Source organism: Falco rusticolus, chromosome 9 (genome assembly GCF_015220075.1).
Source record: "Falco rusticolus isolate bFalRus1 chromosome 9, bFalRus1.pri, whole genome shotgun sequence".
In the NCBI taxonomy this organism is placed as follows: domain Eukaryota; kingdom Metazoa; phylum Chordata; class Aves; order Falconiformes; family Falconidae; genus Falco; species Falco rusticolus.
Genome location: NC_051195.1, coordinates 44,939,324 through 45,148,237, shown reverse-complemented (window position 1 = coordinate 45,148,237; position 208,914 = coordinate 44,939,324). Strand labels below are relative to the sequence as shown.

The window sequence follows — 208,914 nt, the reverse complement described above, 5'->3', positions numbered from 1 at the left end:
AGGCGAGGGGGAGCACGTCAGCCCCTCCTAGACCCTTCCTGCCCTCATCTGCGCGTCTTTTCCAGGGCTCCCCTTGCTGCACCCCAACCACCAGCTGCTTTGTGTGTGTCCCCCTTGCCAGGTCCCCACCCAAGCACCCGGCAAGTCCCTGGATGGGACCTGCTGGCTCCAATGCGCAGCAGTACCTCAACGTGGAGGCAGAGGCTGCAGCAGGGAAATGTCCCCAGCGGCTCTCCCCAAAGGGCTCAGCCAGGGCCACACAGATCCAGGCCTGGCTCTGCCGCTGCCGCACATATCCCAGGACTGCTGGTGGCACGCAGCACTGCACTGGCCACCTCCCTGAGGCCACCACGTGCCCCGCAGGGATGCTCTGCACAGTCATGGCCACATGTGAGGTGAGCCCAGTGGAAGGTCCAAGGTCTCCCGCTGCCTGGATGTCCCCAGAGCTGTTCTGCAGTGAGCAACATCCTCGCAGGAGTCCAAGATCCTCAAATTCTTCCTGGTTTGACGTGGGAGAGGAGGAGGAGGTGACACCGGGACAGCCAGGCACGTGGCGGCTCTGCCACTGCTCTGGAGCCCCTGGCTTTCAAGCGTCCTCCCCCTCCAGAAGGAAGAAGGCAGCAAAAAAACACCAGCAGAAACCAGCTGCTTTTAATAGCTTCTCCCGGGGGAAGGGCTGCGGTGGAACCCGGCTTATGCATTTTATACTTCAAGGTCAAGAGACAAAAAGACAAGACTGGGCTCGTTACTTATTAATGATGATGGAGAACTACCTGCACGCCAATACACAGAGGCAATGCAGAGCTGCACTGGGCACAGCCCCAGCCCACCCGCTCAGTGCCGGACTCGTGCAGGCTGTTGGGCGGCAGCAAGGTTTTCTGCTCCCAACACGTGTTTTTTGGGATGAGGGATGGCACCGGGCTCCTCCGGCCACGCTGGATCCCCCCACCCTGAGTCCTGGAGCTGGGGCTGTTGCAGACTTTCCCCTACCACAGGAGCACAAATGAGGGGTGGGGGAGCTCCTTGCTCTGCTCTGGCACCTGCTGCCCGTGGCTGCAGCCCCTAACACACTGCCAGGGGTCGCCAGAGCAGAAGCCCCAGGCCTCTGGCATGACCAAGGGTCAAGGCACCATCAGCACTCCACAGCATCACACGCCCCAGCTGAATCCTCCCGCAGGAGAGTCACCCAGCTCTGGGCAACAGCGCAGGAGCGCAGCAGTGCCCTGGCCACAGCGCAGGAGCTGCGAGGTCACAGCGGCTTCAGAGACGGCACCGACCGTGTCCCTGCTGAGCCAGGGCTGTTTCTGAAGGCAAATACATGAGCCAGAGAGGAGGGGCCATGGGTGCCCCCAGTTCCATCACCCAGTGCCCCCAGGCAAAGGGATGCTGGGCGGGCAGGCAGGAGGGGAGGACGCAGATGAAGAAGGAACCCAAGGCAGAGGCTGAGAAGCCATCGGGGAACACGGCGGCTGCTGAGACCCCTGGGTGCAGCCAGCTGGGGGCCGTGCACGGGGAGGGCAGTGCTGGTCATGCTGGGCGAGTGTCTGCTTAATACTGACACGGAGTAAACAGGGCCGTGGGTCCGGGCAGGGGTGCCGGAGGCAGTGCCGGGCAGCCTCACCTCCCGCCACCCTGCCTAGCCGCTGTGGAAGATGCGGATGCGCTGGGCGATGTCCTTGCGGCACAGGGGGCAAGTGCGCAGCCGCTCGCAGCAGGTCTGGCAGCAGCAGACGTGGCCGCAGGGCAGGAAAATCATCTGGGTCTGGGGGAAGAGACAGGAGAGGGCACAGAGGCTGTTGCTGTCCCAGAACGCTCATCCCAGCACCACGTGGGAGGAAACCAGGCTGGAGGAGATGGGGATCAGCCAGGGGGTGTCACCGCACGGGAGGCAGACCCTGCACCCCCATCTCCGTCCCCAGGCATGGGGCTGGGCGCATGTGAGGGGCTGCGCTGCACAGACAGTGAGCGCAAAGGGCCCGAGGGCAGGACAGCCCTGCGAATGCTCCCCACAGCTGCTGCGAGCACAGACGGGCTCAGGAGCTCGGCAAGGTCCTTCCCAAGCCCATGAGGAGCCCTGCCTCCTTCTCTGCTTTCATGCCTGAGCCAGGCTGTGCTGGGGAGCTGGAGGGATGAGCACCCAGGCACGGCCCAGGGCCAGGCTGGGGGTACGGATACGGGGGGACGTGCTGGATGCTGCCCTCACCCCACCCCCTGCTCCAGCACTGCACTGGTGCTAGGGTCTCACCTCCTGCTCCATGCAGACAACGCACTCTGACTTCTTCTCATCCCACTGCAGCGGTGGAGCCGTCGGGACCACAGGGCTCAGCAGCTCCTCGAAGGGAGCGCTGGGCTCCGGGGCGGCAGGGACCTCCTCGCTCACTGTCCTCAGCAGCTCTGCAACCACAAGCAGGAGGTCTGAGCACCAGGAGAGCCGTTCAGCTCCCGCCCACCCACCATGCAGGGGATGGCTACAAGCAGGTAGGCGCTTGGGCTCCGTTACATCAGAAAGTCGTATTTTTTTACATATATTGGGAGCAGCTTGACAGCGCAGCCTGGCCCTGCGTATCTCCCGACGCAAGGCTCAGGTACCTGCTGCGAGTGTAAAATACGTCAGAGACCAGGCAGAGAAGAACTAGTGGTACCTGGGATTGTCCTGGCCACAGCCAGGACCTCCTGAGCTCGCTTGAGGATGGCACGCTGCAGGCCAGCCTCCGTCACGCCGATCTGTGGTGCAAGGGGAGAGCTGTTAGCTCCCGGAGGGGAAAGGGGACTCGTGTCCCGCAGGGGACACTGCAAACTCTTGGGCCTCGCTGGCAGGACCTGGCCATGCCAAGGGAAGCACCTCCATCAGGCATCAAAGCCAGGTAAGGGGATTGCCCTGGTGCCATTTCTACTACAAAGAGCATTTGCAGGATGCCGAAGGCCAAAGCCAAGCTACAGCTCACCCTGCAAGCGCCCTGGGAGAGCTGCTGCTGGCTGGGACGGGGCACAGAGCAGCAGTGGCACCTCTCCTTGCTGGGGGGTGACACACCAGGAGCACCAACACTCCCTCCTGCCAGCCCCGCCACGGGCACAGCCCAGCTCGGAGCAAGGGCACGTTCAGCCGGTGTCGCCCTGCACTGTTTATCTGCTGTCTCGTACCTTTTCCAGGTCACCGGCAGTCATGGTGCTGAGTGCTTGCAAGGATATTCGATGGTGTGCAAAGACTGGCACGTACTGTTCAGCAGACAGCTCAATTAAAAGGTTCACCAGCTGCCGCTCCAAGCCCTCCTCCTGCAAAACACAAAGTGAGCTCCCAGACTTCGCTCTCGGGGAAAGGCACGGGGACAGGCAGCAGCAAGAGCGGGCACCGTGCTCATTCCTGCCCTCTGCCCCGCTCCGGAGAGTTCTGCACCCCTGAAGACACTACAGCCCGAAAGCCCAGCAGCAGGAGCAACAATTCTACGAGCACAATTCCAAATGCTGTGTTTTGGGAAGGATGGAACAGACCGTGTTTTGGCAGCCGATGTCTGCAAGAGCACCTGCTTTGCAAACTGGAGCTGCAGCACGGGCAGAGCCCAGCTCCATCCCTGGGCCACCCCCGTGAGTATTTTAGCAGCAGAGTCCCAGCTCAGGACGTCGGGGCAGGAACGACAGGAGCTGCTGCACTCGGGGGGATTTGCAGGGGAATTTGGGGAGCCAGGCAGAGGCGTTTGGGCATTTAGCTGGAACAAAAAGCCCTGCCTGGAAGGCACGTGGAGTCCTTTGCTCCTGCCGAGCAGCGTGATGGTGGGATGGCAGCTCCCCACAACCTCCACTGCACAGGAACAACAGGGGGGCCGCTGGGTGCCACGATGGCTTCACTGCACCCCGGGGGCTGCCCCGGCTTGTCACCCTGCGCGAGGGGTCTGTGCCCCCCCCCACTCCCTGCCTTAGCTGCGCCGGCGGGCCCAGGCAGGGCTGCCCGCACTCCCCCCAACTGCAGAGCGAAGCAGAGCGACGGTGAAAGCATCAACTGCGGCAGCGACCTGGAGTTTCAGGGAGAGTGGCTTCTGGTTCAGCAGGCGCTGGTACTGGATCAGCCAGTAGTTCTCCTGTTTGGTTTCGCTCTTTGCCTCCATTTCCAGCTGAAAAAGAAACTCGTTCCTTCAACAGCCCGAGGCAACGTCGCAAGCGTTCCTTCAACAGCCCGAGGCAACGTCGCAAGCGGTATTTAGGGATGCTCGAGTCGGACGTGTAGGGGGGAAACCCTGCGGAGGGCCAGCTCAGAGCGCTCGACAGGCACACCTACGGCCAGGCAGGCATTTCTGACCTTCTGCCGGCTGGCCCCACCCTGACGCCCCCTCCCCCCCCAGCCAGCCTAGGGCTGTGCAGCCCCTCCGCTCACATTGCCCCAGATGCTGGAGCCTGGTCTCCTGAAGCTCAGGCTCCTGCAGGTCTCTGGGATGACAAGCCCACACGCAGGACCGAGGCGGGATTGCGTTCATCCCCCTACAACTCTTCTGACGGGGAAGACTGATGGCGATGGTGCCTCATGCTGCAGCGGCGAGTGCCACTAACTGCGTCCCCAAGAGCTCTCATTAGCACTTTCTGAAGTTAAATTAAGTCTCTGGAGCTGGACACAACTCCAAGCCTTCCTCTGCTCCCCTTTATGCCCCTGCGGACCACCAGACTCTCCCCGCAGTCAGCCCAGTGCTTTCTCATCTACAGCACCCAGTGAGAAGCCTCCATTACCAGTATCTGTCGCAGTTCTTCTTCCCTTTGCTTCTTTTCTTTGAGCAGCTGCTGCAGCAGGTAGCCAAGCGCTTGCCGTTGCTCTGCGATCACCCCCTGCAAGGGAAGGACTCTGGCACCCCCATCCCCGCACCACCCGGCTGCCAGCAACCACCCTGCCCCCACGTCCAGCAAAGCACTTACCGTACCCAAAATGCTCACATCAGAGGGGGAAGCTCTGGGCTCCACAGGCACTCAGCCCAGCCGAGCAGACAGCCTGGAGCCCCCCAGTAGCTGGGATCCCCCCAGTAGCTGGCATGGCAGACCCCAGCCGAACCCGTTTCTGCCATTATCCCCTACCTGCCCCCCCCCCCAGCACACCCCGGGCACCCCCAGACCGCGCTGGCTGCAGCAGCTCTGCATCACTCCATCAGTTCAGGCGGTGGCACTACAAGTGTTCGCAGCCCCCCTCCCCAACTAAGGACCACCTGACAGGAGGTCTAGAAGCCTGCAGGCACGCGGGGGAGGCCAGAAGTGAGCTCCCCGTGCCTTTGGGCAGCTTGCTCTCACCGGGGTCTCGCACCAGGCACCACCGGGTACCAGGGCAAGGTAAGGCATCGCTGCAGCCACACCGCTGGGAAATGAGGAGGCTGATAACCGCAGGGATGTCAGACCTGTGGCATCTCTGCGTGGTCCTGTCCCAGCTTGCTCATAGCAGCTGGGAGGACCGTTACCTGAGCAGAAGCCAGCAGTCATCAGCCACAGGGACTGCAGATGTCCATGGAAAAAAAGGGATAAGGATGCTGCTAGAAGGCTGACCTCCTCAAGGAGTGTGGGGAAACCTTCCCTGAGCAGCACCTGGACCCTACCCGGGGTGTTTAAGCAGGAGGACAGTCTCTCACAGGCAAAGCCCACCATTAGCTCATCTAGGAAGCATCAGAACCCCGGCCGAGGTGAGAGGGACAAGTAATGACGCGTGGGAGCTGCTCCAGCCAAGAAACCCAGGCAGCTTTGGCTACCCTTGAGATGAGCCCACACCGTGGACACCCCGCCACCATTGCTCTCTCCCCGACTGACCCTGCGAGAAACTTGTGTAAGCACCTCCCTTTCGCAGGGTGTCTTTGGCTGTTCCCACTTTCCAATAATTTTTTAAGTTTGTTACTACGGCACCTGTATCCTGGCGGGGGGCAGGGGGAAGCAGCTGCCTGCGGCACGGGAGGGATGAGGCACAACTGCAGAAAAGCTTCTGCCAAAGCGCTGCGTGGGCACTGCCACAGCCCCCGCAGGGAGCCCGTGGGCTGCAGGTGGATGAAGATGTGGATCCCTGGTTTCTTAGCATCCAGTGATGAAGCTGCAAATGTACTGTGCTGCCTGCTGGGCTGCAGGTGGGTACCAGGGCTGAGCCTGGGTTTCTGCCCTGCCCTGGAGCTCCTGTGCTGCTCACTAACTGGAACCACCCAAGTCCAGTGCCACGTGAACTACATCTGCCTGGGGTTCCTTGGCCGTCCCTGCAGGAACGTTGGGTGGTCCCCACCAACACGGCAGCGCTGTACAGAGGAGCTGCAGAGCTGAGGTAGCATAACCCAAAGCTGACACTTCAACGTGTCCAGCGCAGGGCTTGGAGGCAACCCTGTTGTAAATCAACGCTTACCAGCCTGCTGCGTGCGCTGCTCTCGGAAAGTACGCGCTGTTTGCTACCGATTCCAGCCTGACTAAACAGGTGACCTAACCTGGCAAACAGCACACACAAGAAAACAGCTGATGCAAAGGCGTAACAACAAAAGTTAAAGCCAAGCTGCTTAAGCCAAGCTCGACGTTCCTCCATGTGTGACTGCGGATGAAATCAGCCTGTTGAACGGTGGGATGGTGGGGCAGCGCAGCCTGGGAGTCAAGGCTTAGAAATGAAGGGGGAGAGCTGACAGCCATCACTGGCGGGTATTTAAAAATAAAACGCAACACAGAAAGGCAAGAAGACATGCGATGCCAACAACTGGATCACAAAATCCTTCCCCACCCAGTAAACCTGGAACTGCCCATTGCTACCAGGGCTGGCTGGTTTGTCTCTCCCCTGAAAATGCATCGGGATGTTTAGGAGCAGCAGCAACGTTCCCATGTTACAACAACAAAGAGGGTTTTGTGGTGTCCTGCGGGCAAGTACCCTTCTGACTAATCATAAAACCGTCTGGAAACTGCAAGGAGCAAAAGAAGCAAGTGGAGCTTTTGCGATCCCAGAGCAGAGAGAGGGTGGCGGGGCAGCCCCAGCGCCCTACATACCTGCAGCGTCTCTGTGTCCAGTTCTTGCCTCTTTAACTCCAGCTGTGTCAGCTGCAATAACTCTGTTTCTATTAATTTAATCTAAACAGAAGATGAAACATTTTTTACTGACATTTGAAAAGACTTTAGTTTATGCTCTTTTAAATAGAGGTCTAACCGCTGCCCTGGGAGGGATGGCACTGCAGAGCTGCCCAGAAGCCTGGGGAACCTGCTGATGCCCTGCCATGATGCACGCTCTTAGGGCTGCTCTTCGTCTTTAGCTTGAGGAGCTGTGTCCCCTGCTCTCTAATTGTCTCTCTACTCTAAGCACCTTCTGTTCAAGTCTAGAAGCACACTGCAGCCAGTTTGTTCAGCCTGGCCTTTTGTAGCCACTCTGGAAGGCAGCAACTGATTGTCAAAGTCCTCCCGGCACTGCTGCTCAAACTGCAGATGAACTGGGGAAGGGTCCTGGTTCCTAGATGCTCCAGCAAATCCCATAATGATACATGCTCTTTCAGGTGGGGCAACTGAGACACAGAGAGGTGAAGTGAGTTGCCCGATATCCCACAGCAAAGCCAAAATGAGAGCCCAGCTCACATATCTGCCAGGCCACCCACCATTCCCAGGCCATCCACCATCCCCAGGCCACGCTGCTTAATGTGTGCCCCCAACCACGAAATTCCTGCCAACACCAGGGCTCTGCAGCAGGTGGCACCCAGGGCTCCTGCCCCTTCGCTGCCCTGCAGGGTGCTGCTGGGGTGGGCTGGATTTCACCCATAAAAGGTCCAGCCATGGTATCGTGGAACAACCACTCTTTGCTTACAGAGCAAGTGCAAGCGAACTCAAGCAATGGAGAGTCGTTAGGCTTATCTCCTGGGTTCTCCATGCACAATCCACAGGCTTCTAGGAGAGACTAGTCACTGGGTGACTCAGTAGATCCAACCCCTTAAGCTTATCCACCAACTCCTGAACTGAGATCTTTCTGGTAGTTTCAGATCAGGAGAGGGAAGATTCTGGAGCACTGTGCCAGAAACAAGCCACCCATCTTTGTGCATCAGCCACCACCACCTTCCCCATCCTCGGGTACCAGCCACCACCACCTTCCCATCCTTGGGTACCAGCCACCACCATTTTCCCATCCTTGGGCACCAACCATTGCTACTTTCCCATCTTTGGGCACCATCCACTATGACTTTCTGCATCAGCTCTTGCTCCCCCGCCCCAACTATCGCATTGTGCCTTCTGCAGAATGGAGCTCAGAGGCAGGCTGAGCATGGGAAAGAAAAGGCGAACTTATGGCTCAAGGTGCAGTTCTGATGTGCTGGATGGAGATGCAGCGGACTCATGGGGAAACAGCAGCCCTGCTAAGTACACAGCCTGAAGGAAACTGCCCTTGTGCTTGCCCATCACCCCCACAGAGACAATGCCGGTCTGTCCTCTAGTGACCACTCTCCAGCACTTCATCCCCATTAGCGCTGAGAAGATTGAAGCAATGGCAATTCCATTGCTTCCACGAACCTAAAACCTGCATCCACACACCCTCCTATGGAGCTGGGAGACTGTGGTTTAACTGGCACGGCTCAACGCTTGGTTGCAGAGCTCTTAGCCATACACCAGCTCTGCTCTACGCTCACAGCACCTCGATCTTCCTCGGAAGTGTCTCACCGAGCGGCGGTATGAGCTGAGTAGCTAGTTGCTCTTTCCTCTGACTCACCTGGTTCCTGATCTGCCTGTGCATAAGATCCTTCTTCACTTGGAGAGCTTCGAAGGCAGCTTTCTGCATCTCAATCTAAGGGACAGGCAAAATCCTGCGTAGTGGGGTTGTTGATGCAGCTGCAAAAGGGCTCAGCAACTCTGCGCCCTTGCAGCAGCTCATGAACAGTGCTTGCAACAGCATCATGATTACATCCCGGAGCCCCAAAAGATAAAACCCACTTTACAGACAGACACAAGAGTTATACTCATGTCCTTCAAACACGCATTTTGAACGCTTTGCATGAACTCCGCTCTGGTTTTCAGCAGCACTGAGCACCCAGGCTGTGCAACAGGGCACGGCTGCCCAGCGCTTCTGAAAATGCGCTGCAGAGCCCTCAGGTTCATCTCTACCAGAGACTCTCACAGTTCAGCACACAGCATTAAAATAACTTTCGCACGCAGCCCAGCCCAACCACCATTGCTCCTGTGATCCACTCTTGATCCCGCTTTTGCGTGCAGTCGCTTTCCCTCGATCCCCCCGACAGCCTTTGGCTCCCTTGCCTACCTGCTGCAAGATCTGGCTGACAGCTTTGTTCTGATCCAGCTGTTGCCAAGCCAGGATTTGCTGGAACTTCTGATCCATCTCTGCTAGGCTGCAAGAAGATGGATTTGCCATGGAGTTACTGCTGGGTCTGAGACTCTTGGTGCAAACAAGAGGGAAAACAGGCAACAGAGAATCCAGGAATGGAGACATTGGTTACCGAACAAGGGCCGAGGGCCATGGTGCTGCGCAGCTGAAGCCTGACAGATTTAACACCTCCTTCCCCACAGCCAAACCAAACCTGCCCCACAGACCAAGCCAGAGCAGAAGCACCGCTGGCTGCACGTGCACAGCCTGAAGTCCAGACAAGCCTCAGCAAGCTGCTCAGGTGGTGAGAACTCGTGGTTGGTACTCTGCGCCGGGAAGGGCGTGCTGATGGAGGAGATCCAGCCAACGTGGCCATACCTTGCCCGCACACGCAGGCAGGACCTTGGCTGCCCGCTGTCGGGCAGCTCACAGGCACGCAAGGCTGTTTCTGTTCAATGCCAGATTATAGTTTCCCACCTTGTTGTAAACAGAGCAAGCCAGAACGCTCTCTGTACCTATAGCAATGCAGTAAGTCCTACTTAGATACAAACAGCACCCTTGAGACAACCCTAGGAGGTGAGGAAAGGAATTCTGTGCTAGAGTTTGATACTGAACTGGCTAACACAACGGGAAGACCAGTCTAATTTCATCCTCCATATTTAGCAGAATGTTCAAAGTAAAATAAAGAGCTTAAAAAAGTGATAGTTCATCCAAAGTGTGATTAACATGCATATTCTTGTGGCCAGAAGGCAGTTCACTGAATCAAGTTTGATGGTTTCTTTGAATTGTGTGGTCACCTGCTCTTACACAGCCGCATTCCAGCAGCTGCAGGAGTTCCTGGGTGTATCTATGGGAATTACACTGGGAACTGCTGGAAAAAAAGGGACTTTACAACAGTGCCACCAGCCCCAGACACCTCCCACCATACCTGGAGCACGCCTGGTTGACCAGGTCTTGCCGACGAGACTCGTAGGTCATTTGGATGAGCTTGTTCTTGTAGCTCTCGGCCAGCATTTGTTGCATGGCAGCTGGGAGACAGAAGGGCCGTCAGTCTGCACCAGAAGTGGGTGTCTAGAAGAGGCACCCATGTGCCACCACTGCTACAAGCACTTGCAACTAACAGTGCCTTCTCCCTCATTTCCAGCCCGACCCTGCTTTGTCCATTTCCTTATTTCAGAGCAGATTCACTCAGCTGCAAGAACCGTAACAACTTATAGTGGAATTACCTGAGCAAACTCCACTCTGCCTGGGCTTGCATCTCTCCAGTGCTCAGAGGAGCCCGGTTCCTGCTTACCCATCCTCAGACGGGTGCAGCTCTGCCTGTCCCCCTGTGAGTAATCCGTCCTCGCAGTGGCAACACACCCACCATCTCCCTTGAGACCCCAGTAGATCTGTTCATGGTCACCACGGGCAGAAAAGGCTCCCCAGCACCATTCCCCCCCGCACCGTCTCACAAACCCCACCAGCTAACGTCTGTTTGGTACCTCTGAAGTACAAAGCACTTTGTGTGCTTACACCCAGCCTCACAAACACCGTGTGTGATGCTGTAGCTTCACAGGGAGCACAGCTTGCACCTCAAGGAGAAGCAGCAGTCAGCTGGAGGTGGGTCAGCTGTGGGACACATGCAGCGCTACCCCCTGCCGCTCTGCTCCACTGCACCAAGGAACGCGCCAAGAACGTGTGCCTGACAAAGCACCTCCCGTGTGGCTGTCACTGATTCAGCACATCTCCAGGGGAACCGGGTCTTTGCTTGCACCTGACCACCCCAAAGAGTTGTCTGGACTTACCGGCCACTTCCCTTCTGCGTAGATGCTCTGTCTCCTCCTGTGTTATTGCCATCAGCTGTTCCATCCTTATTCTGCCAAACAACCAAGAACAATTCAGCCGCTCCTTTGAACAAGCACCCTCTCCCTTCTCTCCTGCTCACCCAGCTCAGAGCCTAGAGGCTGGGCAGATCCACCCCGCCACCTGCTCGGAAAGCCACGTGCATCCCAGCAGCACAAAAGTCTCAGTGCTTCCTTGGTAAGGAACCTCTAAGTCTATGGGAGACAGCAACAATTTTGCTGAAAATCATGGAGACAATTACTTCTTCGACTGGAAAGCTGATCCTTCTGAGAAACACATCTATGCAACATGTATACACTCTCAGCAAACACGGCGTCTGTCCCTGTTTTTGCTTTCCTTCCTCCTGAAGCTTGATGAGCACTGTAAAGCTGACCTACCTGAGCAGTGCCACCGACAGCAGCCACCTGGCCTCCATTCCTACCTCCCCTGCCCTCATCCCGGCACAAACACACACAACACCACCTAACAGACCAGGAACTGGTGTGGCTGGAAAACTCTCTGACATGCAAAGGGATTATTTCCAGCCAGGTCAGTGTCCCCATCCCATTTACTGAGCCACAGCACAGTGGGCTGAAGGGAGGGGGCAGCATATAGGCAGGGGAGAGAGGGGACAACCCCTTTTGGTGGCAAAGCCAGCGCAGAGTGTTGGCTGAACGGCAGCATTGCTCTCAGTGTATTCCTCCAAAATGTACAAATTACTGGACCGTGTTCATAAATGCCTTGCTTCCCAACAGATGTAGTTGGTCTGTTGGTCCTCGGCAGTGGGACACAGGGTTTTGTTGCCAGACTCCTCAGCCAGGACCATGCAGAGATGAACAAGAGGTAAAATCACCGTCCTGTTGGGTTTGCCAGACTGGGTAAGACCAGACACATCTAGCCCGGTGTCCTGCCTCTGACACCGACCAGAACCAGCTGCAGGGATGAGATGAACCTCCCCTGACTTAAGGTGGATTCAGACTGGTGGCTCTGAACAGGAGGTCCCAGCCCTCCTTCCAGCTTCTCGCCCCTTTTCTACAAGAGCTCATTTCAGGGAGACTCACCTCTCATTCTCCAAGGATTTCAGAATGTCTGAACTTTGTTTTTGCCTAAGAAAAGATAAAAGAAGAGGTTTTCAATAAGCTGAGCAGGGCAACCTCCTGCTCCCACAGTGGGCAGGACAAGGCTTTGCTTCTCGTGCACCAGGAGCAGCTTTAGCAGGCTGGTGACCTCGCGTCAGCACCGGCCCGGCAGGAGAGCCAGCAGATCCAGCTGTGGTACCTTCAAATATGTACCTTCCATGAGTAATTCACATTTTTTCCACAGCACTGCAAAACTCCAACAGCACACTTATGTGTGAAACACAGTTTTTTAAGGTTGCATGATCAAATCCCACTTCCTTGAAATGGGACATTGGGAATTCAACAGCTAAGGGACCTCCTAGAGACATCTATCCTGACCAGCTCCGTAACACTGGGAAAGGGCAAAACGAACTGCTCAGAACGGGATAAAATAGCACGAGCCTCCAAGGGGCAGGGATCATTGCAAGACACCCTGGGACCCTACCTCTGGTTGTCCTCTAGCAGCTTCTGGATACGGCTGGCAATGCCCTGCTCCGCTTGCTTCAGCTGCTGCAACAGCTTCAGGCGCTCCTCCTCCAGACAGCGCTGGTGCTTTGTCAGACCCTCCTCCAGCCGCAGCTGGTCCTAAGCCAGAGCAAGAGAGAACCAGGGAGACAGCGGTCAGCTGAGGAAAGGCAGCATCTCATACGGGACCGGTCCAGAGGAGACCCACCTCTCTCACGGTCTGCAGCATCTCATCCTTCTGGCTGTTGATCTGCTGAACGAGCAGCGCGTGTTCTCTTTGCCCCATGTTCAGGCGCCGCTCAAACTCCAGCTTCTCCTGCATTTTTTTTTCCTGAGAGGAGTAAGAAGAAAGATGAATGCCAGAGATCAACAGGCTGCTGGCTCCGCTCCTTCCCAAACAAGAACAAATTCTGGCAAAAATGTAAAACAAGGCAGAGTAACCCTCCTGAGGAGAAAGCAAGCCCAATGGCAAACAGGAGGCTTGGCTAGGGGGTGGAAATCTTCTCTCCTTAGGAACCCCAAAATTGTGAAGAAGAAGCTGCTGCTCCCCACCGCTCATTTCACAGTCACGAAGCCAAAGTCCTTGGGCATCAACCCCTACAACTGCAACAGCCCGTGTGAACACCCGGCGGAAAGCCCAGCGGGAAGCTGTGTCCCCTCCCGGGGGGCCAAGGGACACCCCTGGCTGAGGACAAGGGTGAAGGCAGCAGCCAGCTCCGAGCAGCTCCAGCCAAAGGCAGAGTCAACCACAGGACGGGAGCTTCTGCTTGTCTCCAAGTGAGCCTTGCACGAGGGAAGAGACACCGAGCAGTGAAATGAAAAAAGTAAAACTGAAAACGCAGCCAGGTGAGGGGAGCGGAGGACAGAAAGAAGGAATGCTAGGAGAGAGCTGGAGCAGTAGCTCTGGGAGCCAGAGAGCCAAGGGAGCAGTCACGGAGGGGCTGGAGTGTGGGACAGGGACAGACTGAGCACTGTGTGCACGGACTGCTCACACATCTGCCCGCCTTACGTGAAAAACCAGCCGAGCTTTCAGCACGGAGAGGCAAGAAAAAAAGCCGCCTGGTGTGAAAGCCCCCGGCTCCAACTCTGCAAACACAGAGCGATTTAAACTGGAACCGCTCACTCGAAGTGCGGCTCGTCAGGTGAGTCAGTCACAGATTCCCCCACGCTCTCACTGTCTCCTGCAGGAGGACTGAGTGGCTTTGGGGGTTTTTCTGCAAGAATTCAGTTCTCAAAGTATTCAGCCTTGGCTGAAAAAACAGATAAAGGGATGGAAAACAAGAAATTGAGGCGGACCTACAGTGCAGACAAAGCATTTGCAGGCGTTCATCCTTACCTTCCTCTTCTCATAATCCAAGAATTTGTTCTGAAAAATAAGCAATATCAGCAGACATTTACTCCCAGAGGCAGTATTTTTTTTTTTTACATATTATTAGCCCACATTATATCTTCCTCTAACTGAGTAAAGACATCAGCCAAAGACACAAGAAGATTAACACAGGCACCAAGTCCGGCCATTCATGCTTCTCGAGGGACAAAGAAATTTACTCTCTACTTGCCAAACAGCACAGGAATGAGCACAGCTTATCCTAACTAATGCCCAACCTCACCTTTCCCATGTAGGGCTGAACATGTCTAGCACTTGGCTGGGAATCACAAGGTTCTTCTGCAGTTTGCTGTCCCCCCAAAAATACTGGCGTTACCATGTCACACCACATCACACTGTCACCCTGTCCCTGGACTGCATCGTTGCTTTCCAGGATGGGACAGTGCTTTGTGGTGTGTCTTCCAGCAGCCCGCAGCAGTAACACCATCCCTAACGCCCAGGAAGGAGATGAGCCACCCATGCCCACCGTGCTATGCCTGGTTCTGAGCACCGATGCTCTCTTGATCCCAAAAGACACATCCCGGGGTGGGAGGGAAGGTGACTGCCCCAAGTGCTGTAAGATCCATTGATAAGAGTCGAGAGACAAATCCAAACCCCTCTCGTACAACTTCACAGGCGGTGCAGCCTCACCTGCCACTCAGTCTCCTCCTCCAGGTATTTCTGCACTGCCCTGTCCATCCCATCCACCGACGTTCCTCCTCCATCACTCCCTGGGGCAGGGAGCAGATACTGCGAGGGAGGGTAGTAGGCAATTCCACACTCTGGAAGGTACCAGACACAAAACAAGAACATTTGGTGCTTAAAGACCTCCCTGGCAGCATGGCTGAGGGCTGGCTGGTGTGGAGGAGCGCTGCCGGCTGTGCCCCCTCGCCCTGCGGGCTGATGGGTGCCCACCAGAGCTCCTCCAGCTCAGGCAAGGAGCTCCAAGAGGAGATAGTGCTGCCCCAAGCCCACCAGGAGGATGATCAGAATTACCCTGTGCTCAGGGAGACACGCTTCCTTCACGTGGGCACAGACGTGCCAACTTCTGCAGGGCTGCAAACGCTCCCGCTCGTGCTACAGGAAGTTCTGAGCATCCTTTTATTTCAGGGATTAGCCCAACATCTGGCAAGGTGCTTCTCCTGCGTGAAACCTCTGCCAAACCTTCCCGTCTGTATTAAATACAGCATTTGAAATCCACAGTACGTTATCTTTGTCCTCTGAGTTTTCCATCTGGTTATATCTCTCTTAGTAACCTATCAGTCTGCAAGCCCCAGGCTCTTCCTCGTAGAAAAAGAGGATAGAAGGGACCTCGAGTGACTCCTGAGTCTTTGTCCCAAGGCATCCATACCCGGACAACGCCTAATCCTCCTGCTGGAGAAAATACCTGACCCCCTGAGCAGCCTGCCACATGTGCAGAGCGCTAGGGACCACCCCAGGCAGAGCCGATCTGATGTTTGTCCTTTGTAAGTGCAAACTTGGAACGTGCCACAGCACCTGGTGGGAGCACAGCGTGGTCCCCCAGGTTCTCACTACCACCCACAGGCTCCTCGTGCTTACCTTTGCAGAGGAACCGCTGAATGGACTCTGTACCGGCACTGCAAATGTCAGGTGGTGGGTACGTCATGGAAGAGGCATCCAGGGTCAGCGTCTCCAAGAGAGAACACACAGAGCTCCAGGTTATTCTGATGGCCCAGAGTCCAACTGAGCTATCCTTGCAGCTCCCCAGGATTTCACTTACGGAGTGATATCGCTTCATGCTACCCTAAATCCTGACACAAACATGAGATTGTATTGACTTTCTGCTGGGCGTTTGACAGCTTTCAGAGGTGACTTTGTGGTCCCTTATTTGGGACCTTTGAAACATCCCCCCCAGGCAGACACATCTACTGTAGAAGAATGGCTGCAGAAGCATGGCCTTAAAGATCTGCACAATCCAGGCCCAGTATTAGAATAGGCCTGTAATCAGAATTGTACTGAAGTTGCTGTGCGGAAGTTAACAAGAAAGGTAGCCTTGAGCTATTCTTGAATCCTGAGACCAAGTCATTATGCTGTGCCAACAGGTCGTGGCTGTAACAAGCTACAGCTGCTGGGAAAGCAGGTGCAGGGCCAAGAAAGATAGGGACCGGTATGGGAAAATAGGGAGTAACAAACTACAAGGCTGAAGCACAGCAACACAATTAGCTACATGGATAGAATGCTTATTTTAGTCATGATAATTAGGGGTGTGAGAACCGCGCGCGTTTAGAGACTACTAACCAATTATATTTCTGCTTTACGAATACGCATGTGTATCGGTTCTATATAAGTAGCGTTAGAAACTAATAAAGTTGAGCAAGATGCATAACTCATATTGAGCGTCTTCTTGACTCCGGTGAACCCTTCTTCCAACAATCTACTTTGTGTTTAAGTACAAGAGGGCACAGCATGTCCCAACTACAGAAATTTTCCATTTTATTTCCATTATTCCACTACATTTCAATGTGCTGGCGCCGTTACGCATGATGCGTGGAAGGGATGGCGATGCGAAGGGCACAGGGAGGAGTACCACAAAGAACGAGTGGAAGGAGCACTTGCTGGTTTGTCTTACCGTGACCACCAAAAGGACCCAATGTTGCCTCTTGTAGGGAAGGGCAGAGCAGGAAGGCCAGGAAAGGAACCACTTTACCAAGCACAGGGGAGCAAGCTGCACAGAGCCCTGATCTCCGAGACTGACCGCAAAAGAAGCCCAAGGTTTGGTGTTCAGGACGGAGAAGCATTTATCTGCATCCTCCGTGCTGGTGGCTGAGTCAGCCCCCGTGTCTGACGTTTGCACCGTTTAGCACCGATGAGTTTGGCAGGCAGGTGACACATCCATAAAAATCTCGATGCTTGTCCCATTTTGGACATGCACTCCGGGGAGCCAGAAACCCCTGGAGGCTGACAATGAGTCACAGATCTGTCACGGCAACAGAGGCAAAAAATCCTCGTGGGAAATATCCCACCGCTCATTTAGAATCAGCCTGGGTGGGAAGCGGCTGAGCCGACCGGAGCCCACGGGCACGGTCTGTGCTCTCAGACAGCCCTGGCAGCAACACCTGGAGGTTCACTCCCTGTGTGTTGCTTTTTTCATGAGAAAACCATGGCAAAAAGTGATCAGAAAAGCCCAAAGCAGCACGGGTACGCAAAAGCTACTTTGGACACCATGAGCCGCGTACAGCTTTGTTACAATCCCCGACAGGGGGTCCTGCGCAAACCCTAAAAATTCACTTTCTATGCGAAATTTAGGATCATATTGAGCATGCAGGAAGGGAGGCAGCCCGCAGCAGCGAACAGCCCGCCAAGGGGAGCCAGGGGTGGCCGGCTGGCTGCGCACCTCCAGCGTGCGGACGTGAGCCAGCACCCGCGGCAGCTCCTGAAGCTCGTTCTCGCTGACGTCCAGCGTGCGCAGGCTCCGCAAACCACTCACGGCAGCGGGCAGGTCCTTCAGCTTGTTACCTAGAGAGAGCAGCCAGTTAGTGCTACCTAACCCCTCCAAAGCAGGGCTCTGCAAGCTCATCTGCTGGAACACCAAACCATCATCACACGTGTGGCTCATTTCCTACATTCTGCTACAGGGACGGGGCTGTCCAGGGTCACACGAGGACTCCAAAGGCTGCCATTGCCCACCAAGGCAAACGGGCAGCAAGGTCCACGTGCACACAGCCCATGCACAGGTCCAGCAGCAGCTCCTCGTGCCCAAATGACCTTCTCAGCTGAGCTTACTGCTGTGGGCTGCATCAGTGCTCTTTATCAGGAGAATATGTGCAACATAGAGTCTTCTTCTCTTTGTTGGAAGTACCAGAGATGGGAGAAAGGGGCCTGAGTGTGGGACTGCACAGCTCGGGGTCAGAGCCAGGTGCTGCTGATGCAGCCGTGAGCTGAGCTGCACTTCAGATTCCTCGCCCTCAGTTTCCCTCCCTGTTTCAGCTCCCTGTAACAAAGTCTCTTTTTCTCCCAGATTTATGGCACTGCATATCTGGAAGATGCCCAGGAGTCTTGAAAAGAGGTACAGTCGTGACCTTTGTGTTAGGGCTGTGCACAACTGGCGGGGCTACACAGGCTCACAGGACCGAGCTCCAGGCGTCAGTAGACTTAACTGGAATTCAGTTTATCCAGACGGACAGCTCTGCTTGCTTTAGTGAGCTGCTTCTGCCAAAACTACTGTTCTTCTTACACTTGAATCTGCACAGACAGATTTCTTAGGTTGATCTAAATAATTTTCCAGAGGGGGACAAGCCCCCAGCACTCTCGGTGCCCCCCAGGTGCAGGGACAGCACTGAGCTTTCAGCTGCTGGGACCAGCCACGATAACCTGACCACTGTCCCTTGAGAAAAGGCAATGGGCTGAATGAAAGCATCAGAGGGGGCAGGTCTGACATGCTTGCTGCTTATATGATTTCTCCTGCCTTGCCAACTATTCTTGTGTTCTTCCTTAGCACTCAGTGTAAACCATTCGGTGCTTGCCTCGGTGGAAAGGAACAATTACTAATGCAGCTCAATACGACCCAGATAATAAATGGTGCTTTGCCCACAGCACCCACAAGAAACATGTGCCATACCTTTCACATTGAGCATCTGGAGCTGGGCAAGGTCTCCTATAGATTGTGGAAGACATTTTAAATGATTCCTTTCAAGGTTTAGGACCTAAAGTATTAACAGAAAAGATATTCAAGATATTTATACAAGTCTCACGCCTTCCACACATCTATGTTGTCGGGACTACTTCCAGAAAGACAAACTGGGTTTAGACAAAACTTTCTGGGTTAAAAAAAATAAAAATTCCAGAAGCCCTGGATACAGGGTACGTCTAGTAGGTGAGAAACCCTATCCACAACCAACAGCTGCAGCAGGTGCTGAACGCAGAGGCAGGAACTGGGAAGCCGAGCATCCTCCCCTCCAGGGCAGCACCCCCCAACTCCAGCTCCCACGGCGGAGCGGCAGCTGAACCCAAAGCTGCCCCAGAAGCAGAGGGGACCCTCAGAGTGCACTGTGGCACGCTGCACTGAGTTCTCAACATAATCACAGCAGGGAGAATGGTACAACCTGAATATTCCAGGCAATCGATGGGACTGGAAGCTCCAGCTCCACCTGCTCGTAGCACCTCCTTGGCAGTGCGAGCTGCTTGCACTGGCAGCCCTTGTACTACGCTGGGATGACAGAATTCAGCACACCCACCCTCCTCCTCCCTGCTCTCCCCCTCCAACAAGCCAGTCCAACAGCAACACTCAATAACATCGATCTGACAATACCAGCACCACCATTTAATTTATGATTATAAAAAACTAGCAGTAACCCCATAGTCTTGCTGCCCTGTAACAGGCCCTTTATGGACACTTGGGATGCAGCTGCAGATCTTTTACCTGCAGAGATGTCAGCTGGCCGATATCAGCAGGAAGTGATGCCAGCTGGTTGTCATGCAGGTCTAGAACCTGGAAGAGTAGATGATTTCACCACACCAGGTTGGGAAAAGAAGTCACGGTGCAAGAATGAAAGGTCATGAATTATCTAGCAAAGGAAAATTACTTCCCTTCCAGTGGGGCTTTGAAAAGCGGCTTAAGTTTTTGAGGAGACGTAGCTGCATAATTCTTGTAAGGCTTTTGAAAACTCAAACCTCTATACATCAATAAACAAGCAAAAGACTAGGGAGAGCAGTGACCCAAGGGAGAGCAGTGACACCAAGGGAGCTGTTCCACAAAACCCAATGAGCCAACTGGGTAAACCCTCTCCATGGAGCCAGCCTGGCAGAAAAAGACATTTTCTGCAGGATCAGTGAGCTGAACAGCTCCATGGAAGCTGAACTGCTCCAACACTGGTGCTGGCACAGGGAGAGGGCAGGACTACACCTGGAGACCTCCCTCCATGGGGAGAAGTGAGCTGCTGGAATGACTCTGCCTCCTGTGGACCCACAGCATGCGGGTGGTGGAGCCGAAAGCCCTCAGAATTTATATGGCAGGTACGGCGACACAGCCCCATCGCACGGGGTCACCCATCACCAGGGCCGCTCACATTCAAATGACCCACCAGTGCAGAAGAGGGATGGACCTACCCCGTAACACACCCAGCCCTGACCGACCACCCTGTGCGAGGCTGCCGAGGGGGGAAATGTGTGATTACGAAGAGGATAAACGAATCCTGGAACTGATTATGATTTTATACAAACTGCTCAGTGACCGCTATCTGTCTGCCTGAGAGGTAAACCTAGGAAAGGCAGGCATTACTGATTCTTGGTGAAGATAGACAGAAGGGATTTACTTGGGATAGTGTGTTTTCATGCAGCTAGAATGCAAGAAAAATAGGCTACAGGTTAACTGTTAAGAATCACAATTACCTTCACAGTTATGAGACTTGAGAGGCTGCAGGACTTTGGAACTAAAGATGTCAGATTATTTGTGTGAATAATCAGCACCTGAGAAGGAAAAATCCCATTGAAACAGGAACACATGAGACACTGCTGTCTAGAACAAGCACATTGTTGAGATTTAATTGCAGGAGCTGTATAAGAGCTCAATAGGTTATTCAGTATCACATGATGTATTAAAATAGTAAATGGATTTTCATAGCAGGTCAAACTTTTAACACGTTTGCTTGTTAACAAGAGCCTAGTTGCTTACATGTGATATATCATTAAATAGGCCAAGCAAGAAAAGTCATCTGTCATCTTTCATGAGAGAAGTTAGCTCTAAAGCACACAGACAGGATTAGTCCTCCCCAAACTGCTCTCTGTGTAGCATTGTACAAGTGGCCAAATTCATTACAAACCAACAAGCAACATATAAACAACCACATGCAGTCACTTCCAACACAACTACAATACTGAAGCTTAATAATAGAATTATCTAATAATTTCTGATTACAACATTACCTTTTTTTGCAAGACTTTACAAGTTGCAAAGGCCCCGTAAGGAACCTAAAACCAATTTAAAAATAGTCACGTCAGGCTTCTCAAGGCACTATCTTTGTAAGCACTTCTACAGTACCCACCCATACAGCGTGAATAACTAACTTTAATGAATAATGCAAGTGATACTTAAAATCACCAGCCCCCAGTTTTGGCCCAGGATACCATTACTTCCCAGTTAGCTTCCATTTAAACAGCTTGCAATGGCTTTCCATGCTCCAGTGTTGTGCATAGCACAGAACAGGCTGAGGTTTAGGCAGAAGTTCAAGTCTTGCATGATTTAATATCCAGTGTGCAGATGACTCAGGAGTTCAGGTGTATTTTCCCTTAGTCATCACACAAATGTATTCTCTGGTTTTGCAGCCTCAGCAAACACGCCGCAGCGGGCTAAATGGGAAAGGTGAGCCACAGGCAGCCCTGCGCGTCTCGGCACATGCCAGGCTCTGTGGCAGGGGGGCAGTCAGAAAAGGGAGACGCCAGCAAATTCAGCTCATGCCAGGCACGGCTGAACACCGTGACCTGCTCTACAGCGCGGAACCAGCATCAGCCAAACCCTTGTCCAGTATTAATTTTAAGACAAAACTCACTTTAATTTTTGAAACAACAAAGGCTAAAAAGAAAGAGCAAAGCAGAGTTTGCTGGTACCGATCCCAATGGAGCCGCTGGGGATGCAAGACCAGCTGCGGCTGTGAACGGCGCTGGCTCAGCGCATCCCCCGTCTGCCACCCTTTCACCCAGACTGGCTTGCAGGCTGTCCCACAAAGCTTGCAAACCCACACACAACATGCTGTTGGCTTCTCATCTTTGAACAAAACATCCCCAAGTCTCAGCAAAGCCACTGTGTGCCACACAGCAGCCAGGTAGCCTCTCCAGGATGGTCCCAAATCTCCCCCCAAACAGAAGCGCGATATCCATCACCTCGCTAGGCAAAGGCATCCTGTGACACAAGGTTACGCAGGTACCAACATTTTAGAAACGTAAGACACTGAATAAAACCTGCAATGAAATAGAAATGGGCTTCTGCTTAACAGGGTTGCCTGGCTGCCAGAATGAAAAGCTGTGTCTCCTCTGAGCGCCTGGCAAGCCGTCACCAACTGCTCCCACGCCATCAGACAGCTTGTTTCTAATTTAGTTGGCTGCCAGAAAAGAAGCCAAGCTGGAAGTGAGATTTCCATCCTTAACCAGCAGCCTGGAAACAGGGATTTTCACTTATACAGAAAAATAACCACAGGTGGCAGACTTGGTAGCTCTAGGATTAGAAACAGTCAGCCTTTGGCAAATTCCCTCATGACTAACAAAATTAAGCCATGAGGTCCCCAGCTAGGGTGCTACCGAGGTACTGGTGGAGGGTATAAGACCACTCTGCCCTTCCCAACTTGTTAAATGAAAAAGGATTCCCAGGACAGAAGCGGTTTTGAAGCATTGGGTAGGATGGGCAATCTCCCACCTAAAAAGAGGAAGAAGCCCCCCCTGGGAAGGCAGAGCTCGGCAGCCACGGGACGCAGCAGACCGGTACCAAGGCCACTCCTGCCCCAGGGCTCACAGACATGACATTAACCTGGCAGCTGGTGACAAGCAGCAGACAGAGGCATCAGACCCATGAGGTGATACTGGAAGTTGTAGGGAACATACCTCTGAGAGTTCACATTTGGATATGTCAAGAATGTCATCAGCACCAGCTTCTTTTGCCTGGAGAGAGAAGATATGCATCCAGAGAATTATACCCTGCAGAAATACCTGATCTCTTGCTGCATATTGACTAAACCACTCACCTGCCCCCTCCCTAGAAAATGGAATTACAGTTCTCTGCTGCCGCTGTGTAATTCAGCGACGGTGCTAGAAGCAAAGGGTGTTCTGCTACAGCTGCAGCAAGAAAAAGCAACCACGAAACCAGAAAAGGCAGAAAAAGCCTTTTGGTGCAATAAATGAATTTCTGCACAAAGAACCAAAGTACATCCCAACTCTGCAATTTTAACTTAAAGGATATGGAAAGGAAATGATGGCATTCAAGCACCAGAGAGGCACTTCCCAGGAACAGCAGCAGTGCCATCCTAGCCTGTAAAGAGCCTGCTGTGCCATCGGCATGTCTCACTCCGCAGCCCAACCTTCTTCTGAGCTGCACACAGCGACCGAAATAACCTGCTATCGCCTTTTTGCTTCCACAGGACCCACGGAGCCAGCTCTGCTGTGTAAGGGGGAGTAAGGACTTGCTGCTTCTGTACCAAAGCGGTTTTCCATGTTCAGATGAACAGCATCCAATGCAGCTGCTAACAGCAATGATTTTTTGCTAACGGACAAACCTCACTGGGAGCAGCATTGCAGCTCTGGAATTATTTTCTTAAATGAAAGGTTCTGCACGAGGCAATAAAACCTGCTTGTGTTAGTGCCTCTGTTAAATCTTCAGAACTGGATATCCTGACCCTAAACTAAGCACGTGCAATACAGAACTAATCCTGGAACGGGCAGATGAAGCTATCCCTCCCCAGCCCTGCAGGAGCTGAACAGAAACCCTCCAACTGAACAAATTCGGTAACAGTGCTTTCGTTATTGGTAACCTAACAAAGCCTTCCTTTCCAGAACATCTTACAGACATCCAACAGGTATAATTTTGTCACTTGTAAAATGCAGGTGCCTCTGGGGTAGAGCACAGCAGATCCCCTACGCCGGCACTGCGCCACAGCTCCGAGCACAGGACAGGCAAAATTCCAAGGAGGATTGCTTTCAGAAAGCCAGCTTTAAATCTGCGGCTGCTGTACGAGAGGTAGCTCAGCCGACCTCACTGGTATGACAGCCACCCACTGAGGATCTGCCCCAGAGGATCCTGGCTAAATCCTAGTCCAGGAAAACAAACTGCAACGAGTTAATCCTCTGAGCAATAGGAAGAAAAGGAGTAATAATGAGAAGCAAGAGGGGCACAGGGAAAGCCAAGTATGATGGGGAAGGGGATGTCACAGGTTCCTTGGCAGGAAAAGCAAACTGGGAGATCTGTCAGGGTGAAGAGGCGTGGAGGGGAAAGGAGTGATGGGGTCGTACATGCAGGCTGGCAGGAGGCGGGCAGGGAGGATTACGGGGAAGCACAGAGGCAGAGGGGGATGGAAGTGGCACAGTGGGGACCTGTGGATGGGAGGGCAAAGGGAGACGGCGAAAGCAGGAATTCTGTGATGCACATTAGGAAGACGACCTGCTGTCTTGGTGAGGTAACTCGATCACTGGTAACGCAGGGGACATACCGAGTCACCCAGCGCCCAGGACTAGACACAGAACAGAAAAGACCTCAGCATTGCTTACCAGGCACATTTGGTATTCAAGGCGCTTCCGAGCATCATCACTGGGTTTCTTCTTACGGAAGAAGAGCGGCATCTTTAGTTTTGACTATAACTCCGTCTCAGTGGCACAAATGATCAGCGTAAATAAAGGCAGAGGGCTCCTGGAATATGTGTTTGCTGGGGAGCCTGGACTACAGAATTGTGCTCTAATAAGGGGGGGAGGGAGGGGAAAAAAGAGAAAAAAAAAAATTCACTGTCTCAGCAATTGTCTTTGTTTAAGCCCTTCTCTGGCTTGATCACACAGGGAGATTCCAGCACACCTCCGTGGTGAAGCGTTAACAGGAGCCGCAGCAGCACTGTTGTGTCTCTGAGGCAGGTTGATTGCCTCAGCCATCCTTGGGCACAATAAATTCAGTCAAGCAGGAACCGTACAGAGGAAGGCTATTGAGCGCTCAGGAAAGCCCAGGGTCTGCTCTAGGACAGGCACTAAAAAAGCTGTAACTGTATCAAGAGACCAAGTACCAGGGACAAACCCCAAACGACTCAAACTCAACGCTTAAAACAACAAGCAACTGTAAAATGTTCTAGAATAAAGGTAGGCTAGCAATGTGTAAAACTCCTAGTCCCAAGAGCAACACAGCTGCCTCCACCTTCCAGGGCAGGTGAGAATAAACAAGACCCCAACACTGTTCAAAATACAGGTAACTGCTTGCCAGGGACATGTTGATTACCGAGTGCAGCAGAACCTCCTCTGGCATGTCACACAGCCTGTCCCAGCCACTCTCCGGGTTGTCACAGGGACCCCAGACAAGCACCAGAATCAGGGTCCCCAAGCTAAACTTCGCTTCTCAGCTTTAGGGGTTGTCTCAAGTTAACCAAGCACTCGATTAATTTTCTTTCTAGGCAGAAGCAGTCCCGCACAGAAATACTTTCCCCGTTTTAGTCTCACAGCGAGATGAAGAGAATCTGCTTAAACACCTAATAGCTTAGACTCAGACTTTTAATAGGCTTATAAAGCCAAACCAATTTTCAACAGTGTAATAACTGCCTGCAAAGCTAAAAGAACCTAACTTCAGAAAAGCTCTGACCAGAGCCACGGCTGCTGCCCCAGCCACGTGCCGGAGCGTGCCATCTGCCCTCCCGGGCACTGAAGGGCTTCTCCCAGGCTGTGTGGCTCCAGGTCAGACTGCCGTGCTCCATCCTGGGCTTTCCCCAAAACAGTTATTCTGGTCACTACAAGACTGAGAGCTAGGGAATGTTTTTTCTGTTAATTTAACTTGACTGTACGCAAAGACAGCAGCTGATTCAAGTGTAACCAGAGTGGATGGCAGTAAGATGCCTGGAGAAACCAGTACTGCAGGGGCGTGAGGGGTCAGCTCTAGAACAGGACTCAGACTGAGTACGGGAGAACAAGGGAGCCTGTGGGCAGGCTTTGAGGGAAGGGCAGAAAGCTAAAGCTGGACAAGAAATGGGGAGACCAGCTGGTCATTAGATGGGGACCAGCTGGGATGCTGGGAAAAGAGACCGGGGAGGAAATGGCGTTCATCTGAGGCTGCACAAGAGCAGGGGGAAAACTGGCAATGCAGAAAGTGTGTGAGCTGGGGCTGCTGGTGAACAAGGGCTCCCAAAGGGAGCTGATGCAGGCAGGACTGAATCTGTCTTGGTGGTAAGACTGGCATAAGATGACAGAGGAGCAGAAGTGCAACAGAGAGCCCAAAAGGGGAGACTTGAACTGTCTGGGCAAGAAGCCCTGCGTACTCAGGGAACCTAAGGAGCCATGATCAGCACTGCACAGCAAAGAGGGTGGACCCAGGCAGGAGCTACAGCTGCCAAAAGTCCAAATTGAGATACACACTATGAAGCTTGCACTGGAAGTTTCACTTTGCAATGGCTTTTTTAAACATTGTTTTAAATAAGCAATTTTTAAATCAATACAAAAGCATTAATACTTTACTGCTACACTCACCGGTAAATGGCACAGCTACGCAATGCAGTCAATTTATGCTCAGTGAAGCTCATGTGCATAAAAAGATGGTTCTCTGCCGGCTCTGCATCTACAAACTGGTCTCAAACTACACTGAAAAGCACATACCCACAGGATACAGCTGGAGACGTTCCTTGCACATGCAGATCTCTCCCAGAAACTAAACAGAGCTTTATGCAGATAAATCCTTAGTGTAAAAGCAAAATATAACTTCAGTCTAAATGCATCCAAGCAACTACCCTTCACTCCAGAAACACGGTGGCAACGACGTTCTGTTTCACTGTACTGTCATACCACTCCACTGGAACAAGCTACCACACACAGAGGGTGGCTACAAACAAACTAATTCTGGGCGTTAGAATTGAACTCCATGCTTCCCTGCTCTTTCCCTGCCATCCCACTTTGCTGCCTTTTTAACAAGTTCAGACTAACGAAATGCCTGTCATATTCACCTCCCCCCAGGAGGTGAGCAAAAATTCAGAAGATTAAGCAAGAATGAAAGTTTGTTGTCAGAAGTTACAGTTTGCAAATGCAGGAAAGCAATCAAGAGCCATAAGCAAGGGTCAAGCCACAGACAGAAGGAAATGTAAAGATGAGAAACCAGGACAAGGGCGCCTGCAGCCAGACACCCGTAACTTTGCTCAACATGTTCAGCTCTTTGCTGAAGACTTACACACCCCCTCATCCCGTCTCACCTTTCTCTATTACAGCTAAGTATTATTAGTCATGTGGGTAGTGGAAAATCATTATTTAATTGTTGCCCAAGAAAATACCTAAAGATGTGAAGGCTGAAGGACAGACAGTTGACAGGAAAAGAATAGTATCGGGTTCAAAAGAGGAAGGATCAGAGACTTGTTAAACAGATTGAATAGTCTTTAAACGTCAAGACTTGCCTTAGTGAAAAAACACATCAAACCTGCAAGCAGTAAAGCTGTGCCTGTCTCCATCGTCTTTGTGTGCTCAGCTGACCATCGTCCATTTTAAGTGTGTAACTAGCACTCAGCAGTCAATAACAAGAAGGGCCTTTGTCACGTGACTGTATTTTATATGGCATAATCTTTATTTATTAAGTTATTGAAAGAACTATCTGCAAGCGCCTGGGACAGCACCCACCCTGCAATAAGTCAGCATCCACGAATTACAAATCCCATGTCTCTATGGATGCCAGCAGCTGGTTTTTGCAGGCAGCCGCCCTGCTTGCCTATGCGGTAGCAGCACACACACAGGGCAAGAAAGGGCAAGGGAATGTCCACTGTGCGTTTTACATCCTGCAGCTGTTTGCATACTGACAGTAAAAGAAAACCAAACCCCTAGTTTTACAAACAAATGTAATCAAAGTGAAACAGCAATATGGCTATACAGAAAGACCCAACCCCCATTTTTTAAAACATCCTGGACATCATAAATACAGCATGGCACTGTAACAGACAAGATGAAGGTCTGAAAAGAAGAGAGATTTTATTTTCTGTGGGAAAACATGCTCAGCAACGCATCAGTGAGCTAGTGTCTGGATCTCAGTGGGGCTCCTGCAAAGATGCTGCCTAGTCACACGGGACAGAGCTGTCACCAGACATCTCTCAGGCAGCAGGTCCTGCTCACTGAGAGGAAGGTCATCCAGTGGCTAGCAGCAGTGGCAGCGAGCCCTGCAGCCCAACCCACACTGGAACAACACACAGGAAGGAGGCAGAAGGCAAACTGCAGCTCTGTAATTTAACTCTCTCACAGCACGTTTGCTCTTTGTGCTGGAGAATTGTTGTGACAGTTGTACCACCCCTGTAATAAACAGCCTCTGCTTGATCCTGTCAAGGGCCTCTCCTGGCAATGCCTTAACCAAATCTCCTCTCTTCTTCACCAGCTCCAGCTCTGCCTCTCAGGCCTTTCTTTCCCTTATTGTCACTATTCTCTTCCTCTTCTTCTTCTCCTTAGGGACTCCCTGCAGTGGCCCCCTCCCAGGTTTCACACAGCTTCCAAAGGCTATCTTTCTCGGTCCTCCTCTTCTTTACTCTTTTTACCAGCCAGAATAGCGCCGTTCTGTGCCTGAAGGCCTGAGCACTGCCGGCACCGGCCCCAACACCTGAGGAAAGCAGCAAGAGTGAGCAAGGGCCGCCTCTCCCCCCGCAACACACACACCGGCGGCCGGGGCCTGCTCCCAAAGCCCCCCCTGTGCCCTGTGCCTTCCCTTGCTCTCGCCCCTCCGAAGGGCCCCGGCGCAGCCCGAGGGGCCTCACACCCACACGGACCCTCGGCAGGGCCAGAGGCCGCCACCGATCCGCCGCCAAACACCGCACACGCTGTCGAGGCCCCGGCAGCCGGTCTCCCCCAGCTCCGACCCGGCCCGGCGCCGCTCACCGCTCACCACCGCCATGATGCCACGCCGCCCCCACCCCCTGCGCGGGTCACATGACCTGCCGGCCACGGGGACCAGCGAGAAAAGCGGCCAGAGCGCCCCGTCCCGACCATAGAGACCTGCGCGACGCCCCGCAGCGCTCGTGCGCCCCCAGGCGGGAAGGCCGCCCGCCCCGCCTACGCGGAGGCGGGGAACGCGCGCCCCAGCTCCCGCGAGATCTCGGCGGGTATATGCTGGGCCCGCGCGAGTCGCCTATTCTTTTCTTGTGTCCCCGTGGGCCGTGGCAGCTGCCATCCGCCTCCATCCGCCGCCACCCGCCTCCATCTGCCATCACCCGCCGCTATGCCGCCCAAGTTCGACCCCAACGAGATCAAAGTCGGTACGTGCCGGGCGGGGGGGCGGCGGGGGAGCGGGCGGGGCGGGCCGGGCCGGGCCTGGCCTGGCGAGCGGGGCTGACGCGCGTTGCTGTGCCCGCAGTGTACCTGCGCTGCACCGGCGGGGAGGTCGGCGCCACCTCCGCTCTGGCCCCCAAGATCGGTCCCCTCGGTCTGGTACGTACCGCGGCGGCGGGGGGGGGACAGAGGCCTCGGGGGGGGGGGGGGGGGGGGGGGGAATGTGTGTGTGGGGGGAAGAGGCCGGGGGGGGGGAAGAGGCCTCGGGGGGGGGAATTGGTGGGGGGGGAAGAGGCCTCGGGGGGGGAATTGGTGGGGGGAGAGGCCTCGGGGGGGGAAATGGGCGGGGGGAAGAGGCCTCGGGGCGGGGGGGAGAGGCCGCGGGGGGGGGGGGGGAGGGGGAATGTGGGGGGAGAGAAGAGAGGCCTCGGGGCGGGGGGGAGGCCTCGGGGTGCAGTGTGTCGTGGGGGCACAAGGTGAGGTGGGTGGCACAGGGGTTCTCTGCTTTCGCCCAGGTGACGTTTCTGCCCCGGTAACACGTGTTTCTGGTTTCAGTCTCCCAAGAAGGTGGGTGATGACATTGCCAAGGCCACGGGTGACTGGAAGGGGCTGAGGATCACGGTGAAGCTCACCATTCAGAACAGGCAAGCGCAGGTACTGAACGCCAGAAGGGACGGCTCGGTGGTGCAAGTGTTGGGCGCAAACAAGCTCCGCTTGCTCAGGCCACGAGCCTAAATCCCGGCAGGGTCGACTCAGCCCTTCATCCTTCCGAGGTGGATAAAATGAGTTCCACACAGCGAATGTGTGGGGGTCTTCGGGAAAGACCTTAAAACGCTTGTGCAAGTGTTCTGAGCACCTCCGGCTTGAAGCTGCTGGGGTGTGCTGTGTATGAACCCTGGGCCTTACCAGGCTGAAGGTTCCCGGTCTGCTGGCAACTGGGGAGAGAGCTGCTCATGTGCCAAAGCTGATCATTTATCCTGTTGCAGATAACTGTTTGTTCTACAGAATGTCTGACCAGGTTCTAAGCAACATAAAAATTATAAAAAGCTTCCTTAATTAATCCTGTAGCCACCCGCCACTATACCTGTCCTGAATTCTGTGGCTGGTATATTCCAGTGGTGAGCTGAGAGCAAGCCCCAGTCAAGGAAACAGGCCTCTCGTGGCTGTGGGGGGGCCTGTGCCGAAAGGCTGGGAACAAGTTTCTGCATCACAAAAAGGCCTTTTGTACTAGTGAGTGAACTGAAAACATGGTGCTCTGGCGATCAGCTTCCCAGGTGCTGAATGCTCGGTTGTGTGTCTTTGTTAGCTACTGACTTCTGCTTAAAGGGGGGAGAAATTAATCTCTTTTCATTTAGATAGAGGTTGTTCCTTCTGCCTCTGCTCTGATTATCAAAGCTCTGAAGGAGCCTCCTCGTGACAGGAAGAAGCAGAAAAACAGTAAGTTTTCATCTGGCTGTAGCTGTGAATGTGTCTGGGAGCTATGAGGGGAATTGTATCTGCCTCCTAGATTATTCAGCTGGCAAATGGGTGCTGTGGGGCTGTATCTTGAGCTGCTGACATAAAGTGTTGGGGTACAGACAACAGCTTGTACACCAGCAGAGTTCAGTTTCTTGGAAGATGGGGTAAGAGCAGCCAGTGTGCTGGTCTTGTAACACAGGGACTGGTACAGTCCAGAGCTGAGCTGACAGAAAACACCAGCTTATGAAATGGCTGTTCTTGTGGGTAGCTTTGTGCTAAAGCCTGTGGACAGGCATGCTGACCGCAGCCTGCTGTAGTTGTAAGCTCTGGTTTCCATGTGGTTGGAGTGCTGGGAATGGTGCTTCTCTAGCAAAGCATGGGGAACTGGAAGTGCCTGTGTCTGTCTTACTGGTAACTTACTGGTGCAATTGCTTTGCTTCATAGTTAAGCACAGTGGAAGCGTCAGCTTTGATGAGATAGTGAACATTGCACGGCAGATGCGGCACAGATCCCTGGCTCGAGAGCTGTCAGGTAAGGAAGGGGTGGTGGGGTCACACAGAGTCCTCCCTGTCCTTGTTCCAAGGGCCTAAGCCAGGTTCTGCTGGTTCCTGGGAGGGTCCCATAGCTGGGGGTGGGGTGGAGCTCCTCCTGCAGCTTGGGCACTGAACACAGGAGGAACAGCCACAGCCAGCCTCCTACCTTCTGGCAAAGGTAGTGCAGGATGGTGAAAGGTTCACGGGGCGCTTTCTGGTGCATTCCCTGGGAAACCAGTACACTAAACCTGGCTGAAGCGGCTTGCTGAAACCCCGTGGTGACAGCCTGCAAACCACAGGGTGGGGTGGGACAGCTGAGGGGTGTGAATAGCTAAGTTCTCTAGGTGTTCTTCAGTTTTTCCTGTGGTAAAGCACTGACAAGCTGTGTCTTCCCACTGCAGGGACAATCAAGGAGATTCTTGGAACTGCCCAGTCTGTGGGCTGCAGCATTGATGGCAGGCACCCACATGATATCATTGATGATATCAATAATGGTGCAATTGAGTGCCCAGCTGTAAGTATCCATCTCTGACTGAAACTTGCTGTATGAGATGATTTACTTAAGAGACTCTACTAATGAGCTGTATTTGTTTCCTTCAACAGAGCTAAGACTACAGAAAAGAAGTAGCCATATGAGGCCTCTTTTAAGTCTTTTGTAGAACCTTAAATACTCAATAAAAGACCCAGTTGTCTGCAAAGGGTGTTGCTGGCTTAATTTTGTCCTTGTCCTGCGCTGTGCGAATAGTGGGATTTGGAAGGGGCCTGCCTGATGGTTCCACAAAAAGCTAGAAGATAATCCCTTTCACATTTGCTGCCCTGAAATCCTTGGCTTGTGGCAACGCTGAGTTTGGAGAAGCGGAGCTTCCTCAAGCCAGTACTCCAGTGAAGAGCAGACCACTAGTAGCTTGTGGCCCATGGAAAGTTTTGTGAGCTCTGTTCTTGCCAGTGCCAAAGGTGCAGCTCCGAGCAGACAGCTTGTGAATTCCTTGTTTGCAAGCGCAGCTTTTGCTTTGCTTGTTAAACTGTCTTTATCTCGGCCCACAAGTTCTCTCACTTCTATGATTCTCTCCCCCATCCTAGTTTGGGGGAGTCAGCGGGCAGCTGCGTGGGCTTGCAGGATGGAAGGGCTCTGACAATCTCCCTGTGGGAAATAAAATCAAAGGTGTGGCTGTGCAGTCAGCATTCCCAGGGACCGCAGGAGCCAGGAGAGCTCTGTGTGCCTGGCACAGGGACCTTGCCCTTCCCTCCGGTGCCTTGCTACCAGGAAGAACCTCTGGTGTAGGTGACACCGTGGTGGTCTGTTGCAGAGCAGATTGGGTTCATGGCTCAGCTTCTGCCTTAGAGCAGAGGACACTGGATTTTTCTTCTGGTAGCTAGAAGTAAACACATCCTAGTCCTTGAGCTGAACTATTGTATTTTATTTCATCGCTGAAGAGGAGCAGGTATGCTGGTTGCAGGTGGGACCCTGTGGTCCTCTCTGCTTCAGGGTGTTGTAACAGGGCCCTGTCTTATGTTTTTCCTGATCCCTTGAACGGTGAAACTGGGGGAGCGGGGCAAGCAAAGCCTATAGCCCCTCTGCATCATCTGCTCCAGGTCCTGATGTATTCTCTGAAATAAAAAAGCTGGTTTATGTGTTTGCATTTCTTTTGGCATGGGCATTCTGTAAATCCAGTGCTGCTGCTTGTCAGGAAATGGGCTCCAAAACCGGGCTGAGCCGCAAAACTTGCGATTAGTGGTGAGTGTTGTGGCTGTTCCTGCAAATGACTGCAGCCTGCAGGAGTGCTGACCTAGCCTGCTGCTGGAGAGCTGCCACTTGCGGACAAAAGGAGTTTCCCCTACTAAGGGCACCTTCCTGAAGGAAAGGCAACTGGCTTACTGGAGAGAATGCCTGTTGGTGAGAGGCGCCGGTGCCCCTTACGGTATGGATCAGGGTAGGGGTGTGAGTACAGCTGTTGAAAAGCACAGTGAGGAAAGAGTGAAAGGTTTAGCCTTGTTTATTCAAAATGAGCGTTTCTTGGTAAAACTTAAGGGCCTTGCCAGCACCACCTTAGGGGTCTCGCCCAGTGCTGAGGGTGTAAGGAGCCCGTGGGCTCAGCCCATTTATCTGCTTAACCTCTGCGGAGGTGCCTGTGTGTTTCAGGCGCTGCTTGGAATTGTTGTACATCAAGATACTTGACATTTGGTTCTGGCACCTGAGAGCTCTGTCCAGCTGGTACAGCTGTGGGGTGCAGATAGAAGCAAAGTCCCCCAAAGATCCTGGGGAAACCTTGTTCTGTTTCCAGGGAAGGCTGGGGTTTCCCCTGGGGCAGCACAGTGAGGGATGACAGTGTGGGCTTTCAGGCTGAGCACTCTGTTAAAGTGAAATTACCCTGGCAAGGAGAATGCTTGAGGTGACCCTGAGGTATCACTAAAAGCCTGATGAATAGCAGCACTGTGATTGCAGTTTACTTAAGGGCTGATGGTGTCCTGGGGTGGGGGGGGAGTCATGAATGTTAATTTAGGTCTAGTTTTCTAAAGGGAAAGGGGATCAAGGTCTTACCAAGATGGTGAGTTGTGTGAGCCTTGGCGTTGGAAAAATGTTCTGTGAGGTGTGTTTTCCTCCTCTGCAAAGCGGTGACGGTACTCAATCAGCTTTTTCCTTGCCAATGTCTCTTCAGTTCTGCAAATAACTCTCAAAGTTACACTTACAGGGTACTTTCAGCCCCAGAGAGAAACTCCCTGGCTGGAGCTCTACTACAGCGAGCAGCACTGGAGAGGTGTGTGTTGCAGGAGCTGGGGAAAGAAAAATAGAGTTCTAATGCTTCCGGGGGTGTGTAGGAGAGCGTGTGATATGTGCACTAGCTGGGCTGCTAAAATCTGATGGATGGGGTCTGGATTATTCCCCAGGATCTGCCAGAGTCCTTTGTAGGAAGAAGCTGGTGCAGCTGGTGGTTGGCTGAGTGCAGCACTGACTGCCGTTGTGCCGGGCACACCAGGTGCTGGCTGAGCTGGAGCCTCTGTGAGGAGGAAAACTCAAGTCTCCAAGTGAATTCCATCTCAAACTCAATGGGAGGGGGTGTACACCTGTAGTAATAAATGTTTATTTCTGAAGTACGTGCAAGCAATGTGGTGTTCTCTAGTATAAAAGGTGCTCCAACTCCTAAGCAGCTGTAGTTGAGGGCTGCTTGGATGTGGAGCTAAACCTTGGTGTTAGCTCTAGCTCAAGCCAGGAGTGAGGCTTGGGCTGAGCCTTCCGTGCATGTGGCGGAGTCATGCTGTAGGAATGTGTCTCCTCCTGCTTGTGAAGCATAAAATGCACGTTGTGTTAGCAGTGGGATCTTCAGGAATCATCTGTATTTGCCCAGATTTAACAACAAACCGCTGCTCTCATTAGGACCCAGTTTCCAATCTGCTCTGCTGCCATCGGAACCCACTGGTGAAGCAGGTAAAACGGCATGGAGGGGGGACCCTGGGGAAGAATTCTCCTAACCTGTCCTTGCAAGATCCAAAACGCCAGGTCAGCATGGAGGCCAGCCAAAAGAAACAGCGAATCATGTCCGTTTTCCACCGTGGTCCTGCTGTCTGGAATGTTTAATGAAGCAACAGCTCTGTAATTGCGTGTTGAGCCCGTGGGCAGAGGAGAGTTGCCAGGACCTTTGGAGAAAGGCTGGGCATTTAGCAGGGGGTCAGGGGCTGCTGGAGGGGCGATGTGTGGGGGCAGGGGTTTGGGCTGACCAGTGCATTGATGATTTCAGAGAAAATCTACTTTTGTCCTTTGTTCCCTGATGAAATGCAGGTACATCACCCTGGTGACTTGAGGGCCACAGAGACTGAGGGCTGGCTGTAGTGAAACAGGGAAAGGCATGACAAAAAATTAGTTTCTATCAAATCAAACCAGTATTACATCCCAGCACGTGACTGTTGGTGCGGAGGGAAGAGCTGGACCCTCCTCCTTCCTAAACCAAGACTGACCAAAGCCTGACCCAGGTATCCCCAGAAACTGCAGTTCCCTGCAGAACCTGTGAGGTTTTGCCTACAAACTCTGACGGACCTGTCTGGTTTTCCACAGCTTGGGCAGCTGTGCCCGTGGTCCGGAGTCTTGCCAGCTGGGATTGGCATAGGGCCAGCGCAGGTGACAGAAGCAGAACGCAGCAGATCTTTGGGCTTTGCTCTTTCGTTTGCTTTTCCTCCTGCTGTTCTTGCCTTTTTCTGAGGCAGGCACGGAATAAAAACAGAAACGTGGCTGAAACCCCAGGCGCTTGCCATCTTTAGTTCCTTGGCTTGGGGTTGGCCACGTTTCAAGCTAGGAACAGCGCTTGGATGCTCTCTGAACCAGGGCTGGCTGCGGGCCTTCGTGCTCCGCATCCCACCACCGTTCCCACCCCTCACAGGACGTGGGCTGCAACAAATTCTGGTCAGAGACTGGTGGGGGAGTGGGGGAATCTTCTGACAAGTGGTCCCAGGCTGCAGCGGGGATGCGGAGGGGTGGTGGAATCTCCATCCTTGGAGCGGCACAGAGCTCAGCGTAATGCTGCCCTGGGCGGGTGGTTGGGTCCCCTCCAGCAGAAAGTCAGCAGTGATTCCACGACAAAGCCACACAAAGGCTTACACTGCCCAGCAGGGGATCGCAGCACCCCTTCCAGCAGCAATTTTAGTTGGAACTTGTAGGAAGTGTTTTGTCGGCCCTGGTGTGAGAAGAATCTCCTGCTCTGGTGTGAACCCCGAGCCTCGGGAGCCGTCAGCCCCGCAGGTGCCCAGGGCTGCCCTGTGCAGCACACATGCCCTCTGGGCTCTCCCCCACTTGGCAGCACTGGAAATAATTGGAAAAAAGATTTCTTTTGCATCAGGGAAGTTCTCTTGGGGCAGGATGCAGAACCTTTCCCATGCTACCTTAGGGCACGTGCTCTGCTAGAAGCAACATAGTGCTTGGAAGGAGGTTGCTATCCTGCCAATAATTCTTTTTTCCCAAACCAGCCTTCTTAAAAAGGAGGCAAAGGGCTTGATAAAGATAGGAACAACCTACATTAACTTTGCATTTAAAATCCATCTTCCTGGGAACTGCATTTGTGCTCCGTAGGGGCAGGATTTTTTCCCACTGTGGTGATCTGTGCCTTCAGAAGAAATGAGGAAAAGGGATGCTGAGGGGCGCTGAGCCCTTGGGAGACCTTTGCTCTGGTGGAACAAGGGCTTCATGAGCTTTAAGGAGAGGGGGCTTCCTCAGTTCCCTGAGAAAAACAGGGCCTTGAAAAGCCAAATCCTTGGGACTTGTGTCTTCCTGCTTTAGGATAGAAAATCTGAATTTTGTTAGTTTGGTGTGGGGTGCCAAAGGCCCACGGGGCAACCTTCCCCCCCCTGCGTATGGCATGTGCTGTAGTGGGTGGTTGCAGTGAAATAGGCGCTATTGCCACAGGCGCAGCGGTAAGGGATTGCTGGGCAGCATCACCCAGCCAGTGGGAGCCATCGCTGGGTGCCCGTGGCAGTGCCAGGGCCCAGCCCAGCCCACGTACCCACTGACGGGCTCCGAAGCTGGGTGGCTCAGCTGGTGTGGCGGGGGGGTGGTGGGGGGGGATGGAAAGCTGTGCTGTGGCCGTGGTGCTTCGTTCCCATTGCCCGTGGGGCCGCAGCGATGGGAGCAGTGGAGTTTTCCAAGGTTCATCGCCAGGTTGAGCGTTGGCCTTGGATGGATGGATGCTCCTAGTGCTGGGTGAACCCACTCGCCTGTGGCGGGTGTTCTCTGGGACACCGCCGTGCCGTCCTGGAGCTTCTCACTCTGCACGTGGGGGGCTTCTTTGCCAGCCCCCCGTTATCCACCTGCTTGCACCTCAAACCCCTCTGTTACACCTTCCCCGTGACCACCCCGGGCATCGAGGCCGCTGCGTCCCTCCGGGAATCTCCGGGCAGGGAAGCTGGTGGCCCCCCGGGCTCTATGACACGGGGATGAACTTCCCGGTACCGCCGGTTTTCCTGGTCGTCGAAGCGAGTTTTGCGGTCGCGGTCGGACGGCGGCAGCAAACGGCACCGGGGGAGCAGACCCGGCGGGAGCGGCAGCTCTGCCGGCCGGGCCGCGCTGTCTCGGCACCGGGCAGGGTCCTCGCAGCACGGGGGCTGCCGGTACCGTCCATCGCGTGGCCGGGAACGCACCGGCGCTGCCCGTGGGCGCGCCCCTCCTCCCTGAGGCCCCCCCGCCCACCCACCCACCCAGCGCGGCGGCGGCGGGGCTGAGCGCCCCGCGAGCCCTGGCCCCCGGGGGAGGGGGACAGACACACCGGGGCCCGCGGGAGCGATCGGCCCCTTTAAGCCCTGCCCCCACGCCCAGGCTCACCCGCGCTGGCGGCACAAAGCTTCCCGCGAACGTGACGTCACCGCCCGCGCCTCCCTCTCCCGCGCGCGGAGCCCGCGCCCGCGCGCTGCTGCCCCCCACCCCTCCTTCTTCACGTGACGTTCGGCCGCGCCGCCCACCGATTGGACGATCCCGCGGCGTCGCAAAGAGCGGCGCGACGCTATTGGGCGGGAGAGCGGCGGGGTGGGCGGGTGCTGCGGAGCCCCGCCCCCTCTTCCTCCTCCCCCTGCCCCCCCGCCCCCCTCCCGGGTGTGCGTGAGGCGGCGGCGCGTGGCAGCGGCGGCTCCCGCCCGCGGGGCTGTGAGGGGCGAGCGCGGGCAGCGGCGGCGACCCCGGCCCGGCCCGGCCCCGCCATGACCGACTTCAAGCTGGGCATCGTGCGGCTCGGCCGGGTGGCCGGCAAGGTGAGCGGCCGCGGCCTGAGGGCGCCGGGCCGTGGCGGGGCGTTGGGGGGGCGCGGCCGGGCTGTGCGGGCCGGGCTCGGCCGGAGGGGGCCGGAGCGGGGCGGGGGGCTGGGGGTCGGTGGGCCGGGGGCTGGGCCGGTGCGGGGCGGCGGGCGGGGGCGGGGGAGGCCGGGCCGGGCGGGCACGCTGACGGCGGGCGCGGTGTGTTGCAGACCAAGTACACGCTGATCGACGAGCAGGACATCCCGCTGGTGGAGAGCTACTCCTTCGAGGTGAGCGGCCGCCGCCCCCCGCCGCTGGGCGCCCCCCGGGCCGCCCCCTCGCTTTGCCCAGTCTTACTCGCGCTGCACCCCCCGGGGCACCCCCTCAGCCCCCCCTCCCTTTGCCCCTTTTCCCTCGCGCTGCCCCCCCCCCCCCCCCCCCCGCCCTGGGGCGCCCCCCCCGCCCCGGGGCCGGGGGCGATCGCGGGCCGTTACTGAAGGTTGGTGGGTTTGTGCGTTTTGCGGGGATTTTTGCCTTTCTGTGTGGCGTGCGGAAGCGTGCTGCCCCGCGACTTGGCCTACTGGGGCGGGGGGGGGAGTTTGAAATGACTGAAATAGCGACGTGAATGCTTTCTAGCAGGAAAAGTTCTGTTCTTTTCGTTTAAACCAAAATTATTTGTTACATAGCTTTTTGTTTTCAGCGCTCTATTGGTATGCTTTTTGAGAAGCGGTAATCAGGCTTCTGTCATACTGGGTTTGGCAAAGTTTAAGAATTTTCACTCTGCAAAGTCTTGAATGAGAAAAACTTGTACAGTAACTTACCATGGGACCAGAGAAAATGTTTTTTCTCGGCATCCAGTGAAAGAGGGTAAGTGGATCCTACCGAGGGTTTGAAATGGAAAGAGTTCTCGATTACAAAATCTTCTCAAACTAAGGCTTTTTCGGAGGAGGGACCATCTTTTGCCAAGTGCCTGTAGTGCAGTGGCTACTCCAGAGCTGCTCCTAGGAGTCCTAAATGCGGTGGCAGTGCTGCTACCAGAAACCACCACGTTTGCTCCTTCCTCCTCCGTGGAAGCTCACTGCAAGCGTGTGTGCTATCACTGAGAGTGGCAGCACACCGTAAGTGTCCTAAATTTGTCTGGTCCTTAGTACAGTTTGTGAGCATTAGCACCAATGCAAAGTTACGCAGTGGAGAAAAAAGGGCAGGCCCGCTCCTTTCACTAGCCACCCCTAATTAGATTGGTGTAAAGCAACGCTGAAAACAAAGCCTTGGTGGTTTGCTGATGGCTGTACAGAAAATCTGTGCCAGAGCGGAGAATGGATCCTGGCCCTACAGGCTCACAACTGGATTGTCGCTGTTCTTTGTCCAAGCGGCGCTCCTGCTGTGCACAGCCTCCTTTCTTCCCTTTCCCATCTTCATAAACTACAATAGCAGAGCTGGTTGGCTCCCCTTGGAGGTTTGAAACGACTCAAATTCCATTAGGGTCAAGTGACCTCTAGGAGACAAGTGTTAAATGCTGGGTCCTTCCCGTATCCCCATGGAACGTGTGCTCTGCCACTAGGTGTTGGATGTTCTCACAGCCTTTCCCTTTTCTCTAGGCTCGAATGGAGGTAGATGCTGATGGAAATGGTGCTAAAATATTTGCTTATGCGTTCGACAAAAATCGTGGAAGGGGTTCTGGCCGTCTCCTGCATGAGCTGCTTTGGTAGGTATCGTAAGAAGAACTCAATACTTTAAGGGTTCACTAAGGTGGCATTTGCTGCCGCCAACTTGTACACTGTTTATTTCTCTGCCTGTAGTAGTTTAAGTCTTTTCAGGAGGCTTGCAGCTGTGCTCAGTTGGAGACCCAGCACAGGGGATGCCCATAGATCTTACCGTGGTTTGGTTTTGCACTGAGCCCTCAAACAGCTGAGTCTCTGTAAAAACATTATACACAAGGAAAACAGTGATAGGTGAGTATTATTCAAGTAGACGCTGCTTAAATCTGAGAAATGCTACTAAAACTTCAATTGGGGATGGGGGAGCAGGGTACTGGCTCCATTTAGTAGGTGAAGACTAACAGAGTTTGGTTTTTTTCGGTCCCATGATAATCAGGTGTGTCTTATTGGCATTGGTGAGAATTGGCAGAGTGCTGGAGAGAGATAGAACTTCTGATAACTTAAAACTTTGGGTTTCTTTGTTAGACCGTCTGGAGAGCTGCCTGGAGTGATGCTGTGGTGATGCTTCATGTCAACTGCTACATTTTATTTTCTATATTCTAAGAATTGGTGCTTGATACCCTTTGTAGCTGCCTGTTAAGTTTCAGAGGCCAGCTTACACTTCTGTGAGGGACTAGTTCATCCAGCGAGCCAACACGTTGCTCTTTCTTGATATGTTCATGGGTTTATAAAAAAGACCGGGTGTGCTAAAGAGAACTGCAACTTCTTTTGAAAGCTTTTTTGAGAAATTAAGCATGTTTTCTATTCAGTTCCATAAACTATACTTAGAAGTGTAAATATAATTAGTGCCTGATATAGCTGTGCTTGCTTTTATCGTTGGAGATTACTTTATATTCCCCAAACTAGTCTCTGTACCAGAGGAGGGAGACAGGAAGAATGTCAGAGACTATTACTATTATTTACAATCTGCTCATTAAATATGGATTTTAACCTGTATCTGTTAATGTTTAATCTTGTTGCATATATAACTTCAGTGAAATTTGTTATGAAGTTGGCTACACCATGTGGCGTAAACCACTGTTGGCTACCTGCTGACTCTGAACCTCATACAGTAATAATTGTTGCCTGTAAGTAGCCCTAAAGGACACCTTAGAATTATTCCAGCTGACTGTTGAAGGCTGCTTGATGAGGACAGTCCAGCTATTTGCCTATTACAAATGACAAAAGCCCGTTGTCATTGCCTCTTCTGGTTATTTTAACTTAAATTAGGAAATAATTTTAATGTGTTAAGTAATTCAAATTGTGTCACTCCACCATACACTGGTGTTAGAAAATCTGAGATCGTGTCCATAATAGGGATTTTTAAGAGTCACAAAGGCGGGGTGTAAACAACCAGGCAGGCAGAGCTGCAGTTCTGAAGTTGCAAAGTCAAATGCTTCAACTGCAAAATATCTCTGCTGCCTCTAAATTCAGTTTGATCCCTTTGAGGGTGTACGTTTTGCTGTGATCTTTGATTACAAGCTGATACAGTGCAGGTTAGTGTACCTTCATGACTGAGTCTCCTAATGTCTTCAGAAAGCCTTTTGACTTCAGTTGCTGTGTAGCTACTGCCCCTCCTAAACAAATCAGTTTTACTTACCTGCACTGGGGACTGCTTTGAAAACAAAACAGAAACATATTTTAATGGCAGGTCCTTCCCTTTGCAAGGAGGAGTAATGCTGAAGGGTTTGGAGCCTTTGAAAGAGAGGGGCAGTACCAGTCGTTACTCTTTCCAGTGCCGGTCTTACTTCTTGGGTAAATTAAAAGCAAGGAAATTGAATTACTGCAGGTATAGGAGTGTAATTTAACCGTTCTGCCCCACACACACCTCAAAAAATCAGCTCACTCTGAAAAAACTAACCTGATTGTATGCTTCTGGTTTAAGATAAAGTGAGGAGGCATGTGTTAGATGCTATTTGCAAGTATAGCAGGTTTGTAATTTTTTTTTTTTTTAAATTTAATACTTTAATTAAGCTGGTAACTTTGCTGACATAGTAAGGCCCTCAGAACGGGAAGCGTTAGCTACCGAAGCTGCAGCAGTGAAGGGGGCCTTCTCCTGCTCTTCCCTCGGAGCCCTGCTGACCTGCACAAAGAGTGAGCTGCAGTACTAAATGGGAAACGGAACTGCAAAATATCCACAAATGCTGCAGATATTCTTTTGGGAAGAACTTGCTGCAGCCTCTCCTGTGCTTGCTGTGTTTTCAGGGTGGACAGTTGCTCCTCCAAAGCAGGATTTGAATGTCTCTGGCTAGGGACCTGCAGAGTAAGTCTGTCATCTTCTCGCCCTGTTCCCTGTATAGAAATCCCAGCTTGCTGTATTTTGGCTGGGTGTAGTGATGTTCCCTGGGGAACAGCAGCAGCAAGAGATTAGTCATAAGTATCACTAACTGCATGTTCAGAAAGCCATCCAAGACCTGATTTCTTTTTTTATTTTTTTTTGTCCTTTAGAGTGCTTACCATCATACTGCCTATAACTTACTGAGTTACAGTTCCTGTTGACTTGAATTGCTGTTGTCTGTACTTGGCACTTCTAGTGTGTGCCTCAGTTCTTAAGTTAGCTGCTGAAATACAAAAAGAACAGTATCCAGTTAATTCTCTTGACGAGTTTTGGTTTAAGTGTTTTGCCTGGCGCTTTGTAGGAGCTTGGGTGTGCTGGGGGAGGTAGAAGCTATGGCTCTGCAGGAGAGTCGGCTGCGTTACTGAGGCTGTCCTCTGTCCCCTTCTGCAAGGGACAAGGCAGGTTCTTCCATGAGCCTGTCCTTCACATTTCTGATTAACTCCTGGAGATGGTCTGTGCTGTGCACTTCTGAAGTGTAGGTCTAGGGAGTGGAGCAGCACATGCTTGTGCATTCATAGGTTGCTTCATAATGTATAGAGAAAAAGGACTGTCCTGAACGTGCCAGTACTAATTGTGGCATCTCATTCAAGTGGTATTGTGTTAACACTTTCACTGGTCGTCACAAGGCCTAATTTCCCACATTTACTTTGGCCTTTGTCACATGAAGTAATAGAAAGCCTGACAGCAATGTAGATGAATGTGGTTTTGTACAAAGTTAAGAAGACGGGCTCACTGTGGTAGTGGATTTTGTCAGTATTTGCTTGTGGGGGTTGAGGGTGCAGAGCAGTGGTAGGTATGTGCCACTCTGCTGTGACTTCTTGGTGTTGGGAACAACCTCTTGTAATTCTGTCTCCAGCTCCAGCCTTTCTTAAACTCTGATTATCTAATTCATTAAAAAACTCTTAACTCAGTCTTAGACTCCCCTCCTCCCTTTCCCCTCCTGCGCAGTTTGCTCTTGCTCTGAACTTCCGTCTCCTCCTCCTAGATCCCTCATTCATACCTCTCCCATCTCTCGTCACTTTGTCCTAGTCTCAGTCTAAGAACCTCGACTCCTTCCCTGTCTCCATATCCAACTGATGCTCATCTTCATCTCTTCAGCAACCCAAAAGCAGCTTTTCTTCCTTTAGGGCATTTCAGCGGACTCCTTTCCATAGTTTATTTGCTTTTGTGTGTTGCTTGCTTTTTGGGGTTGGGGTTGTCCCCCCTCCCCAAAGGAGGATTTTATTCCTTTCTCCTTCAAAGGGGAGAGCATCTCCCTGTTCTGTGGAGATCCAAAGGACTCCTTAGCAGGAGGCTCCATGCTCTGTTCTGGTGCAGGGCTGTGGTTACAGGAAGAATGGCTTTGGCTATGAGCTGGAGCACAGGCTGTGTGTGGGTGCTGTGTGTAGCCTCTCCAAGGGAATTCTACTCATTAAATTCTAGTAACTTTGGGGGCATATGTGAATTGCAAGTGTTTTTCTTTCCCCGGAGGTATTTAATTTAGCCATATCTGGATGGATATTGACCAAAAAAAAAGGCAACATTTTTCATTGTCAGTCACATTGAAATTAATATCCCTGTTCTGCTGGATAATGCTAGAGCTTTGTAAAGGGGGGGGGGGGAAAGTGGGAATTTTTTAACTTGGGCAAATGATAACTCATCAAATTTGGGTGAGCCATTTGAACTGAAATATTTAGTAAATGCTGAACAGGACACAGCATCCAAACTAGACTTGGGTAAAGCTTTAAGTAGCTGTTGGAATGGTCTCCTAGGAGGAAATGCTGGGTAACCCTCAGACAGAGCAGTCAGTTTTACGTTGGCCTTGATTGCTGCCAGTATGTTCTCTGTGTGCTGTGAAATCAGTCGTGGCTTAGCAAACATACCGAGACACGATTTCTGTCCAAGCCTTACATTTCAGGTGGGATGGGGATTCCTGCAAAAAGTGATACAGGAACTTGTCCAGGCATAAGGGTGCTTGACAGTGAACTTGATACTTCATGAAACAGAGAAAGGAGAGGTGAAAAGAAGGTGGAATGGAAAATGAAAACTCTTAGAAGGCAGTAGGGAAGAATCGCATTAGGACTTAATGTGCAGCTATCCTCCTTCCTAATAGTCCTGCTTTGGTTTTGAGCTGGTTTTGGCTGTCTCTTGGTCAATCGTGCAGTCACTGCAGACTTTCCACGTATTACACACAATTAAGGGTCAAAAAAAATTTGCATACTTCATGAAACTTCTGTCCTGTTGCTTGTTAAGAAACATTTCTTCATAAATAACAAACTCTGTGACTTCACACCAGTGCTGAACTTGCATAAATGTGTCTGATAGAATTTCCTATTAAATAATAAAAGACTATTGGCACCTTTCAAGTTACTCTGTGGGACACAATAATTATATAGATGCTCTTGCAGTAACTGGAATCTCTGGGACTTTCTTTGCAATATGCTTATAATTATACTATACCATGATTGTCTTTTGATTAGGCTCATTTATAATGGAAATAACCTCCTGGAACAAGTCTCTTTCTTCTAGCAGTTCATATATCTGAAGTAGCTGCTGTAGTCTGTTGGCTGCAAAGTTTTACTGTGACTGTTTTGGTGCCACCAGACAGCAGGCTAGAATGCGGCGTATCTTCTGGAATTGGTGCGATTCTCTGCTTTTTAGCTGTGGAGTAGTGTTTATCACTGACCTTCAAGTTATTTTTGTCTCCTCCAGGGAGAGACACCGGGGAGGGATTGCTCCTGGATTTCAGGTGGTACATCTGAATTCAGTGACAGTGGACAACCGCCTAGACAATCTGCGCCTAGTTCCTTGGGGGTGGAAACCCAAAGCTGAAGAAATCTCTAGCAAACAAAGGTATGTTGATGTCTGGCGGAGGGTTGCCATCAAAATACTGAAAATCTCTTAAATTGTTGTCGTCTTTTAGTTATTCTCATTGTGGCAGAGCCTTTTCTGTTGGACCTTGGGCTACTTACATGTCACTGTACACCTTAGCTTCCTCACCTGGGGAACAGAATTAATGCTTATGGTTCATGCTACTTGTGAAGGGACCATCTAACCCCATGGTGTTATTATGTAGAGACCTCGCTGTGCCAGATGTTGTCACCATGGTGAAACAGGAAGCCTGCCTCCCCTTCCACTTGAGTGATGCCATCTGGGCACGCTGAATTAAGCCTGCAGGTTTTACTGGTTTGTGGCTCTCATCCTCAGGCACCAAAATTCTAAGACAACGTGTAGAAGCCAGCAGCTGCAAAATGGTTACACTTGGAATCGCATATTTGGGTTGAAACCAGAAAGAGTTCCTGGGATCAGTTTCCATTGCTGTTCACTAGTAGGTTGTGGGAGCTTCCAACATGCCATGTTGCATCAATGTTACTCAAAGCACATTGAAGTCTCAATGTCAGTATGATTTTGGTTAATCTACGGGTCTCCATAGTTTGGTATATATGGGTCTTCATAGACTTAACATCACACTAAACTCTTCTTTTGAAGCACTTGCAACACCCATAAGATAGGGATGTTCAGAGCTCATTAAGCTGATTTTGAAAAGACGTAGTGAATGTCAATGATGCTGCCAACGATTCTGGGAGTTTAAGACACAGACCTCAAGCCATTTACACAAACAATTTTGCCTGATAAAAATGTTTCTTGGTAGATACTTGTTAACTTTACTTTTCCATTTGGGCTAAAATAACCCTAAAAATATCCAGTATATGAGGAGAATGTGTAGTCTGAGGCTCAATACGTTAAACACAGTGTTAACCCTTCTTACTTTATAATAAATTTGGACTCTATTTCCCTGTATGCTTATGAATTTATGGACCAAATTTGTACTTGCTTTTTTACAGGGAACAAAGTCTGTATTGGCTGGCAATCCAACAGCTTCCTACAGATCCTATAGAAGAGCAGTTTCCTGTACTGAATGTAACACGATATTACAACGCTAACGGGGATGTTGTGGAGGAGGAAGAGAACTCATGCACTTATTATGAATGTCACTACCCACCATGCACAATGATCGAAAAACAGGTGTGTTCGAAAGAGTTGCAAGGAAGCATGTAGTGACTCAGGCTACCATGTGTGTCCAGGGGCTTGTTCCTTAAAATGTAAAGCTTTACATGTGCCATTCATTTGCTAAAAACTATAATGCTTTTTAGCTCAGGTTTTCTTTGGCATGAGTCTTCAGAAGCTATGATAATTTTCTGCTTAGATGTAGTTTTGAATTGGAACAGTAAATGACCCAGTGATTTACTGGGAGGAGGACTGTGATTTCTGCAGAATGTACAAAAAGACAGGTGGAAGCATTTCTCTAGGGACCTAGAACAGGAATGAGCAAGCAGTGGTGTAAGACAGGAGAAAGCATTGTAAGAGATTTTGCGTGGTAGCGGAATCAAAAAATAACCTGCTTAACCTTTCATGAGAGAGGGTGAATTCGAGTGGCCTTTATTCAAGGGAGAACTGGGAGGAAAGCTAGTTCTAGTTCTTTGCTGTAGGTAGATGAAATGAAGCAACACATAGAGTCAGAGAATGAGATGTCAGACAGATGTCCTTATCTATGAATAAGAAGGGCTTTTCTTGTGATAACGAATGCTGAGTAGGCTAAAATTGTTCCACTTTTTTTCTTGGGGAAGGGAATGTTTGCAAAAATGGTCTTAAACTCCCTCTATTTGAAAAAGTGGGCTTTACCATTTATTTGGGTCTGCATATGAAAGCTTCCTGGATAACTAAGTTTGGCAATGGCTGGGCTTGTACAGCTCTCCTAATCATTTTTGCATTTAAGATGCTTGTAGTTGAAAACAGAAGTTGAACAGTAGCATTGTGAGAAAATATGAAGCATTCAAATACTTTGTCTATTAAGCTCATTCTGCAAGAGCAACTGCAAATGCAAACAAATGTGATCATGTCAAAGCCTTCTGATGCTCTGACGCTCATGGTGGGATGCTCGTATTTGTGGTAGATGCAAAAGACCTGGTCATAAGCCTGCTTGGCAAACGATGTAGGGGTGCTCCTTGGCACTGAAAAAGGCTCGCTAATGCTGTCTTATCTTCTTCCTAGTTACGTGAATTCAACATTTGTGGCCGATGCCAGGTGGCGAGGTACTGTGGGTCACAATGCCAGCAGAAAGACTGGCCTGCTCACAAGAAACACTGTCGGGAGAAGAAACGGACCTTCCAGCAAGAGCTCGGACCAGAACGATGACCGGGTGGCACAGGCCTCTTAGCAGCAGGATTCCTTCTCAAAGGCATTGGACTCTTGCTTTTGCACAGTAATGACAGGCTGCTTATTGAAGCCAGAGGCACTGAAGAAGAAAAACCCTGTGATGCTTGAGCAGAATGGCTGACTGGACTAAGCCAGCTCTGACTGGTGCTGTGGAAAGGGATTGGGTCTACCCTTCCAGTATTATATTCTCAAGCAAAAAGACTACTGTGGAGGCTCCAGGCAGGAAGCTTCTCATTATTTATATGTTAATACATTTGTAAACTCATGTACAGTTTTTGTTAGAAATTCTTGATAGGACTCATTAACTGTAATGTTCAGATGAGAACATGTTGTTGGCCTGAAAGTTAAAAAAAAAAAAAAAAGTCATGTAGCAAAAGCTTTTCCTCCCATGTGGCTAGAAGTATCTGTGGCAGTGCCAAGGCCAGAAGGCAGGCTCCAACATCAGCAGTTACTTTGGAGAACTCTGCATGGAAGTTATATTTTAAAAAAAAAAAAGCGGGGGGGGGGGGGGGGGGGCCGGGGGGCAAACAAAGTAAAAGTTGGAATGAATCATTGTCTACCCTCTAGCTTTCTCCCGTTCCCTTCCAGCTGCTTTCAGAGCACAGTCACACTTGGATGTTGGAAATACCTACTCAGTAGGAACCAGTGCACCAGAAACGAGCAGAATGTAGGGGACCATCTGGGATCTGTGCACACAGGCAAGCTATAGCCTGTCGCTGCCTTCAGAGAAGGGCTGCTGGAGATTGTGCTTTAACAACCAGTATTTTTAGAAAGCTGAATTGGCTTTCTTACTACAAAACCTTTGTATATAAAGTAGTTGTAGGGAAGCTCAGGTAGTCAGCTGTGTGTGGATGTGGTTGCCTTCATGGCTTCCCCGTAAACATAGCAAATACTATGTGATGTGCAGATATGTTGAAATGATCTAATATTTGGTAATTTGAGTTATTTATTCATTTTCTAAAGAGATGCCATCAATCCAAGAATCACTTTGGCTTTTTATGTAGCAATGAGTAAAAATAATATGGGAGGAGGATTTGACTTGCAGAGTACATGCCTGTTTTTCTTTTCAGACGTTTTGTCATGCATAATCTGAAAGTTTTTGCTTTTTCTTTTTTTGCCTTGGAAATATAAGGAATATCAAATGAGTCTATCCTGAAGAACTAAATGGATAATTTGGTGCCAGGTGTTAGTCTTGCTTCACAGTAGAAGAATGTGAGTGCTTGATGCAGAGCCTTTCTCGGAGTGCTTAGTGAAATAGGTATTTAAAAATTTTTTTGTAAAAGCCATTAGGAATTTTGATTTTTCAGTCAGGATTCCCTTTGCCACTTCATGTTGCAATGTTGGTCTTGCTTGTATTCAATTTGTTAGAAAATTGAACTGCTGTGGACTTCCAATATTATATTATGTTTCTAATATCTGCACAGGAAGTTCTTAATTATTAGTATTTGGGTGGGTTTTCATACTTCGGCTTTAGGCATCTTGAGAAATAGCAAAGAACTTCTGAAGCTTCCTGCTGAAAGTTTACTGGGTAGAAATGTTGTCAAGTTGCAACTCTTAAGTCATGGTTAGACTGTTAACTTTTCTGCTTAGGCAGCCTAAAATGCCCTTAAGTATGAAGAAGTCAAGCAGGACTTAATCAAATTATCCTGTAATGGGTGATTTTTTTTTTTTTTTAGGAAAGTCAGTTATTTGCTTTCAATGCTGTACGTTTTTTTGGTGAATATAAAAAGGGACACAAGGATTTTTTTTTTTTTATTTGAGGTAATCCATTGAAAAGGGCAGAAGTATTGACTATTTTTCTTGCCTTTTTAAAAGGCTGCTGTTTGTCATGCGAGTTTTCCATGGTATTATCAGTAATCATGTTTAGCAAACAAGTGCAGTCTTGGAGCGTTTGAACCCTTCTGCAGCCCTGAGCAGGGAGAATGGTCAGTCCTAATGTTTGTAATGTTGCTGCAATGAGAAATGAGGACAAAGATAGACTGCAGATGGGGCAACAGGCCGATTCCTCTTGAGCAGCAGGTAGAGAGATTGAAGGAAGGGTGAGACTCCAGCTAAAGAGTCTGCAAAACTAGGATGGTGGGTGCTGGGGGCAATCCCGATCCCAGTGAATGTGGGAGGGAAGGGGCCAGGAGGAAGGGCTGAAGCAGGCAGGCGGGAAGAAAGATGCCTGCTAGGTTAGAGGTCTGTTAGACCATCAACCGAATGAAAAGCAGCTTGCCCAGACATCCTGAAAGGGCTTGGTGAAATAACACAGGTTCTAACTTCAGTGTGTGACCTCTGATTCCAGACTGTCCTTGAGCCAGAGGAGGGAAGTGGCTGCAGGGATTTTGACTCTTAGAAACTTTATGGCTCCCAGGAACTGTCCCGTCCTGCAGGCATGCCACTGCCTGCAGAACAGTGTTTCTTGATTAATGTGGGAAGCTGTGTGATCAATGATTCTGGCAGAAGAACCAGTTAGACTTGGAGATGGCAGCTCCGCTTCGTACAGCCTATATGGTTTTTCAGAGGATGAAGCTCTGGTAAAGAAAATCCTTTCCCCTCTTAAACTGAGCTGACATGGACATCCTCATATGGGCAAGTATTTTTGAAAGCACAGAGTTAGTTACATGGTCATTTATCTTGGAGCAGCCCTCTGTGGTACTTGTAAATGAGCTGACTTCTCAAGGACTTAACCTGATGGAGAGACTCTCCATCCAAGATGCTTCCTTCTGTCACAGCTGCAAAGTCGCAAATACAGCTCATGTCAGGAACCTGCAGTGTTCCTGATGCTGGCTGTAACACAGGGGTGCACACTCCTTGTAAATGTACCATGAAATGTTGATACTTTCCCCCCATGTAGTCCTTCATATCAAAGTAGGGTGGTATTGCCAATCCCAGACATTCAAAAGTCACAATTAAACCCAATAAAAATCATGACTGGCTTAAGGAACACAAAATCCAAAATACAATGTATTGCAGGGCTCAGCGCTTGCCTTTTGATATTTGAGCCTTTAATACACCCATAAGATTATACTTTGAAGTTTTCCTCTGTGGTGGTGATTTAATTGTAAATGAAACTGGTGAAGGGAAAAGGGGCAGCTGAAGGACTTAAAAGTTTGCAGGTGAGGTGGCATGGGGACAGTTTAAGACACCACATTGGGGCCAGGAGAAAATGGTTACCACCCACCAAAACAGAACTGAGAGAGGACAAAAGGAGGTTGGTGTGATTAAACAGCAGTGTGTGGGATGCTTGTAGAGTAAGGAGAAGTCCTTTATAAACTGAGCTTGTGTACAAGATGGAAAGAATAAGATTTGGCAGGTGAAATGTGGCTTTTTTTTTTTCACCAAACAGAAAAAACCCAAAGCCTAAAATAATGCAGAGGAAAATGGAATACAAAGGACATACAAGTCGTAAAACTTGCACAAATAACTGGAAAAATCAGGAGCAGGGAGATGGCTGCATGGAGACTGCTGCAGGCAGTTGTGTGTTGCACAGTAAAGGGACTTTATCTGACGTGGAGATAAAGTCCCTGCAGAAAACAAGTGAGTTGTTTGCATTTGTGTTTGCTGTGAAAGAGCTGGGGGAGTTCACATGGGAATACTTCACACCCATATGGAGAGCTCAGCAGAGAATCTGTTTATAACTGACGTGCTTTTAGGAAAGACTAAAGTTCAGATGAAATGAACAATAACAAGTTGCCAGGACCAGACAGAGCCACGTATGGGCTCTGTGAGATGGTTCAGGGGTGAAGAAGCCAAGCTGCCAGCTGGGATGGTAACCTCTCCCTTGGTACCCACAGCAAATGTGACAGAAGCTTCTGAAGTGAGTTTCAGGGCAGATGTGGCAAACTACAACCAGGTGAACTTGCACTTAGCAAATTCATGTTGCAGTATCAATGGCTAAATATTGGGGAGGAATCAATGCAGTCTCCGTACAGGGAAGTTGTGCTTCAAAACTGGGATTGGAATTGTTTTAATGGCATCAACAAGCAGGGGATAAAGGGAATTTGGTTGGGTACAGTCTGCTTGAACTTTCAAAATGTACTTGATCAAGTCAAGGCACTTAAGAAAAAAGCAAAACTGCTATGGGAAAAAGGGGAATGTCATGTGAACAAACAACAGGAAAGGAAGAGTTAAGGGGGGTTGGTGGAAGGAAGTCAACAGTTGGATGCCTGACGCATTAAAAAATAATTGGGAAAAAGTAATGAATCAGGAAGGTGACAACATTCACTAATGAGGTTATTAGTGTAATTGTAATAAAGGCTGAGTGAAGAAGTATTGCAGAAGGATCTTACAGATTGGTAGATGAAATTCATTGTCAATAAATGTAATGTTGCTTGTGGGAAGACATCAAAAGATGGGCCCTACACAGACTTATTTTCTCTCAGCAACAAGGCCTTTGGGTTGTGAAACACAGTCCTGCAGCAGCTTCAGCTCAGGGACCAGCAGCAAACCAGGCTCAAGGAGAGGATGGGCGAGTGGAGACTAGCACCTCGGCGTGGACTGGCAGCACGTGGACCCAGAGCCTGTGGTTGTCACCCTCTGTCTCTGGAAGGGGAGAGGCGCAGGGCGAGGGCCCAGCATCCCTCCGTGGCCCAGAACGGCTCCTGTGAAGACGTGGCTGCATCCCGGCTGTGGACCGGGTGTGAGCGACAGGAACATGAGGAAAGTCTCTAGGCCTGGCAGAGGGAGGATGCCAAGGGGACAGATTTTCTCTCTGATGAGCAGCTGCCCGGTTAAGCCTGAGGTGCAGCCGTCCCAGCTGCAGGCCTCTCGCCTCAGGACGCGGTGGGTGCTACAAGGCCGCGTTTGGGAAGAGCTTGGACAAGTTAATGGAAAAAACCCCCCTCCGAGGGCGGTTGAGGGCTACGCTCAGCGCGGACGCGGCGCAGCGCCACCCAGCAGCCCGGCCTGGGCCCCGGGCCCCCCTCGCAGACCGGGGGCCGGGCAGCGCCGCGCCCCGCCCCGGAGCGGGAAGCAGAGGGGCGGCGGTTCCGCTGCGCGGCGGCGCGGCCTCCCCGGAGCCGCCCGGCCGGCGCGGCATGAGCCCGCCCTGAGATGGCGGCGCCATGCCGGACACGGACGCTGCAGGTGGTGGACACGGAGTTCAGCGCGGACGCCGTGGAGTGGTGCCCGGTGGAGGGCTGGCACAGCATCCTGGCCTGCGGCACCTACCACCTCCGCCCGCCCGCCGCGGTGAGCCCGGCGCCGCGCCGGGGCGCGCTCCCACCTCACGCCCCTCGGTCGCCGGGGCCGGGCTCGGCGAGTGCTCCCGCCCTTCGCGGCCGCCTCAGCCGGGCCCGCTGCTCCCGGCTACCTCGGCGGGATCCGGGGCGCTCCCGCCCTTCGCGGCCCCCTCAGCCGGGCCCGTTGCTCCCCCGGCCGGCCCCGCTACCTCAGCAGCACCCGGGGCGCTCCCGCCCTTCGCGGCCGCCTCAGCGCCCCCGCTGCTCTCGGCTTACCTCAGCGGGATGCGGGGCGCGGCCGCCTCAACCGGGGCCGCTGCTGCCGGCTACCTCGGCGGGATCCGGGGCGCTCTCACCCTTCGCGGGCCGCCTCAGCGCCCCGCTGCTCCCCCGCTACCTCAGCAGCACCCGGGGTGCGCCCACCCTTCGTGGCTGCCTCCGCAGTGCCCCGGGTGCCCGCCGGCCGCCTCAGCCCTGCGCTGTGGGGCCTTGTCCCTGCGGGGTGGCCCCGCCGCCGAGCGTGGCTGGCTCTGAGGGAGCTGCGGCGGCTTGAACCCCCCGCAAGGGAGGGGGCTGCCAAGGGGGAGCCGTCTGCCCCCCTCCTGGCCCGGTCTTGGGTGGGAGGTAGACACGCGGCTAACCCTACCCTTTTCTTTGCAATTTTTAATGTAGACTGACTCCCGGGGGAGCAATGGGGCCTGTGACCGGACCGGGCGCCTCTACCTGTATCACTACAACGAAGAGCAGCCCTACATCCCGCTGACAGAAATCCAGAGGATTGACACGGCTGCCGTCCTGGACATCAAATGGTAATGCTGGCCTGACGCTCGCAGCAGCGTGGGCTGCTGTTCTGGGGGTGTCTTTTAAAAGACTGTAGGTATGGCAGCAGCAGTAATATTTTCTAACTAAACTGTCCCTGACTTCTTGGAGGGAGTATTCTCCAGTTTGTTTCAGTGAGGAAAGACTGCACTCATTCCTGTGTTTCATTCTTCTGCTCACTTAGGAGCGGCTGGTCAGTGACTCTGGACCTCTTTTGTTTATATAATAAGATAGTGTAATTTCCCATATATATATGTATACGTGTGTGTGTATATATATAATCCTCCATGCAGGTTTGTGGGAACTTGAGGAGCCTAAAATTTTCTTCATGAGTTGTTTTTTGGTCAAGTACCTTCTCCTTGTGCATCCTGGAATACAAGTTACGAATTTGCTCTCTTCCTAAAATACAAGCAAGATGGACGTTCAAGACTTGTTTAACTTGATCTTTTAGGTGCCACGTCCCCGTTGCAGAACATCCCATGGTTGGCATTGCAAACTCGACAGGTGCCGTGGAGTTTTGCCATCTGACTGGAAGTGAGGTAGGTGGCCATAACGCCAGCTGCTGTTGAAGCTGCTTTTAACCCATGTTTGATACATCTTATTAGCAGTGTGCAGAGACTTGCAGGAAAGCTGTATGGTTTCCATGTCTTCCTCAGTATGCTTAGCTTTTTAAACATTTCCCTTGTCTTCTGATGACCTTTCTTATAAATTCCACAAATTTGTTCATGGCACCAGAGACTGGCTGAGCTCTACCCACCTGCAGAGTGTGGGAGACGATTGGCATGAGGGAAGCAGAAGCAAACGCTGGAAAACTCACTTGAGGACAAGTATGGACTAACTGGTAAACACAGCAGAAGTCACAAAGTTGTTAAAAGCAGGGAAGAATTTTGGAGAAGGGGTTTCTTTCAACTGGTGAGAGGAGAGAGTGATCAAGAGAGCCATTCCCACAAACAAAGAAGGTGGAAGTCAGTCTGTAAGGGAATTCGGTAGTCAGGCCATCACTTCTGCTGCACTTCACACACTGAGAGAAAGCAGAAGTTAAGGGCGATTTGGTGGGCAGTGGGTAGCAGGAGGGCGGGAATCCTGTGTATGCATGTGTTTGCCCTTCAGCTATTACTGAGTGATTGTACATTGCTATGGGACGTTTCATCTCTTTTTAGCGTGGGACCCTAATATGCTCATCAGTCTCTGGGAAATACCTGCTGTGAGAGTAAGCAGTACATGTATTGTTATGTACCTGCTGTCTTCCCAGTCCTAACCCATTCCTTTTCTTTCCAGTAGAAGAACAGCTGCATGTTGGAGCCATGCTTCAGGGTCGATCTTGGTGCACAGCGTCTGGCCTTGTCCTTAGACTGGTCCACTGGACGAGAGCAATGGTGAGGATGGGGAATAAAGGCCGGTATTGGAGGCTGTTGTGTGCGTGACAGCTGTCAGGCGTAAGTTGAGGACTTTGATGAATTAATCTTTGGTGGCTTTTTGTGAAGTAGTTTAAGACTTTCTAGATACCAGCTGTCTCTCTGCACCTTCTCTAGAAGTTACTATTTGCAAAGCAAGGGTAACAAAGGGACAAGAACACAAGCTGCAGCCACTGTAACAAGAGCGGAGACTGAACCAACAACAAATGTGAGATTGAGCTGTGGCGAATGGCAGTGGGTGAGCTAGGGACATGTCTTCTGTTGCCTTTGCTAAAAAGAAAGACCAGGATGGGATGCAGGTGGATCCACTGGTTCCATCTCTGCTCTTAGAATGGCTGAAATTTTAGTGTGAAGTTCTGCTTAAGGACTGCTAATAATAGGACGTGTAGGAAGCTTAAACACAGATTAGTGAGAAATGGGAGAGAATTAGTTTGGAAGTGGCTCCTTCCTCTCTCAAACGCGCATACGTTTGATTTCAGAAATGGCATCACTGCATGAAATAACATGAATTAGCCATACCTTGAAAGAGGTAGTTAAGTGCAATACAGAGGGTGGTGCCTTTGGTGTGAAGCTGGAAACTGAGGAGATTAGGCAGTTGTGTGCTTAATACTATAGAGCAAATGTTTAGTAGCTTTTGCTAATTAAAGACTGTTTCTGTGCATGCTGTTTAATAAATAAGTAGAGTTCCCAGTTACACTTTCTTCTTCCTTACATTCCTTCTTCCCCATGTCTTTGCCCCTTGTCCCTGCCCTTCAAGATAAATAGTTATTGCCATGATGAAAAGTCGCTTTAAAGCCTGTCACTGTTGTCACTGGAGAGACAGGTAACCCCTTCTAGAAGCCAAATGTGCAGCCTTCACACCTGTGTAGGAAGGGGGTGACCCTTGTGTGGAAATTTGGGAGATTCAGTATGATTTAGTAACTAGCATATGATGTAGAACTAGAAAGAAGCCCTGAGCCACCAAATCAGTACCCACAGTTGCAAGTAACCGGTCAGAAGGTACCTACTTCATGTCAGGGAATGTCAGAAAATCAGTGTACTATGAGCTCTGAGCTTCTGCCAGTGCTCCAAGAACGTTGTGTCCAGAAACTGCAACTGTGCTGTGCCACAGGAAGAAAGCAGGAAAGGTCAGGATCAGCCAGTGCTTCAGATGTCTGTGATATCAGGGAAATAAAACATTTCTTTGTACTCAGAAGAGGGAAGAGACTCAGAGGTCCTTGTCAGACTTGGAGGAAAAATGAATTTGTTTATTGATGTAACATCAAGCATGTGAGAAGTCAAGTTATGCATCTAGGAGAAAGACAGACCCAAGGCTGGTTTTCTTTTCCTCATGAGTGTGAGTGGTTTGCCCGCTCTGTGAGATCAGGGAATGGGGATCATTGGTGTTGATGATTTCAAGATGGGGTGGGCTGAAGCTGAAAAGGACTTTATAAATGCATGCATTTCTTCCACTGTACTGCCACTTTCTATGAATGTTTAGTTGAATCAGACATACTTGATTGTTTCAGTAATTTCTAGTGTTTTCTCTCTATTCCACCGTAGTGGATGTCCTTTGAGAGTGATCAGCAGTGATTCAGAGGGGAAGCTGAATCTTTTCTCCATAGATGAATCTGCTCCTTCTGTGCATGTCCTGAACCAGTGGGAAGCTCACAAATTTGAGGCCTGGATTGCTGCTTTTAATTACTGGGACACCGATATTGTGTATTCAGGTCTGTAAGGGCTGGGGCTCTCGTTTGGGGGTGTTGGGGAGGGGCCACCTTCTACAGGGATGTGTGTTCTGTGGGATTTTACTTTCCAGGGTTGGGTATGCTGCTTGCAATCACACCTCTTGAAAGAGTCAGGGATGCTGCTAGGGGTAAAAGGCTTCTTGAGTGTGTGAAGTGGTTGGAGTTAATTAGGAGAAGCTGTGCCTTTTAAACTGTACTTTCGCTGGCTACTGGCAAAAAAGGTGATGATCTCAAAAATCATCACCTGTGGTGTGGTGTGCAAAAGAGAGCCAGAGAGCTTCTAGAGTCCAGTCTTTTTCTCTTCCACTTTTTTTTTTTTTTTTTGCTTAGTAAAGTGAGGGTGTTGCTAATGTATGTCTCTTCTGCAGTGATGAGTACTGTGAGCCTCAAATGATGCTTGGTGCATCTGTTAAACACTATGAGATCCTAGGGGTGAAAATCATCAGCTCTGTATTAACTCTTTTGCCTCAGTGCCCTGCACTGGTTGTTTGGCAGTGCTTAGAGTAACAACGTTCTGTCCCTGTGCAGGAGGAGACGACAGCCTGCTGAAGGGCTGGGACACCAGGTGCAGTCCAGAGACTCCTGTCTTCACCAGCAGGAGGTAAGCGCGTTTGCCACTGGACCCTACAGCTGTCATGTGTGGACATACAGTGCTGCCGTGCCCCTTCCCAAGCCACTGAATGCAGGGATGTGCAGTGACAGTGGAGTCCTGTTCCTGCGTCCCTTGGGAAATGGAGACATCTATTAGGTGTTTTCATCAGGACAACTTCAGGTTGAAACTTCCTTCTCCATGTCCTTCAACATAATAAACCAACTGTTCAGTTCCACACATGAAGATGGTGGTAGCTTCTTTCTGAAAGAAGGATCCTGATGCACGCTTCTATTTTGGGAATTTTTGTGTGTGTTATGTTTGGGTATCTTATTATGGAATGTTTTTTAGAAATAAGTTTGTTCTCCACTGTTCACCCATTTGAAGTAATCTTTTTTTCTGGTGGCATAACATTTTCTAAAATATGATCAAAACAATATACACAGCTCTTCAGTGAAATTTTATATCTAACCTTAAAATACACTGGGGGTTATTGCTATGCAAATATTAATGTTGGGAGTAAAGTCTCCCAGGAATGGAGGAATTTTGCTGAAATTCTTACAGGCTCCTGAACAGCAGTTTACGATGCAAATACTACTAGAAATGATTTGTGTTGAGAGACCGTGTGAGTAGTTTTGCTCTGGAAGGGCTGTTGGACTGTGTAGATGGAACTCTGCTTTTGTGTTTCACTGGACTGGAATTTGAGTTTACCTTACTCTTCTCTCCTGAGACACCTTGATGCAGTAACATGGACCCCCAAATCCTTGAAATTCAAGGAAGAATCCCATCTCAAATGGTACATTGCTGTCTCTTCCCTCTGGTCTATGTTCCTCTTTTGCAGGCATTCAATGGGTGTGTGCAGCATTCAGTGCAGTCCCCACCGGGAGAATCTTCTGGCTACTGGCAGGTAGGTCCCTTCTGGCTGCTCTCCACCAGTGTGACAGCCTCTGTGCTAGTGCTGCTCAAGGTGTGGTCTTCTCAGAAAGTGTGCGATCTTCCCTAATTTTCTTCTGTACTTATTGTGCTGAATCAGCTTTGCTGCTTGTCTGCATATTTATTTGTGGTATGTCTCTAGCTATGATGAGCACGTGCTGTTGTGGGACACCAGGAACATGAAGCAGCCGCTGGCAGACACCCATGTTGAAGGTGGAGTTTGGAGGCTGAAGTGGCACCCAACCTGTGATTTTGTGCTGTTAGCAGCCTGCATGCAGAGTGGATTCAAAATCCTTGACTGCCGTGGAAGCATGGGTGAGCGTTCAGTGGAACAGAGATGCTCTTGCGCTGCTCTGCTGCTTTCCTTTCCTACCTCCAGGTTCATGGGGGAACTCCAGCTCTGAGCTTGCTAGAAAGATCTAGATGTTGTTAATAGCCATAGACTTTTATTCCAACTTGAGGTAGCTCTTCCAGCTTTCCTGGACCTGTCCTCAGTTGGCCTGATCAGTTGTGCAAAGGCACTGTCATTCATGTGTGAATCTCTCGTAACTTCTTTTCATGGGGAGAAAGCCTGTTTGTTTTGGTGTGAAGGCATTGCCTGTTGACATGACCATTCCAGTTTGCATTCATCTTGATGGTTCAGAGAGGTTCTTCTGAACGTCACATGGTGCTTTACTGTCAGCAGAAGTTACTGACCTGCTGGTGATTTGGTTATTGCCTCAGAAAGGAAATGCTGTGCAGTCTGGTTAATCTAGAATAACGTGAATGAGACCTCTGTGTGAATCAGAAGGTATTTACATGATTAAAAAGCTGTTTTGCATTTACATTACTAATACAGTCTTGCTTAAAATAGTTGCCTTCCCGGGTTTCTCCAGACCTTGGGCAGATCCACAGCTTGCAAAATGAGGATAACATTTCTCCTGTATAGGGAAGCGAGGCACCTGATGTCCGCTAGTGTCAGAGTCAAACGCTGAAAGCTCATGGGAAGAACTCATCTGCAGTTTATTAATAACCGGAACTTGGTCTGCCAGTTTCACCAGTTGTATGTGTGGCTCAGTGGGGATCACTGTGTGATCTGTCTTCTCTTTCTTGAGCCTTTTTAGGTATTTTGAATAATGAGGCTCTCAAACCTCACGCATGTTAAACTTTCTTCTCCTGCCTGCTTGCTGAACCAGGGAAGATCAAGGCTAATGAGAGGTGGCTGAAAAATTGTCAGGAGAGGCAGTACTTCATTTCTGCTAGAACGCTTAACTCTGTTGTGAAGAAGGCAATAACCAGAGAACTCTTCCTGTAGGACACAGCCAATGCTAGAATGGCTTCTGAGCAGTCTGCAACAAACCATTTCACAGCTTCATTTCTGCTCATTTCATTTTTTAACTTTTTTTTTTTAAGCGGAAAACATGGAAGAATGTATCGTCCTGTCATCCTATGTCCTGCACAATTCCTTGGCCTATGGGGCTGACTGGTCAAGGCTGTGTCCGAGGGATTCCTTGGCTGCAACACAGGACTCTGCTGCTGCGTGCCAGTCTTCAGAGGAGCTTGTGGGAAGATCAGAGGAAGATGAGAGACTGAATTTGCAGGTGCAAAACCTGAAGATAATTTATGAGTCTCCTACAGCTACTTTTGATGTAATACTGGATGAGGAGAGTGAAGGCCCTGCCTTGCCACTCAAAGGAGAGAGGGACCCGAAGCTGTCTGGGGATTCTGACCCGGTTAGGGGCTCTGGTCTAAAGGGAAGTTTAGGTTTGGTTGGGGGTCCAGATCGAGGGGGAGATCCCAGGTCAGCCAGCGGTTCTGACGCAGGAGCTAAGAGACCCAACGGAATGGGCCTGGACAGAAGTGGGGATTCAGGCAGGTCTCTAGACAGCCCAAAAGAAATGAGCATTGTAGCAACTTGTTCGTTCTATGACAATATCCTCCATGTCTGGAAGTGGGAGATGAGCCTGGTTACCCCTTCAGAGACACCAAGTACTCGATCTCCATCTGAAACAACAGGTGAAAGTTTGCACTGACCAGTCCCAAGGGAGAAGGGCAGGAAAACTCCAGTACTGAGAGCCATGTCCAAGCTTATGCCCTGTCTAATTTCTGTTGGGCTTTTCTAGTTTTGTTGTTGAGCTTGTGAGTCTCTTAAGGCTGACATGCTGGAATTACTGGTGTTTTTATTTTCAGCACTGAGGAGAGCCTTTCCTTTGAGGCATGTGGTCAGGCACAGACGTGTTTATTTAGTTTTCCCTTAATGTACTAGTTCAAAGTAGGATGGCCTTGTTTGTACTTTATATTTGAATCCCTTTGCGACTGGTTTGCATTGGTACGATTGATCTGTTAAGCCCGTTCTCCTTCCGTCACAAACCAAACTTGTCTGTGCTGCTACGTGTAGATGAACACAGTATGTGATCAGAGAGCTCAGAAGAGCCCATGAGTAGAGGCTTAGCTGTGTGTGTAGCTTGCTGTGTGATCTGTAAACTAGTATGTACTTTGAGAAGACGCTCAAAGACAGTCCAGATACTGACAGTGCACTGTGCTTACAGTGAACTTTACTAGAGAGGAATTCCTTTTTAGAAGGAAATCCAGACTAACCGGTATGACAGACAGCGGTTCCGTGATGTGAGGCTTTGTTCTGAGCGGAGCCTTTCTTGTAAGGGTTCTGGTATATCTGCACGGCCTGATTTTTGCATCAGACCTGTCACCTGATTGCAGCCTGACTTTGTCACTCCCCAAGCAAAGCACACCCTGGTTTAGCATAAATTGCATAGTGGGCCCTGCTACATTTTAGTGCCACGCTTAACCAGCCCCCCAGCCTCTTGGTATCAAACTCATGTTTCCCACTCTCTGCAGCAAGATGTACATTTGGGTCCAAAGTCAAGACCTTTCAGTTTTTTTAAAGGTAAACAGCTTTAAGATCAACACTTCCAAAAAGTATAAGCAGTGTTTCCTGACATCTTTTAAGTTCACTGTAAGTCCAGAAACCAAAATCTTAACAACATTGCCCTACCTACCTCCAGGAATGGCTGCAGAATTTCTCATGGTTGCTCCATCAGCTTTCTTTTTTCACTGTGAAGTATCAGCAAAACACTGTTTCTAGAACACTTTGTTACCTTCCTAGAAACAAAAAAGCAGCTTAAACTAGGTAACTTGTAGCTTGCATGGTTTCTCTTTGATGGTTCTAAAGAATTAGTTGTCTGGAGGGAAAGAAACACCAGCAACAGGTATCTATCTCTAACAGTGCTGCATCAAAACCGAGGTACAGCAGATAAGAATTTTACTGCTTTGAAACTCCTTTTTCCAAGGGTGAATGTGTATTTTAGAAAACATTCTTGAGCACTGTTACATGAAGATTCGTATTAGTATTGTGAACAAGAGCTTTTGTAACAAAAAAAACCAAACCACCCTATTTTTGGATGTTTCTAAAATAAAATCAATATAAGTGATTTATCCTTCTTGGTCGTTTTGATTTTAAAGAGTCCTTCGCAGTCAGCCCCTGGGAGGACTTCCCACCTTGCTCTGTCAGGGCTTCATCTCTTTTGAGGGTGCGTGGTGGTGAATGTGTCAGAGCAGACAATCCAGTTTCCTTACGCCTCAGTGAGAACACGAGGGTGTATCCCTGTAGTGACATGGCTTTTGACGATGAGTCTTGTCTTAAAAGGTTGTAATGCCATTTTATTGCCATGTAAGAGGAAACAGTCTGAGGTTAGCAAAGCTGGAGTGGTGTCATGAACTGTGACCGGACTGGGGCACTTGATTTATGTGTTATGCTAGTCTTGCTTTGCCCTGAGAAATTGGTGTCTTGTTCTAATCTGCTTTCACGTAGGGAAGGTAAGGCGAGAGACTTGTTCAAGGCCGAGCTGGTGTGAGCATCCAAGGGTACAAGATCTCCTGCTCTCCAGCCCTGCGCTCACCTAGCCTCCACGCCACCCCAGCCAGCTGCAAACAGTTGTCCTTTCTAGAAAGTGTGAGGTGCAGCCTGAGAAGGTAATGGCTCTGAAGGGAAGGGGCAAAGTGCCACCTCTGCTGACAGCAGCAGCATGCAAAGCTGGAGGCAGAAAACCACCGCTTGTGTAGAAGGTGCGTTATCCTGATGAGCTTAGATGTTAAGTGAAAAATGCTGCTCAGGCTTAATTGATTAGAAGAACTATGCCTTCCCTCACCCCAACTGTGGATGCAATTCCTGCACCCTCTGTGCTGGTGTGGCAACAACTTCTCCCGCGTTTGTGGTTATTAGGGCTGCAGCGCTAAGCAGCATAAGCCAGTGCAGCATCCCCTCCCCACCAGCACAGCCCCATCCAGCCCTGAAAATCCGTGGGTTTTTAAACAACACTTCTAAGGACTCATCTGTCAGTCTTCATTACAGACTGGGTGCTCACAGACCACACAGTACACGTGCTTCCTTTCTCCAGAAGTGAACATTTTCATTGCAATGTAATTCTCCAATTCTTAGGCTTTGCAGCACTTTGTGTTTAGAAAACCTCATGGAAACCCCCGAGTACCTGCTGGGAGGCCTAAGCACTTCAGACACAGCTGTTTCACACAAGAATGATTTTTATCAAAAACTATAGTACTTGTACATCACAGAAAACATGTTTTTTCCAGCCACTTAAAACACTTGGTATTTAGGAGTTTCTACTTTAGACATTTGCACACAACTGTCTGTCACTGGTGTCCATTTAATTTGATGAACAGCAAGACACTGCTCTTCTAGGAATGCATGTCTAAAAATAACAATTCTTGAGACATTTCAAATTTAAACAGTTAGCTTGTAACTTCAAACAGTTGCACTAAAGAACAGACATCAAATGTACCTACTAACTATTGTGAATTATTCTTAAAAGAGTAGTGCTAAGGCTTGGGAAAGTATGGAAAAATTGCAGCATTTTTTGCAGTGAGTTTTGGGTACGGACTTGATTCTGCCTGTTGGAGGACTCACTCCTGGTTTAGGGGAACACTTCACTGGAGCTGGGGGGAGAGCCAGCAACCCGTTCCTGCTTTGGCTACAACAGCTGCTTGGCACAAGCAGTGGCAGCAGTTGGACTGGCTATGCTGCCCAGCTTGCAGCGGCCTGCTCTCCACAGCCAGAAACTCCAGGCTCTTCCAGGGAGATAAGGCATGCCCTCTTCTGTTCCCAGAAGCCAGGAATTCCTTCCCAGAAGGAAGGAATTACAATGTTTCTGTAACCCGGAGAGAAACTCCCTCCTGCTAATCGTCAGTGCCCGGTCAATCAGCTCTTAGTCTGAGAGCAGGACACCCACACGCTTACCCAACAACTACATGCATGGTGCAAGATGCAGTGACACCTTCCTCAGTCATGGATGGGAAATTAAGCACCAATTTCCCCGCAGCTATTTAAATCAGACATTGCAGAAAGACAAAGTGGAAGGAGTTGCTTTTAATGGCCAGTGACAGACAGTCAGTCTCCATCAAGACTGGACGCTCACACAGTACACGGGCATTCTTTATCCAACGCAGTTTAATCCTCCAATTCCCAAGCTTTGCAGAGCAGCTGGTGCGGGCCGTGCCTCATGCCCGGGCCATGGGGAGGTCCCGCCGCTCGCTCCCTACCGCACGTAGTTCTTGGGGAAGAGCTGGAAGAGCTTGCCCTCCTGCGTCGGCTCGAAGCCGTACTTCTCCAGGTTGTTGGGGTCGAACGTGCCCGCCTTCACGTCCTTCTCGATGTGGGGAGCCACCACCTCGGTGAAGAGCTGCTTGGCCGTCATGGGCGGCTCGGAGCCCGCGGGGGCGCGGTACGAGACGTAGGCCTTGAGCTTGAAGCCCGTCAGGTCGGGGACGATGAACTCGGGCACCATCTGCTTGATGAGGATGAACTTCCTGTTGGCGGTGCACACGCCCAACTTCTTGGCCCCCCGGCCCTTGTTGTAGCTCCGGGGGCCGCGCTTGCTGGTGAACGGGGACATGCGGTCGGCGCCCCGCACCAGCCCGCGGGCCAGCTCGGTCAGCAGCCCCATGGCAGCCGCCTGCCGGCTCCCGCGCAGCCACCTCCGCACACGCTAATACCGCCCGCTCCCATTGGCTGAAACGCACCGGCCAACCCGCAGCGCCTATCGTACCCTGCGAAGGTCGCGGGCCATTCGGCGCGGGGGTGGGGACGGCCTCGCCAATCAGCGGCGAGGAGCTCGAGGCGTGGGCGGGGCCGGCCACGCCCCCTCGGCGGACGGCGGCGGCGGCGGCGGCGGCGGGTGGGGCCTTCGCTCCGCGACCTTCGCCCCCTGCCCGCGAGTGACCTATGACCTGCGCGGCCCCGAGCGCGGCGGCGGCAGGTGAGGGCCCGGCCCGGCCGCGGGGCCGGTGGGCGGCGGGGGGGGCTGGGCTGGCAGGCGCAGCTGCGCGGGAGGCGCTGGTGCTCCCTGGCCCGGGCCGGAGGCTGCTTCCATCGTCCGCGATTTGCTTTAACGGCAGCAGGGGAGCGGAGCCGGGCGGTAGCCGTGGGCCTGGCCCGCAGACAGGGCTGCGCCCGCTGCTCCCAGGCTTTTCCCCGGGCGGTCGGTGCCGGTGCGCGTCCCCGTGGCAGTACGTGACGTGTGGCTGATAAACCCATATTTTTATTTTCCTTCAAGAACGCGTCCCCCAGGCACGGTTGGGTGCGTGCCGCCGGGGCCCGGGGACGCGGCCGCGCTCCCGGGGACGTGGGGAGGGTCCCAGGGATGCGGCCGCAGCCCCGTGGCCGTGGGGAGGGTCCCGGGGACGCGGCAGCCCTGTGGCTGTGGGGAGGGTCCCGGGGCTCCCGAGGCCGAGCCCTGTCCTGAGGAGTTCTCCCTGAGGAGTTGCTGGGTTTTGTAGCTGGACACGAGGAACAAGGGTTAATGAAGTAAAAAAATAAAATAATAATAATGAAAAAATAGTTCCCCTTGAATTGGCTCGTTCTGGTGAACTGGAAGAGCAGTCCGGATATGCTTTGCGTCGTGGAGGTAAAAAGACTTTGGATTAGAGAGCGCAGTCATCTGCTGACCCTGTGTTCTCTTTTGTTTTTGCTCCTGCTGTACCTCCAGCCATGGGGGAAGAAGGCAACGCCACCAGCCTGGAGGTACGGTATGCTCAGCTCTTACTTTGGGACAGACTTATTTCCCGATTAGTATTTCCAGAACCTGGAAGCTGCTCTACCTAATCCGATAACTTTGGGGTAATGTCTTTCGATGCAGTGCTTTTACTTTGAAAGAACCTTTCCTGGTAAGAGTTTTATCCTTTCAGACATCTCAAGATTGATCCCATTTTTTTGTGAAGTGTATGTTTTTATCACTTTTTAATTTTTTTTTTTTAAACCGCAAACCATTCACACACTGCTTCGTATTCTAAGCTGTTAGCATAATAATACAATTTAAGTACCTTTTGCTTCAACGGTTCATTTTTAGCCTAAAGATGGAGGAATTGGAAAATTCTCCGGCAGCTAGTCTTCTTGCATTTGTTCTTAATCAAATACTTAATCTAAAGTAATCTAAAATATGAATTCTTAATCTAAATACAACACTCCTCATTCAACAAGGCACATGGTGCTTTTTATAGTAACGAAAGAGACAGCCCACGACGGCCTTCTCAGAAGAAAAAATTGCATACAACTCACTTGTATGCAGTTAAAAAAATGGGTTTTTACCCCAGTACCTGTAGACAAAACATAGGCACGTGGACCCATGTACTTAGGAGGTACGAGGAAGTCTAATGTTTTGGAAAATTTAATGTTAAAGCCTTGCTTTCAGCACTGATAAGCAGTTTCCACCCCTCCCTGAATGAGGTATGTCTCACTGTTTGCCTTCGATTGCAACATGGAGTTGTTAAACTCTCAGCAGAGCTGCTTGTTCTGTGCTTGGTACTCTGGATGAGTGTGAGCATTATTTACCTAGCTGTATATTCTTCTTAACTACTGTCAATTCTCAGTTTCTTAATGAGATATCAACATCATTGGAAAAAGCAGCTGAATGCTATTTATGCTAATTCACGCTCTTAGCATACTATTGCTCCATTTTTCAATGAAGCGAGGGTCTTTCCAGGGTTGTTCCACATGTGTTTTGTGTATGAGAACTGTTTGAGGCCGTGTAAGGCACATGCCAAGTCTCTGAATTTCTGTGCTGGCTGCAGGCCTCCTAAGAGGTCCTGCAGGCTTGGGCTGATGGGGTGCACCTGCAGAACGGGTGACCTCCTACCTCTCTCAGATGCCATCATGTAACAATAACTGCTTACAAGTCTTAAGTGTCTGCGTGGTTGCAACCTGGCTGCTTGCTTTCTCTGCTTTTCTGGAAGAAGTGTCAGCCCTTGAAAAGGGCTGCCTGCTGAGAGTGTGAGGGCAATGTCACGTTGTCACTGGTGTCTGTGAGAAACCTTGCAAGAACCTTTCAGTTTTTCTTGAAGGTCTGAACTTTTTTCCCTTTTCTTTTTTTCTGTGTCGAGGCACAAGGGCTCAGTCTGTACATGTGTGTGTTTTGTTCTTTTGCTCATGAATTTGTTTCTTCTCGTGTAGCAGCAATGTGACTGTCAGTTGGCAACTACTATATTGGATGTTATTTGAGATCATACAGGCCTGGATAGTAGCAGAACTGGTTGTCCCCCTGACGCTGTCAAGGGGAAATAAATTAAGTGACCACAATAGACTTGTACCAAGAACTTGCTGTATTTTACCAGAATGTGTTGTATTTGTTGCTAATGAATTTTCAGCTTTTTTTTTTCCAAATTCTTTTGACTTTCCACTACAATCCCACTAATAATAGTTTGATAATAATAGTGGTAAAGTTCGCTTGGCTCATGTTGGGAAGATAAATTGTCAGTATACTGTGTTAAAGCAACCTAAGAAGACAAACTGAAGACAAGTGATCTGTTTGAGTTGAGTGGTCCAGATTATTTGCACCATAAAACTGAAATCAATTTCATGAGAGAGACTAGTTTGGTGACTCTCAGCATGCACTTAGTTTTTTCTTATGGTGGCAAAGCTAAATTAAGAAGTCATCCAGATCTGGAACCAAAGGCAAAAACTGAAACTTGGAACGGCATATAGTACTTAAGATTCAAGTGCTTGTAAGGTGGAAGATTTATAGGGGGGCATACTTGTCCTCGTACTCTGGTTTTTTTCTGCTTATTCCTAGTATTTTGTTTGCTTTTCCCCCCTATTCTGGTAAGTTTTGAGCTGGCATTTGTGAGACTATTTTAACTGCCAGATTTTTTTCCTGACTAGTCAGCACAGGTCCCAGGACATTGTACCTGAGACTAGAGCTTTTTCCTGTGTGCATAACTTTCTTTTTATGATGAATTTAATCTGCTGGTTTGTGACTTATCTTCTTGGTCTCATAAAGTCCATTACATCCAGTTCTCATCCTTGTTGCTCTGAATAACATGGAATTGTCAAAAAAAAGTTATCACCTCACTGTTTGACCCTGTTCAGGACTGTTTCAGAATGCATTGAACTGATGCTAATGCAGAACTCCACTAATAGCCCTTTTCCACTGAATGTCGTCATGTTGCAAAGCAGGCTATAGTTGGAAGAATGATGTTGGAAAATATAATCAGTTTGAGTTGTATGTGCCAGACCAGGCACTGAGCTGTTTTTTAGAGGCTCTTTGCTCGTTGTGGGAAACGTAATTTTGCTTTCCTTTTGGTGCTAGGCTGTGTTACCAGCAGGTGGAACACGAATTCTTCAATTTGTAGAAGACCGAATACAGACTACTATGGTAATGTATAGCTTTAATCAGCTGGGTGAAAGATCGTGTGTGCATAAATGGTGTGTAGCTTCTCATAAGTTCTAGGAACTTTGCAAAGTCACAGTCTGAGTGTTTCTTTGCTGTGACTGTACATGAGGCAAGAATTAATTCCTGCTATTTCATCTCACGTACATTGAACTGATCAGCTCACAGACCTTTGGAGGGAGAAAATGCTGAATATTTTGCATGTGAGCTTATCAGTGAGCCACTGGCCTAGTTTAAAGTTCTTGCATATGTGAAGTTTTAATTAAAAATTAAATATTTATGAATGTACTTGACTTTTAGACACCTTACTGAGCTAAGTGTTCTTCAGCCCTCCAAGAAGTACTTAATGGTTTTCAACATTTAATATAAGAAGTTAATAACTTCTTTCCTGCCTAAATTCCTCTCACAGCTGACTGGAATTGTGATTGGAGCTGCAGTCGCGTTACTACTTATAGCAATTGTGTTCGTTATTTACAGAAGAGTGAAACAATCTAGTAAGTACTCAATAACTATGCATATTTTAGAAAGTTTTCTCTGCTATCTTCAATATTTTTGTAATAATACGTGGTCGATGCTTGCTGTGAAGGTAGTGGTTCTTGCAGGAAAACAGCTCTAAAAGGATGAAGAGCTTATGTTGATTCATTTACCCAGGTCTAAACATAGAATTCATAACTGGCACATGCAGGACAGTGGAGGTTTTTATTTCTCGAGTGTACGATAGCCTTAGTATCAGTTGCAAATTATGCAAACAACTTCAACCCTGCTGCGATTTCACTGTAACAGTAATGAGAAATGGGTGAATTAGAGGTTTCCTTTGTAATGTTAAATTAACCTGATCCTTGTATCTGTTCAGAGAGCTTTTTTTATCTCCTCTGGTGGTTAGGTAGAGCCTCAAGTCAGCTCTTCCCTAGGCTGGCTTGGCTAACCAGAGCTGGATAATGAGGTGTCTTGTGCTGGTTTAAATTCCAAACGGTGACTACGAGAGCTTGCTGCTTCGTAGGCAGGGGCCACAGCTGTTATGGAGGTAGCAAAACTGACAACCTTCTACTGTTTTCTTTCCCTTAGCATGGAGCTGCAGATGGTTTCTGATGTCATGCTTCTCTCTTTCAGAACAACTTCAGCCACATGTGCCTCAGTACCGATTTCGCAAGAGAGACAAAATGATGTTCTATGGGCGGAAGATCATGAGAAAGGTAAGTGCATCTGGGTCAGTGGGAAGGAAGTAAAGATCAACATCTGGTTTCGGAGGTGGTGTAAAACTTGCAGTCTTTCACTTGCTTAGCCTGGCCCAGGGCTTTCAACCTATACAATTTCACTGGAATTTTGGGGATGTTTCAGAGCTCCTGGAACTCTGCCTGATTTGCTGATGGAACAGCAACAGCTTCTCTTTCTGGCTGAACCTGCCTCTTTCAAGATTATTTGCAGACAGTGAGGGCAGTAGTAAATCGACGCATATCTAACTCCTGTATGGAGTTGATGATGGTTTAAATGCCTATAGTAATCTTGTCTTTCTCAGTATTTAGGATTATATTCAAGACACTCAGTGCCTATATTCAGGGCTGTCCTTTTCAGATAATATTTTCCAGTGTGCCATAACATTCAGAGCTGATACCTTCTTTCCCGTGTGAGTCTTATCTGCAAAGCAGATACTCAGATTTCTGCGGTCTGCTTGTGAAGTGCTAAACACTTCAGCATATGAGCTCTTGTTTTCTTGTACTCAACTGCAAATAAGACTTGTCACGCTGTCTCGTTAGAGACTGTTTGGGAGGGGTTTATCCCGAGATTGACTTATTTGCCTTGGATTGTCAAAGGAATACTGCCTGTGCCCTCAGGTTCCTGTCCTGATGTTCTGTCCTATTATTCTCAAAGGTCTCCTCGAGAATTTTCATCAGTCAGGAATCTGTTTCTGCGTCATTTGGTTAAATCCTTCAAGGCTATGGCTGCCTGTTAGATGTACTTCCATTTTAGTTTTTTTGTTTTTTACTTTTATTTTTGCAATATCCCGAAGAAAAGTCACTTGCAACAAGAAGGCTTGAGGAAATCTGAAGACAGACGTTTCCTTTAATGAATTAGGATAATCTTAGTAGGTATGCTGGGTGTTCAGCACTGATTGCCTGGATTTCATTTAATTGAGGAGATTAATCTTCCTGTCTTTCTCATCAAAATACATGCTTCCCTTGAAGCTACTTAGTGTGTGCGGAATGTGAGAGTTTGTTTTTTTGGACTGTATCATTACGGTCAAAAGGAACACTCGCCTATTCAGAGGTGTCATGAGTGGCTATGTCAGCGAAGAGATTTTGCATTTAGTTTTGAACAGGTCCCGGAGGCTGAGGAGGGGACTTCCTTACCTGACACTTCCCGCACCAAAATTTATGTAGCAGCTTCTTGGACCTCCATGTTTTAGTATATATGATGCTATTGATAACACCTGACTAAGAGGTCGCTTTCCAGGTGCAGGCTCTGACCCCTTTCCAAATGTTTATTGCTTGCTTGTAGTCACCTGTTGAACAAATGATGGTAGATATAAAAGGTTAGTGAAGGAAAAAGGCTGTTGAATACTGACTGCGGTAAGTGCTCCCTGTCCTCTGGAGTCAGAACCAGGTGTGGGTCTGGTGCTCCCCAACCTGCTCCAGTCTAGGTGTGCACCCATATTGCCAGGGCACTTAAATCCAACATCTGTAGAAAAATAAGGTACAGGTGAGTACTTGCTTTGTTAGTCACTGCTTGTTGAGGAATGTTTCCTCTTGTGAACTGTTGCTGCCTTCTGCCTTACACACTGCTGACCTTGTTGAGGTGAATTTAATACTTCGATTAATTAGTGCTGTGCTGGTTCTAATATTCAGTTCTGGAGCTCTGTTTCACTGTGGAGGGATGAGATTACTCCCTGAGCCTTGCCTTTGTGTTGCAGATCAGCCTTTATGTAGAATTTGGCCTAAAAAACCCTCAATGAAAGGAAATAGCGTGTGTTGCTAGGAATTCCGTAATTTTAATGTTCTTTAATGCAGCTGTTTATATGTAACACACATCAGTAAAGAATGCTTAAATTCCATATGGTAAAATCTTTTCAGGTGGTTTTTGATTTGGGGTTTTAGACTTCGCTTTTTCCTTTATTCCTGAATAAGATACAGAAAATTACAAATTAGCTGCTGCTGATTGTACTTAAAATACCAAGATTTTACTTAAAAAAAAAAAATAACCCTCCAAACTAATTAGAGATTTCTTTTGTGAGAGAAGCTTTTTCCTGGGATTCAAGTCTTTGAGAAACAAAGGGAGAACTAATGATGTGTCGTCTTGGTCCGGCATTGTTGTGTTTCTCCAGAAGGTGGCACTTGGTAACTTCACAACCGGTAAAAGCCTTGCTGCGTGTCTGTGGTGCTGTTTGTCACCAGCTCAAAAATGAACCAATTTTGTCAGCACCGCAGACTGCCGTAGGAGACTGGAGCTTTCAGTGTTACTCATCTGCCTGGTGTTGAGGTTCCTGAGTGAGAGTTGTATAGCCAGGGTGTTTTTTTCCCTCTATCCATTACCGCTGTAGTAGTTGCTTAGTAAAATCAAAAATATACTCTGCTTGCTTTCTAGAAGACAAGGGATCCTGGAGTAGATGTTTTTTCCAATCCTCTAAGGTCTTATGAGTGCTTCACTCTGCTCATGTTCTCCTGACTCGGTCGAGGAGTTGGAACCTTTGCAGGGCTGGAACTAGTGGGGAGCTGCTTTTGGTTTTGAATAAATGTCTGTGTTTTCATTATTTCCTAGGTTACAACTCTTCCAAACTCTCTGGTTGGGAACACTGTGCCTCGCCAAAGGATGCGGAAGCGGGCAAAAGTTTGTTTGGCTAAAAGGTACTTGGGCTTTTGGGACAGGGTAAATTCATGCTGTGGAAGCTGGTTTTGTAGTTTTTTGTTTGCTAGGGACAGGTTCCTCACCACATAGTGCTTTTCTGTAGCTGCTCTTTTTTCAGTCGTGCCAATTGCACATCAGCCTAGTGTTTTACTGGGAAGTTTGCTGGGAAATTGAGTGGTTATGCATGCGGCACTGTCTCTAGTTTTGCTGGAAGAAAGGGGGAATGTGGAATGCTACTGTTTTATAATTGATAATGTGTAACTTGGCATGGTGTGCATTGGTGTTGTAGTCAACCTATAGTGTCAGTGTTCAGCCCATTAAGAGAAAAGAGACTTCTGAACTTTTTAACTTCTGTTTTTTCTTTTTAGGATTCTGCGTATTAAGAAGGAATGTCCAACTCTACAGCCAAAAGAACCACCTCCCTCTTTGCTAGAGGCAGATCTGACTGAATTTGATGTAAAGAATTCCCATTTGCCATCAGAAGTCCTATACATGCTTAAAAATGTTAGGTAATGTTAAATGGAAAGATAGGTTTGGATTTTGATGTTGACGGATGTTCAAGTGATCTCAATATTTGGTGTTTGTGTCAGGTCTTAAGTTTATCACCATGTGGTAAGAATCTTTAAGCAGTTGACTGAAAATCATCTGAGCATGAGGAAAGAATAAATGACTTCTGATTTTCTAGAAACATTAAGGAAATAGTTGAGTGTATTTAAAAAATACAAAAAAGAGATCAAAAATAAAAGGATGTAAATCGGGGATAAATTCAGTGGTAGTGATAATAAAACTATTCTAACACAAATGGGTTTCTGTTAGTGCAATTTAAAAATTCCCTTTAGACTATATCAGACAATTTTTTAGTACAGAAAAGCATTGTAAATGGTAAATGTTAATTGGATACCATATTAACAACTCTCTAAACTGCAGAATCTTTTACTTCTCTGGCTAAAAAGGTTGCAAATAGAATCAAAGTTAACATAAACCCCACAGCTCTTTGGCAGGTTGAGAAGGGGTGATCTTTTTGCCTGTTCAGTAAGGGGTTAAATATGCTGACACAGCAAAGAGGATGAGATCTTCCAATCTATAATTTTGAGTTTATTTGTTTATGTTCATTTTTCTCCCAATTATGGTATAATTTAGTCCTGAAGGTCACACATACTCTAATAAAACTGCTATTTAAGTCATCTAAACTTTCTACTGTGGAATTATGATCTCCTATGACTAATTGATGTTGCAGTAGAATTTGATTGATTGATCCTGTTAAATGTGAGTTAATGGAGCTATGTGGAAGGCCCTTCTGGTGCTGTGCGCAGAAATGATCAGGTTTAAGACACTTATTTCTATGTGCCTGAGTAGTGACTGACCAGTTTCAGTATGGAAGGAGTCCAGTTGCAGGAGTTACCTGCAGGGGATGGAATATTCCAAACTTGCAGGTACACGCAGATGACAGGAATTCTTCCCTTTGTTTTCAGTATTTCTCGTGTGTTCTGATTATGTGGACAGGGTAGCTGTACTAAAAGGAAAATTTCCATAGAGTACCTTTTCTCATGCAGGGTGTGAATCTTGCAGGTTTTTTCTATTCCTTTTCCTTCAAAAGGTGTTTGCGTGAGGAAGGCTGGATATACTTCCTTCTGAGTCTGCTAGCCTTGCTTGGCGTGCTACTCCAAAAGGAACTTCAGTATTGCCAGTTTTCTGTGTTTCTCTACTCTTGCACATCTGTCCTGGGGAGTTGTGCTCCTTCTGCCGTGCTGTTGGATTGCCTTGCAATAACTGACCCTGGGTTCCCCGGCTAGTCATGCCAGGGGCTTTGCTAATACACAAAGGACTTTCCAAGGTCGGTGGTAATTTTAGGTTTCCCTTTGCATTTTCTTTCCTGCAGGGTCCTTGGCCACTTTGAGAAACCTCTTTTCCTGGAACTGTGCAAGCACATGTTCTTTGTGCAGTTGCATGAAGGTGAATACATCTTTCGTCCTGGACAACTGGATAACAGCATCTACGTTGTGCAGGATGGCAAGCTGGAAGTTTGCATTCAAGAAAGCGTAAGAACAAACTGATCTGGGGTTCTTGGGATGAATCTGTTGGCGTAGCATATAGGTTGGCATGAATCATTAAGCATTGATTAAACTTCGACATTTGAATCATAGTGGTTTAGAAAGGATTACTTCCAACTACTTCAGGGCCATGATATTTATAAAGATCAATGGTTTTAGCTGTGGTCCCCATGTCTTAGATGAGAGGGTGAAACACAATGCTGATCAGGCATTCTGAAATGTCCTCACATACTCTAGTTGCATAGTTATTGAGGGAGGACAGGATGCGAGGCGGGTAGCATTGGAAATACTCTCCTTTTTAGATGTTTTATATAAAACAGTTAGGTATACAGAGCAGGAGAGACACTTCGCTCCATAATACTCTAGTGTGGTAGTCAGTGGGTCTGCCTGGGAGGTGGCAGATTCAGATTCACTATAGGGTTCACAGGGAAAGGAAATGATGGCTTGTGTTATGTGTGTCTTAAAATGTTGAGTGATAGCCCTTGTGATCCCTTCTGACAATTTAGATTATTTCTTTTTACTTCTTCCTGACTGAAGTTTGAGCTTAGCTTTAACATGTGCATAGTTTTGTGATGGCTGAAAATGCAGGGCTTTTGTATTTGTGAATTATACCAAATTTTCTGATTTCTGTGTACTTTTGCATTTTGCTGTTCTTTGTTTTGTACTACCTCTTGACATGTAATCCCTCGATAAAGGGAGCTAATTCTGTCTCAGAGTGAAGGAAGCTTTTTTTTTTTTTAATTGGTTGTTACGTAGCAATGACAAGCAGGTCACATCTTCCCCTAGACAAAACTGGCTTTTAGTTTCTTTTAATTTATTGCTTTTAGAATGGTGGTTTAAAGCTTTGGTGATTTCATTTAGCACATTTCCATCAGAGCAGAGAGGAAGCAAGCATCCAGGTTATAATGGGGGACCATTTCTTTTAGGGCTGTTCAAGAGTATCTTGGAGAATGAGAGCGGGTTAGGCTTTCTGAAATGCTCCATAAATGCCAAATACGCAGCTGTGAGCCCGCAGTAATCTTCTGTCCTACACTTGCAGGATGGAACAGAAGTGGTTGTTAAGGAGGTGCTGGCAGGAGACAGCGTCCACAGCCTTCTTAGCATTCTTGATGTTATCACGGTAAGTTCTTGAACGTGCAGGTTTTCTGCAGTGCTGCTTTATGTCACGGAGCCTGTTGGGGAAGTAGACTTTGGATATTGCTGGGAAAGAATCAGAATGGAAAATGTGTCTCTGACCAGTTCTTTTCTTCCTCCCAGGCCTTCACAACTGTAAACTTAGATCTGTGGTGTGTAAGTTTGTTGTGTAATGTGTGTGCTTGACGGTGTAACACTAGCTACTTCTCATAAGTGGTAGGATTTAAATTATTCTTCTATGGCTGGAAAACTGAGGTATGGTTTGGTTTGCTCAAGGTCACAAAATGGTCAGGAGGAGAACCAGGTTAGGGCCCAGAAGTCCAGGCTTTTACACTGTTCGATTTGTTACTTACTGAATTTATTTTTATTTAGTCTAATGAAAATGAATCTGACAGTTGTTATTACTGTAATTATACTGTGAAACCAGTTGATGGATTTAATTTTTTCCTAATATGTTAACGTTGCTGGTGACCCTCTGAAGGTTGTGCTCTTTGGCAGGTGACAAGATGAGTTCAGTGCTAGCTGGTCAAATCTGTTGCACAAATCAGTGGCATGGGTTTTGTTTCAGTTGGAATTAAAATGATGGTTTTGCTGAAATTGCCACAGTGCATCTATTTAGGAGTATCTCAGTTGAAGGTGGTGGATTCATCCTTTTTGGTAATACAAAAGGACTTACAAGTGCTTCCTGAGGGATTTAGATAGTTGAGAGAATGAAGATAAGCTAATCAGGAAGTTGTTCATAGTTGACTATGTATCATGTTTCTCTTGTGCTTGCCTGTCTCCTTTCATTAAAAAGTACAGTTATTCTATGTGTGGTTTTAATGATTCTGTAAAATATGCTTTGCCACTTTTAGATGCGAGTATATATCTCCATATATAATTTCCATAAAGCCTATCAAAAGTGATAAACAGTTTTTAAGCGTGGTCGTCACACTTTCTTCTGTGGAAAGTAATGGCACGTGAATAATTTGGACTGTGTAAGTCTAGTTCTTGCTGTCAAATCCATATTCGTAGCAGAGTCAGAGATAGCTTTGGCCTTTTTACTTCCATCAGTGTATTTTCTTAATGACAGTATTCTAAAGAGAAGGACCATTGTATAGGAACATGAATACTAATCATATTTTTTTCCTATATTCTTTTTGAATAAACAAGGAGAAATCCTTCTTCTAAAACAATGGTTTGTAGTTTTGGGTTTTTTTAAAGAGTGGTTGCCATTCATTTTGTGTTGTGGTATGGTTTTCTTGTGGGTTTTTTGTTGATTTTTTTGTTGGTGGTCTTGGTTGTTGGTGTTTTTTTAGTTCTCATTCTATATCTTTTTTTTTTCCTTCTTTGTCTTTACCTGTTCTCACTGGTAAATCAGAAAATAAAAATTATTGGTAGCGTGTTGAAAAGAGTTCTCAGCATGCATAAGAGTATATAATGAAAAACCTTGCAAACTTTTTTGCTAAAGTAACTTGTTTCTCATTTATTTTTACAGCTTTCTCTTTTCTCCCTTGTTTCCCATCTTTGTGAACTGGTGGTTGTGTTTCTGTTTTTCCTCTTCCTTGTGCTCCTTGTTGACTTTAGGTATAGGATTAGCATGAAAATGGGCAAGGAGAGAGAAAGTCGCGTTGGTCAAAATAGAGGAGACTTCTCAGTGGTGTTCCAGCTTAGTGAGTCTTACAGCTTCCCTGCAGATACCATAACCTTCATTAGGTTTCACTGTACCACCAAACACAGGGATCTGACGTCAAGAAAGAATGTATTTGGAGAGGATGTCAGTTGTCTGAGCTGAATTTGTGATTCCTTTGACTGATTTTATAACACGTGATGTCAGGCTGGTCCCCTACTTGACCAAGAGATGTGGAAGAAAATCGAGGTTGCTGCAAGAAGTGGTGACCTCTTGTTGTTGGATCTAAAAGAAAGCTCATGCAAGAGGTACTTTTTCTCAATTAATTTTCCAGTTTTTCAAATGGAAAAGTCCCCTTAGATCTACTAAATACAAAGATATCAGCTGTGACAGGAGACGTGTTCTGTGTTTCACTTATTCTGAAAACAGATAAATGCTGCTTTCTCGAAACTGGAAGCTTTTGAAGCCAAGTAGATGCCAGCCCTTTCCTGGTGCTTTGGAACAATTCAGCGTTGTAGTTAATCTGACTCTGATTTGCTGCTGCCTCAAATATTAAAGTCTCTGAACTGAACGTTCTTGATGTCCATGCAAGAAGCTGTTGCTCACTCTACCCGTATGTGCAGTCAGATCTTTTTCCTGAATGGTGAACTTCCATTCAGAGTTAAATGGGACAAATGGAGACAGCATTTGATGCTGATTGTTAGCGCTTTGGGTTTTACTCTGCTTTTGTCCATCTCCATGTGGAGGTGGTGTTTGGAAAACTGTGAGCAGGTGGCATAGTTGGAATGAAAAAGAAGAGATTGGGAGGAATATTGATCAATTGCCAGTGACTGAGGGGTGGAAAAAAAATGGAAGTCTGAGGATTAAAAAAAGTGAAAAAACACGGATAAAGGTGAGCCTGCAGGGCTCAGGTCTGTTTAAATGGCAGTGGACAAGATGGATGTGGCAGTGGACAAGATAAATGAGGTCATAAGGAAGCAATTGATTGCTGCAAGAGCTTTGGGTTGCAGCAGCATTGGTGTGGCGTGGAGGAAGACAAAATCCAAACGATAGGAATAGGGAGAGTATGTTAATTTTTGGGTACAAAAGTAGTTACCGCTCCAGGTGGGAGAGTGTAAGGCACCTGTGTGTCTTGTAGCAGGTTTGTTGGCCAAATCCAAATGAATTTCATTATTCTGGATTCAACTACTGCTTTAGCTGTGACATTTGTCACCTACAATATTGAATTACTCCACAGCTCTTGGAACAAGACAGAAGTAAATAGTTACCTGTGTTGAGAACAAAAAGTTCTCTGTTGACAAAACCCTAGGTCACTACTGATTATAACTTTGCTGTTCCATGTGACCTCAGTGTGTGATTGTAAAATAGCATAATTTAAACATGGTATTCTCCATGTGTTGCTGATTACATTGTATTTAAGGGAACTGACAATTATGGGAACATTTCCTCTTTGAGTTCCCCTGACAGCTTTTACCATGTTTCAAACCAATTAGACATGGTGGTTGGCCCTTTCAAAAGCAGGCTGCTCTTGTGCAGGGATTTTGAAAAGGATAAATTATATGCTGAAAAACTGGAGGGATGGGCTGTTCTTTGGAGAAAAAGGCTGCTGCATCACTATCCGTTATTATCCTAAAATGGGTTTTCTGAGAGACTGTCAGCAGTGGCCTGTCTATCCTCAAACAGGCACTGTTCAGAAAAAAACCCTAACGCTTTACTGGGTATTGAACATATAAATGTGATATACAGTACTTATTTTGCCTTTTTGAGTATCTGCTATGGAACGCTATTAAGCTTATTGCTTATCCTTTGTCCAGTGTCTAAAGATTTAATAATTTCCTTTATTTGTCACTGTGTACTTGGTGTAGAGGTTGGTAGGAAATACAATTGAAAGCAAATATAGCAATGTATGTGCTTAAAAGCAGACTATATGCATCTTCTTTTACATTTGAATCCAAGGAAAATTCCAAATGAATTCTTGTCTGAAGCCAGGCTTTAAACTGGCCTGTAAAGGAGGCATGTTGCATTTATTTGTGGGTACAGCAAAAGCACAGAAGTGGTGTTTGTTAATTACTTAATTAAAAGAAACTCAGGAAAACTGAGGATGCCTGGTAGCTTTGCACTGTAGGTCAAAGAAATGTTTAAAATTTAAAATCCCTCAGGAACTTGAAAATCAAAGCTATTAATATCATCCCTAGATTTTATAAGAAGGTCAGCTGAAGTTGGTGTAATTAAGAAATTGGTTCCAATTAATTTAATTTAATTTTAGAATCTGTTTCATCGTGACTTCCAGACCAGCAGGCAGACAGAGCTGTAGCTTTATTTTCCAGAGCAGTTACAGTTCTACAGAATGTATTGTTTGTTTTTACTGTGTTCTTTAGGCAGAAATTCTTCTGCAGCGATTGTTTAATTGTCTGATGCTCTGGAAGACTTGTGAGTTTTTTGACTTGTAATCAGCATTTAGCATCTGGATGTTTAGTGTTTGGAAAAATTTGCCTTCTGCTGCTCAGGAGGAATGAAAGCTTCAGAAGCTGTGACTGTTAAAAGTAGAAACACCATTTATTCATTAGCTCCTGCTCTGTACCACAAAATGACTCCTTTTATCTTAGAAGTGCTGGACAAATCAATATTTTATCTGTTAGTAAATGAATTAATAACTTACATTCTTTTCAGCATTTATTAACAAGGTAGAAGGGGTTTTTGGAGTTTTTTTAATCCAAGTTTTTAGCAGTAGATTTCTGTTAAAATCTGTTCTGATTCAAGGGGAAAATCCTAAACCAGAAGCTTGCCTTTCAGTGTCAAAAATCTTTGTATTCTACACGCTTACAGTTTTATCTTTCATTGGTTTGTTAATTCCCCATCTCTTCTTTGAGGAACTCAGGACAGTCTATAACCAGTTCATGTCAAGTAAAGAGCAGCTGTTTGGCTTTGTCATTTGGAATATTTAATACGTATATATGAAGATACATATAACACAACATGTCTGCCTGGTTTTTGTGTAATTCCATTAAGTATGTAATTGCTATACAACTTTGTTATTCTTTCGCTGATTGTGTGAGTCTGTGTGTGTTATTGCAGTAAATAGCTTGGACATCAGATAATAAAACCAACAAAACCTCTTTTCTCTGCAGTCTTGAATAGCTGGAATTTGAAATACTTCTGAAGCCTGGCTTCATCTGTAATAAAACTAACAGAGTTGACAGACCGTCCAGTTTGCCTTAACGTGATGCACCTTCTTGTAGCTTTTATTTCTCTACCTGTGTTTCTGTTTAATGGTAGTGAAATTGCTGGTGTGAATTCACCTGACCCTGCTGCCCTTATTCCACTCCCTGTAGGTCATGGAGCATAAGTTCACGGCTTTTGGGTTAGATGATGTCGTGTCAAGCATATACGATATCAAAGTAGAATTGGGAAGTGATTGGGAAGAATTGGTCAGATAATTGGTGGATTAACCTTGTGTCTCTGAAACTTTATTAGGGTCATCCTGCTCCTTATAAAACAGTCTCAGCCCGAGCAGCCGTTCCGTCCTCTATATTGCGACTTCCAGCAAGTGCCTTTCAAGATGTCTTCCAGAAATACCCTGAAACTCTTGTTAGAGTGGTACAGGTAGGCTGCTTTGTTAAGTGGAATTGGGTGGATGGGTGGGGAATCACTCTCATTTCAAAGTTACAGGGAAGATGTTTCGAAGTTCAGCAAGCTAATCATCCTTTTGCAGGTGTGGAACTGTTCAGTATAGCTTCTTTTCAAGATTTGGTCTAGTTCTGCTATTCCTCTTGCTCTTAGAGCCCTAGACTTAATGATCTCAGCCTTAATCACATACAGAAATAAATAATTTGTGTATATAAAAATATATATGCACACTGAATCAGGTTCTGTATGTGACAGGCTCTCGAATCAGCCTGACCTGCACTGTAAGCTTGTTGGCCCCGGTGGAATAGAACGGGCTGGCATGGGCTCTGCATCATGGTTACGTACCAGCAAGGCTTCAGAATGGCTTAGAGTGTGGAAAAGACTCTCATTTTCTGAAAAAGGACTGGTGTACCCTCAGAAGCCATTTGCTAAGGGGTGATGCTTTGTAAAATTCACAAAATTCAGACTGACATGAATTTCCCCTTGAGAAGTGATTGTTGGCATCTGAGGAAAGAGCTGTGTGTGCTTTGCATTAGTTGTAAGTTCACCTTCCCTTGCTTTGCAGGAGCTTAGCTCTCAGGTGAGCACTGGGAGTATGTTGTGCATCCTGTAAGTGGGAGCTAGTGCAGGGACTGCCGTGTTCAGGATTTCAGTTTGGAGAGTTTGCCAGGTGGTGCGTTGTCCCACAGGTATAATAGGCAATTAAGTGCACGTGACCTGATGAGTCATTCTGGTCTGTCCTTCTGTTTTACTATCACTTCGAAATCTTTTTGTCCTTGCAAATTGTTCTGGTATCTGGATGATTTATGTGTGACACATGAACCTTCTAATACTGATGGTTGAGGAGAACAGATAATTATACCAATTTAATTTGCTCTGTGAGAGCTGATACAAAAGAGAGGATGGATTAAGAGTGGGAATAAGCTGCCAGGGCAGAGGAAGGTCAGGTGTCAGTGGTGCCTTAGGCTAGTTTAGAGTGCTTGTAGAGCAGTAGCACAGGCTCTGTATGGGGCATGCTGGAATAAATTTTTTTAATGAAGGAGCGAAAATGGAAGCAAACGCTTTTATTGCAAGGCATGTTTATTATTACTGTATACAGAAACAAACTTGTGCCATGAAACAATTTTGAAGTTTTTGGTAAATCACTTGAATGTATCTTTGCCTCAGTTTATCAACAGCTAAAAAGGAATTTCAGCTTAGGTATTTTATGAAGTGCCTTCAGGTACTCTGGTATGTAACTGTACTAGATTACTAAATGCAAGAACAAGCGTGGGAGAATGCAAAACTCATTCCTACTGCTTCTTGATTTCCCATTTCTAGATCATCATGGTAAGGCTGCAGAGAGTGACGTTCCTTGCTTTGCATAACTACCTGGGTCTGACTACTGAGCTCTTCAACTGTGTAAGTTTGGGGTACATTTTATCGGCTCTTCCTATGCAGCCCCTCCGTGACTTGGCACAGAGAGGTTTTCCTTCTTTCAGAAGATTGTAAAGCAAGTGTTACTTATTGATTTAATAATGACAGTACATGAGAAGTAAGTACTTGTTAGAAAATCTGTAGCCCATAAATCTAGCCTACGCTGATGCCTGGGGAGTTGGGGGCAGGGGAAGCTTAAATTTCAACAGTTTGAAGAAGTGCGTAACTTCAAATGGGTGGCTGTGCGCGTACGTCAGTGTGTTTCAGCAGTCCTGACATTTGTTAATGATACTGAGACACTTCTACCTGTAACGGTTCAAAGCCAGATGTAGCCTTGATGGAGGAGGATCAGGTCAGGGAATACTTAAGCAAACTGGACGTACATAAGTCCATGGGCCATGACTGGATGTACCTAGGAGTGCTGGGGGGGCTGGCAGATATCATTGTGAGGCCACCCTTGATAATCTTCGATAGATCACTGCAACTGGGAGAACTATGCCAGGTTCAATACGTGGTCCAGTCCTGTTTAACGTGTGTGGGTGATGTTTGCCTGTTCACCTTGCCTCTTGCAGCAGAGCCAAGCCATCCCGCTCATCTCTGTGACAAGTGTAACATCTGGAGGAAGTTCGAGCAAAGCAGTAAAAAGACAAGTGTCTAATGTGTCAGAGGAAGATCGTGGAGAGAAGTTTGAAAAAGCTGGGGAAGCAGTGGAAATAGGTAGTATTTCTGGAGATGTGTGGTAACTGTCCCTTGTGATGCTCTTTAATTGTTGTGCTATCGATCGGAGGATTTTTATTTCATTAGAGCAGTTAGGATTGTCTTAAATCAGTTTCAGCTTTGAAGTCTTTGGGTAGTCCTTAGCTGTAATAGGAAATTATTACTGTGTCGTTAATGATGTCAAGGGGTGAGGGAGAGGGCAAAAGAAAGTGGCTCCTAATGTTCTCCATAGGAGAAGCTGTAAAAAATTTTGCACTCTAGATACCAGCAGAAGAATTGCTGGATATGTGTAGGCTTTCAGGTTGAAGTGTCAGTATGAAAGCTAAACCCAGAAAAATAAATTGACTTGCTATTTATCTTTGAACCTAAAAAAAAAAAATAATTAGAAGTAGGAAGTAGGTTTAAAGAGTGTTTAACATTGGTGTTTCAAAGCCTTTTACACAGCCTTCAGTAACTGGATAGTGAGAGGTTCTTGCTGTCAGTGCAATTTTATTAGGGAGTACCTTGTGTTATTCATATAACTTCTGTTTCTAAATTTCAGATGCGTTGAAGATCTCTGGTACAGAAAACTCTGAACATGTTTTCAGAAGAAGTCTCTCTTCACCTCCCTACGCAGGGTCTGCAGAGACTTCTAGTAAGTAGTACTTGGTTAAATTGTGGGTAATACATAATGCATCTAATCATAGGGGGGGAAGACCACGCTCTCTGGAGCACTGGGTTAGATAATCATCTTGCAGTAGTACTGCTTCCTAACTCGTTTGTCAGAAGTTTATTTTCTGAAGTAACAAATGGAGTATTATCTAAGAGAGCATTCACTTACTGTCTTTATTAGCAGCGAGGATCATACAGTAATTTGGCTAACTAGAAACCTGCAGATGAAGAGCTTTATTAATTGATAGAACTGAAACAAAGTGAGTTATGATGATATGCTGTCATCTTTCATGCAAAAGGTGACACACGATTCTTGCTTGGCTGATTGTCCCAGAGAGCACGTTACATGGCTTTGTTGCTTTTAGAAGAATGTTTTTTGAGTGGGTAATAAAGGTGATTTATCACTGAATGCTCTGATGAGGCATTTATGAAGCTGAGCTGTTTTGATGTTCACTGAAATGAATACTGCGACTTCAGTCATCTCCACTGTAGGCATCTTCCTCTGGGCCAGTTGTTTAGGTTGGCTTTATGCTTAAGGTATAGAAAATGAGTGAATCACAGAAGGCTGGCATCTGCCTTTCGTTAACTGTGTACCAAACTAATGAGCTTGAGGTAGTTGTAAGGTCATGCTTAGATGCGGTAGCCATTATGAAGATACTGCTAACAGAGAAGTCATATGGAGTTTAATCAGTGGAATAAAGGTACCCTGGATACGTTAGAAGATACACATATTATTTATTATTGTTGACTTTAAATGGCTTAGGAGGTAAAAACATACTATGAGGGATTAGAGTGTATGGAGGGAGGCAAGGGGGGAGACCTTGGCGTTGAGGTCTTTCCCCAACTTAAGGTTTCTAACACTTGTTGCTATCAAGTTAAGCTGGTGGTATGTAGAAAAGAACAGGTAGTTACTTCATTTTTAACAATGGAGAGCTGATTCGCTTTATTTTCAATTTCCACTGTGCAAATGTACAATGTCTCAGTTACTTTTTTTTTTTTATGACTTCCATGTAACTGTGCAGAGGGGTGGATGTGACGGAGAAGTAGGATTTTGACTAGTTGTACGTAGATCATCTTTCTGAAGCAGGGAAACAAATTAAGGGAAAATATTGAACTGACCCATGCAAGACTTGGCTTATTTTCATACATGTTAGATTCTTTTGCACTACACATTATAAAATGTACCAGCAAATGTGATTCGGTGGTGAAATCTCTGAACATAGCCATTTTTCACCCAGGTAGATAAAGTAGTTCAGGGAGATCTGCCTATGCAGCCCTGTAACATTTTTAAGGTAGAGTCCACGCGTGTTCTTAGAAGCTTTTATGTAGAAGGATCCCTGCATACTTAGCAGTGGATGTGTTGTCCATTTGTCCTTCCTTTCTCCTTTTATGTGTCGTGAGAGTTATGTCAGGGTACACAGAGCTTAGGAGAGAGAGAAAATTAATTTTTACTGACAGAAGGAGTGTATCTAATTGGGTAATTATGATTTACCTCAGTTAACAGAGCTGATTGATGCTCACTGCACTGAGGTTACAGTCACTGTTTAGCTTGCATGGAAAGTATCTTGATGTCTGTAATGAGGAGATGAAGATCTTGCTTCAGATTCTATTCCACTACCTTACTGTGTGTTAAGGCTCCGTGGGAAATATTGATTCAGAGAAAAGAAAACTGTGTTAATAGAGTGATACAGCTGCTATTATCTCAGCATCTCTTTGATTTGCTTGGCTCATTAGAATTAACAAAAACTGCTCAAAGTGACTTTGGGGAAAACATTTTTGCTTCAGTTGCCCCTGGGTTTGGGGTGTAATTTGTTCTTCTGTTTTTTGTATAGCTGTCTAACTTGAAACATTGCAGTTGTGTAGATGAGGAAATACCATCCTGCCAACTTAGGCTAGTCTACTTTTTAAATAAGCTAGCCCTTTATGTGGAGAAGGATGTAATGAAGTCATGTGGACTATCTGGGCTGGTGGACAGAAGAGTTAGATGATTGAAAGAAAACAGTGGGATCTTTTGTCTGTGATAACTTCAGCAGTTTTGTTGTTCCTGGAAGTAAGTGTTCCCAACTTAATGGGTTGAACAGCAGTTATCTTGTATCGGTTGGTTTGCTGGGGTTTTTTAATCAAGAGTTAAGAGAAGGTGCTTTTCCTTCTTCAAAAGTGAAGCCGTGACCCTCCGGCGTACGTGCAGGAGCGCAGAACCAGCCGCACCAGGAAAAGCAGGTCGCGTGGCGAGCGAGCGCTTGGAAGGAGGTAGCTGAACTGCTGCCAGGGACTGTGTCAGTTGCCATTGTTTTTGCAGTGACTTCCATACCAGCAGTGTGTGGGATACCAACGAGCATGTGTTCATCAAACAGGATTGCATTCCACTCTTGAGTTTCCCCACTGTCTTCTGTTCTTTTGACTCAACGGTTCTAGTTAAAGCTTGTTCTGCTGTATCCTTTCTAACTCCCATTTGAGCAACAAGACAGCTTAATTAATCACTGTGTGGGAAGCTTATATCTACGACTGAGATGAAGACTTCTACTTGGAATAGAAGTCTAGTAGACATAAGCTTTCATTCTTAGAATGCCTCCTCTTTTTCCTCTCTCTGATTTTTTTTTTTTTTTTTTTAATATGCAGAGCTATGTAGAGGATGCTTTTCATGCCTACATACCCATTATCAGATTATTTAGGTTTAACCTGAGAAGTGTGTGTTTAGATTTAAAATGCCCTTGGTGTATTGGGGCTTAGTAATTACGCTGACACTATGGTTTGTGGGGCAGTATAATTGACAGCTAGTCAAATCAGCCCATATGGATTTCCATGCTGCTATTTCTACTATCCCAGCTTTTTGTATTTATAACTAATTTAGGGTCTTTAATGTTGCCATGTGTATGAAATTCAGTTAGTAGCATCAACAGCTTTTTGGCTTGGTTTGTGGGGTTTTTGTTTGTTTGGTCTCATGGTTTGCAGGTTTTGCTGATGACAGTCTTTGGGTCAGCTTGTTGGGTTTCTGGTTTGGAGGCTAATCATAAAATGATGTTATGACTCCAGTGGCAGATGGGGATTTACTACACGCCAAGATTTGTTCGTATTTGTAGATAACATGGAAAAGAGTACTCAGAGGTAGATCTGAATCTTTGGGACAGTAGCGTTCTCTCCTTGTCCTAGCTGGGGTGGAGACAGGAGTCGAGCAGCTCCTTCAGAAATAAAACGGTTGTTTTATAAATTTAATCTTAAAAATACAACTTTTTCTGGAAGGATAGTATTTCCACACTATCATATGTCACAAGAGTGTATACAGAGGGCAGCTCCATGTTTTCAAGACCCAACTTTCCAAGATCAGGGCAATCCCGGGCAAACTCAAGGTGAGGTGGGGGGTGGGGGTCAGGGGGAACCAGGGAGGAATTCAGAATTAAAAATTTGAGCCCTTTCGGAGTTTATTAGGTAACAAAATTCAACAGTTAGGAAAGACCATTGCTTTTCTGAAGGGCCCATCCTGTTTTTGAGCATGAATTTGTATTTAAAAATGCAGAAGTATATGAACAATGTAGTAACAGAAGGGAGAAAACAAACTTTTCTGAATATATAGTTGAGATATTAGACATGGAATTATGATGTAAATTATTACAGGTTTATTTGTTAGAGGAAGTTGTAATCTCTACATGATTCTTAAACTCATCTGTAAATCATCAGGCTGGTATGCCATCAGACTCTTATTCAAGGTAATTAAATAGGAAGTGTTTCCTGGTTATGTTGGCGTTATTATCTTGGAGAAGTTCCTGGAAGGTGGATGGGACAGCCAAAGAGCTAATATAATTAAGATGTATTAAAATTGGGAAGTAAGAAATAGAAGTTCTTAGTGACTTCAGATTCATTAATTGAGACCTGTAAGGCAATTCCTTAGGTATCTGTCAGCACGTGAGATGCACTGAAATTTGGACAAGTGTTAGAACAGATCTGAAATTGTTAGGCATTGGAGGGGAATGCTTTCTATGGAGAGACTTTTAGAAGTTGCTTATCATAATGTTCCCCCTATGAAAGTTCTCGCAATATACTGGGTACAAAAAGTTATTTGGTTTGATGGGGAAAAGCTTAATAAGAGTAATTTTCTGAAAAAAATGAGGACAATCTGTTTGCTGGATTTGCCTCTTACTGATGATGGGGAAATCCAAATGACTTTGTCTTGTCTACCCCAAAATAATTACGTTACGAGAGTGGATGTGGGAATTTTGGAATGTAGTGTATACATGAGCTCAGATGAGAAGATTTAAAATTCCCATCAAGTCTTCCAGGTCAAAAGGAACTAGAAAATAAATAAGAATGTGAGGATGCCACTTGCTGTTTTATTCTTAGCTTCAGAAACGGAAAAAACCGCAATCAGACAACAACTTGCTTGACTTTGTGTACTATCTGCTACTTATGAGAAACTGTAATAAAGAAGGTGCTTAAAAAAAATGTTTATATTGCTTGTAGATAATTCCAGCGGTGCCAAGTCAGACATGGACATGGCGTATGAAAGAGCCAGAGTGCACTTTGGCTCGGAGGACATGGCCAGCAGTCCTGTTGTGGGCAAGGTAGGTAGTCTCCTTTGGAGAGTCCCATGTGTTTCTCACGTTGCACTTCCTTACGGCGGTATTCATTTAAATGTTTTCTCCCTTACTTCAAAACGCTGCCCTTGCAACTCTTTACAAGTTGTGATCTTTGGTCTTCTTGTGTTGGTGTGTTCTAACTTGCAGTTGTCTCAGTAGATTTTGATGACTGTTTAGGTTTTCTTTAGTGCAGATTTTGAAACCCTGTGGAGATTCCCACGGCAAGTAATGGGAAGGCACTGCTGCAACTTCCTAATTTTAGGTATCGCCTTCCTTTTGACTCATGAAAAGGATTATTTGAAAAGATGTATTTGTCAGACCATGCTTTATCTGTGAGAACTACTTTGCAGCAAGGAATTAAAAATGTGTATCAGTCTCTGAACATTCTGTAGGTTTTCAGTCAGATTTGTAAACGTGTTTTTCTTTTTGTGGTCTGCCTTTTATGGATACTGGCCTGGAAGTCAAGAACAAAAAAAAATGCTCTTGAATTATAAACCTGCAAACCAAAATCTGAAGAGAAACTGTGACAGAGTGTGACCTTGATGGGCATGTTATCTTTTCCTCCATCTTTGCATACAGTGTTGATAAAGTTTTAGTTCTGTGAAGCTGGCAGCTGCCCAGTTTCTGAAAAGTCTCTTATTCTTCCCTTTCACACGCTGTGATGAGTAACTTTGACTTGAGTGTCGAGCTTTTGCAGAAAAATGCAAGGATAACGATGTTAGTAAGTTGTTGCTTTCTGGGAAACCTAGCTTTTTATTTTGCAGGCCACCAGCTATGGTGGATAGAGAACACAGATGATACAGCGAGTTTTTGCTGGTACGTGCCAACTACAACTTCTAAACTGATACTTGTTGTGTGTCTGTTCTTTGCAGTCGATACTGAAGAAGACTGTGACGGTGACAGAGACTCCTTCAGCGGTTTTCCATTATAGTGCTGCACAAGATTCCTGTAATAGCAAACATAATGATGCAGTTGTCGAAGCAGCAAAGAAGGACCTTTCAACCTTGATGAAACTTGATGTAAGTTGTGGCAGGAAGAAACGAGTTTTCTTTTTGCTTTTCATCTCATTCTGCCAGGCACTAAAAAGTAAACTGTCTCTCTAGTATACTGTAGACTAGCTGAATGTTTTATTCTTAAGTTGTTGAAGTTATTAGCAGGACTGAAATAAATCTGAATTATTCTGCCATTTGAAAAGCCCATACTGAAATGCTCTGCATGAATCTTTTTCTCACTGTGTACAAATTTATCCATGTGAGAAGTAAACGTGCAATTTCTGTCGCCTTGTAATTTCATGCTCTCGCATGCTGTGTGAAGAAGTTATATAAAGGCGTGCAGGTGATTGCTGAATCTATTACTCCTGTCGGCACAGCATGAGAGTGCCTCCTTTGGCTTTGGGAATTGAATCTCTGTATCTGGCCAAGGGCTCCGAGCGCGTTTTGCGGCTGAGCGGCGGTGCCATGCCCATTGCAAGGCAATGCCCGGTGCCCTTGCGGTTGTCATTCTTGAGCTCAGCCCCTGCTTATCACCTTCATGTTGTAAGAAGGAATGGAAATGTTTCTCCTCATCAGACAATTTGGGAAAACTGTACTTCTGTCTAAATCAGTCGCAGATATCCTAGTTTTATTACAGCCTGTATTTCAGTAACTCCCGTCTGTTGGTGCTGCCAGAGACCTGGGTGCAGCTGCTGCAGCCGCCTCTGCCTGAAGAGCTCTCAGCTAAATGACACTTGCTAGAACTTAAAATTTACTTTCAGATTTTAACGCTTCCTGTCGATTTCCAAATTACTCCCCTTGCAACTTCAAAATCTATGTCCTGATCTTTAAGCTAGCTGTAGTGGGGCTTGAGAGACGTGCTCTACGTTGTTGCCAATTTGATGAAGGGGTACAGCACTGTCTGTTAGTTTGCAGGAGATTTAACTCTCTCGTTATGTTAATTTTCAGTTTTTTCAGGCATTTATATCCTCATGGAAGGCTGCAGATGATTTTAGAATGAATTCTTGTTACAGATGGAGTCAAGTAGGACTCAGTGCTTTCATCTGTTCTTGGTAGGACTGGCCTCAGATGCAGTGTGTAACAAAAGTCTGTATCCAATATACAACTGATGTCTTCCTTCTTTTAGACCTATTGAATCACAAACAAGAATTCCATGGTTGCTGAAGCTACTGATTACAGCACTTTTTTTTTTTTTTAATCTAGAATAAATTTCTCAATGATTTAAGAAGTAAACAGATTAGTGTTGAAGTTAATTGGAATAGTGTCCTTTAGATGCAGCATCTAACAGGCAGTGTTTTTAACATGAAGATGTAAATAATAATGAAATAAGGTAGCCTTTTCAAAATTCAGTATTACAGCAACTCGTTTTTTTCACAAGCAAATAAGAATCTGATGGAATGTAGCCAAATTATAGAAATCTCATTTAAAAGCCAATGTTAGTTTTTTCTATACAGGATAGCAAATGTTAATTCTTCTTCAGGCAATGGAAGAAAAATCTTACTGTGTTTAAAAATATGTGTTCACTAGTACTTACATAAGGGAAGAAAATGAATTCTGTAAGCTCTTCTCTTAAAAAATTAGCTCAGATCTTTCATTTCTTAGCTGGCTGAAGGGATTTTAAGTTGTCGTTTTTCAGAGCAGCCAATCAGTGTGAATAAAATTAAGATGTTTTGATGACAGATGGTGGGGTTTTTTGTTTAGTGTTTGGGTTTTTTTCCATGATGCTGTAAGAGAGAGACGGGGGGATAATTTACCATAGGAGAGGGGCAGTATTATTTCAAATGACCTTTAGGTATCTGACTTCAGAGTTAAGATTCTTTTCTTGTTTGTTTTAATTAACTTGCATTCCTTGGATCTCTGTCATGAATGGTTTTCAACCTCATACAACTTTTACGTGTTGTCAGCTTTATGTGCAGTTATATAAGAGTTAAACAGTGTTGCAGGGCTTATCTTTGTGAGTTAAAAGGGAATTTCCTTTGACAAAAAAAATTGTCTGTTCCAGTTAATTACTGCTTTTGTTTATTGTTTATAAGTGGCTTGTGCTTTCACTTCTGCATCATAAACTTCTATTTTTAGATAATTTATTTATCTACTTGTGGTATGTAATATATATAATTTAGATAATAGATTAACTATTATAGTAACACAAAGAAAGAAACTTACGATGAAATAGATTTTGTTGTGCTAGCAACTTCTTTTCCTGGAAGCTGGAGGGGATCAGTGCAGAGTTATTTAGCACAAACCCTGTAACTATGCAATGTTGACTTTGGGTTTGCTTGCCTATTCAAGAGAGAAGATAGTAGGCAGGGTGGATCTTTTCTGTGATCTTGTTTGTCAGCTCCTTTATTGCTTAATCAGGGTAGTAACAGCACAGAAAAGTAGGATTTCAAGGTCTGCTTGGAGGTCATTCAGTCTCTTTTCATGCCCAAGGCAAAATCAAATATTGCCAAGTCATTTCTGGCAGGTTTTTGACTAAGCTGTTCTTAAAGATCTCCAATGATGAGGACTTCACAGCTTTGTGTGCAATCTATTCCAATACTTCAGTAACCTTAGACAGGAATAAAATCTTTGTTAGAGCTAATACAGCCAGAAAAAAGCCGTTGGTAAGTAGAGCTCATTAGGGAGCTTGTATTCCCTTACTGTGAGACACTTTCACAGCTAAAGCTTTGTCTTTAGGAATAGGTAATAATACTATAGAACCATAAACATATAAAGATAGAAGAAACATCTTAGAAATTAGTTAAGTTGATACTGCTGAACTGAAATATTTTGACAGGTGCTTGTCAGGTTCTTTGCATTGGATATGTTCCCGTGGAACAGATTGGTTTCAATAAAGCTATTTTTTGATGAAAATCTGTTCTTTTTATCAACTGTAGGTGTGAAGAATAATTCTGATTATTTCACTTGCTCTATTTTTTTTTTTTCAACCAAAACCGAAAAGATAAAAACCTGGCATAACAATGTCAATGGTAAAATGTTTACATCTCTGCTATATTGTTTTCCTGCTGCCGTAAGGTTGATTACTATGGGCAAATTCTGCTGTGCTGCTTGCGCTGAGTTGTATCTTACTGCGCATGCTTTGCCTCATGCTTTTACTCTTGCTGTTCATGGCTCTACCTCAGTGGCAAAGTACTGGACACAGCAGCATCTGGCTTTGCCTTGCAGAGGTTAAGCTGCAAGACGTGAGGACTGCACTGTCACATACGTCACTGGCATAGCGCGAGAATCGCGTAGTTGAGCCTAGGTTTTTGCCCCTACCCATTCAGGCGATGACGGTAAAATGCTGAGCTTCTGAAGGTTCGCTGGGTTGGGTGAAAGTTTCACCGAAGCAGTGGTGGCCTGAAGCGTTAGGGTTTGTTACTGACTGCACATGGGACACCAAATTGTGTGGGCAGTTCTTTGAGATGGAAAGAAAATTCTCTCCATGCCTGTTGGCTGTCTGTGTTACGTACTCAGGATTATGCTCTGTGACCAGCTTTGGAGCTGGAAAGGAATCTTCTGATCAGCTGGTGCACTTTACCAGATCAGCGCCTCGCCAGTGCGAGGGTTTGGGGCTCAGTCTGAAGCGAGGGCAGGCTGTGGGAAAGACCCCTCCCTCCCACGTCCCCATCAGTCAGGAGGACAATTCCCACTCTCCTGTGTAGTCCACGTGTGATGAACACAAGAATTCATTCCTTTAGGGAAGCTTTTGGTCTACAGTATGTATGAAAATCTGCTATGCATGCGCAGCATAGCTGAGCTGTGTGAACAGGGAAGGGCTGTGATAAAGCAAGTGTTAAATCATCTTGTCTAGTTCCTCCATGATGTAGACAGTCTCCTCTAGTTTCACCTTCCTTTGAAAATAACTTCATATTTCATGATTTTTGTGCCTGCTGATACAGGTCTCTTTGTTATAGACCCTTAAAAGTCAGGGGGGAAAACTGACAAATATAAAATCCTGAAGAATATCCTTTTGATTAATTGAAATGAATTAAACCTTTTTTTTTTCTTCTGGAAGAAATGTCTGTTGGGTAATTATAAAAATCATGCACCATATTTTAAAGAGATTCAAGTACTTAGACCACCATCTTTAGTAAATACCATTCTTACTTGCTTTATTTGGATGTTTCCTCACATCCTTGGATCTTTATGTGTGCACAGACAAGCAAATCATACCCCTTCCCCTTTCTTCTCCAGGATCCTTCGTTGTTGAATGGCAAAGTGACATTGCATCAGGTCACTGCAGGGACTGTGCTGTCGAGGCAAGGAGATCAGGTGAGTGAGCATCATCCGAGAGTACAGAGAATGTAAGTCTGACTCGGACTTTGCCCCCCACCATAAGGTAATTAATCACGTTGATGATAAATAGAAAATCCCCACCTGACCCCCTCCCAAGTCTTCTTGAGATGGAACAATGCCAGCTCTCAGCCTTTCTGCACATGTGGAGCAGCAGTGTAGCCAGAGCCAGAGTGGAAATCCGGTACCCGTCTGTTTTCAGCTCTTATTACTTTCATATGAAAGTACGGAGTATCATACCTCCACCCTCCCTGAGGAGGTATGGAGACCAGGTGGCCTTTTTTCTTGTCCTGCACTGTGGACTTTCGGTGATGTCACTCAGTTGCAGTAAAGCATTTCCCCTCCCTGCCCCCCCAGTACAAATCCAGTGTTATTTGTTTGTAGCAAATTGTATTTAGGATATGACAAGATTAATTTATAATAATACTGTGTAAATAAACAAGTTTCTGCAACACAGATGAGGGGCAGCTCCAATTACAGTGCTGCTGTATTCTGCTCTGCTGAACTGCGATGTCCCTTGTCATGCTGCTGTGATTACCCCATTATCTCCATTCGCAATTCAGTTGTTATTTCTTGAGATCTTACAGATGCAGCCTTCGTTTTTCATAACCACACAAAGAGAAACACGTTTTTCAATATTGTGGCTGCTTAGTTTTAAATATTCATAACCTGCTTTTAATAATTCACTGTTGTGTCTTATTTTATCACCTAATTGTTCAAAAACTATAGGGCGCTTTCTGGAAAACAGATCGGTCATGCTAGTACTGTCACTGTGATAATTGCTTTTAAAATCTTCGGGGATTTTATGGAGCTCTTTTCCCATTTTCTCCAGGATGTTAATGTTTGCTTTGTGGTCTCGGGGATGCTTCATGTGTACCAACGAAAAATAGACTCGGAGGAGGACACCTGCCTGTTCATTACCCATCCAGGAGAACTCGTAGGCCAGCTTGCTGTCCTGACGGGGGAACCGCTGATTTTCACCATCAAGGCCAATCGAGACTGCAGCTTCTTGTCTATTTCCAAGTCCCATTTCTACGAGTGAGTTCTGCCATGAAAACATCTATTCATTATTACTAAAATTTTTTTTTTATGGCCCTTTTGAACAAATGTGAATAGTGGATGTGTGTGTGGTGCAGTACTGCTACAGTACATCCCGCAGGAAATTGTATCGTTTACATGAGGTTTTTAAGCACCCAGATGAACTCTGACCCATCTATCGAATGGCTTTATCTCCAGCAAGTGGTCATGCAGGGAACATGGTAATATTAAATGGTGATACCTCCTTTGTTCCAGGTTTATAGAGCACTTAACCCAATGGGCTGTGATTTACAACCCAAGACTCACATATTTTGTATTCCAAATAAGGCCTGGCCAGAGCCTGTGCTTTGCTAGGTTCAGTGCCTCGTTGCCAGGCCCTTTCTTTTAGTTATTCGTTTTTGCTGGAGAACCACCCCAGTTCTGTTTCCCAACACAGACCAGGCTGTTGGGTGTGTTATGGATGTTTGGTGGTGGTGTGATTGTAGGTTCTCAATGCTCACTAATAGAATAGGTCAAACAGTAATGCCCCTGTGCAAGACAGGTTCCTTTCTGGACCTTGGAAGCAGTATGTGACTTGTGACTTAATGCTTAATTGATCAAAAACCAATTAAAAATTAAGTAACCCCCCAATATGATGACTATGGTTAGCCTCATTGTCCAATATTAATGATTAATGCCCTTGATTTATTCCATGATCCTATTGTTAAGACTTACTGTTAGTTCACACATAATTTGTGTCAAATACCTCTATTTGCTTTTCTAAACTCCTTTTTCAACTTCTGCTTGAACGTGCCATCAGTGCTGTGTTGCGCATAGGGCTTTTTGAGGTTGTGTTTTCTAGGCTTCTATTACATTGGATGTTCCTGTGTACTTCTTACTTTCTAAGTCCTTCTAATTGTTTGTATTCCTAACCAACTCTACCAAAGAATCTTATTCTGTGATTTTTGTTTTTTTCACCTCGGGCAAAAGGCTGTATGCAGTGAAACTGAACACGCTGTTCTCAGCAGTGTGCTAGGTTGATTACCTGTGTTTTTTCAAGTCTGTGCAGTGGATGTCAACTCTTTGACCTAATTTCTGATAGATGCTCCCCACTTGTGCCATTCCATCCCGTATCACATCTATTTCTTCTAAGGTCTTGCTTTTTCCTTCTTTTTTTTCTTCTGCTGTTGTTTTCCTACTAGTTTCTGACTTCAGTTTTCATTATGTCGCCTCAGCCAAGCGGTCAGATATTCCACCTTTTCTTCTCTCTTTTTTTTTTTTTTTTTTTTTATTTGATACTCAGTCCTGGATTAACTCTCTCATTTGCTTGAGCTTATTTTCCTGAGTTTTTTTCTCTCAAGAACTGAGTTGTCTCTTGTTTGTCTATTAACCCCTTAAGAGTTAGTGATATCACCTCTTCATCATTTTGGGGACCTTTCAAATTTTTTTTTGGTCCTTTGAAAAGTCTTTTGCCAGTTCTCTGCATTTTACGAGCTCTGTGATCTTCCAGCATTCTACCTTCACAATTTCTCTTGAAATCCACACTTTAGATCACTTCTAACTCCTGTTCCTGTATTTAAAAGTGTTATGGTAGAAAGTCTTTGAGAAGCATGAGGTTTCTCCAAGTTAGTTCATTTTTGCTTTGAACTGTGTGAGAAAAAAAAACTTATTAATAAAATCAGAAGTAAATTTTATTTTCCACCTTTTGTGCCAAATTCAGTGCTCATAGTCCTGCAATGTTAGGTTTTCTCCTTTGCTCAGAATCTCACAGGAAATGAGTTTGGTTTTTTTTGAGGGGGCTCTTAACTTTCTTACTGACCAGAATAAATTTGACAAGAACCTCCATTATTCTCCAAAATTCCTTTCTTGTCAACTACATTAGTCTTTTTTCTTTGAGCTGCCCTGTAACATTGTATGTGGTTTCTCTCAATAATTAATGAGAGGGCCAAGCAGAAAGACCACGGTCAATAGTTGCCATTAGGCAAAGAGCACGGTAATGGAAGTAGCCCAGGGCTTAGAATTGCATGTTGGGTGTTGGACAACAGATCAAATCCATTTCGCTGAAACTTGAGGGCAGGAGCCATTTACGTGGTCCTAACATGACTAAATAACTATCTGCAAATGTAGAGTTTAAGTATAGGGGTGACACTAGCTAATTATATAGCATATACCTTAAATGCTTTGCTATTTTGCTGCACTGATGTACTAAGTGTGCAGTGCCTACGCTGCAACTGTTGGTGTCTCCTGACGAGCAGTGTAATCAAGTTGTCACCACACTCTCTTGAGGGAATATGTTCAGGTTCTGCGGTACTGGGGACTCTCTCACATTTTCTGCTTCAGTAAATTTCACAGTTTGGAGTCTTAATCATGTGTGCTTGGCAGAGAAGCAGGAATGCTTTGATTTTTATTTGGTATCGCCAGCCAAGCTGAATATCAAATTGCATCCACATCCGCAAGAATATCTGCATAAGTCCCAGGCTTTCACAGATGCTCGTTGAGCCCTTTCCCACTGTATCTGGTGAGCTTTCTAATAAAGAATCCTTAGGATCCCTTCAGAAACAGGTTTCTGTAGTACAGAGCTTTGGGTTTTAATTTCCCCAGTGTCAGGCAGGTGCCAAACAGAAGAGGGAAGATGAAAATGTCCAAGTAAGAGGGAAGAAACCTGGCTGATGATGGGGGGCTGGATTCAGTCTTCCTGTTCTTGTGCATAAGGATGGACTTCTACCCTCTGTGCTGATACTCTTGTAGAAGCTATGTAGCACTGAGTAAAATAACAGAGAGCTCCAGATGGAAATGAAAGCAGCCTCTTAGTAGTTTACATTTTGAATTCATTAAGACACATATCTTGAGGGAGGAGAAGGAGTAAATGGCTTTTACTGATCACAGCAGACAGCCTGTGTGGGACGAGACTTTGAGGGCTAAATAAGCAAGTAGAGTAAAAACAATGAGCTAAACCGTTCAGGAGTTTTCAGGGGGGTTTATTTAACTTTTAGTTCAGCTGAGAAGGGGAATAGGCTTGGGTGTTTTGCATGTGTGGAGGGATAAGCATTGTCTGTTTATTAGTGCTTATCCTGGGGTGCCTTTTCCAGCTCTTTCTCCTTTGCTCCACGTTACGTTAGTGTGGTGAAGTTTCTACAAGATAAAATGTTCTTTTCACGTGCAATAGTAGCTTATAGCAACCAGGGTAGTCTGTAGGTATCTTTGGCAGGGACATGGAAACCTCAGGGCAAGAGAAGAGGGGCAGGAGAAGAAAGCTGTCCTGCTTTTTCATAATCCTGTTTTGATGGCTGGATTTTAAACTGCGCTCCATGTACGAGCTGGTGTTCAGTATAATTTACCTAGTAGCGCACGTGAGCGCAGGGGTGCGAGTGTGATGAGCTCGATATGGAACAGGGATATGTGCCTATGAACCTCTTCCGTTTCAATTTCAGGGATTTTGGCTGAAGAAATTATAAGCTTCGTTATTGCAAAGTGGTAATTGGAGGCATTGGGTAAGGAGAGCAGATAAACACGAAACCTCCCTGCAGTGCCATGTGCTGCACTTGACCCGCTGTCACTGTCAGCACTGGGTCTCTTGCTGCAGCTAGAGGACTAATGAATGAGAGATCTGACGTTTTAGAAACTTGAGTACAGTTTCTGTGGTATGTTCAGGCAGTAAAGAGCTCCTGGTGAGTCTGCTTTTGCTACCACATTGTAGGATTATGGATCTCTAGTCAGGCTTTTTCTGCTTTCTGCCGGGTTGCAGTGGTCTACAAGGAACCGTATTTCAGTTAGAGAACAAAGACTGACAGTGCTCCTCCCATGCCTTTCTCTCCGCCCTGTATTTTGGCTGCAAGGTTAGACACCAAGCTGGCATGATTCGTGCTCGGTGAGAGTTCTCACATACTCAAGGTCTCCTAAGCAGATTTTTTTTAGGGCGGTCTGGTATCTTCATTGTAAAGGGAACATTGATGCAGGAATATCTGCTTTGATACCTACCAAGTATTAATCATTTTCTCTTCTTTGTTCCTGTCTATGTGGGGCTTTAGCCTAGCTCCCTCATCTCTATCTGCCTGCACTTCACATACTGGGTCTGTGTACACTTACCTACTTCTTCATGAATTTTGCTGTCTCTTGTGAAATAAGTGTTTTTTAGTAATCTGCCATCAATTGGTGTGATGCTGTGCAGGAACAGAAAAGATGTCCTAACAGGTACGCTACCTAGAGATGCATGTGATCAGTTCACTCTTCAGGAAGAACTTGAGTGCCTGCTCAAAAAATGACAGGATGCAGTGGTCTTTAGACTAAAAAGAATGAGAAGTAAGACATTCCTGAGCAGTTACCAGGTATCTGTGAGAGTGATTTCCCTTGGGCCTCGCTTCCAGTTATCCCTGGCAGAACGTTCTCAAAGCTTTTCAGTTTGAGAAAAGTTTTAAATTACATGGTATCTCTATTACTGAAAACTTTTAAGCATCACTCAGAAGATGCAGCGTGAAGATCAGAAGCTATATTAGATGTTTCAGTTCTTTGTGGCTTTTGCAGCAGGGAGAAGGGAACATTTGAAGTACAGAGCAGGTCTCTTATTTTTAAGAGCATCAGACTTTACGTATAACAGGGTTCTGACTTGATGTAAAATCTAAGGGAAACTGAGCACATGCATGTGTTGAGAGACTGAGTGGTACAGAATGGGAAGAGGGATAATCTTCTGGACAGTATGAACATTTCCCAGAGTTCTAAGAGATCCGGGTGAAGGGGGGGTTGGAAGGGTGGCTCATAAACAAGAACATGGCTCTCATCGATCCCACTGCTTGCTTAAAGAAGGGAATTGGACCATACAGCAGGGCTAGCTAACATCCTACTGGCTTAGTCCTGCTGCTACTAGGACAGTGCTGATTTTGAGTGACATTTAATTTGGGCTAGGTTGGAGGGCTGGCCAGCCCCATACTGTGTCAAATTTTCACTGATGTAGTGTGGTTGCGGTGATAGTGGAGCGTGTATATGGGTAGGTACTAACTTCTGCATTAGTGCCTATATAACTGCCCAGCTACGCTGGCTACAGCTGCATTGGGATGCTGTGCCTGTGTGTACCTATTTCTGTTTTGGGGAGGTACTTGAATAGCACATATTTTTATGGTTTTTTTCCCCTCTAGGATAATGCGGGAGCAGCCAAGTGTAGTTCTTGGTGTGGCCCACACTGTTGTGAAGAGGATGTCTCCATTTGTAAGGCAAATTGACTTTGCCCTGGATTGGATGGAAGTTGAGGCTGGACGAGCTGTTTACAGGTGAGATGCAGATAAAATTGTATTTTGTCTGTTGAGTATTCAAGTTTTCCTAGTTAAGGAGCTGTGCTCCCTTGGTGATATATAGAATAAGAAACTCATTGGACTAAATTTGTCAACCATTTCACCAGGTTAATCTATTTGCCTATTTTGCAGGTTATTTTCTTTCTGCGGTACCCTTCAACGTTGTTCAGTCTCTTGTCTCCAGGTGTTACTAAAATTCTCTTACGCTATTCCTCATCTTTTACGTTGTCTTGGCAAGCTTTTAAAGTGACATAATTGATTAAGGCATAGACAGTTTTATGCTTTGGTGGTAGTTTCTGCATCATTAAGGGCGTGAATGTCTATTGCTCAAGGAGTTTTTCAGCCTTTCTAAAATAACAACAAAACTCAAAGGTAGTTAGGCTTATTCAACAGTAAATTGAAAATAGGCACTGCACTTTACGTTTAAGGAGCAAAAGTTATCCTTGGGAAAACTTAGTGTTATGGATATTTGTACTAGAATACATATGAGCCATTACTATGATTGCTGCGGTGGTGGGAGAATAAAGGGCTAACTTGGTACATATGCTATATAATTGTAATTTTTACTTTTATAACTTTACCTGCAGTACCAATGCTAGTAGAAGCTTTGGATTACTTTGTGCATCAAAGTAGTCATAGCTGTCAATATCTTGTTAAAGTCTTTTGGAATTCCATGCATTAGTTTTAACTCTACTTCCAGAAGTATGGCATTTCATCCATCTGCTAGGTTATGCTGGAAATCTGCATTCCAAATGCAAACCGGATGTAGCAAAAACTTCCTGATAGACTAAGATGTGTGCACCAAAAGGAATCCAAAGCTGGAGCCACTTGAGTGGGTTTTTTTTTCTCTTTGACCTGCAGAATTTCTGTATGCATCCATAGTGGCCTTGCAATGACAACAAGCTCCCACTGTCACCAGCGATGAGCCTGTTGTCTCCCCTAGAGACCACTTGCAATCTGCTCATCTGCTTCCAGACCTAACATCAACCAGTTGTGCAAAGCCTGTCCATTTAAACACTAAATGTATTTCCAGATCACCTTTTAACAGGTGCCTGTTCAATTTCCTGTTTGCTTATTATGTTTAATTGTTGGTTAAACATTTTCCTATGTCCTTTAAGCCAGGGAGGGAAAGATGAATCAACTTCTTAAAAGGCTCTAGATGCATTTGCTGAGCAAAGATGCTTCACTAATCCTCGTTATCGATTATTCTTGCTGCAGGCAGGGTGACAAGTCAGACTGCACGTACATTGTGTTGAATGGTCGACTTCGCTCAGTCATACGGATGGATGATGGAAAAAAGCACCTGACTGGTGAATACGGCCGAGGAGACTTAATTGGAGTGGTAAGAACGAGTTTCAAAACCAAACTGTTCAGCTGAGAAATTGGTATTGACTCCGTGCTAAACAAACAAAATGTTGCTCTGATCAGTTGTTAATCTTAGTTAAGGGGTTTCACGTGTTCAAAAGATGGAAGATCCCTTCTACCTGGAAACTTTATGTAATAATACATGAATTATTAGACTTGGTTTGGAAAAAAAAAAAAAAAAAGATTAAAAAAAGTCACATCCAGATCAAAAAGCCCTGTGCAATGCAATTCTGTGATATGGGTTGCTTTCTTGCACCTTGAGAGGAGCACAGCCTGTTAGAATAGAACAGCTCAGCAAGAATTGCAGGAGCGTGCACTAAATTTGAATAAACTTAGTGTCTTAGAAAGATTCGGTTTGGCTGAGGCCCCCTGGAAGTGTCTAGTCCAGCCTTCTCAGAGCTAGCAGAGCTAACTTCAAAGCTGCATCAGGTTGTTCAGGGAATGTGTCGTTAGTAAAAGTTATTAAAGCAACTTTTGATTTCAAAATTGCAGTATTTATCCATTTTTAATTTCTCTGCTATGTTCGTATTTTGTTTCTCGGACCTAATTAACAACTGAAATAGGAGTCCTACATCATAAACATGCACTGTTTGTTTGATTTTTATATTTAAAATTAGAAGGTTTCTGAAGTTCTGAGATTGTTGTTCAGGTCCTCTTCTGCTTTCTGAGCTGAAACTAAACATTTAAGGTGATGAAGTGCTGTGAGCCACTGAGTGTTAGCAGCAGCTGAGTGTTACCTGCTGGTAGAAGAGGTTCTTCTGTGCTACACTGCCTCTTTCCCTTGATCACTGGTGTGTCTGTCATGGAGGACTCTGTGGCTGGGTCAGCAATACAACGTCAGCAAGTGAGATGGAGTTGTCTCTGGTGACAGGTGGGTCACAGACCAGTACTGGTACTGTAGCGTGTTTGTGGCAGAGGTCTCATGCACTCTGAGAGACTGGGAACTGACCTAACACCGGAGTTGTTTTTATTGAGAGAAGTAGTTTTGTAAGGAGGGTGAAGTCTCTGGACCTTTTCCATGTGTGTTCATGCCTCGTTTTCACTTGCCTAGTAACTTTAAAATAAGTTGTATGTCATTTGGAAGTGACTGCAGTAGGGTACAAGAGGCAGTTCTGGTGATACTCCCAGCAGAAGACAAGGGTGGTCTGGACTGGTGATTGCACAGTACTCGTTGCGTTATATGTGGATGGTATTTAGGGATATCTTCCCAAGATCAGTGCTACTTCTGGCTCAGGATTTTTGTTGGCTTGGGACTGTATTTGGAGAAGCAGGTCTATTCTTGAGCGTGCTAGGCAGGCTCACAAATTTTATTTCTTTTTTCTGGACTACCTCTTTGGGGTACCTCGTTAAAGGTAAAATGACATGGAAAGGGTTTGCCAGTTTTGAGATGCACAAGCACTTTTCTGCTCATTTCCCTGCTTTCTTTCACCAGCGGTGATCTGCAGCGTCCCTGTGAAGCTTCTGGAGTTTTGCAGAGCCCCCAGGTTAAAACAGAGCTGTGGTTCTGCTTTCTGAAAGCAGTTAAGATGGTATGCTCCACTGTCGCTCAAAACTCTGCCTCCCTGTATGAATGCTAGTGCTGGTTTTGGCATAACATTTCACGCTGGCTCAACTCTTCTGTGTGGTGAGGAGGGAAGGGAGGCTGATTTGGTGGATGGACTGGGATTTGTTTGCTGTAACGGTGCCGTGTTTGCTGGTGAGTCCCCAGGCATGGGTACAGAAATACCCATCTAGTTTATGTCTAAACCATAAATCACTTTTCTGGATCCACGTTATGACATGAATCATTTTGAAGACTTTTGTGACTCCGTGGACGTCATCTACTCCTTCCTACCCACAGCTCCCAGGCCCACTGACTCATGCTGCCATTTGTTGAACGAATCTCAATGCTCTGGCTGTCTTTTGAAAACACGGGGGAGGATTTGTAAAGATTGCCAAGATTAATGTAGCCGTTCTTTGCAGAAGGCATTAGTAAAATGACATTTTTCCTTTTAAAAAGAATTGTTTATCCCCTTCTACAGGGTCTGTTATAAACCTTTAAAAGCCTGATGTAGAGTTGAGGTTTTTTCCCTGGAAGTAAATAAGTGGAGGGTTCTAGGTGCTTGCAGAGAAGGAAATTAGCAGCTGATACTAGTAATTGGCATTTTGGTCAACTGGTGGCATGTTTCTCCCTGAAACCCCTCCAAGACCCCCCCATGTCATTTGGAACTGTGAGCACTAACGAAGTACAAGAGTCTTGTAGTCAATGTATTTTTGTTTATTGCCTTTATTTCAGAACTTTAAAAACACTGTGTATCATATGCATAAGGGATGAGTATCTGCCACTTTTGCTTTCAGGAGAAAAGGACTGAAAAATGAAGGATTTCAGACAAGATGTTAATTTTCAAGCGTGTGCTCTTAAGGCTAAACTTGTGGCTCGAACTGTTTTGTTCCTTATACTGACTCAATGGCATCTGTTCCTGAGGTCTGTCAATTCAGGGGGAGAAGAACAGATGAGAAATGAAAGTTTCCTTTCTCTGCATATTTACTTGAAGAGCTGACGAGGACAGTTGTGTCAGGGGAAAATGATCCCTCCTCCCTGGGAGCCTTTTTGGAGGGACGCTGCCAGCTGCTTGGTGCTGCTGGCCCTATCGATGGGCAACTCCAGTTGCCCAATTTGGTCAAATCAAGTCAAAACTTGATTAAAACCTGCCTGGAAGGCCTTCAAAGGACAATAATGAATCTGTTAAAGAATTCCCTTGCATTTGAAATACAGTTGACCACTTGAAAGACAGACAAGAAGTCCTGTTGTCTAGAGACTGTGGACACATTTTGGGGGAAATTTTTAACTTGTTGGTGCCTTTGCTACCAATGTGTTTGTGGGAAAGTGTTGAAATATTTTTATTAAGCAGTTATGCCAGTAAAAGGGTAACTCACCCAGTGTAATTTCTGCCATGCCCAGGTGACCCCAGAGGAAATCAGAAAAGCCCAGTGTGTGTTCATAGAGTGAAAGGGCTTCTCTACACTAAGTTATTTGTTTAAGGTGCTTGTATTAGTCTTTTTTTTTTTCTTTTTTTTCCCCTTGATGTTGCTGCTTTAGTTCTGATCTTGGTGAACTGCTTCAAATTGTAGTTTTTACTCTTGTTATCTTGATCTCACGAACACATTGTTGTCTGAGAGAGAGGATTCCTTTTAATTCATTTATTTGTTATGCTGGTTGGTGTCGGGCAAACTGGCACAGCCTTTTTGACATCTAGTGTTGTCCCTAGCACTGTTGGTAAGACTGGTTTGGTTATTCAGTATTTTTTTACAACTCACAAAATAGGTTGTCCCAGGTGGGTTACAGGATCACAGCTCCAAGCATCCGAGGTGGGCGTTCTTCTGCTTTTTTGCATTGTTGGAAGGGCACTAGTGGGTGAGGAGAAGGGGAAAATACCCAACAGAGCTATCTTGCAGAATAATCTCCTGCTGAATAGAAGTTGTTTGTATACTGCCTGCTCCCTCCAAATACCTGGACGTGAAAGAACCTTCCATGCAATTAGCGTTTTATGCAAGTCAGCCCTTTGTCTTAATTAGGTTCCTGAAGAATGGCTGCAGTGTGGGTAAGATGACTAAATGCCAGGCAGTTCTTAGCAGCCTCAGTGACAGCTGTTGAACTTAAAATATTTTTTAACGCTGGGCTCTTACATAGCTTCTAGCCAGGCTTACTGGTAGCCGCCTGCCTCATAAAACTGTTGTCTGCAAGTGTCTTTCCAGCAAACCTGTGGGCTTTCAAAAATGCCCTACTGAGTGGGAAAACTGCAGCAATGTTTTGGTTAATTCAAGAACCTTTCTGTTCTTCCGACAACCAGAATGCCCCTTCTTATTAGTAGGACTATACCCCCATCATTTTGGGATAGCAAAATAGCAAAACAAATGCACAAAGGCATTTGTGCCCCAACGCTTCCTTTTAATGCAGGGCAGCACCAGTGATAAAGTGCAGCACACCAGTTCTGCTGTAGAAGAAGTTGGGCTTTACTTTCTAAAAGTAATAGATATTTTAAGTATTTTTAGATGTTATGCTGTTCATCTAATTTATATGGTTAAATGTGCCCGGCACTATTTTCCTCTCCAAAAAGATGAAACCCAAGAAGGATCTGTAAGTGGCGTATGATTTCCTTAGGGGTTTGGAACATTGTGTTCTGAAATGTAACACTAACTGTAACAAATCTTTAATCCTCAAAGGAAATACCAGTATCAGGATTATGCTTGTCAGGCTTTTGTTCTTTATCAGTATAAATGTTATCATATCCCTCTGTCTTTCGACAGTACCAAAGCCAGCCGAGTGTCGTTGTACCCATAACAACCGTGCTGATACGGGGAAGTTCTGCTCTCTTAAGGCTGGGCTACTTTGTAATTTTTAAGCGTATGGATGTGTTTTGCCGATTTCCTTGCGTGTAGTTTTTTCCAACCGTGACTACTTCATTTGCTAAAGCTTTAAGTTACTAAAAAAATATTACAGGTTAATTCAGGTTAGTGCCTCAGGCAGGCTCTGTGCACAGCCCGTGTCTGTGGGAATTGGAGGCTGATGAGCTCCAAGAACTGAGCTGGAAGACGTGGTTCTGGAAGGAGGTGTTCTCTTTCCATCTCTTCCACCGTCTGTCTTGGTAATACATTACTGAAAATTATTATTTGCCTAGCAGCATCTTAGGTGTGAAATAGTATTAAAGAAAAAGAAAGCCAAAAGCCAAAACAAACCCTCCCCAAACTAACCAAACAAAAACCTCAAGAAAATAAACAAGCAGCAAAACACAAACCACACAACAGCAAACCCCCAGTATTTACCAGCAGCAAAGGGAGACAGGAAGCTCTGAGGAATGAGTTCACATTTACACAGCTGAATTAGTGTCAGACTGAAATTAGAAGCTGAGAGTCCTGATTTCCAAACCCATCTCGAGGGTGTTCTGGGCTGAATTCAAGTCACTGATCTGAACCATCTGAACCTGTTTCCTATGAGTGTCTTCACTTGTGGTGTGAGCTGCCGAGTACTGTCTGTTTTTCTGATTCTTTTCTCTACAGCAGTTTATTTTTTTTATCCACAACAATTTATCTTTTATTTGCTTCAAGTTCTAAACAGCTGATAAAAGTAAGAGACTTTTAATAACTGAAAATTGTGGTGCGGTTTAGTGGACTCATCACTGACTGGGAAAACCACAGGCAGAGTTTTGACAGGATCTAGTGTTAAATTATCTGGCGTTAATGTTACATGGGTAGGTCATTTGGCTTTGTAGCTGCCACAGATAAAACTGCAGGGAGCTTTATTTCTGTCACCAAATTGTTTATAGAGAATATTAGGATCTTCGGTGACAGGTAGTGATTAAAGTTGTGACCTACTGAGTTTCAGATAGGTGATTTCATGTGTTAGATTGTAATTCCTTAAGCTATTTTGTCTCTCTCTTGCTTCCAGCTGAAATCCCTTGTGATAATATCATTGCTAGTGTCCAGCTGTCAAGTAACTGGTGATACAACTTCTGATCCTCCCTCAGGACAGTTGTCTACTTCCCTTGCCTTCTGCTCCCTTTCTCCCTCCCATTTTGGGAAACGCTGCATTGAACTAGGCTGGCTTGGGAATGGCAGGAGTTAATGGTGCATCCCCTTGAACTTTTGGGAAATGCACAAGTAAGTTGTTAGCAAAAGAGATGATTTCTTTTTTTTCTTGATTGTAACTTTTCTTTTTGGCAAGCATCATGAAGTAAGAGAGAGGAGTGTGATCCTTTTCATTGTCATGAAAATGCTTGGAGGCCAACGAGTAGTGGGAAGTGGAGTCCCTCAGAAGTGACAGAAAGTATTTGTGGGGGAAGAGTTAACAGTGGAGGATGGGGAAGGACGTTGCTCAAGTTCTAGCCAGGTCTGGTATTCCTGTTAGGTGAAGCTGAGGCAAAGGCAATCTGATCTCTCCCCTGTTGGAAAGTGTTCGAGCAGATCTCGTAGTGTTCTGTTATCTCTTCTTCTGTTGTTGAAATGCAGGTATAGTTTTACATAAAAGAAGCATGCTGCCTGCCTGGTGGTGCCGTTGCATTTGCAGATACTCATCAAGCAACCTGGCTAAATCTTAATGGTTGTTGGGTGTTTTGTGTGCCTGCTTCACATGGCTTTTGGTATGTGTTTTGGTGGTGGTCTGACTGATGTTGGATTAGGGGAGCAAAATGTGCATGTAGCTTTCCATCTTTCCTATAGCCACATGTATATAAGGAGTGGAACTGAAATATACAAGGTAGGACTGTTACCAATTCCCTTCCCCAGCTATAATCTTTCCTTTTTCTGTCCCTTATTGACAATCACTGCTGCAGCAGGACTGTCATTGCACTGCTACAAAATGCAGACTCAGTCCTTTGCAGAGAAGCTGTAGCCTGACTCCCAGTGTCTTAATTATGAAAGGTAGCAAGCTGAGTCGTAATAAATTTTTACACATATTTCGTATATACACTTAGACACATGTACAAAGTAAGACTTACATGTATGAATGTGTGTATACGTATGTAAATATTTTACGTTTATATATTTATATATATATATGTAAGGGAGGTTTGGATTCTTCTTTCTGCACAGCAGAAGTGCTGGATGTCCTCAGTCACAGGGTTAACTTGGCACATGAAAGATTGCAGAAGGTGGTTGTTAGAACAACTTTCAAGAGTACATGGTGTACTGCGTTCATCCGCTGGCACTGCTCCCACAAATAGAATCGATTTGCAGCTTGTCTGGTTGCTCTTCCCACTCATTCATTGCTTCCAGCAGTGTCTCCTCCTTCGTCCTTTCCCGATACAAACAAGTTAACGTTTCAGATCCAACTGGAGGAAGCACCTCTGAGATTAGCATCCTCTGCTGCTTCAGGTGCAAATGAGCTGAAGAAGGAGCTGAGGGCAACTTGTTTAAACCAAAAAAAAAAATAATTAAAAATTGTTCTGTGTAGTGTTTGGTTGCCCTTCATGTAACACTGCTTACATTACATCGCTGTCTTCAGTTGCACCAGCCATCATCGTCCTGTCCTCGTCTACCAAAACGCCTGCTGTGAAAATCCACATGTGTGTGGCTGTTTTTGTGCCTGTGCTGTTCCAGTGCTGGTGTTGGCCACTGAGATACAGGTGTGCTACCTGGTACCTGTGCATCGGACTTGTTGTCTATCCATTTCCTTAAGCCTCCTAAACTATCAGCAGATGTCAGTGTTGATATTTCTTCTTCTTATACCTCCACAGGTGAATCTACACTTCCTTGTCCCTGTCCCTTGTGTACCCCGCTGTCTTGTCATGGTCCTTCCCCAGTGCCTTTGGGTGAGCTGTTGGTTTTCCATAGCACCTGGAGCGGTTCGGGGTGGATGTTGTGTAGGGGGAGAGCGAGGAGGTAGCTTTGGCAGACAGACCTGTGAGGGGTTTGTCTTCTGCGTGGAGAGCCGGGGTGGCTGCCTGCTGGCAGCAGCACTGCAGTTGCACTGAGCAGTGTCTGTGACACGCTGCGCCCCTGCCCAGGGCAGTCCCTGCCCCCTCCGCTGGTGCTGCTGGAGGAAGATACGCTTGTGTTGATGTTTATATCTGTTATCAGAGTTCTCACACTTTTTTTGTTAGGCATGATGCTGCTTTCATTGAAGCACAGCTGCGTGTGTCCTGACCAATCGCCCTGGTGTGCTCTTTTGTAAGAGGGTGCGTGTTTGTGGGCTGCTGGGTCTTGCCAAAGCATCTCGTGCGAACGTGAAAACTTGAAGCCTGCAAGTACCAGGCTAACGGACAGGCAGTGATTGTGGCTTTCATGTGTGAGGATTTGGAAGATTAAGAGTTTAAGCTACATAATTTAATAATCCTTGGGGTCCTAGTGTGCTTTCTAGGGTCCTGTTGTAAAAGATTCTTTCATTTCTGTGGGTGCTGCTCCCTCTTACTGTGTCATGTCTGGGGGTGGTGCTGCAAGGGCAGAAATGCAGGGTACCCTTGACGTGGAAAGGTTACTGCTGCTTGTGAGCTGGTAGAATGGAAAGCATTGATGTGAGAGAAGGAAATGTGATGTATGAGAGAATAAGAGGTTCTCAGGTGGAATACTAGGCATGATGAAGAGGAACTAAAAGTGGTATAGTACAAAAAGGATGGGAGGGAAGGGAATGCACAGGAAGAGCCAGAAGAGTGTGTAAATGTGCCACTGGTTGACGGTCAGGGAGAATGGACCTGTGACTATCAACACGGTCCTTGTCATTGCCAGTATTGGGCAGGACCTGTCTGGTCTTGCACTAGGCATACTGGAGGACTCAACTTGAAAAGAAATGATCAACACGAGACTATTTTGAAATCATTTGCATTTTACTGTTCGCTGATTGTTAGGAAAGTCACTCAATAATTTGTTAAAGTGAGGCAGAATTTGTATGGAGAACAACATTTTATTGCCAGTGGCTAGACTAATGTAAACCAGCCCCAGTTCTGGTCAAGTCCTCCATGAATTCTCAGAGATGCCTAAAGCTAAGCATGAGAATAGCTGTGCTCATTTTACTGGGGCTATGCACACAATTAAAGTTAAGCAAATATTTGAAGAGATGTGTTGGAGGTAGCTCACAAATAAATTTGGAGTAATTAGACCAACTGGCAGAAGATGACACTTGCTAGCTTTTAGTTTCCAGCTCTGTAACTTGGAAAGCTGTAAGAAGATTTGTCAGGGAGGACTGTTGAAAAGAAGTCAGAAGAGGTCAGGAGAACACGAATTGCTTTTTCCCCTCCTTGCAAAAGATTTACAATAACACTTTTCCTTTGTAAAGAACTTGCAAACCAGGGCTGTGAATCATGTGCATTGTATGCTACGGATGCATCCTAGGTGTTTTTGTCACTATTTAAGACTGAACTAAGAGAAGGTACGAGAAACCTAGCTGTCAGAATTAACTGAAATGGTAAAAAGAGCATAGGTCTATAGTACGTTTTTCAGTGTTTTTTTCTTTTTGTTAGTGTTAGGAGCAACAGAACTGCAACAGTACAGGAGGGACCATCACCTGTGGCAACATTCATGATCAATTACAAGGACCAGAGAGTATATATAATAGTCTAAATCGATATGTGCTTCCTTGATGCAAATTACTACAGCGTTCAAGGCATTGTTTCATGCAGCTCTCAGAGGAAATGGAAGCAAAGGCGATGATGGATGGACAGATTCTTGGGGGGGCGATGGATGTCGAGGGGAGTTGGTGGTTGCTGTAAGCGAGGAGCCAAGGGGTAGACCTCAGAGACAGGTGAGCAACGAACCGAAAAAAGCAGAATTTTTGCATGACTGCTAAAATAGGGCATTGCTGTTGGATTTCAAAGAGAGACTGATTTCTAAGTGGCAATAGTACTGTAATATGGGTTTGCTGAGTTTGCAGCATGAGGGAGGAGCAAACACCACTAGGTAATAAGGTGACAAAGAGAAGAATAACCAGTGCAGGTAGAGCAGAAGAGATGATGGGCTCAGGCCTTCCGTGAACTCCAGGAAAACTGGAGGATTGTCTGAGAGAGAGAGAGGAAGAGCAAGGATGGCATATGGGTGAATTAAAAATTGAAGGAGAAGACCAGAAATGGGCAGTGAGGCAGAACTTGTTTTGAGGCTTGTTACTGAGAAGGAATGGATGTTATAGGAGAAGAACCAGAGATGCGCTATTGCTTCAAGCAAAATATATCGTGTTGACTTGAATTTAAAAAGAAGTAGTAGAGTCCTCTGATTCTTTCTCATGCTGGATCAAGCGTTGTTGCTGTGTTCATGCTGGCATGAGTAAGTGGTTACAATGGTAGTGTGGGAAGGAGCTCAAAAGAGAATCTTGGATGATTATAGATACAAATATATGCTCCTCCCTGCCCCCACCAGTCAGCTTGGGTAATCTTTGGGAAATAATACTATTTCTTGAAACATTTGTGTATTAATTTTATTATGGAGGTGTCTTTGTGGTGTTTGCTGCAGCTGTGGTGGGCGATCAAAATGTTAAATGTCTTTTTTTATGACCAAGGAAATAATCTTAAGGGGTTGATCTTCTGATCGCAGGTAGATTTTATTCATATTACTTCAAGCTAGGTCTCTGAGTCTTGTACTAGTTACAAACCTGGAAAAATAAGAAAATTTGTTCAAAAGGTTCACTGGACAGAGAAGCCCAAGGATTTGAATGTTGCTTAAGGTTGAAATGATTTGAAGTATTCATGTTGCAAGAAACTTTTTTTCTAAGCAAGAAGAAAAAACTCTGAATACGTGACATCTCAAGTGGTTTATTGAGAATAAATACAAAGAAGAAAAGTATCATTTACAGGGGACAACTACAACTCTATGTTAGAATATGTTTTTGATCTCGAAAGACGGTGAGAATGGCCAGATACCTATTTGATTATATACCAGATTATACCAGATTGTCATGTACCAGATACATAACACCAGGTTCCCATATGCAGAAAATTTAGTGCAAAGAAGGCTTTATAACTGCAGGGTGTAAAGAGGGGAGATGTGAGAATATAGAGAAGACTGAAAATAACCCTGTGGATGGTCCAAGCAAAATTTTGAATTTCTTGGTGGGCGGTGTCTGGGATTCAGGTATTTTCCATGCTAGAATACCGGGAGGTATTTAAATGAAAATATCAAAGCTGATATGGCAATGCTAATATAGTACCTGTGTGCAAGAGTAGTTGAAGATCTAATTGCTGTAATCAGTTGGGAATTACATTCAACAAATTCCTTGCAATTGTGGGGGTGTGTAATGCTGGTGGTGTTGCAAATGCGACTTGCTCCAGAGATTTGAATGGCTCTTTATGGAGGAGGTCTGAGAAAGATCTTCATCTCCCATCTGATCTGCCTAGGGAACAATTCAAAAAGGCAAAGTCACAGCTTGGAGAAAAAAAGTATCCCCGAGGCTTTGTTTTAAAGTTAAAATTTAATTCCCTTTTTTACAGATCTCATCTTTTCTGAAGGACTTGTGAGCCCTTTGCAGCACAGTTAATTTTATGCACTTCTATATCACCGCAAGAGTAGAAAAGGACGTTAGACAGTTTGAGTGTTTTTCTTTTTTATACAAATTAAACTCAGTAGGGTGATGACTGGCTGAGAGGAAAGGTTTTATTTTAACAACTGAAACTCTTAACCTGCTTTCAGGATAAGGAAGCTAAATTACAGAGCCAAGAACTGTTTTAAAAAGCTGGTAGGGGAGATGGATAAACCAGAAGGCGTTACACAACCATTTGGGGAACCTAAATGGGACTTGTTTCTCCATAAATGTATGTACAGAGATGGCATGACCTTTTCTCCCCTTCTATATCATCAGTTTAAAATGTGATTACATAACAAGATGTCCCTGGCACCTGAACAAAAAACAAAGGCTAGGTCTTGCAAAATGTAGTTACTTTAAATTTGTTTGTGTGTTTTTTCACGCATAGCAATTGGTGTTGATTAAACTCTTATGCTCTAGCTCGAGTTAATATTAGCAGGCTGATCTCAGCTTTCTGGACTAATTGCATGTTTTTGAGATCTAGATGTTCTGGCTGAATTGTCCATTTTGTGCACATGTAGTCTTCCAAGAACGTGCTCTTGTTGGAAGTGGGGTCACTGCGTTGCATGTTTTAAATTAATTTTCTTGTACTGTGGGCAGAAGTACATGCCTGGGCACCTGGCATGGCTCAGCCTGGTGCAGGGTGTTACATACATTACATTAACTTTGTGTATCAGCCCCTATTTCTATACTGGAAGCATTGCCTGTGCTGGAATTTGCTGTAAACAAAAGCCTTGGAACAAATGCTGAAAAAAAACCCCCAAACCCAAAAAAACGAAGAAACAAGAAAACCCCATCGATCCCCTCAACCCAAACAATTACAAGCTGTTATATTATTTGTTTCTTTTTTCTACTGGAAACCTGTTCACTTTCATTCGAAGTGTCTGTGAATTGCCAGTAGAGCCAGGAATTTTTTTGTGTTTTAACCTTAGTAATTACAGCTACCACAGCGACCACCAATTTTTCCAGTACATAGAACAGATCTATAGATTTTAAACCAGCTGAACACTGCCCTTTCTAAAACTTGCAAAACTGAGCACCGAGCTGTTTCTAAGCAATTAAATGTTGCTCACGCCTGAGCTCTGAATGACGCCATCTCGCCTAGCAGGCTATCTCATTAAGCATGTGAAGATATTTCACCAGGGAATTTGATTCCTGCATTTCAAAACAAAGTAGGAGCTGGTGGCGGGTCTGGGGCTCTGCAGATGGGGCGGTTGGGGATTTGGGGAGCAGCTGCATTTTGCAGAGTAGGCTTTTAGAACCTGGTTTTGGTTATGTTGTGTCAGGCTCTCCCCATAAAGGAGAGTATCTGTATTAATTTTCATTGCACGATGGTTTTCTTCTTTAAAATTTTACTCTGTAAAATAAATGTTTCTAGGCAGAATAATTGGGCACTATTCAGGTAGGCGTGTGCTGTCACATGTTTTCCTGTTTACATGGCAGATACATGTGTGTATTTTAAAAAAAAGTAATAAAATATGGAAAAGCAAAGCTTACTTCTGGCCAAAGTGTGCTGGTTTGCTCCTCATTCCTGAAAAAGCCCATTTTTAGGAAGTCTTGATTGTTTCAAGGTTGTTGGTATTCAGCTTCTGAAGGTAAAATGTAAGTGTTTCAGGGTGGCATTGAGGAAAGGGGAAAGAGTGAGCAGCAGAGAAGTGGGGTTTTCCTGTCTCATGGATGGCTTTCACAGTTAAAAATGATGGATTAACAGAACTGTTGCGGTGTTGAGTTCGCTGTGCCTCTGGTTGTTCTGGCAAGTGTTAAAAGCAGTTCTTATCCTCGCTCTGGAGGTGGACTGTGTGTGAGAGCTTGCAAAAGCTCAAACAAAACTTTCTCGTAATACTGTCTGCCTGGTGCTAAGGGTTCTGGTTCTGTAAGAAACTGCAACTGTCCGATAGCAGAGTGTGTGCCTGAGAGATTTGGGTTAAATAGATGCTAATACCTGTTGCAGATGGATGTGCCTTTGGTAAGCTCCCTGTCTAAGTCCCCTTGGGGGAAAGTAGCGTTCTGTTTTGAATGTGTGTGAGCAACAAGTTTGATAGTTTGGTTCTTGGGAATTGTTTGGTTTCTTCATCTTGACATTTGATTATTTTTTAATCCCTCCCCCCCCCCCCCCCCCCAGCTTGTTGTGAATTATCTTTCACGCTTTGGCTATGTACTCTTTCAGGTAGAGGCATTAACCCATCAACCTAGAGCCACAACAGTACACGCAGTCAGAGATTCAGAACTTGCCAAACTCCCGGAGGGAGCACTGACATCTATCAAACGCAAATTCCCCCAGGTAAGAAAATTAAAAATATTTTCTGTCGATCTCAAAAGACGTCTGAGCAGCTAAAGCTCTCTGTTAGCAGCAAGCCCTCTGGGTTTTTGTAAGATTGATGCACGTTGAGGAAACACTTTGTTCTCATTTTTTGCCTGGTCTGATCTATACTGGAGTTCCACCAGCTTCTCTTCCTTTATCTTCTAATCAGTTTTAGCATGTTTTATTGCAGGGCTGGTTTGTGTATCTGGAAGAAGTTCATGCTAAATACAGGACACGCGTATTTAGCAAAGTGGAAATCACTTAGTGCCATTGATAATAAATGAAAGTTTGACTTGTAAAATAGCTTTAAAATGTTGTTCATTTGTCTTGCTCACTGGGACTCAAAGTCAGCACTTGGTTATATGTACCTTTATTTCCAGAGCATTGATATTTGAGGGTTGGTTTTCCTCCTCCTTGCATTTTAGGCTGTCAGTCCTCATTCTGCAACTGCTGAATCTGCCTGTGTCCTGGAGACGCTGATTGCTCCCTTTGAATCCATCAACTCATCCATCTCCTTTAATTCACTTGACATTATGCCTCTCTCCTGCAGATCTGGAGACTGACGGACTCGAAATTTAATTCCTTTGTCCCTAAGTGCATCAGGGACATTATACTAAATCATTGCACTGCCTTAAAGGCAATTCTGCTGTTACTTCAAATTATTTCTGATCTTTAAGACATATAGTTATTTTACCAGATTTCTTGAAAAAAACCATGCAAAAGTAATAAACCTAACTAAAATACTTGCATTCTTTTTCCTTCCTAGGACTCTTAATAACTTTATTGATTTATTATTCTTTTTAACCATTAGATATAAAGTCTGTGTTCATGCATTCTCTTCTTACTAAAACTGTGGGGTTTTGTCTGTATTATTGCTAGGATAATGTCATCATTGCAGTAAGTGTTCAGAAGTTACCTCAATGAAAAATAATCTTCCTGGTTTGCTTGTCAGCATTGTCTTAGCTGAAGTGTTTCTGAACTTCTGTGTGGGTTGTTAAGGCACTCCTGTTCTCTGGATCTCTTGAATAGTCTTCCAAGTCTGTTCTCTATTTAATGCAACCGATTTCCTACCCAGATTTATGAACTGGTAGCAGGGTGCAACCTCGGTACGTGGCTAGCTACAAACTGGGTGCTGGCAGCCTGGCACCCTGTCTGGAGTTCCCCTTTTAAACATCAGTCTCCTTGTGGCTGATCAAGCAGCGAGGAGGTGAGCTGGGAATTTAAAGCCACCGTTCTCCTTACATAGCGCATGATTTTAAATGTTACGTGTAAGATATTTAAACTGTAAATTGCTGGTATCGTAGAATCACAGAATGGTTTGGGTTGGAAGGGACCTTAAAGATCATTTAGTTCCAACCCCTTGCGGTGGGCAGGGACACCTTCCACCACACCAGGTTGCTCAAAGCCCCATCCAACCTGGCCTAAACATGTAACATTTAGTAACACCTCGACTGCTGGTCTGTGCAAAGGCTGTGTTCTGATGCTTTTTTGTCTGGGGCAGGAATTTATTTTAGTGTCTTTTTTTTTTTTTTTTGTCTCTCCCCCTGCCCCCCCCCCCCCCCCTTCCCTTTTTCTGCTCCGCCTGGCACAGATCCTTTCCCCTGAAAAGCACGCTCTCTGGAGATGTGACTCTCTTTGCTTTGCAGTTAAAAGTTGATCTTGAGTGTTACCATTTATTATATGGTTCAAAACACTTATTTGTAATAGAATTCAAACGTCTTCCCATGTTTAAAGAGTGCAGGCTATCAGCCTCAAATTCCTGACCTTTTTGAATATGGAATTAAGTTTTCTCTAGACTTGCATATAGTTTGGCTAATCAGTTGCAATGAAACAAAATGCTAAAGCAGATCTGGTTTAAGGAAAGTTGTTGCAAAAAAGGTTGTAAGAAAAATACATCCTTGCAGCTGTTTGAGATCTCCAAATTCTAAACTGGTATAAAAAATGCGAGAGCTTACATTTTGGCTATTGGATTATTTTAGAACAAACTTTAGAAATAGGAAGAGGAGTGTAAGATAGACTTGAAGTAGTTGATTTATGCAGTTAATGCTTTCAGACTATCTTAAGAACCTAAGATAAAATATTTTTTTCTATGATCTCAAAATTCTTATGTCTTCTCGTATGTCATGTCCATCAGATAAAAGAGGAAGGACAGAAGTGAGAGGGAATTGAATGATGGAGGAAGACACTAGGGTAGCAAGTTTGAAGTCAAGTAGAAAGTACAAAGTCAACTTTAAAGGAGTATACTGCGGATAAGTTTTTGAGCTGGAAACTAATAAATTGCTTACAGAGAAAAGAGTCTTGAGTAGCTGTTTCTTTGAAAAAGAATCCAGGCATTAGAGGATCAAAAGCTCGCTATGCCTGAACAATGTCATGCAGCTGTGGAAAAAAATAACTATGTTAACAGAATGCTATTTGGAGTGAAGAAATCCTTGCATTCCACCTGATACTGGAAAAGCTTCAGTACCAGCCTGTGGAAGCATATTTGAAGGAAGAGACAGACCAAATGAAGAGAGCCTAGAGAACAAAAAGGTGGCTGACTGGTGTTTGGAGATATAACCTATAAGAGCAAAAAGGCTGTGAAAGGTTAAGGGAAGACATGGCAGCTATTTTCAAATGTTTAAAGTTCTCTTCTGATAGAAAGGGCAGAAGCTGCTTGCCACATTGGAATAGAGCAAATGGTAGCTACTAAAATTGCAGCAGTTGGATATGAAGAAAAAGCTGATTCTACTCCCTAGAAAGGCTAAAAGATTGTTACTTGTTTTTATAACCTCTTAAAAAATTATGTTTGAGGTAGTGCTTAGTGCTGAGCAGAAGGATGGGCCAAATGAATTCTTTATCCTATTTCCTCTGCTGTTATTCTAGAAGAGTGATTTATACCCAGGATTTATGATGTTGTTTTCCCCATCCAACCAGAAGTAATCAAGTAATGAAAGGATAGCAGGTGCAATAGTTTTGAAATAATTGACCAGGTAGCAAGAGCTAGCTTGTGATTCAGCAATGTGCCAGAGCATTTCCCTCTTAAGTCCTCTGCAAATCAGAAAACCATCTTTTAGGAAAAAAAACCCAATAACACAAAACCAACAAAGCAAAGCAACTCTGCCTCCCCTATTGACTGCTAAGGTTAAATTAACCTGAGTCTCACTTGGTAGTATAGTGACCAGATGTGGGTGCTTGTCCCCCGAGTCAGGTGAAGTGCTCTGTTAATTCAAAGGAATTCCGCACCAGGGAGAATTGTGCTTTTGTACGTGTGTGTTCCTCTTGGCAGCTTCTGTAGTACCTACATAGTTTGTATCTTAACAGCCAAGAACCGGGCAGTTCGAGGTTGAATTCCCCTTTTAGTTGGTTTTAATTACCCTTGAGCTTTACTGTTTCCTGTCAAGGGTGAAGAACCCCTTAATTCCAGGAGGGACTTCATCCTACATACCTTTCCCCAGTCATGATGTGTTTGTAGATGATCCAGAAAGGGTTCCAACTCTGGAATACATTGTAAGACAATACTACCTGATGGGTAAGAAAATTGTAAACATGGGTGGTGTGTGCCAACGAGAACAATGTGTAATAAGGGGAAATGATGCTCTGTTAGTCCATACAGGGATTCAAGTTCCTTGAGCTGTGATGTGCAATCTGGAAAAAATGCACAGCTGTTCCTTGGGGAAGCACCGTATGCTCACCCTCTGTTTTGTCTTCTCCCCTGAGCATCTGCTTTGGTCCTATGGGAGACAGGATACTGGTCTGTTGGGATCTTTGGTGTGACCCCCTATCGCTCTGGTTATTCTGAGGGGTGAAACAGATGGGTGAGCACGTGTACTCTAATCTCAGTTATAAGTAACAGCCAAATTTCAGAGTATGTGCCCAGAAATGACAGATGTTGACTTCCAGGTCCTGCTCAGCCTGCAGAAGTTAAATCTACATCATCTAGCTTCTTGGGAAAGCATCCCAACCTTGGTTCACTCTGGATATGGCATCCTAGACGTTCCTGATTGAAAGTGTCCACAGTGCAGAACCTCTCCGATGTTTCCCTGGGGACTCATGCCTGTGGACCAGGGCGCTCAGCCAGCCAGAGCATTTGCTCCTCTGACAGCCTCGCTGCTTGCTTCTGGTGCTGCTTGAAGCTCTTCAGCATTGCAGGAATGAAAGGGAATTGATTCTTTCTATTTTCATCACTGCCTTCAGTTCCGAAAAAGTAGGACAGAGAATCAGCTCACGATTTTTGGCACCGCAAAGCAGTTTCGAAGCAGGAGCGAGAGCGCAGAATTTGTGAACAGATTACAGAGATGTTCTAACATCGGTGTATAACTTGGATCACATTTCGTAGATTATCTTTCTCTCTGCTGAGCTGAGATTGTTTTTCTAATTCCAACTTGAAATTTAGGCCTGCTGTAGCTGATGGAAATTGGACTCAGAAGTTGCTTAGGAGCTGTGGGGGCTGAACTGTGAGACAACCTTTTGCATGCTAGAAAATACGGAGGTTTTCTGCATCCTTCTTTTAATTCTCTAAGCCTGCCCTTGGGGTTTAAATATATTCAGAACCCATCATTCATCTTGAACAGTGGGTCCTGCTATCTTTGTGTGCGTGTTTTAACCAGAGCTGTTCTGAAGTGGATGCAGCCTTCCCTAGGGTTATCTGCCTTACAAAGTGAGTTTGGTAATGTGCCCTCGTTTCAAAACGCTTCCCCCAGGCACTGCGTATATTGTGCGTCACGTTAGTTAAGCTTGATGTGGTGCTGTGGAATAGGTCAGGAGAGGCCACGCTTCTAGATTTTTCTGTATTTGTTCTCATGGCCCATTAAAATAAGTTTTCCTTGACTGCAGGAGAAGTGGATGTGAAAAGGAGAGAAGAAAAATGTTCAGCAGAAGCATGGTCACCAGCTGTAGCCACCCGACATGAGGCGGGCAGGAGTGAGTGCTTAATCATAGCAGTGATGCGAGAATGACATTTTTTTTCTTCGAGACACAATTGATTGCAAGTGTTAGAAGCTCCAACAGCCCCAGGATAAAGCTTCAGTTCTTCTCTCTGCTTTAGCAGCATTTTGAAAGGTGCCAGAAATTGTTCTGAGGGAGCATTTAAAATTTGCTGTGTCACCGCAGTTCTCAAAACCATCATAAGTTTTAATCGGAGACCCCTTGCTAAGCTCCCCAATTCTGTGACAAGCAGAGTGTTTATCTCATCTGGGGTCATGTAAAACTTCAGTAACACCACGGTTCTATTCAAGCTGAGGATCTAATTCAGTTCTCCTCCTCCCTCATCCCTCAAAAACCCCCCAAACCTTAAAAAAGCTGGTAGGGAATAATCTCAGCTCCTGGAAAGAGCTCCACAGAAACGAACCTGCTATTATGTGAATTTGTAGAGGTAAAACGGCTGTTAGTACTATTGTACCCCAATTGCATATAAAATAGAAAACTCTTGGCAGCCCTGTTCTCCGTGCTGGCTTTTTCACATTGGGTCCCTGCGTGGCAGAAAGCCCTTTTACATGTCTTTTAACAGACTCGTGTGTGTGCGTGAAGGTCTGTAATACCCTGCTGTGAAGGCACCAATAAATTGTTGCTTAACATACTTAATTTAAAGGTGACCTACTGGATGACTGATTGAAAGTTTTAAAGGTTTAACTGTTAAGTATCTTATTTTTAAGCTTCAAAGGCGTTGAAGAAAGTCCTTAACTCACCTTGCAAGCCATCTTTGTTGTGAGAATTTTTTGGATCTGGGTGATGGTAGAGGATCCACTGGGGAGGACTGGAACAGACTTGGAAGGAAAAGCGTGTTCGGATTTGTAAGGCTGTGTATCTGCTGGCTGTCCAGGATCCAAACTGGGGTATCAGGCTCGTTCCTCGCTTACTTCAGCTGCGGCTGGTTTCCTGAACCAGGAACCTGCAAGAAGACACCAGTAACAGGGGCTGGTCCTGTCCTTCCTAGGGACTGGCCCTTTGCGTAGCAGCTTTCTTGTTCAGATTTAAACGAGCATGCAATTAAACCCGAACCCCGGTGCAGCCTGGAGCGGAGCTGATGGGTACGTTAGGTTTGGGTTTCGTTCTTCTAGATGTTTCTCCTATTGTAACCGAAATGGATCTGTACTGCACGGTACCTTTTACATCGATGAGTAGTTACTTGTGAATTTGGATAGTGGTGTAGGTTTTGTGACATTTTCCCATGATTTCTCTACAGTGGTGGTGTTGAAAGTTAGCTAAGGTGGGACAAAGCTGTGGGGCCATCGTTACCTGTTGGCAGAGATCTGATTTGCCAGGTAATCTGTAGTTCTCACAGTGTGAAATAAAGATCCACGGGCAAGTATTTTACAACTGAATTCTCATGAAAATCATTTTCAAAAGGGCTTGTTGCAAAGCATCTCTTTAAGTTTCACAGTTGAGTAGGAACAAAAGCTTTAACTAGAACCCGGCCTTGGAAGGTTAGCTAGGTGCGGATAATAGGTGGAAATATTTAAAAGGATTCTAGGAAATACAGCGCTGCAGAGTGACCATAACCACTTGGCATGGGAATTACAGTAGCTGCGAAGCAAGTGGTGCTCCAGGATAACACCCGAGAGCTGGGATGGATGGAGTAGTTGGCTGTGCGTTGGCACCATCGCTAGCAGGTGATGCAGAGCTGCAATACTGCCTGGCCTCATCCTTGAAGGGCGTTTGTTTTGAAACTGGAATTAGTCATCCTAAAGCAGGCAAATACGGTCCCCTTGGGAATATGAAATGTGGTCCTTGCCCTGCAATGCAGAGGCTGCAGGTCTGTTGAGTAATTTACTATTAGTTAAGCAGAGGGAAAATGAATGTTTTCCCCGAGCCGTGGCTGTGGTGGATGCAGAAGCAGGCATTCACATTTGATGTGCAGGAGCTGGGGGGAGGGGGGGTTGGAGGCCGCTGAGAGCTCGAGCGGGTCTTACTGTGGATGGAGTTGGTCTAGAAACAGCCGGGGGGACAACATGTTTCTAGGTAGATGAGGTGGTGAGTGGTGAGCAGGGTCAGAGAGGGGGAGTTGTGCTGAGGAAGGTGCTCTCTAACGCCAGTGGAGGGAGAGAGGAACACTCTTTATCCTGCTTTGCCCTATACAAAAGTGTTCTGGTGAGTTATTCTGAAAAAGGGAGTAGGTGGGAGGAGGAGGAACAACACCACTTTATTTCACTTGCAAAATGTGTGTCTCGACTGAATGTCCTGCTCTGGGAGAGGTGTTTTGAATTTACAGTCACAGTGGAGGTTTGGGGGCTTATGGAGAAGGGTGCTGATGCACCTGGAATCCCAAGCAGCTTTTGTGATGGAAGTATACTCAGCTTTTTAGACCTGTAAGGCTGGGTTTTTTCCTTCTGACCTGGAAAGCCTTTTGCATAAACTCAGGAGAGCAGATTTTTTAAAATTTTTTTGTTGTTGTTGTTTGCTGTGGGGATTTTTTTGAAAGTGGGTTCAGTCATCTTTACAACCCGGGCAGGCTCCGAGCATCAGGACCAGCGCCACAGGACCCCGTGGGTGTATATTTAGTTTGCTGGCGGAGTTTTGTGACCTTTCTGAGTCATTTCACAGTTTGAGGTGGTGGCAGCGGGTAGGAGAGGGCACTCCTTGTCACAAGGACGAGTTCATCCTGCAGCGTGGCAGTTCAGCGGTGTAGCTCTGGGAACGCCTGGCTGTACAACAGGAGTGCCTAATTGATGTGGCGGGTTCTCATTATCGGTTAAAGTGATTAACAGTGATTGACTGAGCAGGATCCACGCACTGTTTCTAATAACGAGGAATGATAAATTCAACTTCTTCACAAACTAAACCAAGTTTGGCTTTATCCCTAGTACAAGGGGTCAAAAAGTTGCATTTACTTTGCAGGTCGTTAACGATTCTCACCTGATTCAGAAACCTCCTGGTGTGCTTGGGGAGGTCTGGGCTCCCCGATTTTTCTTCAGACCTTAAATCTAAACCGCCTGGTTCTGCGCCGGTGGATCGGGCTGTGACTTGGTGCCTGGGGGAGCAGGGAGCGTGTTTGCAGGGCTGGGTGGAAGGGTGCTGGAAGAGACTAAAGCCCGGGATGCGCCGCAGGGATGAGCAGGGCTGACCGTTCCGACCGTGCTGTGAAGGCTGTCCTGCCTGGGGTGACGGTGACACCGTGGGCATGAGACACTCTTGGTGTACCAATGTCTGGGAAGTGCTCTGTGCTCTTCTGGCACTTGGGAAGGACTGGCCTTTGCGTGGGAGAGGGGGAGACGTCTTGCCTGCTTTTGGAAAAGCCGTACCCGTGGGGCAGCGGCTCAGCTGTGTGGGGGCAGGGCTGGGGGCTGTGGCACACCGCACCCCCGGGGCACCGCGAGCTCCCCGTTTCTCCCAGGTCAGTCTGGTTTTTCCAGCAGAAAATCTTACGGTTCCTACCTTTCTGCTTTGCCCTAACCCTGGCTGCCACTTCCCAGAGCTTTTCCTACAAAATACAGCTGGATGGGTAGGGTGAGGGAAGGCGACTGCTGGATGATGCCCAGATGTCTGCGCCGAGGTACCTGCTACCCTGTTACCTGCCTCCATCTCCTCCAGGCATGCTTGGACTAACTCTCTTTCCCTTCGATCCCTGTCCGAGAGCTCCTAGTCCAAGGGCTAATTTCTGCTTGCTTCCCCCCCTTCCCCCCCCATCCCGGCACCCTGGTCCTCTCCCAGGTCCCCTGGGTGCCTTCTGACGGTCTCAGGCTGCATCCAGCTGTGCTGCACCGGCTCCGGCTGCATCCCGACAGCTTGCGCCCTGCTGCTGGGGGGAAGGGGGAGGAGAATGAAGGTGCTTGAAAACCGGACGGATGAATTTATTTGTGTGTGTGTGAGATGGTTCTGAATTCTCTCCCGTTGCACTGAATTGGGTGCAAATGGCTCTGGCTGCCCCGCGCAGTAACCGGTGCAGGTCGATCAGTGAAGGTTGGCTCTGTTGTCAATGGGGAGATGGGATTTCTATCGACTTCTCCCCCAGACAGGTGGACAAGTCTCTTTTAAAGGAAAGCATTGCCTTTTTGTGAAACAAAATTCAGTGAATGTAATATAAAACTCGAAGGAAATTTCAGGCCAGTTCTTAGCTCTGATCTCAAATTGATGTTCCTTCAATGTTGCCATGACTGCGACAGAGTGACTCATCCCATTATGGTTAGCAACTTGCTTGTCTTACAAAGTCACCGGGGAAATAATTTTTCCATATCTATATGTACCAAGGCAGTAAGGTTTGCTCTAGCAAACAAGACAAATAATATTTCCCGGTAATAGATGCAGCCAACTGGAAAATGAGACCAATAGGATCTGTGCTTCGTTCCATCATTAACCTTGGACATTTTCTTTAACTTAGCTGGAGCTCTCCTTAGCTGTCGGTAAAGCAGAAAAAGTTCTAAATATAGGAGATGGTTTTAGTAAGTAATTAAGATTCTGATGTTTGAAGTGGATCAGAAGTGTAAAACGTTCATAACACCTTCCCAAACTGCTTAAGGAGAGTCCTGCTGGGCAGGTACAGGTGGTTCAGTGACAGCCTGTGAGCTGGGTACAGCGAATGCTTTCGAGAGGCAGGTTATCTCCCTTCGGAAGGACAACCAGCCTCTTAATTTTTATTAAGAATTCCCTCTTTCTCTCCCTGTTCCATGTAATCGGGGCAATTTTCTATAGATACACCCAGTGCCATTTATTGAACCCCAGAACTGCTGATCCTGGCGTTGTTGAAGTAGGAACGAGCCTGCCGGGCGGCTGGGTGGCCACCGGCTCTGGTGGTGTTTTGGAGAAGCGGAAGCGTTGTAGATCCTGCCGGAGATTCCAGGCAAAGGAGGGAGGAGGGGAGCCGGGAGCTCGCCCGCTGTCGGTGTCCGCCCGGCACGGAGTGGGTGGCCGCGCTGTGTGTCGGCGCTGGTGCAAACAAGAGCAGCTTTAAAGAAGTTGAACTTGGCTCACCAAGGAGATGGTTGATGTGGCATCTGGAGGAACATGTAGTTACAGCCATGGGACAGAAATCCCTGAAATAACTTGGTTTAGCTCTTACCCTTGCTCCGCTGTAAGTCGCGCTGTGTCGGAAGCTGCCTGTTTGCTCTGCTCCCTTCCTCCTACGGATGCTTAAAAACATATTGGTGCTCGTTAAACCTATGGAGTTTCATAGTTTAGGACAATTTATTGTTTCAGGTTGGGTTTTTTGGTGGTTGTTTCTTTTTTTTTTTTTTGAAAGCAGGATATATAAATGATTCCGATGGGCATGCTGACCTGTCTTGATGCTTACATGGTCTTCTGTTTGAAAGACACATCCTGAAGTGCCTGTTCTTATGGGAACAGCGTGTCTGTCTGTCTCCAAAATCCATTTGCTGCTGCTTGTTTAGCTTGTTAAGAGTTTGGAGAACTTTTATGGTGGTTTTGGGGTTGTTTTTTGCCCCCTTCTGAAGATAAGAGTTATTTGGACCTTGAATTATTCATTTGGGGGCGAGTATCTAATGATTGCTCTATTAATTCTTAATGCATTTAAATATCTTATTTTGCTTATTTGGTAAAACATTTGCACGTAGATTTTCAGATGAAATGATGCATTTTCCAAGTCTCGCTGCTTGGTATTGCAGATACTAGTCTTCTGCTACACCACTTGTTGGAAATTAATGATTATTAATGTTGGAGATAAGCTTGTCAGTTTTCGGATATGCTTGGCTGTTTGAATACTGGTTTATATTGATGCAATCCTGTTGGAAAACAAGCTGGGAAAAGATCTGCCCCTTCAAAGGTACCACGCAAACATGATTTGAGGGGGAAAGCGATTTCTTAGGTGGTTTGTTCTGATTCTGCAAGGGGTTTAGAGTATGTGCTTTTAATTTTTATATTTTTTTATTCAAGATGTCTTAAACTTAATTCACAGGGGCTGAGGTGGAACCAGACTGGGGGGATTGTTTGGGTACAGGCTGAAGGTTTCTAAGCCTTTAGTACCTACAGAAAGTGGAGTTACAGAAAGTAACAGAACCGCGAGCGTGACTGAAGAGGTGCAAGTGTGCTGTAGAGAGATACGAGAACTGAAAATGCAATTTGACATGTTTCCCCAAATAATTGGATTTTTTTTTTCCTTTTGTTCCCAAGGCAAGTTAAATACCGCTGTTTTGTTTTCTTGTTTTTCCAGATTAGAGTAAAATAAGGTAAAAGAAATCAAGACAAATGATCAGTCACCAATCGTTACAGCCAGGAAAGAAGTTGTGCTTACAAAACCTTGTGGTTCAATTTGAGATAACATCTTCCAAAACTTTGGAAGTATCCATTTAGATGTGCTATTTTTGGTACCTTCTGCCTGAATGTCTGTTTATTTTCTTTTTCTTTTCTCTCCCATTGCTAGGTTGTGACTAGACTTATTCACTTACTGGGTGAGAAGATTCTTGGCAGCCTTCAGCAGGGAGGTAAGACTCATTCCTGGACTACTCCCATTGATGCTAGTGCTTCCTTCGAGCTGGATTTACATCGTTAAATCTGGAAACAGAAAGTGCATACTTGCAAAGAGAATTTGTCACTAAATATTATAGCTGTTGTCACAAGTTGAATGGTAATTTTATTATATATATGTCTAGAATATTTTTTTTTTTGGCAGAGCATGGTTAATTAAGTGTGGGAATGGAATGATTTGCAATTGAGACGGAACAGTAGTGCTGCATATGTGCAGTGAAATTTCCTTGAAATTTCTTGCAAGAGAAATGCTCCGAGGGAACATTGGAAACAGCAGCTGTAATAGATGTGAATCAGATAGTCATGCTGAGTGGCATCTGCATGTAGACCAACTTAATATGTCTGTATTTGCATTATTTTAATGAATTGTCTGAGAAGAAATGGTCTGCTGTGCATTGGTTTTAAGCTTTGCGTATGTGGCGAAGGCAAAACGAAATGTATTTTCCGATTGAAGTGAGTAGGAGGAAATTTTCCAAATTTTCTTGAGTGGCTTTTAAAAGAAAAGAGGTGCACATTAACTGCTGAGGGTGTTGTGGCTTCTTTGCTGTTGTAGGTTGGTTGGGTTTTGTTTGTTTGGGGTTTTAAATTACTTTTATTGCTGGTTTTGCTGTCATCCAAGGAGACCGAAAATGCCAATTCCCATGTTTTGGAGCAGGCTTGGGGAGTGAACGGGAAAGTCTGCTCAGCTTTCCATACGCCATCGGTCACATACCAATCTCTAGTGATATTTGCACTGAAACGTTAGCAGTGCTGAGGTGCCTTTGTGGCCTTGGGCAGAGCCCATGCTGTTTGGGAAATGGGGCAACGTGCGATTTGGAGAAAATGGGAGAAAAATTAGTGGCGGTAATGGGAGTTCAGTCAGAGCTTTGCCCACCACTGAAGTCCCGAGGAGGGAGAGGGACTGGTGGGGTTGAAGGAGTTGAGCAGTGGTGTGTAACTTGTTTGAACCTCTGAATACCTTCTTGAAGATTGCCAAAAAGCTTGGATAAAACTATTTAATGTTCTGTGCAGAGCTATTTCAGAAGACTTTAATAACTTAACAGCTGAATATAGCTGAGAGAAGTTTATCTGATATTTCTTTGAGTCCTGCAGTGTACTGTCGCTCTTGCATGTAGACTTTGAGTTTTCATGTGGTATATCAAGTACTTCCACACGTCCATCTCAAGGATTCTTCTTAGTGGTGCACCTTAAGCCTTTGCTGGGTGCAAGGGCATCAGCAGGAACTTATCTCAGGCGCTTAGAGCTGAGCTGATAGGCATTAGCAGCAAGGTAAGGTTGCCTGGGAAGGCTTAGTTAAAGAGAAAAGAAATAGTATCAAAATGAGGGGTTTGTGGAACACCACTACCACTGACCTTTTCCCGTTCCCAGCCATCCAGGAAGATCTTAATCACCACACACACATCACACACTTCTGTCAAAAAATGCTTTCTTCTGCCCAGACTGTCCTCCCTCAGCTTACCATATTTTATTGGAGATCCTTCACGGTTACTTTGCAGCTACTTCAGAGGTTCCATATTTTCTTTTAATACTCTGAAGCACATATCTATCTGTAAAGCTCCACATTTTCTCGTCTTGGAGAGAAGTGAAAATAGGTGGAGAAAACATTCCTTATAGGAACTTTGTTGAAAACAGGTATTTATTTCCTGGATCAGGAATACCATCAAAAGTGAATGTTAATTTTTGGAATATTTTCATACTGACAGCAGGTTTGGGGGGTTTGTTGGTTAAGTTAATTCCTCCTGTGGGCTACCTCAACGCCTGTTCCAAAACTGTGGCCATTCAAAGTGCCTTTTTATCTTAACAGGTCAGGTAAGTGCACGTTGCGTTTAACCTGTTCCTGGCAGCCAGATATTTTTAACAAGACCTAATATCTACCCAAACATGCTATGTCAGCAGCCAAAAATGATGAAAATTATTCTTCATCCTTTTACGACTGCCATATGTGGGCACTCCTTGGTGTGGTACGGGGGATGGTACATCTCTCTTGGGTTCAGCAGTTCAGTCACGATTTCCTTGCTGCCTGACAGTTGAAAACAATGAAGTGACACCTAGCTTTCCCAGCTGGCTGATGGCAAGCTTTTTCTTTTCAAACAGGTCATCCTCTTGGATTACACAGCTCGAGCAGCAAGTGGGATGCCGGAAATCCCGCCAGCAACCTCTCCACGGTAGCAATTATGCCGGTGTCTGAAGAGGTGCCACTTACAGCTTTTACACTGGAGCTCAAGCATGCTCTCAGCGCTGTGGGTAAGGAGTGTTTACGTGTTGCTGCATCACGGGGTATAAATGCTGCTGATCTTTTGAGCGGGGTATGGCCAAGTGTCTGTCCATCAGAGGTGGGTTTGTGCCGTGTTAGGGCGGTAGCGCTGCAGCAATGCTCAGGATCTGCCTTTTTCATGCTCCCTGCTCCTGTCCCCGCTTTAAAACGTGCGTTTCATTTTAGTGGAAAACTTGGTAGTCTTAATGACTCAGAAATATTAGCCAATCTGTCTGGCCTCTTGCCATGGCTGCCATCAGCTGTGAGACAGAAAGTCTTACTGGGACTTGCTGGAGACACTGATGCGGGGATGTGTCCTGCAGCTGGCTTCGCTGTTGCTGTTTCGCATTTTGTCCTAATGCTCTCCCTGACCATCTAATGAGGAATAAAAAAATCCTTGGTAGCAAATGGTACAATGAGCATCACCAGCTCTGATTCTGTTTCCAAGTTTGGGAAAGCAGACAAACCCCGCTGCCGCTGGGCTTCCCACAGCGCCTGTCCAGGAGGCTGGTCCTCCCTCTCACATGTGAGAGTCTTCCAGGCTTCCTCAGTTGTACAGCTGCCTCCAGCAAAGGTTTTCTTCTACAGTTTTCTTTCCTTGAGGTAATGCAGTGAGTGGTAAGTATAAAACTTGATGGAAGCAGCTCGTGGAGGAGATCCAGGTTGGCACTGGAAGTCCAAACTTAAGTCCTAAATCATCGTCCTCTTTGCTGCCAGCTTGTTTGTCTGTCTCGTGCTCACAGAACCATGTGTTCAGCTCACAACTGAGTCATTAACTGCTTTATCCGTTGGCGAAGTTGTGTGTGCAAGTTCCAGTTGCTCACAAAACTGTGTTTTTAATTCGCAATTCGGTTCACGCTCGGTACTGCAGTGTGACATTTCCTGAACGTCCCCTTCCCATCCTCATGCGCTATCACAGATACTCTTGAGTTAAATCTCCTGTGGTCCTTTGATGAATTGTTAGTCTGCTATCTTGTGACTTCTTATTTTGAAAAGTACAGGTTACGTGATGCTTGAGGTATAACCACTTACATTTATTGGTTATTTCCTTTTTGACCTTAAGGGTATCTGGACCTGGCACTTGTTATTCTGCTTAGAAAAATCTTCTAGGTGAGCAGGCATGGGAAAGAGCTGTTAATGCTCGAACGCTTTAACCTTTTGAAATATGAATTTGTGTGCAGCTTGCGGTGGAGATGTGTTACAGTGAGAACTAATTGGTGGGTGTTTGAAGATCCCTCTTATTTTGAGATGGCAGAAAAAATTTACATTCCATAATGGAGATCTCAGCCGTAGCTATATTGCTAATGGGTACTTCGTATGGATTGTTGCCAGCTTGTTTTGATGGGTGACAGCACTAGGAGCCTGTAAATAAAATAAACAGAAACTTAAGTAGGTAGATGGACTATTCGGAATAAAAATAACCTTTCTAGTTGAAAGCAACTAGAACGTGACGAACAAGGGGTTTTGTTGTGATCGCTTGGCCTCCCCTCGTTCACCCTTCTTTTTTCTTTCCCTAAAATGATGACTGTGTAGTGCTTGGCAGCTATAGATGGTACTATACAACCTTGGCATCTGAAGTTCTTGCCAAAACGGAGCAGACTGCTCTAGTGGGAAGAGGAAAGTGTTGTGTGAAAACACAGCTAGCCGTATGGTTCAACACGCAGCTGGCAGAGCAGCGCCCCGGCCTCGGTAGCCTCTGCTGGTGGGCTCAGCCCCGCAGCACTCGGGGGCACTGCGTGACCTTCTGCCCATGCTCTGCGTGCTCACGTACCCTACAGGGCTGAGGGTTTTCGTGCAGGCTGTATTTTATTTTTTTTAAAAAAAATTTTGTTTAATGGAAACAGCGTTCTCTTTCAGTTCTGGTTTTGTTTTGGGGGTTTGGGGTTTTTTAGGTGGTTGATGGTTTCTTGGGTTTTTTCCCCCCGAGCTTTTGTGTTTTCTTTATACTTACTACGCTTTATACTTGTTATATTATATATAATTATTATATATATACTTACATAGCTATATATAATATATAGCTATATTGTAGCTATAGATTGTTTGGATATTCCTTATTGGGGTGTGACAGTGCTGTGCGCAATGTGCCAGGTGGTGCTTTGCCATAGGGAAAGGGGCTGGGTTTTGGAATGATTTTTTTTTTTTTTTTTTTTTCCCCTCCCAAAAATGCAATGATTCAGAAAGTCAGTGTCATGAAGCAAAATTTTGGTTTATTTTCAGATTGTCTCGCTATTCACCTGGCTGTTAGCACTGTGAGGTGTGCATTAGGGGCTCGGGGGGCAGCTGGGGTGCTGGAGCTTGGTGCTCTGCCGCCTGGGTGCTGACCTGCTTCTTACTGCCCCAGCGGCTAATTAGTGCTTGGGGTTTGGGTGTGAACTGCCATTAGGGCTTGAATGTATTTATGGAAATGAGAGGTGTTATTTAATATGCTTGAGAAGGCTTAATTGAAAAGCTTTCTCTTAAGGAAGTCTCTTTCAGTGTATACGTCCCTAATTTTGAAAATAAGGGAGTTTGCTGTGTAGATTTGCTGCTATTGGCATATTTTGTTTATTCTTTTGGTGGTTCTTGAGCTGACTTTTGAAATTGTACATGGAAATCAGATGTTACCATTCAACAGTTGACTGAACATCTGATCCGTATCGTTCCATTGCTCTGGACTTGAAATAGGTGCCGGAGCGGCGGAGGGTAGCCTTAGGTTGGGGTGAAAGCCATCAGTTTTAGCTTTCTTTTGCAACTTAATATATTATTTTAGGAAATTCCTTACTCTTCCTGTTAATTTTATCTCGGATGCGTATTGCAGTGATACCTCAAATCCCCTTGCTGCAGGTTGGAGCCCAGAGGACGGAAGAAATCAGGAGGGCGCAGGCAGTAACACAGAGATCTCCGCAAGGATCAGCGAGGTACCAGCTGCTGCAGATCCAGGGATGATCCCTGCAGTCGGGATGCAGGCTGGGTTGTAACACAACCTGCAAAATTAATTAGAGGATGGTTTTTCTTTTCCTGGAACTGGCATTAGAAGGCTATTGACAGTGCCATGAGTTGGAGCTGGGTGCGGGTTAATCTATTTAACAGGATTTATTTTTTTTTTGTAATTTTTTAACTGCTTCCATCTTATTAAGGGGGTATAAAAATAATGACAGAGTATCTTGTCGCGGAATGAGTGATGCATTTCACTCCTAAGAGGGAAGCAGCAATATGTTTATTGGTACAAAAGAGCAATTTAACAAAGTTTGATAGTGAATGCAATGGTTTAAAAATGTTTGGCAAAGTACACTTGATTATGTATTGCATAGAAGACAGGGTCAGAAAAAATGGTCAGGGAGACGCTGCCATTGCGTGGTGAGGTTCAGAAAGGACGCCTGTGCCCTCTGAACTCCTCGGAGGGCAGTTTTGGCATGGCTGGATCCAGACTTAGTCCCAGGCTTGGTCGGCGGTTTAGATAGAAGGGATTATATGTGCACAATCCATCCTTTAGACCACATAACTAAGATTACAAGTTTAGCGCGCTGTTCGTTGCTTACCGAGGATCTGTTGGGGCAGGGGATCTCTCAGCCCCAGGGGTGACCGTGCGAGGTGCCCGTGCTCCGGGGGGATGCTGGTGTGCAGGGATGCTCAGCAAGCCCGGGGCTGCCCGCTCGTTACGGAACGAGGTGGTTGGTGGCTGGCTGACAGTCACTTCGACGTACCAGCCGTGTTTCAGTCGGTGCTTTCTCAACCAGCCCTCACCTGCTGGGCAGGATTTGTGCCCCTCAGCTGTTGTGTTGTTACCTATCTCCCCAAACCCCAGCCGATGCTGGGTGCAGCCATCAGGACCCCCCCTGTGGCTATGGCTTGAGCAGAAAGGCGCGGTGGGGGAGCCACAGTAGCTCAGCTTGACAGTGGAAGCTTTGTAACACCATGAATTGATGTATGCTGTCCACAAGAACTGGAAAAGTATTCAGAATCTACTTTTTTAATTATTTTTTCCACTCCTCCCCCTTCCAGAACACTTTTGCCTGTAAAGAGGCAGGGCTTATGGGTTTGGTTGCTTGAGTCTGTTGTGTGGGTTTAATTTTTTTTTTTTTTTCAAACTATTATTTATTTATTTAAATAGGTAATGGGAACACCTTACGTGACCAGACTGTTCTCCATACTGGGCTCTCTGGCCCCCAGAGCATGCTGGGCACGTTGTGCTTACATTCTGTATGCAGGGAGCATCAATGTGCAGTACGACCCGCAGCTTCATTCCATCAATTTGTTCAGGTTTCTTTGAGGTTTGGTGTTTCTGTGGTTGATGATAATTCAGATATTGTTTCCGGACAGTACGGATGTGTCCCAGTTAAACACTAAGGGGTGTTCCTGTTTCCGTAGGGTTTGTTCTGTTAAAAGCTGGGTGGTGAAGCAGATCCTTGGTACCTGGTGGCGATAACTCCGCATGAACCTGCTCTCATCTTGAGGCAGGTAGAAATGTAAAACATGATCTGAGCGTTGAGGAGGGAACAGCAAGGTCCTGCAGAGCGTGGTGGACCAGAGGCTACATCACTGCTCCCTTGTTGCGTTTGCTCGTGTGCTTCGGTGTGGGAGCCGTTTCTTTGAACCTTGGTCTCTGGGTCTCCAAAGAAAGAGGATGTAGGATATGAAACTTCCAAAAAGCAGGGACAGAATTTTCCACTTCTGTACTGGAGTGAGATGAAATCAGGTAAGTTTTACTGCTGTGCAAAGTAAAAAAAAATAAAATAAAATAACCACGCCGATGACTTCTGGTCAATGTTTGTGCTGTCTGGTTTTATTACTGATATTTTTTCCACTTAATACTGGTAGAGCTGAGAGCATGTCTTATCAAAAATCTTTTTTGCAGTATTCAGATTTTTAAAAAGTATTTGCCTAACTGTTTTTTTGTTCTTTTATCTAAACGATACCACATGGCTGTGTGAATTGTGATTGTATGTGGGAGCCCTCTGATCATATATAATTTCAGACTGAAGTAGAGGTGGATTCACATCCAGCATATGTGTCTCTCTCCTTCCTTTCTGCCCTTTAAATATAAGCGTTCTTTTCATTTCTAAAAATGTGTAATGTATTAGAAAGCTCACTGAAATATCTTTACTAATAATTTATTGGAGCTTTTAATTGTAGTTCTGCCTGAATTTCCCTTCCTCGCACCCAGATTGGATTTCGATGCTGTTTAATGTGGTGCCTGGTGGGTACAACCTGGTATTTTTTGTTGGGTGAGATCTGACACTAGGACATCAGACTTATTTATCAGTTCTGTGTCTTTGATGCATAATTTTGTAGACTTTTATTAGGCTAAATATAAATTCTCTTTTGATGAAGTCCAGGCAAATATGTTTGCCGTGCTAAAATTTTTCTGCGGTGCATGTTGTACTGGATGTATCTTCCTGTGAGTGTTTTTTCCCAGGTGAGGTGGATTTACAACCATTTCTAAGCATCCAGGTCACTCCTTGACCTTGGGGCCTCTGGTTCCTCTAGGCAACTTTTTGACCACGTTTTATTAGGCTTAGAACGAGGATATCTGTATTCCCACTCCTGCATATCTTATGAAATGGATGTTATGTGGAAAAAAAATTACCAAAGTGAGTATCATGCACATTCTTGGAAAGAAGGGAAGAGTTCTCTCTCTCACGTGTGATGCTTGTCTCCTTACTGGGGCAGGATTTGATCTGGGAAGCCTTGCTGAAGGGCTGTCTCAACCCTTTTCTTGAGGGCCTTTTGTTTTTGAAAGATAAAATGAACTAGACCTCTGATATTTGCCAGCATTTTCCCCCCCCCTCTCGCTTCTCTTTCATGGAATTGTAGTTCTGTACTGAAAAACAGATCGCCCTGGAGTACCCATTTAGATGTTCCATGAGGTTTCCCCAGGAATCATGATGCTCAGTGCCCAGGGGTAAGGCTGCTGCCAGGCACTTTTCTTACCTGAAGTGCATAACAGCTGGGATTCGGAATCCCAAGGAGTTTGCTAAAAGAAAAATCCCCCAGGGGCTGTGAAAAGTCACCACCTCTGGCTTGAGAAATTCATGAGCTGCAAATTGCTGGAGGCTTGGAGAGTGTAATTAAGTTTTCCTTGCTGTCATCCTCTCCACCAGCAATCTGCTGTTGGTCGCAGTCAGAGAGACGCTGTTGGGCTTAGATAAATATTTAATGTTACCTCGTATCACCTCTCCTACGCTTTTAACTTGGAGCCGTTCACCCCGTGTCTAATCCTGCTGGAGGAGAGCAGTCCCTGGAAGGTGCTGGGGGGTGCAGGGGTGTTCTAAGGGGGCCGCCTGCACCTGTAAATTGCATGCGGGGCTGATGTCAGGTGCAGAGAGAGCATCACTAGGTGATGATGTGTAACTAAAACGCACACTGAGGATGCACTAACACATCATCTCGGACGCTCCTGCCTGCTGGTGTGGCTGTTGGAGGGGTATGTATTGGAGAATTACTTTTATTTTTTTTTTTTTCCTTTGTTGCTCTCGGCAGTTTCATTTAAATAACACTTTTGGTCATTCTGTTTTATGAGAACGCATATGTTGATGTTCTTGATCACATTAATGGAAGGTTATTTAACGGTTGGTTAATTGGGAGCTTGCTAGGAATTGAAAGTGTAGAGCAGATGGTGGTTATTTCTGAAACAAAACGGAGTTGGGTTGGTTGGAAGCATCACCGTGTTCTGTGCTGGGGATGAACAAGGGTCTGGCTGGCTTTGTGCCGTGCTGCCGGTGTGTGGAGGGGATGCGGGGCAGACCCCACCCGAGCTGGCACCGCTCCGTGTGCGTCCATACACGTGTGTTGTGTCATGTGAACTGCCCCTTTTCCAAACACAGAGGTGAGGCGAACGGGCATGGTGTCTGAAGCCACCTGTCTCTCCGAGGCTCTTCTGATGCTCAATGGGGATGTGTTCTCCCAAGATACCTGTGGGCGAAGTAGCCATCACCTGGACCCATGTAAAGATGCTCAATGGGGATGTGTTCTCCCAAGGAGATACCTGTGGGCGAAGTAGCCATCACCTGGACCCATGTAAAGGTGCACCCCAGCTCTACAACGTCCACCTCTCACCTTGTGTAGAAGGTGTCCTGGCTGCCGGGGCCACGGGGTTTCATCATTTCTCCTTAGGACCAGGGCTTTGGTGCATCAGATCACTGTGTGTGCTCCGGGCTCCTTTGCCGATGTGCTGGGGTCTCGGTGACCGGGTGCAGGGAGGTGACAGGCAGGCGCGGAGGTGGAGCATGTTGTTCCCTTTTCGGCGTTAGTCTCTTACCCGACGTTCTTATTGCACTTCTCAGCTCATTGTGCATTCCTGGCCGTTCGTCTTTGCCTGCTAAACTTCTGCCGCTGCCATAAAGCTTTGTAAGTCACATACCCAGGAAGAATATCTGGTCTACATATAATTTCTGTTTTGCTGACAACTTTGGCACGTTAATGAACACGAACGATAACTCTGCTGTTGAATGCTTTGTCCAAATTGACCTGCCCTCTCTGCCTTGCTGCCTTCGTCTGCAATGTCACCAGGAGTTCTTCTGGGAACCCCTTCCTCATCCAGACCAGCTGTTTGTGAGGCTGGATGGTGGATCGGACCGAAGAACCTACCAGTGGTACAGACCGGGTGGTAGGAAGCCCCGCAAGCGTCAGGGCCGTGTTCTGCAGGTGGTCGGGCGAGCACAGGGGCAGCAGCACAGGTGCAGGGCTGAAGGGCACGTTAAACCCGTTGAAATGCTTCTAAACCAATTCCATCTCCTTGGGACTTGTTGCTTTTGTAGGAACCGACTACCATAAGCTTTACTAGAGGATAAGGAAATGAAATTCTGCCCTCAAGACAGCCTCCAAGTCAGCCTCCTGTTGGTGCTTCCTTACCAGCTTTTACTTTTTGGTCTCCACATAGGGGCTATTTTTGTCCATTTTTGTTTGTTCTTCCATCATCATCAGCATGACAAAGAGCAGGCATTATTGGGGTGTTTGAAAATACAAGGTGAAAACTCATACTTCTGAGGTTTTATCCAAGTCTAATGCTGCAGAATGTTGAACCTGAAGCCTTTGCAGGAGGACTTGAGCGCTGGAGGGGGAGCTGGCCCCGCAGGATGGCACAGGGTGGCCAGCTCCATGTGCTGCATTTGGGGGTTTTGCTTTTTGAGTGTGTAAGTGTGAAATTGCGACCTTTTACCATGTTGTTCATTCGTGGTTCCTTGATTTTTACGAAATGCATTAAACCATGCCGCTTTATTAGCGCCTTGAGAGACCTCATTTAATTAACTGTTTTGTTACTTCGTACATAGATTTCAGTTATTTTGTTAATGGAACAATGAAGGATTACACAACGAAAACATTAATACAAAGCGACTACACTTCCGTGGTTTGTAAATGTGAATTTCTCTTTTAATTAGAGACAGATAATACTTTTTTTAGGTGTGAGCTGAATCCCTTGCTTGCTTTGCTTTGGGTTTTTATGTATTTATCTGCAGTTCTGCATCCTTCATTGCACGTGGCAGGTATTGCTGCTGCTGAAATAGAATTGCTAATAAGAATAATGAAGCGCCTGCAAGAAACTTTTTGCACCAAAATTAGTCTCAGATATAATGTTATTGCCAGATATGTGTTTACGTACGCCTGTCTCTGCAGTGGAAGTGGTGTGAGTCAGCCTGTGCCCTACTGATCTGGGAGTCTCTTCTCTCGGGGTTGGTTGTGGTGTAGGTTCTTGTTGGCACATTGAATAAGAAGTCGTAGATAATAATGATATTATCATTCTAATAGAGCTATTATTATTATATAATGAGAGCTTCTAAAAGCTCTAAAAGAGAACTTTAGGATTCATCTGGGGAGTTGGTTCAGTGCAGGATGAACAAATTATGTATTCCAGTAGGTTAGTGAAGTAGCTTATTTTTCTTTGAAACCAGATTCCTGGGCTTTCTGTGGTTGCAAAAGGTACGGGATGTTCTGGTGGTTGTGGTTGTGAAGATGCAGCTGTGGTGGAAGCTGACATCCTGTGTGACAGAGCAGTGCGATAAAAGAGAGCCTGTAGCTTGTGACTAATGCAGCAACAGAGCTCTGGGAATATGGAGAATGGGAAGATGTTAATTGTAGATAAGTGTGAAAATTTTTGTGAAGACTGTGCCAGCTCTTTTTTTCTTTGATCAATGCACCGATCCATTGTGATCTTCAAAGCAAATTCACAGAACTACGTTTGTTACAGCTACATTTCCTCAATGTGGTTTGTCAGGAGCTGAATAGCAGGCATTCATCTATGAAACTTCTTCTTCCAGGTCCTGCTCTGCTGCTCACCAGTGATAACATCAAACAGCGACTTGGTTCTGCTGCGCTGGATAGGTACCTACCCTCATTATTACTTAAAAAAAATGTGGAAAGATACTATGCTGGTCGTATAAAGTAATTGGGAGTAACATCCTGTGTTCTGACGCAGGTTGTGCTTTCTCATCCAGGTGTTTGGGACAACTTTTCAAGAGTATTCGGTTCCAATGTGGGTGGGATTTTTCCATAGTTACTTTCTCATTTGTGAAATTGGAAAAGCTGAGTTGCGCCGGGTGGGTATTGCGTGCTCGTTCCTAGGGATGACATGGAAGTCATACTGAAGTTAGGCATCGCTGCATCCTCTTTCCTTTGTGTGTATATCTAATGATATAAATAATGGAGAAATAAAGCAAGCACAAGCCTGGAAACGGGAGCAGATAAGGTTCTTAAACTGCATGAGCAAGAAATGCAGCTCCCTGATGCCCTTCAGATTGTTTTGGTCAACATGTAAGATTCTCTCTACTCTGTTAGGAGCTGTGATATAAAACCATTTGAATTTCTGTTTGGTTTTTTTTTTCTTTTCCATCCCCAGTATCCATGAATACCGACTAACTAGCTGGCTGGGACAGCAGGAGGATATTCACCGCATTGTGCTGTACCAGGCGGACAGCACCCTGACTCCCTGGACTCAGCGCTGCATCCGACAGGCTGACTGCATCTTGATCGTTGGGCTGGGAGACCAAGAGCCTACTGTTGGAGAGGTGTGGAAATCACTCCTTCCCTGCCTGCAGTGTTAACGGTCCAGGTCAAAGAAGGGCTTTTCATACTTGGGGATTTTCCTGGGCTTAATACCTAGGAAATACAGAAATACAAACTATTCCTGAGAAATGCGTCTTAGAAATAGAAAAAGAATTGAATGAGAAGCCTCTGCAATGGCAGGTTTTGTCTAGAAGTATTTCCAGCTATGTTCTTTTCCTCTAAAGAGTCATTTTGGCTAATGGTAAACCAAAAGTCAAATGGCTTTGAAGCTTTGCCTTTCTGCTGAGGATATCTTTGCAGGAGCTGCAGATAGAGAAAGAAATTCTTTTCTGCCTGGCTGGAATTTATGGTGTGTGCATAGGAAAAAATAGGTATCAATTGCCTTGTATGATTAATTGAATATATTTTATTACAGAGTGTAAGCTCAATTTTTTTCCCCTTTCTATGTATTTTTAATTTTTATATTTTATTACCAAAGTTTGATCAGGCACAGAAATTCTGTAAGAAATTTAAAGATGAGGTCACAAGTGGGTTTTTTTAGGATTGTGAATGGCTTGGTCTGGCTTCCGAAGAGCCTGGGGCTGGTATCACCTGCAGCGTTCTGGTGTGTCACTTTGTGCTGGTTCCTCATGACGGTGTGTGGGAGGCAGGAAGCACCGTGACAGCAAGTCGCCGTCAGTTGCTGAAAACAAGAAAAGTATAAAAAAAACCATAAAACCAAGGAATGCAAGGAGGAAAAAAGTGGTGTGATTGGGGGTGGAAGAACAAAACGTGCTGAAGGGTTGTAGGCTTAAGTATGACTTGGGAAGCTATATCGCTTTGCGTGAACAGTGTGTCTGTGCTGTATCTTTAATGGTTGATGTGTTAGGTACAAAGCATTCAATTTTCAGCGTTCAGGTTTGAATCCTTGATTTTAGAGCTCTGTGTGCCATATAAGCCCTCAACTAACAATGTAGTTGTCCAAATAAATCTTGTTTGAGGGTTCTTAGTGTGCGTAGCTGTCTGCAGATTCAGATAGGAATGGAGGTCAGACATATATCTCTCTGTGCGTATATAAATATGTAAGTTTAAAACATGTGTATTTCACAATATAGTATTCTGTTAAACTGGTGCTGGAGCAGTAAATACCTGACGGCCCTGTTCCTTTGATGTGTCTAACATGCTGTAGCTGGAGAGGATGCTGGAGAACACTGCAGTCCGAGCCCAGAAGCAACTCGTCCTGCTCCATAAGGAGGATGGACCTCTCCCTTCCCGAACTGTGGAATGGCTGAACATGCGGAGCTGGTGTTCTGCTCATCTTCATCTCCACTGTCCACGCAGGGTCTTTTCCAAAAGAAGCCTGCCCAAGCTGGTAAGAGATTCCTGCTTTGGTGGCTGGTCTCTTAGCTGTGATACTTGTAATCTGTCTGTCAAAGGTGGTCTGAGGTAAGGATGCTCCATGATACTCCGATGCGCAGCTGGCTGTTACACCGGCAGTGTTCTCTTTGAATCTGTTTGGCCCCAGTTTACTGTAGGAAGCAGAGGGTTAAGGGGCTGATGTCGTCTTTATGGATGCGTGCCTGGCTTTTTGGTTAACCAAAGTCAGTAAATACTAAGTGAAGGTCATATGGATAGGTGTGTGTGTGCAGTGGTGTCCTGCTCATCGGGGGGGATTGCTGTGCTTTCAAAAACCGTGCTAAAGGTCTAGCGGAGGCAGGCTTGTGATGCTCCCCACTAACCGCAAATCCTTGTCAAGACAGAGAAATAGCTCCAAAGAAAACACTGTGCTGTCGCAGCACTCTCAAAACTAGCCGGCTGCAACAAGGCTTTTACCACCCCATCCCAGGTCGCTTCCATAAACAGTTCCCACACCTGGCCCCAGCATGGCCACCAATCCCCCACAAGGTTTCAACAGTTCATCTACTGTCAGTGCTGTTTCTTCATCCTCTTCAGGCCAGCCCACCCTGCTTCTTGCCTCTGCTGCACCCTTCTCCTTGTCTCTCCTACATCCCAGGCACGCTCTCTCCTCCCTCTGCTTCTTCCAGGTCTCTCTTCTTCTGGTCCTCTCTTCATATCCCCCTTAGAGCTATTTAACTCCTTAGCAGGAACCAGCCACAGCTGCACATCATCCACACCAGCCAACCCACTGCCCCTGAAGCCAGCCCACAGCTGCACATGATCAGTGTTAATTAGCCTGCCTTCATTCCTCCACACCATGCTACAGTGAAATTCTCCCAGCTTCTATAGTAACAGGAGAGATGCATGTGGTCACTAGGACTGTTGGATAGTTCATTAACCCTCTTTCCATTTGAAGAACAGCCGTCCACCCGCTTTCTAACAGCATGTTGTTGGCTGCTGGTGTAGACTCTGCCCTGCCTTTAGAATGAGCATCTTGTGCCTCTCCTCTACAGATCGAGATGTACGAACGCGTATTCCAGAAACCACCGGACCGTCACTCCGACTTCTCTCGCCTGGCTCGTGTTCTGACTGGAAACGCCATTGCGCTGGTGCTCGGGGGCGGAGGAGCGAGGTAGGTGGCCGCTCGCGGGCACGCTGGTGTGTGAGTGCTGGATCCTGGAGCACCGCTGGCACCGGGCTCCGGCAGGTTCTCCAGGATAACGCGCATCCGGCAACATCAGCGCTGTTCCGTATTTGGGCGAGACGGTGAGGAGTCGCTTGTGTTACACACACTTAACCTGCTCTGTGGATTTGTGCCTGGGTTTCTGCGGAAGGAACATGAGTCTTTGTGACCTCTTGAGACCTCTCATAAGTTGGGCTTAATACAAAGAGATGACCAGGTCACTAAATATGACGCTTCTTTTGTTCTTGGCCTGCACTATGGATTTATTTTCCCCTATGGATTCTTATATTGGAAAATGGCTCATAATATTTCAAAGGTCTCCAAAGCTCTTCGAAGTTTGAGCAGTAAGAAGAATTATGTCCTCTAATGGGGGAATGTTCTCCTCTTTATAGTCGCCCAAAGCCCCATCTACCTGTACACTTCTGACAGCCTCACTTTACAGAAAGATTGCATTTTTGCAGACATGAGGGCAGGGTGTGTGCTGAACACTCCATTAGCATTCCATCTGAATTCCTGTTGAGCTTTGGAAATAAATTATTACTGATATTTTCTTGGGAATCCCTTTTTATTTGAGAGTTTTATCTTGAGACAGGATTTAGTAGCCCTTTGTTGTCTTCGTCACTGCGTTCTTGAAGCCCTTCTTTAAAACAGCGCTTTGAAATACTGCTCTCAAAAATAAAAAAAATACAATTTGCACATAGTCTGTCTAAGTCCATAGAAATACCACGGTTTTGGCACTGGGCTGGTGCGTGCTTTGGTGGGGCGTGTTCACTACGGTAAAGGTTAGGGCGCCTTTGTGACAGCCTGCTCTGGTTAGTCACTCGATGCTGAGCCAGCCAGCGCCGTGGCTGTTGCTCTGAGTGCCTGCAAGGATGCCTTCATCCTCCTTGCTTTCACAGTTCCCTCACCTAAGATGATTTCAGTATTTCATTTTGATAAGCACTATCTTGTGGAGCCCCAAAGTAAAGCAGAGGAGGGGAGCTGCTGCTTCATCTGGGTATTTCAGGCTTCTAATCGACTGATGCAAAGCGTTCATGGTTGGGGTTTTTTTGGTTGGTGGTTGGTTTTTTTTCTTTTTGTTACAAGCTATCTGGTATCTCTGTCTCTGCTGAAGCCTGTGTCATGCTAAAATACATGCGCTTCCATATTTCTGGCAGCACATTTTGCTTGTTCCTGCCTTCCTTCCTGTAAACACTGCTGTAATTTTTGCCAAACTATTCTTTTTTTTTTTTTTTTTTTTGTTCTACTACTTAATTTGCAAGCTACCACCTGCTGGTTTCCAAGAGCAGAGGTAAGAAAGAGCAGGATTATGGAGTCTGCGTGTTGGTCCTGCGTTGTCCTCTGCAAATCCAAACCACTGCACTGCTGCTGTGTTGGCTTTAGGATTTCTGGATGCGTGCCCCCATGCAGCAATGTGACCGTGTGCCGTTAGCCATGAATTTGCTCATTTCTGGAGGTGTGCAATGTGGAGGACTTGAAGAGGATTAAATGTTCTCACTCAGAACAGAGAAATATGATAATTTCTTCTTTCTCTGAAACCCTCTTTGTGTCATGGACTAAAATTCTTTTTCTGGGGGTTCAGGCTGGCACATCGATGGTAGGAACGTTGTGTTTTGGCACATGGATGGTGGGAACGTTGTGTTTTCAGTGGAAAGGTACCAGATGCTGTTTCTGTATTGGAATTGTCACTGACGTTGTGGCTAGATGGAAGATTTGGGTTTCTTAAAAGTTTGCTTTCAAAGTGAGAATATAATTAAGACTCTGCAGGAAGGACAAAGTTACTCTGAACTCTGGAAAAATCTGCCTTGGGAAGGTCAAAGGAAACTCTTAGGTCCCCATCTGTAATCACAAGGGATCTTCAAGAAATTATGTACTAAGTACTTAACCTTTTTTTTTTTTTTTTTTTTTTAATTACTAGGTAATAAAAGCCCATTCTGGCTAAAAATATCTTGATGGGTTGCTGTGTGGTCTCGTGATAATTAGTGTAGCCTTTGGGTCATTTACTACATGAAGTAACCTCCTTATTCTACCAGGATGAATCACACTGGTCACAGAACCCAGCAAGCGCTCATGGTGATGGGGTGCTGGCTGCTGGTTATTCCTGTTAAAGGTCTTGTGATCTGTGACTCCATAATATCAATTATTTGGTTGTTATTTTGGGAATGTTTGTCTGGCTTTGCAGTGACAGTCGGTTTGGGAAGATTTACCGGAGCAGCTTCCTAGTAATTATCTTTGTGGTTTGTCATGACAAAAGGCTCAGAGGAACTAAAGGTTTTCTTTCACTTGTGAGTATAAAAATAAAATGAATCGAAGTGATACGGTTCTAAAATTACAACGTTTTGCTTTTGTTAAATGCTAACTTAATTTCAGTTGGAAACATCGTGGAATTTGAGGGAAGGGAAGGGGATATGAGCTTAGAAAAATAATACCTTTGAAATGTAGTTGCAAGAGTAATGATACATCAAACCCTGCAACAAAGGCATAAAGCCTCCCATAAATCATTCTCGTGACCTTTAGCCATCCCACGTACTGCCCACCCTTTCTTTGGTTTTCTGTAGTTGTCTTAGCAAAGCTGTTGGAAAACTAAAATTTGTGGGGAGTAAATAATACAGAAGTATCTGGGAATCCCTAGGGCTTTGGTTGGGGGGGGGGGGGGAAAGGTCGTGCTGTTTCAGAAGACTGACTTAGACTGACTTAGGCAAAGTTGTGATGTCAAGCTTTGGAATGTCATTATTCCAGGGGTGAATTTGGTCCAAGGTGCCTATTCCACATAGGCATAATGGGGAAATACAAAGCATCATTAAAGTGTTAGACCTGTTCCCGTCTGGCTGTTCAATACGGAGCTGTACTTGCAGTAACGCACACGATGCAAATCCATGATGTGCGTGAGATACGCTTGTTGAGGAGGAAAGAGCTGCTGTTAAGTTACTTGCCTGCCTCAGAGGTACTTACGATAAGGCACGATGATCACCGCACGTTCCTGCTGGGAAGGAGCGCTCGTGGTGCCGGAGCCCTTTACCAGGCAGTGCCCGTGGCATCTGCGTGTCCCTGCTCATGGCACGCTGCGCATCCCTGCTTGCCGTTTCAGGCAGAGCATTTAAGCCTTCCCTGCAGAGCTGCTGTTGAAAAATATTTGTAGATCTATCATCAGGGCATCTTTTCATTGCTCCTTTTTCCATTTTAGTTTTCCCCTCAAACTTATTATTTCACCTTAGGTCTCGATAAGATTTTTTCCACGGAGCTTTCTTGCTGACTCCAAGGATTTGACTCACTCACATGCCTGCTCATTTTGGGCAGTTGGCTTGTTCCGTCAGCTTGTTCTTTCTGCCTTTTCTTTAGTTTCAGCTCTGGCCCTCTGAAAATGGAGGATAAAAGCAGCAGCGCAGAAGCAGGATGTGCCTTTCTTGTTATGGACACACTTGTGCCTGATGAACCCGCTTGCTGCCTTGCCCAGCTGCTCTCCTGGGGGCTGTGCCCCAGGCAGGATGCTCCCGGTCCGTGCTGTTAGAGAAGGCAAAACCTGCAGGTCCATCCACCACCTGGCTGCTTACTGGTGGCTGCGCTGAGCCCGACTTGGATCTCTGTGCTCCTTAAAGCCTGGCTTTGTCTCTTGATTCAGTGGCTTTACCCCGCGATGAAAAGGCTAGGAGAGTCCCTGGGAGGTGGATCTTACAGTTCTCCTCTCAGGGGATCACGTTTGCCTTCTGCACTCTGTGTTTCAGTTCAAGAGCCCTGATTACACGAGGAATAAAACAAGGAGGATTTGCCATTGCTGTGTCCGTTACATTTGGCTGCAACTCCGCTTCATTCGGGCAAGTTTGAGTAAAAAATCTGCCTGTCGGTTTTGCTTACCTTCTCTGCCTCTGGACGCTGACCCCTTGGCACTGCTGTTCATCCAGAAGGCTCAAAGACAGAATTTGTTTGTGCTTAGTCTGCACTGAGACAAAGACTTGCAGCTGATGAGCAATCCCTGGCGTAGTCAGGTTGGGTAAAACTGCATCCTGTGGTCGGAAGGAGCCAGGGGATGGACAGGTCAGATCGTCCCATATACATGGGTCAAGCAAGAAGAAAGTGGGGCATGCCCACACCTGCCTGGGACGAGGTGGGTGCACCGTGCATCTCCCAGTGCAGGTACAAGGAACTTCTGTTTGAAGGCTGGGTCCGATGTGGCAGCATGCCGAGAGGTTTCCCAGCTCTCACTGTGCCCCTGCGTCTTTCTGAGCAATCACGGTACAAAAGGATTGATGAAGAACTCCCAACATAACGTAAGGAAAATCTTGAAACAGTCATTTTGAGAACTTTACCAGATCGTATTCCTTTTCTGAATGTTGATGCCTGCTTTTAGCATACCAGTTTGGCTAGGAGGCAAGGAGCTCTTATGTGTGAACCAACCCTGTGGTGCTTCCCCTGCTCAGTCTTGTTTACAAAGGAATTTAATTTGGGTGATGATGACCTGGCCTATCCATCTAAAACACTTGACATGGTTGGGTGTTTTTTTATTTATTGTTTTTACAGTAAATGCTGTGCTGTAAGATACCGTATTCCTATGAAAGTGTCTTTGCGTGTTGCTGTCCCCTGGGTCAGGGAGCCTTCGGGGACCCCCTGACTGCCTTGAGCAGAAGGGACGTGTTGCTGATGTTCCACGACCTGTAATGCCGCACTTCAATTACGTTCCCACCAATTAATTGGTACCAGAATTGCCATGAGTGCAGAGGATGAATTGGCAGCATGCTTGTGTGAGGAGTCAGAAATGATTAATAAACCTGCAAGTACGTTTTGGGGTTTGTTTTGTTTTTCTCACTGGTTTGTTATTCGAACTTGGAGAGGAGCCTTCAAATGTAGAAAAACCTGGTGGTCCCATCCGAGGTGACAGCACACTGTTTCTTCATTCTGTTATTTTCTCATGATAATTGAGAACAGGAGGTGTTTTGTGGTTACACTGTTACCTAGTTGCTTCATAGTATTAAGTAGGAAGCTCGACGCTTCCTACTTTATTGGATTTTGCCATCTTAACTCTGAGAAACTCACTTCATTGCGTGTTACGAGTCTTCAGTGTTTGGCAAGAGGATCACTGCAGGCAACAGATATGCTGCTTTCACCTCCCATGGAATTCTCATCAGCTTTTTGTCTGAGAGAAGCTATGAAGTCCCTGTTTTCTTTCCCTTGCTTGAATTGGTTAAGGAAAAGTTGACAAGCTGCCAAAATTAGTAAAGACACAAATACTCGGCAACGTAACTTGGTAATGCAACAGTTGTGGGGCAGTGAGCTGCCAGGTAAGGATGTTAGAAATAAAACCTCTTCTTCGGGGGGGCTGTTGTTAGTTCTGGCAAAGACCAAGGTCAGATGGCAGCGCAGGAAGGTCTGCTCCTCCAAGAGGAGAGCGCTGGGAGCTGGTGCTGTGCGAGTTCCCTAGCGGTGAGGTCCCTTCTGGATTGCCATCCTTTGCTCCATGGTCCCCGAAAGCAGAGTGAAGCATCTGTTCCCTGGAAACAGGGAAGACTGCATAGAAAACGTTGAAGCTAGGTGAGCCTTCTAGGGTGTAGTAAAAGTAACTGGAAGCATGAGGGGAGTTGCTTTTTTAAACTATTAAACTTGACCACAGCCACCCAGACAACGTGCTGTTAAAAGAATGTTGGGGGGTGGGGGGAGAGGGAAGGAATTTGCTGCGTGGATTCAGCAGCTATCTCCAGAGGCATGCTCTGAAAATACTGTGGTAAGAGCACAGAGTAGTTTGGGGTTTTTTCCCCATGGGATCCTAAATGTACTCAATATAGAGATTATAGAAGGGATGAAAGAAAATCCCTTGGGAATTTCCTGGACTCTTGATGTTTGTCACGTAAGTTGGAGCACGGTAAATGTTTTCCATCTGCTTTGCTGGGTTCAAAGCTTTACATAGACTGAGTGTGAGGGGCACACTGAGGTGCGAGGGAGGGGGCTCTGTGGGGCCCAGATGTGTTGGTGCTATGAGTTCCTTGTAGCTGGAGCGTAAAAGTAATGCTCATCTTGAGAACTTGCTTAATAACGTTTTCTCTATGCTTCCATTGCTATCTAGATCGTATATAATCTCTGTATCCCTTTTCCACCTGGCCATGTCTCTGTTAGGCTGTAAGTCTCCGTTTTCCCTTTCGACACATCCAAGCCCTAAGGTTACCCAGTTTCTTCACACCCTCTTCATTCCCCCGTCATCCCTGCTCGTTGTCTTTATATCTGCCCTTTAGTTTCTTTCTCAGTCTTCACTTCCAAGTCCTCTCTCAGAGGACCTATTGCAAAAAATGTAGTGCGCCGGCAGCTGCTACCACACCAGGGGGTGTCCCGACGTGTCAATTTAACAGAAATACACTTGGTTTTGGAATATAATTGTCAGATCATGGAGTGAGCTTCAGGACCACCCTGCATTTTTTAAATGGATTTATTGATAGCAATGTTTAGGGCTGCTCTCAGCAGTTTATAGTGGGGTATAGGTGTTCCTTTTGTTTGTTATCTCTCTCTCTCCCAGAGCTTAAAATTCACAGTAAACAGAGGGCTGACAGCTTGAAAAATGCTTTAAAATGAGGTTCTGATTCTTTCAAGTATTCAAAAGACATAGTCTGAGAAAACACTTGTTCTGAAGTAAATTATGAAACAACAATTCTTGCTAAAACCATAGCTCTTCATGCTGACCTTGGCTGGGATCGTTCTGAAAGAGCAACAACAGCCTCCCCGAGGAGCGCGTGGTGGTGCGAGTTACGGCAGCTACTGGGGTTACACCACCGCAGCCAGGATCTCACCTCACTGGTGTTCAGCTCCTGCACATCGCACGGGCTTGAGCAAACGGCTTAAAGGCTTGTGACTTGTCGTCGTCTTCTGTAAAACGAGGCGTTGGCCGCCTTAGCTTGGGCATCCCTGCCGGTCACCCTTTGTAAATTGCTCTGAAGCACTTGGATGGAAAAGTAGTGTAAATCATTGCCACTAGGAATTGTTTGGGGTTTTAGGAGGGTATTGTCATCTCTAAATCTATATGGATTTATGCTCTCGTCTCTTGGATTGGATGTGTCAGGGGAATTTGCTTGAAACTTGACATCCAGCCCAATTATTGTGATAATTCTGTATTCTGCTGTGCGGTGGCTGAGGAGTAACCAGGCTGCTGGTGGCCCTGTTTGCGTCGCCTGGGTACGGTGCTGAGATATGGTCAATGTTTGAGGGTATCCTTGCCTTTGTGGGCAGCAGAGCCCCCCGAGCACACCCTGCAGTCCCCAGCCAGCTCTGGGAGCACCAGCTCTGGTGCCTGTTCCCACAGCGCAGCGATGCCTTGGGAGAGGGGCTGGGATGGAGCCCAGCAGGTCCCGTGGAGCTCCTCGGTGTGCAGGACGTGCCCGGTCCTGACCAGCCAGGGGGTGCATTTGCTCTCCTGGTGGCGTGCAGAGGTTAATCGCTGGTCGTGGCCATGTGTGACTCTGTAGAGCTGATGTGGGTCCAGCGCCGGCCTCAGGCAGGGGAGCAGCCTTGGTGGTGCGGAGGGTGGCTGCTGGTGGTGCTGGGCTCTGCCTGGGTTTGGCCAAGGTCCTTGTCTCCAGCCTGGTGTCTGGCAGCCCCGTGGAGAGCCCGTCTGGCACAAATCAGGTCCTTCTGCACTTAGGTCGCACCATTTCCTAATTTCTACTTAGGCAAGGTAAGAGTGAGGGTTTTCTGCAATTCCTGGATTTTCTTTTTCTCTACCCCTGAGCCAGTCAGGCAGCATCTGTGAAATTCATGTTTTGTTTCCAGTTGCTTGCTGAAGGCACTGAGAAGGCGTGTAAGGACTCTGCTTTCCTTTTTTGTGGCAAGGCAGGTCTTGGAGAACATGCACCGCTAAAAGGATCCCATTCCTCATCCTGATGGTGCTGTAAAGGGTGTCAGGAAACGCAACTCAAATAGGAAAGAAACTTGAAAAATGCTTTTTCCTTTCCTTTATAAAGAGTGAAGCTTACCGTCCAGCATCTGCTGTTTATCAGTGGCCAGTAATGGCTGATGAAGCCAAATTTCTGCAGCATGGAAGCATCATCCTGATACAAAAGAGGCTGAATCTGCTTTGTGTCATGGAAAACAACCCTGAATAGTCGAGAGATCCTTCTTCCAGCTGTCTTTCTCCCACATTATCTTTCTATCCCTTTGTACACCAGGCCAAATCTGTCTTTTGACATTTGGAAGGGCAGAAAGTCGGCAGCCTCGAGGTTAATCCTAGTGACCTTTGCGTTAGTCAGCTCGCAGACCTCCTCCTCCTCCTCGTACAGTGAGCTTGCTGCTGGGGTAGGTGCATTTCAGAGGAAGAGAAGCTATTTGATGACCTGTAGTTTATTTTTGTGTGTGTGTAGACAGTTATCTGTACCTCAGTGCACAGTGGAGTTGTAATTTTTTATTACATCCCTTTTTGAAGCTCAGATTGATGTATTGGGGCTTCAATTTGTAATTATTCGTATACACTTTTGGGGAATGGCTTGTGCCCTGCGTGTTTGGGCTGTTGTCATGAGCGGAGCATCCATTGCCACGTGCCGGTAAACCAGGCTGAAACTTGAATTCCAGTGTCAGCCGTGCAGTCAGGCTCCTGGAGTCCCTGTGTCTTTCAAAAAAAGCGGATTTGATTTCAGGCGATATCCAAGAGGTAAAATAACAGAGAAAAGACTAAACTGTTTAACCTTAAAGATAAAATTACAACTTTGACATGGTGTTTTACTTTTGGTGCTGTTCTGTAGAGGCTGAGGGAGAAAGGTAAGGAATGTGGGCTCTTCCTTGGAAAAGATGATGATAACTTGTGTTTGGATACCTAATTCAAGTCTTATCCAGGTCAGCCCTAGAGCATGTTGTTTGAACAAACGAAACCCAAGCCCTAAAAATAAAATTGTGAGTTCCCACTATTTGCTTTTGTTGAGCAAACCTCATGAGACGTGGCTGTGAACTCGTACGGAAGGCCTCCGACTTTCTGTTTGCAAACGGTTGGTAATAGACTGCAGAGTAATTGCTCCTAAGAGGCTTTGCTTTGATTTCTTCGGGAAGAACCATCTTGTGTATTGCCCGAGAGCTCAGCCATATTAATTGTGTTTATGCATCTGTTCAAAATTCTGCCTCAAAGTGCAATTGTCTTAAACACAGACAGAGCCACGTGGCTGTTCCCAGATCTGAATGCTAATTGCTTGGTGAGTTGTGTAATGGTTGGGTCATCACATGCACATAAAAGCCGTGTTCATACGGCTTGGCAGCCATGTAATGCTTAATGATCTGATTTTTCTTTTTCCCATCTGTGGCACCTATGTAATTGCTCATTTGCTCCTATTTGCCATGGAGGTTGAAGATTTTAATGGCTTCTATTAAATCCTCCAAGCAGCAGGAGCTTGGGAGGCATCTACTTCAAAGTTATGACTTTAAAATAAAAATAAAAAATAGTGCAAGTGGTTTTATTTGGACTGTCCTGTCCTGATCTCCAGTCTTCAACCCACCAAACTCATTTATTCATAGCAGTACTTTGATATACAGTTGAAATTAAACAAGGAGGTGGTGGAGCTGTGGTTTAACACTTGTTACTAGTTTTGCATCTCTCTTTATCAGCTGAAAAAACATGTGCCACGTTACAGAGCTGCGAGTTTGAGGGAACACTTTCCACGTAGCAATCATGATGCTCTGCTGGCATGGCCATGTGCTTTCGAGGAAGGCTGTAAAGCTCTTGCATTGCTGTGATTTTTAGGTGTCTATGTCTAACTTTATGTGGGCAGTGAGCTTTCCCGTTAAGAAAGAGGAGATTGGAGAAGCTGTAATTAATCTCAGTTAGATTCTTTCAAGTGCTGTGCTTTTGTCTTGTGCAGCTTCTAGACCCTGTGCTCAAAAGGGGCTCTTCTAAGACTTTTCACAAATAAGTCTCAAAGGGGTGGGGGAAGGAGGATATGTTTGTTTTCCAAAGAAATTATCTTTCCTTGCAGGTAACTGAATTTTTTCTTGGCTCAGAGTAAGAGGCAGGATTTTGTTTGGCATCCCCAGCAGAGCGCGGTTTGCCATTCAGCCTCTCTTCCCTCCTTCCTTCTCCTGCATGCACCTACCGGAGTGTGCTGGCAGATGGGATCAGAAAACAAACTCTGGTGTGTTTTCTGATTTACTTTTACCCTGTCTTTATTTTGCGTTTTTTCTCCCCTCTGATGGCTTACTCAAGTAGCCCTTCACACCCCCGGACTGGGTAGACCTGACAGCCCTCCTGGAAGGGCTGAACAGTTTTTGCTCATTTATTTCTGTTAGGCCCAAATCTCTCTGTTTAAAGCTTGTTCTAAAGTTAGTCTATAAAGCAGAAACAAGATCCGTGCTAAAAGGACATTGTATTTGGATTTTCTTGCAGGAAGGTGGTTTCACTGGGGCTGTGATAAAATAGGAATTGCTTTTTCTGCCGAACGCGGCTGCGCTGGGTGCACAGGTTCATGTGCGATCTGTAGTGTTTGTAATCCATAAGGGTAAAGGGCAAGTGGCTCCTTAGCTCTGACTTAAAAATGGAGGGGAAGGTGGGAAGAATCCAGGTCCCTGGATCAAGACGCCTGTATCTGGGGATAGTTTTCAAAATGGGCAGCGGAAGGGAGAAAGCTTCCTTCAGGGCAGCTGCTGGGAAAGATCTTGCTGGTAGATGGTAGGATGAGCACCCGGTAATGGGGGATTATTCCCTCTACTTAGCTTACAAATGGGGCTTAATTAATTAACATTGTCCAGATTGGAAGCTTTCTTGTAAGTGCACAAGCAGTAGCAGCCAAAATGCAGTGGTCTGTTTTCTGTTATCCTTTTGAGCCGACAGATAATCACTGTAATTATTCTGGGAAACTTCTGATACTGGGAAGTTTTGTGGTCGGGAAAGCTGGGAAATAATGCTATCGGAAAGATACAAGTACAATTAAATTCCAAAGCGATGTTGTACCTATTGTTGCAGCTGCAAAAGATTGAAGGTGTCAAATTGGAGAGAATACCGTTGCAACTTGTAGGCGACTTGCTTGATTTCGAAGTCAGTGACTGTGCCACTCAGTGTCAAGATCAGCAACAAAACACACACCAAAAAATGCTGCTTCTTACACAAAGAAGTAACGTCTCTTTATCTTATGTGTCAGATACCACTCTGTATAGCCCTTAATTTAAGTAACAACTAATCTTCCTCCCTGCTCCAATACAGCGAGCACCTCCAGAATAACTCTGAGAGGTGTCTACCACCACCACCACCACCACAAAAGATGTTCAGATAATATTGTGTAGTGAATGTAGCCGTATCTGTTGATCTGAGACCTGCTGATAGTCACCAGCCCCAGGATCCCGGTCCGAGAAGCCCAGGTGAGCCCGCATGCTGTGCCTGGCGGCATTTCGGGACGTGGTGTCCATTCCCGTGGGCTGGAAGCTCGGTCACCTTCTAGTTGTTTTCTGCTGCGTTTTCCCTACTGCTTTCAAAGCAGCCGTGGGGGAACGGTTGCCCAATGCACCACTTTTGCACATCTCTAAAGCCGATACAGTAAATGCGTGTTCATCTGCGCTTGCCCCATAAGCTGGGTGGTCTAACAACAGCTTGTAACGTGCTTTGGATCAAAGCCGTTATAGCGAGGAAAAGCCGGTTTTACTCCTATAGCTTTGCTTCTTCAGGAGTTTTAAAGTTGTGAGGGTGCCTTAATTCAGGTTTGTTAGGCTCTAGTGGAGCTTAAAGTCCCCTTGGCAGTTCCTCTATTATTTTTTTTCTGCCTACTTTGCCAGTGAAGTACATGAGGAAGGCGGTGCAGAAGCTGCGTGTCCCGCTCCGGGGAGGCTTTGGTTAGACGCACAGCAGAGCTCTGCAGCAGCCGTGACCTTAATCCTGTTTTTAACCAAAGGAAACAGCATCTCTTCAGTGCATTCACAGAGAGCTCCTTCATCCTGATGAGTCAATTAGGAGGAGAGATGGGTGCCGGGGAGGCTGAATGCTTGAGCTGTATTTTCTCCTCCTTTCTGAAACTGAAGTGGGCTTTGGAGGTGAGCAGCGTGGTCACGCTGCAGCCTTGCCTTGCTGCTCCGTTGGTCACGGGCTGAAAAACAAGTGTCCCCTCCCTGCGTGCTCACGGTATCACGCTTATTCTTTCTCATGCTGACAAGCAACATCCTATTGATTTGTTAAATGTGGCTTGTGGAGAAAATATTGGTGCATAGGCTCTATTTTTGTATTAATTGTGTTTTCTTCAGCCCCCTGATCCGAGCACAGAGGACAGCCTGGATTCCTGCTGACACTTTAATCTCGAACATCCTGCTGCATTTGCTCGCTTCTTCCTGAGAGTCGTATCTAATCTGAGCTCTGGCAGGCACGTGTGGAGCTGACACATGCACGTCTCGCAGAAGAATTTTTCTTTTATCAGTTGTGCTCTGGCCTTTGTGCATTACAGTCGCATGCCAGTGGCATTTCCCCGGGAGATGAAAGCAGGGCTTGTTTCAGGAGCAGGAATTTTCCTGCAAGACCTTCTGCCAGAAAGGCTGTGTCCTCTGCTTGCTGTGCGGTGTTATTTCAAGGAAGGACGCCTTCTACCCCATCACTTCTCTCCCTGCTTCATGGTCATTTATTTGTGACGGTTAGTAGTAAAGAAGAAACGGTGCTTGGAACTTTAAGAAGCACAGCCCTGCTTTTGGAGGGTTTTTAAGCACATCGAGCATGAGTTCGGTGGGTAGTGCAGCGGGCGGCGCTTCGGGGCAGCTGATGCACAGAGCAGCCTGCGACTTGCCTTGCTCAGATCAGGTTGTGAGGACGTGGCAGGCGTGAAAATGGAGTGTGGCTCTGCTTTCCAGTTCCTCCTCCAACTGGTTGGTGCCGTTTCTGCTCTCTCTGCAAAGGGAGCTAATTAATCAGGCCTGTCCTAGGGAGTGATGGGTGATGAAAAGGAGGTTTTGTTAATAGACTCGCACTTCTTGGGCAAATCTTTGGGTTCTGGTGCAAATTATTTGAAAATAATCTTCTAGGTCGTTTGTCCTTGGTGCCAGGAGGCCTTGTCACTGTCCTGGGGACAGGCATTAATCCTGGCAGGGGAAACGCTCCATCCAGCTGCACTGTCAGGCAGCGTTAAGGCAAAGGACAGCTATGGGTGTAGCTCCGGGACATACTGTGCATCTCCCATGGGAGTCACTCCTTCCTCCTGTCGAGGCGGGCTCCCCCGTTCCGCCTTTCTTCTGGAGTACGTGACATCCAGCTCCGCGTCCACCAGGTAACGGGGGATTTTCCCCCTCCCTTCCTCCGCTCCACACGAGTGCTCTGGCGCTGATGTGTACGTACAGCGCAGACACAAGCCACCTCTGTGCTCCTCTTGCCACGCACCTGTATTCCCACATGCTGCCCGAAAGAAACTGCGCCTGGTATTACAAGAAGTGCACGATCCCTGGGTTGGGTTTTTTTTCTGCTTGATCCCAGGGTGGGTTTTTTCTTCCCTGCTCTGACCATTACCAGGGCCCTAGCTCCTGGCTTCAGTGTCTCCGTGCTTGTAGCAGAGCTGCCCACGGCGGCTCCCCGCGATGCACCGCGGGCTGCGTGCCGCTTGGCAAGGCGCCGGCACACGGCTTCCCTTGGCAGCCTGCCCGTGTTTACGTACGCCGGGAGCTGTGAAAAAGTGGCCGAGAGCAAACCAACTGCGAGGAGCTGTTGAGAAGTTTTGCGGTATTAGCGTTGCTGGTGTTATGATGGCCTGAAGCTGTAGGGAGAGGGGAAAAAACCCAACATGTTCCTGTTCTTCGGGAGGCTGGGTGGTACATGGAGAAACGGGACGAGTTCGGGTGTCTTAGCCTTTCTTCAGGGTTTAGTTTGCACAAATAGATTCAGCCACCAATGCTCCTGTTCGGGGTGCCTCGACTGGAACAATGAGTTTTGTATAAATGTATAAACTTAACTTGGGGTGGCAGTTTCTAGGAGGTCCCTTTCCGAGCAAGAAAGGTGCTTTTGTTCCCATCTTGCAGGTCGGTGCCTTGAGATGGATGCGGCTGCTGGAGATGCGTGGCTGTTACCCGTGAGCTGATACTGGCAGGGGCTCTGCTGCTGCCCGACACAGAGGTGATGGCTTGCCAACAGGAGTCACAATCTTGTGTCGTTCATTTGAGGGCATCATACAGCCAAATAAAAAAAGTAAAAAGAAATCCAGAGTGAGCACGTCAAATCCCCCGTATCTTAAGGACATGTGAATGGGGAGATCCGGTTTCAGAAGAGGTTAAAAGGAGCGAATCCAGTCTGCAGCTAGCCCTGGCCAGTTTAACATTGCCCTCTAACTGGAAATGCTTTACAAATCGGTCTTAATAAATCCACGTGATGTAGCTTTCTCCAGGAAGCAAGTTGGATGGCATGAGGTCCATCCTCAGCGGAACACCGGTGCCAGCCCGTGGCTCACACGCAGGGATAAGGCAGCAGTATGTGCCGGGCGTGGGAAGAGATCGCAAAAATAATTGCAATCATGAAAGCCTAAAACCAGCGGGCTCCTCTGGCAGGGATAAAAATACCATTCTTTTAACTTGGGGCATCTTACGAGAAGAAGCAATAGTAAAGCAGGGGAAGGAGAATTTGGAGAGGAAAACTAAATGGGCCATTTTCTGCTCGTGGGTTGCAGCAGCGCAGGTCTGTCATGAAGTCACTTACACCAGTATAACCGAGAACCTGTCTCAAAACGCTTCAGCAGCTGGAGGGGATTTATTTAGATGGAAAGAATGTGTTCAGCATAGCTTGGCCAAATGACACCTATGGTGGACTTGGCAGCTGTTAGCAAGTATTTATAGGATGTAAACAGCGAGGGGAAGGAGGACAGAAATAGAGCAAACTGGCGGGGAACAGAAAAATGAGATGAAAAGGGGGAAAGGAAGATTTTTACTGCTGTATAGCTTAGACTGCAAAGCATCCATCCAGGTGGAATGAACTAATTGACGTACTTGGTATTAACTGGACAAAGCATTTGAAACCAGAGAACATAATTTTGTACTGAAAAGAAGGCAGTCGGCCTCCGTGCTAATTTTTCTTGGTTTTGTAATGGTTCTGTAGAATGGAGAAGGATCCTTCTCCCGTTAGGGGATCACTGCTTATAAGATCAGATCAAACGCTCCAGCTCTGTGCTCTCATTTCTGGTCGTAGGTAGTGTCGATTGCTTCAGAAATGAGTTATTTGCAGAAATTAGCAAGGTTGCACCTCTGATTTTTCCTACTTAGTGGCCACTGACAGCCTGGTTTCTTTGCTTCATCCTGTCCATGTTTAAATCCATTTGTGATGTGACCTCTTCAGCATATGGTAACAGCAGTTTCTGCAGTTTGTGCTTTGCATACATGTGTCTGTGTGTAAATTCTTTCCTTTACATTGAACTTTCTGCATGGTGATATCGTTGGCTGGCCCTGCGTGTCCCCCATCAGTCGTGATCTTCATCAGTCGGAGAGTCAGCTCTAGTTTCTTCTCATGTGAAGTCCTTTCCATATTCTGGTCATCTTTTGTGCTTCTGTCATATTCTAGTTTTGCCTTTTTTTAAAAAAAAATATTTATTTTTTTATAAGTGAGAAGACTGAGCTTGCTTGTAGTTTTCAAAATGCTGGTCCATCCTGGATGTATGTTCTTATGTTTTCTGTTTCATTCTGCTTTCTTTGACTGCCTTTTGAATTTGTGCTGAACGTTAGGTGAATATTTTTCAGAGAATGTCCGCAGTGGTTCCAAAATCTGTCCGTGTGAGCAGAGCTAGTTAAGAGCTCGTTGCTGTGGGGGCATTGCTACTTCAGTTTTTCTCTTGTCCCATCAGCGTTGAGGTTCATCTGTTGTTTATCACTTGAATCCTTCATTGCTCTGAGCTCCTTCTGCACATCTTGAAATCAAGGAATACATTTACTATCCTAAAGGAATTTGTATCATTCTCAGATGTTGCCTCCTCATCTGCCCCTTGCCTGGGGCTGTGTACAGGTGAAACTGCTGCCTTCTCGTCACTGTTTGTCTCTTCTTGCTCTTTGCTCCATCTTCAAATTCATTATTAATCCGTGTGGTGACCCATCCCGTGATCCCAGGCTGGCTGAGTTTCCCTCAAGAATCGCTGGAAAAGAAACGTGTGGAAAAGTCTCTGAAATCCAGCTGTTCTTGGCTGCTTTGGAAGAACCCTGCTAGATTTTTTGATGCATCGCGCTCTTAAAGCTGTGTAGACTTTTCCCTCGTGTATCCACTGGCTTGGCCCTTGGCTGTTGTTTTTGTATCGCTGCCTTTCGTACGGAAGTGATGCTGGGTGGTCTGTATCCCCTAGGATCCTCAGGGGGGGCATTTGAAGCTTTCTGCACTCACAATGTTTGTTTCTGGCATCAAGGCTTGTTTAGCAATAGATTGGCAGTTCAGCTAGTGCACGCTTGAGTTCCCTTAGAAGATGGCATTCGGGTCTTTATGCTCTTTCAATGGCTGTTTGTCTGATCATGTCGTGGTTTTTTTTCTTTTCTTGGCACAGAGGATGCTCCCAAGTGGGAGTCATCAGAGCGCTGATTGAAGCCGGCATCCCCGTGGATATGATCGGAGGAACATCTATTGGCGCTTTCATGAGCGCCTTGTACGCCGAAGAGCGCAGCTACAATCAGATGAGGATCAAAGCCAGGCAGTGGTCCATGGTAAGTGCTGGAAACGTTGCACTTCTCAGCTGGAGGGCGAGAGCTCGACGGCGAGCCTGAGCGGGCAGCAGCGCAGGGAAGGCGCAGCCACCTGCGTCCCGGTGTCTGTAGGAGAGGGACCCCTGCCTGGTGGGACGGGAGCAAACTGGGACAGCTGCTGGCTGGCACACTGGTGGCCAGCACGAGCCCCCGAGGAGGCAGGAGTCGAATGCTTGACTTTGCACGAGTTCTAGTCACACTATAAATGTAGAGGGATGCTGTTTAAGTGTGTTAGCCTGTGTTTATATTCTCTTTTTTACCTGCTGGACTCTGTTTCCTTTCCAACTCTCAACAAATGTGTTTCTCTTTTGTATAATTTTCTCTCTTTCATTCTCACATGCTGTCATTTTTCAGTGGAACTGATTGACAGAGGTAATCCTTCTCTAAACTACATACAAACTGTGTAATTCGTGGTGTAGCCCGAGCGCTCCAGAGTTGGCGGTACTCTGGCTCCGGAGAAATTTTACATTTTCAATATTTATTACAAAACCATATTTTCATAGTGAAACCAAGGTTTGGGAAGGTGGTTTGAAATAGTGACTCCTGTGGGGGAATTTATCTATTAAAAGATATTGGGGGACAGTTGTACCAGTACCGGATTGCACTGGTTCACATGGACTCCACGTGGAGATCAGCGTTATTTCTGAAGTTTGCTACTTACAGCCCTGTGTCTTCCTGTGAAACCCACATTTTCATGTTGGTTTTCTTATTAGAAGGGAAGGAACACAAAGCGAATTTTCTAAATTATATTAAGCTCTGGGTGTGCTTAAATCTTGAGGTTTGGGGGGAAATAGGAGCCTGTAGCTGGCACGTGTGTGCTGCTTACCCTTCCCGAGTGCCTTCCAACCTGCCACGGCTCTGAGACAAAACCCACTGTGTCTTGATAAGATGCCAGCCCCTTTGCAAGCTGGACAGTCTGGGGCATTAAAATACTTCTTGAGGCCCCAGCATGGTTGTGCTGTCGTGGTGAGCCGAGAGCTGTGGGACTCTGTTTCATGCCCCCGTCACCGTTTGCTAGAAGAAAGTGGATTTTGTGCTTTTTATTTTAAGAACTGCCTGTGCCTGGCTGGGTTGGGAAGTGCCCGAATCATAAACTGTTTACGATGCAGAGCAGTTTGCTGGAATGGCAGGCGTGGAGGAGGTTAGGGACATAAAACCAGCTGTACTGAATCGTGTCAGACACGCGTTTAACCTTGCGCTCTTTATTCCCCCCATTGGTCACTACCAGGCATTTACAGGAGAGCATCTGGGCAGGGTGAGCAGGGTGATGCTTTCCTCGCCCCCAGCAAGCCGTGGCTCGCTGCCCTCTCCCCTTTGCGCTTGGTTGGGCTACAGTGATGGAATTTTCCTCCATGCATTTGTCCAAAGGATCCTCTCCTCTTGTTTGTTAACTTGTCAGATCTCTTTTGCACCGGGGGTGATGCAGAGCTGGAAATGCTATTTTCTCAGGGCTGTGCTCCCATCAGAGGCAGCTTCGTTTCCAGCGTTGCAGATCTTGAGCTTGCCAGCCTAATCTGGAATAACACTTGCTTTTACCAGGCATAGTTAATGATGAAATGAAGGAGTGTTAAATCTATTGATATACTTTTGAACACAAACTGCAAAGCTCAGAGTATGTTTCACAAAGGAAAAGGCAGGTTTTGGCCCAGCCTCGGGCTGTTTCAGATATTGGTACCTTGAAATCTGCAAATAAGCAGCTGGAGGAGAGGTTAATGACCTTTCTTAGAGCAAACATTTCATCTTATTAATGAAGAATGGATTTTCTTGAGGTTTTTCATGAGTGTTCTGACAAGCTTGCCAGGCCCCCATCCAAACCAGAAATTGTTTAAGGGTTTGAGAATGAAAAAAAGACCGCTCTGTTTGAAGCCCTTTTCACTGTTAACAGCACCGTCCAGCAAAATGGTTGCATTGTAAATTTGAAGAAAGCAATGAAAACCCTCTCTCCAAGATCAGATCACAGCTAATGTACAAAGTAGCTTGAGGGATTATAAATCTTTTTAACAGTGGCTGTTCTGAGTTACTTTCTCTTGTATTGCGTTGCAGCAGCTGTAGGCTGAGCGGCTCCTTTCACTGAGCGCCGGCTCTGTGTGTGATAACAGGGAGCTTTGTTGGGGATTCATAGAAGATCCACCCAAAGGGACCAAGTGTGAGCAAGGTGACAAATCCATCAGATAAGCCCCCAAAATTGCCAGTGTCCCAGAGTTGCAGGACCATTCCCGCTGTCCTCCTGAGCAGCATTGCTGCTGGTGAGGACCACTGCAGCAGGTGGCTGCGGTGCAAGAGATGCTCTGGGCAGCATCCTTCGTTAAACCAACGTTATGCAAAAGGGCGTGAGCGCTCCCTGCTACAGGAGCTGCTGATTCTGCTCCTTTAAAGCCTGTGAGCTTTTGCTGGGGAAGGTTATTGCTGAGTGCTCTTTCTGCAAAACCTTGCAGCCTGGCTCTTTTAGCCTCTGGGGTTTTTTGCAATGTCTTCATTGTGATGGATTAGATAACTCTCTGATTTTTTTAAAAATGTATTTATTTTATCCGTGAAAATATAATGCTGGTTTTGTCCTGCAGTTATTTCAGTCTTTAGCATTTTTAGGAATTGGCATATCTCTACTTGTACACTTGGGGCTGGGAGAAAGGATGTTTTTAATGGGATGTGTTTTCTGGACCTAATGAAGCAGCAAAGAAATAAGTGACTCTTGTCAAAATACAGAGTGGTATGAAAATTCCTAGTCAGGCTAGTTACTATATATTGCCTCTGTGTGCTTTCTGTACCTGCGTTTAACCAGCAAAACAAACAAACAAAAGCTTTCACGTTTGCAGATTGTGGTGTTTTCTTGGGTTTTTTTTTAATTGGAGAGTTAATATTTCAAAGTATAAATATTTCACGAAGACTGGAATATTCTACTGTTGAGGGGAATGTAGTTACAGGGACGTGTAGCTAAAAAGCTTCCCATAATGAGAATGAAGAACTGCTGGGTCGGATGCTGCAGTTTGCTCTCTGCAGTTGCATGACAGCTAAAGTAAGTGTAGGGGGGTTCTGAGGTCACAGTCATGAGGTTCTGCCTCTCCCTAATGCTGCTGTAGGATTTGCATTGGGGTGGTACTGTGGTTTAACAAGCTGGTCTGGCCCCCCCCAAAATGTATTATTTTTTTCTTTGTCATGCTAGGTTCTGGCCAGCTCAGTTCCTTGAGCTGCCTGCTACCAAGGCAGCAGTGCTGGCCCAGGGCAGGCAGAACCATCAACCTCAGTCTGGGTCAGACCAAGCAGCTGTTAGACCAGATCCCGATCCTCTTCCTGATCTATTAAATCTCTTGTTTTGAGGAAGATTGCTGTTCCACGCTGGGGTGACACCTACACCTGCAGCCATGTGGGACCTGGTGCCGGTTAAGGATGGCTTGGGAGCGTGGGGGAGGAGCAGCTCGCTGCGTGGCTGGGCGGAAGGGTTAGTGGGGAAGGGTGGGATGCCCATGCGACCAAACGGTCCTTTTGCTGTGGAGAAAGGGAGAACATCATTAGTAGGTGCAGTGTTTGGTAAATCACTTTGGATCCCACGCTTTTGTTTGTATGCCAAATCTTCCTGTATAACAACAGCTACAAGGACTGATCCCTGCAAAAAACCCACAAAATCTGAGTCTGCAAATGTTGCCAAACTAGATTGGCATGAAGAGCGGGCGGGCTGTTATGGGAAAGATACCTCCTGACCAGAGGACATCAGCAAAATAAACTGGTCGCAGACCTCCAGGTGAAGGGAGCATTGGTTACTGTGCCTTAGCACTGGTTCAGGCGCAGCAAAAGGTAATACAAACTAAAGCAGCTCTTTAAAGCGCATGGTGAGTCCTAAATAAAGAAGAGGTTCATTACAGATTGCACGTTAATGGATGTGCACATATTGTCTCTTAAATTGGGTTGCTGAGCTGCAGCAGAGAACCTGCTTTGGGTGTCCTCCAGCCTGCTGGTGCTTGAGGACAGCATTGGCCTGCCAAGGTGTACTCTGCTGTGGTTTGGTGCTTTTTAATTGCATTTTTAAAACTTTATCAACCAGCTTGGAAAGTTTTATTCACTAGGCTTCTCTGCTTGCAAAAATTAAAACAGGGCACATAGCTGGTTTGCAAGGGAAAAGCAGAAGCATTCCCTCTGGTTGCCTTTCAGGTGGAGATGAGATTATTAACAACAGAAGGCACAAATACTGGGTGTGTTTTGGTTAAATCTTAAAAACTGTTGTATCAAGAGGTACAGGAAAAAAAATATCTATTTTCCTGTAGTGATGAGGCCTGATGGTTTATATTCATATCAATGCTGTTTTTTGGAGTGTTGAAATTAGCACTAAGTCAAGCATTAGAATTTGGGAAGTTCAGAGAGAAGGTTGCATGCAAAATCCAAACGTGCCTGTGGCTTAGGGATGCCCAGTCAGAGCTCCAAGCTGTCCTGTTTCTACCCCGTAATCACGTCACCTAATGATTGTGCAGGTGGCATGTTCATGTTGCAGGATCAGCACATATGAATCTGATTTTAAATACACATTTACCTGCCTTGATTCTCTCCTTTACCTGACTCTGAGGAGGTTACTGTTTCTTAGGTGGATTGATTTCATTTTCTTCAACTCTGAGATTTCTTAATAGTTTACCTTTATATCTGAAATTCCATTATCTGTAATTCCTGCCTTTGGGATAAATACATCCCTGTAGTGCTGTCTGTCTGAAATTGTTGGCCTGAGTTATACTTTTATTTTGTCTTCAACATTTTTTTCATTATGAATTCCTTGGCTTGTTTCATTGAAACTTCGTATGTGAACACTGAGTAGGCACTAGAAGAAATTCTGGATGCTATCTCTAGTAGTTTAAAAAATATTTAATCTTTTCTGCTGTTTTAAATTTTTGTTCTTGAAACAAGTCTTCCCATGCCCTTGCCCCCCCCCCCCCTTTTTTTTTTTTTAATACTTAGGAACATTTGAAAATCCTGGTATTATTCTGCTTTCCCACCATTCTGCATCAAAGAACAAAGTAGCCAGGGATTGCAGCTCAGGTTTCTTTTCACCCATCATTGTGTGTTCGCTCCTGTTCTGCTCATAGAGCAGAGCCTTGAAGTTGCCTTGCACCACAGGGTAGCTTTTAAAAAGAATTTTAGCATCAAAGGGCTTTTTTAAAAAAAAAAGCTCATCGTGCCGCAGAGCTGTGGAAATGAAAGTTCATGAGAAGTTAATGAAGAATTGCAAAATGTTCGCTTGCTCCCAAGGGAATCGGCAGAGATGCCGGAGGCTGGTCTGCCCGTTGCTGTGCCATAGGGAGCCCCAGCCGCGTGGCTCTTGGAGACACCGGTGTTGGCCCTTGTGCTGGTGGGTGGCGGAGAAGTACGAGGTGGAACAGAAGTCAGAAGGCTCTGGCTGCCTTTCCAGAGGGTGATCTTTAACTTAATTTATCTGGGGAATGGTAGGTGGTAGCAGCTATTCTTGGAAGGCTGAGGGAGGCTCTTGGCCATCAGCGTCAGCTGAAAGGGCATCTTCCAGTTACGAGAAATGAGAATATTAAGAAATAACCATTAATTAGAAGTATTTTGTTCATATGCGAGATTACTGTGAGCATTAGTTGCAGGGAAAATGTAGAGGCTCAGCATTATAAAGATCATTTGCAACAAGGATAGCCCAATGTTTGGTGCTGAGTTGGAGAAATTTTGCTTCTGTATTAATAAAGGACTTTTTGTAAATGCCTCTTCCCCTGTATTATTCATTCCGAAGTAATGCCAGAGACCAAATCCCTAATTTTAAGTACAAAACTAATTCCATTTAACTCTGAAGCTGTGGGTAGCATGCCTATAGTTAGGCTGGCACACTGTCCTCACCCCACCAGGACCCAAAACAAAGCCAAGAATGAAGGTGGCAGGTTCATAACTGGTTTTGTGCTAAGGCTTTTACCTTCTCCCGTGTTTCCTGCTGTATATACTTGTTTTTAAGGATTGAGCTTTTTTTTTTTTTTTTTATATATGTATATACTTGGACATGTATTCTCTGGACAGATACCCAATATATGTTTAAAAGCAGCTGGACCTGACAATGTAGGCTAATCCTGCTCTTTAAATCCTTGCCGGAGTAAAGCGAAGGCCAGATGCTGGTCGCAGATCCGTTAGTAGATTGCAGGTCTAGAGGCTGTTCCATGCTGTAGGTCTCTGCCTGGGTGCAATGCCGTATGGTGTGTTAAGTTGTTTGTTAAATTATAGAGAACACGCAGAGAGAAAACATTTCATCTAATAGAAATATTTCATCTGGCGAAACCCTATTTAATTGCGAATGAGTTAATTGGGGGTTTTTTGGTCTTCTATTGCATTTAATTGAGTATGATGTTATATATTAAGCATTGAATTTTGTTAGGATTTGTTAGGACTTGGTACCAGTAACATGGTTAGGGGACATAATGCCGTAGAGTTTAGGTATTCTCATCATTTTATCTTGTAGGTTAGTGTACAGGTGTAATGCACTTGGGGGGGGGGGGGGGGGGGGAAGGATCCATACAAGATTAATTACAATATACGTGTGTTTAGAAGAGACACATCTGACAGTGCCTGTTGCTGTGTGAGGTATCTGTAGTGCTTTAAGAAACCAAATGTGATGTGGTTTATCAGGCTCCTGTAGAGTGCCCTGTAGTGGTACCTCAACGCTGGCTGCGAGCAGCAGGGGCAGGGCACGATAACTCGCTTTGGGAGTGACAAGTAACAGCCACTGATACATAGCAAGTGTGTTTAAAGCTCTTTAAAGTGTGACTAACTGAACCTTATGGCAGTCCCAGAGAATCGCATACACATTCTCCTTAGTCATACATTGAGGCAGGTAAAAGATTTAAGACAGAAAAATCAGGTGTGATGCACAGATGGAAGAGAGATGTACAAAGGTATAGATTCCTATATTATAGATCTGTTATTTCCTTTCCATGCTGGTGAACCGCAGGTGCACTATGGAAAGGGTGATGAAGAGGGAGATAACTAATAATTTATTTTTGTTAATAAAAAAAAAATAATCAAAGATTAAACCATACCGTCCGGGTGCATTTGTTAAGGCAGAAACCTGAGCCTGTGCACGCTGCTTTAGAGGGACGTTTTGATATGTGGCTGGAGGGGAAGCAATGCAAATGTACGTCCTTCCATAGTCTCGCTGCAAACTGGCTGCAGAGCTTAGTGCTTTTTGTCTCAAATTTACGGCACCCTACAAGGAGTTACTGGCTGTAGTCCTTGTAGCTGTATTTCTGTCCCCTTGACAGCTTTTGTACTGAAAATAGCAATGCTTCCAACATGTTGGCTGTAGAATCTGCAATACAATGTCTCTGGAATTGCATATGTTAATGCATACATTAGTATGGATTCTTGCACGTGTTTACCTTTTGAAATGGCGCTTTTTTTTCTTCTCGTTTTCAGGTGATGAACTCAGTGTTTAAGACTATTCTAGACTTGACATATCCAATAACCTCTATGTTTTCTGGAGCAGCTTTTAACAACAGCATCAACAACATCTTCAAAGATAAGCAGATAGAGGTAGGCTGCTTATTCACTTTATGTATAGTAAATGATGTCACCGTATTCTGTTGCAGCAGAAATAGCTTTCTTCCATGCTAATATGAAATATGGAGCTGTGGGATGACTGAAAATATATTAAAACTGTGAGTGTGATGTTACGTGAATATAGGAAGGAGCCTATTCTTTGGTGGATTTAGAAAACACAAGGAGTAGATTATTTGTAGCGACTTCTGTTCTGTTTGACAAAGGGATCCCGTTGTCTGAAAGCAGAAGTTAAAATTATGTCACTGAAGTAGAATTGCTGAGACTGTTTTATCATTATTTTTTCTGCAACCCCGGTCTAAGAGACCCTTAGGGCACACCAGAAGAAGGTCTTGAAGAGGGTAGCAATGGTTTGGCGCTTTTTAAATTTTATTTCTGAAGCTAGAGTATTTTTGTGAACAGCCTATGGAAAACTGCAATAACGTCAAAGTGTGGTGTTTCGTGTTTTGCATCTGGTGGCCTTGTTGTAATTGCTGGGTGATGTGTGCTCTGCCCGAGGTGATAGCCACATCCAGTACCCCGCCTGCCCTCCGTCCCTCAGCAGCAGCAATTCATGAAGCACATTGCCAATGGTTGTCTTCCTCGATCACCAAGCTTAGAGAGTGTTCGGGTAGTCTGGCGATCTTAACCAGTTTGCAGTTTTAACCAAATTATTCCTGTGGTTTTGGAATCCTTGTGATGAAAGATGATGTAGCAAAATAACGCTATATATACTTTAAATATATTTATTAAAAATAATCAGAAACATTCCCTACTTTGATGCAAGTATGAAAGTAAGTGATTAATCATCGTGTGGCTTACAATAATAGCGTTTTGCTGGGCAGAGTGCAGACAGGGTTTAGAGTGATAAGTTCTTCTGAGGCTGGAGTTATTTTTGTTTGGTTGTTTGGGCAGCACCAGCCATACTCTCACTTCTTTAATCATGCACATCCTTTCCTGAAGCACTCCGGGTCCTTTCTTTGGTGTCAGCAGTGCCTGACAGGAAAACGCGTGATTGCCCAATGGCTAAACCAGCTCTGCTCTCCTCGCTTGGCCGCGGCGGAGGAGATGCCTTAGGCAGAGCACCGAGACCTGGCCGGCGGTGCGAGGCACCGGCTTCTCTCGGTTAACTTGGTGTGAATCGTGGATGGTACATTGCAGTGTGAGGCTGTAGGATAACGTTGAGCAGAGCTTTGAGAAGGAGTGAGTGACAAAGTGGAAGAAAAACCTCCTCTGAGCTTAGGTGGCCGCAGTTTCCCCTGCTCCGTTTATCACTGCTTTTGATTTCAGCAGTCAGTTTATTGCACTTGTCTTCAAGATGCGGTAGATTCCGTCCTAATGATTTTTAACAGCTGTAATTGTATGATCTGTTCTAACCTTGCAGTCACAGCAAGATTTTGTGCAAGGGAAACCCAGTTCGTGGTGTGCAACAGCATCATCTTTCTGCATGCTGAGTGTCACAGGCTAAACCCTCCAGTCTGTGCCTGAGGATTTCCTCACCTTGGAAGACTTCCATCGGATACATAAGGAGAAACGTCATGTAGCTCTGCAAGGCAGTTACCCCTCAGTTGCAATTCCTGTTATCAGCACAGGTTAACCAGTCATGTTGCTAGACAGATGGAAATTAAGAGCTGCCAAAGTGTAAAGGGTAACTTAGAAAGAAGCTGAACTAAGAGGCGTTAAGCTTCGAACAAGTGTTTTCTTGAAGCATTATGTGAAAGCGTCTAAAGTGCAAACATCCATCTTTTCTCAGTAGCTGCAGTGGTTTTGGAGGGTGCCGGGTAGCAGTGCTTTCCAGCTGGAAATACATATTAATAAGAGTGAATTATAACCTTGCATACATAGATTACATTTGGATACTTGGCCACAACTGCTCCTTCCTGGGAGGATCCACAGTGATCGTAGCAGAACCTGAGAACTTCTTACCCAGGGGGCTGGGGTGGGTACTGCCCCTTGTGCCTCTACAACAGCTTAAAATTTGGAATCATTGGGCTGGCAGGGACATGGCTTAGTGATGGACATGGCAGTCCTGGATTACTGGTTGGACTTGATGATCTCAAAGGTCTTTTCCAACCTAAAGGTTCTATTTTACGGTTTATATATGTCACCTATGGCTGTGAGGTGGCCCTCCTGCACTTCTCACACGTGCCCTCATCCTTCTTCTGCATCAGCCAGGGAGCAGAAGCACTTACGTTGGACTGTTATTTCTGACGCTGAAAGGGAGATTTCCATTTTCTCTTAAATTTACAGTCTAACAACCCCTATAACGTAGGTACTCCTGATTCCCAACAGTGCTGTTTGTGGTAGCCCTGGTGACCAGCAACCCCCGTGATTGCTGCTAGAGATGTCAGCCAAAGGCGCTCCACGAGAGGAGATCAGCCTGTGCAAGGTCTTCCAGGAAAGCAAAGCATGCAGAAATCCAGAAAAGGAGCTTGAAAGATGTTTCTGAAGAAATAACAATTTTCCTCTGGAGTTACCCATCCTTCCAGGAGAGCACCAGGCTCTGGAATTTTTATCCCCCATGCCAGAATCACAAAATATTCTTGCAGGTCGTCTCAGCTGGGGGCTCAGGTGTGAGGAATCAGACAAGACTTTTATCAAGTCGTGTTTCAGACTTGAATAGTGCTCTGCCTCCGAGATAAATGGAACGATATCCAAGAAATGCAATCTTCATTATTGCGTGATAGGTCTTGGTTTGGTTTCCTTTGTGCGTGTGTTTGCATGGATACGAAAGGAAGCGTCAGATAGACTTCTTTCCCCGCTCCCTTATTTTTGCTTAAAATGTGGTTGAGGCACTGAGATCTGCCATCACCAGAATATCTTTAGCATGGAGAGGCACCCCTAATACTCTCGTAGTCACACTTTATTCATCCGCCTTCCTATGGCATTTGTACCAGATGGGAGTGTAATACTTGTGCAGCATCTGTTAGTCCTCCCCAATTCCACCATCTTTGCAGAGCTGCTTAAGAGATTAAACTTGCTGGGAAAAAAACCTCCTTCTTGGCAGTTCACAATCTGGTGTTGAGCAGCACAGGAGCTTACACCAGAAATACAGACTGACCAGAGGGTTTGGCTTGAGTTTGAGGCACATCAGAGCGATGCTAGAGGAGGGCCAGACACCACGTCCCGTGGGTGAAGAGGCTGAGAAGGCAGGTTTACCTCTTCAGCCTTGATTCAGCTTTGCGGATTGTCAGAGAACTCTCGGCTGTTGTTCTCTGGGTGTAAGTTCAACTTATTCAGACAAGTCCTCCTTGTTCCTCCTTGCAGGCTGCCCTTTCACGAGACATTGTGGAGATTTCCCCAAACTACCCTCCCTCCAACAGACTCCTGTGCAGGTCAGAGGTCACATCCCCATTCAGTTTTCCAGCTAGTGGGATGTGAGTACAGATGCAGCTGAAACAAAAATGAGAACTTCCCCTGCCAGGAGCAGGGCTTGTTGGTTTAGTCTAGCCCTGAGCACTTAGCTCGGCCGTTCTTTTTGTGTATCGTCCTCCTCGTGTACCACACTCCTCACCACTGTTTTACCCTGTGGTATCTCAAAGTAGCCTCGGGTCTTCTTGAGGGTTTGCCTCGCAGGGTCCGTCGTTCCTGTAGGTGATGCTGCAAAGCTTTGTCTTGCCCCCTGACTCTAGGCAGCGCTGGGTCTCAGCAGCATTGCTCTGCATCTCCTGCTGTGAAATGACCCCTGGCTTCACCCCCACCAGGTACAGACTGAACATCGTTTAGTCAAGACGCTGCGACTCATGTTCTTCCTTCTTTGCCTTGGGCTGTGGTGTTGGAGGAACCGAGGTGTTGGAGGAACCAAGCAAGGAAGGTGCTGCCGGCAGGTCCAGAGTCTTGGGTTGGGGTTAGGGGGAGCTGAGTAGTTACGTGCTCCTCTGCGGTGAATACGGTTGCGGAAGACTTGCTCTGTGTAGTGGATGGACACCACCTGGCGTGGAAATGGTTGGGTGAAATGCAAGAATGGCCATACTGGGTGAGATCAAAAGTCTTTCTAGCTTAGTGCCATGTCTCCAGGGGAGGCCGAAAGCAGCAGGTATTTAGCGACCTAGGTAAGAACTGGCTATATAGAAGGTGAGTTCCCTTGACGTTGTCAACCAGCAAGAAACAGACTGGGGATCTCTTTAGATGAGAGCTATCAGATCCTCCCATGTCATCTGAAAGAAAAACAGGTATCAGAAGGTGAACTCTACTTTGAGTAATGAGGTTTCTGTGCTGCTCTGTATGCTGGACAGTCTTCTGGAACAAGTATTTCTTGCTATTAAAAAAGGAAATAAGGATTTCTGTGTGCCTTCATTTGGAATGAAATGCTTGCGTGAGAAACAAATTTATGAACTCAAACCCCAGGGCTAACGGGTTTTTCTCCATTCGTGCAGTGTTTGTGTCTGTTAAGATACAGAGGTTGTTGCTTTGGTTTGTGTTAGCTGTGGGTTTTAGTTTAAGTGCAGGGTTACAGATTTAGTAAAATTGGGACCTCCTCTGTTGCAGGATCTGTGGATTCCTTACTTCACTATCACAACCGACATCACTGCCTCAGCAATGAGGGTCCACACAGATGGTAAGTGTGCAGGCAGCCTTCTCCAGCAGCAGGTCTTAAATAACGATGTGAGATGTCAGTGTCACCCCTTGATCCTGAAATTTTCCCCACCTTTAAGTGTGTCTTTCCTTTCGTTTCTCCTTTCTCTGTTACTTGCTGCGTACAACCAGTTTGGTGCTCAGATAACAAGGAACAGAGCTGTTGAGAAGAAATTGAGATGCTGTATTCACTGTTTGGAGAGAAAATGGGCCCTTTGACACCATTCTGTTCCCTTAAAATATCCCATGAAGTGCAGGTGTGTTAGCCATCCATCAGACCTAATGCAACCAAAACATTTTAAGATTCAAATTCCCCATAAATGAAGCTGTTTTCCCGATAAAGAGGCTCCTGTGCCTGAAGCAGAGGCTGGGTTGGAGTCTCATTTGTGTCCAGTCCTCTTTATTTCTGTGGGGGAAAGATCCGAGCTGCCTGCGCTGCTGTCGGGATGTGGTGGGTGTTGCTGTGGGACACTTGCTTTAGCTTTTGTCTCGCTGGGGTGGCGGTGCTGTGACACAGGCTTCAGTGAAGCCACTACCAGCCTAGCAGGTGCCCCAGATATTGCCTGGGGTAGCTGAAGCCTTTGCTGCCACGTCTGTGATGTTTTGCCTTCTGAGCTGGCGCAGGCAGGACTGTCCGTTCCTGCTGCGAGGGTGTGGGTCATAAAACCGCTAAATCACATCGACACCGGCGCTTTGTTGTCCAACCAAGGGAGCTAAAACAAGCAGGAAAAGGCTTAACCTTTGTGAGAGGTTTTGTATTGCCAGTTGAGGTCGGGAAACTCACTCCATCCAGCTGCTTGTCCCTGTGGAAGTTTAATGTAAGGATAGAAATTGGCTGGAGAATGGTTATGGTCACCGACAGAATTCACTGAAAGGAGGGGAAGGAAGTTCCCAGCTGCAGCAGTTTCCCATCTTGGGGATGGGTTGACACAAGAAGTCAGCATTTTTCTTGGGTGGAAGTTCCAAGTCAACTAAAACTACTAATAATAAACCCAAAATCTGCCAGTGTTGACCTATGCTAAACAGTAAGGTTATAATTACAAACAGAACTGTTATATTTTTTTTTTAAAGAAAAGAAGAAAAAAAACCAATTCCCAGTTTGCTGGAAAGAGTTGCTGTTTGAAGCACCAAGGAGTTAGTTAATGAGAAGTGAGCCAACGCTGCAAGTCTTACTTATTTTTGATGTTTTAAAGATTTGCTTTTCAGACAAGACTCAGCCTCTCTGGAAATGCAGTGTCTTCCCCATTCAGCAGATGCAAATGTTAAGAGAGAAATCAGGAAATAAGAGCCTTAAAGCAGAGTGTTTTACAGGAAACAAATCTAATCAACTTCTACTTGATTAAACTTTCTGTTTCTAACAGCTTAAGAGATTATAACTTTCCTCCTTACAGCACTATTAACAGAAATGTCCCAAGGAGAGATAAGATCGACACCACCTTGCACTGGCTTTACGAGTGAAAATGTACAGAGCAGGGAAAACAGATTTGTGGGGCTTCTACAGCATATTTTTTTCATGTCCAGCTCCTGCTAAAAGCCTGGGGTTTGTGGATCTCTGTAGCATATAATGGCTTTAGCTGCACTTCAGTCTGTTTATTCTTTCTGTCCCTTCGTCCCCAGGAGAATCTTTTTCCTTTCCTTATCCGTGTAAGCTCCACAAAGCACTAAAGATGATCCCTGCAGTCAGGCATATGCTGAAATCTCCTTGAAGGCAATAAATAGGAGGCATGGGCTTAAAACTGTGGTTTCTAAGGCCTTTGCCTGATAGTATGTCTGAACAGCCTTCCCCCCCTGCCCCCAGCCAGTATTATGGTATAGAAAGTAATACATTGCTTTAATAACTTTCTAACAGTATTCTCAGGAGAGCCTCTCTCTCCCGATTATTTTAATGAGAGCAAAAGCCTGCCCCACCTCTGTGGCAGTAATTAATGCTGTTGCCATTCCCCTCCCTGTCGTTCCTGCAGGCTCTCTGTGGAGATATGTCCGTGCCAGCATGTCCCTCTCCGGGTATATGCCTCCTCTCTGTGACCCGAAGGATGGGCATCTCTTGATGGATGGAGGCTATATCAACAACCTGCCGGGTAGGTGCACAGATCACTTAAGAGAACACACACCGCCTGCAAAACTTGCTCTTTTTTTTTTTTTTTTTTTTTTCCCCTAAAAGGAAACAAAAATTATTGCAGACACCTTTACTCACATGATGGTTACCAGCAGTCATTGTTCTCAGTTTCCTAGGTGTTTGCTTTATCATGGCTTTAAGACTTTTTTTTTTCTTTTTTTTGTGACGAAGTATTTCCTAATAGATGTATCCTGAACATAGAATTCCAAGCTCGTTTTGAATTTTAGTGCTCACTGAAAGGAAAGAGCAGAAATTAAACTACAAACATATAGTCTATGTCTTCAGTTTCTTTTCAAAAAGTGTGGGTTGAATAAGAAATAATGCTGAGAAAGCAGCAGCGTTAACTCTTCGTTGTTCAGACCGGCGTTACCCAGAGCCTGAAGGGTTCAGCTGACAGGCATCGGTGGTGTGGTTAGGGACACCGGTGGTGTAGCTGGCCCGTGGCAGTGGTGGAATCCCGTGGCCTTCAAAAGTGATGTGGAGTTTGGGGTGTTCTGAGGACTGGCCCCAGAAAGGGTCCAAGGTGTGCACATTCATGTGTCTATGTTTGGGAGGTGTTTGTGTCAGGGTTGTCATCGTCGTCCGAGAGCGTTGGAAGGTGGGTGGCTCAGGGGGGTGGGCAAGATAGAAGAGAGATACGTGGTGTCGTTGCAGTTCGTGCGTATAATTGTGTACAAATAAAGAGGAAGGAAGCAAAGTTAGAGACTCTGCATCTGAGCAGCCTAAGTCATTTACACGTTCTAGACAAACCCCAGCTATATTTTCCCATCAGGGCTGTGTTTACCTAAAACTCAGAAATGGAAACAGTGCAAAATAGACCCCTAAAATTTGTATCTGACATTCTCGGTTTGCGTCTGCAAGCAAAAGTACGAATTGCAAACCAAAGCATCTTTTCCACCCGCACATTGGGGAGGGCAGAGAGCAGACATGGAGGTGATGCTGGGTGGGAAAGATACAATAGACTGAACAAGCCCAGGAATGTAAATCCAAGTTACAGAACAGATCTGATTGAAATAAGTGTCTAAATAAAGCATCTAAATTGGCTCTTCAGAGCTGTGGTTTTCCTACGCATAACTATTCTGGAAACTGCAACTATCTTGGACTCTGGGGGTGTGGAAGAAATATAAATGAGTTCTGTGAGGTACGTGTCCTTCTCTTCCCTCCCTTGGCACTTCCCTAAATTCTTGCCCGTATCCAAAGGCTGCAGCTAGTCCTCTTACTGACCTTGAAGTAGGAAGTGTTGCCTTGTTTCTTTCCCACTTCCAAATATAAATCTTTCTCTTGGATCTCAAAGCTTTTCTTAGACTGAAATCCTCCCAGCCTCTCCTCGCTGTCCGGTTCCTGCGCTCCTTTCCTTTATTACCCTCTCTCTGCAGATCTGACCCCTGCACTGCTGACGCTCCTTTTTAAGGCCACTTGTTCTCTCTGCAGGTCCCCCAGATCTTTTGTTCTCAGGAGAACTGCTGCCCGAGGTGGAATTAATGCGGGTCTAACATGTCTTTCACATTATACCTAATGTGGCGAGCCGTGGCCTCGAGCTGCGTGTGTCCCACCTCTTCGTCCTGGCTCCCTGCCTCCTTCACATGGGTTCTGGTGACACCGTGGCCTCAGAGAGTCAGGTCACCCCACTGATCTGGGGCACAGTACCCTGGTTAATGATGATTACCAGCAGTGGGAGCTCACCCTGGGGTTACGCAGGGCTGGGTCGGCGCAGGGCGGGCAGCGTGCTGGGGTCTCCTCGTTAAAACGGAGCAGGTGGGGTAGGAGCCTCCCCAGGCGGGGAATGGGCTCTCAGCGGAGCCGCTGCAAAGGTTTATATCTGAGGCTTTTCCGAGACAGTTGTGGTAGGTAGGATGTCAGGTTACGTACGCCCTAGCGGTCTGTACGGACGCTTTGGCTGGACAGCACCAGTACTGATGGGACCTTCTTTCCCACTAGCTGATGTCGCGAGGTCCATGGGCGCAAAGGTGGTGATTGCCATCGATGTGGGGAGCCGGGACGAGACGGACCTCACCAACTACGGCGACTGCTTGTCTGGCTGGTGGCTGCTCTGGAAGAGGTGGAATCCACTGGCCGAGAAAGTCAAGGTATTGTAGACTGTATTAAAAGGGCAGCTGGTTTTCTGTACGGAGCAGGGAGCTTCCCCTTTGTTCAGGGAGTGAGCCTGGGGACAGCCCGGCATCTTTCTTGGGTTTGAGCTCTTACTTATGGATGAAGACAGTTGGGCAGCACCTGCCACCAAAGGCAAAGCAGTGACACGGGAGAGGGCAGAGCCCCAGTCTGGGAAGGGGTTGGTAGCACTGTTAGAGCGAAGAAACCTTTTCTTAGAAGTACGTTAAGTTCTGATAAACTCAGAATTTATGAATTTTACCAATAAAAGTAGTGACTTTGTCCAGTTCAGTGTTTCTATCCTGTATCTCTGAACTGTTGATTTAGGGAGATTTTAGCACTAGGCAGTAATTAACATTACTGCTACTGATAAATACGGCGCTGCAGAGTATGACTTTTGGTTTTAATCTTCTTGCATGCAGTCAGGCCAAGCCTGTTACTTATTCTTCTGCATTCTGAAATTATCTGGCTCTGCAGCTGTCCCCCAAGTGAATGCTGTTTTTTCTTTTTCCCTCCCAACTACAATTAACACATTCCCCTGTTGGAATTGGAAGTAAAATACTTGTTTGTGCTTCCCAAAGTGGGGGAAAATACTGCAAACGAGGCAGGTACTGCTCTGTAATCTAAAATTTTCCTCTACCACCTTCCCTGGAAAGGTCTGGTCACCCTGAGAAGTGGCCTTTTGGGCTGGTGCAGATGTGGAGTGCCCCACTGGGCAGCACTGACCACGCTGCTCCCAGCGTGTAGTGGGAGTGTTTGGTGGGGGAAGATGGAAGACCCTGACTCTTTTCAGTAGTACCCAGTGAAATGCTGCAACTGCCTGAATGGCAATAGGCACATGTGAAAATATGGGATACCTTCTGAACAGCACACGTGTCTTTTTTTTTTTTTTTTTTTTTTTTACTGGGGGTGGTGAAACGCTGGCCAACCAAAGAAATTGCAGAGTCTCCATCTGCAGATGTATTCAAAATTTAGCTGAGCATGGTCTTGGACAGCCTGCCCCAGCCAACCCTGCTTGAGCCAGGAGGGTTGGACCAGGTAATCTCGAGGGGTTCCTGTCCACCTCAGCCATTCTGTAAAATCTCTGCCCTGGTCCTGTAGAGATCGTCACTGATTTCTGCCTTGAAGGATCGCTGCACCGCTCTCACCTCGGCGCAGATCTCTTAAGGTACCACTGTATCCTGGAGTGAAAGACTCAGTTTAACCTTAAACTGCAGAAATATGTTTGAAGGCAGTTCCCTTTCTGCTGTTGATTGCGGACACTCCTCGGCTAGCTGTCCACACTGTCTGGGAAACAGGTGGAGGTGCTGATGTGTGAAGGCTTTAGCGGGCTTCTGTGTGCTCTTGGCAAAAAAAGAAATAAATTGATAGATAACTTCTTTCTCCATTGTGAACACAGAACGTATTCTGAAATCAAATTTCTGAATTAATCGTGATCGGTGTGTCTGGCCTGGCTGGCAGGTGCTGAATATGGCAGAGATCCAGACGCGGCTTGCGTACGTGTGCTGTGTGCGGCAGCTGGAGATGGTGAAGAACAGCGATTACTGCGAGTATATCCGGCCACCCATCGACCGATACGGGACCCTGGACTTTGGGAAGTTCGATGAAATCTGTGTAAGTGCATCCTGGAGAGCGCTGATCCCCTGTACCACAGAAATCTGCCGGTTTGTGGTGCTAATTAGTTTCTAAGCTGTTGGAGACTAAGAGAAGTCAATTGGCATGGAGTGAATAATTGACACTAAATAATAATGTGGGATGATATCATGGCTGTGAGATTGCATTAACAGCGGAAATCCAGTTAGTAATTGTGATTATATAATGACCTGTGAACGGATCACTTGCCTCGCTGGGTTTCATGACAGTTCTTGCTCAGCTGCTTGGTAAACTCTTGAGTGTCGGAGCTGCTTTGGGCACTTGGGGTTTGTCAAATGGTGTCATTTCTCTCCCTTCGTTATGTAGCTTGTTGTTGCATGAAAGATATGAAGAAGTCTGTAGGGGAGGCCATGAATCACTGAAATGGAGGGCAACATGCTAAAATATCTGCCTCGGTTAACGTTTCAACATTGCTATTAATAAAACATGTCATCCACAATTCCTCTGCACCTGATAGAGTATCAGGAAAATGGCACCAATGTCAGTGGAAGGACGTTGTAAAAAGGGTAGTACCAGGTTACACATCTCTGGGATTTAGTTTTGTTTATGTGTCAGGAACCAGCACGGGAAGAACTGACGCCAGATGTACAGTTGAATTGTCTTAGTGGCGTAATTCAGCATTCGCAATAAAACCATGTCTGCCCAGGCTGAGCTAATGCTAGCGGTTCTGGCTCCTTGTAATTGTCGAGGAAGCTATTTTACTGTCTTTGCATTTTTTGCCTGCTTCAGCCATGCAGGCATCTTCTATCTTCAGGTGTTTCTGCATAGCTTTGTTCTTCTTCTAGGCTGGAACACCCCCCACCTCCAATTTTTCTCTCCGTCGGTCTTCCTAAATGTAGTGAGATCCTGCAATACTCACTAGGCTGCAGATTGATTTCTCTGATACTGTCTTATAAATGCTAAACAAAACCAGTAAGACAGTTAAACCCTGCAGATTCACGTTTGAGAGAGTCCTTAGGACCAAACAGCAGCTATTCCAAACCACCAGCTGATTTTCCTAATACAAATATTTTCTCAAGGATATTTGGTGTCTCATAGCTCCTGGGCAAACAGAGCTGTCTGCCAACAGTGGGTCTAAGACTTTGCTGATAAATAATACGCTTCGCTAGATGGAGTGCCCTGGCCGTTTTGAAAACTTTGACAAATGGTGGGTCTCGTAGTTCATCACAGTAACAGATAGTAAGCTGTCAAATCATTGTTGTGTCTCTGTCTAATTTGGTGTCGTTAAAGAGATTTAAAGATGCCAGGCAAATTTTTCTCAAGTGGAGTAAAACTTGAGAAAAGTGCAGTTTCTCAGAGATGTCGCTTTCTGTGAGCAAGTTCTTGGCACGAGATGCTGCAGGTACAGAGGGGCAGCACCCTCCTGGATTTTCATTCCCTGTGGTGTAGATAAGTAACTTTTGTCCACAGGGAAGCTTTAAACTGGGCTGACCTTAAAGGAGAGGGCAATCTAGGCATTCTGTTACTGTTACAGGCTACGTGGTAGCGGGGTTTTTAATTTCAGCTATGTACCTGGATTTTACAGAAGATAGAAATGGGCACCATATAACCATTCAGCATGTTCTAAAGAACAAGAATCCCCTCTTCTGTATCAGCCTAGAGCGATGTCAGCTGCATGTCACTTCCCAAAGCTCAGGTTCTCGCAGTTATTTTGGATCAATCTGACCCAGCCAGCTGTAGATCTGCCAGGTCCCTCTTTCTCCTGAGTAATCGCATCCACCCTGGGCTGAGAAGCTATGATAGATTACGAGAGGTGAATTCCAGCCCGAGTGCTTCCCATGCTTTGAACCCTGGTCCAAAAACCAGAGGAGAGACAATACCAGCTCAGCCAGGGCTGCTGCCAGCACGAGAGCTGGAAATAGGATCCAGGACTCCTGACACCTGTTGCTCTGTCCTTTCAACTTGATTTTTCAACAGCTTTTCTATTGTCTCCTTAGAAAAAGAGTAAAACTTGGACCAATGGGTTTATTTTTTCCATGCTAATGATGCGGTGCCATGTTATTGTTCCAAGTGCAAATTACTTTATAGTCTTAAATTAGAGAACGTGGAGTTTGTGGGTTTGCTGTTGTCCATGTGCCATCGTTTCTGCTCTGGCAGACCGGTGCTTGCGTGTTTGGTCTGTCTGGATGAACTTACTGCAAAAGATTTGGAACCAGGTGCCCTGTGGTAACTTTTCTTTGCTAGAGAAGTTTTCTTTTCTTGAGCCAAGACGGGAAAAGACACAAAATTAATCAGTGTTGCTACCTTCTTCCAAAGAGCGAGCCAGTACTGGGTGTATGCATACGTGTCCTAAGCCTCTCTTTATCTGGCATTATTCCATGAGCAGTCACTGCTGTAAAAATAGTTTGTCAGGTGGCACTTTTCATTGCATACTGTGGGGTCAAAGGTGAAGTTGGCATTTGGACTTAAAATAGCACCTTGTTTGCTTAATTGTTTCCCTCATTCCTAGGCTGAACAGCTGATGTAGCTGAGGCTGGAAGGTAGCGAAAGTACATCTTGGCTTTGGGGTAGACCTGTGGATTTCCTACTGATTTGCAGATAATGTGACAATGGGTTTTTTTATTAATTACTTTTTTTCTCCGATTCTTTTTTCCAGGAAGTGGGATACCAGCATGGGAAAACCGTATTTAATGTCTGGTGCAGGAGTGGAGTCCTTGACAAGATGCTAAGAGACAGGCAAGAGACTTGCAAATCCAAAACTGATGTAAGTGTTCAGTTGGAATGCACGGCTCTGCAGGGGCTGCTTGATGCACACCAGGTTGCGGACTGTCCAGGAGCAGGAGAGGGAGTGATCAATTGCCTCAAATCCTTATTGGGAGCATGTATGGATTAGCTAAAACTGTATTTTAGTCAAGAGAAGGTATGATCAGGTTTTCAGAAGCGTCTTTCCTTGATCTGTCGCCCAGGTGAATGAGGTCCTGCGCTTCTCTGATCATCAGGTACAAGTGTGGCCAGTGTGCTGTGCCAGAGCCCAGGCTGTGATGTCTGCCTGTCCATCCCTGACACCTGATGCGTGCCCGTGCAGAGGTCCATCCATATTCTCAGCAAGTGCACTGGGGTCTCTGAAACCCCATGAACCGCTGTAGTGCTCCCGTAGGGCTGCTCTCCTGTTGCCGTTTCATTCAGACAGGTTCTGGATACCGTGTTTGGTACCGTTCACAACACACGTGTCCTCGAGAGAAGGCAGGATGCTCACCAGCAACGAGCGTTTTCTGAGACGTGTAGCTGATGTGTTTACACGCCCACCTTTTTCTCCTTCCCCGTGGGCATCAGCAGTCTTGAGGGTGCTAGATGCTGCTGAGCTGCCTTCCGCACCGAGCGCTGGAGCGGAGGCTGTGGTGGCGCCCCGCAGGTCCTGTGGGAGAGGATGGTCTCTGGTTCCAGGCAGTGGGCTACATTTGTACCCATCACTTGAACGCACGTGTGGACTGCCTCCCTGAGTAATGCTGCATAGACACAAGTCACCTTTTCAGAATTATTTTTCACTTATGCCTGCACCACGAACTTTAGTTGGTACTTGGATGTTGTTCTTGGTGCTAGAAACTGGTCTGCCAGGGCAGTAGCTCTCTCCCCCCAGCTGCCTGGTGCTCATCACAGAGGACGTGAATCAGGATTACTGGCACTGATCTGGGCCCTCGCTGGCTTTCAGGAGGTGGCTCAAATAGTTCTGAGATGCTTCCAGAAAACCTGATTTAAACCTTTGCAGGACATGTGGTTTTAGCCAAGAGTTAAAATCCCCGCAAGGATGCGGACTCCTTGCGTTGTTGCTCTTCTCCCTCACTCCTCTATTAGGCAAGGCATTTTACAGAGCTGTCATTAAGGCTCCTTGCAGCGCTGTCGAGGTGCTGGGTTTCACGCACCTTGTTCTCCCCGCTTCAGCACATCCAAGTGGTTAATGGTAAATGCCTGATTAGAGTAAATCTACAGGCTACATAGCGTTGCTGTATATTGCTGTATAGTTACAGTCATGTTACGGTATCTACTCAAAAGTAGGATAAAAATCTCTTGGGTTTACAATTCCAGGATTGAGGTCAGCCTCTAGAGTTGGTTCATAACTCAGTGGGCTGACTGAATTTCTTGGTGGGGAAGTTTCAGTTGTGATTAAGAAACAGTTACCAACTTTTTGAGGATTTAGGGGCAATGTTATAATATATTGGCTTGTTATCCTTACTCTCCCTTAAATTCCTCTGATTTAAAGCCCGAGTGCTACAAAGGCTTCATGTTCTACCCAGTAATTCATTTTTATTGTCTTTTAGAGATAGGGAAATGAGCGATAATATTTTAAGTGATTGCCAAATTGTCTAAACTGTAGTGAGCCTCACTAAGGAAAGTCAATAGAGGTGAAAAATGACATTGAGGATTTGCAGCTTTTCCAGAGATTGGCAATGGAGTGCTTTTGCTAGGAGTGAGATGGCATGAGCAAGGGGAGAGGAAGGGCAGATGCGCAGGGATGGACACGAGCCCAGCAGCGAGGGGTGGATGATGCCCACATCTGAGCTAGCTGCCCTTAGACACTCGTTTGTCACCGGAGGGAGGTGAGCTCCGTAGGGTGTGAGTCACTTGATGAAATGGAAATGGCTCCGTTGGGATAAGATGAATGGCCCCTTGGCTCTGGCCGTGCAAAGGGAGCAAAGTCATCAGGCGAATCCCAACCCAGCTGCCTGGCAGGGGACGGCTTTGGGAGGAGCACACAGGGACTGAGCTCTGTGGGAAACGGAGACTCACTGGTGATCCAAGCAGCCTGAGGAGCCCCAAAACTCGTCAGCTTGTTCGTTCTTACTGGGAAGATGACCTGGACTAGGAGGTGCGTTAGTCTGAGTTGTGGAAGACGGGTCCCCATTCTGCCTCTGGCACCTCGTGTTCAGGCTGATTATCAGCTGCTTTGTGCTTGGTTTTGTGTATTAATAGTCATAAGGCGAAGTCAAAGGAGTGAAGACTGTGTCTCAGAAATGGTTGTGTGTCCCATTTCATCTTCTAACTTTTATCACCAACTGGTAACAAGCTCAAACATATTTATTGCTGTAACAAATGTGTCTTTTAAAGACAATTTCTTTTGAAGTTACCCATTGTATGGGATATGGTAATTCAGGCTAATGTTTCTTCTAAATCGTGATGTTACAGCTGTGCATCAAGCAGCGTGCTGAACGTTTTTCACAATCTGCCCTGGATTTTACGGCCCTTCAACTGCCCTGGAGATCAAATATGTCATGTACTCGTTGCATACATAGCCTGGCATTGCATTCTGCGTGTGCGCTTGATAACAAGGCAGAAAGTGCTGACTGCTGAGACCCCAAGAGTATGAAAATAATGGGTTCAGGAGAGTGACACAACCAACTGCCCGGGTTATGGAGAGGGAATTATTAGCTTTGTGCATTCCCCCAACCTGGCGCTAAGGCTCAGTTCCAGGCTGTGCTCCCAAGGACCCAGGAGAGCTTCTGCTCTTCCTCTGAAAACTCTGGAGTCTGGTAGAAATCTAGGGTGGGTTTTTTTTCCATCTGACTCTTGTTCCAGTAGATTTATTTCTATAAAATAACAAGTATTGCAGGCTCCCACTGGGGCATTTGTCGTCTTTTTTCTTAGTCCATTAGAGTCACTTAAGTCCGTTAGCTCCGCTTTCTTCCAAGGATAACAGCTGATATTTTTAACTTGCCTTTCATTAGCAAAGGTTTTGATGTTCTCTATGTTTTAGTTCTTCAGCTATTTCTGGAGTGTTCAGCATCTGAGGGTGCTGAACGCAGTTTCTTATCATCTTGCTTCCATGTCGTAAGCATTGAATTTTTACTTAAAAACTCCGGATATTTAATCATTTAGATACTTTTTCTTTGCTTTCATCATTCAATCACTGTTTATCTTGTCTAAAACATGCAAATGCTGAAGACACAAACAACAGGAGCCTCACATAAACTCAACTTGAACAACCATTTTTCTCCCCCAGCACAGAATAATGCAACACCGTTAATTGGATCTCCTTGGGGAAGTTTAGTCTACTGAAGTGTTATTCATAGCCAAAGTTAAATATAATCTAGCAGACTACAATAGTAACTGTCTTTCTCCTCTAATTTATTTAATAAAAATTGTGCCAAAGAGAATATTTTCCTCCTTGAAAAAAAAAGAAAAGTATCAGCAGAAAGGTTTTAGAGTGGGTTTCAAATGAATCTGAGATGCTTCTTTGCCTTGTGTTAACTGAAGGGAGTGTAGTTTTGTCCTTAAAAGTAGTAAGAGGAAGTGCTTAAACACGAAATTCCTGTTTGCAAAGCATCAGACGAGCGTGGGAAGACACCTGGTTTCCCACAAGTGGTGTTCCAGTCTTAGTGCTAAGACTTTGGGGTGCAGCTGCCTCACCAAGTGTCCTCTGACAGGCTTACAGGATCGTCTGCATGTCAGTGACAGTGACAGATGCTGCCATGGGTACGGTCACACGATTGCCTTCGTTCTTATCTCTCCTCGCAACTCATCTACGGGAGCACGGGAGCTGATGGTGGTTTTCCTGAAGCACCTTTTGGTGACAGTCGCTGCCGGGTTTTGTTCAGCCGTTCATCCAGCGCCCTGGACTTCCATCCCCTCCAAAGCCGGTCCCTGTCTGCTCCCTGCTCCCAAGGACAGCCTGGCACGTGTCTGCCTGAGCTCCCTGTCCGCTTGGTGAGAGTCCACGTTTTTAGAGTACAGGCAATTGCCTTGAACATTGCTGCGTCTGCTCGGTGGCCAGAGTTTGCACATATCCCTCGCTTAGTCATGTGGCACAAAATGAAGATGCTTTTTTTTTTTTCCTGTCCTGGGGAACAGCTTTCTGGGACCATTCAGGTTGGATATTTAAAATGAAACTGGACTGACTCACCCTTCTTGACAGTTCCTTTATGGTCACACTGAGCTTCTGAGCTTCCTGACTTCTTTATATTTTAAAGTGTGTGTCCTAAGCTACTGCTGTTTCATTTCATACAGCTATTTTTTAATTCCCTCTGGGCTTTTCTCTGTCAACCGCTCCCCACCAGCTGTTCATCCGCACCTTGCTGTAGCTGTACTAAATTACATCAAAAGTTAGTTACGGATTAAAGGTCAACTGAGAGCAATCTGCTGCAGCTGTAATGGGCTTCTGCTGTGACCCCCATGGGGGCTGTATGATTCATAGTATCAGTGCTTTTGCTAGAAGAGCGAAGAATTGCTCATAAAACCCCTGTGTTAGGAAACAGCCCTGTCTGGAAGCAGTGGGCAGGTCTGGGCGTTCAGAAAGAAGACTGTCACAGCAATTCTTGGCAGCCCGATGTCAATAACATGCCCCCTGCCAGCTCTTCCCCGTCCCTCTCCTCTGGGGTAGGGTTTGCTGTTCTACTAATTAAAATCACTGGTTTTAAGAAAAGGTGAGAGGTGTTTGGGTTTCCATCGGGTGACCTTGTGCCTGGCCCCGAGGAGGCACGGTGGGGCTGCTCATGGTGTGGCGTGTGGGAAGACCAAAACGCTTCTTAAATGCCAAAGTTGGGTTTGAGTAGGGGAGAAACTGGAGCAGGCAACTTCTCAAAATAGAGAACACTCAACCCACTGCTTGGGTGAGACGGAGTAAAAATAGAAAGGGTTTATTGAAAAGAGGAATTAAAGTGGGAAATATTTGTCCTTGCGGGCAGACCACGTACCTCAGGCTCTGGCTCGCTGCAGCCACCTCCAGCTCCGCAGCTTGCTAGGATCCCTGGATGTGTCCTGGCCGCTCCAGTGCCTGGGCTGCTGCCCACCTGTCCGTGCAGCCCCCAGGGCATCACTGCAGGCTCAGGGCTGGTCCATGTGCGGTGTCCCACCGGCGCCTCTTTGCCTTCTCCCAGGGACAGGCAAAAGCTCCCTGGTGGCTGCAACCAGCTGGACCCTCCTGTAAAGTGATGGTGATGGAGAACAAACAAGTAAAACAAGCACTGTCTGTCACAGTCCAGACCCTCCGGTTCTTGTCTTTGTGGTCTTTTCTATAGTTTGCTGTATTTGTAACAAGGCTGCTGCTTGTGTGGATGGAGAAGCAGCCATTAGAATTTGTCCTGGTGTTTGCACTTGGGAATCCCATCTCTGCCACCAGATCTGCATCAGGAGAGTTGTTTTGAGAATTACTCACTGATGAGTAATGGCTTTTGAGGGGGCAATTGTGGAGAATTTGTGTGTCTGGAGCTTTGTCTGTTCAATATCACTTTTATACAGTCTTGTTTGGACTTTTTGTGTGTATTTGTTAACATACCTAGAACTTATCTAGAACTTATTGCTGTGTTTCAGAACGTGACCTGTCCCACCACCTCTTTTACGGACCTGGCAGAAATCGTGTCCAGGATTGAGCCCGTGAAAGCACCTGTGGCAGACGGTGAGTGGCGTGATCCAGCCAGTGCTGTGGAAGTGTTGGGAAGGGCAGGGAGGCAGGGACGGCTGCTCGCTCCTCCTGCATGCCGCCTTGAACCGCTTTCTTTTAACACCCCATGCTCTATGCTCTGACGGTTCGGGGCTGGCTGCCAGCTCGGGTGTCTGCTGAGCAAAGCTGGCGGTGGCGGGCTGTCTCCCTGCTTCATCCTGAGCCCCTGCCTGCAGGGGTGCACGAGCTTGCCCCCAGCCAGACCCTCTGCATCCCCCTCCCACTGCCTCCTCCGGCAGAGGCTGGGAGTCAGGTGTTCTTGCCGTGGTGAAACACCTGCCATCAGCCCATTACTGGTGTGGTCCAGCGTGGTTTCCTGGTGGGAGTCATCTCTGCTCAAGTTAGCCTCATCTGAGTGAAGCGACACAGGTGGCAACTCCTGCAGAGCCGAGCTTTCACCCGGCTTTGTGCTATCCTGTGTCCTTGCGATGTCTTCGCTCTTTGGTCCATCTCGGTTTTGAGACGGGAGGAGGCTGATGTAAAGCTTTGACTGAAGGATTTTTTTATTTATTTTTTTTTTCCCTGCTGTCGTGAGTAGGATCTGGAGTGACTCACTGGCTCCATTGCTTTTTGTACGCCCCTGTTACGGGGAGCACTAGTGATGAACTAATGAGGAACAGGTAACAGCTCCTGCATCTTTACACGAAGACACTGGGGCGCCTTGTGGCTCAGCCGTGCCCTGCAGACCTGCTCCCTGTACGTGCCGTAACTGAAGCTCACTGAACAAAAAGGATCAGAGCTTCGCGGGCCTGAAATCTCCAACGTTTCACCAGTGCTAGAGCTCTTTATAAACAGTCTCTCCCCTCCTCCTGATTCCTGCTCTTGCAGAGGGAAATCTAAAGTTAGCAGTCCTCCCATCTGTGACTGTTTGTAGAGATGTCCCTGTGGTAATTTGAAATGCTAATTGCAATCATATGCCTTACGAAGAAAATATTAATCAAACGTGGTTGAAACAGCTATTGTGAGTAAGAATGAAGAGTTCATGTAACATGGTTATTTAAGGCGTAGGCGTTGAGACCTGCTAAGGTTTAACTAGTGTACAGGGACAGATCTTCCTCTTATCTAGGTTCTGATCATTCACCCCCATTAGGAAGACCTGCTTTCTGCTGGGTGAGGCCATGAACACAAGTGTGACAAAGGGACGCATCTTTCAGACAGCAGATCTGGCAGATTCTGGGCTAAGGGAGGGCCTGTGCCGGGGCTACCAGGGATGGACTGGGCAGGTGCCATGTGCTCCTGGTGGATGCTGAAACCTGTTGGTTGTAGAGGCCCTGGAGGAGGGGGGTGGATGGCAGGAGAGTCTCGGGCATGTGGGCACCATGCCTCGAAGGACCCTTTATATTCATGTTGCGGGTGACTCCGTGTGCTGCCTGCAGGGACCTGGCCCGATTTTTGGTGGGCAGTGGCTGTCAAGGCATTCTTCTGAAGGTGACATCACCTCGGTGCCTCCAGGATGGCATCACTTTTGCTAAAGAGGGATCTGGAGCTGTGGGGGAAGCGGTCTGTACCCTGGTGAGCTCAGATGGAGGGTGACACCTCCCTGGCAGTGGCTTTGCGGCTGTTGGATGGTTCCTTGTGTGTGCTGGTGAGCCTTTGCATTTATCTGCTTGTGGTGGTGGTGAAGGTGGTCTGACTGCTTTTGCCCCATGTGAGTAAGAAGATAGGGTGCTGCTTGGTAGCCTGGCTGTGAAAGGCACTGTCAAAGAGGATGAAACCTTTTTTTTTTTTTTTTTTTCTCCCTGGAAATTGCTTCCTGAGTGACATCTCAGACCGCAGGAATTCAGAAAGGCTCTGCCTGTCCTGACAGCATACTGCATGTCTCAGGCTGGGTGGAGAAATTATGTTAATAATTTTTTTCTAAAGAAAAAAATAATCAAAATGATCATGTTCTGATTGACTGGGAAGCCCAGAAGGGGAAAGTGTCGGTACAGAAGGTGAAAGGCCCTGATGGGCAGAGGCTGGCCAAGCCTCCAGGTCAGAAGCCCTGCCTTCTGTGAGAGAAAGGGCAGTGAAGTTTCTTCTCCACCCTTGAGCAAACTGAGAGTAATGATTGAAACCACTAAAAATTAAAAATAAAAAGAGAGACTGTCCCTCAGGAAGGAGTGAGTAGAGGGAGGCTGGGCGAAGCCCTGCACCAAACCCAGGGTAACCTGTACTGCCGGTGAGCAGGTGGGGAAGCATCTGCAGGAGAACAGAAGCTCATTTTCACAGCTGTGGCACTGCAGGATTTGTGGCTCTGTTTCTGTTCTACATCCAAACGCTTCCTCAGCTGGGATTTTCTGTCTTTGTTCAGCTGTAATTGCACATTACACAGCCGTGGCCATGGCCAGGGGAGCCCCGGTGCCATCCTCCAGGGGTGGCTCAGTTGCATCCCTGGTCACGCTCCCACCTAGTAAAGGGATTTCTGAGGACCAAAGTTGTGCAGGCTCTTTGGTGATTTCCCACAGCAGGTTTCGTGTCCAATTTGCAAAGCAGTGATGCTTCGGGCTCTCCCCACAGCCAGGTCTCACAGGATGAGGTGAGGTAGCACGCTTGCTGCACACAGAGGCTGAAGGACATCATCACGTAGCAGAGCAATTTGTAGCAACAGTTATTTGGATAAAAAGATTAGGGAAAGAGAAATGTTAATCATAGTCTCAAATGCCTGGTTTTGCAATACAGGTGAAGTGGGAGACATCCCAAAATCTCCCGAGGGACACAATTATCAGGCACTAGGTCAGCCTTTGCATCTTTGCTACTTAAAAAGTACTTTTATCAAGAAGCACTAACGCACCTTAGGTTGTGGTGAGCTACCAGATTCCCTGATTTACATCGAAGCCTGTCAGTGCTACCGAAACAGAAACCTGCTAGCCACACAGCACCGATTTTCTTCAAACACGGTGTTTCCTGCAGAATTCAGGCATGTATAAAAGAAATGCTAAAAGCTACAGAATCACAAAGCAGATCTTTGGCATGAGAAGCGTGTCCTTCTTGCTGCAAACATGCTCCCCTCGCTACCAGTAGGCTCGGGTACCTTTTTGTGGCGTAACCTCCTCCTCGCTGGCTCATTTTTGAGCTGCAGTGTTTGGGTGTTGGTGTGTCGAACAGGGTGATGAGGCCTCGGTCCTGCTTGATGCTTCTGGGAGATTTTGTAGTGTGAAGGAGCGGTCACCCCTTGAGCCCCAGATGCTCAGCCTCGAGCGGGGCAGTGGAAGATGATGTTTAGGGACAGCAGAACCATCTTCTGTTCTCCTTTCCCCTCTAGTCCTCCAGCACCCAGAGCTGCTGTGAGAAGGGACACTTCTCTCTTGTTTTTTCATGTCTTTATAGAGACCTGTTAAATGCTGAACTGTGCTTGGAAAAACAAGGAGTTTGGTTTTGATGGTAGTCACTTTTATTGGAGCTGTAAACTTCAAACTGTTGTTTGTGCTGTCTGTTGCTGTTCAGATGAGTTTCCAGTTTCTCTGGTGTGTTTTATCAAAGATTATCAGTAGTGTTTTTAGTATAAACAAATGATAATTCTCTGATCCACAATAAAAAAAATAAATTCAAAAATGAAAAAAAAAGACGACCAAATGTCTTTAATCCTAATGTTCTAGCAGTTGGTTGTAGTTATCACATTAGAAGAAAATGCTGCGGAGAACAGACTGTGCTGTTGTCTTCAGCACGGAGCAGATGCTATTGACTGTTCCCAAAAGAAACACTTAACCAAGAATCTGGTTTAAACATGAGCCACCTTCTTCACTAGTGGGGTGAGAAACAGGTATCACTTCAGTAACTCGAAGCACGCTTGAATTAACTTATGAGAGTGGCAAAAACTAGTGTCACACAAAAATTATTCTCTGCCGTTTTAACTTGCATCCTGAAAAATGCATGCCAGAAGCGGTGCAAAAAGGAGGGTGGCCATCTGCCGCTTGCTTTTTTTCGCTGCCTGCGTGCCTTGGGTTCACGCTGGGTTGGGACGGGGCTCTGCAGTGGCTGCTGGCCGTTGGGTGGTGAATGGGACCAGCGATGGGCGTCTGCCCTGGCACATCTGTGGAGCGTTGAGTTGATGTGGGAGAGAGTCAGTCCTGTTAGCAGGTGACTCGCTGTTTCACAGACCCCAAAGTGATCTCCAGCTGCAGTGATAGATCTCATTCCTTGGGAGCAGGCTCCGGTGCTGGGGACTGGGGGCTTGGTGGTGTGTCCTGCTGCTGACTGCTGTGTCTCGGTGTACACAGCTCTTGAGCTTCCCTTAATTATGTTACTCTGCTGGATTATCAGGGAGAGCAGGTGGGTGTCCCCTGTGGAGAGGAGGGGGGTGTAAATGTCACTGTCCCTTGCAGACCAGAGATGGTGAGACACGTGATTATCCTCTCCATACCAGCAAGAGCTCGCCCTGTGCCTGGAAGACCCTGTTTCCAGGGAGTCTGTGACTGATACGTCCAGGAGAGCTTGGGTTGGTCGCTCATAGGCATGTCTTCTGAAGGTGTTCTGCAGGTCTTGTCTGGACGGATGGGTGGGAGACAGCAGCTATTCTGGGAAGAGCATTCACCAGGGAGCACCTCCCCGTTGCCAGCGTTCGTGTCCTGTCGGGCTAGGCAGCCAGCAGAATAACACGGATAATTTGCTGCTCTTGCTGTAGGCTCTTTAGATTGTGGAGGGCTCCAGGACAGCAATTCACAGAGGACATGGTTTGTTTTGTGATCTGGCTGGAGAGCTGATATCCGTGTTGGAGCAGTCCCAGTTCACTGAGCTGCAGAGCTGGCCACCAGTCCCCTGCCCTGCACTCCGCAGAGGCAGCTATCGTTCCTCTCCCGGTTTTCTCCGCCTCGCTGAATGCTAGTTAAGCCCAGTGTTTTTTCTCTCTTCAGATGAGTCAGACTACCAGACTGAGTACGAGGAAGAAATTCTGGACAACCAGAAGGATGATTATATCAATTTCAGAAGCGACCAGGTTGAAGAAGACTCTGACTCGGTACAAACTGCCCTGGAAACAGGCGATGCCGGTGCCATTGCCGAGTGCCATGTGAATGGTGTGCGGTGGGGGTGTGGTGGAGGTGTCGGGAAGGATACTGAGGAGAGCACCTGGAAGGGGCTTGCTGAGGAGGACTGTGCAGAATTAAGTTTGCTTTTCATGTAGTACAGACGCTAAATGACACGTGCTCGCCCTGGTCAGGTCGATCGTCTTACAGCATGTGGCAAAACCTGGCCAGGGTTAAAACCTGGCCCCACAGCTCTGCGGGTTTGCTGGCGAGGTGGGTCAGGGCTGGGGAGCACTGGGCACGGGAGAGGCTGAAGGAACGGCTTTCTCCAGCTCTGAGGAAAAGATCTGGCTGCAGCTGCCTGCCGGGTGGTTATGGAGAAGACAGCAGCAGAGGTGCGCAGCAAAAAGGCAGGAGGTGACAGGTACAACTTGTGCTAAAGGAGATCCTCAGTGCGTCCAGGGGGAAATATTTCCCAGTAAGCGTGGCTGAGAACTGCAACAGGCTGTGCCAGGAGATGGTGGAAACTCCATCCTTGCAGACACTTGAAAACCAAACAGATGCCCTGAAGGACCAAGATCTAGCATTAGAGTTAGCCCTGCTCAGAGCAGAAAATTGTGGTTTACCCTCCAGAGGTGCCTTCCAGTCAAAGGTGTTTGATTCTGTGGGACATCATCAGGTCCACCCTGAGGAAAAGCTGCACTGTGAGGCCAGACTTCACATGATGTGGCCCACAGGCTGAGGAGCAAAGCTTGGAAGGGCTGTATCCCTTCCACTCTTACTTCAGCTAGAGTGGCTGGCAGGTTTAAAAGGTGAAGCTGCCTGTTGTGTTGGACGTGAACAGTTTCTTAGTGGGAGCATGTGAATGGTTTGGGAAGGTGCCCAGCCTGGGTAGCTGCCCATGTGGGGATGTAAGATGGCTTTAGTGTTTTGAGTGGGGAGCTGGAGTGATGGTGTAAAGATTCTGTTTGCTGGGCTGATCCCCAGTGGGTAATGGTTGGTGGGCAAAGGTGGAGGGGAAAGAGGACAGGTTTAATCCAGTTCAGAGAGGATGCTGAAGAATTAATTTGTGTTTTCTTTCTTCTTTTCTCCTTCAGGATGAAGAAATGCAGATAAGAAAGCGCAGGAATGTCCCCAGTGTGGATGGCCAGGCAAGCAGCACAGGAGAGCCAGGCTAGCACTCGGAAGGCGCGGAGAGCTACTTCCCAGTCATACTGACAGCAGCCATATTTATTCATTAAATGTTTAAAAAAACCAAAACAACATCTTGTTGAAATTAAGCAAGCTTTTGCCCTTCTCTGGACAGAGTCTGGGGCATTCAGCTGCCAGGACTAAGCACAAATACCTGCATCATGCCCGAGTCCCTTTGGACCTCCAGTGACGGGTGGCTGACGTGTGCCATACTATTTCGCACAGGTGCTAGTAGGAGTGGCTGGTTATTAATCACTCTGAGACTGGCAGAGGGGAAACATGATGGGAACGTGCAGTGAAATGCTGTCTTGATTTTTGCTGCCATGTGTTCTAGTCGCTGGTTTTATTGCGAAGGCCCAAAGAACAATGGGATGTTATCCTGTCATGTGCTGATAAGGCTCCAAGCAGCAGCCCACAAGAGAGGGAGGGGTCTGTGGGTCACAGCGTTGCTTTCTTTTCCTATGAATCAGGTAACTGTGTAATTAACTCCTCAGTGACTTTTCAGCCATGTACTTATGAGCAGTACTCTGACAGGAGCAACTCTGAATGTGTTTCACTTGAAATCTAAACCTAAGAAATGTAATTAATGTGAATGCTAGCTGTAGAGCCTGTATCCTCAAGCCATCAGCAGAACATTTCCTGATGGATTGTGGAGGTGACACTTGCCAGGCACCTCTGGAATCACTACTTGTGGCTGTATTTGCCCTGTGAAATAAAGTTATTTTTGCTGGATTGAAATATCTGTGTGGTTCTTTGTGTTGGGCCCCATAGAGAGAAGGCTGTCAATAACTAAGAGCCCAACTTGCCTCTGCTTGTATCGGGCTTGCAAAGAAACGTGCAGTTTTCAGTTTCTAACCTTTGCAGGAGTCACTCACTGTGTTGTCAAGCGTTGGAAAGAATCTCCAGTGTTCTTCCCCGCCGAGGGCTGCAGCAGTCGATGTGAGTTGGCCTGTGTTCAGAAGTCCCCTGGTGCTTGCTCTTCTTGTCTCACATCTGTCATTGCCAATGGCTCCGCTTGGCTGGATTGTCAAGCTAATCTTGCTTTATGTAAACTCCTCTGCTCAGCACTAGCTCTACGTGCTGCTGCCTTGAGGGGAATTGTCATCCGACCAGAGCCCTGAAGACACTCCTCAGAGCTGCCTCCTGCGCTGAGCAATCCTGGCCCTCCGATGTGAAGTGCAGCGGTGCCTCCAGGCGTGACCAGAGCTGGGCAGCACAACTCTGAGGCCAGAAACATGTTTGGTGGCACCACCAAGGGCTGTGGTGGCTGTAAACGCTATGAAGTGTGACCTGTTCTCTGCGTTAAACCTCCTCTCTTGTGGCACAGACTGTCTTTCTCTACCTGCCCTGCATCAGCTTTTCTTCTGTCAAGTCCACGAATGTGCAGCCCTTACCCAGGGAGGCCTTTCTTCTTACACAAAATGGTATTTTTAAGTGTCAGAGCTTCAGGTCGGTGTTTTCTTTGCAGAAGGACTCCAGCCCTCCCCTTGGTGAGACCACCCAGCCTGGCTGTACCTTGGGCAGGCCCCTTCAGGTGTGATCGGAGACCTTCCCTGCAAGGATCATCCAGATCTTTGATGCAGATTTTGGTTAATGCCATTGTACAGAATATGTTGCAGTTCTGGAGGCTGCTCCCTGCTATTGAAAAGAATCAATTCTTACAGAGAAAACTTTAAAAAATGGCTTTTGAAGTGGAGGCAAAGCAGTGAGCAGCTGGGGCCTTCTGTGAAGGCACAGGCTGCCTGTGGAGCTGGAGATTTGATTTCTGTTGAGACTGGTCACGGTGTGGTGGTGGTGGCTGTTACAGGAGAGGCTCATCAGCTGGGAATGAGCCTGGGAAGACCTGGGAGTTGTTCAGGTGAGTGCCCACCTTACTGCAGTCTGTACCCGCAGAGCTGCTCTGAGCCCACACGTGAAGAGCATGTCTCGTGCAGCAGCAGCACAATTTGGAGCTTTTTTTTTTTTTCTGATGAGGGGATGCAAACCTGATGTGAGTCCCTTCAGTGTCTGTACTTACTAGGTGGTTGAAGTACAGGAACCTTTTCCTGGGAAACAGAGAATAGGGCTGGAGTACAGACCAACCCTAGAGATGACAGAGGTCCTGTGGTCGCCCTTACCCACTATTGTGTCAGTGGCCTTCAGCCTTTGAAGGACACATTTAAAAAGAAATGTGCCTTCAGCAGAGGCTGGGTCAGACCTTCTGATGACGGACAGGTTGTCATTTGTCAGACACCTGTGTTGTGGTTCCCGGAGCAGGGACTGATTCTGTTTGTTCCCTTTCCCTGGCTGCCAAGCAGCCTGGGGCAGGATGAGCACCGCAGGTTATTTCCCAGAAGGATGAAGAAGTCTGTTAGCCTGAACCCATCTTATTCTTGTATGGCTCTGCGCTGGTCCAGGAGAGCTCTTCCCCTCTGTTCAAACAGGTAATTAATTTCCAAGTTGTGTATTCTAACTCTAAACTTCCTGGCAGCCAGACTTGCTCCTGCACCCTGGGTGTGAGCTGCTGGGCTCGTGGTTGAAGGAGTTGCAGAAATTGCTGGGCTCTGGGGTGTGCTAATTAGAGCCTCTGTGTTTGCTTTGTGCCCTGTTCCACAGGGAAATGGCACTTAGTTCAGATGTACGCAGACAGAAGATAAACCTTTGATGTGAGACTGGAAGTCTTTTCTAAATAATTGATCACAACTTTCCTCCCTAGCTGCATTCTCCATAGCTGAGCCGTGACCATTAAAACAATCTTTTCCTCTGTACAGAGGAATGTAAAACAATTATGGTGCAACTTTAAAAGCAAAATTGTTTTTCCAGCTCGCTTTGCTGCTCGTTGCGGTCTGCCCAGCTGTGCAGTCAGGCGGTGCAGGGTCTTGGTGGTGGTTCAGCCCCGTCCTGCACTTACACCCAGGAGCATCCTAATGATCCTGCACTCGCATGTGCAATTCCGTGTTTGGAGGTTTCAAGCAGTCCCTGCCCACTTGGACACCCAACCCTGTGCTAAGGAGATGACGCTGGATCACTCCTTCATACCTCAGGTCCTCCAGCAACAGTCCCCTCGCTGTTTCGCTAGAAATGCCGCAGGAGGAGGGTGCTGAGAGCCCCAGCCTGCCTGTCTCAGCTGTCCTGGCCCAGGCCACCATCCTGCTGGGCTCCACTGGCTGGGTCGGTGGGTGCTGGCTTCGGCTGGAAACCACCTGCTCTCCCTGCAATTTCTTCATGGGTGTGTGATCTCCCCTAAAAGGTAAAGTCTGATCAGCAGCTGGATGAATTTGTCTTTGCTGAAGGAGAAAAAAACAGCTGCTGAGGCCTGAAGGTTTCATCTTAGGTGAAAAGAACGCAGAGCTGGTTCCCGCGCAAGCCTGATGCCAGTCAGTGCCCAACAAGAAGTGGCAGGATCGGAGCAAGGTCCCAAGGAACTATGGCTGTGAGCAGTAGCTGCGGTGGGAAAGGTTCTCCTCAAAGCCTTTGCCTTGACACGTCCGATGGTAGCTGATTGCTGGGGGTAAAGCCTTGAATGAGCTTTCAGAAACACGTCCTGGTGATGGATTTGCAGCTTGTGCTGCCCCAGGGCTCTGCCAGTGACTGTGGCTGCTGCGCTGAGGGGACAGACGTGCCCCAAGTTGGTGATTTGAGAACCAGGTGCCCGCTGGAGAGGGCAAGCCATGGAGGAGGGCAGGTGATTTGGGGAAATCTGTTTGCAGGACTCCAACCCCAGCCCCAGTCCCTGTAGGGGACAGCTGCTATCCCCACCTGGGGAGGGGACACTGTAGCCAGGCTGTCCCAGCCTCCCGTGCTGGTGAGCAGTGGCACTCGTGTCCCCACAGGGCAGCACCTTGGGAGTGACCTGCTGCAAGTGGCTCGGTGCAAGTAATGAACAAACTTAGTTGCTTTCTTAAACGTGGCCTGATGAGCTGTTCTGCTCTTTGAGACAGCTCCTCTGGGGTTTGAGAAGAAGGAACCACTGTTGTCCACGTGGCTGCTGGAAGGACCCATCCAAAACGTCTGGGCCCAGGCAGGGGCACAGCTTTGCTCTTGTGCTCATACGTGGCTGTTCGTGACGGCTCCTGCCATGGCTTCTCACGTTCACCCTGTGTGGAGCCGGTTGTGTTCCTGCAGCCTCTCCGGGCTTTGCTCTGCAGGCAGGAGCGGCCAGGGCTGTGGCAGGACCCTGCAATGCTCCTTCCCTGGCAGACGTCACTCTCGCTGTGTGTTGTTCCAAAATTAATCTCATCGTATTTACTCGTGCTCCCCTGACCTCCTCCGACGTGTGATTTTCCTTGCATGCCGCCTGAGGACTGTGTTTAAGCTGTCAAGATGCGGGGGCTTTACTGTGCCTCTGGGTTTAATTTACTGTTGCTGTGAGTAAGAGCTGGTAATAAAATCAGCAAACGAGAAATACAGCAAATATTTTCCTCTCCCGCAGGGGCTCCATGAGGCCAGGCTGGCACCCACTCCTGCCTATCATGTCGAGAGCCCTGCTGAAACACAGCCATGGGACACGAGCTTTTGCCATGGGACAGTACCTTCTCGGAGCAGGAAGCATTGGGTTTATTAAGATGCTGTTTGTTTGATGGACGTGAATTTGTGATGTGGCTTTTGCTGGCACCAGGACGCAGGCTCCCATTAGTGGTTCCTTCCTGACTGATGGCTGATTCCACTCCCGTTGGGTTTGGTGGGATCTGCATCCATGCTCCCTTGTCCCCATCCCTTCCTCAGGTCATGGAGGGTCCAACCCTCTTTTTCCCAGTGGCCTTAATTTGGGCTCTGGTATAAATGGTGCTGAGAGGATCTGGCAGGGCATCCATGCCTGCACCTGCATTCTGGGAGCTGCCTTGGGAAATAGGGTTGGGGCACAGCTGCTTGTGGGTGCCGGCTGCGAAAGCTGGGAAATGCTGGCACATCCAGCTCGCTGCAGCCTGGGGACATCCATGCTGGGCAAGTCAGAACTGCCAAACCCCTTTCCCTTACTGAAATCAAGGCTTTTAGTGGAAACGGTTGCACTAGCAAGAGCAATGAAAGCATTTGCCTGTTGTTTAAAAAAAAAAGAAAAAACAAAACTGAAGTGGTGTCAATGTTCATCTCAGTTTTAGAAAATAATATACCATAAATCTATGTAATTGTGTGTCAGGATTGTTGCTGGAGACACTTTGCTTGCTGCAGGACCAGCCCTGAGCAGCGTTTTGAGCACTGGGAATTCACCTGGGGCCTGAGTGTTACTTAGAGCAAGCATGGCATTTTCACAGGTAATTGGCAGAGCCGTCGCTGCTCTCCACCGTGGCTGGCACCAGCAGGGACGGCTCTTAATTAAGCCTTGGACTGTCAGGGGGTTATGGACAGCAATGCGCTTCCCGTCACGAAGCAGCTGGGCCTCTAGCTCTGGAAAAACACGTTGATCAGTGATTTTGGTCCGACATGGCCCCAATACAGAGCTGTGCTGTGCTGAGCCCAAGCCTTCCTGCATGGCATGGGACACCCCTGGCACCAGGCAGGAGTTGGTAGCGATGAGGTACAAACACTAATGATGCCGTTGGAAATATTTTCTGAAATCTCGTCTTTAGCAGTGGTATCTGTCAGGGAGGCTTAGCAGGGTCGGTGGGCGATGCTGTCCTCACAGGGGTGAGCGCAGCTCTACATCATAGCGCTCACGTGTTGTATAATTTGGGATCAGAAAGAACACCAAATGTGCATTAATTTTAAATGTACCATAAATGACACATTTCTTCCCCAGAGAAGACACATTAGATGTGATGCACAGCCCCAGAGGAATATGCTGAATAAGGCCGGTGCCTTGCTTGAACAGCACTGACCTGCCCGTGTGTCCCTGGGCAGGACAGGGTGAGCTCTGTGCTGTGCCTGTGCTTGAGCAGGTTGCTGCTGCATGGTTGCGGGTGGCCCCAAGTGCCCTGTTTGCCCTTGGCTTTGCCTGCCAGGGTGCTCTGCACCCCACTGGGCTCAGGGAGGCACAGCGGGGTGCTTTCTGGCACTGGTAATTTTTTTTACTCCACCTTGGGTGCATGTGCATCCACCTCTTCGTGGGCTGAGTTGCAATACTCACTTTCCTCACAGTGAGTAAAGGCTGCCTCAAGGCAGAGGCACTCAGCAGCAGGTTTCAGCTCGTCACTGCTATTGCCAGAAGGGTTGTTGTTGCTCTTTGAGTGAGAATTTGCCCAGGCTGTGCAATGTTGGCTCCTGCACGGTTGGATGTGGCAGGGAAGGACGCGTGTGCCAGTTCTGTCGTCCTTGGCTTTATCATTCGCAGGCCCAGCTTGGTGGTTTCCCCTCTCCCACTGGTGTGGGTCCCTTCCCCCAGTGTGTGACCAGGCTGTTGCTGCTGTTCTGCTCCTATGTTAGGTGCTGAATTAGCTGGAAGTGGCTGGTGGGTGACTTCTTTCCCTGCTACGGAGCTGGGGGATGCCAGCTCAGCTCAGGCCATCCCTTACGCTGCTGCCCTGTGGCTCAGCCATGACAGTCAGTCAGCTGCTGGCTGTAAAATCTCTCTTCTCTGCTTGCTTCCTTGCTGAAAATAGAAAGCTTTTAACAAAGCAAAGATTGGAAAAGCTTTTAGAGCAGGGCTGGCAAAGCGGTGCCCCCCTGAGATTTCAGGGGTAATGAGGCAGGAAAGAGCTGGTGAGGAGGAAGTCACGCTGGCCTCATGGATCCCTGCCTGGGCTGCAGCCAGGCGTGCCAGTGCGGGGCTGCCTGAACCAGGAGCCACAGCCACCTTTCCAGCTCCGGCTGGGACACACGCCTCGTGGTGGAGGAGATTTGGGTCCCCAACAGCAGAGGGGAGAGCTGAGCCTTGCAGGGCTCGCTGGGGTGAGTGTTCCGCTTTCTGGGGCTCCTCTTCTGTGAGTGATGCACCTTCCAGTGCTCTCCAAGTGTCAGGAAAGAGGTTTTCTAAGTGCCCAAGAGCTGCTGTGTTTGTGGAGGGGGTGTCTGCCATGGCCATGCCTTGGTGCACAAAGGCAGTGGGAGGAGAGCACTTCTGCTCATGCCCCTCATACCCCAGCCCTGGGGTGGCAAGTGGGGATTTTAAAGTGCTGGCAGGGGATGGATGGTTTAAAATAGGACCTGGGTGGTGTGGCTGGGAGCACCCTGTCAGGCCCTGACCTTTGAACACCAGGATTGCACAGCCTCGGGGAGCCAAGCCTGTCATCAAGCCCTCAGCATGGTGGCTGCTGGGGGAGGCTCTACAGAAGGTCACAGCAGATGCATCAGCTGCTGAGCAGTGCCAGGGCTGAGCCTGGTCCCTGCCGGAGCCACGGGCAGGGTGGACATGCATCAAAAGCAGCTCTGCTCCCCATCACCAGAGTCAAGCTGGATGGGGCTCCATAGGGGACCAGTTGGGTTGGCTATACCACATGGCCAGCTGGGAAGCTGCGTTGTTGAAGGCAACTCCCTTGGGGACCCAAATCCAGGCTGCATCTGTGCTGGTCTGGGAGCTGCTGATTTTGCATGAGGCGAGAAAAAAGCAGAAGCACAGAGCCCCAATAAAAAGGCTGTCAAGTCCCCAAGAGGAGGGCCCTGCACATGTTCCCGTTGCAAGCAGCTCTGGCTCCCAGAGGACCCTCTTCCTCCTCCTCCTCCCTAAAATCTGCCCCTGGGTCGGCTGTGCTGATCCGCAGGGAGGCAAAGCACCGTGTGCCAGGACAGCAGTGCCTCGGGGGAGCTGTTCCCAGGGCCATCGGCATCCTCCCGAGCACGTGGCCAAGCGAGGACCCAGCAGGATGAGCACTTTGTGCCTTGCCAAACTAGGTCACAACACGAACTCAAGCGATGTGGCAGATGAGCTAAAAATACCAGCAGAGCTGAGCATTTCCCCAGCAGCTGTGAAAGGCCACGGCCTCGCTGGTCGGATTTTGGCCATGAGATGCCCCAATCCTGGCCCCATCCAGGAGGGTCACCAGGGCCCTTGGGCTGCTTGGGCCAGGGGTGGATTAGGAGCAGGTGATGGAAAAACCCCTCTGGGGCTGCAGGTCCAGAATCCACCAAGAAAATGCATCTCTGCTAGTGGCATAAGTAAGTCATTGTGAGACAACTTGCAGCCGGGTCCCTGCTCCTTGGAGAGACCCTCCTGCAAGCCTTGGATGTCTTATCTCCAGCCTCCTCATCTGCCTCCTCAGAAAAACCACCTGAGCTTCCCTTTATTATAAATGTCTCAACAATTAGTGGCAGCAAATAATGTCGGGGGGAGGAATGTAACCCAAGCCTGATGCAAGAACTCAGCAAACCAATTTTTTTCCTCTTGGGAGAGTGCTTTTGTTTTATTGTCACGCTTCTAGAGGGCGCCGAGAGGATGGGGATGAGTGGCTTGGAGTGTGCTGGTGGCATGAGCGTGACCGGGTCCTGACACTGCTGTAAGGTAGAGCTGGCAGTAGGCTGCAAGCTGGAGCCTGCCCCCAGCCCCATGGCTTGCACCCCATGGGGTACCTGCAGCTCGAGGGCTTTGTCTGTCTCCTTTGGGACTTCAGCTGTCCCCTCTCTGGTCACCACTCCTTACACTGCAGAGAAGCGCAGCCAGGACAGTCCCGCTTTTCTTATCCTCTGTCTCCAATTTCTGTATATGGGGCCAGCATCGTGTTGCTGGAGTGCTGCAAAAGCAACTGCCGCTGATTTACCTTTCCCTGTCACTGCCTAGATTTTTTGCATCCCATCTTTTTTGGATGAAACATTTCTTCCTTGCTGTTTGAAAGCTGGCCTATTTTAATACTGCTAAGTGAAAATGGGTTTGTGCACAGAAAAGATCCCAGTTGCTCTGTATAACTTCCCTGTCATGATTATTCACTGCTAGTCCTTTTGCTTCTAGCAGCTGTATAATTTATCAGCTGTGTTTTGTGCTCATTTCTCAATCAATGATGAAAACATTGATTAGTGTCAGGCTGGGACTGACTCCTGCAGAATCCCTCTAAATCATCTCTGTTCAATGATGACTCCTTGTTTTGGAGATGGGTTTGCAGCTCTCCATCCATTTAATGTGGGCTTTATTGAGATTGTATATTGCTAAATTTGTAATTAGGGTGTCATATGATATTAAGTCAAACACATTGCCAAAAGCTAAGCAAATAATGGCTACATGGTAACCTTTATCTACAAACTTGTAATTTTCTCAAAGGATGAAATGAGGCTCATTTGACAAGACGTTTCCATTATAGCACACTGATGGGTGTATTTTTAATCCTTGAATTCTATATTAATTGAATCCTCTGTGTCCTCTCCATTTTTCAATCTGAATGTCATGCTGGACTGACCAGCTGTTAACCAGGGCACCCACTTTGCCTGCCGAGCACCACAGTAGCATCCTGCCAAACTTGGCAGCTCCCCAGGCTTCAAGCTTTTCAGCAGTGAGTGAAGGCAGCTCAGTTTGGCACGCTGTTTGAGGGCCCTCAGGTGCAGATCATGTGAATCTGCTGAATTAGAAACCTCACAGATGTCACCCGAGATACTCTCAGTTGTTAGTAGACCAGAGAGTATTTCATCATCCTCATGTCCTACATTCCCATCTTTTCTAAATGCAGAAGAGACACACTGAGGGCCTTGTTGCTAGCAATGTACCTCCTCATCTAGGAATATCGTGGCTTCTCCATGCTTGGAGATTTTCAAAATTCAGCTGGGCGATCCCCGAGCAAGGTGGCACTGCTTTGACATTGGTCCTGTTCCAAGTGGGATGTAGGACTAGAGACACCTGAGGCTGCTCCTGATCAAAATGTTTTTATGCTTCTCTAAGTCTATGAAACAAGCATACAGCATCATTAATGTTTTTGTTGTTTCTAATACATTTACACTTCTTGCTGGTTGTGGCTTTGCCAGGCTTGGATTTTCTTCTGTCCGCTTACCCTCCTCTATCAATATCTCTGCTTCATACTTTGTTGTGGTGATTGCTGCATATTGATTAGTATCTATTACTTTCTTCCTCTTCATATATATTGGCATTTTGCTTCCAGTTGTTGGTTTCAGGTTACCAACTTACAGGATGAGCTTTCAGCCACACTTATATTTTCTTGACCCTGCAGTATCAGCTTTTCTGCCCTGTTGCAAGCTCTACTCAAAGAACCGCTGGTTTCCCACTCTACAAGGTTGGTTTTTTCCCCCTTCAATTTCCCTGATAATTGTCACCATCTCCATGAAGTTTGGAAACTGCTGGTTCCATGGGTGCTGAAGAGGCCAACAAGTCATACCAGTTCATGGCAGAGTTAAGTGACTCCGTAGTGTGTTGGCAAAGCAAGCTGGAGCAACTGTGCCAAGACCATCCCGTCTGACCTGGTGCCCAAGAAAGGCTCTGCTCCACCTGGTTGCACCCGATAGTGCACCTGAGCTGCCCTCTCCACACTGGAGCATCTCTGGTCTCCCTGGCAGTCTGTTTTACCACTTCACTATCCTTAAACAGTTTTTCTTTAGGTCTAACTTGAATTTCCCCATCAGTTTAATTCCATTGCTTCTTGCCCTGTCCTGCCTTCAGCCTTGTACATAGCTGGAGCATGTTGCTGTGTGTCCCCCCATGTCTTTAATTTTCTGGGGTGAATCAGTTTCGCTTTCAGCCTTTGCTCACAGGCTGCATTTTTGTGCCATCAAGGCCTGGCGGTGTTCCCCCCGAACCCTCTCCAACCGGCCCAAATCTTCCCTGAAATGTGGCAGCCAGAGCGAGGCCAGGTCCTCTGCCGGGTGTCATACCAGACCTGCGCAGCCTGCACACGATGGCCCTTTTCTGTGTTATTTCTCATGCTGTGACATTCACCTGTTCAGTACAAGCACAACACTTTCAGCTCTGGTTCAGCTGAAGATTTGCAGCATCATCCAGGTCCTCTCCTGCAGAACAGCGATGGATTCAGCTGCTGCCCGTCCCAAGCCCCCGGCCCAGTCTCACTCGGCACCCATCTGATTTCACTACCAGCCCCTGCGGGCTGTCCTCCTTCCTCTCTGCAGGACAGCTTGGAAGTGGGGCACTGGCAGGGACAGCAGAATGGATAACCTCCTCCTACCCTCACAAGCACACTGTAGCCACTCCTTTCCTGTGCCCTGGGCTATTTTATTTGCAATTGTGGAATTTGTTATCCTTGCCAACAGGGTCTAACTTAGAGGCTCTTCACCGCCTGCACCTTTGTGCCATGCCCCAGCTGAAGCAGATGGCACCTATTTTGCTACCCCCTTGCCGTGGCCAGGAGCTGGTGATGGCCCTGAATGTGTGTGCAGCCCTGCGTGAACCTCCCTGCGCTGCCCAGAGCTGATTCTTGTCGCTAGCACAGATGCAGGTGTGTAATTCAGGTCAGACGGAGGAGCCGTGGGAAGGCCTGCGGCTCCCTTTCAGCTTCTCGTTCCTTCTGCCACAACCATCGCAAATAGTTTCCCTCCGCCCACCAAGAGGGAAAGGCTAAATGCATCCCTCCTTATCCTCCAGCTGAGCTTTCTGAGTCATCCTCCTCTTATGTTTTTCTACCTGCTTCTCTCCTTGCTCCCTGGCCTCATTCTACACAGGATCGGTCCCCACGCGTGCGACTGCTGCTCCTTTGCACAGCCTTGTGACACCCCGTGCTGGGGGGAGCTGGTCCTGCCATGCCCTGGGTTGTGCGGAGCAGGGGTTCTGCATTTCCAGCTCTGCCTGAGTGAGCCCTTTCGCCAACAGTAATAGCAAATGTGCAAGACAGCTGGAAATTGTTTTGTTTCTGTGCCCAGCACCCTTAGATACAGCAAGAGTTGGACATGGTGCAGGGCACGGATGGAGCGGAGCTTCAGGAGTGAGACGTTTATAGGGACGCTTTCCTTCAGTAGCAATGTTTTCTCTTCCATCTTACGCGTAACAGCCACTTCAAACTTCAGCTCTTCTTCTTCTGCATGGTACCAATGTCAGGACAAAGTCAGACTGTTATTTTGCCAAACAATGAAATACTGAGATGTGGATGGAGCAATAACTGAGTAATCACTGAATCACTGAGCAATCAATTACCATCAGATCTGTTCCTGGAGCTGTTTTGGGAATCCCAGCCTTGAGAAACCTCTATTGTAAGGGCCAAGTCCTGCACCTCCACAGCTGCTGAACAGCCCCTGCCGGTGCTGGGGACCCTGGGAGTAAAACCTGTCCCTGGTAAGTGCAAAATCAGTTTCCCCTCACCAGGAGGGTGGGTGCAGTATGGAAACACATCACCTCGGGAAGGCGGATCGCCATCCAGCAAGTGTCACCACCTGACCAAGCAAAGTTGTTCTAGTGTGGGTGACGGTCCTGCTTCAAGCAGGCAGCAAGGCTGAAGACCTTCTGACAGCCTTCACACCAGTGCTTCCACTTTTCTGTGAGGAAATTAAGGAATCTTTTCCCCGTATAAATATCCACATTGTTGTTAAATCCTTTGTTAAATCAATTTGGTTTATTTATTATAGTTTAGTCTGAGGGACTGGCTTCTGTCAATTTAATGCCACTGATTAAACCAATAGGACAGAAATGATGTTACTGTCTTGCTCAAATCCTCCCTCCTGCTAGATCCAATGCTTGTTTCTTTTCTTTCTCTCCACCTGCTGTATCATTTTAAGAAAAAAAAGAGGTGTATAATATTATGCTGCTCTTGAAATGCTCACTCTCCTGTCAGCTCTCCTGGCTCAGAAATGTGGTGTCTCACACAGAAGCTTCCTCTCCTGCGTAGAGTGAGCTCCCTCGCAGGGATTTAGGAGCATGATTTTGAAATGATCCCACCCAAGGGACAGACGCAGACCACAGCAATGTCCCATGCTGGCACTGTTTCCCTCCTTAGGGCTCTTTTGCAGCTCCGCTTGCCTGTATTGGTTTTGAACATTACAGACCCTACGCACAGCTGCCCAGTATTGGCGCTCAGGTGTTCCTGGGCTCAGTAAATGGCCAGAAAACTGAGTCGGCAAAGGTTTTCTGCTGGTACAAGATGGAGAGCAGGACTGCATGGCTGGGAATGCAGTGGGTGGGAAGGAGCAATGGGAAACACTCTGGCTACGTCCAAGATGGAGTTTTGGAAAGATCTGAGGGATCTGAAGAAGGACAGAATGGTTTATTTGGTTGAAAGGGTTGGACACGCTCTTGTCCTCCCTTAAATGCCTGAACTATGTTATCATTGTTATTATTATTATTATTACTGTTATTGCTTTATGAATTGGCATGCATGCATATTAACAAGGGTATGCAAGCAACTGAGTCTGCCTAGCTCCAACCTACCTGGCGCAGGGCATGGCTTGCACTTAGAAAATTATTTTAGCACTCTGGAGCCACGTTTTAAGGCAGGTTTGTTCAATACTTCAAGTTTCAAGTCCTCAGTCCTGACTAGGCTTTCCATTTGCAATAAAAATCTGATAAATAACAGGTATGGCTGAGTGGTGAGACATCTTTGTGGCTTGCATGTGAGTTTGTGTCACCTGGCTGTTGTAATGCCAGTGAGACCTGGATGGAGCAGCCTTGTCGGGAAGGCAGCTCAAGATTTCAGCCAGCAGAGTAATAGCTAATTGAGTGTATTTCAATCATGAGATCCACAGAAGGAAAGCAAACTCCACAGAGAAGGAAATTGCATCTTAGAGTAATCTGAATGTGGGTAGATAATTAGGCCTATATTTCATGGGAACATTTGCTGGGCAACATAATGAAAAGGCCAGCAACATAATTTTCTTTAAGTAGTGTGATGCTTCCCACTGGGTCCGTGCCGTGCCAGTGCTGGTACTGCAGTGCAGCGGGAGCAGGGAAAGGCATTTCCAGGGTAGAGGGGCTGTTGCAAAGCCAAAGGCCATTCTCCCCATCTCTAATGTCTGCTCAGAGAAAGCTGCTAAGGTTCCTGAAGGTGACAAAATAAATGCCACAGCCTCACCACCTTCCCATCGCTCCAAACAGCAGGCACAGCAAAGTCTGTTCAGGTTGTGCTTGCAGAGCCGGACAGATCCAGGCCAACTCAGTGCTACTATGAAAGTCTCCCAGCGGGAAGCCAGGCTGCTGCCACTGAACCCAACTTGGAAGAGCTCCTGCTCTGAGTCATTGTCTGATCCAACTTGGAAGGTCAGCAGGGGCTGACAAAGCAGCTCTGTGGCTCAGGTTCGAGGGAAACACATCCTGGCTGTCTGCGCCCAGAAAATGCCCTCAATGCAAGAAGCCCAGCCGGGGGAGTGGCAGCACACTGCATCCTCCGAGCCACGCTCAGCCCAAGCGCTGGGCTTTGCCCTGAGCGTTGGCACTACGTGCTGTTAATGGGCTGCTGCACTCGTCTCAAGGGTGTACCAGCCCTCAAATCCCTGCCAAACTATGGCTATGCATGGGAAGTAAAGCTCCAAGGCCTTTTTCTATGCTTTTTTTTTTCCAAATTTGGGATAGAAAGGCTCTGCTCTTCCATGTCTTCCATCCCCAGCTGAGCACGGATCCTCCCTTCCAAATCTCCAGTCTGGACCAGTGCTGCTTCTGGCTTGCCCTGCTAGGGATCTTGCTGCCATGTGCAGGAGCAGACAGATAATATAAAATAATATTTGGCTTCTTCATAATGCTGGCAAGATTAGAAGATCTGGGAAAGTGCAGTGACTTAGGAGGATGGAGGAGAGGGTTTAATCTTCAAGCACAGGTAACCCTGTGATCAGGGTCTAAGGGGTCTGAATTCCCCTCCTGCCAACACTGCACTCATTAGCCCATCAGGGCTGGAACATGTCACGTAACAGAAAGCAAGGCTGAGAGACCGTATCCAGCCCTGATAATTACTGATTGGGTCTTTTACTAAAAATAGCTGGGTGTGAGCTGGCCTAACATTGGGTCAGAGTGCTCTGTATCCTAGCTGGTTCTGAAGAACTGTTCATCCAGTCATCAGGACTATCTTTGGGGCTGCATTTGAACAAGCTCTTATTTTCTGATGTCAAATGCTTGGCCATTTAAGAACAGCTCTGTCTAAATGAATCTGCTCAAAGCAAACCCATAATTCTTGGCTAACTCCAACTTGTTAGCTATTGACAATGTTTCTGTGATGTATTGCCTAATTTTAATTATGCCAGTGTTGCAAACGTTATTTTCTTACAGTGCCTCATTAGAGTGAAGTTTCTAATGGATGAATTCAACAGCAACATCTTGAAGTGACTAAATTGGCCAAGCAAGAAGGTGGCTGATATTTGAGTGACCTTCTGGCACCTGGGGGATGTTGAGCTTCCCAGTGCAGTTGCCCATAACTGTTTTTCTCAAATTCTTTCCCAACAGTGCAACACAGATAAACCCTGGCAGCTCCTCCAGCTCACCCACTGCCTTGACTTTATCGCCATCTCAGGGCTGTTGTGACTTGTCAGAAGAGCTGAACTAGGACACCATGGACAGTGGGCACATCAGTTTGTCTTCCCTTTTCAGTCTGGTGCTCTGCCCCTCTGTTCCCACCGCACTTGGGCTGGTTGTTCTGTTTGGGCAGTTGTTTGGGCAGAACAGTGGGAGCAGAGGGCAGGGGACTGAAACATCCCTGCCTGAGCCAGTCCTCTCTGCACAGCTTCTGCGGTCTCAGCACATCATGTGCCTGGCAGGCACCCACACCTTGGCTCACACTGTGGTAAGGTACAGCCCTGGGAGATGTCTTGTGGGCAGGAGGATCCCACACTGCCCTCGGCACTGCTAACGATGTTACCCTGCCCTTCCCAGTAACTGAATAACTGACTGCGTTATCTCCAGGGGCCACAAACAATCCTGGTCTCAATTTGGACCAAAGAAACTACAGTCATCTCACGTGCCTGTTAAACAACCTGCTTTGTCCTGTTTTTAAGCTTACCAGACTGCTGAGTCCCTTCCCGTTACCTCCTGGGTTTGTACTCCCTCCAAAGCCAGCGACCAGTGTTAGAGGCACAAATGCAGCTTGGGTGGGGACGGTACCCAGATAAACCTGGGAGAAAAAGAAGCTGTTTCTGAGGATAAGGATCAGTGCAGACCCCAGTACCGTGCCACTGACTTTGAGACTGTTTTTCTCCTGTGTGCCCATCTTTGTAATTATCTGCTCTGGATGTCCTGAACCATTTTATTACTTAGTTATTCACGATCATGAAGTCCCTGTATAATTCTTTACAGTGTCTCATGTATTTATGACCCTGAATACCTTAGCATCGTCAGCAAGCTTTGTCACTCCTTTCTTCAATTCCTTTGCAAGATTATTCCTAAGTATGTTGAAGTGAGCAGACCCCAACACAGGTACCTGTGGGGCTCCATTGAGGTCCTCCCTCCATTCAGGAGCCTGCCTGTTGATAGCTGATCTTCGAGAATCCTTTAAGCAGTTCTTTATCTGCCTCAAGCCTTTTCTGTTAATCCCATGGTAGCCACATTTCTGTAAGAAACTCCTGTGACAGACCTTTTGGGAATCCAGGCAACATGCTTACTGACTCCTCTGAAAAAATGTAATAGATCTATGAAGGATTCCTTTATTCAAGGAAAACCATCTTTCTTTTCTTCCCAGTGTTGCAGATGTATCCAACTGGGCACTAATTACATTCTTTATTCCAGTTTCTATCATTTTGCTGGGAGGGACCTCAGACTTTATAGTCTGTCAAAATCCCAAACCTTTCACATTTGTCACCTTGAATCTCTCGGACACTGAGGCTATGTTACGCACAGTGATTACATGCTACAATTAAATAATTAAACTGTTTCACCTCTGAGTTCCTGGGCACTTAGGTGAACCATCTCAGTCTGGTGAATTTGCACTCTTTGGTTTGGCTATTTATTTCTCAGCTTCTTCTGCTGACACTTGAATATAAGCCAAAGCCAATGCCATGTCCATATAAAGATCACTTTTGGCACAGGAAGCTTCTCTGAGCTTTTCTTCACTGACTACAGATGCAAAATATTAATTGTTTTTCTGTTCTGACCTTATCTCCTACGAATGCTCCTCCTGCACTGTGGCCAACTTCTGACTCTCTAGACTCTCAACAGGCTCCCTGTGCTGGATTTGTTTGAAGAAGTAGTTGTTATTGTTTGCCTTTTGCAGGTTGTTCCTGTGACGGGTTTTTGGATTGCCTTATTTCTCCTTTTTGCATTTGAATTGTCAGGATACACGGGGTTTTTTTGTTGTTTAGACAAAAATGTCTTTTCTAAACATAAAAGACTGGATCCTTAAAGTCTGAGAATCAACAGGCTGATCTAAGAGCTAGACCTAACCAGGTCTAAGGCTCTGGGTTTCCCACCAGATGGAGATGTGCTGTTTGGTTCAACAGGATGCTGAGATATTACATTTTTCAAGCGTGATACCTTTATGTGGACAAAAATAATAACTGGCCAGGATGAATTTTGCCTGGCTTGGGCTTCAGGATGTTGCACCTTCACCAGTAGAATGAGGGAAGCATTTCTCTGGCTGGCTATGATTATTTTGGAAGCTGTTTTGGGGTCTGCTCCCCTAGGATGGCATGAGCTTAGCAGACAGAGCCCCGTGAGTGGAGGTATGGGGCTTGGGCGGAGGGACCGCAGTGCTCCCTGCCTCCTCGGCCTGTTTGCCTATGTGCATGCGTCTGGAAGGCCTGTTGCCATGGAGAAGTGATGGGGAACAGTCTGCCTGGCTCGCCTGACTTTTTTCCTAGCACGAAGCAAAGGCGTCTCTCCAGCTGTAATGAGCCGGAGGCCTGCTGCCTCCTCTTCCATGCCACACCAGGGTAACCCAGACTCTCAAATACCTGGGAGAAACCTAAATCAAGAAGAAAATCCTAAATGAATGTAGGGAAGGAGCAGAGAGCAAGAGAGGAAGCTACAGGAACATGGACCAGTGCTTGTGGGGTGCTCCGGAGTGATGGAGTCAGGTGCTTCTCAAGGGCACACAGACCAACAGGCAGTGGGCACCCATCGCAACACCAGAAAGTCCCATTAGATATATGGAAAAAATCCTTCCCTGTGAGAATGGTGCAGCCCTGGGACGTGGACTGAAGCAGTGGTGGCATCACCATCCTTGGAGGTCATCAGAAACCATCTGGCCAAGTCCTGAGCAGCTGATATAAGTGAGCCCTATGCTGGGCTGGGCCTCCCCAGCCTCAAAGAGCAAGACCTTGCTGCGGAACAAACAAGGGAGAGTTTGAGAGAGCTCCAGGAGGCACAAATGTGGCAGAGAGTGGTCTGAAAACAGGATGAAGGTGGAGACTTCCCCACTGTTTAATTTGGGGAATTGACAGTACTGGGCACTGCTTCACTGAGACTGTAACTGCTTGCACAGCCTAAGTTCTCTACAGTTTTTTTTTAAGGTGCTCCCCTAAAACCAGATGGAATTTTTCTTGTTTTCTGTTGTAGAAACTCTTTGGTGACATGACTGTGCAATAAAAAATGGGGTGGGGGCGGGGGGATAGTCATGAGTAGAAGTTTAATGGTAGTCATCTCATCTTCTGTGTGAAGAATTCCAATGCACTGACGCTGGGTTTTGTTTTGTACCTGAAAAATGTCACTGTGAGCAACTTCGGGGTGTTTCCAGGTAGATCTCATGGGAATTATGTCAGGGATAGGGTAGACCTGTCAGTTTTGGGGGGGGGGGGGGGGGGGGCGGGTTTGTTTGCATTTTTAAAGAATAGCTTTCCCACAACTGACAAAATATTTAAACGTAGAAATAAAAAGTATTTCCCCCCTCTAATTACACAGGAAAAAAAAAAAAAGGAGGGAAAGCACAGTCAAAAGGCTTGGGCTGACCTTATTTTTTAAAGTATTCTCATGTATTCTGCTTTTCTCCCTTCTCCTGACTGTGTGCGCACCTTCAGATCTCTGCGTCCCTGCGTTTCTAGTGGCATGAAGCAAGCCTAGGCATCGAATTAGACGACTGTGCATCAGCTCTGCCACACTTGCTTCCAACACACAGGACTGAGGCGTACCTGCCCTAAAATCTCTTCACCAATACTAGCACGTGGGATCAAGACCATAATGTTTAAAGGAGTCATCACTCCATTCAGTGCTGTGTAACAGCAGGGCTGCATTCATCCTGCTTGAGGCACAAAACCTCACGGGAAGAGTGACTCTCACCCACAAGGGCAGTTCTGCAGGGCGAGTGGGACACGGAGGCCAGCTCACTCGGTGGCAGGGATGGAGCAGCCAGCGTCACATAGCATCTCTACTTCAGTCTAAGCCAAAAAGCAGGGTGACGTCTTTATTTCATGCACACAGCAGTTTTCCCGCTCACAGCTTGGGTCTAAGCGACGATAAATTTCTGCAAGTTTGTTATACACAGTGAATTCTCCAGTGTATGATAAAATTCTAGCTAATGAGATATTTACATCCCACTCCTTGTATCCACACACACCAGGATAGTTGGGTACCTTTTTTCTGCTCTCTACATGAATTACTTTATTTTTCAATTTGTAGATTAATAGACCAAATAGTTAGACTTAATTTGTTCAAATCCTCCTGTTTTCTTGCAGATTTGACTTTGGAGTCTACGGAGAGAAAGAACTGAAGCTTTTCCCAAACTTTTGGTCTCTTCCATGCAGGGTCTCTGAAGGACAGTGAAACATGCGCTTGTGCTACAGCCTTTCCTCAGGTACAGGCAAGACAAGGTGTCCCTGTCTGTCACTCTCTCCTTCGGCTGCCTCTTTTTACAAAGCTTGTAGGAGGTTTAATTATCTGTAAAACTTCTACCCCTCCGTCAAATATTGTTGAATGAGTTGGCTCCAAATTCCAGGGATTCGTGCACTCGCTTGCAGAACCAGGGGGACTGCCCAAGTGCTTTTTCTGTATATATTGTGAATACTTAAAAACTTGCTACCCCCACTCACTCAGGTGCCCTGAAATTGATTTATAAAATTACTTTTTGAAGGAAAAGCGCTTTTCTAAACCCTCCTAGGGATCAAAACCTAGATCCATGAAATTGCTCTGAGGGCTGGAGCCCCTCTGCTGTGAAGAAAGGCTGAAGGATTTGGGGTTGTAAAGATGGAGAAGGCTCTGGGGAGACTTTCTTGCAGCATTTTGATATATAAAGGGGGGTTGTAAGAAAAATGGAGAAAGACATTTTACCAGGGCTTGTAGTGACATGACAAGGGGCAAATGGTGTAAAAACTGAAAGAAGATTTAGATTGCGCATAAGGAAGAAATTGCAACGAGGGTGGTGAGACCCAGAGCAGGTTGCCCAGAGCAGCTGTGGATATCCTATCCTTGGAAGGGTGCAAGGCCAGGTTGGATGGAGCTTGGAGCAACCTGGTCCAGCAGAAGGTGTCCCTGCCCATGGCAGGGGCTTGGACTAGGTGGGCTTTATAGTTCTCTTCCAACCCAAGCAGTTCTGCCATTTTATAAATTGAAAATCCTCTGAGGCTCGGCTGACCAGCTGCTCGCACTGGGTTTGTTTCCAAGCGTTCGATGACCACGGGGAAGGCGTTTGCTCTGGCAGGTGACAGCGGGGACAAGGTGGTGTTGGAAGCCAAGCCCTGCCTCATGGCCCGGCCACCTCCAGCCACCCTGGGACGATGGTGGTGAGCGGTAACGGGCTGAGGGGACAAACTCAGCAGAGGAGAAAGGGCATTTGTGTCAACCCTTCAGAGACCAACCGTCACGTTCAAAACTTGATACCTTGACTTTGCGCCCATGTCACCCAGCGAGTGTTGGGACCGTGGTGTGCCCACCTGCCATGAGGAGGGGCCAGCTGTGGAAAATAAACCTGCATCAACCCTTTCACTGGTTCCACCAAAGGCAGGCGGCAGTTTTGTGCCAAAATGACTGCTTTTTTCCTCAGATTGCACCTCTGTTCCC

General features: G+C 46.8%; 6 protein-coding genes and 1 non-coding gene across 15 annotated transcripts; 5 read left to right on the top strand and 2 right to left on the bottom strand.

Annotated features, from left to right (window-relative positions):
* Nucleotides 1–635: 635 nt before the first annotated feature.
* Nucleotides 636–28,623, bottom strand: LRSAM1 (leucine rich repeat and sterile alpha motif containing 1). Of its 8 annotated transcripts, none has more exons than XM_037399742.1 (25): nucleotides 28,566–28,623; nucleotides 24,248–24,431; nucleotides 22,592–22,648; nucleotides 20,924–20,968; nucleotides 20,390–20,467; nucleotides 19,422–19,490; nucleotides 18,621–18,705; nucleotides 17,397–17,518; nucleotides 15,602–15,692; nucleotides 14,693–14,823; nucleotides 14,012–14,041; nucleotides 12,884–13,006; nucleotides 12,656–12,795; nucleotides 12,154–12,198; nucleotides 11,056–11,126; nucleotides 10,197–10,296; nucleotides 9,206–9,293; nucleotides 8,660–8,734; nucleotides 6,967–7,047; nucleotides 4,714–4,809; nucleotides 4,008–4,106; nucleotides 3,142–3,273; nucleotides 2,643–2,724; nucleotides 2,246–2,394; nucleotides 636–1,762 (listed from the first exon to the last, which is right to left on the bottom strand). In XM_037399742.1, exons 2-25 carry the CDS (start codon nucleotides 24,317–24,319, stop codon nucleotides 1,637–1,639), a joined length of 2,187 nt encoding a protein of 728 aa, XP_037255639.1. In that variant the 5' UTR covers nucleotides 24,320–24,431; nucleotides 28,566–28,623; the 3' UTR covers nucleotides 636–1,636. The 8 variants fall into 8 exon arrangements, with proteins under 8 accessions (XP_037255639.1, XP_037255638.1, XP_037255637.1 ...); XM_037399741.1 differs by having other exon boundaries at nucleotides 28,559–28,617; XM_037399740.1 differs by lacking the exon at nucleotides 28,566–28,623 and adding an exon at nucleotides 28,450–28,552.
* A 151-nt stretch (nucleotides 28,624–28,774) lies between these two features.
* RPL12 (ribosomal protein L12) lies at nucleotides 28,775–31,637 on the top strand. The gene is made up of 7 exons (XM_037399749.1): nucleotides 28,775–28,935; nucleotides 29,034–29,107; nucleotides 29,504–29,602; nucleotides 30,304–30,385; nucleotides 30,851–30,937; nucleotides 31,341–31,453; nucleotides 31,543–31,637. The coding sequence occupies exons 1-7, from the start codon at nucleotides 28,899–28,901 to the stop codon at nucleotides 31,546–31,548; spliced, it is 498 nt and encodes a 165-aa protein (XP_037255646.1). The 5' UTR covers nucleotides 28,775–28,898; the 3' UTR covers nucleotides 31,549–31,637.
* LOC119154187 lies at nucleotides 30,020–30,148 on the top strand. Its single transcript, XR_005106362.1, has one exon. It is a non-coding gene; the product is annotated as a small nucleolar RNA SNORA65 (small nucleolar RNA).
* A 5,871-nt stretch (nucleotides 31,638–37,508) lies between the features above and the next one.
* Nucleotides 37,509–48,025, top strand: ZMYND19 (zinc finger MYND-type containing 19). The gene is made up of 6 exons (XM_037399478.1): nucleotides 37,509–37,662; nucleotides 37,875–37,934; nucleotides 39,243–39,349; nucleotides 44,371–44,511; nucleotides 45,504–45,684; nucleotides 46,711–48,025. The coding sequence occupies exons 1-6, from the start codon at nucleotides 37,612–37,614 to the stop codon at nucleotides 46,852–46,854; spliced, it is 684 nt and encodes a 227-aa protein (XP_037255375.1). The 5' UTR covers nucleotides 37,509–37,611; the 3' UTR covers nucleotides 46,855–48,025.
* Nucleotides 48,026–51,828: 3,803 nt separating this feature from the next.
* DPH7 (diphthamide biosynthesis 7) lies at nucleotides 51,829–60,951 on the top strand. Its single transcript, XM_037399476.1, has 9 exons — nucleotides 51,829–52,050; nucleotides 52,713–52,849; nucleotides 53,311–53,398; nucleotides 54,141–54,235; nucleotides 55,817–55,983; nucleotides 56,530–56,602; nucleotides 57,432–57,497; nucleotides 57,666–57,838; nucleotides 58,916–60,951. Exons 1-9 carry the CDS (start codon nucleotides 51,913–51,915, stop codon nucleotides 59,533–59,535), a joined length of 1,557 nt encoding a protein of 518 aa, XP_037255373.1. The 5' UTR covers nucleotides 51,829–51,912; the 3' UTR covers nucleotides 59,536–60,951.
* Nucleotides 60,952–62,883: 1,932 nt separating this feature from the next.
* Nucleotides 62,884–63,541, bottom strand: MRPL41 (mitochondrial ribosomal protein L41). The gene has a single exon (XM_037399479.1). The coding sequence runs from the start codon at nucleotides 63,478–63,480 to the stop codon at nucleotides 63,073–63,075; it is 408 nt and encodes a 135-aa protein (XP_037255376.1). The 5' UTR covers nucleotides 63,481–63,541; the 3' UTR covers nucleotides 62,884–63,072.
* Nucleotides 63,542–63,669: 128 nt separating this feature from the next.
* Nucleotides 63,670–189,026, top strand: PNPLA7 (patatin like phospholipase domain containing 7). 2 transcript variants are annotated; one of them, XM_037398933.1, is made up of 36 exons: nucleotides 63,670–63,792; nucleotides 64,522–64,556; nucleotides 67,117–67,182; nucleotides 67,607–67,691; nucleotides 68,308–68,390; nucleotides 70,951–71,036; nucleotides 71,406–71,546; nucleotides 72,917–73,076; nucleotides 74,128–74,208; nucleotides 79,306–79,434; nucleotides 80,779–80,859; nucleotides 81,447–81,591; nucleotides 82,133–82,225; nucleotides 86,698–86,798; nucleotides 87,686–87,832; nucleotides 91,982–92,059; nucleotides 92,913–93,118; nucleotides 98,227–98,358; nucleotides 99,598–99,721; nucleotides 112,890–113,003; nucleotides 124,312–124,372; nucleotides 126,510–126,659; nucleotides 135,906–135,969; nucleotides 136,484–136,652; nucleotides 137,819–138,001; nucleotides 139,041–139,159; nucleotides 155,623–155,779; nucleotides 163,211–163,327; nucleotides 167,819–167,888; nucleotides 169,867–169,983; nucleotides 171,960–172,108; nucleotides 173,592–173,744; nucleotides 176,380–176,487; nucleotides 182,025–182,109; nucleotides 186,987–187,090; nucleotides 188,195–189,026. In XM_037398933.1, exons 1-36 carry the CDS (start codon nucleotides 63,759–63,761, stop codon nucleotides 188,273–188,275), a joined length of 4,008 nt encoding a protein of 1,335 aa, XP_037254830.1. In that variant the 5' UTR covers nucleotides 63,670–63,758; the 3' UTR covers nucleotides 188,276–189,026. The 2 variants fall into 2 exon arrangements, with proteins under 2 accessions (XP_037254830.1, XP_037254831.1); XM_037398934.1 differs by lacking the exon at nucleotides 63,670–63,792 and adding an exon at nucleotides 63,966–64,042.
* The last annotated feature ends 19,888 nt before the right edge of the window (nucleotides 189,027–208,914 follow it).

Bases quoted from the DNA above. Each gene is read 5' to 3' on its own strand.
- LRSAM1 (XM_037399742.1), bottom strand. From the start codon at position 24,319: ATGCCGCTCTTCTTCCGTAAGAAGAAACCCAGTGATGATGCTCGGAAG. The intron at 20,468-20,923 runs GTAATGTTGTAA...TTTCCTTCTCAG, and splicing joins GTAAAGTCTTGCAAAAAAAG to GTGCTGATTATTCACACAAA. The intron at 2,725-3,141 runs GTACGAGACAGC...CTTGCACCACAG, and splicing joins CTGCCGGTGACCTGGAAAAG to ATCGGCGTGACGGAGGCTGG.
- RPL12 (XM_037399749.1), top strand. From the start codon at position 28,899: ATGCCGCCCAAGTTCGACCCCAACGAGATCAAAGTCG. The intron at 28,936-29,033 runs GTACGTGCCGGG...CTGTGCCCGCAG, and splicing joins CCCCAACGAGATCAAAGTCG to TGTACCTGCGCTGCACCGGC. The intron at 29,603-30,303 runs GTACTGAACGCC...CTTTTCATTTAG, and splicing joins TTCAGAACAGGCAAGCGCAG to ATAGAGGTTGTTCCTTCTGC.
- ZMYND19 (XM_037399478.1), top strand. From the start codon at position 37,612: ATGACCGACTTCAAGCTGGGCATCGTGCGGCTCGGCCGGGTGGCCGGC. The intron at 39,350-44,370 runs GTAGGTATCGTA...TGTCTCCTCCAG, and splicing joins CTCCTGCATGAGCTGCTTTG to GGAGAGACACCGGGGAGGGA. The intron at 45,685-46,710 runs GTGTGTTCGAAA...TCTTCTTCCTAG, and splicing joins GCACAATGATCGAAAAACAG to TTACGTGAATTCAACATTTG.
- DPH7 (XM_037399476.1), top strand. From the start codon at position 51,913: ATGGCGGCGCCATGCCGGACACGGACGCTGCAGGTGGTGGACACGGAG. The intron at 54,236-55,816 runs GTGAGGATGGGG...ATTCCACCGTAG, and splicing joins TCCACTGGACGAGAGCAATG to TGGATGTCCTTTGAGAGTGA. The intron at 55,984-56,529 runs GTCTGTAAGGGC...GTCCCTGTGCAG, and splicing joins CACCGATATTGTGTATTCAG to GAGGAGACGACAGCCTGCTG.
- MRPL41 (XM_037399479.1), bottom strand. From the start codon at position 63,480: ATGGGGCTGCTGACCGAGCTGGCCCGCGGGCTGGTGCGGGGCGCCGAC.
- PNPLA7 (XM_037398933.1), top strand. From the start codon at position 63,759: ATGACCTGCGCGGCCCCGAGCGCGGCGGCGGCAG. The intron at 68,391-70,950 runs GTAAGTGCATCT...ATTATTTCCTAG, and splicing joins GGCGGAAGATCATGAGAAAG to GTTACAACTCTTCCAAACTC. The intron at 139,160-155,622 runs GTAGGTGGCCGC...TTCTTGGCACAG, and splicing joins CTCGGGGGCGGAGGAGCGAG to AGGATGCTCCCAAGTGGGAG.